Source organism: Sminthopsis crassicaudata, chromosome 2 (genome assembly GCF_048593235.1).
Source record: "Sminthopsis crassicaudata isolate SCR6 chromosome 2, ASM4859323v1, whole genome shotgun sequence".
Lineage (NCBI taxonomy): Eukaryota > Metazoa > Chordata > Mammalia > Dasyuromorphia > Dasyuridae > Sminthopsis > Sminthopsis crassicaudata.
In genome coordinates this window covers 47,886,111-48,174,468 of record NC_133618.1, presented here as the reverse complement: position 1 = coordinate 48,174,468, position 288,358 = coordinate 47,886,111, and the positions used below count along the sequence as shown (strand labels likewise).

The window sequence follows — 288,358 nt, the reverse complement described above, 5'->3', positions numbered from 1 at the left end:
CTTTGAATGTTATAGGACTACTTCACTTTCAGCAAACCCAACACACCAAAGAGAGACTTCTGAAGATTCTGATTAATTGGGGTTCGGTGACTTACTTTCACCTGGAAAGTTTTGTGGGAGATTCAGTATTAAAGATTCAGGCTTTAGGCAAGGGGTGAACTAGATTGCCTCCAAGATGCTTCCAACTTTATAGTTCAATGATGTTGTCAATGAAAGATTAATAGACTAAATTCAATATGGGGAAACTTTTCTCTATCAGTTGACATATTTGTCCCCACACAAAAGTGTCTCTGAGAATGCCTGAATGTAGCTCATTTCTAGTCCACCCATAGGGATAATCAGTTCATCCTATCAGTTGCCACCCCAACCACTTAAGAAGCAGCAAATTCTCAATAAAAATTTGACCATAAATCATTTTTTAAAAAATAGATTTTTATTGATGTGTCATCTTTATATCATTGAATTTCTCCTAGGATGTTTTTCTTTACCCTCCCACAGAGTGATCTCTCATATATATTTTCCTTTTTCTTTTACTAGTCTCTATCTCTTTCCAATTGAAATTTTTTTAAAAATTAAAATAAATTGCAAAGTCCTCATTACATGGATGCATAGTTCAGTAAAAACAAATCCCCACACAATATGTCTGATTGTGCATTTTAAGTTTATGTCTTTACATATTCAATTTAAGTATAGAAATCTATGTAGGAAGGGAAGGTGATCTTGAAAGGCGGAGAGTGTGATAGAAGAGAAAGCATCCTGGAGAAGGGTTGATCAGTAACAAAACATTTTTGAGGAGGGTCAGGGTAATAAGAGAGAGAAAATAGAATACAGTTAGCAATTGTAATTGGGAAAAGAATTTTGAAGCAACTTTCTATGATGAAGGCCTCATTTCTCAAATATATAGAGAACTGAGTTAAATTTATTTTTTAAAAAAGAGCTATTTGATAAGTGATCAAAAGATATGAACTAGGGGTAGCTAGGTGGTGCAGTGGAAAGAGAACCAGCCCTGAATTCAAATATGGCCTCAGACACTTAACACTTTAGATATGAAATAGATATGAACTATTCCCAAATCCTTTGACTTATGAATCCCCAAAGAGATTAAAAAAAAAAAAAAGGGAAAAGACCAATATGTATAAAAATATTTATAGCATTTCTCTTTTCAGGACAAAGAATTGCAATGAAAATTGAGGGGATACCCATCAATTGGGGAAAGTTTATAGTCTCTCTCTTTTCTGGGGTAAACATATATATACATACATACATAAATTGCTCTCCTAATTCTGCTCATTTTCCCCTTCATCAATCCATAGAGGTGTACCCCATTTTCTCTGAAATTATTGGTAGTAGTCCTAATAGCAGTAGTAATAATAGCATATAGCATCTTAAGGTTTACAAATTGCTGTATAAATATTTTATTGTATCTTACCCTAACCCTGAGAAATAGATACTATTATTCTTTTTTTTTTTTTTTTTTTTTTTTTTTTTTTTTTTTCTGAGGCAATTGGGGTTATGTCTTGCCCAGGGTCACACAGCCAGGAAATGTTAAGTGTCTGAGGGCTGATTTGAACAGGTCTTCCTGACTTTGGGGCTGGTGCTCTATCCACTGTGCTACCTAGCTGCCTGATACTATTATTATTCTTACTTAATGGGTAAGTAAACTGAGGTAGACAAAAGTTAAAGTCAATACAGCTTATAAATTTATAAGCCTGGGTTTAAACTCAGTTCTTCCTGATGCCAGATCCTTAATTCTATCTATATGCCATGTCATTCAGCCGCTTCTGACTATATTGTCATTTTTTTATGACATGGTAATATTCCACTAGTTTGCATACCCCAATATATTTAGCTATTTCCCCAATGAGAAAGTATCTTCTTCCTTTGTTTTCAATTTTGGGCCGCCATGAAAAGAGTACTATAATATTTTGATACACATAGGCTATGTGCTTGTGTAATAACTCCCATGCTGATGGGTTTGTGCATACTTGTCTCTAATAAGACCCTTCAGCCCAGAAACCCACTAGCAATCCCCATTTCCCTTTGGTGCTTTTCACCTCCCTTCCTGAGAAGTCAGGGGGAGCATGATCACCTCCTTTTTAGGGTTCTCACCTCCCTGAGAAGTCGGATGGCGTGACCACCTGTGTTCTAAAACAAAAGAAAGCGGGAGATGTAAAGGGCTAGAACTGAGCAAATGCACTTGACTCTCCCCACACACATAGATCCTTTTTCTCTTTCTTTTGATTTTTTTGAAGGTATAAACTTAGAAGTGATATAGTTGGTCAAAGGATTTGCACAGCTCAGTAACTATTTGGGCAAAGTTCCAAATTGTATAAAGCATATTTATCACAAAGAATGAGTTAACTGGAATGAAATTAGTACTTAAGTCCAATTACCAAGGAAATAAACTTGTTTTCCTTCCCCTTTGGGGGCAATCAAAAGAAATCCACACATCAACTGTGTTTGACACTGTATGTCTCATTCTGCCCTGTGTGCCTCATGTAAATCGTTTTTTATGGGGCCTTCCCCTACAGCAAGATGGGAAATAGTCCTTTCTTATCATGGGTCATAGGTGCTGAGATGGAAGGTCCCTTACAATTCTAGGAAGGTTTCCTTAGGTAGCAAAAGAGAACCTAAGTCGATCACATACTAGATCAGAAATGACTATTTAGCATGCTTGACATACTCAATAAGCTTATGTAAATTAGCTGGCGTTCAGGGAATTAGTGAAATCGGATTTATGTGAACATTTTTGAAAACATGTCTATAGTGTACAATGGCTCTGACCTGTACCCAGTGTTCTCTTGTGGGAAGGGAGGGGAGGGAGTGGTGTCCAGGGGAGCCCTACGCCCCATCCTTTGAACACAACGATCCTTTGAGCTGGCCACCCCCTTCGGTCTGAATGAGCCAGGCAGTGTGGAGGGACCTTGGCCCACCAACCAGGCGGCCATTCTTCTCTTTGTTTCTGGCATCATTGAGCTGCCAGCCTGAGCTGACATCCCACAGCCAGCCTTTATTACCAGCAGCCCCTCCTGGTCTTCCCTCCCACTGTCTGTGTTGAGAAGAAGGTTATACAAATATGAAGCACCTCTCTCGCTGTCTCTCCCCCTCCTCCCTCCTTCTTTCCTTTGTGTGACTCACGGACTCCTTCCATTGCTGCTCTCCTGCACGGAGCTTAGGTCCACACCTTACCCTAGATTCCTGCCTTTTTGCTATTCTCCCAACTAAAATAAGAGCTGTTGTCTCCATTTATGGTCCCAGGAGGGGGAGGAGAGGATTTCTATGTGTCTTTCCTTCTCACCTCCCTTTCCCTGGGCCACTTAAAGTCATATGCAGGATCCCCTGACTCTTCCCATTCTAAGAGAGAGAGATTAGAGGCTGCCTTCAACCCAAGCCCTCAGCTCAGCCCTCGGACTTCTGGGATTCATAACCAGTGATGAGTGCCAGGGTTTGGGAAGGTGGGGCTGCTGCCAACATGGACCCGCCAGAGGACAGTACTTTTAATGAAGCCGTGGCCAAGTCCTGGGCATTTCCTACATTGTTGTTTTTGTTTGTCCTTCCTTTTCATTCCATAACACACGAGGGGATTGGATTTAGGTGAGGAAGGGCTGGGCAAAGTCACCAGCCTCAATTTCCCCTCCAGAGCCATCAGGGTCCAGTAAGTGTGTTAGAAATACACTTTTGGCACTGAAAATCAGGTATCAAGGAAAATTTATTAAAGAAGAATTTTAAGGAATTGTTTTAATGTTTCTGGCCAGAAACGGGCTCCACTCCTCTTTGGGAAGAGGGAACCCTGAGCACAGAAGTGGGAGAGGATTTATACTTGTTAGTTTGGCACAGTCCCTCCCTTCAGAGACCAGATTTGTCCATATACTTCTGGGTTACAGTCTTTCTGATACGCCCACTACATGTTTCTCCTAAATATGTATGAGCATGTTCCCCCTCCCTCATCATACATCCTATGTTCAAAAATGGCTAGTCCATTAAGCCAGCACAATAGTGATTTTGTCAAGTCAGGTCATTGATCCCAACTAATTTGGGCCCTTGGGCTATTATCTTAAGTTTGTAGTTTTCTCAAAGCCACAAGATCTCTCTTATTGGCTGGATCCACCCTGTGCCTTCCTAGCTCCCCAATTTCTTGTTTACTCAAGACTTCTTTTGATCATTTAATTGTTCTGTGGTATCTTAACCTACCTTAACCTTTCACATTCTGAAAACTTCTTGGTCAGTGGTACCCACTATGCTACAGTACTTGGAAGCTTGCAACACTTGGAAACCCAGCTTCTCAGTATTTCTCATAAATGGCAAGATAGAGATCAGAATGATTGGCAATGACCCCAGCCTTGGCTTTTTTAAGCTAAGTTCTTCAACAGGTCTCTGTTTGACTGAAGCAATGTCCAATCAGTGATCAAGGCTAGGTAAGAAATGAGGCACACAAAATGTTTGTGGCCGCCCTTTTTGTACTGGCTAGAAACTGGAAAATGAACGGATGCCCATCAATTGGAGAATGGTTAGGTAAATTATGGTATATGAAGGTTATGGAATATTATTGTTCTGTAAGAAATGACCAGCAGGAGGAATACAGAGAGGCCTGGAGAGACTTACATCAACTGATGCTGAGTGAAATGAGCAGAACCAGGAGATCATTATACACTTCGACAATGACACTATATGAGGATGTATTCTGATGGAAGTGAATATCTTCAACATAGAGAAGAGCTAATCCAATTCCAATTGATCAATGATGGACAGAATTAGCTACACCCAGAGAAGGAACACTGGGAAATGAGTGTAAACTGTGAGCATTTTTTGGTTTTTCTACCCAGGTTATTTTTACCTTCCGAATACAATTTTTCCTTTGCAACAACAACAACAAAATTCGGTTCTGCACATACATATTGTACCTAGGATATACTATAAGATATTTAATATGTATGGGAATGCCTGCCATCTAGGGGAAGAAATGGAGGGAAGGAGGGGAAAAATTCAGAACAGAAGGGAGTACAAGGGATAATGTTGTAAAAAATTACCTATACATATGTACTGTCAAAAAAATGTATAATTATAAAATAAATAAATAAATTATATATATGTCTATATATAAAGAAAGAAATGAAGCATAGGATGGCCTCTGTTACCTAATCAGAGTCCAAGCAATAGTAGCTGTGACACACACACACACACACACACACACACACACACACACACACACACACACACACATACATACACCATTCCATATCCACTCCACTCTCCAATTTTTTTTTTTTAATCTTTAATGCCCTAAATCTCTTCAAAGTTAAATTCACGTGCCTACATCTTCATGTTGGGGACCACGTCTAAGTGTGAAGGGGCGGGCCAGTTCTCCCAAGCTCCCAGAGCTGTGAATCATAACACAGTTGAAGGAATTGGAAATCAGCTTTACTGAGTATGCTGTTTGGGAATTGGGAATGAAATAAATTGGAGGCAAGAGGGAAGAGGAAGGGAGGTCAGAGAATATTACTGACTCTCAGTCTCCTCGTATGGTTATTATCCTCTCCCATGAAGGGATCTGTTCTGCTGGCCAGAAGTAGATCCCCAGCAGCCACTAGCAGGTGGCTCCTGTAACAGCTTCAGGAAGCTTTTCCCATGCCCCCTCTAACCAAATCTTGGTACCTCCTTCCCTTATAATCTTGCATTCATTTTGTATATTCTTTTCATGTACTTATATGTGTTAATTTTCTGTTTCCCTTGATAGAATATAAGCTTCTGGAGGGTAAGTCATTTTCCCATAGCTTGGCATCTGGGTATATAGTAAGTTTGTTGTTGCTTGCTCACTTGATGTAGTCGTAAGATTATGAGTCAATCACAGTCTGCTATGATTTAAAAAACTAATCCCCAAAGGATTGTGACAATTCTGGGTCCTTCCCTGATGTCCCACTCAAGTAGGAATTCTGTAGTACCTGTAAGAGGCTGGAAAAGGAACTATATTCCCAATTCTGAAAGGTCATCTCATCCAGCTTTTTCAGTTTACTGAAACTGGATCTGGGGACCGCTTCCACCAGTAGAGGCCATAATCTATCCCTCCCTTCTGATCTTTTCTACACCCATCTATGTCCTCCCATAAATCCTCCATAGGAAGGAAGGGAACGAGTATTTTTAAAAAATTTTTTATTAAAGTTTTTTATTTACAAAACATGCACGGGTAATTTTTTTCAACATTGACCCTTGCAAAACCTTCTGTTCCAAATTTCTTCCTCCTTCCCCCAACCCCCTTCCCTAGCTGGCAGGCAGTCCATACATGTTAAATATGTTGAAATACACATTAGATCCAATATATGTATACATATTTATACAGTTATCTTGTGCAAAAAAAAAATTAGATCAAGAAGGAAAAAAAAAACTGGGAAAGAAAACAAAATGCAAGCAAATAACAAGAGAGAAAGAGAATGCTATGTTATGTTCCACACTCTGTCCCCACAGTTCTGTCTCTGGGTGTAGAGGGCTCTCTTTGTCACTGAACAAATGGAACTGCTTTGAATCATCTCATTGTTGAAGAGGGCCATGTCAGTCAGAACTGATCATCACATAATCTTGTTGTTGCCGTATATAATGATCTCCTGGTTCTGCTCATTTCACTCGGCATCAGTTGTCTTTCCAGGACTCTCTGAAATCATCCTGTTGGTCATTTCTTACAGACAATAATATTCCATAATATTCATATACCACAATTTATTCAGCCATTCTCCAAAACTGATGGGCATCCACTCAGTTTCCAGTTTCTTGCCACTACAAAGAGGGCCGCCACAAACATTTTGGTGCATGTGGGTTCCTTTTCCTCCTTTAAGATCTCTTTGGGATATAGGCTCAGTAGAAACACTGCTGGGTCAAAGGATATACACTGATAACTTTTGATAACTTTTTGGGCATAATTCCAAACTGCTCTCCAGAATGGTTGGATTCATTCACAGCTCCACCAACAATGTATCAGTTTTCCCACATCCCCTCCAACATTCGTCATTATCTTTTCCTGTCATCTTAAGCCAATCTGACCGGTTTGTATATCTCAGAGTTGTCTTAATTTGCATTTCTCTGATCAATAGTGATTGGGAGCACCTTTTCATGTGGTTACAAATAGTTTCAATTTCTTCATCTGAAAATTGTCTTTTCATATCCTTTGACCATTTATCAATTGGAGAATGGCTTGAACTATTATGAATTTGAGTCAATTCTCTATATATTTTGAAAATGAGGCCTTTCTCAGAAATTTTGGTTATAAAAATGCTTTCCCAGTTTATTGCTTCAAAGGGAATGAGTATTGATTAAGCACCTACTGCATGCTAGTCACTGTACTAAAAGTTTTATAAATGCCATCTTTGCTCCTTGCTCTATCTACTATACTATCAAGTTGTCTCATAAAGAATCTAAATAATTAATAAATAATAATACCTAACATGTATGTAGTACTTGTGGTTTGCAAAGCACTTAATATTTATTATATCTCATCTGATCTTCACAACTCTGTAAAACAGATATTATTATAACACAGATTTTACAGATGAGGACACTGAGGCAACAGGTTAAATGGATTGATCACACAGCCAAGAGGAGATCAGGTTTGAACTGGGGTCTTCCCTACTCTCTAGCACTCTAGAGCCTGTGCCACTTACCTGTCCCAACACAGGTGACAGTTTTCTTGCATGATTTTTTTTTCTGAGGCAATTAAGTGACTTGCCTAGGGTCACACAGCTAGGAGGTATTAAGTGTCCCCAGGTCCTCCTGACTTCAGGGCTGGTGCTCTATCCACTGTGCCCTCTAGCTGTCCCTTTGCATATCTTTTAACATTAGTTGGATGGCAGTCCAGCACTCTGCCTATTCATCATTCATCCCCACAAAATGCTACATGACCAGTCTAACCCACCTCCTTTTCCTATCGTGTATTTCTTGGATGGTATCCCTTCCATCACTTCCTTGCTCATAAATCATCATTTGGGAAAATGTCATTGCCTATTCGTACTCATTCTCCATTTCTTCATTGCCCTTTGGGGCAGCTCCCCTTCTGATTCTTTGGAGACTATATTTCAGGCCAGGCAGCCAGGTAGCATCCCCTGAATATTATATGTGGAGTATTGCAGTAACATCAGAATTGATACAGTAGATAGAGCGCTGGTTTTAGAATCAGAATGGCTCATCTTCATGAGTTCAAATGTAGCCTCAGGCACTTCCCAGCTGTGTGGCCCTGGGCAAATCACTTAACCCTGCTTGCCTCAGTTTCCTTCTCTGTAAAATGAGTTGGAGAAGAAAATGGCAAATCACTCTTACCGCTTCCATGTGCCTCAGTTCCAACATCTATAAAATGGAGAGAGTAATACTGTGTACCTCTCAGGGTTGCTGTATCAATTGAATTACCATGTAAGAAGTGCTTCGCAAACCTCAAGCACTATATAAATGCTAGCTATGAATTTTACTACCTGGTAACTTTAGGCAAGCCACTTAACTTATATGGTCTTCATCTGTAAACAAGGATTGGACTAGATATCCTCTGAAGTCTCTTAAAGATTTATATGGATTTTCTTTTATCCTCATTGCCTAAGTGGCACTTAGTAGGCACTTAATTAGTGCTTATTGAATGAATGGATGGATGGATGGATAGATTTTATAGGAAGAAAAATCCCAGAGGAGAGTCACTATCAGAATTTGCCTCCCCCATTTTCCAGTCCAGGGATTTCTCCAGCGCAGTAAGCTGCCTCCTCTCACTGACATCAACTGTAAAGAGAATTTCCGCTCTAACTCAGAAGGAATTGTGGTCTTCCTACAGAGGGACATATTTGAGGACTACATAACCAAACCACATTACAGAGGAAGATGGGGACGTCCTGCCCCCCTGTGGCAGAGGCTAGAACTGGGACATTTTAATTCTGAGGCTTCAGTTTTAGTCAGATCTGGCCCCAGATATTTACGTAAGGGGGGATTTGAGAATTTCATCTCCTCCTTGGTCCTGATTGATATAGGGCAGGATGTCACTGCAGGGAGGGAGGGATACCTTCCTGGCTTTTCATTCACTCACACACTCAGATTTGACTTTATTCCTGGCTTGCCCTCCTCTGCCTTTCCTGACTGGGAGTCTCCATCAGTCAGTTTTCAAATACCTATTGTGTACTAGATACAACAAGAGGCACTAGGATTTCAAAGGGGGGGGGGGTGAACATCTCCACCACTTAGGAGCTTTTATTCTATCAGAGAAGACAACATTTACAAATAGATATATACCCAAGGGTAGCTAGGGGGCGCAGTGGATAGAGCACCAGCCCTGAAGTCAGGAGGACCTGAGTTCAGATGTGGTCTCAGACACTTAACACTTCCTAGCTATGTGACCCTGGGCAAATCACTTAACCCCAATTTGGAAGGAAGGAAAGAAGGAAGGAAGGAAAGGAGGAAGGGAGGGAGGAAGGAAGGGAGGGAAGAAGGGAAGGAGGGAGGAAAGAAGGGAGGGAAGAAGGGAGGAAGGAAAGGAGGAAGGGAGGGAGGAAGGAAGGGAGGGAAGAAGGGAGGAAGGAAAGGAGGAAGGGAGAGAGGAAGGGAGGGAGGAAGGAAGGGAAAGAGGAAAGAAGGGAGGGAGGCAGGGAAGAAGGGAAGAAAGAAGGGAGGAAAGAAGGGAGGGAGGAAAGAATATATACCCAATAGATTCCCCCAAAATAAAACAATTTGGTTAGAATGGAAAATCAGTAGTGGCTGTGTACATTAGGAAAGACCTCAACATAGAAGCTGGTATATAAGCTGAAATCTGAAATGACATATTCCAAGAGATGGAGACAGAAAGAAAGTACATTGCCAGAAGGCCCTGTGTGAAGAAAATGAAGAAAAAAAAATAAGTCAGTTTGGCTAGATTGTAAAGGGAATAAATACATATAACAATTTTAATAAATTATTAATATATTTGATATATAATATATAATAAATTGTTAATATATTTGATATATAATTATATATAATAAATTGTTAATATATTTGATATATAATTATATGTAATATATAATTAATTGTTAATATATTTGATATATAATTATATATAATATATAATTAATTGTTAATATATTTAATTTAATAATAAAATTGTTGGTTCAATTTAATAATAAAATTTAACATATATAACAAGTATATAATATATACCTCAAGCACCATATAAATGCTATCATTATTACTATCTAGTAACTTTGAGCAAGCCACTTAACCTCTATGGGTCTCAGTTTCTTCATCTGCAAGGCTTTTCTTTTATCCCATCGTAATGTATGATAAGTCTGGAAAGATACACTTCAGGCAGATTGTGAAGAGCTTTATTTCATTCATGCAAGAGCTTTCTAATTTCATGTCATGCAAATTACCTCTTTTATGTTTTACAATCACATCTAGCCCCTATTCAATTAAAAATTCACTCCTAGCCACAGTTGAGAAGAACAACTAATCTGGTTTTCTTCTAACTTTTCATGGTATAATCTTTAATATTCAAGTCACATATCCGTTTTGAGTTTATTGTGGCATATGGTGTAAGCTGTTGGTCTAAATCTAATTTCTGTGAGACTGTTTCTCATTTTCCCAGCAGTTCCTCTCAGAGTTCTTTCTTAGGTATGTGGAAAGCTTTAAATATCAGAAGAGTTTATTTTTTGATCCTAGAGGTGAAAGGAAGCCATTGGAATTTGTGAATAGGGGAGTGATATGACTTTTAGAAAAGCTTCTTTAGCAGCCATATGGAGGAAGGACTGGAAAGGCAGAAATATTTAAGGCAAAAGGAAGGCTATTAACAGTAGCCTGGGAAGTGATAAAGATATAAAACTAAGGAGGTGGCAGCTGTGTGAGTGGAGAGAAGGAAACAGATGCAGGAAATGTTGAGGAAGTAGAATCAAAAAGATTTGGTAATTGACTGGCCATCAGTCAATGTGAGAGGATTGAAGATAATTTTGAGGTTGATAACCTAAGTCAATGTAAAATGGGGGCACCCTGGACAGAAATAGAAAAGTCTCAAAGAGGAGTACATTTAGAGAAAAGATAATGATTTCTTTTTAGGACATTCTACTTGAAATGTCTTCAGGATGTTCAATTAAAATGTCTACTAGGAAAACATAGAAAAGCTGTTTTTACAGCAAAGTCAATGCAATTAGAATTGGAAGGGTCAAGTCAACAAGCATTTATTAGTAGGTCCTAAAACAATACCTGTTCTCAAAGAATTTGCATTCTAATCAGAAACAATATGCAAAGAATTACATGGACTCCTGTGTGTCTCTGTCTATCTGTCTCTGTCTCTCTCTTTTTCTGTCTCTGCATGTGTGTTTTTTCTCTCCTCATATCCAAATATTATTCACACATATATATGATAAACTGGAGCTAACCCAAAGGGAAGGCTTCTCGTGGAACCCAGTTTCAAAGGAAACTGGGGAAAGCAAGAGATAGAGATGAAGAGCAGGGCATTTTAGGCATGGAAAAGAGCTAATGAAAATGTCCAGAGTCAGAAGATGGAGTATCTTATGTGAGGATCAGCAAAAAGAAATCATTATCTTTTTTCTAAATATATCCCTCTTTGACACTTTTCTATTTCTGTCCAGGGTGCCCCCATTTTACATTGACTTAGGTTATCAACCTCAAAATTATCCTCAATCCTCTGTCACATTGACTGATAGCCAGTCAATTACCAAATCTTTTTGATTTGTCATTGATTTGTCAGTGTCATTGGAATATGTCAAGAGGAATAAGGTACAAGAATAATAGAAAGGAAGGAAGTGATCAGATTAGACAGGGTTCTATAAACCAGACAGGTTATCATAGTTAATCCTTGAGAAGCCACAGGAGTAGTCAGATTTGCATTTTAGCAAAATCACTTTGATAGTGGAATGTAGGATGGACAGGAGTAGGGAGAGACTTGAGGCAGAGAGATGAATCAGAAGGCCATTGTAATAATCCAGGCACAATGAGGGTTGGCACCAAAGTAATGGCTACATGAAAGGAGAGAAGGACATGTCAGAAGGATATTGTGAAGGTAAAAATAAGACTTGGCAACAGATTGGATGGAGGGAGTACTGAAAGTGAGGAACTGAAGTTAAATAATAATAATAACAGCTAACATTTCCATAGAACTTTAAGGTTTATAGTCTTTTACAAATATAATTTCATTTTATCCTTATAACTTGGGAGATAGATGTTATTATTATCCCCAGTTTACAGATGAGGAAATTAGGGCTGAGAAAAGTTACATGACTTGCCCAGGTTCATACAGCTAGTAATTAATAAGGCTGGATTTGACCTTAGAGTTCCAGACTCTATCTATGCATATCCATGGTACCACCTTATAGCTTAGATTTCAAGGCTAGGTAGCAAGAGCCATTTTCTAATAGATAAATATTTAAAGAAATCAAATAGATTTCAAATTAAGAAAAGAAGTTTATCAGGGACTGCTAGGTGGTGACGTGGATAGAGCCCCAGCCCTGAAGTCAGGAGGACCTGAGTTCAACTGTGATTTTGGATACTTAACACCTCCTAGCTGTGTGACCTTGGGCCAGTCACTTAACCCAATTGCCTCAGGGGCCAACAAAAGAAAAGACGTTAACCAACAACTAAATGAAAAAAAAAAAAACAATACAAAGGAAAATAGTTTAAAAGAAAGGAATTTGCAGTAAGTAATTGGTGACACAGGTCTGTATCTCAGGGAAAAAATGATGGTTGGATATACAGACCTTTTGATTACTGTCAAAAGAAATTAAAACAACTCTGAATTTCCACAATATAGCCATCAGATAAGTAAAAATAACAAAACAAACAAAAAAGAAAATAATCATTATTGAAGAGGATATGGAATCACAGGAATACTGATGCATTGTTGGAGGAGTGGTCACTTGTCTCTATTTTCAGGAAAGCAATCTAAAACTGTGATCACAAAATAAACCATGAAGCAAGGCCACTCAATAGGGAATATACCCTCCATGCAGCTCCAAAGACTCTAAAAATGGGAAACATACATTTAAAAACATTCATTATATCACTTTTTGTAATAGAAAGAAGTGGAACCTAAGAGAGTGCCCATCAATTACAGATGGTTGAACATCAGCAGTGTATAATGGAATACTGTTACGCCCTAAAAGCACTGGATTTAACAAATTCAAAGATTGGGAAAGTCAAAGAAGAAATGCAAAAAGTCACTTACTCCCTACTAGGAGAGGCAGAGGTTTACATTTATATTGATTGGTCACTTCATTGATCAGAATTCTTGGATCTTTCAGAATTGCCTTCTTTCACATTATTACATATAATATTTTATATTACATTTATTGTTATAATTACATTTACATTACATTTTGGTCATTATGAAAATAAACCTCTTCTTATTTCATTCCACATCAATTCATAATCTTCTTAGGTTCCTCTGAATTCATCATATTCACCATTTCTTACTATTCATTAACAGTCCAGGACATTCATAGATGAGATTCCTTGATTGAAATACACTTTGTTTCTTTGCTATGACAAAAAAAAAATTCTGCTGCAATGATTGTGTATGTATGATCCCCTCCTGCCTTTGATCTCTTTGGGGATAAATGCTCAGTAGTTGAATTACCTGGTGAAAGCCGATGTATCGTTTAGTGTCTTTGGTGGGTATTGCTCCAAATTGTTTTCCAGAATAGTTACCTCAATTCACATCTCTACTAACAATGCATCAGTACAACAATAATTGTAGTACAATTAGCACTTATTAGTATATATACTCATTAGTATATATACTTAGCACAATAATAATCCATTACATTCATGTACAATAATTTTCTTAGTTACTCCTCATTTCATCTGTTTCCTTTTTAATTCTTTGCTACTAAAAGAAAAATGCATTACTATAAATATTTTGGTATGAATGGAACCTCCTTTCTGTTTGCCCTCCTTGTGATATATGGCTAGCAGTCAGTTCCCTGGGTCAGAGGATATGGATATTTTAGTCACTTTCTTAGCCTAATTCAGAATTGATTTTCAGGATAATTGCATCAATTTACAGACCTCCAATAAGAGAATTAATATTCCAACTCCACCCCCAATAATGGGAAATCTCAGTCAATTTGCTGGCTTTGAGGTGAAACCTCAGAGTTGTTTTGTTTTGTTTTTCTTATCAGTGATTTGGAACATTTTTTTCATAGGGTTGTTTAGAATTTATAATGCTTCTTTTGAGAACTATTTGTTCACATCTCTTTACCACTTATCTCTTGGGGATAATCTATTGCTTAATCCAATGGCTTTTTCTCAGACTTCACTTCTTGACCTCTCTGTAGTATTTATTACACTGTTGACTACAATGGTCAGAAAACTTTCTCCTTCCTGAGTTTTCTTAACACTGTCTTCCTTTTAAATGACCCTTATGTACAAAAATATTTTAGCAGCTCTTTTTGTAGTAGCAGAGTTGGGGAAACTAAGAGAATGCCCTTCAGTCGGGGAATGGATGAACTGGTTATGGCATATGAATGTACTAGAATACTACTGTGCTGTAAGAAATAACAGGAGGGATAGTTCCAGAAGTCTGGAAAGATTTATATGAACTAAGACAAAATGAATCAAGCAGAATCAGAATAATACTGTATAAAGTAAGAGTACTATAAACAATGAGCAATTGTAAAAGACTTAGTTATTCCAGACAATATGATGATCCAAGACAATTCTAAAGAACTCATGATAAAAAATGCTCTCTTCCCCTTTAGAGAGAACTGATGGCCTCATTGTATATTGAAACAGATTTTCTTTTACTTCTTTTATTTTTTCCTCTCCACCCTCATTCCACCCTCACCATAACATGTCTAATATGGAAAAATGTTTTTCATTACTTCATATGTATACCGGGTATTGCATTTCTGGCCTTCTCAATGGATATCAGAAGGAATGAAGGAAGAGAATTCAGAATTGAACAAAAATTTTTTAAATTCAACAAAAACAATAAATTCCACTACTTTCCTTCTCTTCCCACTTGTCTCATCAACTGTTCTCAGTCTCTTTTTTGGGATCATCATTCAAGATACACCTATGTTGTATGGGTGTTCCTCAGGATTCTGCTCTGAACTTTCTTCTTTTTTTCTTCTCTGCCTTCCCTCTCTTCTCTTCCTCTCTCTAATATTTTCACCATCTCTTATGGATTTAATGATCATATCCTTGATTCCTAAATCTACCTATCCAACTTTCATCTCCTGATCTCCAGTCCCATATCTCTAACTGCCTACTCAATATTTCTTCCTATAAGTACCACAATTATTTCATATCCAAAAGCATGTCCAAAGCAGAATTAATTTTCTTTCCCTATAAGCCCAATCTTGATTCCTAACTTCTCCATTTTTATCAAAGGTACCAGAATTCTTCCAATCACTCAGGCTCACAACCTAGAAGTTATTCTGGTCTCTTCATTCTCTCTCACCACCACTGCCCCATACCCAATCTGTCATTTATACCATCACATCAATGGTAATCCAAACCCTTTGCATTAATGTCAGGTTTATAGAAGTCCAGCAAAATTTCAGGCCTAGAGTCCTGATCCTACAGTAGTAAGTAACAGAAGTGGAATATTGTTCCTGTGTATACCTTTACCCAATGAACAACCAACTTCTCCATTAACAAGGGAGCATAGCACCACGTTACTTAGCTCAAGAGACCAAAAATCAATTAACTTAACTCATACAATTGATACAGTCAATATACAATATGCAATATACAAGACTAATGAACAACTTGAAGGACTGAACCTATAATGGAAGAGATAGGAACAGGGGAACAATTTTTCTTAGCAAGTTCTTCTTCAATTAGGGTTGGAGAATACAGAAAACTAGGAGTTCTCTTGATCATGATCTCGTGGCAAGCTCAGAATCCAGCTTCACACTCTGTACCAAATAAGGACTTCTCTCTAAAAATCTTCTCTTTCTCCAAGACCTATTCCAAGCATTCATCAATGTGGCTGGTTGAGCAAGGGCTAGGGGATGGAAAATGGGGAGAGGAAAAGGAACTTGGTAGCTTGGTAAGGGAAGCAAGGCAACAACTAGGGAGAATGACTCAGCCTAGAATGTGAGGATCAAAGGGATGCATATGTGCACATGTATACATACATATTCACATACCTTACTGTATTCATGTGTGTATATTTTCATATACATATATTTATACACTATAATGCATATGGTGTTTGGTTATGTGTATGTCTCTCCATGTGAGTGTTTACATGCATGCATTTATAAATATATTTCTGTGTGTACATATATATACACACACACAGTCCTTATAGAATTTCCTCTCTCCTAATTTTCTTTGGGCAGTTCTTTTGTAGCATTTTTTCTTTTCCAAGTTTCCTTGAGTTTGCATTTTAACTTGACAGTGTGGAGAAGTACATAGTATATCAAAATGGCCCAAGAGATGACTTTGTATTCCCCACAGCTCACCATTCCAAACCATTCTGTCTCTTTAATTTCTCCTTAGCATGAACTATGTCCTACCCCTCCTGTTTCCAATCCATTCTTCATTCACTCCTGCAAAGGCAGTCAATCCACAAAAAAGATTTTTAGAGGAAAGTCCTTGTTTGATATAGATCGTGGAGCTGGATTCTGAGCTTGCCACCAGATCACGATCAAGAGAACTACTTTTCTGTATTCTCCAACCCTAATTGGAGAAGAGCTTGCTAAGAAAAACTATTCCCCTGTTCCTGAACCTTCCATCACAGATTCATTCCTTCAAGTTGTTAATTATTAATTATTAATGGCCTTACTTTGTGCTAGGTACTGGGCTAAGCTCTGGGGACACTGAGAAAAGCAGGCCCAGTTCCTAAGGAGCTCCCACTACGTAGATGTAGATCTCTACAGGGGAAGTTGGAGCGACTCTCAGAGGGAAGGCACCAGTACTGAGGAAGAGTGGGAAAGGCTTCTTGTGGAGAAAGAGGATATTGGCTGATACTTGAAGCCCAGATGAGGAAGGAGAGAGTCCAAGGCATACCCAGGATCAGGAGCTGGGGGGAGGGGTGGGAGGGGAAGGGTTGAGGATCTGGAGTGAGGAACAGCCAGGAGGCCATTGTCCTTGCATTGTTGAGTATGTGGAAGGGACTAAGGGCTAAAAAAAGAAGGGAAAGGGAGGGGCAGTGCTTTAAAATCCAAAGTTTCCTTTGATCCTGATGGTGGGTGTTATTGTGTGTCCTCCATTCTTGAAGAGAACCATAACATCAGAGAGGTGACTCCAGGACATGCAAGTGAGTTGGGTTTAAGTGAGGAGGACTGTGAAAGCACCAGTCTCACACTCTACTCCATCTTGCCACTGAATCCCAATGATTTGATCCTGGAAACAATAAGGAACCACCAGATTTATCAAAAGGGGACCTGACTTGCTCAGACCTGAGTTTTAGGAAGGTCATTTGGGTTTTGTTTTATTTTGCTTTGTTTTGTTTTATTTTGTGGGGGAAAACAATTGGGGTAAAGGACTTGCCCAGTGTCAGTATCTGAGGCAGGATTTAACCTAAGGTCCAATTGCTCTATCCATTATGGCGCCACCTAGCTGCCCCACTTTGATTGGAAAAAAGGAAAAATAACTGCCTTTGCCCAGTGGTCCCAGAGTTTCTCCAGGGCTGGCAGTTTCTGTCATGACCTGTCCCTTATGTAGTATGACAAGGAAACATGGTGTGAAGACTGGAGGGTTGAATTGCAGCCAGAAGTTCTGCCTTCCTTATAATTATTTAAAAAAAAATTTTTTTTGACAGTACATATGCATGAGTAATTTTTTTAAATAACATTATCCCTTGTATTCGTTTTTCCAAATTTTCCCCTCCCTCTCCTAGATGACGGGCAATCCTATACATTTTATATGTATTACAGTAAAACCTAGATACAATATATGTGTGTAAATACCATTTTATATATTTTCTTGTTGCACATTAAGTATTAGATTCCGAAGGTATAAGTAACCTGGGTACATAGACAGTAGTGCTAACAATTTACATTCACTTCCCAGTGTTCCTTCTCTGGGTGTAGTTGTTTCTGTCCATCATTGATCAATTTTATAATTATAAAATTAATAAAACAAAAAAAACAAAAAAAAAAAACAAAAAAAAAAAACAGGGATAAGCCTTGAGAGAAAAATAAAAGAATAGGAAAAAAAAAAAAAAAGAAAAAAAAAAGTTCTGCCTTCCTAATCTCTAGAATTCCAAGATCTCTTCACCTCTGATGAGCTAAGACTGGAAGAGACTTTATCTAGTGGATAATTCTTAACCTAGAATTCAATAACTTTTAGATTGATATAAAGATACAGATATATACACACATATCTTTGATAACAATAATTAATACTTAAAATGCATTTATGTATAAATATTATATTTTACTATTTGCAAAACAATGAGATAACACACACTCTGGAAATGCAAACTTCTTCCTCAACTACACTAAGTGACTTGTCTAGGGTCTTACAACTTGTAAGCTCTAGAATAAGAATGCTTTCCCGCCTAACTGTATTTGGCATTTGCATTTCAATTTCATTTGTAATGTTATGTACTTTATTTTATGCATTTAAAAACATTATTCTGGGATAACTAGGTGGCACACTGGTAGAGCACAGACCCTGGAGTTTGAATCCAGATGCAAACACTGTGTGACTCTGGGCAAGTCACTTAACTCCAATGGCCATCAAAACAGACATTATTCTCAGAAGGGGTTCAGAGGCTTCCTCAGACTGTCGTTGAAGGGTTTGGTCCACGGCATAAAAAGGATTATTACCCTCTGCTCTAGTCCAACCTTCTCATTCTACAGATGAGAAATCTGGGACCTAGAAAGTGAAAGTCTGTGCAGGTCACACAGGAAGTTAAGTGATGGGGTCAGAATTTCAACCCATGTCCCCAGAGACCCAAAACAGTATCATGTGTTCTGCTTCATTACTTTGGAATCATTAACCCAGAATTTCGGATCCCTGGAGGCCATCTAGTCCAAGTCCCTCATTTTAGGCTAGGGAATTGATCACAAGTAAAATTTGAACCCAGGGCCTTCAGATGCTCAAACCTTTGGTTTTTCTGCTCTCTGCTCTCCCTCCTTTGCTGAGTGATCAGGGGGACAAGTGGCTCACCCTTTCAGGCTCAGTTTCCTCATCTGCAAAATGGGTGTGGTATTTGAGCTCCGTGCTTCCTAGCATTTGTTATGAAGAAATGGCTTGGAAGTTGAGAGCTAAATAAATGTGAGTTGTTGTTATGACTGCCATCATAACAATCACTCCCCCATTCTGGCCACTGGCCACCTCCTGTCAGGCCTAGCAGTGTAGCACAATGGGAGGGGTGTGTACAGTATGGGGTTCATATGGCCCCGAGACCAGGGAGAGGAAGAAGGGGAGAGGAGGAAGAGGGCCTGCAACCCCCAGGGGAGCGAGGCGCCTGCCTCCCTTGGAATTTCTCATTTCCCGGGGAGCAGCTGGTTTGCATTTTGGACAGCGTTTGCCCCTGGACCTTGCGGAGGAATTGCAGGCAGCCCACCTCCTCCCAGTGCCTTCCATTTCCCCTCATCCGAGAGGCCCCCTGGGCTCCTGCCAGAGCCACGGCCTCAGCAGGCACACCCTGGGAACACAAGGTTACAGGGAGCTATCCCAGCACACCGAGAAAGTCTCAGTGGGACAGAAACTGCTTCCAGAAGCCTGTCTCAACTTCCCCTCCCTCCCCTGCCTCCTCCCAGCTTGAGCTCAGCAGGCAGCTGAGCAATCTTTGGGGCCCTTCCTGTTCTCCACAAAGCTCCCCAAAGGCCCTTTTCTAGCTCCCCCTTCCCTCAGCGCCCTGGCTTTGCCTCGAGTTCCACCAGACCCCCTCCTGCAGATCGCCAGCGTGGGACTGAGGGAGAGATAGGGACTCTGGGGGCACCCATTGCCACTGACTATCCGCGGGACTGTGGGCAAAGCATTTAACTACTATCTGACTCATGTTTTGCAGCAGAATGGATGGACAGAATGACTTCCAAAGTCCCTTCCAGCTCTAATTCTATGCTTGAACCCCAGCCAATGGACCAGAGAGGAAAGCATCTGGAGGAAGCATTTCTTGGTCCAGAGGAAAGCGTCCCAGCCCCTTCTCCTCACACTGTTATTCTCTCCAGCTCCATCATGGCTCTGCATCCTCAGCGGTTTGGACATATGAGCTTATAGGACTGGGAGTTTGCAGGGAAGCTTAGAGATGCTTCAGGGCAATGTTTTAATGGTAACTAAAAGTGTTTTGCACTCTTTGAAGCTCATTGTATATCATTCTTATTGTTGTTCTTTTAGAGCAGAGCATCTTGGAGTCTGTGAAGGTGATCTGATTTTCTCCAAGTCATGCAGCATGGAACCCTGGTCCTGTCTCAAAACCCACTACTCAATTTAATGACACCAAGATGTCTGCTCCTGGTGGTCCGGCAATAATATCATTCCCATTTCACAGGTGGGAAATGGAAACACAGAAATTGTGATTTGGTCCCGAGGTGAGTGATGTAGAAAAAGGCCCATCTGGATTGCAGCGTCTTTTTATAAAAATGAAGAGATTGGATTGCCTGGTCTCTATGGTTCTCTGCAGCTCTAAATCCTACAATGTTCCCAAAGTTGGAGGTAAAGACCCGGAAAGGGGACTTATCGATTCTTCCTCCATCTACTGTTCCAGATTGTACAAGAAATTTCTTTATGATATCTAATTTTTCTTTTTCTTCAAAAAAGCAACCAGCGTCAAGTGACTTACCCAGAATCCCATAGCTAATAAGTATCAGAGGTCAAATTTGAACTCACATTTTCCTGACTCCAAGACCAGTGCTCTATTTACTGGTGCTACCCTAACAGTCCCCCTCAATCGTTTCCTGAGTTCTTTTCCAACAGTTAGATTCCAAGCAGTTCTATTGAGATGCTTTCAAAAGCTGGGCACTCAACCCTTCTGAACCTCAGATTCCTTGTCTATAGAATGGCAGGATTCAATGAAATAAAATAAGCATGAATTAATGCCCACTATACATCAGAAACTGTGTAAAGACAAAATAGTCCCTGCCCTTGAGGAGCTCACATTCTACTGATGTAGATTCAATGACTTTTTGGGTCTCTTTCAGATCTAAATTTGGAAATCTACATCACACTTTGTCATCATCATCATGAAGGGTATTCATTTTCATGTATAGATGTGATTTAATTCTGGATTTTACTTTTAAAAGTATAATTGTTTAATTTTTTTCTTGTAGTTTACCTCTTTTAAAACATCCTGCTTTAGGGCAAAAAAATAGAAAGAGGATGCCCATCAAATGGAGATTGTCTAATTAAATTTTGGCATGTGATTAATAAATAAATGAATGAATGAATTTGGAGATCTGCAAACAAGGAGAACAAATAAAGAGAGGGAATAGGATGAGTGGGGACTGGGGTCTGGACTAAGGAGCTCCAGGATGATCTCCCCCCCTTTCAGTTTCATCAAGGCTGTAATAAATTTGACAGAGTCAGGGCAACTAAGTGGAGCAGTAGATAGAGCACCAGTCCTAAAATCAGAAGGACCTGAGTTCAAATGGGACCTCAGACACTTAACACTTCCTAAGCTGTGTGACCTGAGGCAAGTCACTTAACCCCCCCAAAAAAATATATATATGTATGTATGTATGTATGTATTTGACATAGAAGGATCCATATTAATCTCTACCTCCCTGGATCCCCAAATCACTGATCTCAGGATCTGATCTTTAGTCTTGACCCCCCCAAATCAACACTAGAATCTTTCCCAAGTCTAGACAAAAAAGGCAACTGTTTTGTCTCTTCTGACTGATGCCTTTTGTTTTAATGTCACCTTATTTCTGGATCTAACCACAGCCCTTCCACCCGAAGGGCCTCCCGTTGTAGTGGAGAAAAAATGTTAAGCAAAACCAGCTCACATAGCAGCTATGTCGCACGCCACATGTGTTTGGATCCCATAGAGCCTCTCTCCAAGCAAGGGAAGGAGTCAGTGTTTGGCCATTCCAGTGGGAAAGCATCAGGTTTTGTTTTACATTTGGGAAGGTATTTATATCTCCTTTTGCCTAAAAGTTGACTCACTCTCACATCTACTGGAACTACTCAGAACCAGCTGAATCACCTCTTAAAAGTTTTCTCAGCCATAGGAAGTGGGAAACCCACTGCAGGACGCCCCATCAGGCACGAGGTGACAGATGCTGAGCATTTTTCAGTCACTCCAAAGGTAGCCGATGGCCCCGTGACCTCTTGACCATTTGGAGACCTCGAAATCTCCATTACTCAATCCTGGAGGGTTAAGACTGAAAGCATGAAGGCAATGTAGGATAGTGCATACAATATCTGGATTGAACATGGGTTCAAGGCCCATTTCTGCTACTTGCTCCAACCTCTGAGCCTCAGTTTACTTATTTGGAAAATGAGGAGTTTGAAGTACATGACATCTAAGTTTCCATCCTGCTAGGGATGAAAGGTGTTATCTGAAAGGAAGAAGTCTTAGCACCCTTAGCCTGAATCAAGTTATTCTTCCGAGGGACCATCATGGGCTAGGTAGGCTTCCCTGCCTGAAGGAGTCTAGCCCCAGCTCTGCTACTAGGCATCTGTGTGACCCTAGCTAGGGAAATCACTTCATCTTTTGGGGATTCCGTTTCCTCATTTCACCTCTGTGTTCTTCCTCTGGGCACCAGCCCTCCCCTATGCTGAGACCCTGAGGTTGTTGCAATTCCCTGCTAGGTTTTCACCCCAGCTTGAGGGAAATTAGCCCCAGGTGGCTGGCTTCCTTTTTCATGGTGGGAGGCCAGAGGGGCCTTTATGACTTGGAACGTACTTGAGAAAAACAGAAAGAAATGGAGCCAGAGCCAGACCCTTTGGAATGTGAGTCCTAGAGGGTGGAGCCTACCAGTGAAAGAGGGGGACAACTCTTGATATTCAAGTATTCACTTAGAGGCACAGCATCAGGCTTGAGTCAATTCTGCAGCAGCTTCTCCAAGCTCACAGTCAAGGTAACCACCCAATAGTTTGTCCTGCTTCTTTCTGTCTCTCTGGTCTCTCTCTGTATCTTTTTCTTTCATATCTCCTTTCTCTTTCATCTCTTTTCTTCTTTCTCATCTTTCCTTCCTCTCCTTTCTCTATCTTTCTCTCTCTCATCTTCTCTCTCCTATTCTCTTTCTCACCTTCTCTCACTTCTCTCTCATCTTCTCTCTCCTTTCTCTCTCTCTTTCATCTCTCTTCTTTCTCCTCTCCTTTCTCTTCTTTCTTTCTCTCCCCTTTCTCATCTCTTCTCTCTCATTTCTTCTCTTCTGTCTCTCATCTCTTCTTTCTTACTTTCTCTCTCCCTTCTCTCTCTCTCTCTCTCTCTTCCTCTCTCTCTCTCTCTCTCTGTCTCTCTCTGTCTCTCTCTCTGTCTGTCTCTGTCTGTCTCTCTCTGTCTCTCTGTCTCTCTGTCTCTCTCTCTCTCTCTGTCTCTCTGTCTCTCTCTCTGTCTCTCTGTCTTTCTCTCTGTCTCTCGGTCTCTCTCTCTCTCCCCGTTCTCTCTTTCTCTCTCTGTCTCTCTGTCTCTCTGTCTCTCTGTCTCTCTCTCTCTCCCTCTCTCTCTCCCTCTCTCTCTCTTTGTCTCTCTCTCTCTCTCTCTGTGTCTCTGTGTGTGTGTGTCTCTCTCTGTCTCTCTCTGTCTCTCTCTCTCTCTCTGTCTCTCTCTCTCTCTCTCTCTCTCTCTCCCCATTCTCTCTCTCTGTCTCTCTCTGTCTCTCTCTCTCCCCATTCTCTCTCTCTGTCTCTCTGTCTCTGTCTCTGTCTCTCTCTCTCTGTCTCTCTGTCTCTCTCTCTCTCTCTCTCTCTCTCTCTCTCTCTCTCACACACACACACACACACACACACACACACACACACACACACACACACACACATCTCTTCCCCTCCTTCTTCACCCCCCCCACCCTTAATTTGTTTTCCTGAAAATGATGGGAGAGAATGTGAGCCTTTAAGTTACGAAGGCTCCCTTCAGCAGACTTGAGTAATTCTTTGGTTGCTTGGTCCAGAGCCAGCTTTCCTACTTCATGACATTTAAAGGGCCCTACCAAGAACCATTTGCCCAAATATCTCCTCTACTGGGTCTTACTTAGAAGGACACTGAGGTAATCAGTACAGGATCATCAGAAAATTTGTTTACTTGATATTATTTCACAAATAATTCATTCCTATTGGTTAACATGTGGGTCCTTTTTAAAAGTACAATTCCCCTGAGAGGGGTAACAATAAGACTTCACAGAATTTTGAGGTTTTCAAAGTGCTGTATATACCTGATATTGCTTGATCTATTATTATCTGATTTCACAGATTATAGATTTACAACTGGAAGGGACTTCAGGGATCATTTAGTCCAACTCCCTCATTTTACAGCTAAGGAAGGTGAGGAATGGGGAGATGAAGGACCTGGGCCACGGTCACATAACTACTAAATCCTTGAGGTGAGACTCAAATTTTAAGGTCCTGGGCAGCACCATGTTGCCTTTCTACAACCAGAGCAAACTGTCTCACTTGTTTATGCTTTATGGAGAGGGAATTGATCTGATTACAATGAAAAAAGGGCACTCATGGAATGAAGAATTTTGATGTGGAGTTCATTTTGGCTCTTGAAATTTTGTCTGGAGGCTGAACAGACACTTGTAACTTAAATAAGGTGTACTATGGCTTAAATTAGATGGCTCCCTTCTATTCCTCAAAATCTAGGATACTGTGATATCACATGGAGATGCTGGGTCTTAAGGTAGAGGAGAAGAGTGAGACAATTGCTATTTTTTTATTTGTACCAATAGTCACTAGCAAGAGAGTCTCAGACAAAAAAAAAGGTGATGGATGGGTCTCAAAAACCATTTTGCTTCTGACAGGCTCTTGGGTTTGAGTATTGTGCTGTGTCTGAGATTTTCTGGGGTTTATCAGGAAACTTGGCCAAATCAATGACCTTACATCCCCTGACATTCTTTTCATTTAATAATTCCTTTTTTGGGATAATAGGAGCCAGAGGAACTTGGGAACACTCAACAGATAACTATCATGACCAAATAAATTTGGAGGCAGGGGACCTAAATTTAAACCTGCATTTACTACTCATTAGCTTTGTGAATGTAGACAAGTTTCTTTGTATCAATGTACCTCAATTTACCAATCTGTAAAGTGAACAAGATGAACTGGCTAATTCCTAAGGTCACATGGGCTTCTAAAATATATGATCCTTTGGTCTTTTCTCAGCCAATCTCTGGGTTTGACTGGAAAAGCCTGTGAGTTCATTCCCTTGGGATGACTTATGGGGGATGCCATGTTGGCTGCACTGGCATGAGTCCCAGTACACTGCCAAGGAGGAGATTCTCAGGAACACACAGCTAAGTAGGATGGTGGTCAGGCCAAACCAGGATGAAGGGCAGGCCCATTAAGGCCCATTTCACACAGCAACAAAGCGCTGATAGCAGGCTGGGAAACAGGTTGGGGTTCATAGTGATCTATGGGTTTCAATACTGTTAAGTAGGAGCAACAGGATTCTGGGAAGTATGCTATAGCTCACTGAGGACATGGCATATTCTTAAAAACACTGATTTTTTTTCTTTTTTTTTTTTTTGTAAATCAAATTGAGTATTAAATAGAGTTCAGGAACTGTTAGTCAAAAATTAATTATTAGGGGCAGCTAGGTGGCACAGTGGATAGAGAGCCAGCCCTGAAGTTGGGAGGACCTGAGTTCAAATCTGACCTCAGACATTTAACCCTTCCTAGTGTGTGACCCTGGGTAAGTCACTTAATCCCAATTGCCTCAGCAAAAAAAAAAATTATTATTATTAAATACTTACTATGTGCCAGGCCCATGTTTAAGCAATAGATAGAGAGATAGACTTAGAGTCACATAATGCCTGAATTCAAGTCCAGTTTTAGATATATCCTAGATATGCGACCTCTTGTCAGTTAACCTTTGTCTGCCTCAGGTTTTTTTTTTGTAAAATGAGAATAATAATATCATCTGCTTCTCAAGGTCATTGCAAGAATCAATTGAGATCATATTTGTAAAGCCCTTAGTGTACTATATAAATGCTGCCTATTATTATCCTTATTAGTATATTGGTTAATTATATATGATTATATATATATATATTCTATTATTATATATGAATATAAATGATTATTATATAATTAATAAATCATAAAGAAAGGCAAAAACATGGCTCCTGCCTTATCTAAAAAATCAGGGCTTCTCAACCTATTTTATACAGGGATAATACCTAGTGAAGATGTTACGAGCATCAAATGAGATTTTATTTTCTTTTTTAAAATGATTTTTTTAATTAAAACTTTTTATTTTCAAAACATATCCATGGATAATTTTTCAACATCGATCCTTGCAAAACCTTGTGTTCCAATGTCTCCCCCTTTCCTTTGCCTCCTCCCCTAGATGGCAGGTAATCCTATGTATGTTAAACATGGTAGGGGGCAACTAAGTGGCTCAGTGGATAGAGCACCACCCCTGAATTCAGGAGGACCCAAGTTCAAATCTGGTCTCAGACACTTAACACTTCCTAGCTATGTGACCCTGGGCAAGTCACTTAACCCCAACCTCAGAAAAAAATAAAATAAAAAATAAACATGGTATATATATATTTATACAATTATCTTGCTGCACAAGAAAAATCAGATAAAAAAACTGAGAAAGAAAATAAAATGCCAGCAAACAACCAAAAAAGTGAAAATTGTAGGGTGTGATCCATACTAAGTTCTCACAGTCCTTTTTCTGGGTGTAGATGGCTCTCATCATCACAAGATTATTGGAAGTGACCTGAATCATTAGATATTATTTTCAAAGTGCTTTTTAATATGTCTGGCACATAATAATGTTACATAAATGATAGCTATCATTCAGAATAATATATTATTCTTAGAAGAATATGTTGAATGTACCAAATATGAAATACATGAGATTACAAAAGAAATAAGTTCCTTGAAATATAGTTATTAGAAGAAAACAATTTTTCAAAAGAGTTAATGGACCCTAGGCTAAAGGAAACTCACAGTGAGACTTTTTGTAAAGTGAATTAAACAAAATAAAAATAAAGTGAATTATTCCTTCTTCCCCCAAACCCTCATTTTGTCATATATAAATCTATCTTTTTTTCCTGTAGTGGTTTTGGTCTGCTTAGGACAATCTTTCTCCTTAATAGCTGAGGACATTTTCATGTATTAAGGGATTAAGTTGCCCTGCCATCGATAATTAAATAAATTCACTAAGCATGGATATTGTCATTGTGATGGAGTTGGGTCTCATGGCCTCTCAGATCCCATCCCATGATGCTGCTTGGTGTTTGGAGGATCCTTCCCATCCAAAGAAACCTGGGACAGGCAGCAAGGGACATGAGTGTGTGGAAGCTTTTTGACTCTCTGTCCTAAACCTCTGGGGATCATAGGAGACCTAAGATGTCATGTTACAGATGAGGAAACTGAGGGCAAGGGTTGCAACTTCCACAGAGTCACATGGATAGCAAAATCAGGGTTCATTTGAAACCAGTCATTCTCACTCTAAAGCTTATGCTTTTTTAAAAGCTAGCATGCTGCCCTCCTATATCAAGGTAATAATGATTAGAAATGTATATGTGGCTGAAGGAAAGAATATCTCCCAGGTCTCCTCACCTTTGCCCACCTTGGATAGATAGGGCAACAGGAAACTTGCACGCCATGGATACAACTGTGCTGGTTTGTACCAAATGAATGACACTTCTTCTGCCTTTCTCTAGTAAAGGGATCTTCAGGAAAGCTGAGCAGAGTCCTGTCCAAGGTAACAAGGTGACTAAATGTCTGATTTGGAGGGAATGCTTATGATTGATTTGGACCAATAGTCAATTAACATTTAAGTGCATATTATGTGCCAGTCACTGTGCTAAATATTGGGAATACAAAGAAAGGGAAAATATAGGCTTTGCCCTCAAGAAGCTTACATTCTAATGTAAGGGGAAGCTTCAAGTGTGGAAAAACAATACATTAAAGGAAGTTGAAGAGAGGGGGGGAGAGGAAAGGAAATCTCTAAATCAGAGACCATTTGTTGTCTAGTTGTTTTTCTTGGCAGATATTGGAGTGGTTTGTCATTTCCTTCTCCAGCTCATTTTACAAATAAGGAAACTGAGGCAAACAGAATTAAATGACCTACCCAGGGTCACATAGCTAGTGTCTGAGGACAGATTTGAACTCTAAATGAGTCTTCCTGATTTTAGGTTCAGCACTCTATTGCTGTGCCACCTAGTTGCCCAATAGAGACCAACATAAGTAACTGTAAACAATCTTCAAAGTGCTGGATATGACTTTGCGAATACTTTAATAGTTCAAGAACCTGGAATTTCTTGAGTGAATGTTCTCCTTCATCAAGGCAGATTGAAAGCCCTCTAGAACTTAATAGACGCTCTTGAAATTTGCAGCAAATAAAAATTAATCATCTTCTGACCAACATGGTGATGTTCATCATCCAGGCTGATCTTATTTTAGTGCATCAAGGAAGTGAGAGTCTTCAAGGTACAGATCATAGTAAATCTAAGCAAATCTAATGCCTGTTCTTTCCCCATGTCCTTCCCTAAGACCTCAACAAGGAGTCTACCCAACATGCTGTGAGGTTTCTCCAAGAATGCTGGGGAAATGGGTGCGTCTATTTGTTGGACACCTACTTTTGCAAGAATGCAAATAAAATTCTTTTTTTCTGGGAAAAAAAAGAAAGCTGGTAAAACATCTGGTATCAGTGGGCTATCTCTAATTCTTGTCACATGAGAAGCCCATATCCTTTCTGGCCCTTTGGGGATATCTTTTAGGTTACTTCATACATGGGATTCATGGCTCAAAATATGCTACAGCCTGTTTTATGTCCACTATACATCTATCCATGGACATGTGAGTGACCCACAATTTTAATTCCTTATAGAATGTAGTATACAGTCAACACTCATTGAATAGTCCCTGAGTAAAAAGCACTATACTAAGCACTGGGACAGTGTTCATTTGATACTAATTATGAGAAGATCATCACAGTTATTTCTGTCACAATTCTTGAGAAATCTTGAACACATGTTAGAAGAGCCTCCATGACTTTATTCTATTCTTCCAAATTTTTTTTAGGGTAGCTTGAAAATGGACCAAATTTGAAAATAGAGGAGTGGATTCAAATTCTGGTCTTATTTACTTAAGATATGTGTGTCTCAGGCAAATCTCTTAACTTCTCTGGGCCTCAGTTTCCCTATATGTAAAGTAAAGGGTATAGACAATAATCTCAAAATTGCCTTCCACATCTAATTCTGTGAACAATAAATGAGGTAGGATCTTTTATTATCTGTATTTTTCAGTCAGTTTAGTGACTACAAAGAGTGGTTTGTTGTAGAATATCATTTGGGAATATCTGTCTTTTCTCATAAGGTCACCAGGGATACACTCAATATGTGAATATATCATTCTCAAAAAGGCTTTGTAAAAATAAAAAAATAGGTATTTGGATATCTATGATACCAGATATTCTCTTGATCACCTTTTTTGGAGTATTAGTAATAGTTAATAATTTTCAAAAAATCTTCCCCGATTTCTGAAATCTAAAGAATTGGTTCTTTAACAACTCAAATTATATCACTTCCAGAACAGAATTCCCTCTGACTGTATTTAATCTGGTGCAGCTGTTCTTCCCATCTTTGTTTGTTTTATATATATATAATTTCCATTTCTTCTTGTAGCACACTGATTTTACTGTCAGTGATTGACAAAACAGTTTGTCATAGAAATCAAAAGTTATTTTCTATTTAAATCTATTCAGCATTTCCCCCCCAACTTTATCTTTAAAAGCTCTTGAAATGATTTCTCAAATATAATGCCAAAATTTGTTTTTCCTTCCACCACTTCTTGTTTTATGAGTTGATACTCTTCATAATTTCTCCTGTACAAGATTTTACAAATGAGGTTGTTCTTGGCAAAACAAGATGTCCTGATAAGTTTTTAACAATTGGTACACCAAAAGAAAAAGTAAAATTTTAAAATTTAATCTGCTTTATTTATGTTTTCTTTATCACTTTCTAAATTCTATATAATCATCAAACAATAAACCAAGTCTAATATTGTAGCTCTTGTCAATTTTCAAGGTATAAATGCTCAAGCAAAAATTTATCAATCAGTTGTCTTGAACTGGTAGAAACTAGTTCTTAATTCATGTTTCTTATGTTTTTTAAATTCATAGGCATGTCATAATCCACATTGATATTGAATCCCTTCTCCATTTCACATTTCAGTAAATCTAGTATGTTTAAATAGGTTGGTCAGATTGTAGTTCCTTTGAGTACATGCCCCATCTTCTCATTCATATTTTAATTTGGTACAGATTTTGATCTCTGATATAACAAGTGAATGGTCTGATTACATATAGACAATCGATTTTAAAATTCCTCCAAAATCAGTAACCAGTTTTTGGTCTCAGCTACTCTCCTACTTTTGAGGAGAGTAGTGCCTCCTGCTTAACTTCCAAAAAGAAATATTCATAATATTTAGGTATGTAGTGTATAATCCTTTGACTACTTTGATTTCTTTGTCCTGAGCAATATTTTCCGACACATTTCCCCCCCACATTCCTCATACCCATCTTTGCATTGAAGTTACTGAGTATTGATTTTACATGGAACATCTTGTCAAAGTTCTTCCTTGAGTTTCTGTATTTCTGTGTCTTCTATGCCGGATGTGTTGACATGTAAGTTGTGATTTTCTCCATGGTGATCATTTTGCTAACTCAAGACAAAATGACCAACATCCCATGACTGAATGTTTCTTGATATGTACGAAATTGGCCAACTCCTTTATTTTTCTCTACAAAGAAAGCCAGTGAGCCATTCACTTAGAAGCTGCAACTTCCTTGAGATCAGTTTCATTTGTAAGAATGTCATGGTGAGTATGATTCAATTCTTCTAGCAGTAGACTAACAATTTATTCATCATTAGATAAGAATGTCACATTTAGAATACTAAAATCTAAGTTATTACTTATAGACAGACTAAAAAACTGTGTGAATCTTAGCAATCTCTGCCTTTTTCTTCCCCTCTGCCAGCATCATTTTAAAAGGAAGTTAAATAGAAATGAGAGTAATTCTAAAATTGTCCTTTGTTTCATCATTTTTTTCTTTTGCTTAGACCTATGATTTCATCAAAATTGGGAAGTCCCAGGGTGGAAACTCCTTCCATCAATACAGATTAGCCACCCCTCTGTAATATATAGTACTAGGGAAGCATTAAGAAGCAGGCAAACAGCTACTATATGTCAGAAGCAGGACTGAAACACAGGTTTTCCTGACTGCAAAGGTCTATCCATTATTCTAGAATGTTTATCAGCATCGTAATTGATTTTATTATATAGCATTTAAAGGTTTTCAAAATGCTTTTCTTTTGATGACCACCTCCCTGACAGTCTTCCCCCTTTAGAGTCCCTCCCCTTTTTACACCTTTCTCCTAATTCTTCTGTTTTCCCTTCTATTAGTCTTTTCCTTTCTTTTCCCCTTTTCCCTTCTACTTCCCTATTAGGTGAGACAAGTTTCTTTATGATACCAAATATGTTGATATTTTCTCTTAGAGCCAAATCTTATGAGAGTAAGATTCACACAATGCTCATCTCCCTCCCTTCTTTCCCTCAATTATAGCAAGTTTTTTTGCCTCTTCATGAGATGCAATTTCCTTTATTTTACCTAATTTTTCCTCTTCTTCCAGTATGATCCCTTTCCACCTGTAGTTTCTTTTTCATATTATCATAATAAAATCAAATCATACCCACATTCTCTAAGTATACCCATAACAGAAATATAATTCTCAAGAGTTGTTTTTTTTCTTTTTAACCTTTTTATGCTTCTCTTGAATTCTGTTTGGAGATCAAATTTTTTGCTCAGTTTTGGTCTTTTCATTAGAAATAGGTGAAATTCGCCTACATCATTGAATATCCATCTTCTTCCCTGAAAGATAATGCTCGTTTTAGCTGGATAGCTTATTCTTGGCTGTAATCACAGTTCCTTTGCTTTTTTTGGAATATCAGATTCCAGGCCCTTCAATCCATTAAGGTGGAAGCTGCTAGATCCTGGGTAATCTTAATTGTGGCTCTTCAGTGTTTAAATTGTTTCTTTCTGGCTGTTTGCAATATCTTTTTCCTTGGTACAATAGTTCTGAAATTTAACCCTGATATTCCTTGGGGATTTAATTTTGGGGTTTCTTTCAGGAGGTGATTGGTGGGTTCTTTTGATGGTTATTTTACTTTCTGATTCTAAAATATCAGGGCAGTTTTCTTTTATTATTTCCTATAAGATAATATCTGGGTTCTTTTTTTCATCATGGACTTTCAGGAAGCCCAATAATCCTTGGGTTGTCTCTCCTAGATCTATTTTCCAAGTCAGTTGTTTTTCCTAGGAGATATTTCATATTTTCTTCTATTTTTTTCATTTTTTTGTTTTTGTTTGATTGATTCTTTAAGTCTTATTGAGTCATTCACTTCCATTTGTTCAATTCTAGTTTTTAGTGTACTATTTTCTTCATTTATCTTTTTTAGCTCCTTTTTCAACTGGCAAATTTAATTTTTTTGTTCATTGCAGTCTTTTTCCATTCCTTGTTGCAATGATCTCATTTCATTTCCCCAATTTTCTTCTCTCTTTTAAGATCCTTTATGCAATTTTTAAAGAGTCTTGTCTCTCTTTGGGACTTCTTCTGGAGTTGCTTTGCCTTTCTTTAGGAACCTCAGGATTTGAGGTCTGGTCTCTCTCCATAGAAGCTGTCTATGGTGAGAGTTCTTTTTTGTTTTTTATTTATTTATTTTTTTTAAGGTTTGAGGTCAGTTCAATGCAAAGGAGTGACAGCTGCTTTAATTTGCCTTGGGGCAGTTCTGTTGATTGATTTCCGCTGCTAGGTCGGCTCAGTGGTTTACAATTTGCCTTTGTAGAAAATCTACCAAACCACCTGCTTGCAACCAGGACCGAGTGGCCTAAGAGGCTCACAGAGGATTCCCAGGTGCCTGGAAGCTACAACACTCTGGCAATCCGCTCCAGCCTCTTGTCCCACTCTCCCTATGCTCAGGTTTGGTTTTGGCAGACTGTCCCCCTTCCCAATTGAAACAGACCCGTTCTGAAGTTCTTCCAAGGTATCTTTTTCTGGAAATGTGTTGTACTCCAAATATTTGTAGATTCTTGACTTCAAAACCAGATTAGAGGTTTAAGCTGCTGTTGGTTTGAGAGAAGATTAGAGAAGATGGCTCTCTGCCATCTTGGCTCCATCTCCCCAAAATGCTTTTCACATATTATTTTATTTGATCATTATAACAGCCTTGTGAGGTAGATACTACAGGTATGTTATTGTTGAGTCATTTTCAGGCATGTCCAGCTTTTTGTGACCCTATTTGAAGTTTTCTTTTTAATTTTTTTTTTCATTTGAGGTTTTCTTGACCAAAGATACTGGAGTGGTTTATCATTTCCTTCTCCAGCTCATTTTACACATGAGGAAATTGAGGCAAACAGCAATAAGCGACTTGTGCAGAGTCATCCAACTAGCAAGGATTGGAGTCTGGATTTGAATTCAAGTCTTCCTGATTCCAAGCTCAGCACTCTCTCCACTGTATCAGCTATGTGCCCCCACCAATATTACCAGTGATCTCTTAAATCACTGAATCTAATGGTCTTTCCTTAGTCCTCGTCCTTCTCGACTTCTCTACAGCCTTGGACACTGCAAATAACTATTTCCTCCTGGAAACATCTCCTTTCAAGGTGATCTTGACCTTGCTTTCTCCTGGTACTTCTCTTACCTATCTGGCAACTCCGTCTCTCCATTTTGCTGGCTACTCACTTGAATCACACCTCCAAACCATAGATGTCCGTCTTAGCTAGGTCTGGATCCTTCCTCTTTTCTCTCTATACTATTTCAATTGAAGATCTTATCAACTCCCATGAGCTCAATGATCATATCTACCCATATAATCCTTGGGTTTATCAGTCTGACTCTAATCTCTCTCCTAATGTATAGTCCTATATCACCAAGTACCTTTTGGATATTTTAAATTAGATGTCCTCGAAGGCATCTCAAATTCAACATGTCCCAAACAGAAGTCACTATCTTTCCCCTTAAATCCTCTCCTTTCTTAAATTTTCCTATTCCCAGTCACCCAGCTTTAAACCTTGGTGCCATTACCTCCTCCTCAGTTTTGCTTACCTCCCACATTCAGTCTGTTGACATAGCTCTTGTGCCATCTCCAATCCCTCACAACATCTTTTCCATATTCCTCCTTCCTTTTACTCACATAGCCACCATCTTGGTACAGTCATTCTCTCCTAGTCTCTGCAATATCTTTCTTCTTGCCTTAAGTTTCTACCTACTCCAATCCATCCTCCCCTTGGCTGCCATAGTTATTTTCCTAAAGAATCAGTTTAACCATGTAAACCAGCCCTGTCATTCATTCAACTTCTTATTCTATTGACTCTAAGATCAACTACAAGAGAGAAGGAAAAGGAGGAATAAGCATTTATTTGGCAGCTTCAGTGTGAGAGATGCTATGAAATCTTTATAAATGATTTATAAATGATTTATGAATATCTCATTTGATCCTCACAACAATCTTGTGAAGTAGGGGTTATTATTACTCCATTTTATAGTTAGCCTAAGGAAGACAGAGGTTAGTTGGCTTGTGCAATCACTAGTGTCTGAGATAAGATTTAAATTCAGGTCCTCCACATGGGCAAAAATGTTTGTAGCAGCCCCTTTTGTAGTGGAAGGAAATTGAAAAATGAGTTTGGGGAAGGACTGAATAAATTATGGTATATGAATATAATGGAATATTATTATTCTATAAGAAATGATGAGTAGGGTGATTTCAGAAAAACCTGGAAAAACTTACAGCAACTGATACTAAGTGAAGTGAGTAGAACCAGGAGAAAATCGTACATAGTAACAAAATTATGTGATGATCAACTATGATGGGCTTGGCTCTTTTCAACAATGAGGTAATTCAAGGCAATTCCAATAGACTCGGGATGAAAAGTGCCATCCACATCCAGAGAGGGAACTATGGAGATTGAATGTGGATCAAAGCACAATATTTTCACCTTTTTTAAAAAAATTATTGTTTGTTTGCTTGTTTCTCTTCTTTCTCATGTTTTTTTCCCCTTTTCATCTTATTTTTCTTGCTCAGCATGACAAATATGCAAATATGTTTAGAAGAATTGCCCATGATTAACCTATATCAGATTAGTTGCTGTCTAGAGGAGAGGGGAGGGGGAAGAAAGGGGAAAATTTTTGTTACAAAAGGTTTTGCAAAGATGAATATTGAAAACTATCTTTGCATGTATTTGGAAAAATAAACTACTAAAAATAAAAAATGAATTAAAAGGGATCATCACTAAGGATCTAAAAATAAATAAATAAATAAATTCAGGTCCTCCTGACTCCACGTCCAACACTCTAGCTGTTGTACCCCCAAAGTCCTCCTGTATTTAAAGCTTCCTCCTTTTCTAGCCTTCTTTGCTCTTTTCCACATGTGGAATGACTTAGCAATACTGGCCTACTTCTCATTCCTCTCCCATAGCATCTCATGTCCTCACTCTCTGCCTTTGCCTAAAATGTTCTCCCTTTTCACTTTTCCTTGTTGCTTTCTGATTTCCTTCTAGTATAAGTGCCAATCCCACCTTGTACAGGCGGTCTTGCTCAATCTCCTTAGTAGCTAGTGCCTTCTCTCACTAATTTACTCCTATCTACCTTGTTTATATCTTGCATGTCCCTAGCATAATTGTTTGGGGCATCTAGATGGCACAATGGATAGAGCTCTGGGTTTAGAATCAGGAAAACATTTTCATGAGTTCAAATCCAACCCCAGTCACTTACTATCAAGTCACTTAGCCCCGTTTGCCTTAGTTTCCTCATCTGTAAAAAGTGAGCTGAAGGGGGCAGCTAGGTGGCCCAGTTGATAAAGCACCAGCCCTGAAGTCAGGAGGACCTGAGTTCAAATATGATCCTCAGGCACTTAAGACTTCCTGGCTGTGTGACTCTGGTCAAGTCACTTAACCCCAATTGTCTCAGCAAAGAAAAAAAAAAGTGTGCTGAAGAAGGAAATGGCAAACTGCTCCAGTATCTTGGCCAAGAAAACCCCAAATGGAGTCATGAAAAATCAAATGCAACTGAAATTGCAAAAGTAGCTTTATCTCACCCATTGGAATGCGAACTCCTTCAGTGCTGCGATTGTTTTATTTCTTCTCTATAGCTCCAGCTCTTGGCACATTGACTAGTATAGAGTAAATGCTAAATAAATGCTTTTTGATTGATTCTCAATTATATAGAGTCATGAGACTATATTAAAAATACAGACCTTATGGGTCATTAAAAGAATTTTGCAATTCTTGAAAGAAAATAACATTTATTCTTCTGTTCGGATGTGACCTCATCAAAGGAAATCAGTCAACTAGCATTTGTAATGTCTAGTCCTTGCCAGGCACTGATTATACAAAAAAAAGACAATGAACAATATAAACAAATAATAAAGTCCCTCTCAAGAAACTTATAATCCATTAAGGAGATAGCATGCAAACAATCATTTACACATAAAATATATACATTTTACATTCTCAGAGTCTCAGAGGGAAGGTGCTAAAATTAGGTTAAAAAATTAGGAAAAGTTTTTTTTGGAGAAGCCAGGATTTGAAGAAATTCAGGGAAGTCAGTAGATGAGAAGCAGGAGTATTCCAGGTGTGACACATAGCCAGAAAAAATGACCAGAGCCAAGAGGTAGAGTGTCTTGTTTATAGAACAGTCAAGAGTTTGGTACTATTGGACTGAAGAACATATAGAAAGGAGTGGAGATATAATATATAAGACTGGAAAGGTTGGAAAGGAACGGGCTTTTAGGACTATAAAAGCTAAACAGAAGGCTTTATATTTGATCCTGGAAATAATATGGAACCATTGGAGTATATTAAGTAGGGAGTAGCATGGTTAGTTAAAGTTTTAGAAAGATAAATTTGACAGCTAAGTGGGAGATGGACTGGATTGGGTAGAGATTTAATATGGCTTGGCCAATCAGCAGGCTATTTCTATAGTCCAGATGTGACAGAATGAGGGCCTGCACCAGCCAGTGTCAGAGAAGAGAAGGGAGTGTGTACATACATATAAATAAATATATATATATATACATATATATATATAAACATGTATATGTGTATGTATGTTTATCTATGTATGTGTATATATACAAAATACATATGATATTATGAATATAGAAATTACAAGACTTAATAAGCAATGGAATTTGGAGGAAGGCAGCAGTAAGAGTAAGAAATTGAGGAAGATGCTTAGGTCGAGAATCTGGGTGATTAGAGGGGTGATGGTGTGTTTAATAGTAACAGAAAAGTGAGGAGGTAGGGAGAGTTTCACAGAAAAGATAAGTTTGGTTTTTGACCTGTTGACTTTAAGATGTCTAAGGGACATAGAATTCAAGATTTCCAATTAACAGTTGAAAATATGAGACCTGTATGTGCAAAAATGTTTGTGGCAGCCCTCTATGCAGTGGCTAGAAACTGGAAACTGAGTGGATGCCCATCAACTGGAGAATGACTGAATAAATTGTGGTATATGAATGTTACGGAATATTATTGTTCTGTAAGAAATGGCCAACAGGATGATTTCAGAAAGGCCTGAAGAGACTTACATGAACTGATGCTGAGTGAAATGAGCAGAACCAGGAGATCATTATATATGTCAACAACAATACTGTATGATGATCAATTCTGATGGACGTGGCCATCTTCAACAATGAGGTGAACCAAATCATTTCCAATTGTTTGATAATAAAGGAACCAGCTACACCCAGTGAAAGAACTCTGGGAAATGAGTGTGAACCTACATAGAATTCCCAATCCCTCTATTTGTGTCCGCCTGCATTTTTGATTTCCTTCTCAGGTTAATTTTACATTATTTCAAAGTCTGATTCTTCTTGTACAGCAAAATAACTGTATGTATTGTATTTGACATGTACTTTGACATATTTAACATGTATTGGTCTACTTGCCATCTGGGGGAGGGGGTGGGGGGAAGGAAGGGAAAAGTTGAAAAGGAAGGTTTTGCAAGGGTCAATACTGAAAAATTACCCATGCATATATCTTGTAAATAAAAACCTATTATAAAAAAAAAAGAAAGAAAATATGAGACCATAGATCAGGAAAGGTTTTGTCTGGACAAATAAATATGAGAATCATCAGCATACAGATGAAAATTGAATTGTAAACATTAATCAAGTTATAAAACATCTGTTTGTCATGGAACAAAGAAAAGTCAAGTCAAAAAGAGGGATCGTCTATAAATGGTGAGGACCTTTGAATGTTTCTGTTGGCAGATAATATTGTGCTGAACTGGTCTTTCTGCTATGCCTTGAGCACTAGACTTCATGTCTCTTTTTACTGGTAGTTCCCCAAGGCCAGAATATATATTGAAATGGATTGTCATTTCCTTCTTCAGCTCATTTTTTACAGAGGAGGAAACTGAGGCAGAGTTAAGTGACTTGCCCATCGTCACATAGCTATTACATGTCTGAAGCTGGATTTGAACTCATGAAGATGTCTTCCTGATTCCATCCACTGTGCCACCTAGGTTCTCCTAACATCTCAAGTCTGATGAAATCACCAAGAGAAATAGTACAGAGGAAGAAGAAAAGAGTCCTGGAGAAAAGACAGCCATAGTTAGCAGGGGTGACCTAAATGAAGATTCAGCAAAAGAGATTTAGAAGGAGTGATCTTTTAGGTAGGAGGAGAACCAGGAGGGAATAATTTGTACATTTGTAGTGTTCAAAGTATATGATAATACACATATAGATTGTATATCCTACTGAATTCTCCATTCATTTGTATTTTCCTATACAGATAGTGATGCTAAAACTGTGTGAAGTGATTTTTTTTGTTGTCTTTGTATTTTTTTTATTAACGCTTTTTTATTTTCATTATTTTCAATGCATTATCCATACATTTGGGTAATTTTTCAACCCTTGAAAAATTGACCCTTGCAAATTCTTGTGTTCCAAATTTCCCCCTTCTTCCCCTAATACCCTCCCCTAGATGGCAAGTAATCCAATATATGTTAACCATAGTAAAAATATATGTTAAATCCAATATATGTATACATATTTATGCAATCATTTTGCCGCACAAGAAAAATCAGATCAAAAAGAAAAAAAAATGAGAAAGAAAACAAAATGCAAGCAAACAATAACAAAAAGAGTGAAAATGCTATATTGTGATCCACACTCAGTCCCCACAATCCTCTCTCTGGATGTAGGTGGCTCTCTTCATCACAAGATCATTGGAACTGGCCTTGGTCATCTCATTGTTGAAAAGAGCCACGTCCATCAGAACCGATCATTGTATAATCTTGTTGCTATGCATACTGATCTGGTCCTTCTCGTTTCACTCAGCATCAGTTCATGTAAGTCTCTCCAGGCCTTTCTGAATTCATCCTGCTGGTCATTTCTTACTGAACAATAATATTCCATAACATTCATATACCATAACTCATTCAGCCATTCACCAATAATTGATGGGCATCTACTCATTTTCCAATTCTTTGCCACTACAAAAAAAGCTGCTACAAACATTTTTGCACATGTGTGTCCTTTTCCCTCCCTTATGATCTCTTTGGAATACAGGCCCAATAATGGGACGCCTGGGTCAAATGGTATGCACAATTTTATATCCCTTTGGGCATAGTTCCAATTTACTCTCCAGAATGGTTGGAAACGTTCACAATTCCACCAACGATGTATCAGTGTCCCAGTTTTCCCATATCCCCTCCAACATTCATCATTGTCTTTTCCTGTTATCTTAGCTAATTTGAGAGGTATGTAGTGGTATCTCAGAGTTGTCTTAATTTGCTTTTGTGAAGTGATTATAAATCTAATTTAAGAAACTCTACTGTGTCTAAAACTTTATATAATCAGTCAAGTCAATAAGCATTTATTAAGTACCTACTATTTGTCAGATACTGTGCTAAGTACTGGGTATGCAAAGAAAGGCCAAAAATAATGCCTGATTTCAAGGAGCTCAAATCTAATGGAGACACCATATAAAAAAAATTAAATGAGCAATAAACAGGATAAATTGGGGGTGACCTCAGAGGGAAGCATCAAGGGTACTAGCATTAAGGTAATGTCCTTTTGGAGGAGGGATTTTAAATGAGACTTGAAGGAAGCCAGGTAGAATGGGAAAACACCCCAACCAGAGGGAACAAGTGAGTTGGGAAGACCAGATCAGCACAACGTTATCTATAATGTTATCTATAAACTGGGCCATCTGAAGGACCACACCAACTATAGAGAATCCCTTTTTGACTTGGACTCTGCTCTGGTTCTGTCCCATTACAGTAATGAACACCTTTGGCAAACATCTTTTATAACTTGATGATGATCAGAGGGTCGTTGAACTGTCCAAGTTATCTCTGTAGGTGTGTATGCATGATGATTCTGAGATAAGCATGGGAGACATTGTATTGGGTGAGATCCATTAACCAAATAAATATCTTTGTGAGTCAATGAACAAGAAACCCCGTGGGATGGTAAAAATGGGCTACGCTGTGTAATGTGGTTTGTGAAAGCTTGACTTTTCCCATCTATGAGGGATGACTTTAATGTACGCATAATATTAGTCTTTTAAAAACTACGTGGACAGCTAGTTAGTACAGTGGATAGAACACTGGCTTTGGAATCAGGAAGAGTTCAAATAATATGTGACCCTGAGTCAGTCCCTCAACCCTATTTACCTCAGTTTCCTCACCTGCAAAATGATCTGGAGAAGGAAATAGCAAACCACTGCAGTATCTTTGCCAAGAAAATCCCAAATGGGGTCACAAAGAATTCAACATGAACTGAACAATAACAAAAAACTTTGTACAGACAAGAAAACAGGTCTGTGCACCAATAGTCATTGATATTCTTTAAGGTTATATTTTTTCTGGTTGTAATAAGGCCTGCCCTTTTTTTCATGCCTCTGGTATCTTCTCTTTTGTATATTTTGGTAACTGCCGCCTTAAAAATTGTTATCTTCAGTACATGACTTTTCAGTCTATTCTTGGGTTATTTTAGCTGTTTTTCCCACCTTTGTTTTCATAAGTATCATTTCCACTTCCCCTAGAAACCCATCCAGGAAGGTGATACTGGGGGGTGGGTGATTACTGTTGTTAGGATCCCCATTTAGCAGATGAAAGTACTCAGGTTTAGAGAACGGTGTTTTTTTTGGTTTTTTTGGTTTTTTTTTTTTGTGGTTATATGAGTGACTGTCAGAGGTGATATAGCTCACCAAAGCTTTTCTGACTCCGTTGTACAACATGGCCTCTCACATATACTGTCACACCACCTGATACTCTACCTTCTCACATACATCAGGGGTCACCATGTCTGCATTCAAACACCTTCTAGAGGAATAGTGCTTGCTATCTACCCACTGAAAGAACTTTGGGTCACTTCTATATACGGGGAAGAATGGAGGCAGCTGGGAAGAAAAATGGATAGAACATCTAAACACTTGAGTCCAGATACTTACCTAGACTTGCCCTGTGACCCTAGGCTAGCCATTTTCCTTCTCCCAGTCTCAGTTTCTTCCTCTGCAAATGTAGATGATAGCAATACCTACCTGCTAAGGTTGTTGTGAGGATTCAATAAGTTAAAATATGAAAAGTGCAATGCAGACTTCAAAGCATTGTAGAAAGGCAAACTATCATTATTATTTATATCCTGGAAGGACATCAGAAAAGATATTCAGTCACAAGAGAATTGTGAATATCCAAAGGAAAACTAAATTGGTGATCTGGCCATCCAACAAATCATTCATGTGCTTCCTACAGGAAACCAGCCCACATGAGCATATAGGCATCCTATATGTGTCACATCAAGTCAATAAGTATTAAGGGATTTATTATTTATTTAGTGGATACTTATTTATTTATTTATATTATTGATTATTTACCAAGTTATTACTATATGTTAGACTGGAAGACCTAATATGAGATAGGAGGCAACTGTGTGAATTAGAATGTCACAGGGAGCGGAAAAGGGAGAAAAGGAGAGAGGAAGAGAATTTGGAACTCAAAACAATTTTAAAATATTAAAAAAATTTGTTTTAACATAATTTGGGACAAACAAAATTCATATTAAATTTTTTTTAAAAGAAGAGGAAGGGAAAGAGGAGGAGGAGGAGGAGAAAGAGAAGGAAGAAGAGAAGGAGAAATATCATACTTCAAGTCAGGAGTTCCAGATTGAATACTGGCTCTGTCCCTTACTGTGCTAGATGAATTATTATGATTGATTATGAATGATTATGATGAATATGGCCTCTAATTTCTTCTTCTCTCATTCTCTTCTTGACATTCTACAATTTGGCTTCTGATCTCATCAGCTAACTAAATGTTCTCTCTCCAAAGTTACTGATGGCCTCACAATTGCCATAAATCTAATGGCCTTTTTTATATCTCATCATCTATCTTTCTCCCTCCCTCCCTTCCTTCCTTCCTTCCTTCCTTCCTTCCTTCCTTCCTTCCTTCCTTCCTTCCTTCCTTCCTTCTTTCCTTCCTTCCTTCCTTCCTTCCTTCCTTCTTTCCTTCCTTCCTTCCTTCCTTTCTTCCTTCCTTCCTTCCTTCCTTCCTTCCTTCCTTCCTTCCTTCCTTCCTTCCTTCCTTCCTTCTTTCCTGGCTATCAAGATTGAGTGACTTGCCTAGTATCTCACAGTTATTAAGTATCTGAGGTCATATTTGAACTCAGGTCCTCCTGACTCCAGAGTAGGTTACTTTGTCCACTGTAACCCTCAGATACCCCCATTGCTCATCTTCCTTGATTTCCCTGTAGCATTTACCACTTATCCCTCAATTTATCCTAGATATCGTCTCTAATCTAATCTGGGCTTTCTTTATATTGCTATTTTTGGGGGTTCTACTGCTATCTAAGTATTGATCCCTGCTCTCTTAACTTGGATCATCATTCATATCAAGACCCTTCTCTGTGCTTGTATCCCTAGACTCTGTCCCAGGTTTTCTTTTCTGTCTATATCTCATTAGCTCCCATAGGTTTAATTGTCAGCTCTATGTGTCTCATTCCCAGATCTATAGATCCAGCCCCAGTCTATCTGTGAGCTTCAAAAATCACTGATTGCCTGTTAGATATGTGAAACTGGACATTGCAAACTCAGAATGGCCATGATAGAATCCATTGTCTTTGATTCATTCATTTCAGCCATTTATTCAATCCCTCTTCCAAACTTTCCTGTAACTAATGGAATCGCCTCCATCCTCACATTTCATCTGAGGCTTGGAACTGGAGTGTCATCCTCCAATCCTCACTCAGCCTCATCTCACATAGCTGTCAGGTATTGCCAAATCTTGTTTCTGGCCCCACTATTTCTCAGTTCCTCTCTCCACTCACAGAACTGCCCTCTAAATTCAGGGCCTTGTCATCTCATCCCTAGGCCATTGCAAAGACCTCCTAGTTGCTCTCCTGCCTCAAGCCTCTCACCACTCCAATCTATTCTCTGTAGATCTGCTGAAATGATTTTCCTACAGCAAGTCTAGCTATGTCACTCCCTGACTTAAATTTCAGTAAATCCTTATTATCTCTAGGACCAAACAAGCTTTTGTTTTACAGTAAAACTCTTAGTCATCTGAACTTAACCTACCTTTTCAGTCTTATTACACACTGTTCCCTCCAGCCTTCCCAAGCAGACTGGCCTTCTAAGTAGACCTTCCCCTTCTCACCTCTACATCTTAGAAATCAGAATTTTCTCAGCTCAAAAACCACCTTCTGCTTGAAGCTTGTCTGTATCTCTGCAGCTGCTAATTCCTTCTTATGCCAAGGTTGCCTTTTATCTGTCTATTCTGCATGTACTTTATGTATGCACATCAGTCTTCTTTTCTTTCCTCTACACTTTCTCATTTGATCTTAACTCCTTATGGGTTCAATTATCATTGTTAGGCAGACAATTCTCATATCTATTTATCCAGCCTGAGTCTGTCTCCTTTGCATTCTATCCCTGTATCACCAAAAGCTGCCTTTTGAACATCTTAGATTATTATACAGCCATCTCAATACGTCCAAATTAGAACTCATTATCTTTACTCCTCAAATCGCATCCTCTTCCAAATTTCCCCATTTTTATCAAAGGCAATACTATCCTTCCAGTTATCCAGGCTTAAAACTTCAGTGCCTTTCTAGACTCCTCACTGTAACTGACATCACATATCTAATCTGCTGTCTTTTCTTTTTTCCTTCCTTTTTTTCTCTTTCGTTCTTTCTTCTTTCCTTTCCTTGTTTCCTTCTTTCTTTAGACATTCCTGATTCCAAAGCTGGTGTTTTACCCACTGTGCCACTTGGCTGTCCCTCACATCTTGTTTGTGCCTTTACAACATCTCCTATGTATAACTTTCTACTTACACAGACACCACCATAATTCATTCAGATCCTAATCACCTCTCAGCCCATGGCCAGACACATTCTAGGTACTTAATAGAAACTAATTGATTGATTGGTAGCTATGCTGCCATAAGCAAGCACTCTCTCTGAGTCTATTTTCTCATCTATTAAAAAAGGGTCAAACTATTTCCTTTAAAAGCTTGCTGTTGGGAGAATCTCAAAAAGAAAAAAAAAAAGGCAAATCCTGTGAATGTTCTAGGGAATAAATCTCCACTAAGACCAAAATTAAAAGAGGATCGGTCTTGGATTCAAGAAAATCTAGGTTCAGGTCTTATTTTTATTATATGCCAGCTGGATGACCACAGGCAAATTACTTGACTTCTTGGTACCTTAGGCAGATCTCTAAACCTTTCAAAGGAGTTGACTCCACTACCTGCCTCTGATGCCCTGGGAGTTCTCACAACACTTATGATTTCCATAACCTGAAACATCCCTCCAACCCCACAGAATCCTTCTCCTATAGGTGAACTCTCCCTGGAATCTCAATTTTGAGGAAGAACCTGAGAGAGCCATCCTTCTTTCCTCTTCTGGTTCTGATTCTGATTCTCTGAACCTTCACTCTATGCCTTGGCAGATTCTTCTCCCCATCATTGCTCCTCCCATATTTTTTAGCTCTCTTTTGTGGATTATCTTCTTGGATTAAGTACAGTGAGGTTACACAGTGGATAGAGCACTGAGTCTGGAGTCAGGAAAGTCACTTCACCCTGTTTGCCTCAGTTCCTTAGATGTAAAATGAGTTGAAGAAGGAAATGGACAACTACTCCAGTATCTTTTCCAAGAAAACTCTAAAAAGGAATCACAAAGAATTGGATATGACTGAAAAAAAACAGTGACAACAACTTTCTACATTAGAATGTAAGCTCCTTGAAGACAGGTCCTAGCTTACCTTTCGCTTATATTTGTATCTCTAGCACTTAAAACAGTGACTAGCATTATAACAGGTTCTTAAAATGCTTAATGGTTTGCTTGAGTTCTATCAGTGAAGAGAGTATCCATACCAGGAGTTCTCTACTACATCAATGAAATCACAGGAGGTGGGGGAGGGGACAGAGGGAGAGCAAGAGAGAATGAGAGAGAGAGAGGGAGAAGTGGACCATGAAGAGAAAAGGGAAAGGGAAGGAAGGAGAGGGGAAGAGAGACAGAGACAGATAGAAAGAGAAAGAAGGAGAGGCAGACTGACAAAGACAAAGAGACAGAGAAAAAAAGATAGACAGACCCAGAAAGAGAGACAGAGCTAGAGAAACAGAGACAGAGACAGACAAAGACAGACAGACAGACAGACAGACACACACACACACACACAGAGATAGAGACAGAGAAAGAGAGATATTGCTATACTTTATAGGTCAAGCTCTTATATGATGTTGATGAGAAATAAACTGAGGTTCTAAACCAAGATGGGGTCAGTTCCTTTTCTCCTTCCCCAAAGTAACCAAGGGCAGGGTCGGCAGCAAATGAATTTGCTACTCACTGCTGTATGGAAACAAAGTCTTTATTGATAGTAAAGGGATAGACAGGCATTTGGCCTTCAGGAAGACCCAAACTGCCTGCAAGGGGACGCCAGTTGGCAAAGATTTAATTTTTTAGCCTTATACACATATATACATAACTAGAGTCATCAAAACAATGTTTGCAGTCATTCAGATGCTATGATGTAATGAGGTTTCGGAGAGTGTTGTAAATAAGACAGGAATTTTCTTCTTATTGTAAATAAGACAGGAATTTTCTTATTATTGTAAATAAGACAAGAATTCTCTGTTATCTCCTTCAGTCTCTCCCCAGAAAGGAATTTCAGATCATTAGAATGGGGGCTGAAACCCAAACCAGCTGGGGGCTGGGTACAGCCCAAACCGGCTCAGATACAGATCTTATAAATCAAAGGTACAAGGAATCTTAAAGGGGGCTACGCCCGCAACATAGTCACCCACAGATTTCTCTCATCTCTTTCATCTCTTCACAAAAAGTCCTTGAAGAGATGCTTACTCAGATGCTTTATAGTGATCTTTTGTGCATTGGACTAAGTAGTTGACAGCTTGTTTATTCTGATGCAGAAATAAAATTAAAATGGAAAGCTTATAACATAATAGATAAACAAATGAAGGAGTAGTCCAGTAAACTGTGAATTATGGATTTTGTAAATTAATAGAGATTAACAGGAAGATGTTTGGAAGGACAAGGGCAAGGAGAGAATGGAACCCTAAAAAGATAGCACATCTGCCAAAAAATAGTCACACTATTTCTGGGTTGCCATGTCACTAAATCACAGAATATTTGAATTGGAAGCAACTTCATCAGTCATCTATCTAATCCAGAATCCTCTCTGCACTGTCCCCATGGGAGAAATTAATATTATACTATCACATTAATAGCTAATTATTTACTTTGCAACCCATCCTAATCCTCCTTTCTTAAGACCCCAGTCCTCAAAAAGTCAGTCTCCAAAGGGTATAATTTAGTAAGGTAATCTCCCAGATCCAGGACACATACCTGTATAAGGATTCTTGCTTTTGTTTATAGGGCAGAAACCCTTACTTTTTGCTTACTCTGTAAACCAAAGCTAATCTCAGCTAGATCTTTTCCACAAAACATGTCTCTGTCCTTGATCCCCTTCATTTGAGTTTAGGATGATCTAGCTCATGAAGGAGAAAACTAGTTCCCACAACTCCCTGACCTTCACCAAACCTCATCATTTGGCTCCCTGATCGGGAATCGAGGAGAGCTGAACCTCATCAAGAGGGGCCCAAATTCCCTGTCAGAAGGTATGCACCTGATTTAAGGTATTTCAAAGTCTCCCATGTAATTGGGTAGTATGAAAGAAAATTTGAGCTAGAGCTAAATATAATGTGATTCTGAAAGCAAAATTATATAGGATGAGGTAAAAAGTAATTATTTTATATGAATGAGGAACAAGAGGAAGAACTGATATGGGGAAGAGGGCCAGCAATTCCTGAATCATGTCAGATATGAGTTAAAGAATGTATGTATGTATGTATTTAAAAGGGCTTCAAAGTCTTCTAAATTTATAAAGAAGTAAGAGGGTAAGGAACAGGAAAGTGGAGTTTAGAAGGTTGTTTAGATGAACAAGAATGGGACAACATACATACACATATTTGGAAGGATATAAAGGTCTTCTAAATTCAGAAAGAAGCAAGAAGGTAAGAGTAAAAGGAGATGATAAGGGAGGGATTCTTAAAAGGGGAGAAGATTAAAGCAGTAGTTCTCAAACTTTTGTTCTTAATATCTTTATGGTATTAAAAATTGTTCAGGCTCTTTCCAAAAAGTTTTTGTTCATGTGGGTTACATTTATAGATAGTTACCATATTACAAACAAAAAATAATAATTTTGAATTTGTATACCTTCTGAAAAGATTTCAGAGACCCCCCAAATTCTCTGGACCACACTTTGAGAACCACTGGGTTAAAGAACAGGAGGGCAAAGTAGTGAATAGAAGTAAAACAGGGGAATGAGAAGGGATAAGAATAGGTCAGAAGGATAGTGAGAAAAATAGGAAGGAAGAAAATATTCAATAAGTAATTATAGCTTAGAATTCGAATGGGATGAATTTACCCACAAAATGGAAATTAAAAGTAGATTAAAATTTTTAATTCAATAACATGTTACTTTCAGGAAATACTATAAAAATAAGAGATATATACAAACATGAAATGGAAGTCAGGAATAGAATTGATTATGTAAAAAAACAGGGGTAGGGATATACATGTGTGTGTGTGTGTATATACTATGATTGAATTTATTCTGGTCTCATTTTAAGTGAAATGTGTGTCTCCTAATAATTTGCTTATGATATGTCAGAATTTATTTTACAACTTGGCATTAAGGCAAAGTGTTGGAAATATGTATTGATCAGAAAATGGGTTACCTGGGTGACCTGAAGTCAAGTTACTTCAGCTTATCAATTTGTTAACTGTATAAAAATAGTGCCTAACATATTTATGGTTTAGAAAAATGAGCTCTTTTTTATTCTCTTAGGTTATAGACTTAATTGTTAAAAGATTGATGTAAAATTTTTTTTAAAACTCTTTAGATAGAAAAAATTGTAATAATGGTTTTGTGAAGTGAAAATCCGTGAAAAGCAGAATGCTAAGATTCTACCAATAATTAAGCTTGAGACTTAATTTTAATTGAGAACTAGAAATTATAAAAGGAAAAGAATTAATCTCTCTCCATTATGTCACACTGCCTAAATTCTTAGTAAGCTACAAGTGAAGTGAGATATAAAGAAGCATCTGATAATTGTGCTGTTGTGCATGTGATCTCACATGTGGTGAGATCTAGATCAAACTGTTCTCTCTAATGATAACATCAAATAAGGAACTTTAGACCAGAAAATTTACATTTCTCCTTCTCTTTGCTACTTCTATCTTTATCTAAGCATGGCCAGAAACAGGCTGAAGGGAGAATCTATAAGAATCCATGAGCATCTGATTTGAGCCCTTTGGGTTATGAGTTTGGTATTTACCAATCTAGTTATGTAAGCTAAAGCTAAATGTGCCTTTTAAATTGGCATTGACTCTACTGTCACTGAACTTTGGGTGTTCATCTATATCATTCTTCACTTTAGCTTCAAGTCCCAGAAAGGGATGAACTTTAGTTTATTACTTATAACTGCCTGGTGATATAAGGTAGCAAATTAATATGTTGATATATTTAAGAAATTCAAACAATAACTGTAAAAATTCTGAATCCAATTTTTATATTTGACATAATTATCGAATCATGCTATCTTTTTTCCAAAATATAATTTTCACTCTAGCTATTTACTTTGAGCTCTTCATTCTTTCCTTAGGAGCATAAGACTCTGCTAAGGATTTAATCCTAGACAGGTGTGCATAAGTAAAGTATTCTTTGTAGGTGGGTCACAAATGAATTTAAGAAATACTAATTTTATTCTAGTTGTAACCAGTTGTACATATAGTTGTTACCATAACCAGTTGTTATGGGGTGTATTCCAGATTGTATTGAATGAATTGTCTGGTAAAAACAAAAAAATAAATATGTTCAGTTATTACCTATCTTCAACTGAACCAGATATTACAACTTCATAGATCACCACTCTCAAATTCTCTTCAGATTCTTATGTAATTTGACTGCATTCCAGTGTATGCTTAATATATATGTTAATCCCACATTAATAGAATATTATTTATGATGAGCTGAACAGTTAAAGGAAATGTTTGAAAACAATATTCTGAAGGGCTGTAATTTTAACTGTCTATTTAACTTTAAATTTAACTTTCTATAATGGAAACTTTCTATTTGCTTACAGTAAAGAAAGCTTTATTGGGTACAGGAATACTTTTTGATAAGAGGGAGGTGTTAATGAGAAATGTTTTTCTCAATAGTATTTTGTTTTTCCAAATACATGTAAAGATAATTTTCAATGTTCATTTTTGCAAGATCTTGTGTTACAAATTTTTCCTCCTTCCTTCCCTTCTCTCCATTAGGAATTTATTAATCAACTTAATCTTAACAAACTACAGTCTTAAAGATTTATTTGACTGAATACTAATTACCTGGAAACTCTGTATGTGGGGAGGGTGTTATTCACTACACCAAGGGGTGGTCATCTTGCCTTTTCCTTAAAACATCCAGTGAGGGGAACCCACTAACTCCCCATACAGGGAAAGGGAGAGGGAGAGGAACAGGGAGAGGGAGAGGGAGGAAGGGAAGGGAAGAGGGAGCATTTTAAGTACTTATTATGTGCCAAGAACAATGCTAAGTGTTTTTACAAATATTATCTCATTTAATCCTTACAAACAACCTTGGGATGTAGGTGCTATTATCCTCTTTTTCAATCGAGAGAGCTGAGGCAGACAGGTGAAGTGATTTGTCCAAGATTACATAGCCAATGAATGTCCGAGATTCGATTTGAATTTATTTCTTTCTGACTCCAAATCTAGTGTTCTGTCCACTATGACACTTTTCTGGTAGGCTCTTTACCAAGCCACCTAGGCCCTTTGCCATTTCTGCTAGTTTCCTATGGACACCTTTATCAATTTTCTTCCTAAAATGTGGCACCTATGCTTACCAATGTTGATATTTAAGACAAACATGGCAGATTCTTGTATTCCTTTGATTCGTGCTCCATTGCAGATGCCATGCTAAGCAAATCAGTGGGGACAAAGATGACCAGAATATTCCTTTCAGGGAATCACATGAACCAGGAAGATAATGCCAGAAAGAAATGATGAAACAATCTCAGAGACAACAAACTTCCAGTCTTGTCCTTGTTGATATGAGAAAGATCAGTACGACAGGAAACCATATGCACTAAAGAAGAACTAGAATTATTTTTCTGGTACTGACTCATTTAGCCTGGAACCTTTTCTTTGTTTTATTAAGATATGAATTTTATTGAGATCTTTGGGTTTTTTTTTTTAATATCACCAACATTTTCTCCAATATTCCTCTCACTTCCTCTCACAAAGAGCAAGCCCAGACAACAGATGATTTTTTTTTTAATCAACAAAACTGCTGAATACATTGCAGAAGTCTGGAAATATGTGCCACACTTTGGGTTCTCAACAAAGGGATGGGGTAGGGATGTTTTCTTGTACTTCTTTTGTTTGTAATTTGCTTTTATTTGCTTTTTGCCACATTAAATTTTTATTTTTTAGTGGTTGTTCTTTATATTTATATTATTGCAAATGTATGTATCGTATGCTTGGTTTTGCCTTCACTCTGCATCCGTACACATACATCTTTCTCTGCTTCTTTTCATCACATTTATCATTTCTTTCATTACAGTAATATTCCATAATATAAATATAAATACCATATAAAGTAGTTTACCCAACTATTCTGTTTCCAACTCTTTGCTATCACAATAAAATATTGCTGTGAATATGTTGATGTACATAAGGACTTTCTTCTTGTCAACAGTCTCCTTGGGGTATAATTCTAGTAGTAGAATTTCTGGGTCAAAGAGTATGAATACTTTAGTTACTTTATATATATGTATATATATAATTTCAAGTAACTTTCTAAAATTATTGTATGGGTTTAAAACTTCAACAATGTACTAGTGTGCCTATCTTCTCACAATTCTTTTGACATTGACCAAAGCTACCTTTTGGTAGTTTTGCTAATTTGCAAGGTATGTGATAAATCTGAGTTGTTTTAATTTGCATTTCTCTTATTTGTGATTTGGAGCATCATTTCATTGAGTTATTAATACTTTGAAATTCTTTTTCTGAAAATTATTTGTCCCTATCCTTGGGCCAATTATTTTTGGAGGCAGTCTGTATAGTCTTAAAGGTAAGGTAGGATGGGCCAAAAGGAGATTTGCTTGATACCCTGAAAAAAAGTTTTCCAAATGGTGGAGTGTCTTGAATACAAATCTGTCTTTTTTTGTCAAGTTAAAGAAATCCTATCTTTTTGTTAATGTTTTGCTAGCCTAGATGCTCGCAGGGGTACTGTTTTTGATAAAAAACAAAAGGAACCACAACCTGACTTTCCAGATTTCCCAAGAAGGAAGGTACCAATTCAGAGAGGGGTTTTTTGGGGAGAATTCCTCCAAAAATTATGCTCAATCAATTTTGTCAAGAGAAGGGTCCCAAGTGTTATATGGATTATACCTTGCCATAGGGAAACTCACAGGGTTGTTTCTTCATTCATTGGTGTCCTTAAGCCCAGGCCCTTCCCACCTTCCCACCATTGGGTACTTCATAATTCCCAGTTTATCTTCAGGCCCAGATTTTGCTTTACAAACAAAGCATCCTGGGAGTATAATCTGAGCTGGATTGGATCCATCCAGGATGGATTGGATTTCTCTAAGTGTTTCTTGAATGGAAGGATTTCCATGTTTCAGAAACATAAATATTTGTTCAATTGGACAAAAAAGAAGACAGTATTGAGGCAGGAGAGTGTAGTTTGTCTTGAAGTCCTCACAGATACAAGACAAGCTCAAGTCTTAAGGAAAGAAAGTGACAGCAAGACATGTTTGGGGTGGATGGGTAGATTAATGTACCTGAAATTTAGAATCCACAAACAGATGTGAAAGTTGAGGTCAATCAGTGAACAAGCAATGCTTACTACATACCAGGTATTTTTTTTAATAGTTTTTATTAACCAGATATTTGCATGGGTAATTTTACAACATTGACAATTGCCAAACCTTTTGTTCTAATTTTCCCCTCCTCCCCCCAGATGGCAGGTCGACCAATACATGTTAAATATGTTAAGAGTATAAATTAAATACAATATATGTGTACATGACCAAACAGTTGTTTTGCTGAACAAAAAGAATCAGACTTTGAAATAGTGTACATTTAGCCTGTGAAGGAAATCCAAAATGCAGGCAAAATTAGAGGGATTGGAAATTCTATGTAGTGGTTCATAGTCATCTCCCAGAGTTCTTTCGCTGGGTGTAGCTGGTTCAGTTCACTATATAGCAGATATTGTGTTAAGCCCAAAGGATCAAAGAAAGGTAAAAAGCACAACTCCCATCCTCAAGCTCTTTACATTCTAATGGGAGGAAAAGCATGTAAAAAAATTTATATGCAAGCTGCATACAAGATAAATAGGAGGTAATCTCAGAGGAAAGACACTAGAAAGACATGAGAAGAAACTGGATTAAAACTTCTCTCTGGCTTGAGTTTCCTCAGGTAGATAGCATCCATACAATTTACCTGATAAAGTTGTCTATTTAGAAACTCCATTTCTTTGTGGTATTCCAATTGGGATATTAAGAATAACTAACAACAATAATAGTTGGAATTTATATAGCATTTTAAGGTTTGCAAAGCATTTTGCAAATATTCCTTTATTTGATCTTCTCAAACAATCCTAAGAGGTAGGTGATATTATCATCTTCATTTTACAGATAAGAAAACTGAGACAAAAATCAAGTGCCATCTCCAAAGCCCTCAGTTAATATCTGAGGTGCCCAGTACTCTATGTACTATGATGCTACTTAGCTGCTTTTAATAGTAAATGAACTTGAGATTTTAGGGAGGATTCGTTTCTGCTTTCAGGAGTCTTGATGAAGAAGTTAGATAACTACTTGATGAATATATTGTAGAGTAGATTCTTTTGCAGGAATGCGCTGGGATTTAGTTGGTTCCTTCTGCTTCTGCAAATCATTGATTCTGTGCTGGAACTTGTGCTTAATGGGGATAAATACTGACTTGTATTTCCTTGAGGGGGATGAGTGTTGAGAAGATGGCAATAGGCAGAAATTGTGATTGTCTCTGTAGACTGTTAAAATGATCCTAAAAACACTGTCTGAAGAACAGTTGTATTTATTTATAGGATGATGTTGTCTATCAGACTTGACAGAGTTGGACAACTAACCACAAGCTGCATTAGCTTCTTGACTCAGAAGTGGAAATCTCTAGATTGGAAGTGCAACTAAGTTGATGAAATACAAATACTTGTCTAAAGTCAGCTCCTGGCTCTGTCACTGGTTTAGGGTTTATCTTTAAATGAGTTATTTAGCTCTCCATTGATTTGTCTGCAACAGGAAGGGAGTTGTCTGAGGTTAATTTGTATTTTTCTCAAAGAATCATTATGAACTCAAGGTTTTTGGGTGGTGGAGAAAGGAGTATTCCAAGTAGTGAATCAGAGGGGATGAGTAAATGTGCAACTAGTACTGAAGGGAATGGCCAAGGATGCTGAGGGAATTGGGATCCAGTAAAGGGCAGAAGATGAAGAGCTGGGAAACAAAAAGAATTAACATGAAAGGGAAGAGGGCATTTCAGAGAGTGCAATGGAAGGAGTGGGTAGAGCCAGAGACAGACACTGGGAGAGAGGGTTAAGGAGGATGAGAATAAGGTGGTGAGCAGCTGGGCATGGGGAATGGCCTTCAGAGCCCTGGGAGAGGAAGAGGATGGGGGAGAACCAGGAAAGCTCCTGGTGTGAGGCAATAGTTGCAATAGTGATACTTTATCAGATACTGACACCAGTATAGACCTCTGACCTGTCATTTTTGCTTTGTTTCGAATGGCAATTGCAGTAAGTAACTGGCTCGGAGACACACATCTGTTAAGTGTCAAGGATCAGAGGCCAGATTTGAACTCAGGAAAGTTGTCACTCTGGAAAACAAAAGGCTGTATCTGAGGAAAGGTGACTCTGCATAGGGAAATTTCTAGCTCTAGTCTGAAGAGCACGAGATTTGAAGTCAGAAAATTTAGGTTTGAATGCAAGCTGTTTTAATCTCTGGATCCCAGTTTTCTCATCTATAAAATAAGGGGTTTTAAGTGGATGATGCCTTCCATGTCTAAATCCTATGATTTCTGGCTAATTCCCCTTCCCCACTTTCCCAGCTGAATTCCCAGGCTGCTTCCCTGACAGAATAACTGAGTCAGCCTCAGGGTGTCGGACCATTCATGACTCCATTTGGGGTTTCTTTGGCAATGATACTGGAATGGTTTGCCATTTCCTTCTCCAGCTCATTCTACAGATGAGGAAACTAAGGCAAAGAGGATGAAGTGACTTGTCCAGAGTCACACAACTAGTGAGTGTTTGATACCTGATTTAAACTCAGGTCCTTGATGACTATGAACACAGAATTCCCAATCCCTCTATTTTTTGTCCGCCTGCATTTTTTATTTCCTTCACAGGCTAATTGTATACTATTTCAAAGTCTGATTCTTTTTGTACATATATTGTATTTAATTTATACTTTAACATTTTTAACATGTATTGGTCAATCTGCCATCTGAGGGAGGGGGTGGGGAGGAGGAGAGGAAAAATTGGAACAAAAGGTTTGGCAATTGTCAATGCTGTAAAATTACCCATACATATATCTGGTAAATAAAAAGCCATATATTAAAAAAATAATAAAAATACTCTTAACTCCCTGGAAAAAATAAAATAAAATAAATAAACTCAGGTCCACCTAACTCTAGGACTAGCACTCTGTGCACTATGGCACCCCTTAGTCGCCCCCATATTCTCCTATTATGAGACATTTCCTCTCAAGTGGGGAATGGCTGAAGTGGTAAATGATTGTGGTAGAATGTGATGGTTTTAGAAAAACCTGGGAAGACTTCTATTTTTTTTTAATTTTATAATTATAATAATTTTTCAACAGTACATGTGCTTGGGTAATTTTTTTTCTTACAGCATTATCCCTTGTATTCTCTTCTTTTCCGAATTTTCCCCTCCCTCCCTCTACCCCCTCCTCTAGATGACAGGCAATCCCATACATATTACATGTGTTACAGTATATTCTAGATACAATACATGTATGTAAAACCGAATTTCTTGTTGCACGGTAAGAATTGGATTCATAAGGTAAAAGTAACCTGGGTAGATAGACAGTAGTGCTAACAATTTACATTCACTTCCCAGTGTTCCTTCTCTGGGTGTAGTTATTTCTGTCCATCATTGATCAACTGGAAGTGAGCTGGATCTTCTTTATGTTGAAGATTTCCACTTCCATCCGAATACATCCTCATACAGTATTGTTGTTGAAGTGTATAGTGATCTTCTGGTTCTGCTCATTTCACTCAGCATCAGTTCATGTAATGGGAAGACTTCTATATGAAGTGATACAAAGTTAAGTGAGCAGAACCAGAAGAACATTGTACATAGTAACAGCAATATTGTAATGGTATCAGTTGTGAATGACTCGGCTATTCTGATCCAAGACAATTCCAAACAATCCATGATGAAAAATGCTCTCCATTTCCAGAGAACTGATTAACTTTGAGTGAAGATTGAAATATCTTTTTTCCACTTTATTTTTCTCACTTCCCTCCCACCCCGCAGCATGACTAATCTGGAAATTGTTTTGCATGCTTTAATACATATAATTTATTACATATATATATATATATATATATACATATATATATATGAGACTTCTCAGTGAATGGGGGAAGTAGAAGAAAGTACAGAATTCATAAATAATAGTACTAATGTTTTGCCATATTGATTGCTAGCCAACTCTAAGATGCTCACTTTTTAAGCAATCCTTTTTTTTTTTTTTTGGGTTCTCCTCACCCTTAATCTTACCCCAGATATTTATTCAGTGTCTTACCATATCTTCTGGCAACCCACAATAGTGATAAATGCAAAGAAGAATTTTGTAGAGAACCAAAATGAAATCCAAAGAAATTCTAATCCAAAGAAATGACTTTCTAATGATGGAATTGTTCATCATGGCCATTGAATGGATGGTAGTGATAGCAAAAAAAAAAAAATATTTTTAGTCAGGGAATCCTTTCTTAGTCTCTCAAATTTTAAACTACTTATTTCTTAAAAGGTTTGCCTTCATTGTCTAGTTTTAACCAACCCTTCCAGACTCATTTCATCCTTTATTCACTCTACTAGGATTCATGAACTTAAAAAAAAATTTATATTGTTGCAACTGTATCACATGATTGTTTTCCTTAGTCATACTAAGTATTTTATGCCTTTGAGAACATAATTCAGAGAAGGGGTCCCTACACTTAAGATTTTTTATGTCCTACTGCTTAAGGACCCTTGACCAAGAGAAAGTGACCGATCAGAAAGTCTTTGTTTTTAACTCATGTTTTCACATCTTAAAACAAATATGAGGCAAAATTTAACCAACTGAATCTATATAGCAGTCTTATTTTTAAAAATGGATTGTGGATGTCTCATTTCCAAGTCTGCATACTAATTTTAAAAATTTCCAAAATTGCTAATATATTAAATGTATATGTATACATACATACATACATATATATGTATAAAAGAATTCTCATCCTAGAGACTATTTTACAGAAAAAGAAACTGAGACTCAGAGAAACTGACTTCTAAGGATCACTCAGGAAGCCGAAGCAGGAGTATCCATGATTCTTCCCAACATACTACCTTATGCTCTGATTACAACCCTTGCACATCCATAGTAGCTGCCTGGCTTCTTTGCTAACTAAAGCTTTAAACTCAGGCTTTTTCTCCTTGAAAATGCCCCACCTGTGTCATAAAGCAAGTCATTTACCTAGGGGGTTGTCAAACCGGTATTGTCCTATTTCAGAAAGTTCTTCTCTCTCAATTTTTTTTCTTTTATGTGTTTATCTTTTTTTGCCCTTTTTTGGTATAAAATGTCTTTTATTGTGATGAACACAGGCTACTGGTTTTAAAAGAACTGTTGGATCGATTAAAATTTTTGTGCATTGACTTTTAAAATCACTGTCAACACCAGGTGGTAGCATTCCTATATGAGCTTACCTAATTTTTTTTTCTTTTACCTATTTCCTGCCTAGATAACTACTCGGCTGTGGGCAAAACCAGTTGTATGGGACAGATACCCCCAACTATCACATCGTGGTCACCTACTCTGTTTCAAATCCAACAGAGTCGAGGATTCTGGGATTTGGGATTTCAGATCCATTCCTTGGCCCAGCCCTGTTATCTACCCAAAGTTCTGGTCTGTTCTCAGTCCAAAGGGCTTGTTGTTGCTTCTGGAGAAGCAGTATAAATATCCAAGTTAATCCTATACAACACTTCTGCTTTCCTGGCCAAAGGGCATCGTTGACTGTTTTCACCTGGCACAAAAATATTGTTGTAATACTTAGCCTATTCCCCATAGGGAAGGAAGTCCAGGGCAGGAGGGAAGCAGCTTGGCAAGTTTCGAGAATCTCCAACCAGTCTCTAGAGAAGAAATTACAACACGATGTGGATTTGGTGGTTTTGGTCTTGTCTGGCACTCTGCACAGCAGACTCATACAGGGATGAAGCAGTGAGAATCATGAGTGAGTTGCCCTTAATCGATGGGTAAGTAGCTCTTTCCTCTTCTCATTCCCTCCAGCACTCAGAGAATAGTGGATGGCACAGAGATAACATCTTAACTGATGCAGGAAACCCTCAAGGAGTTTGGATTCCCTTCCCATCCTAGAAGCCCCCTTTGCCCAGTGCTACAACTTATCTAGAGTTCTCTTTCTCCAACTTTAAATGGGGCCAGAACAGTCTCTAAGACCATCACTCTTTAGCATGTGAAGCCCCTGTCAAGCTGCTTAATTCCTGGTTCATTCAATAAGGATTTATGAAGCACTACTGTATGCTAGATAACATGTTAAACGCTGCGGTCAGTCCTTGCCTTTACGGGGTTTACATTTTACTGGGAGTACAAAAGATGTGCACAAAGTAGTAAATACCAGAGAATTTGAAGAAGCTGAGAGCCCCAACCACTGGCCATGTGGGCAAACGTGGAGAGATTATTTTTTTGCAGTCTGAGGTAGTTCCTGAGCTAAGTCAGAAGCAAGAGGCCGAGGGGGGAAAGAGGTGGGATGAAGGGCCAGCCTCTTCCAACGCAGGGAGACAAAAGGTAGAATGCTTCCTTTGGGGAAGAGCAACTTCTAGTTTGATTGGAATGGAGTGTGTGAATCATTCTAGAGATGAAAATAACTAATAGGGAGATTAATAACTCTTAGACATTAATTTTGTGCTTTAAAGTTAACAAAGTTTTATCTTCTTTCTTCTGGTTTTAGAATCAGAAGATCTGGGTTTAAAGCCCCTTCTGATGCTGCTTAATATTAATAATAATAATAATAATTGGCATTTATAAAGAGCTTTAGGGTTTGTAAAGTGTTTTACACTTTACACAATCTCTGCTCCCTTCCTTTAGAAATTTATTTTGGCAGCTTCATGAAAAATAGGTAAGAAAGGCGAGAGGATATTCTTGCAGTAGTCTTGGTGAGATGCTGTGGAGATTGAATTGATAAGACTTGGAAAGTAATTACTTATGAACAGTGTAAAAATAAGAAGAATCACAGATAATGGAGAGTTTGTAGACTTAGGTGATTAGAAGGATGGAGGCCGCCTTCTCAGAAATAGGGAAGATTAGAGGGGAGATGGTTTTGAAGATAATTCTGTTTTGGACTTGAGTCAAAGTTGCTTTTGGAATACCAACTTGGGGAGATCCAAGAGTTCCTGCTAAAATGGAATTTAGGACACGGAGCAGGGAGAGATAGAAAAGAAAGCAGCCCAGAACAGAGCCTTAGAGCTTAATTCATAAAAGATGGATGATAATATGGCAAAGAAGATTGAAGAGAAGTAGTCATTCAGGTAGGAAATGAAGCAAAAGATGAGGGTCTTTTTAAGGGAGAAGAGAAATTCTCCCCATGGTTCTGTGGTTTATGTGGATAGGTCATGTATGGTCACTGAGATATCTTCCAACTCTAAAATTCCATGATTCTGTGAAAGTGTCTCAGAGAAAGAAAGAGTATGAAAAGCTACAGATGGTAAAGGTAAATGACAATGAAGAAGAGGTCATCAGTTGTAGGTGTCAAAGTCAGGGGTGACCTCAGAAAAATCAGTTATAATGGCATAGTAGGGTCTGCAGTCAGGTACTAAGGATTTGAGAAGGGAACAGAAAGTGACGAGATGTGAAGAAGGCTTTCTAGAAATTTGGCTCTGAAAAACTGAAGAGATATGAGATGCTCAGTTGGGGAAATGGCAAAACCAAGCATTGTTGTTTAAAGAAAGGACAAGATTCCATCTGTCAGCAACAGGAAAAGACCCAGTTTATAAGAATCAGTGGAAGATTAAATAGACAAAGAAATCAAGTCAAGAACATTTATTAAGCACCTATAATGTACTGTATTAAATGTTGGGGATGCAAGGGATAGCAAAAAGTAGCCCCTGCTCTTAAGGATCTCGTGATCTAATGGTGGAGAAAATGGGCAGACAACTAGTGTACAAACAAGGAATGTACTGGGTGAAATGAAGATAATTGACAGAGGGGAGGGACTCCCATTAAAGTAAACTAGGAAAGGCTCTTGCAGGAGAGACTTTCACTGAAGCGTGAAAACAGCCAGAAAAGCCAGGAAGCAGGTGAAAAAGGAGGGAGATCATTCCAAAAAGGGATGAGTCAATGGAATGTACAGGGCAAGTTGGAGGAGGAGGAATAATAGAGGTGTAAGAAAGCTGGAAAGATAAGAGAGAGCCAGGTGAGGAAAGGAAAAGTTCACAAGATGCCAGAGATAATCCAGCTCCTGGAGAAGATAAGAGAGATGAAATAGGACCAAAGGCCTTGATATGGAGCAGGATGCTCTCTTCCTCAAATTGGAACAAAAGAAGAAAAAATGGAGAATTTCATGAAGGGGTTCTGAGGTATCTGTAGGGGAGAAGGGAAAACTTAAGAGTGAGGCTCCATTTGCTTAAAAAAGGACTTTTCTATGGGGGTCAGTCTTGGCAATGAGAAAGTAATTCACACAAAGGTGTAAAAGAGGCCTAATCCTTTCTAAAGTGTTATTTGCATTCTCTAAAGTGGCTACCCCAAACTGACCTTTAATTAAGATAAATTTTAATCTTTCTGAGCAAGTACCAAGGGAAAAAGAGCCCTTTAGAAGACTCTTAACAGGGGGAATTTCAAGCTCAACATAAAGAATACTGAGAGGAACTCCTAAAGAATAATTGTTTGGGGGGAACTTGAAGGTGGAAAGGAGCTAGCAATGAGCACCCATCAATTCATGGTGAGATAGTTTCTTTTGGCTAAAGGAAAAATTGTTGCTGTTGATATTACTTGTTACAATATCATTTATTTACTAAATTCTTAAAGATATTCTTTAAGGTAGGAAAATTTGCCACTTATTAGCTTATGAAAGAACATGAGTTTCTAACAGTCATAGTCTAACTAGTCCCAAGGCTATATCTTTTATTATTATATAGTATTTATTTTTCCAAGTACATGCAAAGATAATTTTCAACATTCACCTTGCAAAACCTTGTGTTCCAAATTTTTCTCTCTTCCTCCCAACCCCCTCCCAAAGACAAGAAGTAATTTGAGTTATACACATGCAATTCTTCTAAACACATTTCTATATTCATCATTCTGTGCAAAAAAAAAAAAAAAAAAAAAAAAAAAAAAAAAGGATCAAAAGTGAAAAAACCACTAGGGAAAAAAATAAGCAACAGACAAAAAGGTGAAAATACTAGGCTTTGATCCACATTCAGTCTCCATAGTTCTCTCTCTGGATGTGATTGGCATTTTCCATCACAAGTCTATTGGAATTGCCTTCAATCACTGCATGGCTCAGGAGAACCAAGTCCATCACAGTTGATCATCAACATAATTAAAGGAAAGATTGGTAAAGCAAAGGAACATCCTACCTTGTATTTTTCCTTATTTTCCCATCTGGACAAGATCTCTCCTGGCACTGAAGCAATACCTGACTGCCCCATCACACCAGACTTCCTCTTAGGAAAGCCTTCCAAGAGAGGGAGAAACTGTGGGAAGAGTCTTTTCCCTACCCACCTCTCCAAACTTCACAAAGTTATGTAATGTCTGTATGACTTGGGAAAGTCATTTCTTTGGGACTCAGTTTCCTTATCTGTAAGTGGAAGGAATTTTGGGACTGGATTAGATGGCCTAGTGTCCCTTTCAACTCTTAAGTCTGTTAGTGATTTTAGAAAATGTTTATGTTAGTAATTTTCATAAGCTAGTATAGGGCCCAGGGTTGGGATCTCTACACTAATATATCACATTCAAGATGGCCTCATTTTACACTCATCAGCCCTGCTCTTCTTATGCCCCTGTTTCAACACAAGGAACCTGAATCAGAGGGGCACACAGTGTCTTTGGCAGATCTGAACCTAAGTTTTCTTGACTCCAGGTGCAGTGCACTTCCTGAATAAGAGGAAATGGGAGAATGTAAAAAGTGAAACAGATCCAAAGGAGTTATTTATTGATGTAATTAGATTCAGATCTTTATCAACTGACTGAACATTGTACCAGGATGCAGAGGTGGGAATGTCAGTAATGGGCTAAGAAAAGTGAAGAGAGGGTAAGAGGGCACCTACCTGAATGAACTCGATGTTACCAGGTACCCACTTTCCATTGAACTACCTTCCCAGGATTCCTAGAAGGTGGAAAATGGGAGCAGTGCCATGGGAATGATTTTAAAAGGAAAAAAAGAACAATCAGCAAAACTAGACTGACAGGCTCCTGGGGAAATCTAAAATCTCAGTAAAGGGATAACGTATGAGTAAGACTGAAATCTTCCTCCAGTGTCTCACTATGGCATAGGGGCTGGTGGGGGGGAGGGGGAATAAGACACTGCATTCTTAAAGGCCCAACCAGTAGGGCCTAAGTTTTGCTAGATCCTATGTCAGGCCTGAAAGGCTTTGGGTAAGGGATCTACCAGACTACCAGAGAGGGGCTCAGCACTAGCTTAGCCACAGCAGGGTCTTCTAGTTATGAGTCCAGTCCTTTCCCCACTTTCCCCATTTCCTCTATATGAAGCATCTCAGTAATCACTAGGACAAAATCAAGTTATTCTCCGAATCGAACCTCTACCTCCAGGCACTCATTGCCTTCCAGATCACCTTCAATTATGGTTCCATGGTTCCATGACTGAGAAAGGTTAAGGAATAAATGACATTTTAAGAGGAACCAAAGCTTTAAACCAAAGGGATCTCCTTAACAGTGGGGGAAAACTGGGGCTGGAAGGGATTAAGGTACTTGCCAGTAAGCATCTGAGGTCTGGCTTAGTCCTGGTCCACCTCGATGCCTCCTGGAAGAGGAAGATGCCTCCTGTCACTTGAAGAAAGTGGGCCTATTTGTCTTGGAGAAGAAAGGATTCTGAGGGCCCCTAACAACTGCCTTCTAAAAGGGCATCATGTGCAAGAGGGACTGACCTCTGTTTATTTCCGAGGGTATAACTAGGAGCAATGGGGGGAGAGGCTTGGGCTGGACTAGGGGGGCTCTTTCAGAATGTGGGTTGAACAAGGCATGAGAGTCTCTGAGGTCCTTTCCAACTTTGACCTCTCATTTTAGAGACACTCACTCCCTTTTACCTTCTCCTTGAATATTCTTCTCTGCAGACACAATGATCTCCCATGGCAAATACTGAATAAATTCCAAGGGAAGCTGCAGGATCTGAAAGCCAACCTGACCTCCTTGGAGGGGACACACACCAATATTCCGAAGCTGAAGAAGGGCTTCGTGGGTGGCCAGGTGCGAGGGCGGGCAGCATCTGGCATGGGGCCATCTGGCTGGAGGGAAGCCCCCCCAGACACACTCAGGCACATGGGCCCTGCTGAGGTACAGGGGTGGCACAGAGAGGCACACTGATAGGGGCTGTTGCCACAGCAGTCACCAGCTTTCGCAGCAGGAGCTTTGGCTCACTGTCCCCCAGGTACCCATCTGAGGCCAGCCTGGGCCAGCTGCTAGTTCTCTGCCATACCACTGGGTTTGGTTAGATTCTTTTGTTTTGGGGCCAGTTTCTAGTGGTTCTTTTAATGTCTGCTGGGATCCAGGTACAGACATCCTCAAGCTGTGTACTCGTGTGCCCCCTCCCCATGTTCTGGCCCCTACTTGAACCTCTTCCTAGTCCCCTCCATCCCTTCATCCACCCTGCCAAGCTCCTGTTTTCTCAGGCAGAGGGGCATGGATTTTAATCAGAAAAACAATCTTTTCTAATGTGGTGTTCCTCCCTGCCATCATATTGCCTTATTAACTTGATCTTAATCTGCATGACTCCAGAAGTCCCTTAAGGGACAAATCACATGGTAGGCATTTCAACTTCAAAGCTTCTTCCCCTGCCTGGGTGGGGGAAGCCTTGGGAGATGTAAGAGCTCCTTCAGGGTGTCCATCCCCACTGACTATACACATATAGGGAAGAATGGCCCTGATTCAGATAAAGAGATTGAAACACTTGCTTCTGATCCCACAAGGAATAGGGCCAAGGGGCTTACTAGGGCCAAGACTATAGACTGCTGTACCCTAGCCAGTCCTAGATGGAACAGATCCCTGCAGGGACTTCTCCTGATTCAGGTTCGAAGTCCCAAGTCTGGTGAGAACCTGGCTGCAGCAGTAGCCCCAGCCCTTCCTGACTCTCAGCCTGGTAGTCACCTCTAATAGTTCCTCATTGTTTTCTCGCTCGGCTTCCAGTTCTGGTCGGCTTACGTGCCCTGTGATACCCAGAACAAAGATGCAGTGAAGAAAACCCTAGAGCAGATAGACCTCATTCAGAGAATGTGCCAGATGTACCCTGAGACCTTCATGTATGTCACCAGCAGTTCAGGTGAGTTGTACCGGCACTGGCACGTTCCCCTAGGGTTAAATCAGCTGTGTCCCTTTTATTCCCAACACTCCCTCACTCATTCACACACAAAAAATATTTTCCCCATTGACTTGTTCCTTCCTAGTCTGGTCTCTAAGTCCCTACCATAGGGCCGTTGGAATCATCCAGGGTGGGCAGTGAAGGCTTCCTCACTAGGCCCCTTATGCTTTACACACCAAAGTCTTTCCCCTAGGTATAAAGCAGGCTTTCGCCGAGAAGAAAGTGGCCAGCCTGATCGGTGTGGAGGGTGGCCACTCCATTGACAGCAGTCTAGGTGTCCTCCGGACAATGTACTACCTGGGCATGCGGTATATGACACTTACCCACAGCTGTAACACACCCTGGTAAGAACTAATGGCTAGCCCCCATGATTCTAAGGGAAGAGAGTATGACCCTAATTCCTTAGAATTTTTTTAAAATTTAATCTTTAACAAGAATTTTTCCCCTCCTCCACAATGACTGAAGAAAGCATAAAAATAATATTTTCATAACAACTATGATTTTAGCGTTATCGGTCATTCTCAGGGCTGATATGACTCTCTTAGACTAGGGAATGGAGGAAGGGCAGCTCCACATGCTGTTCTGAGGTGGGAAAGGATCCCTTGGGTCATTTATCTTGGCCAGAGGCCTGTGTCTGCCTAGGATGCCTTAGCTATGTCTCCTGACTGGGTTTTGGGGAGGAACTGCTGGAGGATCTGAGGTCAGAAACAAAAGGGCAAGTGAAGGAAGAATGCTTGAGGGCCACCAACAAGCCCTGCGCTCCCTCCAGCCTCCCCTCCTGACTCCATTCAAGCCCCAGCACTTTCAGCCCTTCCTGCCATGTGACTCTGGACAAAGCATTCAAGCAGCACCTGTTTCCTTAATGTTTATATGAGGGAAAAGTGTGGTGACTCAAGTTCTGGGGAAGCTGAAGGAATCAACCTATGCCCTCTGTTACTTTTTTTTTTTTCATCGTCTTAGGGCTGACAACTGGCTGGTGGATAAAGGAGATGACAAAGCCCAGAGCAATGGCCTGTCAGAATTTGGAAAAGTAAGCAAAGATGGGTAGGGGAAAGGGGAAGTCTAAGGGCAAATAAGAAGAGTAAAGAATCTATAGGGGTTCATGTCAGGGACAGAGATGCAGACTGGCCAGGTCCCAGAGGGGCCCACCGAGGACCACCTCTCCCTTCTGCAGGAGGTGGTGAAAGAAATGAATCGCTTGGGCGTGATTATCGACCTGTCCCACGTGTCTGAGGCCACCATGAAGGCTGTGCTGAACCTGTCTCGGGCCCCTGTGATCTTCAGCCACTCCTCTGCCTATCACTTGTGTGCCCATAAACGCAATGTGCCAGATAACATCCTCAAGATGGTGGTAAGAAGTGGGAGGAGTTCTGGGGGTGGTCCCCTGGGGTACCCCCCCACCCTAGTCATCCCATGCTTCTCTGTCCAGCTCTGCTCCTTTATAGGCTGCTAAGGGGCAGAGTGGATTAGAGAGCTTGACCCAGAGTTCAAATTCCTCCTCAGATACTCAGAACCAAGTCACCCTTTCTCATTCTCAATTTTCTCATCTGTAAAATGGAGGTAATAATAGAATCTATTTCACAAGGTGCTTTTGAGGATCCATGAGATAACACAGCATTGTGTAAACCTCTAAATGCTAGGAATTTCCAAAGAGCACACTGCCAGCTCACCACCCTAAAGTCCCTGCTCCAAGTCTACAGTTAAGAGCCAATACTCCCATTCACTTCCACTGGGGAACGCTACCATTTCATGTTTCAGAGGGCATTTACACAGTCTCCTTTGTTTCTCTGGGATACTGAACAGCCTAAGACAAGGAAAGACTCAGAGTGGTTGAAACTATTTGCCTAAGATTATCCTTAGGGGAGACCGTCCTGGGTAAGGCTTACGGTGCCAAGGGATGAGAAGGCTACTTCAGAATACTCTAAAAGCCCAGGCAGCAGCACTTCCTTTTCTGATGGGGGAACCCCCTAATAAAAAGTTGGTTTGTAAACTCTCCCCCTGAAATCCATACCTGCTCATGTATGACTCACAACTGGACATGTACAGAGAGTCCCTTCTTTCTAAATAGAACAAGACCAGAAGTCTGGTGATGGTGAATTTCTACAATGAATATGTTTCCTGCAAGAAAGATGCTACTCTGTCTCAAGTAGCAGGTGAGTGTGGCTAAAGCTAATGAGAACAGGGGGGAAACGGCAGAGTGGGCGTCACACCCCAATGACCCAAGCCTGCCTCTCCCTGAACAGATCATCTGGATTACATCAAGAATATTGCTGGTCCAGGAGCTGTGGGCTTTGGTGGGGACTACGATGGTGTTGAAAAGTAAGGAAAACAAGGATGTTGCCCTCACCCCACAGAGAACAGCATTTGAGAAAAGGCCCAATGACCAAGGCTTTCAGTAGCCTGGGCAGAAAGGGGCATCTCTTCCCACCTTTTTTTGACTGGCCTATTTCAATTTCACTTCTGCCCTTCTTCCCCACTCTGACCTCCTTTTTGTCCAAAGGTAGGCGCTGGCTTACCAGCCCAAAAGGCACAGAGGTAACCTTCTTTCCTTAGAAGAACCTCTACCAGGGATCAGGAAACTTGTCTGGTTTGGGCAGGGTGTTATTGACAGCAATGATTCCCTGAAGCAATCATTTGTCTGAGTATAAAGAAAGTAAGGGGGGGGGGGATTAGGTAGATGACTATCTCCTTTCCTAGAAACAACTTAATTAAAAGTGGGATGCTGTATAATCTATGTCAGAAATACTCCTCAAAGAGGATTTACCTGCAGGTCCTGGGACTCACTCCCCCTCCCACTCGTGTCCCCAAGAGTTCTGCAATGTAGTAATTTTTCTTTCCCAGTGTCCCTACAGGGCTAGAGGATGTCTCCACTTACCCAGACCTGATAGCTGAACTTCTCAGGAGAAAATGGACTGAAACAGAAGTGAAAAATGCCTTGGCCTATAATCTGCTAAGGGTCTTTGAAGAGGTAGAGAAGGTAAGATAGGAGCAGATAAGGTGGAGGAGCCAGCCTTTGGGCAACAAGGCTGGATCCCCTTTTCCCCCACCATCCTTCATTCCAATTTTCCTTCAGGTAAGCAACCACAGTGCCCTGCCTAATGAGAGCCGCATCAAATATACTGAGCTGGAAGGTAATTGCAAGACCTCCTTTGGCTTTCCGGACCACAGCCATCAGCACCTGCCTGGAGCCTTACCTGCAGTTCTCACTTTTCTACTTTACCTCTGGCTGCTATGATCCTGTCCAGACCACGGCCAGCCTCGATTCACAGGCTGTCAGCCGGAACCAAGACAACTGCAGGGCTGGATCTAGCCCAAGACCTCAAAGAGGGCCAAATCCATCTTCAAACAAGTATCTCCCGATTTGTCTGCTCTATGAAAGGATGGATGGTTCCATTGTGATTAAGGCATCAACACACTCCTTCCCCAGATCCTTCAGATATACCAAAGGAAGAATCTAACCTATGAGAGACATTTGGCAGGTCTGATCCAAGTCTAGAACACACACACACACACACACAACACACACACACCACACACACCACACAAGGACAAATCATAAAGAGTATGCATTGCATTGAAAGCATGTACTTTTCTTCCTACACCACCATTACTACCCACCACAGCAGGTTAAGCATTATCTGTCTCCACAAAGCAACACCAGACCAAAGGTCTGGAAACATATCTAATAAGTGTTGCTTTCTTTGACCAGGTGGCCCCAATCAAGTCATTTCATCTCCCCTAGTAATAATCATCCACTAGAATTGTAGATCAAACCTCAATCTCCTCCAAATGCCATCAAGACATATATTGCTACATACTTTGTTACTTCCAAAGAAATTCATTTTATAGATACTCCTCTTTCCTCCAAATTTAGAAATAATGTGATCTGGGTCTAAAACCCAGATGCCATTCATCTACTCTGAAGTGGGTAAGCTATTAAAACTGAGTCTCACCTTCTTTCTCATATGGGAATAATGCTTGTCCTAACTACCTAGTAGTTGTAAGAAAGTTTTAAGTAAGAAAAATTTTAAAAAGTGGAGACTTTAAAAATTACAAAAATTATCCTTGCCAAGGATAAGGGAGATATTACCATTATCTTATGCTCTCAAAAGAATCCTTTCCAGTCTCAACCTAACCTCTAGAAAATAACTAGCAGCAAATTGTTCAGATTCTGAAAATCTTTGCTCATTAGCATTTGATAATCACTTTTCTAGGCAGGGAAATATTCAAGCCCTTGACTGCCACTAAACTAGGTGCAGGACTTTGGACAACTTTCCCTCTCTCTTATCTATAAAAATGAGGGGGTTGGTCTCTAAGATTTCTTCCAGACTGACATTTTAGGCTCCTAGGATGCTTTTAAGAGGGAAGCCAAGAAAAGGATGAGCACAAGTCCATGTGAAAGTTGATGGGAAGACCATCTTCAAACTGGTGCACAATACACTTAAAACTGGGGAGGCAGCCATAGATTCAAAGTCAGTAAATAACTTTTCAAGAACTTCAATAGGGATAGCTAACTTTTGAATCAAGGGGTTAGTTCTTCATCCCTAGTCAAACTGTCTTATCAGTTCCATTGCTAGAACAGGACAAATTTAACATAAAGGCATGTAAGTAACTGACCACTCAATGAGAGAAAAGCAACTTTCTAGGGTAGCAGTTGTTACTGACATTTGGTCACTGAAACAAGGGATTATATTTTTAGCTTTCCATGTTAGGTTGGCTCCAATGTAATAACAAAAAATGAAAAACCTTGAGACTTCAGGAAAAAAATACAAGAGACCTTGGGTCCTCTCTCAAGTCCTGTCCTGGTCTCACTTTGTCTCAGTTCATGCAATGGAGTCCCTAAAGCAGCCTGATCCTCACCGGCTGTTGGCTCCATCTTCCTAGACTGTATCTAACATTCTCTGCAGCTTAAGACTAATGGGTTTACATCTTAGAATTGAGAAACTGTCAAAATCTTGCCTCCTCCCCCTAGGAAACCTCATTCTTCTCAGGAGCACATTTCAGATTATACATTAACTGGACAGCTAAGGTCAGTGTTAAAAGGGCAGCAATATAGTTATCATGTTTTTTTGTTGGTTTTTTTTTTTTTTTTCATGCAGTTCTCCCCATGGGGCCTTTATCCCACCTGGCTTGGGATGGCCTGGGTCATTTCCTAATCACAGGAAATCTAGCTTTGTAGGAAAATGGCACCCTCTTGTGGGGTACAAAGTAATTACAGCTGACTTAGCATTCTAAGAATAGTTGTGTCCAAGAAAGGAAGATCTTCGGAGTGGTTACACTTAATAGACATCAAAAGAATGTCACTTATTTTTAAAAGTACAACTTCCAGGCCCACTGATGATTTCAGTGGAATCTGGAAGTTCTTCCTTATGCCTTTTCTGAGCCCTCCCACCCCCCTTTTTGCCCATGTCCTTTTTTTTTTGCCCCTACTCCCAACTAGTCCAGCCCCTTCATTTTACAGAGAACTGAAGCCCACAAGTTGAAGCCACTAGTCCAGGGTCACAGGTAAAAAGGGCCTTTGTCAGGACACTCAAACCATGTTCTTCAACTCTAAATTCAATGCTCTTTCCATTACACTTGCTATCAGGAAACTAATCATCTCCAGGCCTTAATACAGCCAGGCTATCACTTAAATAAAGGAGAAAGGGAAATGCTACTTGGCTGAAGTCTGGAAAAATCATGATTTGCATATAAAAGAGGTAAGAAAAAGGGACCCTGGGGAGTCAATGGTAATTTACCAATATTACCGCCATAAGGCAAGCAATCCTTTCTGGGAACTGCTACTACAACCCAGAGTGAGCAGAATATTTGCCTAAAGGTCAGCTTATCTGAAGACAAGATTTAACCTGCTTTAATCTTGGATAAACTTATTCAACTGTCCTGGGCTTCAGCCCCTCTTATGTAAAATGAGTTTGGTTTAGGTGGCCCCTCCGGTTCCTTGTGCTTTAAATCTATAAATGCTTCTCCATATGTAAAAAGAAGTGCAACAAAAATGCCATTTAAAGTCTCTTTCCATTCTGCTCTTCTCCAATATTTTTATATATGAGAAACCGAGGAAGACCTATTGCACAAGACCTCCCAGGAATTAGATGGGCATGGTCCAAGGGGGGAAGAGTCGCCAACACTGTGACTTGGGCCAGTATAAGAAACACATATAGACATGACCCATTCAAGACAGAAAATCTGTTAGCTGCTAAAGGGAATTAGTAAGGGACTGGACAATTGGACTGAAGCTCAATCCTTTTCCCTGCATCTTCTTGCTTCCCCCAGCCATACATTTCTCTCCCGAGCTCCCCAAACCAACAAGTTGAGATTTCAGGAATAAGAACTTGTTTACTTAAAATGACACTGTAGGAAATTAAGAGTATTGATTGTTTTAAGGCAAATTAGCCTGTTCCTTTGATGAACATAAGAACCCACCACATCCTCCAGTGTTGGGCCCCTCTGGGCACCAGGCTCATCATCTGGTTCAGTGGTGGCAAACCCAGAAGGCCTAAAACAAGGTACAGTTCAATGACATTGCGGGTTCCTCCATGCTTTTGAGACTGCTCTTTTAGCAGTTACAATTATCTCTCGTGATGCTTTCCATTACATTCTTGAAGGATGGGGAGGTCTGTAGAAGGTGTTTCCAAAAGTGAGCATCCATCCTGGGTAGATCACTGAGCTCCTCTTTATCCACAATCCAAGCCAATGGTGGGAAAAGCAGGGCACCACCACCTTAGAAACAAGCCTGAAATCTCTCTAGCTTCCACTAACTGGTATACTTCCCCCACCCAAGAGAGAAAAGGTTCTTGGGCCTCTCTCTCACTCAAGGCTTTGACCCAACATCCAAGTTCCAAGCTTCGAAGGAAATCCTTAAAGGGGCCTTTTTATTACACTGAATCCAGATGCTCCCAAGGCCACAAGGATCAAAGGTAAAGGATCAAAAGCAAAGATTTTCAAACATATCTATACACAACTCATAAAAAATATATACAGTTCCCTTACTAAGCAGCACAGACAATTTGGAATCTACCTATGGATATCCTTGAAGACTACACAGGAAAAAGCTGGCCATGTATAGGCACAAAGTGACATCTGTAAGTACCAATCTTACTGAATGTGTGTGTTGGGATGGGGATGCTAAAACGATTTACTTCAAACAGACTGCTCTCCTTCCACATTGACAAGAAACAAAAAAGTCAAAAAAGAAAAAAAAAAAAAAAACACACTGAAATTTCCAAGAAAATGGAGTATCAGCAGAAGGAAAACTACTCTGAGATCACACTTTTTTCTACAGAACTGCAAAGAGCTATTTGGGCAGGGAAAGCAGAGGGGAAAATAAAACAATAAAGTACACTATTAACCTTTTTTGCTTTTCTTCCAATGGTTCAGAGCTGCAAGTAGTCCCTAAAGTTTTATCATTGATTAACATCTGTGAAATGATGTCCAAGTCCACCTTCACAAGCCCACAGTGTCCCAAGTAGAGCCCCTTCACAAGGGAAACAACAGATATGAGCAGATGGGGCTTGGAGGAATTGCCAATGGGGAGTGGAAGGGGAGGAAAGAATAAGAATCCCATTTGCAATAAATGGAAGAAGGAAGAAATAAACAAAGTGGCACAAACATCAAGAAGGTATTTTGAGCCTTCCATAGATAAATGGCAATGTTCTCCTGAGGCGCCCAGTCTGAGGGAATATTGACATTCCCTCATCCCTCAGCTCATGAGCTTGGTTTGTTGAGGGGGAAAGGAGCCATATAAACACATATTATCATTAGCTACCGATCCTATGGCAGAGATTCGAATTATGAATCAATTTTAATAACCCAATTTTTGGTAAGAGTTGAAATGTAAACCATAACACTTCTCTCTAAGAAACTAAGAAGGGATTTTAAAATGATTATAAACACCCATTGCAGAGTCTTCAGGGACTATAGCAGGACTCCCTAGGCAAGTGTCACCCAGGAAAGATAAGGCTTATATGCAGTGTGTCCCAAAAATCCTCCTGCCATTCTAAGCCTTAATAGCTGAATTGTTGGATTCCAATTGGGGAAGGAACCTGGTAAAATAGGCTGCTCTAAGCTCAAGAGTTTACAACAACACTAAGACTTCTGGGATACCTTGTCTATTAGGGACTACCATTTTTTCATGTGTCTCCTCCAACCTGCCCCCAAGAACAGACCCAGTTCCTAAACGCACAGAAACCAGCTGTTCTTCCTCATGCTGTTCACTGAAGGAATACATCTGACGGAACAGCTGAACAAGTAACTGAGAGACTTTGATTGAAGTCTGGCCTGGGTTAGGGAGACAACACTTTTAAGAATGGGAGGAAGAGAGTTCCTTCCTAAAAAACCACTCTCTGAGAGGAAATTTTTAAGGGGTCATTTGATCTGCACAAAGCCAAACTCACCAATATGACCAATTAGAATCACCAAGGGGGACAGGAATCACTGAGGCCCACCCAGCAGCCAACTCAGTCACAAGAACCAGGAACCCCTTTTCTGTACCCAGTCAGTGCCCAAAGAGGTTGGGGGCTTCTGCCACACACCCTTTCTTAGCTAGATATCAGCAAAACAAATCTGTCAGTGCTTGTAGCCTTGGCCAAAGATGCCCTGCTCTTCCTGGAAGGGGCTGAATTCAACTTTATATGGTAATAGGACCCAGACATGCAATATATTGGAAATAAAGCAATACCAAAGAGTCTAATTATTTAAAGCCCCTAAAATAACCAAGTAGTGCTGCATTAAAATCAGGTCAGTCTTCCTTCAAGTGTACAGAAAAGATATTCCTCTGAAGATGTCAGAATCCAGACAGCATGGCCCAACCTCCACCAAGAGCCCAGTCGACAACACCAAAGCCCAAGTGATGCACTGGGGTCTGTCAATGCTTCGGCAGCGGTCCACTGGCACGGAAACAAGGTACGTATGGATGGCAAGAGCTCACTCCCCACACCGAGATCCGCACCCAGAGAAAAGGGTAAATCCCAACACCATTACAGACTGGCAGGGCAAAGGGCAACAGTGGAGGGAGGAGTTGGCTGCTTCTCTTTGCAGAGGCTGTGGAAGGGTGGAGGGTGGAGCTTCCCTCCCACTCCCTTTCCAGGACGTGATCAGTGCAGGGAAAGCAGTCCATCAGGCTGAGGTATAGTTTAATTCCGCAAGGCTGCCAACCTGGGGGAAAAGGAGGTGGTCACTCTGGCAGAATCAACTCTGGCAACTCCCAGTCTTTTGGGGAAAAAAGAAAGCTCCCCTTTATATCTAGGTGCATCAAATAAAATTATCTTTACAGCTAACACCTTAATTTCACAGATCCTAAGATCATATAGGAAATATCTCACCAAACAGAGAACTGAATTGGAAAGAGATAACCAGGTAGGGGATTATCTGAGGAACAAAAATAGAAGTCATAACTTACACTTGGCCCCTGTCCCTTTCAAGTCAGATGTTTCATGTGTGCAAAAAGGAATGGCAAAGAGAAAAGGACCCAAGGTCAAGAACTGAATTCTCAAAGGGTTACCATTCAGCTGTCACTCAGTTCAATATATTCAGTATCATAGGGATTAAAGATAACACAGGTGTGATGTATTTACATATTAAGAAGTCTACTTTCCCTTGGTGCTGAAGCCTTTTCCAATTACTCCAGCTTACCCCACTCTCTCTTTTCTATGCCATTCACAAAGAGATGCCAAAGGATCTTAAGAATACTAAAGAATAAGAGCAGCTTGTATTTTCCCCAACTGGAACATGGCAAACAATGGACACTTTTCTGATATGCCTCAGTTGGCTAGCCTAGACTCAGTGGTCTGATAATGCTTGCTATTTCAGGTTTTAAACTTCTATTAATCTTCACCGGGATGGTTAAAATGGCACATGGCCTTAGGGAAGTGTTCTGAGCCTTTGGCATTAGGACCATACAAGTGGTCTCACCCAGCTTATCCATAATCTTGAAACTAAAACAAGCTGTGACAAGCAGTGACCTGACAACGGCATAGCTTGTGTCTCTTGTCCAAAGGAATAACTAAAATGACCCCCTCTCCCCAATTCAGAGTTAAAGAACTAGGACTAATATCCTAGATCTATTGGGTTTGGGAAATTGGGGGCAGAGGGCAAGGAAAGAATGTCTATTGAGCAAAGAGCTAGCATGGGGAAAATGTACCTTCGAGACAGTTGGTCTTCCTGGCTCCTAACAGAGCTCTCTCCTACAGCAGAGGCCCCTTCAGGAAGTTGACTAAGCTGGTCCATGACCTCCAGGCCATTTTCCTCAGCAATCTGCACAATAAGGCTATCCACCTGTTCCTGAGGAGTAGTCAGTGTGGTAGCAGAGCTCATTGAGTCCTCCATAACCTAAAAAAGGGGGGGGAAAATTATCATTGTACCAATAGGAAGAAAGAAGGCTAGCAAAGACAAAAAGGATTCTATTGCACTTAACCTTAAAAATAATCAATTCAAACTTATTTTACATGGATAGCAGCTAAAAAGGGAGATCACATTTCCTGCTCATTCCTTGGCCCCACTTAATTAATCTCTCAAATCTTCACCATGCCAGGCTCCAAAGAAGAGGTAAATCTTGTCAAGACCAACTTTTTACTTAGGTGCTCGCACCTATCTCCTCCCGTATACCACAAGTTGTCATCTTTGCTAAATCATCGTCCATTTCCTGCCCACTAAAGTGTAGACATCCACTGAAGTTCTTTCCTGGGCCATTCTCTTTCTGCAATTGCTCTTTTAATTTCATTAGTTCCTATGGGTTCAATTATTACATTTAGGCAGTAAAATGGCTCCCAAATCTAGATATCTAGCCCTAAATTTCATTTCCACCTGCTAGACATCTGCACTTGGGTATCTCATTGACAACTCAAACTCAACCTATCCAAATGAAGCCATCTTCCCCTGCTACCCCTGCCCCTTACTTCCACTTATCTTTCTACTGAGGATACAATCATTCTTTATCACTAAGGCTGACACTCTACAAATTATTCTTGAGAATCCTTTCCCTCTCTCACTTCTCCTAATCGATCAGCTGTAAGTCTTAGATTCTACTTCCATCATCATCTCTTCCAAACCTTTTTCTTTTTTCATAGGATTTCTACCATCATTAGGCCCTTGTTATCTCTCACTTGCTATAACAACTTCCCAACTGGATCTTCTGCTTCTAGTCTCTCCTCTTTCCAATCTATCACTAAAATCATCTAAGAACCAGACCCTGGACTCAATTGCAGTTATCTCCTATTGTCTCTGTGATAAAACAGAAACTCCTCAGTGTAAGCACTTAAAACGTACCAATTCTGACTCCCTCACATCTTTCCAGACTTACCTTACATCCCTCTCCATCAAACTCTATATTCTGGGCACACTGGACCACTGGTTATTCCCTGAGTTTGACATTCCATTTCCTGTCCTCATGCCTTTGAAAATTAATATAGAATAGCAAAGAGTCTGTAACTGCCTCTGCTGGTCCTAGAGTCTAGGGACCTTGGACGAGTGATTTAAGCTCTTTGGACCTTCCCTATTCTATAAAAAGAGGCGATCAAGCTAGATATCCTCAAAAGTCCTTTCTAGGACTAAAAGCAAAGGCCCCCAAATGCACTCTCCCCACACTTCAGCCATCCCCAGTTTCTTTCAAGGTTCAGGCTCAAGGACCAGACTTTCCCTCCAAAGTCATGTACTCAGTTACTGCTCTCACATGACATGACCGTCTATAGAACATATGATCTTCAGAAGTGAGCATAAGAGACACCTAATGACATCAGGCATTGCATACACAGTTGAACAAAGACTGTTGTGTGGATTAGCTGTTTGTTATAACGGATGGTAGTCAAGGCAACTAGATGATGTAGAGCACTGGCCCTAAAGTTAGGAGGACCCGAGTCCAAATCCTGTCTCAATCCTGCCACTTAACTCTTGCTAGTTGTGTTGTACCGGGCAAGTCACTTAACCCAGTTGCTTTGAATTAAATAAAAAAAAGTTAAGAGCAAAAAAAAGGTGGTCATCTCTGGTGGCTGCAACTGGGGAGCAGTGGAAGACATGTAATGATCAGGTCCTATTGGAAAATCATTGTACTACATTAATAAAACTTTTAAAAAAGGAGAATAAGGTCCTCAAGGGCAGGTAACCCTGGTGCTTCATAAATATTTCCTGACTCATGTGGTTTGCTGCTGAATACTTCTATCAACAATGCTAGCCTCTGTCCCCTCCTCTCTATATGGTGACCTTCTTCCACAAATACACATACATACATCTGAAATGCAGGCTGCGTTACTTACCGAAGTGTGAACATCCAGATTCTGAACCTGCTGTTCAAATTTATCCATTACAGCAGATACCTTCTGCAGGTCCATGGTATTGAGAGCTTTATCCAGGGCCTTGGTCACCTGAGCCATATTCTTAGTTACCTAAAAAAGGAAATGGGTAGTTAGAGGAAGCCAGAGAAAGAAAAAGATTAAAACCAAGAAAATGGGAAATGATGGAGTCTCTGAACTCACTAGTACTTCACTGAATCAAAAAAAAGAACTGGGCCTTTCCTATCTCCATATTGCTCTAACTAGGCTAATTAGGGATAATATGGATCCTGGGACTTGGGGGAACATGAACATATCTCTGAGCACAAAAGAGGTCGAGCCTCAATAATTAGGATTGAAGGTGCATATATTTTGAAAATAAAAAGCTTTCATAAAATTTTTTTTTAAAAATAATAAAAATATATTTTTAAAAAATAAACTGAAGGCAATTAAGGACATGTCAATAAAGCAGAACATACCATAGATTTTTAATATTCCCCCATAGTATTCAGAACAATGCCTTGTCCATAAGTAGCTTTATATATGAACAAATTAGTACAAAGTCTGGAGTAAAAAGGGAACTGATAATAACTAGCATTGTATTAACAGAACTCAGGAGAGAAGAAACAGCAGTCATTTACCCCCTTCATGGTTACGGCCGTCTGGACTTTGGAGGCCACTGCATCCACACGGGAAGACATTCGAAGCCAGTTCAAACCCTCATTCTTTTTACGGATTGCATTCTCAGCATAGACCCGAGCACACTCCACATTTTTCTGCTGAAGAGCCTATAATGATAAATAGAAAAGTTAACTGAAACCAACTGGTTGGATTGTTATTTTACAAAATTTCCTTCTAACTCCTTTCAGTCGTCTAATTTTTATTTTTCTTCCCAAATGTAATTTGCAAAAGAAGTCCACCCTTCTATGGTTCTAAGCTATAAACTAGACTAACCTTAATAATAGTTTAAAAGACTCTAGATTTATGAAGATTACACCATGTAAATTTCTTTAGATATATTCTGTACTTCTCATTCCCTGGCTCTTCTCCCCTTCAAAAACTCAAGCTTTCCAATATTATAAGACAGTAAAGTTAAGAGTGTCCCTCCTTCCCACAAATAATTCACATTTACATAGTCTTTTGAGGTTTACTCAGATTCACAATAAATCCTAACCAAGAAGGGGGAGGGATAGGAAGAGGGCAAAGAGAAAGAAGAAAGGGGATGATCATCAAACTGTTTAGCACAGAACCCTGTTTAAATAAACATTAATAAATGCAATGTACAGATAGGCAGGCAGGCAGGCAGGCAGACAAATAGACAGGTAGAAAGATATTCTTAAGGCCATGTCATGTCCAGCATGGACATTATCACAGGGTTTGTGATTAGGCAGAGTGTGTAACAGTAAGTATGTGTGTGTGGGTGTGTATTATACATATTTTCACCATAGAATCACTGGATTAAACAGGGCTATCAAGTTACCTCACCTTCTTGACTTTGGCTTGCTCAGCCTTGGAGTCCTTCTCAGCCTTCTTGGCCAACTTCTCCAACTGTTTTGCTGTGAACTAAAGAGAAATTTTAAAAATATACTTAGCAGTAACTGGAGAAACAGTACAGCAGAAGGCTTTCTCAGTTTTTACTAAGTCTCCCTTCATTGCAGATTAAGAGTCCAAAGAAGCAATACCAGTGAGTCCTAGTCTTAAGGCCCTCTGTCTTGTTAACTGCCTTAGAATACCCTCATTACTTAACATGTCAGTTGCCACTATGTGCTAGACATTTTAGAGGATGAGACCAGATGCCTGCAGGTGTGTGATTTTTCTTTCTATGGTGGTGACAGTCAGGTTTCCAGGAGCTGTGATGCCTATATTTTCTTTTTCAAACAATTACTCACATCCCTTCCAAGCTAAGTCACAGAAGAGTTCTAACAAAGTCTGACTAATGTTCTGTTCTTAACTTGAAGAATTTGCATGACAGAAGCTCTCAGAATATAAAGGTAACTATAGAATTTCTGTTCAGTTTTGTGATAAAAGAACAATAAAATAAACACTTTTCTTAAATTTATTCTATCCATAAAATTTCAAAATTAACTACTGTGGGAGGAAAAAATTATGAGAAACAATTCACACTCAAAACTTAAAAAAAAAAACTATTAAAGGGTCTTCCATTTATTTAAAAAAAAAAAAAAAAAGTGATTTTCAGGCTAGCTTTCTGGAGGACCTCGGGATCAGCGTTAATCTTAGTGTAGGAGGCAGGACAGCCATCACGAGGCTGGTCAAAAGATGGAATGAATCATTTCCAGTCCTTCTCAGCCCTTATATATCTTAGTACAATAATATCATTATACCATACTGAATTTGTGTGAACTAGAGAACCATTACATCACCATACTAAGTGCTAACTATATATTGTGAACTAGAGAACCATCATCTCATCAATTCCATTAATGAGATACTTTTGGAACAACAATCTAGTTCAATGTATGTAAAAGGTAGTAGTGAGCTTAGGAGAGGGCTGAACATATGAATCTAGGAATCATCTGTATAGATAGCTGAAGAGGTCACCAAGTAAATAAGTACAGGGAAGACCCAGCACAGGATCTGGGAGCATCCCCAGTTAAGGAGCATGATAAAAATAATGATTCAACAAAGAAAACTAAGAAGAGTTAATCAGATAAAAAAAAAAAAAAAAAAAAACAAGAAAAACAAATGTCCTGAAAACTCTGAGATGGTAAATAGTAATAAGGATAAGGACTGAGAAAAAAATCTATCTAATGATCTATCAATTAAGATGTCATTGGTAACTTTGTTACTAAACTTTAGTTTCAGTTCAGAAAAGTCAAAATCCAGACTGCAGGAGTTTGGAAGGGTAAGAAGAGAAGAACTGAAAGCAAAAAGGGGAGATAGTTTTTTCAGGACATTTGACTAAGGAGAAACATAGGATGATCACTTTCAAGAAAGGTAGGGTACAATGATGGTTTTTAAGGATGAAAGACAATGAGGTGTACTTGTAGGCAGAAAGGAAGAATTTATTAGAAAGGGAAAAAATGAAGAATATGAAACAAAGGATAGTTGTCAGGGCAATTTATTAGAGAAGACTAAAATGTACAAGGTACATATGGAGGTGCTGGCCCTGGCAAGGAGAGGGACTGGCATCACAGAGGAGATAATGAAGGATCATACCAAGGAACTGGATGATGAGAAAAAGAGTGATAGTCTCCATATCTCAGTCAAGAATGAAGTGAGAAAAAGGCTAGACACCTGGGAAGAAGTCAAGTAGAGCCACATGCCACCATCAGATGCCAAAAGAAATTCTAATAAAATTTAAGTGTTGAGTCCTTGCTAACTGAAATTCAAAATTTAAGTCACCACATAACATGAGACAAAACTTCCATATATCCAACAAGCTACCTAAGATATCATCTTAACCTGTTTCCTATGGTTCTGTTGTCAGGAGAGAAAGAGATCAGTCAGTCATCACTCTCCACTTCAGAGCTCTTCAAATACCAGAAGAATATCATTAAAGAGCAAAGCCAAGATGTAAAGTAAAGTAAAGGCCTGAACCCAGCTGAACTCAATAGTCCCTTCCAAACAAGTTTAATATAACACCTCAAATAAAATTTTAGAGTGATCGTCAACAAAAAGCCAAAAGGAGACATTTTTTCAGCCTAAAACAACTTAGGGAGCATGCATGAAAGGAATGTAACACTTGGGTGGGTGCAGGCCCAAAGCTCAGCAGCCACAACAGTCCCAGCAGCTTCCAGAGTTCTAAGCCCAAAGATGATCAGTGAGTAGAACAACTGGTCAGAAAGAGATTACAGGGAATCCTTTGCTAGAACTATGTGAAGATGGCACTGCTGACAATTCTATTGCCCATAAGCAGTTCTTGATTGTAGTTTCATGTTGGAGAGGAGACCTAATACTAGCAGATTCAGGGTAGGAGGGGATATTTGTTAAATATCAGCACACAGACCAAGAGAGCAGCAACTAAACCTCTCCCAGGACACCACCATTTTGGAAGCACCAAAAACTTGCAGAACCCTAGAAGTAGCTCTGAAATCTCTAACATGAAAAGGCCTAAAGTTAGCTAGTGCCATCCTATCCCCAAATGAGCAGAGCCCAATTTTAACATATAGTTCAAAGTGAAGAAACAAGCTGGGAAAATGAGCAAACAAAAAAATAATCTGACCATAAACAATTACTGCCACCTGGCAGGGAAGACATAAAAGAAAACAATGTGTGAAAACAGCTATAAGCAATGACTTAAAGAAAAATGCTAATTGGATCCAAACCAGAAGGAATTCCTGGAAGAGTTAAAAAGAGTGGTACAAGAAAAATTGGGAAAAGACAATGACTTTCTTCCTTCTAATTCATTCTCTATCCAACTACTAAAATAGTCTTCCTAAATTGGGAAAAAAATGTTTATAGCAAGTCTTATTGACATGCAGAATAGGAAGAGTCTGGGTAGTTAGGGAACATTACGATTGGCTATACAGGAGGAAATGGGTTGGTATTAGGTGTGACTAATTATACCAGTCTCTGAAAATTAAGGAATGTTAACTGTTATATGGGACTCATCTGCCTCCTAGGAGACCTGAATCACGCCATGTTTGATCTCCACCAAGGGGAGACATCAGGTCAGAAAAAAATCTTTTGGGAGACTGGCACAAGGTTAAGCTGATTGGGACTTACATACAACAAGCAGATGTCCCAGGAGCTAATTGCGTCCCTTTAAACCACACCTTTAAATTAGACAGGAGGAATGAATGCATTAATAAATAAATGCTTAATTCCAGAGAAATGTAGCTTGACAAAAATGGGGAACAGCGTCCATTATAGGTCCATTACAAGAGAAATTAGAGGTAATGTAAGTTTTCATCTTTTCACATAGTTTTCTTAAAAAGAACAAAATGAAATCTTTGGATACAGTGGGGAAAAGTAAGAGGATATCCACTATTACCTCAGTTGCCACTTAGTAGGACCAATATCATAGGTTTAGTCACTGTTATAAATAATCCATCCTAGTTCTATTAAATTAAAAATATTTTCAATTCCTAATCCAATTAAGAGGAAAGAAACTCATCAAAATCAGTGACTATAAATTGTTCTTTAGGAAAGAGAAGTACTTCTTAAAATACCCAATACCTACCAGAGCTCTACATTAATGTTTTTAATACCTTAACAGAAGCTGTTAACATACAAAAATGATGATCCAAAGAACTTTTATTCAGAACCTTCTCTGTAAAACTGCCCCTTACTAGACAGAAGCTTTGGGAATCTTGAACTGCTTGCAATGTATTAAGAGAACTGGTCAGCGACCTAAAGCAGCAAGTTCCAGACACAGTTACCAGTTGATTTTTTTTTTTTAAGGAGAAGAAAAAAAAAAAAAAGGGCAGCTAGATGGCATAGTGTATCCACTACTAACTGTGAAGTCAGGAGGACCTGAATTCAAATCTAGCCTCTAACACTTACTAGCTATGTGACCCTGGGCAAGTCACAACACTAATTGTCTTGCCAAAAAAAAAAAAAAAAAATATATATATATATATATATATATATGTTTAAAAGAACTGTATATATTTAACCTATATCAGATTATTTGCTCTTTTGGGGAGAGGAAGGTAAGAGAGAAAGAGAAAAAAATTTGGAACACGAAATCTTACAAAAATATCTTCATATATATTTGGAAAAATAAAATACTACTAAAGGGGGGGGGAAGACCTAAGGCTCATCCAAATCAGAAATTCCACCTTCACAACACAAAAACACGAACACAAACACACCCCTCTATAATTTCCTTCCACTATCACCAAAGTCTATTTTGATGGCTGGTTGCTTAGCAACAAACTATCTTCCACATATCCTTCTCAGGGAGCAAGCTGCCCTTTTGTAACATTCCCTCTCCAACTATTTATTTTCCCTGAAACACTTCTGTTTCTCATATTGTAGTCTTGGTTCTCTGTTAATCAAGGGTATACCTGATATTCATTTTAAACAGAATGTGGAGGGAGAAAGTGAGAGTGGTAAGGAAGGGGAAACACACAAAACATGATCTGCTCTGGGTGTCTGTGCTATAAAAAGTATTTCTTCTCTAGTCTCACCTTCCAAAGAAGCCAAGCATTAGTTCTTTATAGATTAGAGGAGGAAAGATGTTTAAAAATCATCTCATGGGGAAACTGAAGGTCAGAGAGGTAAAGTATTTCCCTCAAGGCAATAATTTAGTAGAGTGAGAACAGAGCTCAGATCACATGGTTTGAAGTCCTCTATGCTTTCCACATCACTGTTTGGCTTCAATCTGTAAGATATACAGCACTACTCAGTGTGAACCTTTTTGAGAGTGCTATTTTTTTTTTTTTATTGAAGCTTTTTATTTTCAAAACATATGCAAGAATAATTTTTCAACATTTGATTCTTGCAAAACCTTGTGTTCCAATTTTTCTTCCCCTTCCTCTCACTCTCTCCCCTAGATGGCAAGTAATCCAATACATGCTAAACATGTTTAAAAGTATGTGTAAATCGAATATAGGTACACATATTTATATAGTTATCTTGTTGCACAAGAAAAACCTGATCAAAAAGAAAAATGAGAAAGAAAATAAAACTGAAGCAAACAACAAAAGAAATGAAAATGCTATGTTGTGAACAAACAGTCAGTTCCCACAGTCCTCTCTCTGGGTACTGATGGCTCTCTCTTCATCACAAGATCACTGAATCTGCCCTCAATCATCTCATTGTTGAGAAGAGCCACAGCCATCAGAACTGAGCATTGTATAGTTTTGTTGTTGCTGTATACAATGATCTCCTAGTTCTGCTCATTTCATTCAGCATCAGTTCATGTAAGTTTCTCCAGGCCTCTCTAAAATCATCCTGCTGGTCATTTCTTACAGAACAATAGTATTATTCCATAGCTGAAATAACTTAATCAGCCATTCTCCAATTGATGGGCATCTACTCAGTTTCCAGTTTCTGGACACTACAAAAAGTGCTGCCACAAACATTTTTGCACATAGGAATCCTTTTCCCTTTTTGATGATCTCTTTGGATACAAGCCCAATAGAAATACTGCTGGATCAAAGATTATGCAGTTTGATAGCCCTTTGAGCATAGTTCCAAATTGTTCTCCAGAACGGTTGGATCAGTTCATAACTCCACCAACAATGTATCAGTGTCACAGTTTTCTCACATCCCTTCCAACATTCATCATTATTTTTTCCTGTCATCTTAGCCAATCTGAGGTGTATAGTGGTACCTCAGAGTTGTTTTAATTTGCATTTCTCTGATCAATAGTGATTTAACACACCTTTTCATATAACTAGAGATAGTTTAATTTCTTCATCTGAAAACTGTCTGCTCATATCCACTGGAAGATCCTATTTTTAGAGGCTAAATGTTTTTTATTATAATCAATCTCAAGGCTTCTAGTATATATACTTTTAATAATATGGTTTTCAACAATATGGAAACTCCTAGATAAATATTTCAAAACTTGTTTTAAGAATGATGCTAATGGCCTTGCTAGAAAATTATCCCAGAAGGCCAGATGTATAATCTTATACTAATTTCTAGCCTGGCACAGCAAAGCACTTAATAAATGCTTCATGCCTTATTTAAGTGGGTACATAACTGTAAAATCTGAACTCATTACCTCATTCATTCTGAAGATGACTGGATACTCATCATATAAGATGTCATTAACCCAGATCAATCTTGAAGTAACGTCAGAATTTCAATTTGGGCAGCCAAACTAATTCACTATTTGAATCTAGGTTTAGTGGTATTAAATGAATAAGACAAAAGAACAAAGAAAGGACAGAGATCTGTCTTGCTGCTGCTTCCTATCCTTTTTTTTTTAATCTGTTTTCCCATCCAAAAACTACACTGTATTTCCCAGAGTATCTAGCTGATTAAAAAGACCTATGCAGTAATATCTCCAGTAGGTTTTAGGCCAAAAATTACCTAGAGAATACAAAATAGACACGACCTCCACATGGTTGGATTACTATAGGGAAAGAACAAAAGCACATATAAGTAGTACTCTATTGTAGTTTAACTAAGAAAGCCAAAATCCAGGTGGAAAGTAAAGGTTTAGCTGTCATGAAATCTCTTTGAAATGTGATATTAATGGATTTGCTGCCTTTTACAAACAGGAAGGATTAGTGTAGCAGTCAAGTTGTGTTTCTTAAAGATAAGATGCTCAATCTTTTCTGGGTGAATCAAGCTGACCTGCTTTTATTCAGATCTAGACTAGAAGAGGGATAAACCATCAAGCCAAGAAAAATTCCTTCTTGTCAGCAGCATAATTTTTCCAAGGCATCATACAAATTAGACACTAGGGCCACAAATCATTTAAGATTTTTCTAGTATGTGACACTATACCATGAATATTTACCAATCAATATGCCAAGATTAAGGGGACAAAGATCTTTCAGTACATACCTTCAACTGGAACAGGGTATCTGAAAAGAGAAAAAAATGTGGTTTAAGGATTTTAGAAGTGATCAAATTAAAAAACTATAGCTTTTTCAGAGACAGGTTTCTATATCCAAGAAGCACTAGCATGCTTTTTGATGCTAATAGAACTAAAGGAAGGCCAATCAATAAACATACATATTTAATAGGATTCCAAAATTATACTGAGAAGGAATTTTATGTTATCTTGTTCACCCACCTCATTTTATATATAAAGAAAGTAAAGCCCAGAGAAGTGAAATTATTGCCCCTAAATCACAAAGGTATTAAGCACCATACCATGTGTCCTGTCTTATGGGTCCCATTCCAAAGTATCCCATTGGTGGGCTTTCCCCACTTTTCTCCAGGCAGTTAGTTAAAAGTTAAGTTGAGTGTCTCATTGGCTGAGGATTTTCCTTTCAGACTTTCTGAACGAAGGAAAATAATAAGAAAGCAGGGATGCTGTGAATGGCATCAGAAAGTCCCAAATGTAGAGTGTGGGAAGAAAATGGTTTGATAGTGTTGGAAGTTGTTGGTTTATTTTCTGGCTATTCCATTCCATACATATTTGGCTACTTTTACAAAGAGATGCAAAAGTAACTTGACAAATCATTCAGACATTATTAGACAAGTATTAGCCAAAGTATTTTCCCTGTTTACCAAATAAGGAAAAAAATTTTTTAGAAGGTACAAATAATTCATTGCTGTGATTGAAGTCTCCCAAACAGTGAGGGTGGAGGTGCTTCACAGTTATTGCTTTAAACTTTCAACAGCCACAGGTAAATAAACCAATCTAATCAACGCCACAGACTACTGCATCGATCTCAGCAGAGGTCCACAACACTGGAGGAAATTCTGTTTTAAAAGAAAAAGGTTTCATCATTTTAAGAGGGAATGACCTACTGCAGAGTAAAACTGGCTTTGGGAACCTGACAGTGAATGCTATGCAATATGATGATGATGAAGCTTGACTCCTGTGCCCCACCTTCTCTTTTTTGGGGGGCAGGCAGGGGAAGTCCAAGCTACATAGATGTGAGATAATGCACATGCTGTTGGACTGAAGTTAAATTATACTGTGTTCTTTTCTTTGCTAAAGAGATACCCTAGGAGTAGAAGGATATACAAAAATTAAGGTGATCTTTGACCCAGCAGTGCTACTACTGGGCTTATATCCCAAAGAGATCTTAAAGAATGGAAGGGATCTGTATGTGCAAGAATGTTTGAGGCAGCCCTTTTTGTGGTGGCCATTAACTGGAAACTCCATGGATGCCCATCAATTGCAGAATGGCTGAATAAATTGTGGTATATGAATATTATGGAATATTATTGTTCTGTAAGAAATGACCAACAGGATGACTTCAGAAAGGCCTGGAGAGACTTACATGAACTGATGCTGAGTGAAATGAGCAGGACCAGGAAGTTATTATATATCTCAACAACAATGCTATATGAGGATGGACGAGGCCCTCTCCAACAATGAGATGAACCAAATCAGTTCCAATAGAGCAGTAATGAACTGAACCAGCTACACCCAGCGAAAGAACTCTGGGATATGACTATGAACCACTACATAGAATTCCCAATCCCTCTATTTTTGTCTGCCTGCATTTTTTATTTCCTTCACAAGCTAATTGTACACTATTTCAAAGTCCGATTCTTTTTGTACAGCAAAATAAGTGTATAGACATGTATACATATATTGTATTTAATTTATACTTTAACATATTGAACATGTATTGGTCAACCTGCCATCTGGGGGTGAGGGAAGTGAGGGAGGGGAAAAGTTGGAACAAAAGATTTGGCAATTGTCAGTGCTATCAAATTCCCATGCAAATATCTGGTAAATAAAAAGCTATAATAAAAACTAAAAGAAAAATTACCCATTTATACATACATATGTTTTGTAAATAAAAACTATTAAAAAAAAAAAAAAAGAAAGAAAGAAAGAAAGAAGCAAACATTGACTTCAAATTGCAAAACTAACCAGGTCTATCATATAAATTTGGGGCAAAGGTTAAGCAGTGGAAAATGTATTGGCAAAATCATGAGAAACTTAAAAAAAATTAAGGTGAGCTCAAAATGTCGATACAGATTTTTAAATGAAAACAAAGCTGAGTTTGGACTAAGCTGTCCAGAGGCCTTACCCCGGGGAAATTTAGAAATCTAGGCAGCAAGCAAGACTTGGGGCAGAGGGAATGAATAAAAAGGACTTCTCATTCCGGCCTCCGCATTTTGGTAAAAGCAACTTTCTGTCTTTTTAAAGGGAAAAAGTGACTTAGGAATGTTGTAAACAGAATTCAAGAGTTGACACAAATCGCTGCCGAAATCCCTTCGGAACCAGACGTTCCGGGCGCCCGCCCCCTCGGGGTGACTGCCGACAGTCTCCCATGCTCGCGACTAGTTACTACAGAGCCGACGCCGTGCGGACGGGACACGGTGGCCTTTGCCCCCAGCGGGCACTGTCCGTGGCACACGCCTCTCTCTATGGGCCCCTCCCTTATACCAGGGCCGGACTCCTCGGAGGGGGCTGGCAAAGGTCGCACCCCAGCTTCCCTGACGGCGGTTACCCAGCTTCCTTCCCGGGGATGGGGAAGAAATGGCTCTAAGGGCGCATCAGATTCTATAATCAGTCGATTACAGATTATAGATGGACGTTGATTAGGTTCCCCCAATGTAGCAGACCCTGGGACCACAAGGTGCCTGCCCTCCGGGGACTCAGTCCGAGGAGGGAAGGACGGACAGAGGGAGGGACAGCGGCCCCGCAGCCCGCCCCGCCGAAAGGGGGAGCCGCCACGCCCCCTTTTCTCGCACGCTCTCCCCCCGCCCCGGCCGCACAGGAGAGCCCCGAGGTAAAGGAGGAAGGTGCGGAGTCCCTCCACAGCCGGAGGCCGCTCCCCGCCCCTCAACGTCTCATTTCCTCAGCCGCGGGCTCCAACTAAGCACGGCCTCTTACCGTCCATGGCGAACGTGCCGAAGCGGCGGCGCCTCAGAAACCGCGGGGCTGGAGCAGAGGCGGGGAACCGGGAGGTGAGGCTGCAGTCAGACCAACGTCGGCGACCCCGCCGACCCTCGGCGCCTCAGACGGCACTTCCGGGAATGCCCTTCCTGGTGCCTCTCCTCTCTTCTCGCGAGAGAACGGCGCGGGACTCGTCCCGCCCCTTTCCTTCGTCCGCCCCCCGCCCATCTCCAGAGGACCATTCAGAGCCACGTGAGGAGGGTACGCTCCGCCCACCTCCACAGGGCGGAGGCAAGGGGAGGAGCGTGCCCCGCGGGTGGGCGGGTCCCGCACGCAGTCCCGAGTAGTGATGATGCCGGGATTTATTTGTGAGTCACACTGGACTGAGCTCGGGGAGAGGAGATGGGCCGGGGCTGGGTGTGAGGACGGGGATGCAGACCGAGCGCATGGTGAGGGGAATGGATGAGCCCACTTATGGGACTTAACAAAAGCAAAGACTCCCCAGGTAAAAAGGATTCCCCGCCCCCACCCCGCGGTTCCCACCCCCTCCAGCCCTCTTATTAGGCGTTGACTGTATACTGTGCGCTGGGCAAAAAAAAAAAAACAAGAACAAAGGGTCTGTTTTAAAAGAGACCTTGGGCGCACACCGTGTGTTATAAGTATACACGGAATCCGGGCAGAGGAAAAGAACTGGGGGTGGGGGCGGGGTCTCGGGAAGCCCTCCCCCAGAAGATAAAACAGGATATTGAAGAGACCCTCCAGATTCGGGATTTGGTGAAGGGGGTGGATTTGTTTTGCCTGACCACATATTTGTCACAAAGTCTATTTTTCTTCCAGTGTGGGGAAGTGGGAAGGGAAAAAAAAATTAAATTTAAAAGAAAAAGGAATTAACGAAAAAAATTTAAAAAGATTAAATTAAATTAAAAGAGTAAGCAGATAGAGAGTTGTTTAACGAGAGGTGGGCTATTGCAACTACAGTATATTAAAAGGAGTTAGGTAAAAAGACTGGCTTTAAATACCAAAGCGTGTTTTACATACAGTTAGTACTTAATAAATGCTCGTCGACTTGATTCTGGAATAGGGAGCCCCTGGAGTTGATTGAGTGGGGGTGGGGTGATCACTTTAATGATTGAATTGGATTCAGCTGAGACTGAGAAAAGATTGTGGGTAAGAATGCTAAGCAGGTGGTCATGGCAACAGTGTAGACATGAGACAGTTTGGCCAAAACTCGAGGAAACATACAAGAGGCTTTGAAGGCCAAAAAAATAAGACGACAACAAATTGGATATTTAGGATGAGTGAAATCCAAGATGACAGTAAGAGCGCTCAACAGTAATAGCAGAGTTGAAAAGAATGGAGGATTTTTAATTCTGTGAGAAAGATAGTGGTTCTATTTTATATTTTGAGTTTAAAATACCTACTAGACATTCACCTGGAGTTGTCTAAAACAAAGCTGGTGATTTGGGCCTGGAGCTCCAGAGAGAGATGAGAGCTGGATACTGTAAATCTGGGAGTCATCTATATTGAGACTGAACCAATGGGAGTCAAGATCACTTCGCAAGATTGCATGGAAGAGGAAAGTGACAAGAGTCAAACCCTTGGAAAACACCAGTTAGTGAGACGGACCTAGAGGAAGATGCAACCAAGGAGGCTGAGGAAGAGCAAGTAGGTACAAGGAAAAACCAGGAAGAGGAAGAAGGTACTATCTCTTAAACAGAGAGGAGAGCATCCAGGATCTACCATGTCAGAAGCTCCAGAGAATTCAAGAAGGATGAAAATTGAGAGAAGGCCAGTAATTTGGTAATTAAGTGATCATTTGGGTAATTTAATCTAAGTGTCTATTTAGTGTCTGCCACATTCCAGGCACTGTGCTAAGCACTGGGGAAACAAAGAAAAGTAAAAATACAGTTATTTCCCTGAAGGAACTCACAAATCTAATGGGGGAGACCAAAAGCAAACCAATATGCAAAAAAAAACTACAACAGAATAAATAGAAAAACAATGGAGAGAAGGTACTAAGTAGGAAGGGCTTCCTGTAGAAGATGGGAGCTTATAGTTGTCATCCAGTGGCATATTAGACACCTTCTGACCCAACAGGCTCATCTTCCTGTCATATCTTTTGTCATTTAAAAACTGTCCATGGGTTGGTTTTTTGTTTTTTGGGTTTTTTGTTTGTTTTTGTTTTGTTTTGTTTTGTGGTGGTGGTGGTTTCTTTGCTTTGTTTTTTGGCTCAAGGTTATGCTTAAGATTTTGCAGTCCAGGCTTTAGCAATATGTGAACAGAGAATTACTGGACATGCTGTGTGAATCACAAAATCAACATCACCTAAATTCAACAGACGTTTACTTGTCACAGGTAGGGAGCTGTCCTAAGTGCTGGGGATAAGACAACTCATTCTCTGATGTAATGTTCTTTTCTCTAAATTGTAATTGTTCTCTGGGAGCAGATTTCTTGGGGAGCTTCTGGAGGCAGCCTTAGTTTCAGTTCAGTTCAATAATCCCAAATGCAGCCAGGAGTCCAAGTCCTTTACTGTCTCTTTCCAAATCTTATTTCCTTCATTTGAGACTCGGCTAGCTTTTCTGGAGGCCTTCCAGATCTTGGTGTCAGTGTTCTCCACAGGACAGCCTGCCACCACTTCTCTGTCTTCCTTCATTCTGCCTGACTTGTGAATCTCCTTGACTGAATCCTGACTCTGAATCTCCCGAAGTTCTCTCAAAGTACTCTTTGGCCCTGAGAGCTTCTTGCTTATATGCTGCCCACTGAGTACACACCAATCATTTCATTACTAGGAAACCATTATTTGTTGTAGGATTAAATCTATGCTAAATTAGATTTAACCATTGTCTCCTCAATTCCACTCAGTACCTTGTTTCAAGTTCTGGCCCATAACATCTCCTTGTAGGATCAGATCACTCATACTGAACCATGTTAAATTAGATAATTATTGTCTCTATCCAGTGACTTAGCACCTTGTAAGAATCCTAACATATCCCCCTTTCTTTTTATTTAGAACATAGGGTGGTCATGACCTCCCTGACTTCTCAAGGAGGTGAGAACCCAAAAAAAGAAGGTGATCACTCCTTTCCTGACTGTTCAAAAAAGTGAAAACATCATAAAAAAGAGGTGGTCACAACCTCCCTGACTTCTCAGGGAGATGGAAACATCAAAGAAAGTGGGAAATCAAATCAGATTAGCAGGTTTCTGAAGGGGCTCACTTGAAACAGGTATACATAAATCCATCAGTGTGGGAGATATTACGCATAATTACATAAGCACATAGTAACATAACACATGAGGAATTATACATATCCATAAGTCCTAGAAATATTCCAAAAGGAATCCATTTTCCATTAGTTCATGTGTCAGGAATCCAATAATTCCTGCAAGTTTTGAAGTCCTGCAATACTCTCATCAACAATTTTTTCATCTCAAGGAATCCAATGATCCCTGCTGGTTTTCAAGTCCTTCAACAGTCTCATCTTGTATTAGTGAATCCAATGTTTCCTGCTGGTTTTCAAGTCCTGCAACAGTCTTTATTATCAGCCATGCTCTTTCAGTTTCAGATGTTTCTTAGATCTTCTGCTTGGTTTTAAGGTTTTTCTCCTTTTCTGTCTCTCTCCAGGTGTTCATTGCCACCCATCTGTTTCCTTCTCTGTCTGGAAACCCTTTCTCTCAAGCAGTTAACCTATCTAATTCCCTTCCATTTACCACTTTCTAAATCTCTCCTCATCATCTGGCAATTACATTGGAGCTGTTTGCACTGGACACTGCCCTGTTGGTTTAAAAGGCCTGTATTATCCCCAGTTGCATCTATTTCTGCTATCTGATTGCTTTTCTGTTGGTTGATTATGTAATCCCTCTCTGCCATGTGATTATTTTTCGGCTGATTGATCACATCAGAATGCTAACCTTCTAAAGACTCTCTGGGTATAAACTCAGCTGCCATCATGCCCCACCTATCTTTTGATTGAGGTCTTAGTCCTTGTGGCATTTTGGACATAGAGTTTTAGGTCTTCTCTCAGCTTGTCTTCTCACACTATTTCCATATCTACACTGAGTTCTTAAATGTCCAACTTTTTCACATTGAAAACATTGATGAGTTTCTCTAGAAGTCCTTTGCCAAAAGGGACCCTATCTTTCCATGTTCATCGTAGTCTGGGTGTAATAAGCATTTGTGCCCACTGTGGCACTTATGATCTCCTCTAAAGGAGCATCTTTGTGTAATTCCCATATAATTCTTTTGCAAACCTCATTGGCATTTTCCTTAGCCAGATGTCTGGTCATTATTTCTGTAGCTGCATTTTCTCCAATGGTTCTTGTGACAGCTGTTTGCAGACATCCCACAAAATCTGCAAAAGGTTCATTGGCACCTTGCTCTGTTTTTTGTGAAGACTTTCCCTCCATCTTTTTGTCTGGCGAGAGAACCCCCAAGCTTTATTGCAGCTGTTGCAATCTGTTCATAAACTGTTGTTTATGAATTAATCTATTCTGAACTCTCTCCATACTGGCCTTCACCAGCTAGTTGGTCATAAGTGACTTATACATTAACTCCTATTTGCCTATTGCATCTGGCTTGAATCCTACATAGTTCATGATATTCCAGAAGCCACAACAAGTTTTGTCCAGATTCTAAACATGTCCTTGCTATGGATTACCAGTCACTGGGGGTTAGGATTTCATAAACCAAACTATCTAGTAACATCTTAACATAAGATGATGTAGCCCCATAAAGAGTGCAACTTTTTTTCAAATCCTTAATTTTATCCAAATCAAAAGGAGTGTATCTTATGCTTTTTTGACCTGAAAAGCCAAGCTCTTCAATCACAGGGTATGCATCTATAAAATTAGATATATCCTCTCCTTCATTTTTTGCCTTAACTAATGCTTTTTCTAATCTTGTCATAGACTGCTTAACAGGTGGTTCTGATTGTGTTACTGCCTCTCCCCCTCCTCCTCCTCCCTCCACCCTTGAAGGGTTAATTGAGGGAGGTAAGTCAAGGGATTGGAAATGATCTAATTTCTCCTGCTGTGAATTCTTATCTGATTCTTCGTCTTTTTCACCTAGTTTATTTGGTACCTCCCCCTCCTGCTCTTTCTTGTTTTTCCTTATTCTATAACTTATATAATTTCCTAAAGCCAGTTGTATTACATTATATGTATAAAGTGTGTCTTTGGAAATTGAGTCAGGTCCATTTTTGTTGTAGTATTGACAAAATTGCTCTCCTACTGATTTTCATTCCTCTAGATCCAATTCTTTTTTTCCTTAGAGAATCAAGCAGATATGTACTGCACAGTTTCTAAAAGTTCAGTGATGTGCTCCAAAATTATAATCAAACCTTGGCTTTTCATAACCCTGACAACGCTCTCTACACATTTTCCTTGAAGAGAAATAAGAAGGCTGTTTTCTAAACATCTGCCCCATTTCAGCTGAAATATTACTTCAACTCTTTAACAAAGTTTCCTTGTTGTACTCACCCTAATTTCTGGGTCAGGGAGACTTTTCCACTGAAATCAGGATCAGAGTCTTTTCCACTGAAATCAGGATCATGTCTATCCCACGTTCAGATGCCAAAATGTAATGTTCTCTTCTCTAAAGATATAACCATTCTTTTGGAGCAGGTTTCTTGGGGAGCTTCTGGAGGCAGCCTTAGTTTCAGTTCAGTTCAATAATCCCAAATGCAGCCAGGAGTCCAAGTCCTTTACTGTCTCTTTCCAAATCTTATTTCCTTCATTTGAGACTCGGCTAGCTTTTCTGGAGGCCTTCCAGATCTTGGTGTCAGTGTTCTCCACAGGACAGCCTGCCACCACTTCTCTGTCTTCCTTCATTCTGCCTGACTTGTGAATCTCCTTGACTGAATCCTGACTCTGAATCTCCCGAAGTTCTCTCAAAGTACTCTTTGGCCCTGAGAGCTTCTTGCTTATATGCTGCCCACTGAGTACACACCAATCATTTCATTACTAGGAAACCATTATTTGTTGTAGAATTAAATCAATGCTAAATTAGATTTAACCATTGTCTCCTCAATTCCACTCAGTACCTTGTTTCAAGTTCTGGCCCATAACATCTCCTTGTAGAATCAGATCACTCATACTGAACCATGTTAAATTAGATAATTATTGTCTCTATCCATTCCAGTGACTTAGCACCTTGTAAGAATCCTAACACTCTGAGAAGCATGGCAATATTAAAATAGTAATAAGAACAGTGTGATATTTAACCTATATTGGATTATTTGCTATCTAGGGGAGTTGGAGGAAGGAGGGAGAAAAATTTGGAACACAAGATTTTACAAAGGTGAATGCTGAAAACTATCTTTGCATATATTTGGAAAAAATTAAAAGCTGCTATTATTATTGTTTTTTTAATCCGATATGTGGCAAAGTGCTTTAGACACTGGCTTTGCTATTGGGAGATGTTGGGTTCAAGTACCCCTTGACTCATTTTATATGTCCATGGTCAATTCCCTTAACCTTGCACAGCCCAAGCTATTCCATAAGAGACTGTTAGAGAAAAATTACTTCTCTACTTTGGTAGAGGAAATTGTCACACAGAAGTTCCCAAACAGAAAGTAATAATTCTATTTATGTAACCTCTTTAGACTTACAAAGTACATGTACAATTTATATTTTTAAAGTGTGGGATATGATGAAAAATAAGGAAAAAAAACTTTTTTGCTAACAAAAGTTAGGGTTAGGAGAGGAAATGACTACCAAATATTATAGGTCTCTGTGCAAATGAATAAAATGTAAATGAGTTCATAGGATCTAGCTGTCAGACCAGTGGACAAAACTATGCTTTTTCCTGAAGAAAGCAATAAGTCAGAGTTGGAAAGTCAGCTAATCTGACCTCCACATAAATAAAAATCCCCCTACAATGTACTGGTAGGTAGTTAAAGACCTCCAGTGGCAGGTCAATCTTCTAAAATACTCAATTCATTTGATGTAATTGGTTTTAGTTGTTGAAAGGATTTCCTTATATTAAGCCTCTCTCATTAATTGTCATCACTGATAGTAACAAACTGGACAATTTTTTTCTTACACTATTTCCATGCAAATAGCCATGTATTTCTAAAGAAATAACCATTTCCTCTTTGATTAGCCACTCCATTGTGGATCTCATTGGGGAACATAAGAGGCAAATTATTCATTGACTTCATCCAGTTATTTATCTTCCTGTTACTTATTTGTTTATTTCTAGATGCATCCAGTGCTTCAGTTCATAAATCCAAGAATAAGAGTCAGGATAGACGTGGGGAGAGACAATCAACAAGTAAAACAAGCAACCGCCCTAGCACAATTTCCACTGCTTCCAGCAGTTATGGTGGACATGTGAAAACAAGTGTGAAATCTTCACGCCATGGTAATAAATCTGATAGGAAACATCTTTTTTTTTTTTTTTTTTTTTTGATAGGAAACATCTAATGGGATCTATTCGAATCAGAAAGGATATGGCTAGGGTCTGGAAGGCATGCCTTTTGGGTTTCATTTCAACAAATATTGATAAAGCTACTAAGATGGAAGGCTTTGGGGAATCCCCAAACACATATGAGACTGAACCTATTTGCAAGGACCATACAATCGAAGTAGTTTGTGGGATGGTAGGAGAGGACAAATATATATATATTCAAATTATCATCATACAAGAGGACTGTGGTGAAAAATGCAAATGAGATTTTCAGTGTGCTTTAAAAAGCATTTTGACGAAACATCTAGTTCACTTATTGTCAGGATTTGGGAAGAACTTACTAAAGAGTAGCTAATTAGAATAGAATCTTGAAAGGGAAGAGGAGAGTAAACATTTACATAGCACAAATAATGTGTAAGGTACTGCGCTAAGTAAGCATTTTTAGAAATATTATCTCATTTGATCATCCTAGTATCCTTGGGAGATAGGAGCTATTATTAGCATCTTATTTTACAGAAGAGAAAACCAATACAAATAGTTAAAGTGACTTGCCCATGGTCACACAGTTATTTAAGGCAGAATTTGACCTCAGATTTCCTGACTCCAGACTTCATCTACTTTGCTGACTAGCTGCCCCTGAAAGAAGAGACTTCAGCAGGTGGAAAGGAGACAGGGAAATATAGTTGTTCTGGTGTCTTTAAATAAGAAGTAGGTTATGATGAGAATTGAAAACTTTAAGAGGATCAGATGACATTAGGACTTGTCTGCCAGAAGAACAATTTGTCTTGAATTCAGTAAATGGTGTGGACTTTCTGGGGGCTTTCTCAGGAGAAGAGCAACGTGGTCAGAGGGTCCTTAGGAAATGATTTAGGCAACATGTGAAGAAGCAGCCTGGAGGCAGAAGAGATAAATGAGGAGGTCCTAAACTAGGGAGGTTCCTAAGAGAACAGAAAGGACAGAGAAAGGAGAGATTGTACATGGTTGGAAATGGTCATTGGGCCCCATGGAACCCATTTACCAAGCCAAATGTCCCTTCATCTTAGGCTTTTCTCTCTCATCCTTCTTGTACTCCTAATAGAAGACTCATCTCTGAGACTGGGGGAGCCTTCTCTTGTACCTCTGTTCCTTGGGTCAAGAGGAGGAGGAAGTGACAGCTTTTTCTTTGCACTTCTAATTCTTCGCTCCTCTACTTTTTTTTTTTTTTTTTTGACACCGAGTCTCCCCATCTCGCTCAGGCTACAAGTGAAGCTGTTACCACTAATCAGCATAGAAACTTTGACCCACTGTGTTTCTAATATGGGCTGACCTGCCCCTTCTTCAGAAGCTTGGGACCCCCTCTCCTCTCTCACCACATGCTTAGTTAGTAGGGACACCCAATCAGCCTGAACTCCTAAGCTCAAGCAATTCACTAACCAGCCTCACCCAGTAGTTGGGAACACAGTATGTGCTGCTGCACAATCAGGCTCTCCCTTAGTCTCCATTACTTAGCAACCTCTCTTCTTTGAGATTCCCTTCTTCCATTTATACCACTCTATCTAGACCCTTCTGGTATTAATCTCCTGTCCCCCTCAGTCATATTCACTCCTTTCCCAAGGTGTTAGGTAGCTAATACACAGTCTCCCTCCCCATCCCATCCATCCCCTGTGTTCTTAGTGGATGTTCCCTGGCCTTCCAGTTCACCAATATCCTGAATGTACCTTAACTACTTCCCAGCCAACACTGAAATTTTTCTCTCTCATCATCACCTCTCCCTCCTGTGTCTGTTGTTTATCCTCATTGAGAACTCTGAAATTTTTCTCTCTCATCATCACCTCTCCCTCCTGTGTCTGTTGTTTATCCTCATTGAGAACTCTGAAATTTTTCTCTCTCATCATCACCTCTCCCTCCTGTGTCTGTTCTTTATCCTCATTGAGAACTCTAGTTCCTGTCTTTCCCTCACTGCCTTTTCTGACTCCACTCTTCTCCTTTCATCCTGCTTTCTGCTTCATCTAGGGAACCAACTAGACTCTCCCCACCACCCCAAATCCCTTGGCTGGTGTCAGCCATGCCCACGCAGATCCCCTGAGCCTGGGTTGTTCCCAACGTCTGACTTCTCTGTTCCCCTACCAGGCAGATTGGTTTCATGAGAAATCCATCCTTCATGATATCAACTGTGCGTTCACTATTGCTTTGAAGTAATCCTTTTCTTCTTCCCCACTAGACTCAAACAATCCTCACATCCTTCTCCCCCTCACCCCTCCCTTCTTCCTTTCTTTCCTCCCTTCTTTCCTTTCTCCCTCTCTCCTTCCCTGCCTATTTTCTTCCTTCCTTTCCTCTCTCCTTCCATCCCTCTTTCCCTCTCTTCCCTTCATTCCTCCCTTCCCTTCTTCCTCCTCCCTTTTTCTCTCCCTTCTTCCCTTCCCTTCTTTCCTCCCTTCATCCCTTTCTCTCTCCCTCCTTCCTTGTCTCTCCCCCTCTCTCTGTCCTTCCCTTCCCCTATCCTCTTTTCCTCCCTCCCTTCCTCTCTTTCTCTCTCCCTTCCTCCTTCCCTTCCTCTTTCTCTGTCTCTCCCTTACCCTTTCCCTCTTTCTCTTTCCTTTTTTCCCCTCCTTCTCCCCCCTCTCTCTATTTCTCTGTGTGTCTGTCTGTTTCTCTGTCTGTCTCTTCCCCACCCTTCATTCTCCCCTTCCCCTTTATCTTTCCCTTCCCAGAGAACCTTATCTCTGAGTTGGCTAGGGAAGACTGATGTCCTCCATCATGAACTCCCTTTTTTCTCCCACTCCAAACTCTTCTAATCATCTTCAAAATCCTGATTCTCTTCTCATCTGTTCCAGTCTCTGAAGTGTGTGTGGTCCTCCTTTCTTGGCCAGCACACCTCCCTGTGCTTTCTATTTTATTTTACATCATACTGTCTCTTCAAAGAGTCATCCCTTCACTATTCTTCAGCTCAGTGACTCCTTATTTGTGGGCACCTTCTCCACTGCCTACAAACATGCCTCAGGCTTTCCATCAGCAAGGCTTCTTTGATCCTATTACTATCCTCTCAAGTTGTCCTCCTGTATCTCTTCTCCTTTTCATAGCCAAATTCTAGAAGCAGCCATATACCCTCACTTCCTTAGCTTCCATTCACTCCCCAATCGCAATCTGACTTCTGACCTTACTACTACTTTGAAATTGTTTCTTTAAGGTCATCAATGATCTCTTAAATTCAAGAACAGTAGTATTTTCTCAGTCTTCATTTTCTTTGACTGCTTTCAAACATTTGATGCTGTTATTCTCCTCCCGGATCCTCCCTTCTCTTGCCTTCTGGGATACTGCTTCACTCAGTTCTCCTATTTCTCTAAGCCCTCCTCCTTTGTCGTCTTTATTGAATTGTTAACCAAGCCTTGCCTTCTAACTGTGTGGGGGGGATACCTCAGAGCTTTGTCCTGATTCCTTTTCTCCTCTCTTACCCCTTTTCTTGTCAATCTCAACTCCCCTAGGTTCAGTGATCACCTTAGTACAGAAGATTGCCAAATCTATTTATCCAGCCCAAACTTCTTTTTTGGAGGATTGTTCCCCTCCATCTAGATATGATCTTATCTCACTATGTCAAAAACAGATGTTACTCTCTCCCTTCCTAAGTCAAATTCTCCATTAAATATTCCTGTTCTGTTGAGAGCATCCCATCTGTTCAATCATTCTGATTCTTAACCTCAGAATCACGCTTGACACATGCTGATTACATGCTTTTTGTAGATGAAGAGAAAGAGCCAGGATAGAGAGAAAAAGAGAGAGAGAGAGATGTTCAAGATGCACATGAGAAAAGGAGTGATAGATAAAGCAAATTCATGGAGAAGCTGGGAGAGGAAAGGATTTAAAGTTTAAGTGTAGCTTTCTGTTGATGTTTGCTTGCATTTTGTTTTTCTTCTCAGATTTTTTTCCTAGATCCAATTTTTCTTGTACAGCAAGATATAACTATATAAACATGTATACATATATTGGATTTAACATATACTTTAATATATTTAACATATATTGGACTACCTGCCATCTAGGGGAAGAGGGTGAGGGGGAAAGAGGGGGAAATTTGGAACAGAAGGTTTTGCAAGGGTTAATGTTTGAAAAATCACCCATGCCTATTTTTATAAATAAAAAGCTTTAATAAAAAAATAAAATAAAATAAAGTTTAAGTGTAAGAAGCCTGTTAGGCAAGGAGGAGGACTTCCTCAGAGATTGGAACAGATGATGACATTGAGAGATTTAGAAGCCTAGAGGAAGGGATTGACCAGGGTTGACATGCTTTGTCTTTTCAAGAAATTAGAAGCAAGTCAGAAGAAGGTGAGAGAGAAAGTTGGGGACTTGAGAAGACATTTTATTATAGACATTGCATGGAGAGTACTAGTTAAAAGAAGAAAAAGAAAAAAAGATTGCCATGGAATGGTAGTGTCCTGGTGAGATTAGCTGGCACATAAATTCAAAAAGGATCTCATCAGTACATTTTCATGATTTCATGATTTTAGCCGTGTTTGGTTTCTTAAGGAGTTAAGGGGCAGATGTTAAGAGTTATTCAGAACTGCAAGTTAGGAATCTAGGAAGGTCCAAAATTTTAAGGGAGAAGAGAACATTCCTAAACTGTCTGATCACTGAATGGTCAATATTAATAACTCCAGGCAGTGAGACAAGTGAGTCCAGAACAGCATTAACAAGCTGGGGAAATGGACAAATCAAGAGATCAAAGATCCTGATAAGGCTGAGAAAAGGGACTCCAGAAAGGGGAGGGATAAAGTGTGGCAAGACTGGAGATTGTAGGACGATAAGAAAATCTTATAAGAGTAAAAGCCCCAAAGGATAATTGAATGACTCCAAAATGGCAAGAATATGACAGTATACCAGGGAAATAAGAACCATGACTTCTGCTCCTCTAGTTTCCCTCTTCCAGGCCTTTAATCACTCTGTTCCTCTCCTAACCTTTCTTCATTTCTTAATCTTTTCCTTATTCTTGAAAATGAAAGCTATCTCTTCAGTGAAGATTTCCTGTAGGCAATCTTTAATCCTTTCCTTACACAGAACTTTGCTTTGTTCCTTCCTAATGCCTGGTAAGGCAGATAGAGCCCTGACTCTATAATCAGAGGAATAATTAAAATCTTGCCTCCTTCAGTGTTCAGAATTCAGCTTCTAGAATTTGGCTGTGAAAAGGAGAAAGGATGCAGGATGACAACTTGAAAGAATGGTAATAGGACCAAAGGAGCCTTGCTGATGGAGAGCCCAAGGCATTTCAATGTCCACTGAGTCAGGAGACAATGAAGTTAAATAATAATAATAAGAAGAAGAAATATCCCTGGAAAACCCCTACAGATAAAGATGAAATTCACTCTGTTACTCCACATAGTATTCCCTAGATAGTTTCCTAGATCTGGAGCTGATAGGTATCTCAGGAATCATTTAGTTCAGCCCCTGACTCTCCACCTTATAGTTGAGGAAATGGAATTCAAGGAGTTTAAATGACCCAATCAGAAATTTGCTCTGTGCACTTGGGTATTAAGCCTGTGGTGCAAACTGGGGAAAATATATAGTATCTCTTTCTCATTTTCTTTCTTCTCTGTACCTGTTGTCCTGTAACTATGTTAAGTCTATATCTTAAATGTTGTCTTTCTTGAGGAAAAGGTATTTGGAGAAATAGTTACACTCATAATTTTCTGGTAGAATTGCAAATTGGTAGAATTATTTTGGAGAACAATCCAGCAGTACATTAGAGGAGTTTTAAAATATAATCTTATCTTCTGAATGAATAATTCCATTATTGGGAATATAGCCTGAGAATATTAGCAAAAGGAAAAAATAGCTCAAATATTTATAGCATAATGCTTGCTATAAATATTTAAACAAATCATTATTATTATAATTTTGAAAAACTGAAAGAACTTAATCATTTAATGACCACATAGTGGCTAAACAAAATATGTTGTAACAATGTAATTGATTAGTATAATCTGTGGAATAGTATAATATAATTCAAAATGATAAATGTGGGGAATACAAAGAAATAAGGAGAAAAACAGATGAGTGAATTGAAAGTAAAGAACGTAAGACCAATCAGTATGTTCTGACCAGAGCTTTAAAAACAGAAATATATGTGCTTATATGAGGATGGACAAACAAATCCAGAGTCTGAAAGGGACAACATAGTAGAAGGGAAAGAACATTTCTGGTCAGGGTGCAGAATGAAACCACCTTTTCAAGGTTGGCTAGTATATGGGTAGTGAGAGACATATAAAAGGGCAACAATTATACATTTTTAAATGAATAGAAGAAAAGGGAAAATAAAGAAGTAGTTACCCATAGACATCTTTCTTTTTTAAAAGCAATGTAATAGAAACTCACAATTTCTTAGATTAAGTTTGTGATGTTCACATGTTATTTTTGTTTGTAGGAGAGCCTCTTTCATTTATTAACCATTCATTTAACAATGTTTAAACTTGACAGGTCCTCCATGCTTTTGTCCAGAACATCCAAAGTTAGAGTCACTCACAGCACTTTCAGTCCTTCAGTAGCATAGAAAAAACTGGACTTAGTTTCAACCTAGCAAGGATTAGACCTTTCCAGGGACAGCTTCTTCCCATGAGTGCTTCCAGGCTTGGAGAATTCCTACTGCTCTCCCTAACTCCCTATCCTTGGTTGGCAAAGTCCCTGAAAGCAGCTCAGTGAGGGAGCTCACTGCTGTCCTAGGATCTTGCACACCCATGCCCAACAACTGAATTCAGGAGATTGCCTTTGTGATCACTTGATGGGGACAAAGTGTCTAGTTTCACATCTGTACTGTGCTGCACACATGCATAGCAGGTGTTTCATCAATATTTGCATAAATGTACAAAATGAAAAGAAACAAGTCATCCTTAAAGTAATGCAGAATACCCTGGTGTAATATTCTTCTCTAAAATGTAATGTTCTCTAGGAGCAGTTTTCTTGGGGGGCTTCTGGGAGCAGCCTTAGTTTCAATTCACTGTAATCACAAGTGCCACCAGGGATTAAAGTCCAAATCCTTTATTGTTTCCTTCAAAGTCTTGTCTCCTTCCTTGGGCCCAGTTAGCTTTCTTAGAGGCTTATCTCTCTCCTTGGTTACAAAAGTTCCTGCTGCTAGTCCTTTGCCTCTGCCAGCTTCTGCCTCTAGGCCCACGACCCACACTGAGTTTACACCAATCATTATATCACTAGGAAACCATTATTTGTTGTAGGATTAAATCAATGCTAAACTAGATTTAACCATTATCTCCTCAATTCCACTTAGTTAGCACCTTGTAAGAATCCTAACATCTCCCCCTTTCTTTTGATTCTAGAACATAAGTGGTCATGACCTCTCTGACTTTTCAAGGAGGTGAGAACCTTCCAAAAAAGAAGGTGATCATGCCTTCTCTGACTACTCAAAAAAGGGGTGAAACCACCATAAAAAGAGGTGAATCACGCCCTCCCTGTCTGCTCATTTCAATGTCCACTGAGTCAGGAAAGAATGAAGTGTTTAATAATAAGACAAAGAAGAAATAGCCCTGGAAAACCCTATAGATAGTGATGTAGCTCACTCTTATTCCACACAATATTCCCTAGATAGTTTCCTAGATTTGGAGCTGGTAGATATCTCAGAAACCATTAGTTCAGCCCCTGACACCCTCCATGTTATAGTTGAGGAAATGGGCTGCAGGGAGGTTAAATGACCCAAGTCACTGAAGGAGGCAAGATTTTAATTATTCCTTTGACTATAGAGTCAGGGCTATCTGCCTTACCAGGGATTAGGAAGGAACAAAGCAAAGTTCTGTGTAAGGGGAGGTTTAAGATTGCCTCCAGGAAATCTTCTTGGAAGTGGTAGCTTTCATTTTTAAGAATAAGGAAAAGTTTAGGAGATGAAGAGAGGTAGGAGAGGAACAGAGTGACCAAAGGCCTGGAAGAGGGAAAGCACAACTAACAGAGTACCTGTCAATACCATTAGTCATTGGAATCATTGAGAACATGACTGGATGCTTTCTGTTTGAGTAAAGCTTGAATTCTCTCCCCCACCCTCTTCTCTTTAGCTCGGGTTTCTGATCCAAGGGATAGAAGGGGTGAGTCGAAAACATTTCTTATTCCCAAAATTGTTGTGACTCGAGCTTCCACCGAGACAATTCATACTATATCACCAGACGAAGAAGTGCAAAAGACCATAAAGGACCAGACAGACTACGGTCCCTACTACCGGCACAGGAGCCCCAGCACTGTGGAGGCGTACACTAAAAGTAAGCCTGATGGTCCAAAACATAAATCACTCCTGTAGTAGTGATCCTCTGAGATGCCTTCTTCAGAAACTAGCTGAAGCTTTTCTGCCTCTTCTCTGGCAAGTAACCTCCGCCTCACTTCTCCCAGTGCCACAGGCAGTTTGGAAGAGACCAGGAATGACTCCTTAGAAAATGAACTGGGAAGGTTTGTTTAAATAAACTCAAATAAATAAATGAATTTTGAAAGTTGGTGAATTGGTAATGAGGCAATATAGAAATGAGAGATGCCCAAACTTATATCTAATAAAGTAAAAAGTCTTTCATTATACTTTTTAAGGGAAAAAAATCACAATGATAAATATACCTGTAACCAGATTCCTGATTTAGGAGTAATGTAGTCATTATTCTGGTTGGAGAAATGGGGATGTATTTTGAATTTTAAAAAAAATTTAGTTTGGGGGCAGCTAAGTGGCACAATGGATAGAACAACAGCCCTAAAGTCAAGAGAACCCAAGTCCAAATCTTACCTCAGACATTTAAAACTTCCTAGCTGTGTGACTTTTAAGTAAGTCACTTAAACCCAATTGCCTTAACCAAAAAAAAAAAAAAAAATTAGTTTGAAGAAGCCATCATAAAACTTCTTTTAATGGCTCTGTGTAAATGTGTTGACCCATTGTGGAGACACCTAATCTGTATAGTTCCAAGTAATGAGAATTGGTTTCAGTTGTGGGACCTCAAGGGAAACTTGAAGGGTGTCTCAACTCTTAAAAGTTATTTTGACTCTCTTGGCTATAATAAAGTGTCTTTTAGAATGATGTGAGCTAGTCATAGTTGGTTAAATGTTAATACTTTTATTTTAGCATAAAAAGAGGGGGGAATATGACCAAATTAAGTATTAATTTTAATTCAATTATGAAAATAAGCAGAAAGTCTTAAACATGGCACTCATATCCCAAGCTATCAGCGCCTAAGGAGAACATTACTAACTTGCAAAGCACTATGTCAGCAAATTCCCAAATATAAAATGAACAATGACACATTTTTAACAGTTTTCTCTCATTAGAGAAGGAACATTCCCAAAGGAGGGCACAGACAAAAATACAGAAGACAATCTCTCCCTTCTAAATTCCCCATGTGAGCTTACAAAGATTTGTCCCTTTATTGTAGCCAAGCAATATTCTCTTTCCCGTCATCCATACTTTTCTCTTTTCTTGTCATCTAAATAAAGTGCCAGGCCTGGAATCAGGAATTGTTTTCCTTCTCTGGGCTTCTGGTTCTTTATTGTTAAACATGGAGATTGGATCAGATACTTCTAGAATATCTTCCAGCTTTGAGATCCTGTGAAAAATGGCTAAAGGAAAAAGCGTCAAGAAGATAGTATAAAGGCAGGGAATTGCTTGCACTCTCCCAAATTTCCTTTCGAAAACATTAAAATAATACATCAAAATAATTCTAGAATGGCAGAACCAACAAAAGGAGGGGTGAAACTATTTTCCAGCCCACAATAACTTAGAAGGTTGGCAGGAAAGATTTGTCTCACTGGGGAGTGAAATGTAGTCTCGGGCAGGCTGTCCCTGATAAGACAGCAGTAGGTCTTAGGAACAACTGAATTGGCATCAGTGGGTTCCAGAGCTTTCAGCCCACAGATAATAATGGGGTCAGACAATTGGTCAGAAGGAAGTTATAGGAGATCTTTTGCTGGCACTGAATGCAGGACTCTGTTGCATTACCTATACTTGGTTCTAAGTCACAATCCCAGGGCAAGGAGGAGAGACCCTAGTCACAAATCCAGGTTGAAAAAAATGCCCATGATCACTCACAGTGCAGAACATAAGCCAGGAGAGCATTGACTCTTCTTAACCACTTGCCATTTTGGAAAAATTAAAAACTTACGGACCCCCAGAACTAGTTCTGAACACTGAAACATTAAAGACCTGAAGCTTGGGAGAGTATCCCCTTTATCCCAGAAACAGAACTTAAGTTGAAAGGAAAAATAAAGGTTTAAAAAGTGAGCAAATATAAAAAAAAATCTTAACTGCAGAAAGTTATTATAGTGTCAATGAAGATCAAAACATAAACTCAAAAGAAAATAATGAGATCAAAGCAGCTACATGCAAAGCCTTAAAGAAAAATGTGAATTGTTCTCAAGCTTTGAAAGTACTCCAAAAAATATTTCAAAAAATCAAATAAGAGAGGCAGAGGAAAAATGGTGGAAAGAAAGTGGTGCAAGAAATAGTCGACAACTTAATAAGGAGGCCCAAAAAATTATTTTAAAAACCCATGTTAAAAATAGGATATAGATATGTGACCCTGTAACACTTATATCTGATAAATCACTTGCTAGTCTATGAAATAAATCAGCTTACCTTGGCAAAATAAACAAAAAATAGAATAGGCAAAATGTTAAAAGAGGCACAAAAATCCACTGAAAAGAATTCCTGAAACAAGCAGAATTGGCCAAATGGAAAAAAAGACGTAAAAACTCACTGAAAAAATAATTCCTTAAAAATTAGAATTGGGCAAGTGGAAACTGACTCCATGAGACATCAAGAAACAATAAAACTAGGGGCAACTATATGGCGCACCAGCCCTGAAGTCAGGAGGACCTGAGTTCAAATGTGATCTCAGATACTTCCTAGCTTTGCAGCGCTGGGCAAATCACTTACCCCCAATTGCCTCAGCAATAAATAAATAAAAAGGTGAAAAAAAAAAAAGAAACAATAAAACAAAATCAAAAGAATGAAAAAATAGAAGAAAATCTGAAATCTCACCAGAAAAAAATTGACATGGAAAATAGATTGAGAGAAAAATAATTTAAGAATCACTGGATTATGTAAACATCATGATGAGAAAAAGAGCCTAGACATCATATTTCAATAAAGTATCAAGGAAAACTACTCTTATATCTCAGATATTTCAAGAAATTATCAAGGAAAACTGCCCTGATATCTTAAAATCAGAGGGTAAAATAGAAATTAAAATAATCCACTGATCATATCCTAAAAGAGATCTCCCAAAATAAAATATTCCAGGAGTATTATGGCTAAATTCTAGAGCTCTCTGGTCAAGGAGAAAACATTGCAAGCATCCAGAAAGAAACAATTCAAATATCATGGAGCCACAGTTAGAATAACACAAGATTTAGCAGTTTCTACATTAAATGATCAGAGGACTTGAAATATAATACTTCGTAAGGCAAAGAATCTAGGACTACAATCAAGAATCAACCAACAAAATCAAGGATAATTCTTTAAAAGGAATGGATATTCAATGAAATAGAAGACTTCCAAGCATTCCTAATGAAAAGTCCAAAACTTAATAGAAAATATATTCAAACAGAAGACTCAAGAAACAAAAAGGGTAATCAGGAAAAAGAAATCATAAGGGATTAAGTTTAAGCTATTTACAATCCTACATGGGGAGATATCTATATCTATATATCTATATCTATGTATATGTATATATACTAGGAAGTGTTAAATATCTGAGATCGAATTTGAACTCTGGTCCTCCTAAATTCAGGGTCTGGTGCTCTATCCACTGCGCCACCTAGCTGCCCCCATGGGGAGATATTTTTAACTCCTAAAAAAGTTTTCTTTATTAAAGCAGAACAACACAGAGTATAAAGGTATGAGCTGACTATGATGAGATGATATCCCAAAATAAAATTAAGAGAAAAAGGGATGCACTGGGAGAAGAGGGAAGAGACAAAGAAAATGGAGTAAATTATCTCACAAAAGGTAGAGCTTTTATCGTGGAGGAGATGATAAGATGGGGGAAAGGCAACAGGCAACACCTGAACTTTACTCTCATCTGAATTAGGTCAAAGAGAGTATAACATATAAATTATTAGGTATAGAAATCTATCTTGCCCTATAGGCAAGGGAAGTGGGGGAAAAAAGGGAGAATGCTGATAGACACAAAGACACAATGCAGACACAAAGAAAGGATAAATGTAGAGGGGAGGGGAAGCATGATGGAAGGAAATAGTATTCATAACTGTGAATGAATGAGAATGGTATTAACGCAACCATAAAACAGAAGCAGATAATAGAGTAAATGAAAAACCAAAATCTTACAATATGTTTATAAGAAATACATTTGAAGCAGAGAGACACACACAGAGTAAACCTAAAGAACTGGAGAATATATTGTGCTTCAACTAAAATTAACAACAACAACAAAAGCAGGAGTAGCAATCATGATCTCAGACAAAACAAAAGCAAAAATTTAAAAGAAAGTTGCAGATTTTTTATTTCCTTCACAGGCTAATTGTACACTATTTCAAAGTCTGATCTTTTTGTACAGCAAAATAACTGTTTGGACATGTATACGTATATTGTATTTAATTTATACTTTAACATATTTAATAGGTATTGGTCAACCTGCCATCTGGGGGAGGGGATGGGGGAAAGGAGGGGAAAAATTGGAACAAAAGGTTTGGCAATTGTTAAAGCTGTAAAGTTACCCATGCATATATCTGGTAAATAAAAAGCTATAATAAAAAAAAGGAAGATGCAGAGAAACTACATTTTGCTAAAAGGTACCATAGACAATAAAGTTATATCAATACTAAACATATATGCACCAAATAGTATAGAATCCAAATTCTGATTTGTTTGTTTTATATAATAATTACATAATAATATATAAGTATGATCAATTCTGATGGACGTGGCCATCTTCAACAATGAGATGAACCAAATCAGTTCCAATAGAGCATTAATGAACTGAACCAGCTACACCCAGCGAAAGAACTCTGGGAGATGACTATGAACCATTACATAGAATTCCCAACCCCTCTATTTTTGTCTTTCTGCATTTCTGATTTCATTCACAGGCTAATTGTACACTATTTCAAAGTCTGCTTTCCCTTGGGCAGGGTCCCTCCTTAAGGCAGAGTTGAAGGAGTTTTTCTCCTTCAAGGATTTTTAGAGTTTCGGGGTACCTTCTTCAACATTACTGTTCACTCCTATAGAATGATATTAACAGTATATAGAGATAAGAATGTACCATAAAATGCTATAATATAAGCTTATTTGGGGAATGATTATGCTTTCATGTGAGGAAAAATAGGAGAGGTAGAAGCAGGTTATAATGTTACTTGCAGGGAATGCAAAGTTTCTGAATGCCTAGGAAGTAAGGTTAATACCAGTATTGTGTTTGTTATCATGAAGCTTTCATTTAATATGTTACACTTGTGATACTAGCATCACACTTGAGCATACCCTTCTTTGGAGAACATTGAACATTTACTCAGCAAAAGTAGAAAGAAAAGATGTATTTCATGTATTGTTTTTGATATAATTGCATTAGTTTCTATTTTAGCTTCCAGTGCCTCAATTGCTTTATCACTGTCTAAAAAAAGCAAGTGGTTCAAGCTAATAATTTGCATGAACTTAAATATCTCTATTTACATGAACAAAATATCTCTAAAGGGTTTGTAATGCAGAATAAAATTAATGTTTTATCAAGCTATAAATCAGTTAAGAGAGGATGGTCTTGAAATAGGGCAAGAAGTGGAAATATTGAGGATTGATTAGATGAAGATTAGTATGTGACTACAGATTCACCAGTTTCTGTATGATTAATAAGGAATACAATGAGTCAGAGTGGGAATGGGATAAAATTAGAAATCACCTTAATGGATTATGGGGAAATTCAAATGTTACATTGGATATTGAAGATCTTCAGAAAAATTGCTGATATGTTAAAGAATCATATGGAAATCTAGAACCTGACCAGACTGCCCAAACAATTGCTGATTAGACTAAGAGAGTACCAGGGACATTCAGTGCCATTGGACGTGAAATTATACTCATTGCATTTGCTGTAATTTTGCTTATATGTACCTGTGGACCTACTCTTATAGGCTGTTTTCTAGAAATCTCTAGAAACTAACCATGTGCTTCAGAAAGTTAGATCAGAAACAGAAACCAGGGTTGGTCACAGAACAATGCTCTTCATAATAACATATTTTTTTAAAATATATAAGCAGAATGACTTCTCTTAATAAACAGCTCTGTTGAATTATCAGCAACCCCGTCTCCTTATTTTCAGTGGCCACTGGCCCATTTTTGTGGTGCTGGTCACCACACATGAGGTACTTCACTCCATCCATGCCTCACTGTGAGCAAGAACTGTTTCCTTTTTTCTACTTGTTTTCTCAATGCATGGAACATAATAGGTGCTTAATAAATTTTTATTGATTGTTGATTAATAAATGTTTTATGTTTATTCCCAGGGCCTGGAACACAGTAGACTTTTAATAATTGTTGATTGACTACTCTAATAGTCCGATGTAGAGGGCATAAAGTCTAGTAGGTGCTTAATAAATGTTGACTGAATGATTGATGATTATTATGTTTATTCTCAGTGCCTGGAACACAGTAGATTTTTAGGGATTGTTGATTGATTATTCTAACAGCCCGGTGTGGAGAGAGTAAGTTCTGCTTTCCCATACATAAATAGGTCACCAGATGGAGGAACTTCCTCCATCACCCAGTCTAGTCTGTCTTAACTGGGAACTCAGCTACGTCCAGGTCTTCCCTGGTAACCGTTGCTAAGGGAAGGTGTGGCCCTCTGCGGAAGTCGATTTTACGCCTGCGCAGTTCCTTCTTTCACCTCCCCACTCCCCCAGGCGCCCGCGCATGCTTGGGGGGGCGGAAGACGCGGGCTGCAACATGGGAGATCCGGAGCCGGAATCGGAGCAGATTCGCCTGAAGTGCATACGGCGGGACGGTTTCTTCACGGTGCCCCCGGAAGATAGGGTGCGTGTGTGCGGGATATCACGAGGGCCGGCGCTGCTTTTCCGCGGCCCGCCACTCTGTGGGGTATTGGCCTGTGCTGCCTTGATAGAACTACAACTCCCAGAGTTCCTTTGGGCGGGCGCGGGGAGTCGAGGGTGTGGGGACGTCGCGTCATTTTCCCGCGGAAACTGACCGCCCTTTCCCTGGAAAGCTTTTTTCTTTGCTGCTGGAAATAAATTTTAGATTTAATAAAAACAATTTTTTCTTTAACCTTTTTTGACCATCTAGGCCAATTTTCCACATTTTACATATGGGGAAACTGAGTCCCCGAGAGAAGATCGCCCTGGGGGGAGGCAGGATTAGAACCCGAGTCCCCGGTTTGTAATCCCTGTTTTCCCCGCGCTGTTACTCCTCGTAAAAGGGCGCGTTGTTCGATATATTGTCTTCTCAGTCGGTGGGGGAGGGGCGGAGGGAGAGAGCTGAGAATTCGAAATTTTTATCAATGTTAAAATATAGGTACATATTACTTTATATATGTGTGTGTGTGTGTGTGTGTGTGTGTGTGTGTGTATTGCATATAATTTAGCGAGATTCACATGCACGCGCACATTTATGGAGGAGACTGTCGGCGGGCCTGCGTGGGTGCTGTGGATTCAGGTTCCGACCTGCCCTCGGGCCTCACGTGTAACTAGGCTCCTTTAGCTCCTCCGGGTGTCGCGCTGTCACCGGCCCCCTGGGGGATGCTCAGAGGAGCGCCGTGTCTCCCTCCCCCTGCAGCTGGGGCAGTGCCGGAGCGTGAAGGAGTTCGAAAAACTGAACCGGATCGGGGAAGGCACGTACGGCATCGTGTGTGAGTGTGGGCCGGCCGGGAGATGTCAGTTACCTCGGCGCTGGGGGAGGGGGGGGGCGGGCTGTTCCAAGAGGAGCTTGTGTGGGAGAAAGAGGCCATCCCGACCTTCTCCCCCCACACCCCGATTGCGCTCTCACCATCTCTGGTCTGATTACCACGCCGCTAATCGGCCGCCTAAGTGCCCCAGAAGCTTCGCCGCTTCCCCCGGGATCGGGCTCCCTTTGGAGGCCTTCACCCTCTCCCGCCCGCATTTCCTCTCCTTTGGCATTTGGCCAAACTGCTGCACGTGCTTTCCCCTTCTGGAACAGTCGCCTATTTCCGTAACTGTGGGCAGGGGCCTGTGCTCTCCTTGGAAATCCTAGTGCTCCAAGTGGGAGCCTCTTCCCCCAGGACTTTACATCTATTTGAGAGCCCAGTAAGAGGACTCACGGCCCCAGGGCAGGGGTTGTTTAAAGCCTGTCTTTGAATCCCTAGCCTGGAGCAAACAGGACCCTTGCCCCCAGGAATGGCAAGGCAGGGGGCGGGGCTCTGGCTTGGGGTCTTCCTCCGCTCTGTTGCTGTTTCAGATCGCGCGCGAGATACCCAGACCGATGAGATCGTGGCCCTGAAGAAGGTTCGGATGGACAAGGAGAAGGATGGTGAGGTGGGAGGCTGGCTGCCGGGGACCTAGTCAGGGCCCTGCAGGTTGGACCGAGGCATTTCAGAAGTGCGCAGTCTCTACTTCTCCTGGGACCCAGCCGCTGAGGGGCCTGGGAAATCCTGGCCAGAGGGAGGCTGCAGGGGGAGGGCGGGCCCTGGGAGCCCAGCCCCCGGCCGAGGCAGGGCCACATCTGCCGCTGTGAGACTCAGATCCCGACGCTGGGAAGCCTGGATTCCACCTCCGGACTTCCCTAAGCTGTGTCCATTATCACACCGATCTGGATGCGTGGCGAGGCGGGCCTGGGAGAGAAGGCTGACAGCCTTAAGTGGGCTTTGGGTGCCCGCGGACTTTAGATTACAGCCCCACCCCAGGTGGGGGGCTCCAGAAACCCCATCTTTGTCCCTCCACAAGCCAAGTTATGGCAGAACCCGGGATCCTGTTTCCCTAAAAGAGGTCCGCTCCTACTCACGGACACCTTTCCTGGGAGCTTAGAGGCCGAAGGCTGCGTTCGGGGAGGGCCGGCCGGACCCTGAGCGCTGCGGGGGCACCCAGCCACGAGTTCCCTGGGAGGGGAGGAGGAAGGAGGGATCCCCCTTTGCCGGAGCTGGGGGGGCTTCCTCCGGGAGGGGAAGTGTGTGGTTGGGCCAGAGGCCTGAGTGTCTGTTTCCGTGGGGCAGGGATCCCCATCAGCAGCCTCCGGGAGATCACCCTGCTGCTCCGGCTTCGTCACCCCAACATCGTGGAGCTGAAGGAGGTGGTTGTGGGGAACCACCTGGAGAGGTAACCGCCGCTGGGCCTTCTCCTGCCCTCCCACTCCCTGACCAGCCCTGCTTTCTGCTTTCTACACTGAGAGCTTGAGACTTCGCCTTTCTCCGACCAGGCACCTCCCTTCATTGGCTTCCCTCTCCAGGCTAGGCCCTGGGGGACAGAATCGGGTCACTGTGTCCCCCTTGTCTCTCTTCTAGCATCTTCCTAGTGATGGGATACTGTGAGCAGGACCTGGCCAGCCTCCTGGAGAACATGCAGACACCCTTTTCAGAGGCTCAGGTAGTGTGGGCTACAATCACCTTATTTTTATTTTTATTTCTTTCCTGAGGCTGGGGGTAAGTGACTTGCCCAGGGTCACACAGCCAGGAAGTGTTCAGTGTCTGAGACAGATTTGAACTCGGGTCCTCCTGACTCCAGGGCTGGCGCTCTATCCACTGCGCCCCCTAGCTGCCCCCAATCACCTTTGGTTTTGGGGTTAAGCCTTCTTTTAGTGACCAGTGAAGAGCCTTGGGGAAGCTCAGGACTCCCTGGAGAGTTCATATACTTCAGGAAGTCAGCGAGCATTAAGTGCTTGTGGCCCTGGAGATACCAAAAAGCCTCCCCACAAAGTCCCAGCCTCATCAACAGAAAGCAGATAGGAAGGCAGAGAAGCCAGTATAAGGTATTTACAACTTAAGGGGAGACGTAAGTAGTAACTGGGGAAACCAGGCTAGGCTTCGTGGAAGAAGTAGCCCTTGGCCTAAGGCTGGCAGGAGAAGGATTCTCAAGGCAGCTGACTGATGGGACTCGTGCCTTAGAAGTGCACTAGGAATTTACGATTCTTGCATGGGATCTTACAGGGAGTTGGGAAGGTTCAGAGGCAAAGGGGAAACGGTCCCTACTTAAAAGAACTTTCCTTCCAAAGGCTGTAGAGATGTTCGCTGCACCACTACCCTTCTCTCTTAATTCTTGTTCCTTTCCCAGTTTCTCCTTCCTCCTCCTCTGGCGCCCGGCCCATCTGACATCACATGTGCTTCTGCAGCTGGGCACCATGGGAACCATTAGGATCCAGAGTCGGGGCGGGCAGGAGGGTCTTTCCTCTCACTGTGACTGGGAGCCCTTCCTCAGGCTCCCGGGTGGCTGAGCCGCCCGCTCCGAGATGGACCTGGGTCATTTGTGGGCTCTCTTCCCCCTCTTCCCCTTACAGGTGAAGTGCATCATTCTGCAAGTACTCAAGGGCCTTCAGTACCTTCACAAGAACTTCATCATCCACAGGTGAGGAGGGAAAGCCTGGGGAGAGCTAGACCTGGGAGCACAGCAAGGACAAACTCGGGGAGGTTCTGCTGCTCAGAGATGGGCACCGGAGACAGGGCTGTTTGGGCGGCGATTACCGAGCCCTCCTCTGCCTCCTTCCAGACATAAGACTGCAAAGGAAACCGAATGGGCCATTAACAGGGCAGCTAGGCGACACAAGAGATAGAGCAGCAGCCCTGGACTCAAGAGGATCTGAGTTCAAATCGGGCCCCTCACCAGCTGTGTAACCCTGGTCAAGTCACCTAACCCCAATTGTTCTCTCCCCAAAAAAGAAAGTAATCAAAATATTTTGAAAAACAAGTTCACAGACTTCAAGTTAAGCACCTTTTATTCAGGGAATAGATAAATAGTGGATCAACTCCCCAAAATAGACCACTCCAAGCCTTCACCTGTCCAGCCCAGAGGCTTAAAAGGGACTCTGGTCCCATCGTGGAAATCGGCTTCTCCAGAGGTGACTGACAGTGTCTCTTCTTACAATGACAGGGATTTAAAGGTTTCCAATTTGCTTATGACTGACAAGGGCTGCGTTAAAACAGGTGAGTGTCTGTGTGATTACCTGGACCTCTGTGTGTGTGTGTGTGTGTGTCTGTGTGTGTCTGTGTGTTCGAATGCACACGCGCCGGCACAACCCCTTGCACACGCTACTCCCACATGTAAATGTGTGTGCCCCTCAGACGCTGGCATCCCCCACAAGGAGCAGCTGGGCTCCTGTTCTTTGTCTCTTCTGCAAGCATTTGCCCGGTACTTAGCCTCTTCATGTTTCTCTCCTCTTTCTTGGCAGCTGATTTTGGCCTGGCTCGGGCTTACGGTGTTCCCATGAAGCCGATGACCCCCAAAGTGGTCACTCTGTGGTGAGTCAGCCTCGAAGATGTTTCATACCCCAGATTCTAGGAGAGAAGGGCAAAGGGAGGAAGAGGAAGGCAAGGAAATAAGCATTGATGTGGTGCCTGCTGTGTGCCTGGCACTGTGCTAAGCACTTCACAAAGATTATCTCACTTGATACTCACACAAACTTTGAGACGGGTATTATTATGATCCTCATTTTACAGTTGGGGAAACCGAGGCAAGGGGCCTTGCCAGGGCATACAGGGGGTTGCCTTATGGACTTTTCTGCAGGCCTGGATCTGACTGGGTTGGTGGTAAAGGTCCTTAAGACAGACTGTTCTAGGGCAAGAGATGTCTGAGGACCTGGCAGGGCGTGCAAACCCAGATGGGAGAGCTGCCATCAAGGCGGAGGTCACTGACTGGTCTGTGCTGAGCCAGCTCAAAGCCTGGGTGTGTCACCTAGACAATAGCCTTGGCAGGGAAAACATCATGGCAGCAGACCAAAGATTTGGACTCATGAACAGCCCTGGGCAGTGGATCTTCTAGTAAAATTTTATTCAAGATTTGTGCCCACTACCCTCAGAAAGAATCTGCGTGAGGTGGGCCAACGGAGCGCCCCTTCACGGGCTCTTGGGGGCCTTGAGGTGAGCTTAGCCAGAGCCACTCCATCTTTGCATGGAAAGTACTGCTTGGCTCTGAGAGGGGCCGGTGCAGGGGGGCCATTAAGCAGAAGATGAGGAGGGTCTTCCAGCAGCCATGATCACCCTTCTTCCTCCTGGGAGTGGCCAGGGCCTTGCTCCTAGTGCCAGAGAAGAGACCCTCCATGGACATTCTCTTGTGGAAAAGCCGGTTGAAGCAGATCAGTCAGTCAAGTAGTAAATGTTTATTACGTGCTAGGCACTGCGCTAAGCTCTGCAAATAGAGGCAAAAGATGACCCCTGCCCTCGAGGAGCTTGCAGTCTGGTAGGGGAGTCCTGCACACACGCACATACAAAGCAAGTGAGATGCCAGAGAAGCAGGAGATACTGGAAAAAGGAAAGTTGGAGAAGGCTTCTTGCAGGAGGTGGGGCTTAAAGTAAGCCAGGGAGGTCAGTGGTTAGAGCAGAGAAGGAGGAGCATTCCAGGTAGGGGGGACAGCCAGGGAGAATGTCCAAAGCACAGGGGAGGAGGAGCTTGTTCATGGAATGGCCAGGGGGCCAGCATTAGTAGGTGGAAGAGTCCCTGACTGACGGGGAGTAAGGGGTAAGAAGATGGGAAAGGAGGAGGAGGCTGAGGCATGAAGGGCTCTAAATGTCAGACTCAGCATTTTGAGGGAGGGGAGATTGGGGGAGGGTTCCATTTGGACTGTTGAGCTTAAGATGTTGATTAGACGTGGAGCTTGAGGTGTTTGGAAGCAGCTGGATGTGAGATTGGAGGTGGCAGAGAGGTTGGGGCAGGAGGTAAATGTGTGCCTCAGCAGGGCCGAGATGGCTGAGGGAGCTAATAAGGTCACCAATTGAAGCAGTTAATGAGAAGCGGAGTAGAGAGGGTCTGTGGGAGTCCATGTTAGGGTCGATGAGACCTGGAGGAGGGCCCAGAGAAGGAGCCCTCAGAGAGAGAGGAGGAGAGCCAGGAGGGGGGAGAGGAGGAGACTGTCTTGGAAACCTAAAAGGAAGAGAGTGTCAAGGGAAAGTGACCGACAGGTCAAGGAGAGCCAGCATTGAGAACTGGCCACTAATGGACCATGGGTAACTGAGTGACTTTTCAGTGCAATGGAAAGGTCAGGACCCCAGGTGAAGCAGCGAGGGGAGAGAACGGGGAGGTGAGCTTCCAGAAGAGTTTGGCTCCTGAGGGGGCAGGAGAGACGAGGACGGAAGGGTTGCATGGGGATAGAGCAGACATGGGTAGGCAGGGGGCAGGGAAGCGGGCGACACTGAAAGTAAGTGGTGGAGTAGGGAGGATGGAGCGGCAGAGGAGATGAGATGGGGTCACGGAACAGGCAGAGGGCCAGAAGCACTTCGAGTGAGATGGCTGTGGGAGGAGGAGTGAGTGTCCAAAGGCACAGGGGTGACAGGAGGTGAGAAGAAGGAATTCACAGCAAGTAGTCGCAGTTCTTTCTGTAAAACGTGAGCTACGGTTCTGGGGGGGTGGGAGCACGGGAAGCTTGAGGAGGGAGGAGGAGGTCTAGCAGAGCCTGAGAGTGAGGGTAGGACATTATAGGACTGGTGGCAGTGAAGGCCCCGTTGAGGTTCATAGTGGACCCTTAGAATGGTCGAGTGATCTTTTCCACCTCCATTCAGCATGTATAGGGGGCAAGGAAGTGAATGGTGGGAGAGGTCCAAGGCTGAGGCTTGGCTGGGTATGAGAGAAAGGAGCACGGTGAAGAGCTGAATTAATTGGCCAAGGAGCCAAGAGGGAGAAAAGAGTGACCATTGGAGGGGGAATACCTGAGAGAGAATTGGGGTGTCATGGGATTGCAGGTCATGGTGAGGGTAAAGGTTACCTAAGGGAAGGCAGCAGGAGAGGTGAAAAGCCAATAAATTGTGGTCAGATGAGGGGATTTCAGAATTCCCGAACGTTGTGGATGATGGCAAGACCAAGGACACGGGCATCTGTGTGTGTAGCTGAGGGATGCTCCTCGGAGCTGAGTAGGTGGAGGGGGAATCAGTATGGATGTTGAAGTCTCTGTGTGAGGATGAGGTGGGGGGGAGAGGAAAATGGTGGACTTGTAAACAGACAACCAAGAAGTGACCTGAGTGAGTGCGATTCCCATCTTGTGCAGGTACCGAGCTCCTGAACTCCTCTTGGGAACAGCAACCCAGACCACCAGCATTGACATGTGGTAAGTGATAGCCCCCTTCCCCGGGGTCTTGGAGTGGGAGAGAATTGTCAAGGCCTGGCTGGGGGAGGAGCTGGCCCTTCCCCCCCCCCACTTTACAGGGATTTAAGAAGTCATCCTGTGCATGCTGTGTTGGGGTACGATCCAGAGAGATAAGACTTCAGGATGAAAATGTGGGCAAAAAATGGCAGGATCTTGTCTCAGTGTTGAGAAGGAGGAAGGGAATATGCCGGAGATGCTTCTAGAAAACACCTTTGCTCTGGCTGGGGCCCAGCCCTCCACGCTCCAGGCCTTTACTAGGCTGGGAGCCTCCTGCCTGGAAGGCGTCCCCTCCTCACCTTTGGCATTTGGACCCCAGCCTCTTTAGCTCACATCCACCTCCTACAAGAAGCCCATCCTGATTCCTTCAGTTAATGTTCTCCACTTCCAAATTAATCCATTTAATATGCGGGGTATCCCAGAAGCCTCGGCGCAGTTTGAAGCTTTACTTTGGAGACATTGAGAATGTGTGGATGTCTTTGAGGTGATCTCTCTCTGTATGGGTGGGCCCCTCCGGTAGAATGGATGCCTCTCGAGAGCAGAGACTATTTTAGGCATTAATAGAGCAGTGAGTAAAAAGCTAGAAAAAGACCAAAATGATTTTAACCCATTTGGAGGGAAAATGGTGCTTCCTTGGCCACTGGGTGGCCCCAAAAGAGCTTTGTTTTTACAGGAAGGAAAAGTTGAGCTTGGGATGTAAGGTCAAAGACATCTCAGAATGGAGCGGACTGCCTCTGGAGGGGGTAGCAAGTTTTCCCTCTTCAGAGATCTTCCAGCAGTCACTTAGTCAACAAGCTTTATTAAACCCCCACTCCATGCCAGGCACTAGGCCAGGCACTCAGCACCCCAAGAAAGGCAAAAATTGGGGCCCGTCTACAGGGAACCCACGTTCTAAAAGGGAGACAACATGGAAATAACTGTGGACTAACAAGGTCAAAAAATTGGAGATAATTTCAGAAGGAAGGCCCTCAAATTAATGGGAGTCCGGAAGGGCTTTTGTAGGAGGCAAGAGCTCAGCCGGGTCTGAAGGAAGTCAAAGGTGACAGAGAGATTGTAGGTATGAGACACATGGGAGCGCCAGAGAAGGGAGATGGGGAGCCAGCAGCCCTGAAGCACAGCCTCCAGAGAGGCCTGTTAAAGAAGGGCTTGAAATTTTTTTGAAAGGATTTTCTCTTTGATTCTGGAGTGGATTAAGAGTCAGTAGGGTTTGTTGAAGGGGGAGTACATAGTTCACTTGGACAAGTGAATGGGAGAAAGGGGTGTCCCCCTCCTTAGGGACCCTAGAAGCTACTGCTGTCGTCCAGATTTGGGGTGATGAGGGACAGCAGCAGCGGTAACAATGTAGAGAAGAGGGCTCACGTGATAGAGGCTGGCAAGGTAAAGTGGCCAGACCACAAATTGAGAGGCAAGGAGGCTGGTGAGGGCCTCGTGGGGAGAGAAAAAGGGGGGCTTGCTGGAGAGCCGAGTTCAGTTTGAGAACTGGGGCATCCAGCTGAAGATATCCAGTAGGAGGGGCAGCTAGGTGGCGCAGTGGATAGAGCACCAGCCCTGAAGTCAGGAGGACTCGAGTTCAAATCTGGTCTCAGACACTGAACACTTCCTAGCTGTGTGACCCTGGGCAAGTCACTTAACCCCAGCCCCAGGGGGAAAAAAAAAAGATGTCCAGTAGGAGAAGGGGCCGTGGATGGAGTACCATCCCTGGAGTCGGGAGGTCTTGAGCTCACATGTGGCCACAGAGACTTAATTGCTGTGTGCTCTAGAGGAGATTTTGAGGATGTCTCCAGGCAGCAGGGGAAGCAGCCAGTAAACGCGGAGAAGATGGAAGAGCAGGCCCCTGAAGGACCCCAGGAACACGTCAGGTGTAGAGGGAGGGAAGAGGCCGCCATCTTCCCATGAGACGGAGGCAGGGGCAGAAGGAGGCTGAGGGATCGGGCAGGGAGAAGAGCGAGCTCTGGATAAATGGCCCTGAAGTTTTCAGTGAAATATGAAACACAATTCTTAGATGAGAAGAAGGGGGGAAGGGAGCTATGGAAGGCTTGAAGAAGGATGAAGACACTGGTGGGCGAGTCAGGGAGGTGTGACAATCCTGTTTGCAATGAGTTGGGATCATTGAACAGATTTGCAGTGCCCTCCCCCTCCCCCCACCCCCAGGCAGCACGTTGTGTGACTTCCTCCAGCTTTGTTCAGAATGTGAGCAGGAGTAAAGGCAGCAGATGGTGGGACCGATCCAGAACTGAAGAGGCTGGGCAGGATTGGCGATGTAGGGCACAGGGGACGCGGGAACGGGGCAGGGTTGTAGGGTTGGACTGGTTCACAGTGTTTGGATGGAAAGGGAGACGAATGTAGGCAGTGCCCAGGAGATGACCAGGGAGCCTCTGAGGCTGGAGTCAGCAAGGCAGAGAGGAGGAATGACAACAGATTGTGGTTAGGGGAGGGAACAGAGAGGCAGAGGATTCCTGCTCAGGTGAGGGTAGGATGAGAGGCCGACGCCCCTTCCTTCCCCCTGACGATTCTGAAGTTGAGGCCGGGCTCTCCCACTCCTTTCCCCACGGGGTGGGTGCTGAGAAACTCCAGAAATGGCGCCCTCGTGCCCTGGGCACATTGGGGCGCACAGGGCCCGCCTGCTTACTGCCCCTCTTTTCCCCAAGGGCCGTGGGCTGCATCTTGGCTGAGTTGTTGGCTCATAAGCCCCTCCTCCCGGGCAGCTCTGAGATCCACCAGATTGACCTGATCGTGCAGCTGCTTGGGACGCCCAACGAGAACATCTGGCCGGTGAGTGCCTTGGGGCCCGGTGCCCGATCCCTGGGGCTCCCGGGCCTCTCCTCACTCCCTGATGCTTCTCCTCCCAGGGCTTTTCCAAGCTGCCCCTGGTCAGCCAGTACAGCCTGAGGAAACAGCCGTACAACAACCTCAAACATAAGTTTCCATGGCTCTCTGAGGCGGGCTTGCGTCTGCTCAACTTCCTCTTCATGTATGACCCGAAGAAAAGGTACCCTGAGCCCTGACCAGCGGTGGCGGGGCGAGGGAAGCAGGCCGGCAGGTGGTCTCCCCTGAGAGATGAGCCCTGGGGATCTGTTCCCGTCAGAATCTGGGGGAGAGCGCAGGCCTCCACCCCGTGGGAAGGGCAGGGCCTTGTGTACAAAAGTGCACTTGCCCCCATTTTGTTCTCCCAATAAGTGTTCTCGTAGCCCTCAGCCCCTAAGCAGCACATCTGGGCCAAGCTACCCCTGGAAGGTTTGGGCCGGCGGGCACCTTCCTTGGTTCTTGGGCCTCCTGCGGCTCTTTATGTGCCTGCAGAGCCCTAATGGCCCCATTTTTGTTGTCAGCAGCCCCTCATTCCTTGTTTTCCTGTTGTGAGGAAATGGGCTGAGGTCCTTCTTGTTGGCCACGTGGGGGCAGGAACCATGGTGGGGCCCAGTATGGGTCCCTGCACACAGTAGGCACGTAACATAGGTTTCTCCTACTTGCAATGGCACTGCTTCTCCTTGACAAGCTGGTGGGTTCTCTTCAGGGCCACTGCTGGGGACTGCTTGGAAAGCTCCTACTTCAAAGAAAAGCCGCTGCGTGAGTGTTCTCATCTAAGGCCGTGGGGGATGGGAACAAGCCATGAGTCAAGATGGAGTTCTGTGAGGCCCAGGAAGGCCAGGTCTTAGGGTGGGAGTCCCTGGGGTTTGGGAGGCAGGGTGCAGGTGAAAGCGCTCGTCTCTTCCCACAGCTTGTGAGCCGGAGCTTATGCCCACCTTCCCTCACCATCGGAACAAGCGGGCTGCCACAAGTGCCGCCAACACGGGGGCCGAGAGCCAGAGCAAGCGCAGCAAGCCCTGAGGCGGTAAGGGGCCCTTGTCCTACGTGGGGGGGAGGCAGCCCAGGGAGGCGGTGAGCTGGGCTAGCTTGGGACAACCAGAGTCGGTGCCAGGCTCCATCCCCTTCCAGAACCACAGGCCCAGGCAGACGCCAACTTGTGGCTTTAAAACACCATGCTTCATCTTTGGCTTCTGGGTCCCTTGCCCCAAACCCCGGATTGACCAGAAACATGCTGCATCCACTAAGAGGTCACAGGGTTAAGGTCTCTCCATCCTTCTTTAGGAGGGTCCTTTCTACCTCTCTCCCATCAGGGGACAGGTCAGATTTTGTTCCTCTCCCTGAAGCCCATCTCAGCCCAGGTTTGAAATTCTGAATCGAAATCCTAGATCCCTACAGCCAGTCCCCAAAAGCCAGACTGGACCGGACAGCAGTCTGAGAGCTGGGCCGGCCAGCCATTGCCAAGCATTGTCAGTCATGTTAACTGGGGAAGACTTTCTGCTGAAGGGCAGTGGGACCACCCGGTCTGTGCCCACACTGATGACATCGGAGCTCTCACAGCCTCTGCCGTCACACCAGCATGGTCTCAGACACGAATAGAGCTGCCAGGCACTGGAGCCAGTGTGGCTGGCCTGCAGTTGGGGGCCATCAGCAGCCCCTGGAATGGGTCAGCTTCTGCTATGGGCTCCTGAGATGTCCACATTAGCTGGGCACTCCCAGGGGCTTCTGCGGGGTCCTGGGCCGTGACGTTTGGATCGAAGGGCTGGCTCTGGATGTCCCCCTCATTCTCCCTCTCCTGCAGGTCATGCTCTCAGTTGTGGCCCTGGGGCAGGCCATTGTTGTATGGCTTCCTCTATCCTTTGCCCTCCTTAGCTTCTCACTCAGTAACAATCGCCCCCATTTTTCAGGCAGATCAGGGAGACTGAGGCATGCACAGTTGGGCGAAGACTGGTGAGAGGGGCCGGCCGCTGTCCCACTGAGACAGCCGCAGTGCTTCGGGCCGCTCAGGTACCTCCACGGACACCTCCCATACTTCCTCTGGCCTTCTGCCCCGGCTCTCCACCTGCGGGATTATGGGACTGGAGAGGAGAGAGGTTTTCCCCGCCTGGAAGACAGACACAAGGTTTGGGGAGGGAAGGAAGGATGGCTGGAGAGTTCCACGCTCCAGGCTCTGTCTCGCTCTGACCTGCTCCCTTCTTCCCTGGAGATGAAGACCAGTGGGGTTCTGTCCTCTAGCACAGGTCCCCCCTGATTCAGCTGCCCGATGGGCCAGAGAAAAAACCATAAGGACGGGGACAGGTTGGATCGGCCCTGTTGCTGAGAGCGCTTCAAGGGAAGGGATGGTGCTGGAGGTCCTGATGTTTGCGAAGAGCTTAAGGGAACAGGGACCTGGTTGTCTCCTTGTGTGAATACTTCCTTCATAACCCCATGTGGAGGACCTTGCCGGACTTTCACAAATGTGACCTGGGGACTGATGGTGGCTAGAGACAGCCTCCCGTCCCAGAGGAGCCAAAATTATACCCTCTGGATGAGGGCACTGGGCAGACCAGGTTGTTCAAATGCTGCTTTTGAAAAACGTTTTGAAATTTTATCTTTGAATGCTACTCCTGGCATTTGGCTTTGTGAAATGTTTTGTTTGGGAGAATAGCGGGGAAAGTGGGAGTCGAGGGGAAGGGGCAGGAAACACCAGGGTGCAAAGGAGGAGAAAGGGGAAAAAACTGCCATTTGGCTTTTGTCTTTCAATGAAGGCACTCTGCCCAGAGTCTAAAATGGGATGTCCAGGGAGAGAGGAGGGCCGGAGACCATCCTGTGATACCCCTTGCTCACAAGGCAGGGCCTGGAGGGAAATCCTCCTCTCCCCCCCCAACTCCAAGCATCACTCCCCTAGCCAGCCCCCACCTTTTAAAGGATTCTGCAGGGGGTAAGGATCGAGTCCCCTCCACTTTCTCCCTTTAGGGTCATGGGATTTTAGGGTTGGAACAAACTTCTCAGCAATGTATTCAGCGCCTATTTTGTGCTGAGCCCCATGACCTGAAGTCATGTAAACTCAGCCCTCACTGCGGAGACCAAAGGCCGAGGCACTGGTGACTAGCCGGGGTAGCTGCAGAGCGGGGCCCCAGCTTTCAGGCATCGCGCTTCCCTTTTCATGGCTTTGGGGTCTTCCTGTCCTTGCGCCTCCTGATTTAAAAGGGGAAGCCTTGTGGGTGGTGAGCCAGGCTCCTCAGTCCCACTTCCCACTCCATCCACCTCCAGCTCCTGCTGCTCCCTGAGGAGCTCGGGCCTGCTTTACCGAGGTCATCCAGGGAGGAGGGAAGCGGGCTGTTCCATCCCCCATCCAGGCCCAGTATTGGCTTTGGATCCATTCTGGAAATCATCCCTCCCCCTTCCTGGGGAGAGAGGGAAGGACCACCATTGGTACACCAGTGTTAAGGCCTGACAGTAAGTGCTCTGGATGAGGACTCGCCTCTGGACAGAACTCTCCCTTAGGTCACTGGGGTTCTTCCATGCTTTCTAGTATTCTTCTCACTGCCCAAGCGGGAAGCATGGGAGGCTTCACCTCCCAGGCTTGTGATTAACCCTCAGCATTTCTCTGCAGAGAGCGGAAAAATAAGTGTTCTTTGCTCTCCCTCCCACCTCTGCCCCAGGATCCAGCAGTTCCCGGGGGCCGCCCTTTCTCAGAAAAGACTATTGATAGTAAGTGAAGGCATTCACTCAAGTATTTTAAAAAGTACATTTGTGAGGATGGCTCACCCAGTCCCCAAATCTGCTCCTTCACAGATGACTTTTTTTCTTGGTGTAGTGGGAGGCTGGCCTTAACCGGGGAGGTGTTTTTGCAAATACATTTCTCATGGCCACTTGGAAGAGACAGTTTCTAAATTGGATCTTTTTTCAGCAAGCCACCCTGTAAACTTTCTTGGTAATGTCCCCTTTTTGCTGACTCTTACCTGTAAAATTCCCCATTTTCTTACCTCCCACACCCTGCTTTTAATGCAAATTTATCAATAAAACAAGATTTTTTTTTTTTTTAAAACACTGGTTGCAGGCCAAATTCACTGGAAGAAACCAAAAGGAACATTTACTCAATCAATGTAATGGGAAAACTGGGTTCAGGGTAAGTGGCTAGGAAAAAGCTATTGCAAGCAAGTTGCTGGCGGCTGTGGTAGTCTGTTCTGGCCAGCCAAGTCTCTGGGAGGATGAGCCACATTCTCCCTTCCAACCCTGCCTTGGGAAGGCTTAAGTTAAGTGCCCAGGCCCTCCGGAACGGCTTCCATTTACGTGGTGCACCATATCTTGATACCCAGCAAAGAGGGAAACTTCCAGTTGCTCATACTTTACCCTTTGATCCTAAGGGGGACATAACAGGGAGAGGACAAAGATCGTCCACCTACCCTTCTCTCCAAGTTGGCCATACCTGAGAGGATGGAAGGGTCTAGAAAAGGAAGAGAGCCGGATCAAATGTGTTGAGCCAGCTTAGGGGAAGGCCCAGGTAGGCCGGTTGTCCTGGGTATTTCACACAACATGTTTCAAGGGGGAGAGGGGAGATGATGCAGGGTTGGAACCCTGGGGCAGCCGGCTTTGGAACTGAACGCCTGAAGAACTAACCAAGAACAGGCAAGGTCCTCCACGAACACTGAATCACCTCACACACTTTAATACAGACAGCCACCCATACAGGACAGACCCCCTCGCACCCAGGCCCTTCCTCCCTGATCACAGCCCTGCAGGACAGAAGGGTCCTGGGGGACAGGGATGTGTGGGTGGTGCAAAGGGGTGGGCCGGCCCTTGCTCACGAAGTGCCCACGCTGCCATTCCGTGGGCCCTCGCTGGCAGAAAGGCTCACACTAGGTGGTGAAGGTGGTAGGGACAGGGGCTGCCTTTATAACCCAGCTGGCTTTCTCATCGTCTCACTTACTTTACCCTCCATTTTCAAGACAGAAATTCCCTTAAAGAGAAATTCCGGCTGACACTATTGTGACACTTGAAGCTTTTTCAAAGTGTTTTCAGCTCTATCATGAGCTTGTTGGTCCCCCAGGACTTGTTTCCTCAGTGACAAATGGGGACAGTGAGTGACTTAAAGCTTGTACAATTAGTCGGTGGCAAAGGGAACTAGATCTCCCAAACTCCCAGCCCCACGTAACGCTACCTCTGGCCATTGATTTAGAGGAGGGGCTGAGGGGACAGGTCAGGGGATCAGGATTACAGGCCCTCCTCTGAGCTAGAGGGCTCCTGCCCTCTCTATCAACCGGGAGAGAAGCCAGGGGGGAGAAAGCCATGTAATTGGGGGAATTCACCCTTGGCCCACCTCAACCTAGGGCCTGGCTCTAGGGGGACTCTCATAAAGCAGGGAGTCCAGCTGGGTCCTCTGCAGCCAGAGACGTCGCTGCTTCTCGCTCAGCAGCTCATGCAGTGTGTGATCCAGGCGGCAGTTATAGAGGGCCTGGCAGTGGCTGGCATGGAGCTGGCAGCACGTATCGCAGCAGTAAGCGGGCAGAGTGCCTACTGGCAGGCAACCGTGAAGCTGGTAGCGTTGGGGCTCCCCACCAGAGGCAGAGGGAGAAGCAGGGGCCCCTTCAGCGGCCTCAAGGTGCCCGGTGGCCCTGAGGTGCCGAGGGGAACGGATGGGGCTCTTGCCCCCGGCAACTTCTGTGGTCAGCTCCCTCCGCAGGGCGATGAAGGAGAAGGTGGTTCTCTCTTCCGTGGGTTCCTCAAAAGCTTCATAGGACAGGCTCTCCTCCACCGGCTCCTCCACGCTTGGAGACTCCCAGCTGCTCCCGTTGTCCCGAAGCTCCCTGGCGCTGGAGGCCATCTGGCTGGTGCCCCACAGTTTGGCACTCTGTTCCCAGATGGGGGGTTGGTAGGCTAACTCTGGAGAGGGCGACTCTGGCCCAGTAAGGGGCTCACCATACAAAGAACCATCCTCGGGCCCTTCTTCCAGCATGTCACTGTACAAATCAATGCCAGCGGGGTAACTAAGCAGAGGTCTGGTGGGCGGCGTTCCGGTTCCAGCCAGCCGCCGCCTCAGCCGGTCCACGCACGTGTCCACATCCCCACTGGCTCTTCGCTCCTCGATCAGCTCCTCGGCAGACAGCAGGCTGGTCCCCAGCTTGGTCAGGATCTCCCCGAGGATCTCGCACTCCAACCTCAGAGCAAAGCAGCCTAGAGCCACCTGAATGAGCTCGTAGCCCGGCGGTGGCGTGGCCACGACCAAGTGGTGCTGGTCCTTCCTCGTGTAGCCCATCTTCTGGAAGCACTTGGTGATGAGGTCCTCCGAGAGCACGCCCTTCAGGAAGTGGACGTAGCCCCCCGAAAATGTCTGGAACCAAGAAGAACCACGTTACCGACTTAGGGGTGCTCAGTCTGTCGCCCTTTCTCCCCGTCTGTTAATAACCGATTTCTATTGAGTCCCAAAGGATTTCCTCTCAGTACTGCTGTGAAGTTGGGAGTCAAGTGTTATTACAGATGGGGAATCAGTCAGGCTGCCTTCCCTGGGGTTACATTCGAACCCCGATCTCCTACTTACTTCTATAGGTCAGAGGTTCTTAATCTGGAATCTTAATTAAGGGGTTCTTAAGTAGAATTCATTGGATCCGTGATCTAGGTTGGAGAAAATAAATTTATCTTTATTTTCACTAATCTAACTTAAAGAGCTTTTCCTCCCATTATTTAAAAAGATTGTTTTGGAATTTTTTTTTTTGAGAAATAGAATTAAGTGACTTGCCCAGGGTGACACAACTAGGAAGATTGCTCTGAAGGGGGTCCCCAGGCTCCACCACACTGCAAAGGGGTCCGTGGCCCTCTCGAGGCTCAGCAGGCCAGCAGGTGGCGCTGCCGAGCAACCTGGTTTTCGGAGTTGCGCCCCGTGTTCCTGGGGAGGCTGGGGTTGCCACAGTAACGGAGTGGAGGTGTTACTCTCCCACGCTGCCCAAGGTGACATCACTCAGAATTCACAAAGTTGCTGGGGCGATCTTTTTCCAGCTGCTCGGCTGGCACTCTGACTGACATGACAGTTCCCTGCTCCCTATTGCTTCTGGGCACGGAATAAACAGGAGGCGAGAGGGTGAAATGAGGGCAGGTGCAGGATGTTCACCCGCTCGGGACCCGGGCCCGCCCCCTAATCCGTCCTCATGCTGCGTGACTTCGGGGGTCACCCATCTGCTCGCAGGATTGGAGGAGTCGCTCGGGTCCCACATGGGCGTTTTACACGTGGGGACACCGAGGCACGGAAAGGGACTTGAACCTGACCCCAAAGCCTGCCCACGTTCCGCTACCCTGCAAAGCTACTTAGTCCCGCTCCAACAAAGCTGCCGGTGCCTGAGAGGCGCCGGGGGGAAAGGAGGCTTGGGGAGCGCGGGCACCTTCCTGGGCGCTGGCGGCCGGGCGGAGAAGTTCGGAAGCCCCAGAAAGGGCAGGCAGGGCCCCTTCCCCCTTCTCCCCCCCTCCCCCCGCGTGTCGTGCTTCTCCCCGCTCCCCGCCCCCATCCCGTAGCCGCACACCACTCGGGCCCAGCCCCAGGAGCTCCCGGCAGATCCCGGGCCCTCGGCCACGCAGAGCTGGGACATCCCGCCCGCTTCTACCTTGATGGTGGTGAACTCCTTCCTCCAGGGAAAGAGGTAGAGGTGGACGGCGGCCAGCTCCAGCAGCTCGAACGCCCGCGCCAGGTTGCGCAGGGCAGGGGCCAGATCGCCTCGGCCCCACAGCCCATCGGTGAAGAGGGCCAGGGCGTCGTCCTGGAGCAGCCCGTGGAGGTCGAAGTCCTCCACGAGGATCTGCCAGAGCACGGCCCGCAGAGTGGGGTCTGCACAGACGCCCGAGCCGCCCCTCCGCCGCTCCCGCTCCAAGCACAGACGGTAATCCTCCGACAGGGAGCTGGCGCCCATCCTGGGGGTGGGGGAGGTGGGGGGTTAGGTGCGAAGTTCCCCCCCCCGGCCTCCTCCAGGACCCCCTCCCCAGCGCAGCACTCCTCCCCACCCCAGACTGCCAAGCCAAGCCAGATGTGCTCCCCCGGAGACCCGGGCTCAGGCCGCCCCCAGATGGCAGCCTGGGGTGAGGACGGGAAAGGGAAGGGGAGGCGGGAAGCCGGGGAGGCGTCTTTACCTGTCCAGGTTCCAGGAGTCGCCTCCAACGCCCGCCGCACAGCCCGGAGCCCAATGGACCCACAGGGCCCTTCCGGCTTCGCGGGGGTCTCGCCCCCCCATTGGTCAGACACGAGGGCTGACGCATGTGGGGCGGGGTTTGGGGTTCCGCCCCCCCGTCCCCGCCCAATTTGGAAGTTTAACTGTGTCCTCGCCGGACCGAAGGAGATGAGGGGTTTCTCCAGAGAAGGGAGGGGTGTGGGTGAGGGGCGCTGGTGAAAAGGGGAGGGCCCGCACCGGGGATCAGGAGCGCTTCGATTCTTCACCTCATCAGATTCGGGCTCCGGAGGTCGGGGTAGCTGTGTGGCAGTAGCCAAGCCCTGTCCTCCGGGACAGTTTCCTCCTGTGCAGGAGGAGAGGGTCGTGCCCCCCGGCTCGCGGGCTCACGGCGCCGCTGCGCTCTGGAGTCAGAGGGTTTGGAAGTTCTGTGATCCAAAACTCACGACTCAAGTGGGGGGGGGGGCTCCCCTCGGTCCGGCAGCGGCCCGAGAGCGCCGGGAAAATCGCGCGCTCTGCCCGAGGCGCCTCGCTCTTGGGGAAGCGACGTTTCCTCCCCAGGCGTCGGGGCACCGAAGACTCGCACTGAGACCAGGTCTGGGCTCCCGTCCCAGCCTGGCCCCGCTTTGCCGCGAGCCCTTCTGAGAGCCTGGGCGGGGACAACAGCCCCGGACTCTTCCCAGTTCTAACCACGAGTGTTCCCTGTGGCAGCGACGGAGCCGGGGCCGTCCGGCCCTTCCCTCCTCTGCCCACCTCCCTCCCGCTGCCACAGTCTCCCTGGGACGCCAGGGGCAACACCGGGCCACGGAGGCCCGAGCTGGCTCCCAGGCGGTAGAAGCTGGCCTCGGGCCTGCCCATCCCGCCCGCGGCCCAGAGCTCAGACCCGCGGGAGACCTCAAGGCCCAGACCGAGGAGGGTCGTGCCACAAACACAGCCCCCAACCCAGGGACACAAAGCTGGCCCCGCAGAGGGCACTGCCAACCCTTGGAAGGCTCGCGGAGGTGTAAGCAGGGCTTGGAGGTGGGTCGTGGCCATAGAAACCTCAGCTTTTTGATGCTGTTCTACAGTGCGCTCTGGGAAAAAGGAAAGCCATTGGGACATAGAAAGCACCGGAGTTTGGAGGCCAAACCATCGGGCCTGATGCCAGTCTCCGAAGAACGGCAAAATCCAGGGCAGAAACTGGAGAAAGGTTATTTTGGGCTTAGTGTGCAGAAAGCGCTCTCCAAATGTGGAGTGAATTCCCAAGGACTCCGAGACAGCGAGGCCGGTCAGCGGATAGAGCCGAGGACCACAAGCCGCAAGTCGCCGCGCTCAGACTCCAGGCCCCGGATGCCATCCCTTTGCCACCAAAGGCAGCAAGACCTGAATTCAGATTCTGCCTCACACCCTTGGGTGTCTTACGTGGGTGACTCGGAGCAAGTCATTTAATCTCTTTCTGCCTCAGTTTCCTCAAATGTAAAACAGGGGTGATAATGATAGTATCTACCTTCCAGGGTTGTTGTGAGGATCAAATGATAGAATGTTTGTAAAGTGTTTAGCACAGTACCTGCATATAATAATCCCTTTATAAATGCTAGCTACCGTTACTATTGTTGTTATTATTAGCTACTAGAAGACTCACTGGACAGAGTGCTCTTCAGTAGTTCAGATACAGTCTCAGGCATTGGCTGTGTGACGCTGGGCAAGTCACTTAACCCTGTTTGCCTCAGTTTTCTTATCTGTAAAACGGGTTGGAGAAGGAAATGGCAAATCGCTCCCAGCATTTTTGCCAAGAAAACAAGGAGTTGAACACGGCTGAAAAACGACAACTATTATTTGATGGATGACCACTTGTTGAAGAAGTTTGGTGAGACAAGTAGGTGCATGGAAAAGACCTGAAAGCCACTAAGACCTGAGTTCAAATTTGGTCCCCCTCCCCTTTTTAACTAAAGCTTTTTATTTTCAAAATATATTCGTGGATAATTTTCAACATTCACCCTTTACAAAACTTTGTGTTCCAAATTTTTTCCCTCCCTTTCTCCCCACCCTCTGCCCTAGATGTCAAACATGTGCAATTCTTCTATATGTATTTCCACAATTATCATGCAGCACAAGAAAATCAGATCAAAAAGGGGAAAAATGAGAAGGAAAACAAAATACAAGCAAACAAGAAGAGTGAGAATGCTGTGTTGTGATCCACACCCAGTTCCCACAATCCTTTCTCTGGGTGCAGATGGCTCTCTCCATCACAAGACTGGCCTGAAATTCGGTCCCTTTAAATCTCAGTTTCTTCATTTGTAAAATGGAGATAATAAAAATACCTACAAGATGGTTGTGAGAATCAAGTGAAACATCATAGAAAGTGCTTTGCAAAGCTTTTTCAAGCATTACATAGATGCCAGCTGTTGTTGGAGAGGGAAATAATTGTTGTGGGACGGATTGGAAGAGTTGACCTAGGATTCCGGGCAATTTTCTTGCCCTCTCCGTAAGCTGAGAGTTCGAGCCTATAATTTGCAAACTGCTTTGCAGTTCCACGTCCCAGACCGACTACTTAGGAGATCTAGGAAATCAGAAGGCGAGATTCGGGAGTTGGCTGACAGCCCGGGGGGCGGAGCCACTCCCTACAGAGTGCTGAGGGATTGGCCAGCGACGGCCTCCAAGGGCGAGACGGCTAAGGAACCTTCTCTACTTAATATCCCCTCCCCGTCCAGCCTTCGCTTGGTCTGCAGGGCATCCTCCCGGGCAGTATGTCCCCTTCTGAGCGCCTGGTCCTCGTGCTGGGAGGAGCTGGGACCGTGGGCTCTGGGATTGTGAAGTCGCTCCTGGAGAAGGGTGAGGGATTCGGGGAGAGGGTGATGGGGGGGATCATGGCCCCCGGGGGGGGGGAGCTCGAAGCCACAGGTGGATACAGGGTGGGAGTATTAGGAAATCCCAGATTGAGCAAGCCTGGGTCATAGGATTTAGAACTAGAAGGAACTTGAGTCCAAGTTGCCATTTTACAAAAGGGGATACGAGACCCAAAGAGGTCACACAGGTGGAAAGTAGCAAGGTCGAATTCTGAACAGAAGTCCTTTGACTATAAATCCAAATCCGATGTGCTTTCCACTTGACCTTGCTGGGGATGTAAATCCAGTCTCACTCCCCAAGATCCTGGAAGGATACTCTCCCAGCACCTGGGAAGGAGTTAAACCCATATTTTTCATTCCAATCCAGCCCCGGGATTTCCGTAGAGGCTGATTAAGTGCTGCTTTTTTTTTTTCTAAAGCTCTTTCTTTTCCAGTGCACTTGGAAAGGGAAGGATGTGCAGAGATGGGATGAGAAATGGCCAGAACCCTAAGGAGAACATCCCAGTTGTAGATCCCAGGACAGGCAGGACTGGATCCAGGGTTCCGATCCTCCCAATCCCCATCTCCCACACTCCTTATCTGGGTCACCCTGGGCCAGACTATTTAAATCTGGACATCATTTAGCCCATAAAATGAAATGGTTATAGTCCTAGAAAATTCAAATAGAAAGTATTCAATCCAGGGATTCTTAACCTGGAGTCCATGCATATATATTTCAGGGGCTCCATGAACTTGGGTGAAAAAAAAAGTCTTCATTTTCACTAATATTTTAGTGAAATCCAGCAATTTAACAATTATGAATTTTAGAAATATTAATCATTCTGAGAATTCTATGGGCTTCCTAAGCCCCAATGAAACAAACAGACAAAACAAAGATGAAGTGACTCTGAGTCTTCAAGCTTTCTCCTTTTAGAGATGAGGAAATGGAAGCCCAAGTCGGAGAAGCTTTGTCTAATGTTAAAGGAACTAGCAGAGCTGATACTTGAACCCTGGTCTCCTTTGACTTTGATATCTCCCAGCTCATTTTTTTTGTTTTAAATTTTTGAAAATTTATTTATTTTTAATACACATTGCTTTATGAACCATATTGAGAGAGGAAAAGCAAACCAAAAAAGAAAAACCATGGGAGAGGAAAAAAAAAAAGAAGTGAAATGTGTTGATTTATATTCAGTCTCCACAGTTCTTTTTCTGGCTACAGATGGCATTTTCTGTCCAAAGTCTATTGGGATTGCTTTGGATCACTGAACCACTAAGAATAACCAAGTCTTTCATAGTTGATCATCAAATATATTTGCTATCATTGTGTACAATGCATTACTGGTTCTGCTTGTTTCACTCAGTGTCACTTTGTGTAAATCTTTCCAGGCCTTTCTAAAATCAGCTTGTTCATCAATTTTTACAGAAGAATAATATTATTCCATAATCTTCATCTATCAGCTCTCTCATTTTAGAGATGAGAAAATCAAAGCCCAAGTAAGGAAGCCTTGCCTAAAATTAAAGGAAGTGACAATTGAGATTTGAATTCTCGTCTCCTCTAATTTTACTTTCTCATGTTATTTGGATCAGATGGTTTCTGGGGCTTCTAATTCTAAATTTCTGGGATTCATTTGTGTATAGGGCCAGCTTTGACAGAGATTCTCCTGGCCACACTTTTGGCCAGTGGGATCCCACCCTGTAGATTCTTGATTCTACCTCCTGACCTTCCTCCACCTCCATAGGGTTCCAAGTTGCTGTCATTTCCCGGGATGCCACACGCCTGGAGAAGCTTCGGAACTTCCTACCTGCAGAAGCCCACAATCGCCTGTTTACTGTGGTCGGGGATGTCAGTGAGTCACTACCTCTGCTCTAGGGTGGGGTGCGACAGGGGTTCTGGGAGTGCCCCTGCCAGTGGGGCTGGGTCTTGGTCTTGCACCAAGAGCTAATGTGAACTCTTCATGTGTTCTGGGGAGAAATGTACAGGGAGGAGCCAGCAGGGACCAAAGCTGAAGGCTGAGGGGAAAGAAAGGTGAGAACTTGCCTCTGAGCTTCCTGAATTTAATCCAGCACCTTCAGTCAGAGATTCATACATGAATACTGAAAGGAATAGTACCCTAAAGCAGGGCTTTTAATCTTTGCTGGACTCTTTAATCAGGCTGGTAAAGCCTGTCCCCTTCCTCAAAATAATGTTTTTAAATGCACAAATTAAAATGCATAGTTTTATAAAGGAAATAAATTCTATTAAAATACAATTGTCAATTTTTTTTTTCTGCCAAACTGTTGGAGGGATAGAAATTGAAACTGAGGGGCAACTAGGGGGCGCAGTGGATAGAGCATCAGCCTTTAATTCAGGAGGACCCGAGTTCAAATCTGGTCTCAGACACTTAACACTTCTTAGCTGTGTGACCCTGGGCAAGTCACTAACCCCAGCCTCAGAAAAAAGAAAAAAAGAAAGTGAAACCTAAAAAAAGTAAAATTTAAATGTGAAAAAGGAAGATTGTTTTAATATTTAATTGGGGAAAAATAAAATATTATTTTAAAATTTTTAAAAAGTTCACAGACTGAAAATTAAGAACTTTTGCTCTGGAGGCAGAGCAGTGGAAAGAGTGTTGGATTTGGTATCAGAAGACTTGAGTTCATATTCCATTTCTGACATTACCTGCGTAGCCATGAGCAATCACTGAAAGGGGGGGTGGTACTTTGAGACACTAGGAAGTACTGATGATATTACTGTCTGTGTTCTCTACATTGTCTCCTTTGGGACAAAGCCCTGATGATCCCATCTTGTTACATTTATAGCATTTGAAGTTGGGAAGTGGGGGACATCATAAACATAGGGAATAACATAAGCAAAGGCATAGAGGCAGGAGAACACAGGGCCCTGCAAACAGTAAGTGTTTAATAAATACCTGTTGGCTGACAAAGAGAAAAGTCATTCAGTTTGTAAAGAGTATAAAGTATCCAGAAGGGAATCATATCCAGCTCTAAATCTGTGAGTTAATACACCTCTTCAGTTTACAGATAAGAAAACAACCCCAGAGCTGTTTAACCAGCAGCTTGTTCAGAGAAGAGCCGGATTTGAATTCACATCACAGGCCTGAATTTCAGAACCGAAAGGGCTTTCAGTGGCCATCTTATCCTGCTCCCATCTGAAAAGGATCCAGGCCCCTGAGGACAGGTCCAGAACTCTTTCCATTCGTAGATGATTGAAGAAATCGAGGCCCATAGAGATTAAACATTTGGCCCAAATCACAGGGATAGTAAGTGTTGGAAATGGGATTTGAATCCTGGTCCTCTGACTCCAGAGGGCAAACACTATGGCACAGCAAGAGGCTGCTCTGGGGCTCCCCAATTTTGGGCAGCTCCTAAGAGCGATCTGGGGCTAGGATGATCTAGGAATGACAAATGAAGAATACTCCTTCCCTTAGGTACCCTGACACGCTCTCTCCTAGAGAAATGTGGCTGTCTTCAGAGAACTTCTCAGTAGCTTTCTCCAAGACAGGACAGAGGGAAGGGAGAGCTCCAGTCTCTTACCCACCCCCTTGGCTCCCTTTCCCTCTGCAGGCACTGAGGATGGAGCAGAAGCAGCGAAGGTGTCCTTGCTGGAAGGAGGCAGGAAGGTCACTGATGTGGTCTCCTCTTTGGGCTTCAGCTGGTGGCAAGGGGGAGCACCCCACACTCAGAGCCTGAAGGAACTACAGTGGGTAAGAGGGGCTGTGAGGAGAGGGAGGAACAAGGGAAGAGGATAGCAGTGGGGGAGGGCGAGAAGGAAAGGCAAGGAGAATTGTAGCTAAGAAAAAGCTCCCTCCTGCTTAGGTCCTGGAGACCTTGCTCCTGAGTACCTTCACTGCTTGGAAAGCCTTCTTTCCCCTGGTCTGGGAGAACCCGAGGGGCTCATACACTTTTATCACAGGTGAGGCTCTGCCCCTGGAACTGAGCAATAAGCAAGGTGACCAACAGGTCGGTGCCATTCTAGAGTCCCCTGGGGGTGGGGGAGCCCCAGCAGAGTGATCCCCTTCTGTCTCACCTCACAACTGGATGCCCTACTTCTATCCCACCTTTCCACTCTCTTCTGGGGGGGACAGGAGATCATTTGCCCAGCTTCTATCCCACCTTTCCACTCTCTTCTAGGGGGGGCAGGAGATCATTTGCCCAGCTTCTATCCCACCTTTCCACTCTCTTCTAGGGGGGGCAGGAGATCATTTGCTCAGGCCGGGCACAGGCTTCCTCACCCTGGGGGCCGCAGGGGCTCTATCCTTCAGCAAGGTGGTTCGTGAGGAATACCCTGATGTACCCTGTAAGCTGAATGAGGTAAGGGGCCCTAGGGAAATGTCTGTATCAGGCATCTGAGGTGGAGAGCAGGGAGGGAAAGAACTGAGGGTTCTTTGGGGGTGGATGCTCCTGAATCTTACCTCTGGATAGGGCACAAAAAAAGGAAGCAGAAGATATCAGTATTCAAGTCAGCCCCCCTGGGCTAGTTCTGGAAGAGACAGGAAGATTTTAGGAAAGACACGGCCCCTGCTCCCCTGGACTCAGGGTCTAGAAGAGGGATGCAGCTGGCTGTAATACAAACAATATCTGATGAGCACAGAAGAGAGGTGTGAGCTGTTATGTAAGATCTAAGGAGGAAAAGGTCTTTACTGGCTGAGGGATCAGGGAATACTTCATAGAGAAAGTGGCATTTGGGTTGGATTTTGTAAAATTAGGATGAATTTGCAGAGCTATGAGTGATTTTTGTGCCTGAGGCAATCATCAGTATATGTGTTATGGAGGCCCAGTGTGTGTGTATATGGCAGGGGTGGGGGGGTAAGAATTCATTCAAGACACCAGGAAGTATGGATGGTATGATAATATTATTGCCTGTGCTCTCTACATTTCCTACCTTGGGGCAAATGGCTTGATGGCTCTATTGTAGTGTATTAATGTTCTGGGATGGTTTGCCATTCCCTTCTCCAACTCATTTTACTGTGAGGAAACTGAGGCAAACATGGCATTTGAAGAAGGGAAGGTGTAAACATAGTGGGTAGCATGGAAGCAGTGCCTGTCATAGAGTAGATATTTAATAGTTGCTTGTTAACTGATAGAATATATTGGTATGTTGAGAAAGAGAGAGAGAGAGAGAGAGAGAGAGAGAGAGAGAGAGAGAGAGAGAGAGAGAGAGAGAGAGAGAGAGAGAGAGAGAGAGACAAAGAGAAACAGAGAGAGAGAGAGAAACAGAGAGACACAGAGAAAGAGAGAGAGAGAGAGAGAAACAGAGAGACAGAGAGAGAGAGAGAGAGAGAGAGAGAGAGAGAGAGAGAGAGAGAGAGAGAGAGAGAGAGAGAGAGAGAGAGAAACAGAGAGACAGAGAGAGAGAGAGAGAGAGAGAGAGAGAGAGAGAGAGAGAGAGAAACAGAGAGACAGAGAGAGAGAGAGAGAGAGAGAGAGAGAGAGAGAGAGAGAGAGAGAGAGAGAGAGAGAGAGAGAGAGAATAGGGTTGGAGGAGGCTGACTGGAGAGGAGCTTTTTATAGGAGGATATACTTGAGTTGAGCCTTAAATGGGCCAACCCCCCCATCTTCCATTGAACTGTGTTCTAAATGGGGAAGAGAGAGGCCGATGATGTCTTTTTCTGCCCACCATCCAGGTGAAGATCAATATGGGGGTTGCACTCCCCGAAGCACTGGCTCCTGGCTATGTCAGCCACCTGGAGGTGGGCCAGGCTGTGGCCTCCCTGGTGGATAAGCTTGCTGTCTCACACACTGTGCTGTGTGTAAACTCCCCTGCTGATCTTCAGGTCTTGACCTCAGATGGGAAGCTGTGACCCCTACCTCCTCCCAGGAAGCATGCACCCCTCTCCAGCTGGCCACTATCAACACCCCTCGCCATTCCTCCTCCTCTCAATGGAGGATTCCAAGGGTTGAAAAAGCTCCCTTAGCCTAGGTCGTCCTGTAGTGAACCTCCTGATTTCTGTGTCACGTACCAGAGCATTTCCTAAGAAGTAGCATCTGTAGCCATCTGAGTATTAGCCCCTCTCCCTGACTGCTATCCCAGGGGACCAGAGATCAGGGAGACAGGGTAAGAGCAATTGAAAAGATGAGAAACACAGAGAATGATTCCCCACACCATCAGCCCCTGGAAAAACATCCTTATCTAGAAACAATGGTCTTCCCATCCCCCATCCCACCATCCTCCCCTCTTCTACTCTCAATGCCTTCTATGTCCTAGAATACTTAACTGGCCTGGTCTGATTCTTGGCTGGGCCATTTCCAGTGACAACTTCTCTGATGTATTTCCCCCGGCTAGGGATAGATAATATCACCAACCTATCTCCTCACCTTCTAGCTGTCCAATATTTCTCCCAATCACTTTGTTCTCTTTTAATAAAATTTGTACGGATTCCAAGTTGCTTCTGATCCTTGACTGAGGGTTCTTTGGGGGCAGATGCTCCTGAATCTTACCTCTGGATACGGCACAAAAAAGGAAATACAATAAAACGAACATTTATCAGGCACATAGTATGTACTGGGGCACTGTCCTAGGTGCTGAGAATACAAATAAAAAAACGTGAATCAGTACTCAAGGAGCTTACATTTGGGGGAAACCTACATAAATGAACACAGAATAAACCTAACTTGACAGATACATGGGATAGCTTAACAGAAGGAATAGGAGACATGATAATAGTAATTACTTTAGCGTGATGCGTTTAGTGTCACATGTTAGCTCATTTGATTCTCACAACAAATCACAGTTTTCAAAAATGATGACCTTGAATTTGCCAAGGTCACAATGGAACTTTCTAATATTTTCCTGTCCCCTGAAATGCTCAAGAACAGAGATGGATAAGCCACGTGTAACCATGGTGACCAGATCCACTGCACATTTCTTTTTTAGATCTCAACTCTCAGCTACATCCTACTTCTCCCTGATTGTCCCTTATAGTAACCATCTCATACTTTCTCTTTTCCTCCTTCTAACACTCACAACTGAACACCTGGCCTCTTGCTTTATTGAGAAAATAAAGGCCCTTTGCCTTGAGCTTCTTCTTCCCTTTTCTATATCTCATAATCCCTGGACATCACCCCTCTCCCATTTCTCCCCTCTTACTCCAGCCTCTGATGAAGAAATCCAAGACTGACTCATTTACATGCATTCTGTACCTCGTTCTTTCTTTTCCTTTCCAGTAGTAACCCAAACAATCATTGCTCTCTGATCTAGCAGTCTCTGCTGCCAACATGCACTCCCCTCTCCCCATCCTTAGGAGGAGTCATCACTAGGCTCTCCCATCCCCTCGAGTCACTGTCCGATATCTCTCTGCCAAATTCCTTGCAATTTGTGCTTTTCATTGTTCCTATTTTCTCTCCTCTAATTGCTTCTCAACTCATTTGTTACCTCCAGTTTTTCTTCTCCCATTTCCAACCCTTTTAGGTCTAGCTTCTGACCTTGTCACTCAACTGAAATAGCCTTTTCTAAAATCATCAATGATCTTTTTTGCTGGAATTTCTGTCTTCCTCCTTCTCAAATTCACCGATAATGATTCTAGAAGGCTACATGATGAAACATGGGACCCCATTCCTGACAGAGACAGAGTCTGCAATCTGCATTTGGTGCTGACTGAGACAGATTTTTTCTGGACATGGCCAATACCATAATTTGTTTTGCTTTGCAAGGTATATTTGTTACAAGGGTTTTCTTTTTTTTTTTCTTTTTTTTTTCAGTTGTCAAGAGGGATGTGGGAGGGAGAAAAAATGGATTTTTGTTGTTTTCAAAACTAAAATTTAATTTTAAAAAGAGCTAGCATTGGTTTTAGTAGAGTCAAAAGTCAAGTTCCACTTCTGCTCATGACTGTCAGCTTCTCATCCACAAAAGGGTATAATAATATATTCTAACCAAGGAGTGAAACATATCAATATATAGGTATATCTATAGGTATGTTGACATATATAATAGATAATTTGAGGAAGGAGAGAGCCCTTTAACAATTTTGGGGGATAGGAAAGATTTCTGTAGGAGATAGTATGTGAGCTGTGCTTTAAAGGAAACTCAGAATAATAAGGGGGACAGTAAGTAGGGAGGGCATTCCAGAAATGGAGCTAGGATTGCTGAATTGAGAGAACAGCTGATAGGCCAACTTGACTGGACCATAGAGTACATGAAGTGCAACGTCTAGAAAGGTTGGCTGGAGTCAGATTGTGAAGTGCTTTCAGTACCAAATTAGGAAGTCTGTATTTTATCTGGGAGACACTGGGGAGTCATTGGAAGTTCCTGAAACTGTCCAGTGACATGATCAGTGCAGTAGGAAGATTATTTTGTCAGCTATGGGAATGGTGGATTGGGAGGAGAGACCAGATGCCAGGATCTCCATAAGGAGGCTGATGTAATATGGTCCAGATAAGAGGTGATTAAGGCTCCAGGGCCAGTGACTAGATAAGCTTATTGAGTGGGGATGGTTTCATTCTTTGCAATTTGTATCTCCAAGGTCTAGTACAGTGCTTGTTAAATAGCAGGCATTTAATAAATGGTTGTGGATTGATCAAGCAGACACTAGAAAGGTAGAATTGAAAACAACCTTTGTAAATGAATGAATATAAAAGTGAAAATGGAAAGTGAAGAATAATTTCTAAGCTGTGAACCTGGAAGTCTGTCCCCTCGATAAAAATAGGAAGTGGAGAAGTGGCAGATTTAGAGAGAAAGCAATGAGTTCCATTTTTGGTATGCTGAGTTTGAGATATCTCTTGGGACCAAGTGAAGGTGTCCATCAGGCTAGTCACATGGGACTGAATTTCAGGAGAGAAATTAGGGCTGGATTAAAAAAGATCTAGGACTCTTCTGCATAGAGATGGCAATGGAGCCCATGGAAACTAATAGGATCACAGGGTGTGTAGAGGCAGAAAAGAAGAGGGCCAAGGACAAACCCAAGCTTGGATGGTGGGTGCAAGTAGAAAAAAGACCAGAAAGGCAGTCAGGAAAACCAAGGAATACTTCAAAACACATGCATAGATAGTTTTCAATATTAACTGTTGCAAAATCTTGTGTTCCAATTTTTTTCTCCTTCCCTCCCCTCCATCTCCTCTGCTAGATAGCAAGTAATCCAAATTATGTTAAGCATGTATAATTCTTCTATACATATTTCCACAATTGTCATGCTGCACAAGAAAAATCAGATTAAAAAAAGAAAAAAAGAGAAGGAAAACAAAATGCAAGCGAACAACAGCAAAAAGAGTGAGAATGCTATGTTGGGCCCACAATCTGTTCCCACAGTCCTCCTCTGATTCTCTTCATCACAATTGGAACTGATTGTTGAAGAGAGCCGTGTCCATCAGAATTGATCATCGTAGTCTTGTTATTGCCGAGTACAACGATCTCCTGGTTTTGCTCATTTCGCTTAGCATCAGGCCTCTCTGAAATCATCCTGCTGGTCATTTCTTATAGAACAATAACAAGGAATGTTTTGGAAAACAGAATTAACCGGGCACGGGTTAATTACCTAAATGCTGCTGAGGTCAAGAAAAATGACTTAGAAGAGTCCACTGGCTTTAACCCAGAGCAGTTTTAGCTGAAAACTAGACTGCAGAAGGTTGCCAAGTGAGGGAAAGCATGTGAAATGAGTGTGGACAGCTGGGAATAAAGTTGGGAAATGCCAAGTCTGAGATAAGAATAATCTAATCCAGCTTGAGTGAGAAGGCCTGAAGTCTAATCTAGATAACCACATCAGAGCTCTACCCAGAGCGGTGTGGCTGGGGCCAGACTGTGTGCTACCTCTTGGAATTCCCTTCAAGATTATTCTCAGTCTATCTTATATGAATCTTCTTTGTATATAGCCATTTCCATATCATCCTCCCCTGTTAGCCGGGAGCTTCTTCGGGGTAATGACTGGTTTGGTTTTATTTGCCTTTCTTTGGATTCCTTATTGAAAGGGCTGTGATAAGAAAGGGTTTTGGAAAACATCAGAGTATGACCCAAGTGCTATTATTATCATTCCTTCAACACTCCTCTTCCATGTGCCTGCACATAGTAGATATTCAATAAATACTTAGCAATTATTTTTTGCTGAGACAATTGGGGTTAAGTGACTTGCCCAGGGTCACACAGCCAGGAAGTGCTAAGTGTCTGATTCCAGATTTAGAACTCGGGTCCTTTTGACTTCAGGGCCAGTACACTAGTTCTTTGCCCCTCTAGTGAAATGAGGCAAGTGTGGGTCTCCATCACTTGTCTGGGGCCAAGATTAGTCATTATATAATAATACAGTGAAATACCAATGGACTGTTGTGGTGAAGGGAAGAAGTGGAGCCGTTCAGAAACTTGGCCCAAATGAGCTGCCCCTACTTACCACTTTATTTTGTTTTATTTTTAAGGCTGAGCCTCTCTGTCTTGCTCAGGCTGGAAGTGCAGGAGCTATCCCTTCCTGAATTGCCTCAATCCCATCTTGGTTCTATTCCCCCAACCTTCCTTAGAGAGCCTGGTGATGCCCGGTTTCCGGGAGCTTACCTCATTAATGTGTAATTTAGTGTGGACACCCCAACGATCCAGTACTGGAGCTCAGAACTCCAGTGCTCAAGCAATCCACTAGCCCCAGTGGTAGGGACTACAAGTGTATGCTACCACATCAGGCTTGATTTGATTTTCCTAGTTGCCAGCTTAAGTATTGGAGGAGTATTTTGGTCCTGTTTCCTCATAAGACTTCACTCCTCAGATACAGGGGTTATCTGTTTCCTTCTTTTTCACTTCCCCTCCATACAGATTCCACACACTGAATTTACCCTCCCGATTGGAGTGTCCAGCTAGTTGTGGGACGAGAGGGAAATGGGAACAAAAGCCATTGTTCTCTGGTGGTTTCCACACCTCTTGATGGCCCTCCAGGTCTGGTGGAACTACAGGAACTTGGCAGTCCCACAAAGGGCCAGGTTAGATCATCAGACCAAGCCTCAGCCTGGAGATGATGGGGCAGTGACTCAAGTGGCAGAACTCTGGGCCCAACCCATGGGCCCTTGCCAGGAAGACTTGCTTACACCACACTCTAGAAGGGAAAAGACAATTGGGTTCAATCAGGGACCTATGACTTGACTCTTCCAGACACTGAAAATTCACTTACCTTTCCTATGCCCGTGTCCTAATTCAAAGCACGCTGTAGGGGAGGGAGGGAGAGGCAGTAAGGGCATCTGCCCAGTGACTTTCTAGGGGGGAATCTCTACTTCCTTTCCTTTGGAAGTTTTGTGGGTGCCTTTTATTTCTATGTCACCACCATTTCTGGATGTGGCTCTGGTGAGCCTTCATTTGGAGCAGAAATTAAAATTCAGACCAGGCCTGGCACACCATAAGCACCTGGTAAACACTTGTTGATTGGCCCAGTGACAGCAAATGCAACATTTCACTCTAGTCCTTCACCTCTCCATTGAAATGAGGCAAGTGTGGGTCTCTATCGCTTGTCTGGCCAAGATTAGTCATTATATAATAATACAGTGAATACCAGTGGACTGTTGTAGTGAAGGGAAGAAGTAGAGCCATTTTTATCTCATGAAGATTTGCTTGACCCAACAGATACTTTGCAGCCTGTTTTAGAGCAGAATGGAAAATGTACCGGTAGAATATCACAAGAAAGGAACTGGGGACGAAGTATTTTTCCCTTCTTATGTGCTCACAAGCCTCAGACAGGACCCTTGGAAGCACCATAGCACAGTGGAAAGAACAAAGATTTCAGGAGAACTGGATACAAGTTCCAGTAACTTGCTGTATGACTGGGCAAAATCAGATATAACCTCCAAGATCTTTCTAGCTGTCACTCTGTGATTTGGGATCCAAACTTGGGAAAGGCAAAGGAAGGAGTAACAAGGGCCCACCCTTCCTGACTTGGGTGATCAGGTTCAGAAAGGACTCTTCCCAGAGGAGGTCAGGCAGGAAGCTTAACTAACTTCAAGGATTCAGAATCTTGCTGCTCACCCTCCTCCCCTTGGCTCCCCAAGGACCATTTTTCTACCTTTTGGCACTCACCTCATTCTGGTGGAGCAGGACACTGTCTTCTTGGTGGCAAAAGTCACTTCTCCAGTGGGAAATTTCAAACTGCCCATTCCCCCCCTCTCTTTCTGGGTCACATTTTCAGGGCTTTTTCTTCCCAGTCTCAAAGCACCTGGCTGTTTTTTGCTGCCCCACTCCCCCTTCCCCCAGCTCTGGGGGTGCAAATAGGCTGGAAATCAGGTCTCTTTCTTCCTAATTCCCTGTTGCACTTGGCTCAGTGGGGAAGCAGGGGTGCAGTGGGGTGTGGCTGATACAGCTTGACATGTGTCTTTCCTCCTTAGGGATGGCTCTAAGGTTTAAAGGGACATCTGGAGATTAATATATATTTTTTTAACTGCTAGACTCAAGCTCTAAAATCTAGGACTCTTAAACCCTCGGGGCTGATAGCAGCTGCTGGGGAGAAGGAGCTAGTCTCAGGAGGAGATGGGCCTTCTTGACTCTGGACAGGAGTCCTAGGCACCTAGGGGGTGATGACCTGGATATGGCCCGTTTCCCCTTTTATGAGATGGCTGCTTATGCTTCCCATGGTTTCTGATTAACTCTCCTATGGCCTGCTACTCTCAGAAGCTTGACCATGGCTAACTTGTGATCCCGTGTAGTATTTAACAAACAAGCAGGGGCATCATGTCTCCATATTTGTATTCTCCATGGCTTCTCCCCAACCCTCCAAAATCACACTTGCAACCCCAGACTCACTTTTTCCTCCTCTTCCACACCCCACCCACATCTCCCTAAAGTGGTCTCCCTATTCTTAGGGGCCTCGGGAGATTCAGGTATAGCTCAGGTAGCACAGATCACGTGGTTAGCTGAGGATATGATTTTAGACAGCTGCTGGAATCCTAGCCCCAGTCCAATCCTGAACACTTTTTTTCTTCTTATACCTCACACAAAGAGCTGAAAGGCCCCTGCATGTAATATTTCAGAATACTTCTCCTGCCCTGAGGCTGGTTCCTAAAAATGAAAGTATGCAGACCCCCAAGGGCTGGATCGTAGGGTTAGGGCTCAAGAAGGAACTGCTTGGAGGAAAGACCAGGGTCTGATTTTGGTTTGGAGAGTTAAGGACTGGCCCTTTCCCAGCTGTCATTCCTGAAAACAAGAGTTGTTACCCCTTATAAAGGGAGGCAGGAGCCCCTCTGCAGCTGGTCTGGGGGAAGAGACTTGAGAGAATAATCAAATCACAATTAATTTTTAATGTTCCTGAAAAAAAGGCACATTTCTCTCCCTTTGGCATGATGAACCAGATTTTCTCCTTGTCTCCTAACTCTTCATGTGTTCATGATGCCTTCTACCTCAGCTTTTCAAGGTTCTTAATTTATTTTTTTTAACGTTGTAGCCATCTTTGGCTCTACAAAGCCTATGTGAAACCTAAGTACCCTTTTTCAAAACAATGCCTTCAAATGCATAAAGTAAATAACATTATAAAGCAAACAAAATGTTATTGAAAATAAAGATGCAATTATTTTCCCTCCAAATTCACAAAATCCCTGAAATTTCTCCATGAACTCCAGACTAAGAACCTCTGATTTATAACCCATTTCCCAACCCAAGACTGCTTATCCATCTCTAATATTAAATCTCTTCCTGGATTGAGCTAGGATAGGGGGTATCCATCCCTTCAAAATGGCCTCTCTCCCTGTTCCTTAAGGGCCCTCAAAATTTGTTCAGGTAGCCCTGGACATTTTCTTGGAGTTTCCCAGTGAGAACTGTGCAACATGAAGCATTCTTCTGCCCATCCTCCTGCAGAGCCCTCCTCCCAGGGGCCTATGGAGGCCTTTTACCATATCTACATGCAAAGGAAGCGGGGTGGCTGTAGGAGAAACGCAAACCCCTAAGGCTATCAATGTGTGAAAGCAACCAGGCAGGAACAAGGCTAGTAGTGACCTGTTTATTTCCCAAGCCTCCCGGCCTGTCTTTCACACACACTATCACAGTCCAGGTGCATGGGGCCAAAGTCAAGGTGAAGTCTGTCCCACCCAGGGCCCTTTCCAAAGATAATGGGAGGGCGAATTAGCTTTTGCCCATAGGATATCAAAGGACTCACACTGACTTAGGAGAGAACACAAGGAAAGTCAAGGGGAAAATCCTAATTTGAAGTGAAAAGCCTGGGTCCAGGAGAGAGCCAAATCAGCTCCACTATGGGCAAGGGCCACGAGTGCAAGAAGGGGCTCTCTGAGAACCAGAGGTCCTGAAGAGCTTCCCTCGTGAGGGGGAAGGGACAAAGAACGCCTGGGCTGCAGGGAACAAACAGGAGGGAGGCCAGGGAGGGGAGCGAGCAGCCTAAGATAAGCCTCAGCATCCCTAAGACAGGGAGAGCAATCATCCCAGGCTCTCCCAGATGAATTCTAGGGTATAGCAAGGCACACCGAACAAATAAATAAATAAATATAGTACAATTGTTTCTATCTCAAAATAGCTTAAGAATCCTGGGCCTTTCTAGGGGGATCTCTAGGACAGTCTGGCCCCATAAAGAACTACAATACAGTGTTAGTATAACCAGTCACAGGGGGAAGAAAAAAACAAAGCCCAGAAGCCTACATCCCTCTGCAACTTGGTTTCTTAGAAGAAATCCATCTCCAAGGAAGGCCCCAGCCCCTCAACAGAGATCATACCGAGGAGTCCTCAGTGAATGTTAAGCTCAAACAGTGATCCTGTTGTGCTCAGCCTGGAAAGTGCAGCCCCCTAAGTTCCCAAGCCTGCCCCCCCTCCCCACAGCAGGGTTCTCCCTGTCTAGCACCAAAGTTTGGGGGTCTGCAGAGAACTCCCTTCCCTTTGCATTCAGGCTTTGTGGAGAGGGGCAGGAGGAGACGATTCTAAGGGACATGGCAGCTCCTGTCCACTGACTATAATCAGACATTTGATTCTGGGCCTGCTCTTTTCTGAGTGCGGTCTCTAAAGCAGCTCAGGCTGGGACTTCCCAGGCTAGGACCTCGGGATTCTTCTATCGGGAAGGGGTTGGAAAACCACCTCACAGCCTGAGTTTGGAGGGTCACCACTGCCCTAGTCGGGCATCCAGGGCTTAGAGCTGTTGGCGAGATGGATATGGGCACAGGCTGCAGGTTGGGCAGCCTCTTTGCCAGTGCCGGCTCCACTGCTTGCTTTGGAGCCCATCCTCCACACCTGGAGCTCATCCTGGTCCAGGGGGCTGAAAGCCCCTCCCGGTCAGGTGCAGGGTACAGTCTTCCCTCTAGCTTGCTGACTTGAGTAGGAGCAAAATTCAATTTCTTCCTTCAGTTTTCTTAGCTGGGCCCCTTACCCTTTCTTCTGTTCCCCTTCAGCACTTGTTCTCCCTCTTTGAGGACACACAACCTCTTAGGCTCTGATGGAGCCACATTGGGGAATGGACGGAACGTCCCCCAGGGCCCTGCTCGAGGGGACGGGGCATGGAGCTTGTCACACCAACTTCAAGGCTTTTGGCCTCCATGTTAGCAATTAAGAACAGAGCCACTCTTTCAGGACAAGCCAGACAGCGGGGAGCTAGGGAGGCAGCCTTGACAGAGGAGAGAGGGTCACAGCAATGACTAAGGGAACCAGCCCCAGGATTGATAATAAGACTTCCTAGCTGCCTCATTTAATGCCTACAGCTGCATTCACAGAAGCAAGTGCAAGCAGCCAGGGGCTCATCTCGGAAGGTTCAGGAGTATCCCGACTGTTGAAGGCCTTTTCCCCATCCCTAGTCTTATAGAACGGAAAGCAGATGCCCAGGGCTCTGGGGAAAGCTGGTTTGGGGACACCAGTCCTGTCACTAGCTGCCTGTGTTGGGAGCTGATTCAAGGAGGAGTTAAAAAAGCCTAGGAGATGAAGGGCAGAAACCACATTTTTAAAGGTTTGTGCCCATTTCCCAAATGTTCTGCTGCCTCTGGTACACAGAGGTTAGAAGAACTTGAAGATAAATAAAGCTAGGAGAGCATTCTCCAACTGCCTGCTATGGGCAAGCTCAGCTTTGGAGGTGGAGGTCTCTCAGCTCTGTCTCTAAGGATGGTGGGGCTTCCTCCAGGAAGAAGGGGAGGAATAGATGGCTGAAGGTCTTCAGGGATCTCCCAGGGATGGCTGATCCATCCTCCTCCACGGACCGGTGGGACTAAGGTAGCGCCTTCCTTCCCGCTACTTCACCAAAGCCCCCCGTGGCAGCAGTTCCACATAGCTCAGGGCACTCTGTAGCGAGGTCAGACAGTAGCCTTCTTCTCCAATCAGATACCTGGCACAAAAGTCATACAGAAGCCACTGTCAGGGTGGCAACCCTGTGCCATCGGTCTCTGCGTCACACCTGGGCTGAAGTCCCTCCAATGTCGGGCACATGCAGCTGCTTCATTTGCTTCTGCCCGCAGCAGACCAAGAAGCTGGAAGGAACCTCAATAAGCATTTACTGAGCACCTATTGGGTGCAGTGCCCTGGAGACCCAAAGGCTCCAATGGAATAGGGAGCTCATGGTGAAGTTAGAGATATACTCAACTCTACAAACTGACACTCCAGTTTTTATCCAACCTGGAGGACATTTGATGGGCCAAAGGGTTATGGATCTTAGCAACTCTTGCCCTTGTAAATAAAAAATGTGGCCTTGCTGAGAATGAGAGGAGCTCTGTCTGTGTATACCCCAAGAGACTGAGGAAGACAGCTCCAAGAAATGGCTAAGTGACTGGAAGGCAGGGGTCCAAACAGCTCCGAGGTCTCTCTGGCAGGTGCCTATGCTCCCAGAGATATTGCTTTCCATAACATTCAAGCTCCACCTTTACCTTCGGTCTCCCTCCCTTTCCTGTCCTATCACATTAAGGTTCAGATGACTCCAAGGTCCAGTGGTTCAGCTTGCTTCCCAAGTCATACCCCAGGGAGGCTGCCAAGATGTCCAGTTTCATAAGCAGAACTGTCAGCTAGTGAGCAAATGGCTCTGACCCCAGAGAGGGGTGACTTCCTGCCTTTTCTTCCCACATCCATGGTGATGAGGGCAAAGGGAGGACACAATGGAAGGGAGAGTGGGGATGACATAATTATATCTTTCTTTTCTGTTTGTCTTCTAATGATTTCAGCTTAAAAAAAAAAAAAAAAAAAAAAAGGCCTAAGGAGTCAATGCTCTTATTAACTTCCTAGAAAGAGGAGAGGATTTAAGGAGAGACTCCAGGTTGAACAAAGTCAGCAGGGTATGTATGGGAAAGAGAGAGACTAAACAATTTTAAGATAAACAGGGCCATGGCAAGGAAAGCACCCACTCCATGTAACTATCTGTGTAATGACTGCTAATTATAGAGTATTTCTGAATCACGACCCAGGATGTTGACTGACCCGATCAGTGACCCAGCCAAGAGTTCCCGGACTTCTGGGACCAATTCTAGCCCTTTCTCCAAATCTCCTTCCAGCAGCCAAATTTCAGTTCAAAGAGGAGCAAGCCCTTCCTGAAAGATTCACAGGAGCCCACCCTTATCTCTTCCAGCCTCCCTGGCCCTTTCAGCATTGATCTCACCCCTACCCCTCGTGGATGAATTCCTCCAGGGCTGCACACTCAGACACCAGCTGGGGGAGGTTACTCTTCAACACCACATAAGACAGGATGGGTAACAGATCATCGGCACCACTGCAGAGAAACCGAAAAGCGATTTACTGAGCAGCTATTGTGTGTCAGACACCGTGCTAGCTCTTCACATACATTCTCTCATTTGAGCCTCACAATTACTTTAGGAGGAAGGCGCTGTTATTATGTTACAACTTAGGAAACTGAGGCAGATAGAGGTCTCTACTCTAAAGATGTTATCAAAAACAAAAAAAAAGGAGGAATTTGTTAAAAGTTTTCCTATCAGCCTTATTTGTAATTGCAAAACAGTGAGAATACATGTCCCAAAACAGGAAATGTTTATATAAATTGTGGCATACTGACAATGGAACACATATGAGGAATATAAATTAGGGGATGTCTTTAGGAATTGCAATCAGTATAGGACAAAGTCCAACCAACCTGAACACACAAAAGGAAAAGTGAATGAAAAGGAAGGGATAAAGGTTGTGAAGATGAAATTTCATGCAATAAACTTCATTTAAATTGAAATTGTTACAAAACAAGTTGGTTGTGTAGACATTAGGTTCTATCAATAAATCAATTAAAATGCAAAATTTAGGGTGCTCTGAAACCTCAGTTTCAGATGGCACACAACTGGAAAGAAAAATAGAAGTGGCCATCTCCCCCCTCTGTGGCTAAGGTGGACTGGCTAGCTGCACATAGGAGGGAAAACTTGGCAGATGTCCAAGTGCCTTCTGGATTAGCATGACCCTTAGCACAAACAGAGCAGACCTTAAAGGAAGCCTCTCTAGCCTTTTCCCCACTGGATTGTGTGTCTTACTTGTAGCCAGTCACAGCTGGCCTCTGAGTCTGTCCATTTGTAAGATTCCCATGTGAACTGAGCTCTGGTGTAGAGATCTTCACCCAGCTGTTTTCTAGTTTACCAACCCTTCCACGAGTACTCTCGAACCCATCATTCTGCACGTCATTCTGCAGATGACCAACCCCAAGCTTCTCCCTATTTATGGGTTATTTGCTTTCTATGTTCCCCCAGAAAGCTTTCTTGTTCCTCCAATATGATGCCCTCATCTCCCACTCCTTTGAACAGGCTGTGCCCAGAGCCTGGAATGACTTTTCAACCCTAGCTCTTGGAAGCCCCAGTTTTTTCACAGCTCAGGTCAGGCATCACCTTTCACATGAGGCTTTTTCTGATATTCTATAAAACTGGATTCTCCCAACCAAAATTATACTTATGTATCTAATGGGTATGTGCATTTCTATGTAATATATATACATATATGTGTAATATATATATATACACATATACATTTTTGCTGTATGTGTATATAGACACACATACACATTTATTTATATTTATTCTGTGTCTTTTTTTATATAGACACACGCACATATATATTTATATTTACTCTTGTGTGTATATCTCCCAATAGAATGTGTGCTGTTTGGGATTAATTTTTTTTTTTTTCCTTCACTTACCCAGCACTTAGCCAAGTGCCCAACACAAAGTTGTCAGTCAATAGTTTTGCCTCTTGCTTACTGCCACCCTTCCCCTTTCCTCTGTCTCCTCTTTATGAGTCTTTTGCAGTAGAAAACAAGAATTTGGTTTCTTTGATGCAGATGGTATTTTCCATCCCAAGTTGATTGGAATTGGCTCGGGTCACTCAATTGCTGAGTGAAGTATCTACTTCACTAAGTGCTGGAACAAGTTCTGGGGATATAGAGATAGAAGTATGGTCCTTACCCTCAAGGACTTTACATTCTAATTGGGAAGACAATCTACAAAATATTGCACAAACAAGATGTATGCAGTAGAAATGGAAGGCAATCTCTGAGAGAAGACAGTTTAGTGAGGAGAGACCTGGAAAGGCTCTTCAAGGAGAGGTTTGGGGCAGTGGGGAGAGTAAGGGGCCCTGTAGTTAAATCTGGCCTCAGACACTCAGCACTTATTAGCTGTGTGATCCTGAACAAGTCACTCAACTCTAATTGCCTTGCAAAAAAAAAAGGGGGGGGGGAAGGTTTGAGCAGTCTTAAAAGAATCCAGGGAAACTGGGAGATAGAAGTAAGGACGGAGAACATCCCAGGTACAGATCGCAGCCAAGAGGGAGGGGTGCGGTCGGGAAATGAAACAAGGTTGGCAGAACTGGACTGTGAGACTTTAGAGAGGGGAATATTTAAGAAGGTTGGAAAAGAGCCATTCTGGGAGGTAGGGTACAGCTGTGCCCCCCAATTACTCGCTTGTACATACCCTTTGGTCCATTCCACTACTTGGACTATTCCTCAAAAAAAGTCTGAGGAAAGAGAAAGGGCCTGTATGACCAAACTACTGCCAGTGGCTCCTTTCGAGATGTCTCAGAGGCAGAGCCCTAGGGGCGCCCAGCCTGGGAACGTTGGAATCAGGGACAGAGCGTGAATGTGAGGGAGTACAGCTATACTCAGGAGAGAAGGAGGGGACGATTTCAGAGAAATCTGGCATTTTATATCTGCTTCTGGAGCTTGGTAGCTGGGGGTGGGGGTGATGTGGGCAGATCTTCACTTTAGCAAAGTGGCCGAGGGGAGCAAGGACTGGCATGGAGAGTGACTGGGGTTTTGAGGGCCTGCGCCAGGGTGAGGGAAGATCCAAGAAAGCTTGGTCACAAATTAGATATGTAGTTCCAGTGAGGAACTGAGGCTGCCACAGATACTGGGTGCCCAGGTGGGCACCCTTGACAATAAAAGGCAAAGAGAGGAGGGTTTTGGGGAAAAAGTAATGAGTTGTGTTTTAGATGGCTAAGTGTGAGATGTCCCAGAGGCAGTTAGTGACACACAGCTCAGGAGAGGTGAGGGCTGCAGGCAGAGATCTGAGACCCATCAGCAGAGAGATCATAACTAACACAAGCCCCACTTACACCACGTCCAACCCTAAGGACAGGGAAAGCAGCTGCAGTCCAGACTTCCAAGGGGGATGTCTGGGGTCCTGAGCACAGAAGGACTGAACTGTGTACGGCACATATCTTCTCCAAACTTGCCTTGGGCATTAATAGCAATGGTTCACTTTTATATAGCTTCTTAAGGTCTCAAAAAATGCCTTTATACACTGTATCGCATTTGTTCTTCACTGAACCTTCTCCCTTTTATAAATAACTAAAGTACAGACATGTACTGGGAAAAGTCTCTGCATAGGTCTAAAGTAGGATTTGAATCAGGGATTCCTGAATAGAGCACACTTGCAGCCATAAGTGGGACTCCATGACTCTCAGAGCCCCTGTAGGAGGATGGGGAAGCAGTGAGCCACCCTCTTATCCACTGACTATGGCTGCTATTGCTACACAGTGTCTAATCACCATCTTGGAGCAGATTTCTTCCCCAGACCTGGGTCATCCTATTCTTGACCTCAGGCCCTTTCCCTCTGGGCCTAGCTCAGGAGAAGGCTGCTTTAGGTCTGGAAGACTAAGATCCCAAGGTGGGGAGTGACAGCCAAGAGAGAAAGTGGATGCAATAAGCACAGGGCAAAAAGTAGTGAAGGGCGCTGGGCAGCTCCCAGTATTAGGGTCAGGTGGTAGGAAGAGGAGCAGGGAGGATAAAAGAACCCAGAATATCCTCCAAACAGGACAGAGGTACAGCACTGAAACTCAGAAAGCAGTGGTCCCAGAATTCTTTCATAGGAAAAACCCATCCCCTGGCTTCTCTGACAGCCAGGACACACTTGGGGCTATTCCCCTGCGGCAGCTGCAGAAGCTGCACCCACACCAACTTTTCAGGGGGTGATCCCCCGGGTTCTGTGGAAGGCGCCTCTGTAGCAGCCAGGCCCCAAGTGTGGCTTCTGCAGCAGACTCCTCCCCATGGCTTGGCCTTTCAGAAGTGAGCCTTCAGGGGCTGCACTGGGGCTCCCGGAGCTGCTGCTGAGGGCGGGACCAAGCCCATGATTCTCGGGGCACATTCCTGCTCCCAACGTGGCACGCCAGCAGGAAGGCCACAGAGAGCAGGGTCTTATGCCGGCATGGCGTGATACTCACATGGCCATGGTGCTGGGCTGCAGGCGCGACTCCTTGGCCCCGCAGTATTCCTCAGCGCACTCGCAGATTGTGCGAAGAGCTCGAACTGCAGGGGAGAAGAGGAGGCTCTGGTGAGCAGGCTGACTCCTGGGTCTCCCTAGCCCCAGTTCCCGACCACCCCTCCTATTACCAATGCACTCTAGCTTCTTCTGAGGACAGCTCTCCAGAACCATCAACCCTAGCTCTTGGACTGCGGTACGGTAAGGGTAGGAAGCCGATCCTCGGAGCCCCGACTCCTGGGGGAAGAGCTTGGAGGCAATGCCCAGGGCAGAGGGAGGCATATTTCCACAGAGCTCCATGCTCCTCCTGAGGGCTGTTTCTCGGGCTTGATAGACAATCCTGTTGGAAAAGAGACGAGGCTTGGACTAGGCTTGAAGGAATAATGGCACAGGGAAGGTCTATTTCCTCACCCCAAGAGTCTGGAAGATTCTGGGTGACTTGTGGGGTGGAGGTTCCTGAAACAGGGCACTTCTGTGGATGAGCGGGTGGATGGGTTATGTGTACCTCATCCCTGCCCACCAAAGGACTGTGGGACCATCCTTCATACTGGTCTCAGGTGTGCATGGGTGGGAATGAGGGTGGGAATTTCTTGTCAGGTCCAAGGAAAATCAAGTTGGATGGTTCTTCAGAAATCATACTAAGGGGACACACAAAGATGATCCCCAAGCCTGTGATGAAAGATGAGATGAGAGGATGAACAAAGAACCACCTAAAGGCCTGAAATGCCATGGGAACACCCCTAAGCCCACAATGAGAAAGGCTCCTAATGATGCTTATAAAACAGTAAGAATCAAATCCCTGTCCCCAAAATGAATTACAATTAGTACTAGAAATTAAGTTGGAAAATCTTCTAAATAAGTAAGAGGAACACAAGATAAAAGATGCCCTTTTTTAGCTGTGAGAAGGAAAATCTAAAAACAAAACAAAACAAAAAAATCTTTGTTTTTTGAAAAAAAAAACAAAGCTTCTAGATCTTTATTTGAATTTTGGTCTTTATAAGCAAAGTTCATTTATTTATATATGCTAGCTAGTATTATAAGCAAAGTTCATTAGGTAACCAGGTAATGAATATTGAAGAAAACAAGTCATGAATCAGATAATTTTGAAGTATAAGACATTAAAACCCAAATACAAGAGTGATTAAAATCAGAAAGAATTCACATTAGCAAGCTCTTAAGCATGGAATCTGAGGCACAAGAATTGACTTTAATTACTGAAGCAGCATTTTGTAATCACATATTAGCCTAACGCTTCAGCAAAGTCATGGGGAAGTAGAAAGGTGTAAAGCTATAAAGCTAGTATGTTAGGGAACAGCACTGATTCTTAAAATGGTTAAAAAAAAAAAAAAGAAAGAAAGAAAAAAAAAAGAAAAAGAAAAAGAAAATTTAGTTCCAAATTGTTCTCCAGAATGGTTGGATCCATTCCACCAACAATGTTATCAGTGTCCCAGCTTTCCCACATCCCCTCCAACATCTTTTCCTGTCATCTTAACCAATCTGAGAGGTGTGTAGTGGTATCTGAGTTGTCTTAATTTGTATTTCTCTGATTAATAGTGTTTTGAAACATCTTTTTATATAACTAGAAATAGTTTCAATTTCTTCATCTGAAAATTTTTAACCTTTGACCATTTATCAATTGGAGAATGGTTTGAATTCTTATAGATTTGAGGTAATGCTCTATATATTTTAGAAATGAGGCCTTTATCAGAACCTTTGAATGTAAAAATGTTTTCCCAGTTTACTGTTTTCCTGATAATCTTGTCTGCATTAGTTTTGTTTGTACAAAAACTTTTTTAACTTAATGTAATCAGAATTATCTATTTTATGATTCATAATGATCTCCAGTTCTTCTTTGGTCACAAATTCCTTCCTCCTCCATAGATCTGAGAGGTAAACTATCCTATGTTCTTCTAATTTGTTTATAATATTCTTTATGGCTAAATCATGAACCCATTTTGACCTTATCTTGGTATATGGTGTTATGTGTGGATCAATGCCTAGTTTCTTCCATACTAGTTTCTAATTTTCCCACTAGTTTTTGTCAAGTAACAAGTTCTTATTCCAAAAGCTGGGGTCTTTGGATTTGTCAAACACTAGATTACTATAGTCATTGTCTTATGAACCTAACCTATTCCACTGATCAGCTATTCTGTTTCTTAGCCAGTACCAAATGCTTTTGATGACTGCTACTCAAAAAGCTATCAAACTATGCATATCCTTTGACCCAGAAGTGTTTCTACTGGGCTTATATCCCAAAGAAATCTTAAAGGAAGGAAAGAGACCACGTGTGCAAAAATGTGTGTGACAGCCCTTTTTGTCATGGCAAGGAACTGGAAACTGAGTGGATGCTCATCAATTGGAGAATGGCTACATAAGTTATGGTATATGAATGTTGTGGAATATTATTGTTCTATAAGAAATGACCAGCAGGATGATTTCAGAGAGGCCTGGAGAGACTTACATGAACTGATGCTGAGTGAAATGAGCAGAACCAGGAGATCATTGTACACGGCAACAGGATTATACGATGATAAATTCTGATGGACGTGGCTCTCTTCAACAATGAGAGGATTCAAACCAGTTCCAATTGTTCAGTGATGAAGAAAGCCCCATTTACACTCAGAGAGAGGCCTGTGGGAACTGAGTGTGAACCACAACATAGCATTTTCACTCTTTTTATTGATATTTGCTTGCATTTTGTTTTCCTTCTCAGGTTCTGTTTCTTTCTAGATCTAATTTTTCTTGTGTAGCAAGATAACTATAAATATGTATACAATATTGGATTTAACATATATTTTGACATATTTAACATGTATTGGACTACCTGCCATCTAGGGGAGAGGGATGGGAGAAGGAGGGAAAAATTTGTAACAGAAAGTTTTGCAAGGGTCAGTGTTGAATAATTATCCATGCATATGTTTTGTAAATAAAAAGCTTTAATAAAACAAAGAAAATTTATTTTAAAAAGTTTTTAATAGCCTCATTAGGGGAATTGGTTCCCCCCCCCAAAAAAAAAGATATAAAGCTAGCATCTTAGTGAATAGCACTGATTCTTAAAATGCTTAAAAAAAGAAAATTAAAAAAAAAAATTTAGATAGTCCAATTAGGGGAATTGTTTTCCTGCCTCCCAAAGGGTTCATTTAAAACCAAGGAAGAGTAAACATCTTATTAGAAAAAAATAAATAACCCAAGATATAATAGGCTTTGAGTCCCAGTATTAGTTACCATTTGTAATACTAGCTAACATATAAAAACAGCATAAATAAATAGTCTTTATAGCTATTGTAAAGTGCTTTATATAGGTTATCTTGGCAGAACCTCACAACAGTTTGTGAGTTAGGTGCTACCATTATCCGTATTTTACAGATAAGGACAATGTGGCTAAAACTGTTTAAGTGACTTGTCCAAGCGAGCCAGAAGACATTATGTACAGTAAGAGATAAATTCAAGTAGGTAAAAGAAATGCAAATGTGATTTTGGGTTAGAGTCACAGAAAGGCTTCAAAGATAATGAGACACAGTCTGAGAGCTTACAATTCAGCTACTTAGTGATCTCCTGTGCATAGAGTGACAAAGTGAGTAATAAAGAACATATTTGGAGAAGGAAGAGATTCACAAGGACAGGAGTGGCTTCAAAGATCGTTGAGAAGCAAAGGGAATAGAAGAGAAAGCATGAGCCTTGCCTTCCACAGAGATGGAAAGGACCTCACGGGCCATTTAACCAACACTGAAAAGGAATCCTGACTATAACAAGTGGGACAAGTTGTCCCCCAACCTCCCAAGTGGAGGCACTACTGAAGTCAGTTGTAGTCCCTTTAAGAAACTAATCTGTGATTCCTTTCAGATTACTCCCAGCCCCTCCTGGCTGATACATAATCAATCCAGTTCCTTTGATTCACAAATCCTAGTCCAAAGCATCCCTTTGAATTCTAACAGGAGATCTGGGCTTGTCCCAGCCCCTGTTGTAAAGATCTGCTGGGGGCAGCTAGGGGGCGCAGTGGATAGAGCACCAGCCTTGAATTCAGGAGGACCTGAGTTCAAATCTGGTCTCAGACACTTAACACTTCCTAGCTGTGTGACCCTGGGCAAGTCACTTAACCCCAGCCTCAGGGGAAAAAAAAAAAAAAAAAAAAAAAGATCTACTTGGGCTTCCCAACCCCCACCAAGACAAGCAATGTAATGAGCTTCCATCAACAAAGGCTTTTGCAGATGGACCTTGGCAGTGTCCTTTACAGCCAGAATATTTCTGCCCACTGGAACACTCTTCCCAGTGCCCTCTTCTCTAATTACACTCACCTATTTCCTTAACCATACTTTAACCTTACTTCCAATTCCCATAATAAACCTCTTTTATCAATCTAGGTTTTCAGGTCTGTAAATTCCTTTATAGGGAACTTTGTGCGCTACCAGAAGGGAGTTTTCCAAAACCTCCTACCCTTGCACTGAATCCTGAGAGGTTGTAGGGGAGCAAAACCTACCCTGAACCTGCCATTAGACCTCATTTAACTCCCTGACCACCAGAAACCCTCATTTCATTTGGGTTCCCCAAGTCTACACCTCATCACTACCATTCCCAAAGGCCCCATTCCTTCTTGACCAGCTCCATCTCAGACAGTGAGGACACCGGTCTGGTGAAGGGGAAAGACTCATGGGAAGAATGGGTACTATTAAGCTTAAAAAAACTGGCAAGCCTTAAGTGCCATACCTGTAGAGAGCCAGCAGAGGTGCCCACAGCAGGGAGAAGAAAGGCTCCTCAATGCAGGCCAGACATCGATCCTTGGAGGCAGCTGTGTTTAAGCCTTCAAATGCCAGGAGAGTAAGGGAGAGCAATCTGTCTGCCGGGAGCAGAATGAAGGACATTTGTGAGAGGCCACAGGAAGTGCTAAGGAGCCCCAGGTTCCAGAGGCCTTGATTTATTAATAAATCTCTGGAACAGTCCCCGCTGGCTGCTGTAATGCACTCTCAGCCTGCCAGATATCCCTAGAAGTCTCATGCCTCAACATCTGCAGGCTTCCTATTCTCATAGATGCTGTATCTGTGGGTGCCCACTGTCTATCTTAATGGCCATTATTTGTGAATAACAGGAGAGAGACTAAAGATTTAGGGGAAATAATCTTCTCTTCTCAGAGGCCTTCAAGGCCCCAGCATGTTCTCCAGGGACTCCAAGCACAGTAAGTCCAGGCTGCAGGGTTAGACCCACAAGAAAGGCGTGGAGCAGAGCTGCAGACTACTGTGAAGAGGAGGAGGGTCGTGTCCCAGCCCCTCTCCATCCCTGGGGTCTGTGTGAGAATTCAGTGGGCACTAAGGAAGTGGGCCCCCCTTCTCCTCTCCTGCATCCCCCTCCCTCCTCCTATCCTGTTCCTAAGGCTTCCTTGGTGAGCCTCCCATGCCACCGTGGGCGCAGCCGCGTGTGTTCGTCAGGCTGCTGGCCCCCCGTGGGCCTTGCAGGGTGAAGGCGCTGCGGTCAGGAATGAGCCCTCTCTGCTCAGGAGAGCAAGACTAACTTTGTCTCAAGATCAAGGGGGCCCAGGCCAAAGGTGAATGGGCATGGCTCCCTCTTGTGGCCAAGGAGCACCAGAGTAGGACATTCAGGTGGGGGGTGGGGGTGGGACTCGGCCTTCCCTTTTCTTCCCCCTCCCAGGCCAGCAGCCCACCCTCACCAACAGCATTGTGCACATCCTTTACAATGCTCTTCAGCTGCTCTGGCAAAGTCAGCGGCTTCTTGCCGGGGGTCTGTGACCCCGTGAGCCCCCCGGGCCCTCGAGCCCAGGTGTCCGGAGCTGCTAAGAGATGCTCCAGGTCCTCAAAGGAGCTGTCCTTGTCCAGCAGACCGGGAGAAGGGGAGCCGGCGGAGCTGCCTTCCGTCTCTTTGTCCGGGGGGCCGGGAGGTGGCAGGGGGGTGGGGAGGGCAGCCGGGGAGTTTTCCTGGTTCAGCCTGACGGGCTCAGGGTGGGTGAACATGCAGTAGAGGCTCTGGGAAGCTCGAAGCCTCCGACTGCCGGGGGCCAGCAGCCCCTCAGTGTCCAGGGAAAGGGAAGGGCAGCCCAGGCTGGTCTTAGAGTCGGCAGCATGCTTGCTGATAATGGGGTACAGCCTGTTGTACACAGCACACTGTAGCTTCTTCAGCAGCTGGGAGACCGGGTGATCGGGGAAACTAGAAGCCAAGGGAAAGCAGCTGGTTAAAAAGGCAGTGAAGAAGTGTTGGGTCAGCCACGATCCCAGGGAAGAGCGGCAGTCAGGGAGCCAGCTCCCGACCCCGGGCAGCCAGAGGTCACTGCATGGCCAAGGCAAAGGCGTGTGTTTCTTTCAGACCTACCCCATGCTAACGAGGTGCCCTTGGGAGAGCTCTGGCATTTGGGACAGGCTCAGGATGGACAGTCAAAGCAGCCTGACAGACAGGCCTTGGGAAGCGGGATTTCCCATTTCCAGCCTGAGCCCCAAGCTCAGTCAATGCCCTGGGTCTCTCCCTGCTCCTCTCTGCCCTCCCTGTCCTGTCTCTCATTCATCACCTTTCCCAAAGAGGCCCCTGCTGGGAGCTCCTTCTTCCCTTCTCTACATCTCACCTTCCTCTGATGAACAGGTGACCCTTCTCTTCACCAAGGTGAGTTCTGCCCTGTGTAACCTGCCTTCACCTGATCATGCCCACAAGAATCACTCCTCACTCCCACTCTCTTCTCTACTACTTCCTTCCTTGCTGCTTATAGACATGCTCAAGTCTCTTCATCATTAAAACATACCCCAAATACTCCACTATTCCCTCAAGAGATTGTCCCAAATCTCTCCTCAGCTAAAGACTGTCTAAACTTTTTTTTTCCCCAAATGTGGGGCAGGAAGGGAAAGGGGAGAGCAAAAGAAAATTAATGTTCACTGATGAAACTATTAATTACTTTAACCGGGAAGAAAGAACAGTATATACTTGTTGCCTCCATTTCCTCTCTTTTTATTCCTCAACCCTTTGCAACCACCCAACTCAGACTTTAAATCTCTTTATCAGTCCAAATCAGAACTCATCTCCCCTTGAACTTTGCTATTTCTGCTGTAATTCCTTGGTATTAGCCCTGCCTTCTCTCAGACTCAACTCATAACCAATCCATTGACTGGCCTTTCGACTTTCAACGCATCTGCACCCATCAGGCCTTCATCACTTTTTTACCTGGACAACTGCAAGTCTCCTAACTCATCTTCTGGTACCCAATCTCTCCTTCGACCACAAGCCAAATGATTTTCCTTAAACACAGGCCTGACTGAGCTCCTATCCTGCCCAAGACTCTTGTGCTTCTTATTACATTGAGGAGCAAACAGAGCTCCTCCCCCTCCTTGGCATCCTCAGGGAGCCGCCTACTTCTGGCTGGGCGCCCCTTTATTCTCGTTCCCTCACCTGCAGACCTCTGTCCTGGACCAAGAACTCACTCCAGGCTCCCCCGCCTCTTAAGAATCCCTCATTTCCTCAGTGAGGCTCTACCTTGTGCATGAACCTCCTCTTGATTCTACTCAGCAGCCAGTGCCATCGCCTCTCCGCCCCAATCTGTGGAGTATATACCTGGAGGGGCAGATGTGACTTCCCCAGGAGGCCAGGGCTTTGTGTCCTAGCTGCTGGGGGCGCCACAGTGCACAGAACACTTGGGCCTGGAGTCAGGGAGACTTGTCTTCCCTATCCCCAATCCAGACTCAGACACTTCCCAGCTGGAGGCCCCTGGGCCAGTCACTTCCCCTGTCTGTCTCAGTTCCTCACCTGTAAGATGAGCTAGAAAACGAGCAGAAGCAGCCGAGGGCACACTAACTCTAACCCCAGCTGAGGACCCCGAGGGTCAGCTCCCTAGGCAGCCTGACCCTGGGCTGGGAGGGAGGAAGAGCTGGGAAGTAGCCTGAGAGAGCTTGGACAAGCCACAGCCTCCAGAACCTCGCTCTGTCATTGTGTCAAGGTGAATTCTTTGTGGTTAGAGCTCAGCTGAGGGAATAAATGAGGCTTCCTTTGCAAACCAGGAAGAGCTGTAACAATTACCATCCTTATTAGGCAGCTAGCTGGGGGAGGAGGGGCAGGGCCAGCTGTTACCTGAGGAGGTGGCAGACCAGGCTGGTCACCAGGGAGAGGTCATTCGGGTTTCTCTTCAGTTTGGCTTTCCAGTGCTTCGGCCAATCCTGCCAGAAGAGAGGCGGCGGTCACCAACCGGCACAGGAGGTGCCACAGCCTCCCCAGGCCACAATCTGGGATAAGCTCTTTCCAAGGCTTCCTTACTGTGAGGCCGGTCCCATCACCCCAGGCCTCCCTGGCCACAGGCTGGCCCTCCCTCACAAGACTCACGTGGTCTTGCTCATACTCCAAGATGGCAGCATAGAGGGCCCGCTGCTCCTGCTCTTCCGGAGTCAGGGTTACACGGCTACAGAACCTCCTATGGAGAGAACATGGGGGGCAGTGACTCAGGGATTCCAGGCTCCCCAGTTTCCAAACTCTCCGAAAGATGGGAAGTTTCACCTGTTAGCAGCTTCCTGCAGCCGCAGCCTGCGCTCCTCCATCTTTCTTTGTAGCTGGAGCAGTCAAGTCAAGGAAATACGCGCCTGAGTTGGAAGGACCGGTCACTGAGGCTAAGACTTGGGATACTAGGCCCCAAAGCTTCTTGGGAGATAACTTCTTTCCAGGACCAGGCAAAGTTAAGCCCATCTCCCCAAGGCCTCCCTGGGCTCAAACTGCTCTTAATCCTTCCACACTCTCAACGGAACTGAAAGTTTGACACTTCTCTGTACAAAAGGATACGGTCTCTTCCCGGGCTTTGGCAATCACCAGATTCTCCATCATTTGCCGCTGCAGGGACAGAGTCTATGCCATGGAAGGGAGGAGAGAGGTTCCCTCTATCACAGGCAGCCTGCTCCCCCAGACCATCCCCATTGCTGTAAGAGGTTCTGGCCCTGACCCTGCTGCTGATTCCTCCTCCACCCCCCCCCCCCCCCAATCTCAAAACCTCAGCTCCCATCCTAACTAGAGACTCTTCTTCATGCCTTGCTCAGGAGACTCTTCCCCGTGGCTGGAGACCAGTAATGGAGCAGAGACCTCACTCACCAAAGATGTCTTCTGCACTGCCTGGCTGGGATTCAGCCGGGCCATCCGGGCCTCATAGGAGGCCTTCAGCTTCTGATTCTGTAACGAAGCCTCTTCCAGGGGGGTCAGTTCCCTGCAAAATGTCCATAAATTGACATACTGCCTTGGAGTGCCCAGAGTGCTTTGTACATACTTGTGGTTCCTGGAGCCAGCAAGGCAACAAGTGGCCCCTCTCAGAGCTCCTGGCTTCAAATGGTGCAAGGGGAGGTTGTGCTGGCTGGCACCATGGGCACCCCTTAGCTCACATGCGAGCAGCACACATACAAAGTGCCACTGATAAAGCCAAGGGCTAAATGACTATCACATCCATGAATCCCCATAATCTAGCCCAAAGCCCCACCTCTCCTATTTGTCCTGTAGCTTACATGCAAAGAAGACATGGGTCTACAGAGTGAAGGTGACTGAGAGGACACTTTAAACCCAACCTAATGTGGGACCTCCTGGTAATCTTCTAATACATTTAGGGATTCTGGAGGAGATTATGGGAGAGGCTCATCAGGAGGAAGAGGAGAAGTCCTTGGAGGGGATGAAAAGCAAAATACACGTATCCATCCCAACTTAGTTTTCTATAGGAAACTAGGATCAGCTGGCTGTCTTAATGCAATGGAAGGCATTCCCAGGGAGTCAGGAGAAATAAGGGAAAGCCTCTTGAGTTGGACTTCGGAGTTCTACTACATCTGACCACCAGCCACAGAAACACTCCGTCCTGCCCCGCTCCCCACTTTGGCAAAGCTCCAACATGTTGGGTTTTTTGTTTTTGTCTCTCTTACTTCTTAGAACTTTGTGACTCAACCACCTGCAGCTTCTGAAAGATTTCAGGGGGTAGAAAGGGACACAGCTTTCCTCCCTCATCTGAATACACCCTGCGGTGTCGGCTGGCTGGATTGTGGCCTGGAAGAGCCACCGGAATGGTTGGTTTCAGTTGGGTTGTCCCTGCACGATACACAAAGGTAAGGGTCAGAAGAAACTAGGCCATACTGCATTTGAAAGATGAAGGAGAGAAAGAAATCCCAGGAGCTCTTCCTTCTGCTAAGCATGCACTCACCCAGTTTGGCAGCTGTTGACTTGGCCCTTTCCAAACATTGCTCAGCCAGCTTCAGCATCTTTGGAGTGTCTGAAGTCACTGTGTCACCCCCGTCTGATGGAGAAATAAGACAATAATTTGGGTTCAACTGGATCTCCAAATAGGGTTCTCTCCAAGTCAATGCAAGATAAAGGGTAAAGTGAGCAAAGATTATCCCATTCCCCCGTTCCCTGAGGAACACATTCGAATCCTATGGTGTTCTCTTTTGTCTCTTCCTCCTTCCCCATCTATATTCTGAACTTTTTGGGGAAGGAAAGAAAGCACTAGAACTACTGCATCTGTTTCACACATTTGGAGCAGGAGTCCAAGGAGGAGAACTGACTTGACTCCCAATGTCAGGGTAGGAATGAGAGGGGAGTATTAAGCTTTTCTAAGATCATCAGGAACGAGCACTAGGTCTCCCGATCCTCAGACCAGTACTCTATTCAACAGACCAATGAGTATAGCTCCCCACCCCCATCTTCACATATAGCCAACAATGAGACAAAACAGAATCCAACTATGAACAGAGGGCTCTCCTGAAGTCTCCTACGTAGGAAGAAAGTCTGTGGACCATGTCCTCTGAGGAGACAAGAACAAATCTTGAGGACCCTTGGAATTTCTCTCTGGAAACAACTGAGACTGGCTATGACCAACTTTCAAGTGCTGAATCTCTTCTATTCTGAAGTTTGGGGTTAAAAAATAACAACAACAACAAAAAATTGACATACAGGACCTGCCAAGTAATGAGAAGCCAGCGCATCTGCTCTTATCAAAGAAGGACCAACATTTCCAAGTCCTTGGTACCTTTTGTAGTTCCTGCTTCTTCCAGCAGCACCTGGGAAATGTAGTGGATGCTCTTCAGGTATTCCAGGTAAGCCTCCTATTTTCCAAAGGGAAAGAGAAGGCAAGGTCAGCAAGGGTAAAGTCAATCAAGGACTTCTCCACCTGGTTCAGGTCTAGAGAACTCAAGCAACAGGAAAAACTCTCGCCTTTCTCTATGAGTGAAGACTTCCTACTGCATCCAATATTGGCTGAGTCTATTTTTTTCTCCCAAAGGTCTACTTAGTGCTATTGATATCTATAAAGCTTAAACCACATCAGGATTAAGCAGTGAATGACTGGAAACCAACAGGGCAATTTCTTTCTGACTTCTCCTTAAATAGAAGAAAGAAATGAAATTTAAAAAAAAAATAATTTTATAATTATAATTTTTTTGACAGTACATATGCCTGAGTAATTTTTTTTAGTTATTTAATTTTTTATTTTATTTTATAATTATAACATTTTTTTGAGTACATATGCATGGGTAATTTTTTACAACATTATCCCTTGCACTTACTTCTATTCAGATTTTTTCCCTTCCTCCCCCAACCCCCTCCCCCAGATGGCAAGCAGTCTTATATATGTTAAATATATTGCAGTATATTCTAGATACAATATGTGTGTGTAGAACCGAATTTTTTGTTGCACAGGAAGAATTGGATTCAGAAGGTAAAAATAACAGTTTACACTCATTTCCCATTGTTCCTTTTCTGGATGTAGCTGGTTCTGTCCATCATTAATCAACTGGAATTGGTTTAGCTCTTCTCTATGTTGAAGAAATCCACTTCCATCAGCATACATCCTCGTACAGTATCATTGTTGAAGTGTATAATGATCTTCTGGTTCTGCTCGTTTCACTCAGCATCAGTTGATTTAAGTCTCTCCAAGCCTCTCTGTATTCCTCCTGCTGGTCATTTCTTACAGAGCAATAATATTCCATAACCTTCATATACCACAATTTACCCAATCATTCTCCAATTGATGGACATCCATTCATCTTCCAGCTTCTAAACACTACAAAAAGGGCTGCCACAAACATTTTGGCACATACAGGTCCCTTTCCCTTCTCTAGTAGTTCCTTGGGGTATAAGCCCAGTAGTAGTATGGCTGGGTCAAAGGGTATGCACATTTTGATAACTTTTTGGGCATAATTCCAGATTGCTCTCCAGAATGGCTGGATTCTTTCACAACTGAGTAATTTTTTTATAACATTATCCCTTGTATTCATTTTTCCAAATTATCCCCCCCTTCCCTCCACTCCCTCCCTCCGATGACAGGCAATCCTATACATTTTACATGTGTTACAATATAACCTAGATACAATATATGTGTGTAAATACCATTTTCTTGTTGCACATTAAGTATTAGCTTCCGAAGGTATAAGTAATCTGGGTAGATAGACAGTAGTGCTAACAATTTACATTCACTTCCCAGTGTTCCTTCTCTGGGTGTATCTACCTCTGTCCATCACTGATCAACTGGAAGTGAGTTGGATCTTCTTTATGTTGAAGATATCCACTTCCATCAGAATACATCGTCATACAGCATTGTTGTTGAAGTGTACAGTGATCTTCTGGTTCTGCTCATTTCACTCAGCATCAGTTGATTTAAGTCTCTCCAGGCCTCTCTGTATTTCTCCTGTTGGTCATTTCTTACAGAGCAATAATATTCCATAACCTTCATATACCATAATTTACCCAACCATTCTCCGATTGATGGGCATCCATTCAACTTCCAGTTTCTAGCTACAACAAAAAGAGCTGCCACAAACATTTTGGCACATACAGGACCCTTTCCGCTCTTTAGTATTTCCTTGGGGTATAAGCCCAATAACAGCAATGCTGGGTCAAAGGGTATGCAGAGTTTGATAACTTTTGGGGCATAGTTCCAGATTATTCTCCAGAATGGTTGGATTCTTTCACAACTCCACCAACAATGCATCAGTGTCCCAGTTTTCCCACATCCCCTCCAACATTCATCATTATTTGTTCCTGTCATCTTAGCCAGTCTGACAGGTGTGCAGTGGTATCTCAGAGCTGTCTTAATTTGCATTTCTCTGATCAGTATGATTTGGAACACTCAAGAAATGAAATTTTTACTTAAGAAGTAGCTACAAGCTAACATTCACACTCTGATCATGAAGTGACCCTGTAGCTTTTGGAATTTCTATTTCCAGGATTTAAAACTTTTAGATAAATCAGTAAGTTCAGAAAGATCCTCCATTCCCCTCTTACTACAGTTTTTCCAGCCCCGCTAGGATATACAGGGGTCTGAAAATCTAGGGTTTCAGGCACTGAGCCTGTCTCCACGTTAGCCTTTAAGGAACACGATTCAGAGCTCTTGTAAAAACTGGGGCGCCTTCCTCCCGCGCCCCTGAAGCGCCCCGGAGTTCTCTGTGGTTAACGCCGCAGGGACGGGGCTGGCCGGGAGTCCTGCGAGCTGGGGCAGCTGAGGTAACTAAAGGCCTTCAGTCCGGATCCCCGGAGTCGGGTGCATCAGTCCTGCACCGGGGAGAATACGGGAGAGGAGCCGGCGCGCAGGGCCTGGCTAGCCCAGCGCCCACGGCAGAGCCTCCTTCCCGGCGGCTACCGGCCCAACCGGCTCCTCGGCCTGTTCTCCTGCGCGGCTCCTCCGATTAACCAGACCCCAAGCCTCCTTCAGGAGGGGCTCTGACCACGCCCATTACTGCTCCCTGCGGGGGGCGGGGTACTCTGTCCAGCCAGCTCTCTTATCTCACAGATAAAGCGCCAGGGATGGAGACCGAGCAGACTCCGGGGAAGCCCCCTTTACTGGGCAGTCCACGCCGGGCCCTCCCACTCAAGAACCTGAGGGGTGAAATCCTCGGGGTCACAGACCGCTCCGGGCTTTCTGATCCCCCCCCCACAGGCAGTTAAGAAATACTTGGATTTTGTATGGAAGAGGCCGCAGAACGCGGCCCGGGAGACCCCGCAGGTGGGAGCCCCAGAGTCTCCCAAAGCCTGGATCTTTCGGCATGACAGCCCCGCCCCCCTCAGTCAGCCCTTCTGCAGGGCCGGGAGCCCCGAGTGTGCAGGTGAGAGACGAGGGTCTACACAAGAGGGGTCTGTATCTCTTTCCCTGTACTCAGGAGACCCTTCTTCCCAAGGACTCCCCCCTCTCACAGGGGCTCCCCCTTTCCTTTCTCACAGGGGCTTCCCTCTCCTCCCCCTTTCTTTTCTCATCTGGGCTCCCCCTCCCCACAGGGGCTTCCTTCTTCTCCCCCTCTCCCTTTTCACCGGGGCCCCCCTCCCCACAGGGGCTCCCCCTTTTCATCGGGGCTCCCCTTCCCCCACAGGGGCTTCCCTCTCTTCCCCCTCCCCTAGAGGCCGCCCCTGCCCCTCCCCCGCCCTTCAGGTGCTGCTCCTCCCCTTCGGGTCCCCCCTCCCCAGCTCCGCTCACCAAAGGCTGATTGCCAGCGTCTAGCTCGATGGCTCCGTGGGCCAGCTTCATGGCGCTCTGCAGCGGCTTCATCGCGCAGTCCCCCGCGGTCGCCCCCGCCGCCGCCGCCGCCGCAGTAGCCGCCATGGCGCCCGCCCGGCTGCGGGGAGGAGGCGGCGGCGGCGGTGACGGGCGGGGCCGGGCAGGGGCCTACGATGGGCCGGAACCTTGCGTTAAGGGAACGAGGACCCAGCGGTGCCCACGGTTGATGCACTTCCTCCGTCCCCAGCAGCACTCGGACAGCGTTAGCGTACGGACTGATAGGAAGTTCCGGAAAAGCGTCTATTTAGCTCGATTTCCTTGTGGGTGGGCCAGGCTCTCTGCCAGATGCTGGCGCATGCCCAGCAGGGTTCTTCCCGCCCCCATCCTTCGGCTGATGATTGACGGGTCCGCGCAGCCGCTCCAGGCTCCGCCCACTTCTGGCTCTCAGGATTCCCTGGCGAGTACCCCAAGATTCAGTGGCCGCATGCGGTCCACAGAGGCGAGCTGTCCTGGCAACAGCTGAGCGCAAAATCCCTAACTAAGTAGAGTAAATATAAATTTATATAAATATAAATGGAAGGGGCCATAGCGATCCTTCATTTTACAGAGCGGGAAAGATACCGAGAAACGCACTTCCTTGCTAGAGGTCACGCAGAAGAAACGAACCCAGGGAAGCCCGGAGGTTTAGAACGCGCTCGGGTGGCTGAGACTGGGGGCCGCGACTCCTATACAGATCTGGAAACAGATCTCGGGAACTCCCGAGGAGGAAACTCCTTTCTCCTATGCAGAGAGCCACCCGCTCTGCAACTGATTATTTTACAGTTTGCTGAGGCTATAAGTCGCAGCGATCAGTCGTGGGTCCTGAGCCCGGGGAGGCGGGTCTCTTGGACCAGCTCAGGCTCTGCAATCTGAAGGACAGCGTTCTCTTGCCACTTTCGAGATTTACTGCGCGTGCGCAAATCACCCTCTCCCCGCCCTTTCCTGGCCCCAGCTGCTGCTTCTTAAGCCAGTTTAAGTGAAGACTCTCGATCGGTGATCCTCTGGGGAGATTGTTAAATCCTATTTTAATTGCACAATAAAGGGTGAGCCTCAACGTCTAGTTATAATATTGGTGAGATCTGAAAGTTTCCTTTTTTGATTTTTAAAAATTTAATTTATAGTTCCAAATTGTCTCCTTCCCCGACCCCTCACTCTTTCCTCCCGTTTTCTCTTTAAGAAGGGGTCATAGAACTTCTCTTTACTAACTCACTCCTTTTACAGATGAGGAAACTCAGATTCAGAAAACGGATGGGAGTTGCCCCAGTTACCCAGTGGCAGAGCTGGGACTCTAACACTCTGAAGTCCTGCTTGTTTTTCTCTTTCTACCACATTTTCCGGACTAACTAACTTTTCCTCTCAAGAACTTGACTTTTAGGTTAGACGCCTTCCTTTAAAGTATGGAGAATAGTAAATTTGGATTTCTCTTAGTTCAGGAGGGAAAAGAATGGTCAGAACTTTGTACTTCACCTAAACAAAGAGTGGAAGGGTTTGGTGAAATTGAGAAGAAAGAGGAAACTAAGGAGAAAGTTCCACGGGGTGTCTGGACAAATCAAAATTTTAATTTTTTCTTATTGCTTGAGTCTAAGGAATCAAAATGCTGGTCAGCTCAGTCAAAGATGAGAAACATGAAGAAATCCCACACTGATTGTGAGGATCAAATACATTTACACGGCTGAAGCACTTGTTAAACTTTAAAGCACCGCGTAGATGCTAGCTATCATTGTGGTTAGTTTTAATTGAGCCTTGTTTTTAGTCTTCAGCACCTCGGTCAGTTCTAGGACTCTAAAATCCGAAGTTCCGGATATAAATTCTTGATCTGAATGCCTCAGTTAAGGCAGGGAGGCCCGAAAGCTCCGCGGGGTCATGGATTGCATAAAGGAGATTAATAAATGAAGTTGGCAAACGTCGGTCCGCGGTGGGCAGGAGGAGCTAGCTCTGCCAGGTTATCAGCGTTAGTGTTTACACTTCAAAAATGGGCTCAGGCTACAAGTCAGAGTTTGGTTTTGCTGCCTGGATGTCAGAGTTGCAGATAAAGTGTTCAGGTATGTCTCGCACAGCTGGATGTCGGGTATGCTGATAAAACATACAGGTGTGTTTCGCACAGCTGGATGTCCGGGGTGCAGACAAAGCATACAGGTGTGTCTCAGTCCTCAGCTGGGCCTTTCCTTAAGGGTCTGGAATTCCGGACCGGGCAGTTTCACCGAGCGCCCCGCCGCTTCACTCCCTGCCCCTCCCCCCCCCCCCCAGCTGCTTTGGGAAACGACGCCCGGCGCAGGTCTCGGAGGCCCAGCAGAGCCGACTGCGGGCGGCTTGGCCGAGGTTCGCAGGCTCGCGGGTGAACTCCGGGCGGGGCCGCTGCCGGGGTGGTGACTGCAGCCGGAGCCCTGGCCCGCGCCGCGCCGCGCCGCTCCGGGCCGGGGCCCCCCCGGGCCGGCAGAGAGCGCTGCCGCCGCCTCCTCCGCCGCCGCCGCCGGGGCCCCTCGTGCCTCCTTTCCGGCCGCCTCGCTCTCACGCCGGCCCGGCCTGGCTCCTCCCCCGGCCCCGGAGAGGGGCGCGGCGGCGGCGGCGGCGGCGGCGGCGGCGGCGGCGGGCCATGAGCGCGGCCGGCCTCTAGCCGCAGCCCAGCGGCCGCCATGAAGCGGGACCGCTTGGGCCGCTTCCTGTCTCCGGGGGCGGTCGGCAAGCGCGGGCTCGCGGCCGCCGTCACGAGCGGCCCCGGCAGCCGGGCCCGGGCCCCGCGGGCGGGCGGCGGCGACTCTGGGCCCGAGGAGGACGGCGAGGGGGCCGCCGAGGCCCCGCCGCGGCCCGGGGGCAGCTGGGGCGCTGGGCCGCCCAGAGCCTGCGGGGACGATGAGGACGACGACGAGACTGTGGCGGTGACTGTGACAGAGGACGGCCCCGAGGAGGCAGGTGGGTGCTGGCCGGGATTCGAGTCCCGCCCCGAGCCCTCGGATCTCCGCTAGTCTTCGGCCTCTGGCGCCCTGGGCTAAGTGTTCGGCCCCTTTTCAGTCCCCGCAGGCCAGGGACCGCCCTCTCCATTTCTGGGCTCCCCGAACCTTGCAGCCCGTTTCCTCACCTGTGAAATGGGCACACAGTCCCCATGGTCACTCCCCTCCCCCAGTACTTTATCTTCTTTATCGTTGCTCAATTGTCAGATGAGTAAACTGAGGCCCGGAGAGGGCTCCGGCTTGCCCAAGGTCACCTAGCCAGTCTCCCAGTTTTTTCTCACCAGACCCCATCAAGGGAGACCCCCCCACCCCCACCCCCCGCCGGCCTGGGGAGCGGAGCACCGGCTGTCTCAGCGCAGCTAATAAAGTCCCGGATCGGGGTAGGTGCGGGCGCTGTCCTTCCACCCCCAGGGACCCTGGAGAGCGGCCCCACCTTCAGCGAGACTTCGGGCGCCCTGCTTTAGCGTCCAGCCCCTAAGCCCGTGTAAATGAAGTGACTGGTCTAGGATCACCCAGCCAGATGAGCGGCTCCAGGGCAGCTTCTCTCCTCCTTCCCCCCCTCCCCGAGTGACCCTGTCCCAGCTTCCCCAAAGGTCTTCAGTCACCGAAGTCTGGTTCTTCCTTAAGAACCTCCCTCCCCCCCTCCCCCCCGCAATACTATCAGACAATTAACCATCCTTGAACTGGTGTGAGCCGGGCTGGAATGTCGCCGATTTACTCCCGGCTCGGGCCGCGGCCATGCAGCTCTGTTCCATTAGTCAGGAAGCCTGCACTCCCGGAATTCAGCTCCTGCCGTAGACACTTACTGTGTGATTCTGGGCAAGTCCCTTCACCCAGTCTGCCTCAGTTTCCCCATCTGTAAAATGAGCTGAAGAAGGAAATGGCCAACCAGTATCTCTGCCAAGAAAAGGAAGCCTCGGGCACACTGAAAAAGACTGAGCAGCACTAACAAATCTGACCTGAAGTTCTCCTGCTCAGTGCCTCCACGAGGAGACTGAGAACCAGTCTGTTTTCCCTTTAGGGAATAATTTATAACATTCGAAAACGGGTCATTTAAAATCCCACTGTTAGAGAAGCACTGGAGATGTGTCTCCTGCATCTGGCGCGGGTGTGACGAAGGGCTGGGGGGAGTTACCAGTGTGGCCACAAGTGCAGAAAGCCTCAGCTGCTTGGAGGGCACGGCCTGGGAGGGGGAGAGCCCGGCTCCCTCTCCCCCGTGCTACACTCTCCTCTTCCTGGTACCTTTTCTTCCCATTTCTGGGGGGTTGGGAAGGTTGTTAGTCCCTGTGATAGCCTCAGAACTTTGTTTTTCTAGCCTTGTTCCCACTCTTTGGTCACTTAAAGGACCACCCAACCCTCCTCACTTTGTTGGCTACCAAAGTGCCTTTTAGTTTATGTAGTATTTGCCTAGTTTATTTCTTTTATCATTAGTGACAGTTTTTGAGGGGAGGCCCAAGATTGGCCTGTTATGAAAAGTAAAAATCACCAGGACTTACTTAGTTGGGGAATAGGCACTAAAATCACCAGCTGAGCTGAGTAGATGGTCTTTGTTAAGAGTCCTGAGAAAAGTTGGGCTGTCAAAGCAGTTCTTTGGGAGACCAAAAGCCAGATGAGTCCCTTCCCCTGACAGCCAGCCACTCAGAATGTGGGAAGCCCCATTCTGTGCTTGCTTCTTAACCCTTAAACACTTTGTACTGGCCGGAACAGAACTTTGGTGGAGCCGGTTAGAGGACCAAAGTCTCATTGATCTTGGGAGCGGGTGCTGTACTTCCCCCCTCCCCCCAGCTACCAGATTGGCGAGTGGACCCCCACGTCTGCAGGGGGGAAAACTCCACAGTGACCTGGAACTAGCTGGAAAAGAGAAAGTATGATTTTAGAGGTAGGGAGGGATGGGAGGAAGGCCACCACATAATAATCCACCTCTGCTGACCTGGAGGAGATATCCATTAAAAGTAGCAGAATTAAGCCTGCCTCTGTTGGGGCTGGGGGAAAGGGAACAATATTTGAGGCTTTTGAGAATTCTTCCCAAATGCCTTCTGAGGTAGTCTAAAGGCTTTAATTTGGTCCCTGGGTGTGAATTCTGTTCCTCTTCCTCTCCTGCCCTTACTCTTCCAGATAGTCCAGTTCTTCCTCCTCAAATTGTAGCTGGCCATAGGGGCTACTTTTCCTAACAGTAATCCTCAACTGGGAATGGTATTCAGGAAGGAGGGCATTTGTGAAATGGGGGTGAAATGCCCTTCAGTTGTATGGAAGCTGTTCCAAAAATACATATTATATTTTGAGGAGCACAGTCCTAGGACTTAGAAGTGATGTTCCAGGGCTCTGGTCCCAGCTCCACTGCTAACTGTAGGAACAATAGCCTCATTTTTCTCCTCTATAAAATGAGGGACTTTTAGTGATGCTGAGAATATTGCCTTGTTGAGGAAATCTGTGCCGTGTTCTAAGGGCCATATCATTTTTTCTGTATGCTGTGATTTAGATATTTTTCTGAGCAGGGTTGAAAACCACTGTGGCACAGGCCAGGCTCTCTCCACTGGGAAGAGAATGCTTTAGGCTCCAGGACCACACTTGAATGAAGAGTACGGATGTTCTCTTGTTTTTCTATCCAGAGTACTTGGTACAATGGCTGGCATGGTAGTAAGAACATAATGAATGCTGATCAACTGACTGATATCACTGGGCTTTCAGTAACAACTAAATGGAAATGTTTTGTTCTCTGTACCTTACCTACTGTGGGCCATGGATATCGATATGGAAAAGTTTTCATTAGATGGGAGGTTTAGTAGTTCCCTCCTCTGTGACAGCCAGAGGATGACTTCTGACTATCTGACTGCTCTGTCTCAATTTCCCCATTTGTAAAAGAAGGAAAAATAATCATCATAGGCCTAATATTTGCCATTTCTTTTCAAAAAGAGCTTTCACAATTCATCTTCTCATTTAAGCCTCATGAGAATCCTGTGACATCCCTATTTGATAGATGGGGAGCATGAGGCATATGGAGTCTATCTGCTTTACACTGTCCAGATAGGCAGTGGCAGAGCTCAGATACATGTCTGGGCCCGCATCTTTGGGCCTGTCTTTGTTGGAATGCTCTGAGGAGAAATGAAATGATTGATGGGAGAATAGCAGAAATTCTATAGGTGCTCCAGAAATACACTATATAGCAAAAACAGCATTAGACTAAGATTCAGGCCTGGGTTTGAATCTGAGTGTGACTGTTTATGAAGTGGCAATGTAGCATGGTGGGGAAAAAATGTTGCATTTAGTGACATGGGTCAGACATGGGTCTGAGTCCCAGGTCTGCAGATTGTTCCCCATGGGAATGTGGACAAGTCCTTTCTGCCTGTGTCTCAGTTTTCTTCTTCCTAAAATGATCGTATTAAATAAATTCATCTCTAAGGGCCCTTTTAGCACTAATATTTAATGTAATATACTAGTGCCATCATCAGTCATCAAAAGTTTCCATTTCAAGTCTGGAAATCTCAGCTCAGAGCCAAATGCCAGGGCTTTGACTATTGCCCAGACACATTAGTCAGTGTTTAAAGATTGTTTTTATGTGAAGATCCTCGGGAATGCCTTCATGCTTGGCAGGAGTGCTCTGAGTTTGATGGCGTTGTGTGTATAAATATTGCCATATTTCTTCCTTTTCAAGCATGGCCAGCCTTTAGATTCAGCAGCATTTGAAATATAAAAGTGCTGAGGATCTTTCTTCCAAAGCCCATCCTCTAAGCTCTGAGCTCATGTCTCAGCCTTGTCTATTTGGCGGAAAAAAAAAGGATGATGGCCCAGTCAGTGTCATATTCACCTTCTCTCATTACTCTTCACAGGGACAGGCCGCCCTCTTAGCATGGGCTATTGTCGCCTCTGTCACGGGAAGTTTTCCTCACGGAGTCTCCGCCACATCTTTGGTCAGGTGCCAGGTGAGAGCTGTGAGAAGCCGCGCCGAATGGAGCAGCTCTTCTTCATGGACTTCAAACGCCTGCTGGGGGTGCCCATTCACCAGGATCCTGCCCTCCCCCAGTTTGTCTGTAAGAACTGCCACTCTCAGTTCTACAAGTGCCACAGCATTCTCAAGTCCTTCCTGCAGAGGGTCAATACCTCCCCCACGGGCCACCGGAAGCCCCGAGGAAAGTAGGTTGTTGTTTTACCTTGGGCTGAGTGGTGATGTTGTGAGGTTGCCCTAAGTCACACAGCCACTTGCTGATGGCAGCAAGAACAGGACTCACAGCTGCCGAGTCAGCAGTTGGAGCCGCTGAACCATATCTCATGCTGGGTTCCTGGGCCATACCCAGCTCAGGAGGTGACAGGGCTCTTTAGTTTCAGCTGCCACCGCAGACGGGCACGGTCTCTTATGTTCAGACAAGAGGCCTGGGCCCTCTGGCTTATGGCAACTTTCTCCTCACTCTCCATCCCCGTGTGGTATCTGACTGGTGCCGCTTCCATTTGCAGGGGCAGCCCTGATGATGGGTCCCAGGCTGAGACAGAGGAGGGAGCCTGTCTGGGTGAGTATGTCGCCCGGCTTCTTGGGGTCTTTGGCGTCCTGTGATAGAGATGTGATGCCCGCTGTTGGAAGCTAACCACCTCTGTCTTTAACTTTGTACAGTGGACCTGATCACCTCCAGTCCCCAGTGTCTGCACCGACTGGTGGGGTGGGCCCATGGGCACGCAGTAAGCTGTGGGGCAGTGCCCAGCCTCCAAAACATGCTCTCTTCTGAGTACTGTGGCATCATCCAAGCTGTGTGGGGCTGTGACCAGGGCCATGACTACATCATGGACACAGACTCAAACTGCAGTGCCCTGCTACTTGATAGCACACTGGCTGTCAAATGGGAATGGGACAGAGAGGCAGCCCCTCGGCTCTCCATCCCCAGTGGAACCAACCCTCCTGCAGCCGTTCTGCAGAGTCCTAGGAGCAAAGGGACCATGGTACCAGCTGGCACTGAAAGCCAGTCGCTGCCCAGCACAAATGAAGTGCAGCCCCCTTCGGATGACAACCCTGTGGGGCCTGAGCCAAATTCACCACCAGAGCCTAGTGAGCCCCCGAGTGGGGTCCAAGGTAAGAAGTCTCCTACCCAGGGCTCTCCTTCAGGCAGGTGACTGACTCAAGGCTGCCCGGGTCCTTTGCTGGCTAAAGGCAGTTCCACCGATTTTTGTCATTCTTATAGTCCTATGTTTATATCCTCCCTCAGCCACTGGTCACTCTAAATTGCTGGCAATGTCCTTGAGCTCCTCATGACTACAATAGGCAACTCTAAGTGGCCAAACTGACATTCTGGATGGAGCAGTTTGGGACCCTCCCTCCTCCACAGAGGAATGGGTAATAACTGTCAGACACTTTCCCCTCCCACTGAAGCTACTATTCTTTCCTGCTGAGAAAGCAGGCTACCTCCCTGTTCTCTCTCTCCTTGGTCAGTTGACAGGACCCTGTTTCAGCAGGTTTCTTTTTAAGATTCACTTCAGCTCTGGCCTTCCATTCATGCTGCAGGCAGAAAATATAGACCTGTTTTGTAGAACAAGTTGATTGTGAAGAAAGAGAAAAATTAGTTATTTGTCCATGGAATGTGGGGGCTCACTGAGGATGCTGTATGTAGCATGGCCTGGTCTTCCTCCAGCATGCCTCAGGGATGCTCCATTGGGATGTCACACCTGGCTTTTTTTCTTCTAGCTGAAGAAATTAAAATAGATCAGTTATGGGGGGGGGGGGAAACCAGATCTAATAGTATCTTTGGGCTACCTTTAATAAAAAGCTTTGACCTATATGACATGTAGGAATACATAGATACAAATTGCAAGATGTCATATATATGAAAGAGGCTGTCTGTCTAACAAAAGGGTCTTGGGGGGAAGATGGACAACAGGCTTTGAGTTATATATATATAAACGCAAGCCCTATAGGAACTAGTACTAAATAGTCCTCAATTATACCTGAAATAGCTACTGTATTCAAGTGGCTCTTCTTAGGCACGTGGCAGTAATTGGTGATTTCACACACTGGTCCTCCCTCTTAAGTAGCAATTAAAAATTATTGACCAAATCATGCTGTAGAGTACTCCAGAGCTGGGTCTTATAATTCCATTTTGTATTGGTACCTAACACAAGCCTTTTTCTTTATTTCTCAGGGCAATTGAGTGTGAAGCAGGTTTCATCTTCAGCCTTGGATGATCGGGTAAAAGACGAGTTCAGTGACCTTTCTGAGGGGTGAGAGAAGAGTGGGTTTAAATAGCTTAAAATTTCTTCTTCCCAAACTAAACTTTGTCATAGTAGACTTATAATGTCCAGAGTTATGCTCATGAGCCTCTACATTGCTGGGTTAAGTTCTGGAAATAAAGACTGGTAGAATTCATTGGGTCCCACTCTTACCCATGACTTATTTCAAGTCACAAAGGAAGTAGAACCAGGACTCAAACTCAGGTCCAGATCTAATATTCATTCTAATATATCATATTTTTTATGTAGATGAATCAGTGGTAAAAGTGGTATTGAAAGGAAAAAAAACTTTTTTCAATTGAATAATTTTTTTGACTTGGGGAGTGTTGAAGAGTTGTTAAAATATCTCTGCCTTCAGATTCTTGTTTACCAATTATTATCTCTCAGGTCCTCCCTTACAGATACTAACTCCCAAATGTTAATACAACATGAACTAGAAAGAAATTTTGGTCCCTGGGGTGGGAGATCATAGTTATTTGAGTAGCTTTAGTGCCTAAGTGGTAGAAAGGAACAGAAATGGAATTTTCTTTAGAGTCGCTGATGCAAGGATTCAGGGCAGGGAGGGAGATGCTGTGACAGTTTCCTTTACACTGCCCTCCAGTTTGCCTTCCTCATCAAAAACCTAATTGAGACAAAATTTGCTAGTGAATAGACTCAGTAGTAGAGTGAAGGTCTGAATTTTAGTTTTACCATATGAATAGTTTCCTTGTTACTTTAAGGTGTTAAAAATAATAAAACTCTTGCAGATGAGACCTTGGTTATTTAAAGGCCCATGAAAAGGAGAGAAAGCAAACTATTAATCCATATACCTAAAGAATATTGTTATCCTTAAGAATTCTCCTCAGCTTGGTGATAGTTTGTTCTCTCATTTTGTTAGGGAATATTTGGAGGTCTTGGCATTCTCAGTTTTAAAAATATTTTGGTAAAGAGATGAGAGAAGGCAATAGGGGTGAGGGCCAGGGCCTGCAGATAGGAACTGGTAATACTGCTGAAGCCTTACACTTCTGAGTCAGTACTTTGTTAAAAGGCCTTTCTTCTTTTTCAGAGACTTCTTGAGTGATGACGAAAATGACAAGAGGAGAAACACTCAATCATCTGATGAATCCTTTGAGCCTTATCCAGAAAAGAAGTAAGAGCCTTATATTCTGGTCTACAAGTAAATTTCTGGACACTGAATGGTATTAAGTGGATAATTCTAGGGACTGGTATCCTGGCTTGAGTGTGGTGTAGAAAGTGACAGAAAAATATTTTTTGCATGTGTCTTCTTCCAGAAAATTCTCGGCCCCTTTGCCTGGTATGATTCCTTAAAGCCTCTTAAATTCGATTTGATGAGAATGAGCCCTAAGATCTATTTGAGCAGTGTGGGTCTGTGAAGAAAATCCCTACACTTTCTGTTATAGCACAGATAAATTATTGAATGAAAGAAAAAATATGTGCTTATTATGTACCAGATACTGGGAATACAAATATAAAAATACAGTCCCTCCCTTCATATATTCTAATAAGGGGAGATAACAAATTTAAAAAGTAGTAATAGGACTGGGAAGGAGTGTTTTGGACTAGGAAAGTGAATAATCAAAGAACAGTTAATAACTTGATCTTTCCAGGAATTTTTTTTTTTTTTTTTTTTTTTTTTTGCTGAGGCAATTGGGGTTAAGTGACTTGCCCAGGCCCACAGCTAGGAAGTATTAAGTGTCTGAGACAGTTGATTTGAACTCAGGTCCTCCTGACTTCATGGCTGGTGCTCTATCCACTGCACCATCTAGCTTTCCCTCTTTCCAAGAATTTGACTTAGAAAAAGGGGATAAAGGAATAGAGAAATGGTACAAAGTGGCAATGTGGCTTCAAGATACATGCAGGGAGTTGCCATGTAATGAGTCTGTGGCTTGGGGCAGTTAAGAGCTCTTATGAGGAATGAGTCAATTAATGCCCTACCTTTATCTAAACTGTATGCTGAGATTAGATTATCTACCAGTTATTATTAAGGGATGATTGGAAGTCCATGGAAATGCAGAGTAGGCATTTAAAGGGTAGAGCCCTATTCATCTAGAACTGCTTCAGTTATCTTTTCATATTCCAACAAGCTGCTTTAGGACTACTATTAAGAAAGGTTCATTGAACCTGGAGAATATATAACCCAGAGTCCTCATAGGCACTTAATATTTGGTTGACATGTCCCTATTCTCTAGCTATTCACAGGTATTCACAGAGATGCATTGGAAAGAGTACAGTAGGCTAAGAAATTCCTCAACTGATAGGTATTGGGAGTAATTTGTGAGTTTCTAAAATGTCTTTTGGCTAGAAGAGACCTTATTTCTACAAGTATTATAAAGTGTTTCCTCACATGTCCCTTTGGGGATTTCCCTTCCTTTAAAAAGCAAACTTTGCTTATGTGGCATTCTCTATTATACAGAATATAAATGAGAACTAGAAAGAAAGCCAAAAAAAAAGTCTCTTGAACAAAAGCAGATAGTTCAGAGTTTAAGTATTAAAAGTCATGCACTTTACCTATAAAGAAGAGTCCTTCAGAGTTTACTCAATCTAAATACAATTCTGACAAGCATGATTAACTGCTTTCCCAGATTACAGCAAATTTGTAACAGAAAATTTAAAATGGTGCTGTAGGTAGGCTAATGGACAGCAGCAAAGAGGAATAGCTAATGACAAAAGATAAATCATGGAAAAATAAATTCAACAACCTTCAAAGCATAATGAGGTGAAGGAGGAGGGAAGGGTGTGTGTGGACATTGTAACTGCCTTTTATGATAATAATGCCAAGTCATTAGACAGCAGTTAATTTAAGTTCAGCATTCTATTTTTTAAAGGCATAGAAGTATAATATACATTTTAGAAATATTTCCACCCAAAAATTACTAAAGAAAGTGTCTTAGCACTTAAATGTATAAAGTTAGCTAGAAAAAGAGACAATGTTTTATTATATCATTCTTTCCCCTTTTACTCCTTCATCCTAATATAAGATAGTTTGGGAGAGGGGGGTATAATACATATTTACATTCTTAAACTTTCTTCTGGTTAATGAAGATACTAGGGCCTGCAAAATGAAATTTGGAGATTCTGGGAGGCTAGGATACCAGGAAGATTGGAAGCTGTGTACTTGTAATACATAATTTAACTGTGATGGCTCAAGAAAAAAAAATTGCATGCTAAGGACACATTATATACGCAATGTATTGGTCACAAAAATGACACATTAAAATATCAGTATTAAAAGTCTTTTCATTTTGATTCAGGATCTCTGGCAAGATGAGTGACAACAAAGCCAAGAAGTCAGAAGAACCCAAAATTAGAAAGAAACCAGGACCCAAACCAGGTTGGAAAAAAAAGATAAAATGTGAAAGGTCAGTAGGGAGAGCATATATTGATGCCATTATTATCCATCTCAGACTAGAGTTCTGACTCATATGGTGCTTTTAATTATAGGGAAGAGCTGCCTACCATTTATAAGTGTCCTTACCAGGGCTGCACAGCTGTGTACAGAGGGGCAGATGGGATGAAGGTAAGGCAAGAATTAGCCTTTTGGGTTTATATTGGAGTTTGATCCTAAGCATTTCACAACTGGTAGTATCTGTTGTCACAAAAGCTGGCAAAGTTGGTAGTATTATTGTCACAATGAAAACAGCATTAATGTGAAGGGATGAGGGAAGTGTTATCTGTCGACATCAGCATATCTAGATACTTAGGAACAAAGCTACTATTAAATATTATTAATATTAAATCCAAATAAAAAATAAAGTAAATGCTAAGAGAAATCTCATCATGACAAAGCAGTCTTGAATTCCCTGTATTTATTAATCTCCCATGGCATGGTGGTATTTCATTTATTTATTATCTCATTTCTAACCTCAGTCATTTCCGAATTAATGAGCACCTACTTGTTTCCATTTATTTGCTATCACAAAAAAGTTGTGAATATTTAGTGTATATATAAGGACTTTTCTATCTTTCTTAGGGTACTTAGAGTTACTTGCTTTAATAATGACTGAAGCAGCTTTTATTAAGCACTTATCTGTAAAGCGCAATATTAAGTGCTGGGAACACCAATAGAAAAGGAGGGTAGGATGTTTGTAGTGTAGGAGACAATCTCACACAGGCACTTTCAGGGGCAGGTCCCATAATCCTTAGGATGAAGTGGCAAAGCAAAGGTAATAATGGAAGAATCCCATCATTTCCTGATTCTGGACCCAATGACAGAGTGCCAAAGGTTTTGGGGAGAATGATCTTTTTTGAGTCTTCAGGTAACTGCCTAGAGCATCTGGAGAAACTGTAATCCTGAATCTTCCCCAGAATTGCTTCTGGGGATTTTTGGGGATGTGAGAGTGGAGCCAGAAGTAGGACCAGTGATTGGAGAGAAGACCTGCCATACTAAAGGCCTTTAGGCTAGGTGACTCCCAAGTGGTAGTTGGTGTGCTGATAAGGTTGAAAGTGGGCCTGGACTAGAAACACAATTATTCCCAAAGCTCTTAGAGTCCTAAATTTGAGAAGAGTTGGAGTGTGGGGTCAAGTTATCAGAAGTGTCATGGTGTACTGGATGGAGAGCTAGTCCTGGGGTCAGAAAAACCTGGCTTCAAATATATTTCTGATATACCCTTAGTTATATGTGAAAATATTTAACTTCTCAATATTTCTAATACTATTAGTTGCATTGGTAAGAATTTCCTCACAAGTGAAATTGTTAGGACCAAGAAAAAAATGTAAATGGCAATTTAAGGCTTACAAAGCATTATTAGGTGTTCATAATGTATGAGGGGTAGAAGAGCAAAAGGAGACAGACACAAGTTCCTGCCTTGAAAGAGCCTATATACTTCAAGAGCATGAGATGGAAGGAGACGTAGAGAGAGAGAGATGGAGAGACAGAGACAGAATCACAAGAAAGAACTGGCAGGTCAGACTAGAATGGAGAATCTGTAGGAAACCAGTCTGGAAAGATAGGTGAGATGGAGCCATATTGTAGAGAGCTTTAAGTAGCAGGTTAAGGATTTTTCATTTGATCCTAGTTATATTAGGGAGTGAAGGTTTTCTGAGAAGAGTGACATGATCTAGTCTGTTTAAGAATATCAGTTTGTTAGCTGTTTTGTTTGAAGGGCAGATTAGAGGAAAAAGAAGCAGAATCATGAATTAGGAGGTTTTTGTAACAGTCCAGAGTAGTAGATGTGAGTAGATTACAGACTGATGTAAGAGATGCAGAAGCCCAGTATCTCTGAAGAGGAAAAATACTTATCTTCTCCAGTGGGAATACAAACTCAATTCCACAAAACTGGGTTTCCCCAGTGTTCTAAATAGAGATGGAATAGCAGTTATTTATCTTGTTAGCTATTGGTGTTAGAAATGATAGGATAGCCGCAACCAAAAACTTCCAGGTTTTTCTGGTCAGAAATTAAATTTATGAGATATTGGGTTTCTCAGATAATTCCTTGACTTCCCTGTTAATTCTCTACTCTTCTAGAGTATACCCATATTTGGGACATGGGAAAGAGGGATATTATTCATTCCATAAGACTCTTTTGAAATGTTACAGATGACTCGAGGGACATGTTTAAATATTGGAACTCCAAGTCAAAATTTCAGAAAGGGTTTAATTGCCAAACGAACAGAGGTGTATGTCACACATAACCATACTCATATACCTCTGTTTAAGAAATAGTTACCTCTATTTTATAGATGAAGAAACAGAAGCTCAGAGGAGAATGATTTGCTTAGTCCCACAGCTAGTTAAGGGCTAAAGTCAAGATGGGAATCCATATCCTCCTGATTCTATGTCCAATGTTGTTTTCCCCTCAAAGGGTATGTCCAGCTTAGTGACTTTCAGAGAGTCTTTGCCATATTGTCAAAGAAGAGAATTAATAAAGCCCCTGACTCAAAATCCGTTCAACATCACTTTGCTCTCTCATTGTCTGGAATGATAGAACGAGCTGTCTCTTCTATTCACAAACCTTATCAGGATGTTCTATTTCAAGGGTGTCTTTCTCTTTTTCTTACTTGTAGAAACATATAAAGGAGCATCATGAGGAAGTACGAGAGAGGCCTTGTCCCCACCCTGGCTGTAACAAGGTGTTCATGATTGACCGCTATCTGCAGCGCCATGTCAAACTCATTCACACAGGTAAGCTGGCTCTGCCGTAGGTCCTCATGTGCCCTCTTGGTTTTGTACATTTGGAGTTCAAGACATTGGCCAGTCAGGCCTCCTGATCAGAATTTTGATATGTTCATGTACCTGGAAGACAGGTTCATTAATCTTTTTCTGGCCTCGTATTTTATGACTCAGAACTTTAAGATGAGCACTATGGCTGCACTGTTTATTCTTGCTAAAGAAAAATTCTTCCTTTGTTCACTTGCATATACCATGAAGTGTTTCCCAAATTATCAAAGATACAGTCTCCGAGTTGGAAAGGACTTCTCAGGCCCTATAACTTAATCCATACATGACTAAGAATATTCTTGATCCTGACAATTATGAGAAGGAAAGGAAAATTTTTTTCTGGGGGTTGGAGCAAAGATTAATCACTTCAGAAAATAGCAATTGTTAATTATGTAAACTATAAAAAAAAATCTAGCCTCATTCCTATAGTCCCACTAATCTGGACATAGCTAAAATTTATCTTTATTTTAATATTTTAGAATATACAATTTTTTTTTCAGTGTGAATACCCTCTTCACTTTTATACAAAGCATAAACTCTGCATAATTTGATAGTAACTATCTAATTCAGTTTCCTCATCTCTAAAACAAGAACAATAGTACCTTCCTCCCCAGAGGTGGACTGGTATGATCATAAAATGAAAACCTTGAAGTGAGATGTAAATGCTTTTTGCTATTCCTATTATCATCTTGGAGAGCTGCTCCATCACCCTCTGACCAACCTGCAGATGAGCCTCTTGGGGGAGCCAAGAAGGCTCTCAGGTGATAGACACAGATGTCAAAGGCTCCTACTGAGTTTTCCTTTACTTTATCAAAAACAGGCTGGGTAAACAAATATGATAAACTTGATTGGAGAGGGAATCTTTACCTAAAGAGAAATCACTTTTAAACAACTCTTCAAAATAAGCATGATTAACAGATAATTTTATTAAATCCTCCAAAAGGAACTGGCAACCTTTATTTGGTAACATTTCTTTAACTTAGCTTGATTTCTTTTTTTTTTTTTTTGTTCACTTCTATAATGTATAATTAATAATTCAAACTATATCCCTCCTTTTCTATCCAAAACACTTGCCTAAATAGTAAAAAGTTTTTTTATTTACCCAGGAAAAGTCCCAGGCATAAACTTCTGACTATTAAAACTGTATAGTGCTTTTGAAGCAGATATTTTTTTCCCCTCTTCTCTTGGCCATCTTTCTTGATAGTAGAAATTAGGGTGAGAATAGACATATCAGTTTGCCCTTCCCTCCTTTATTATATTTACAAACTGTAAAAGGGGAATTGAATTTGAGTCTTGCTTTTTGGGGGTATTGCAGAGGTACGGAATTATATCTGTGATGAATGTGGACAGACGTTCAAACAGCGGAAGCACCTTTCAGTTCACCAGATGCGTCACTCAGGAGCAAAGCCCCTTCAGTAAGTATAGACTGGACATCTAATAAAAGATTTGTTTGAGGGATGTTATTTTTTAGTTAAATGGGAAAGAGGATAGATCTTGTCTTTTATTTCCCCTTCCTGCAGTGAGACCATATGGCAAATGTGAGGTGACTTTAGATTATTTCTATCACTTCATTCTTGCAAATGCTAATTTAATGGTAGTTTTTAAAAGAAGTTTCTAGCTAAATTAAATTTGTTTTCATGTTCTTTGAGAACTGATGAGTCTGAATAGTGTGTAAACAGCAATTCAGAACCCACAGAAGGTCTGTCCTTTACTCTCTCTCTCTCCCTCCCTCTCTCACTCAGATGTGAAATCTGTGGGTTCCAGTGCAGGCAGCGAGCATCTCTGAAGTACCACATGACCAAACACAAAGCTGAGACAGAGCTGGAGTTTGCCTGTGACCAGTGTGGCCGACGATTTGAGAAGGCTCACAACCTGAATGTCCACATGTCCATGGTGCATCCATTGACCCAGAACCAGGACAAAGCCAAACCACTGCAGAGTGAGCAGCCAACTGATCTAATGAACCCCTCAGGGACGATGGAAAGTCAGGCTGTCAAACCTGAACTGGTTGCACAACAGGAACCCACCTGAAAGCCACACTAGCAGTGTGGATAGTCATTCATCCTTGTACAAATCAAATGATCAAATAGAGTTTTTAACACCAATTTTAATAGTTTTCTCCAACTCAACTGGACTCAATGGCAATAGTTTCAGCTTGCTCCAACACAAAGATAATCATGCTTTAATTTCTTTCTTTCTTTCTTTTTTTTTTTTTTTTTTTTTTTTTTTGCCTGTCCAATTATGTCCAATTGCAGCAGTGTTTAAATGAAATGGAATCACTCGAAGGGTATGGGCAGATATGGACACATCTCATTTTTTCTGTGGATCGGTAGAAGTAGAGTGGTCTCACATTATCTGTCATGAAACAGTCCCTCAGGTCTGTACTGTAGCTCTTCTGCAGGGCAAAAGGTTCACTTCCCCTGGGAAAGTGAATGTCTTGGAACCAGCCTCAGATTTTAAATAATTGACTACCCCTGCCTCAAAGCAATTGAAGTTATTTGTAATCCACTTTTTAGTGTAACAAGAGCTCCATGGTTATGCCTGTAATAAATTATTTACGAAGTAGCCTGGGCTGATGATGCACAGTAGTATTCTGCTGCCTCTGTCAGTAAGAAAATGTTTTTCTATTCCTCAGGAACCATAGCCAAATTGTTGTACCAACAAAAGTCTTCCTTGGGATAGATCCTTCCAGCACAGACATCATTCAGAAGAGAAGAGGTTCACTATATAAGTCAGCATCTTCAGGGGACTGCTGGCTACTCAGGAGGGCAGCTTTCACCTCGGGGTCAAACTTTTCACAGGTGGCCAAGAGCTGTGGAAAAACACATACTTTTTTGGCTGTAGCTGCTGCCAGTCCATCCTATTAACACTCTTTTCACCTAACCCCCCAAGGGCACAGGCTTCCTGATAAGAGTAGACTAGAAACACTTGCATTATCTATCAAATCCAAACAACTGAACCCAAGGTTATCAACACCTTGGTCTCCAATCTAACAGCATTTGCAGATTACTGCTGACCTTGCATACTTATCAAGTGACAAAAGTAGCACTGTTTAGAGCAAAGATGCCTAAGGCCCTTTATTTTCTTGTATGATAACTAATCCCCTCATAGGATCAAGTTCAACAGAGAATGCGGCTAATTTCTAAGACTTGAACCTAAACATCTTTATGTGTAAACTTGGATAAAAACCCCAAGTGAAAATCTTGACATTACCTCCATTAAGCTTGAAAAGCTTCTTCTTGGACATTTTGGTAATGAGTGAAGCAGAAACAGACGTGCTTTTGTTATCAATCCTAAAGGATCCACCTATGGATGTGTCAGACAGAAGGGAAGGGGATGAACTTGTTTTAGGTTTTATTTTGTAAAAAATTGAACAAAATATTTAAGTCATAACCAGCTTCATTTTGTGTATAGATGTTAATTATAACCTCAAGTACCTTATTTGAAAATGAGCTGAGGGTCAACTTTCCTTCCAGCTAATTTGTCAGTGCTAAATAATACTCTTCAGACAAGAGGGATCATTCATTTAGTTTTTACAAATCAGTAGGTATGACAGGGGAGTACATGTTTTGAACAGTGGCCTGCATGAATATAAGAAATATACCGCTGAGAGGGAAACAGACCCCTGATATTCAGCCATAACTTACCTGTTTGCCATGTTCTGGGCTTAAGTGAGCTTTAGCTGAAATCACACTGGTCTCTCCTGCTACAAAAAGCTGGACTAACTTCAGGTACATGTCAACAGTAACATACGGAAAGGCATGCTCTCTATTGAAGAGATCGTCATCAAAGTAGGCAACGAGGCTAATGGGGGGAAAGACACAAGATAGGGTGGGAGATAACAGAAGAGATGATGATATATCACATGGTAGAAGGCAAAGTGCAGGGATGAAGTCATTTACCTATTAAGAACAAAGCCCTAGGTAAATGCTTTTCTAGCACAAATATAAAATTCTCTACTTAGGTCAAAATGTCTAACCAAATCATATCTGATAAAGCATTATAGAGAGGCTGGCAGGTTACTATTTCTTATAAGTAAGACTGTTCTGAATATTCTTACTCCTCTTTTCCTAAAACATGGCAGCACTATAGTTCCAAGCTTTAAGGTGGGGAGTAGGCCTCAGCATTTAAACCTTCCTCCCTCTAGGTTCTATTCTGAATTGTTACCTGTAGAAGGCGAAAGGCAACAACCTCAGGTACTGGTCCGAGGCCAAATGCTGAAGAATCTGATACCTTCCATTTGATGAATTTTCTGTAATATCAAGATAAAAAAGCCTAATGTGTGCCTAGGGGCTGAAATAGTCTTACCAACATAGCATAATAATGGGACCATTTGATAAGTAACTCTAAGTTAATGTAGGATGGGAGTTAGTGGCTTTTAGGATGGAATATTGTTACAGTAAGTATCAGCAAAGTCGTTAGGACAGAATTATAGGCTAGAAGGATTTGGAAGACCAGGATCCCATCACTAGGTGGCTCTCAGTGTTAAGTCACACATGTTTTCTCTTTTTTACTCACCTTTTTTAGTTAACTGAAAGAGAACCAACCAGGATAATTTTCTTTTCTCCAAACATCCAAGTACCTCTGCACAGACATCTAAAGATTTCTGGGAATTCATTCCTTCCTATTTTGTTTTTTGATTAAAAAAAAAAATAACACTGTTAACCATACACCAGAGTAGTTACATTGTGGCCTCCTAGTCTACCACTGCTTTTCTCAGATTTTTATCAGTCCCTTCTTGCTTTAGTTTCCTCATATGCAAAATAAGATGTAGGTGCCATGAAATACTGCCTTCTGTGGATGCTGGGGAGCTGAGCTACTGCGGATTTCAAGCAGAAAGGGTCCCTCTTAAAGGCTATCAAGTTCAAACACCTCACTTTACAGAAGAGGAAACTAAGGAGCTGCCATATTAGGCGACCTGGCCTAGGTCACACTGCTTAAGTCCCTGTGACAGGTCTGCATCTAGATCCCTCCAGCTCTCAACCCTGGGGGTGTTATTTCTTTACTATGCTGGCTCACCTGGATGTATACAAAGGATTAAAAATTCCTAGAATGGCAGCTGTAAAATGTTAATTGTGTGCTCTACTTAATGTTGGGATTTCTCACTTGGATGAAGCATGTTTAGCCTTTACATGGCATGCAAGGCAAAGGCAATTGAAATAACCAAACTGGAAAGTATTCTGCATTTCCCTCTCCCCTCCCCTCCTCCCCCCATTTCTGCTTGACTCTTAAGGCTAGGATCCTAGAGAAGACTCCGTGTGGACATCCCGACCCTTTTTGGGTGATAGAAAGAATTAAACCCTGGATAATATATTTTGGCCTACCAGGTCAGAGAATGGAAGGCCCAGTCTTCTTACTTTTACTCTAAACCTGCTATTACCTCAAAGAATAAAGCCTAAGCCACCCTTCCAAACTATTCCCAAGATCTTCCTCAAGTGAAATTAAAGATTTCCCATCCCTTGAAGATGTTCATTTGTGGCCCTGCCTACTGCAGGAATTCTATGCAGACTCATGTGGCTGCCCACTAGAGCCCTCCCATACTCACATACTACTTTTTCAGAACAAGTTCAAACTGAGAAGAGTTAACTTACATTTGGTGCCAAATATGAGGAGAGAAGACCCATGAGGGAAAAGAAGAAAAAAGAGACCAACAGCTGTAAATCAAAACATTTACATGTCACATTAAAAGTTCACATGTCCTTGCCCAGTATGAAATCTTCCTACCCAAGTTGTGCTAGCTTCACTGTAGGACCCCTTCCCAAAGGGAATCCTGCACATACAATCTATTTTCAATCAAATAAGATGAGGGTTCTCCTTCGGGATAAATTTCTTAAAGGTTAGGTCTCGTTATCTGCTCTGTTTCTGAAGAGTTCTTTGAACCGCCTTTCACCTGACTTTCAAAATTAATCAGTGCTGCAGATGCAGTTTCTAGATGGAAGGCTATGCACACTTGTCCCCTCTGAAGTTGTATGAAAGGGGAGGGGAAAAAATTATATGGAGAAATTCTTACTGATGCCTGTGGAAGCAAAGGTTTGCAGGTGATGGCAGGCATCCTATGGGCATCTGAGTAGCCATGGTCTGGGAACCTACTGGGATCTACTGTCCAGCTAAAGAGAACCAAGCACTTCCCTTTCTTGTTTCCAGAGTCCTCAGACCCAGGTTTTCAACTTATTTTTCTTTCACTGACTGAAAAATCCAGTCACGAGATGAATCAATGGAAGTGATTGAGCTAAACAAATTAAAGTATTAGTAAGCTCAGGGTGACTCAGGAAGAAAATGATATGAGACCTGGACACTCCTTGAGTAATGTATAATGAGGCAATTATTAGGAGCCCAGGCTTTTGGGGGCATTCTGTTTAGAAGGGAGGAGCTGAAGGGAAAGAGAGTTGAGATAAAAAGAACTTCCTTTCTCACCTCTTCTCCTTCACAAACCAACTTCTTCAGGACTTGTTTGGTGGTTTCCGGGTCTCCTTGTTGATGAACTGCAAAATGCACAGAAACAGCAGCAATCCAAGGAGTACAGTGCTTGAAAGAAAGCGCCGCCTCGGCGGGCAGGAAGCTGGGGAAGATTGAAGAGAAACTTATGGAAGTCTTGGGAATTGCAAGCTCTACAATGTCCCTGCACACTGGGCGGCACAGCTTGATGTTCAAAGTCCAAAAAAGGCTCTCATGAACCTTTGTGAGCAGTGACAACCCTCTTCTCGTCCCCCAAGAATGAAGGTTTCTTCTCTTCTGGAAATCTACAATAGAGTAACTAACATAACACCTACTGTGGGAAGACAAGAGCAAGGCTACAATGTCAGCCTCATCCCTCTGACCTTGGATGGTCCCTTTTAACAAATCCTAAAAGGTCATAGAATTTAGGGATCATCCAATCAATTCTCTCATTCTACAGGGAAGGAAACTGAGGCTCACAAAGGTCCAGTGACAAAAGAAGTTTGCTTCTCTGATGACCCCCAAGCCATATGCCTGCGGTCTTATCCAAACGGAATATTCTACATTGGCTTCAGAGGCTCACAGAGAAGTAATCCTTAAATTGTACTGTTAGAAAGTGTATGAGAAAAGAAGGTGCAGTCTGAGAGCATGATAAGTCTGGGGAGAGAAGCAGCAAAGGCACAGGGGGCACTGTACTTGGGATCAACTTGGGAGCTGGTGCTCTGCCACCAAACGCAGTGCCTCGGGACACCACCCAAGAGGGTCCATAGTCCAGGACTGAAGACTCCTTGCTTCACCATCTGTGACAAGCCACATCATGTCTGTGTCCCTCATAAAATGGGGACAAATACCCACTCCCTGTCTCGAAGGGCTGTTGTGAGAATTGAAATATTACATTAGAGTATTTTATCACCACCAGCCATTTATAAGCAAGTATTTTCTCAGCTATAAAATAAACTGGGGTTGTGTTAGAACCTCTCCGATTCATGATTTTGCCTGGAGCTGCCCTGGTGGCTTGACCGTGAGGGAGCCAACTTTTCTGTCACATAGTGGTACCCATTCCAGCTGCAAGGTCAGCCCAAGTAGACTGTACATGAGTGCAATGTCTTTTAATGTTGGGCATGTTCTGGAATTATCCTTTGTGGGAGTAGCAGAACCTTAATGGGACAGGGCCCAGTTATACCACTGGGGTTTCCTAGTGGACTGAGGCCTCTTGAGTTTCCATGCTGATCAGCCTTTCTGAGGTTACTTACACTGGTCACACTCAGGAGCTGACTTGGCTCACTGGAGGTGTCACTGATGGTCACCTCTGTTGTTCCTGTGAAGTCAGATATGTCAGAGAACTTTGCCTTTTCCTACTCTAAAAGCAAGGATTATCATCAAGTGAAACTAATTGGGTCTAGCAATCTGGGAAGAATTACTTAGATAAGAAAAAGAGAGAGTTGGCGGAAGCACCCGCCCAGCACATAGCAAGAGAACCTCACAACAGTCAGCAAATTACAAAACTGGCATTAGTCAAATTCCCTTGGGCTATTTTGCCACAAGTCTGTTTTTTTCCTCCCATAAATGCAGATGACAGCCAAGGAGACCATCAGCTTTAATAAGGACGCCTCTCATTTATTCTTCTTTTATTCCTTTGTTCTTACCTCCTGGCAAACTGCTGGCATGTGGCTATGTGTGCTACCTCCTGGGGCAGCGCAGTCTTGAAGTGTCGCTTCCACTGACACTGAAGAACTGGCTCTAGTCTTGGCCACCATAACTAAAAGGACAAAAAGTACAATCACAGGGAGCTGGAATAGGAAGCATACAAACGGCCTGGGGCCATTAACCAGGAAGGTCGTGCACTATCAGCCCTCTCCAACTCCTCCTTATCGGAGAAATGTGGGTATCTGCTTGCAAGTGTGACAGACATAATTTTTTAGAACCTACAGTGCCCAAAGAGCTTGATTTTGGATACAACAAGGAAAACGACAGAATAAAAATACAATAAATGTCAAATGCATGATAGAGACTAGTGTTCCAGGAGTTCAGAGGAGGGAATAATTGATAAAATATGGTACAAGCAGAAATGGCCTTCCTGAAGGGAGGACTTGGAGTTAGGCCTTGAAAAAGGGTAGGATATAGATGAGCACAGAGGCAGGAGAGGCTACTGCTCAATGAAGGAATTGAACAAAGGTGGGCCAAAGACATGCCGGAAAGAAGGGGGCAGACAATAGTTAGACTGGTTTGTTTGGGGTAGTTTGCTCAAAGAAATAGTGGGGGGTAGTGGAAGGCAGAGGATGGAGAGCCTTGAATGTCAAGCCAAGAAGCCAAACCAAGTTTCTGAGCAGGTGTTATATGTGAAATGGAAGGGGAGGAGGCCCAAGGAGAGAGGCCTTCCAGGTCAGCCTCTTGGAACCTCTTCCATGTCAGTTTTAGTCTTTTTCTGGCTACTTGTTTTACAGTTATGAGCTCATTTGGCTCACTCAAGCTTAATAGGTACCAAGTGTTTTTTAAAAAGTGTTTCTCTTGATCTCTAAAGCAAGAGTGTGAGGCATTATGTATAAAAGAAACTACACTACCCCTTCAGAGACAAAGGGATACCACAGTACACAAAGCGCCTGGTCTAGAGGAAGAGTCCTAAGTGACCTCAAACTCTTACTAGCTATGGGAGGCTGGTTAAGTCACTTATTCTCTGTCTTAGTTGCCTCATCTGTAAAATGGGTTACTGTGAGGATCAATTTGATAATAACTGAAAGTTTTTAGCACAGAGCCCAGAACATAGTAAATGACACAAAGAGGAACTATTATTATTGAGAATGATGCCTAGGGAAATGAAAAGAAAGATATGAGAGGCATGATGGGTACATAATGGTGCAGCAGAACAAGGAATCTGGAGCCAGATCTGGGGTTCAAATCCTGGCTCTGCTACTTGCAAGTCACACCACCTAGAGGCCTGTAGTTCACTGTCCTAGAAGAAATGACAAGACTGGATAGAGGGGCAAGGAAAAGAAGAAATCAAGGATATAGAAGGAGACAGATTCTCTTTTCTGCTGCTGCTAACAGGTTTCAGAGAACATGTGGCTACTGTTGCTGGTTGGGGTGGGCAGGTGCACATGTGGGGCACAGCGAGGTGCAGGGCACAGCTTTACTGAGGACCAAGGAAAACCCAAAGGGAGAGCAGCTTAGCTAGGAGAAGCTTGTGGAAACTGGGCAGAGACCTTCAGCAGTTTCCTTAATTATGTGGTGCTGGTTGTTTAGTCATTTCAATTATGCCCGATTCTCAGTGACCCCACTTAGGGTTTTCTTGGTAAAGATAATAGAGTGGTCGGTCATTTCCTTCTCCAGCTCATTTGCCAGATGAGGAAACTGAGGCAGACAGAATGAAGTGACTTGCCCAGAGTCATACAGATAGGACGTGTCTAAGGCAGGATTTGAACTCACATCTTCCTGACTCCAGCCTCGGTGCTTTAAACACTGCACTGCTGAGGCGCCCTGTCGTAGCTGGGGTGAATGGTTTGGTATTTTTTGCCAACTTTTGTGCTATGAGGAAAGGCCCCTGTGAGTGAGATCAAAACAATCTTGGGGAAATGGGACACCTCAATATAAGTGCAGATTTAAAGATGCCCTGCCAACCCAGTAACTTTCACTCATCCACAAGTTCACACTGTTCACACTGTAAAAGAATAGGACATATACTTTTGGCTTAGACCCATAGGAAAAAAGTCTCTGTTAACAAATTCAATTATGGTTTCAGGTGTTGGCTATTTTTCTTGTATATGTGTGTGTGTTTGTGTGTGTATACACATACACGTATAAGGGAGCTAAGAAGACAAGAAGAGCTTCTTTTTTAGCATTAAGAAGTTCAAAAAATATTCTCTTACCACTGCAGAGGACAGGATTATTGGACAGTGGGTTTGACAAGCAGTCAGGATCAAGTTAACCTCTTTGGACGGATCTTTGCAATTCAGACATGCACTCAGAAGACCCTGAAAAGGAGATGTTATTTTTACATATTGCTGACTTTTTTATAGTTCTCTTTTCTATCAAGAATAAAGCCGACCTAGAGACACAGCTTGTTCTTCCCTTAATCAGAATTTAGTGTCTATTTAAAAAATCAGACCTTTCCCTTCTTCTCCCGTCTCCTCTGTAGCTGAAACTGTCCCCCTTAATGAAGACGATGTGATCTGGAAACCCTTGCAGAGACATGGATGCATCTCTCTGCCTGCTTTCCAAGGGGGAAAAAGGACAACTTGACCTCACCTTCTCCCCAGCGCACACTCTCTGTTCCCATGGCTGTGCATTGGTCAGCTGCCTCCCTGTAAAGCCCTTGAGGAAATAATCTGTGCTTTGGTTTCTATCGGTGTCCTCACTCCTCAGCACAGTGGCTGATACTGAATAACCTTGTGGAGTTCTAGTGCAGAATTCCCATCCACTTTGGCCTCCCCCAAATCCTCCTTTCCTTCACTTGGTTCTCCTGGACCTCCCACCTAGACATAATCTTTCCTTCAATCCCTCATGCCACACTATAAGACCCTTCATCTTATTCTAAATCACTGTTTGTTTCTGCCACCCAGTAAGTCTCTTGGTCAGTGAAGGCTGTCTTTTTGTCTGTCTTCTTAACATCTAACTCAACAAAATGCACAGTGCAGGTGCTTAATAAAAACTGAGCTGAAAGGGAGAATTCTGGGAAACAGAGAGATTACCCTGAAGAAGTGGATGATGATATCATGGGCTAGGGCACATTCTCTAGGAGAGATATTTTTCTGCAACACAATAAAAAACCAAGTCAACAATAAATCACCAGCAAGCTAAGGTAAACAAAAGAAGTTAGGAGAGGGAAATACTGACAGGAAAAAATATATAAAATTTTGAATTCTTAAATACTTGAAATTTGTCACACATGAAAACAAAGAATTTGTAAAGATTATTAATCTAAGCACTAATCTTAAAGGCTAGAATACAAATCTGAAAAATAAGTGATTTTCAAGCTTAAACATTGATGCGGTGCATAAATATGGACATCTTTTCTCCTCAATGTACTATTATCTTTATCCCTTTATTGAAGTCCTTGATCTATCCCATTAACTACTGTTAAATCTACAGAAATAGCACCCAGACACTACAATGTGGGTCTAGCAACCTCAATAATCAATACAAAGGTCTGGATCCCAAGATATTTATATTTTATGTATGTAAGGTTGTTCCAGCTTTGGGGAAGAATTCTCTCTACAGACTCCAAATCAAACAGGCTGCTTGGTTGTGACTAACCTTCCTCTTCCCCCCCTCCCCCCTTCTTATGTCATCTCTTCCTCTTAGTAGTGCTCTCTATTTTGGACTTTGAAATCCAGATAATAACTAAAAAAAAGTCTAAGGCTCTTATTTGCAAAAACATTTGTTTGCAATTCTTTTAAAGCTATATCTAAACTTCCTGTTGAGATATATACTATTCAAATACAATACCTTATTAGTCATGTTTTTAAAAGTTGGAAATTTAGAACAATCTGAAGAAAAAAATCCCTTTATATTATAAAGCCGGTTGCTGCATTCTATAGGGTCAAGATAATTTATTCCGGCAGCTAGGTAGTGCAGTGGATAGAGCACCAGCCCTGAAGTCAGGAAGACCTGAGTTCAAATATGATCTCAGACACTTAACACTTCCTATCTGTGCGACCCTGGGCAAGTCACAACCCCAATTGCCTCAGCCAAAAAAAAAAAAATGTTAACAAGTGCTATAATCTTTGGAAGAAGGTACTCATATGATAATATGATAGAAACAAATCTACTTAATATATAGTTTATTTAAAATGTATAACATGGTAAAGAAATAGGCTATTAAGGTTAACTGGCTATAGAGTTCAATTGAGTCTTAGAATCTATGAATGTCCAATTCTTCAAATAATCAAGCTGCATTATGATGTTCTTAAAAAATACTATAACGTCACTAAACATATAAGTAAGTTATTCTTTAAAGCTTGGGAAAGAACTTATAGATTTCACAGATTTATATATAGATCTCTCAAGGTCACTAGTATGACCATCACTTTTTGTTCTGATAGAAGGCACCTGATTATTATTGCAAATCAGAGGCTATCCTCCTTTCTTGGGGTTACAGCCTTAGTCTAAATCCATAGAAAAGTAGTGCAAAATCACGATGGTAACACATTCAGGAGTCATTCTCTTTGAGGCCTTCAGGTAGCAGGAAGCTGAGGCAGTAGGTGCTAAGTTGTCAGTATTATCTTTGGCAAGAAAAGGCTGATAAAATATGGGGCTTTGCTCAGCCAACAGGGGCAAATGGCAAACAATACATTTCTTTATAAGCACATAAAGAAGTAATCTAAGCTCAAATAAGAGAAGTGATCTATTGTCAGAAATGAATTGCCTGCCCTTGGCCAATCAGTGAGAACTCTTGCTGATCAAACTTATGTGTCCAAAGTATTTCAAACATAATAGCTCTGGCTTTTAAAAGAAGCCCATTTCAGACTAAAGGAACTCAATGAGGTTATCAAAAACTCATCTGACAATGAGGAAAACCAGCAGCCACCAACAAGTCGATTTGGAGGTGTCATATTAAGTAAAAGTTGTCAGATTTCAGAACACTAAGAAGTTAAATGTTTGTGCATCTTAGCCACCACTCACTGTTTGCATTGAGCAGTAAAACTTTATATTCTGAATTTGTTCAAGAGTGTCATACATACCAATTCATTATTAACAAAGTGAAAGAAATCTTCACAATGCAAAGACCTTTGCCATCCTGATACGTGGGTACTGATGAGAACCGATGGAGGAAGACCCATGAGAATACTTGAAAGAAAGATTTAAAAGGTGATCAATAGTAGAGCTACAAATTAAATATATTTGTGGTTTTTTTTCCAAAAATCTTTAGTGCTTCATATTGAGATGAAGTTTAGTGCTGAAATGCTGTAACAATAATTTATATTATTTACATGACCAATGACTCTTTACAATGCATGTTCAATTGCTTATGCCACCCAACATTGGGTAGTCTTGGGCAAGTCACTTAACTACTAAGTACCCTAACAATTGAAAGTTACTCTAAATCTACTGACTGTCCACTAAATGGTACTATGTCTTCTGTCCTTGTCTTCATATTTCTGAAAGGCAGGTATTGATTATCTTGATTTTATAAGGCATAAATATATTAAATATCTAACTCAATATCATATACTAATTTACTTGGAGTAGTCAATTTTTTTCTCTCCTAATCTGGCATCCTGGATTGCAAATTATAAAACTTTCACACAGATATGTGAAATATATCAGAATATGGATTTTGTTTGATTTCTAAAAAAAGAGACAGTGAGATGGCTCAATGGATAGAACATTAGGCCTGGAGTCAGAAAGACCTGAGTTATAATCCAGCCTTAAATACTTGCTGGCTGTGTGATCTTGGGTATGTCACTTACCCTAAGCCTGTCTAAACTAGAGAAGGAAATAGCAAGCCATTCCAGTATCTTTGCCAAGACCACCCCATATGAGGGTCATGAAAAGCTGAACACCACTATAATGGACATAGTTTTAAATTACTCTCTAGTTGATGATGATTTATAGATTATAATTCTTAAAATCCCAATTATATACATTCCAGAAAGATGAGATTTGCTAACTGAACATTCAGAATTCTTTTTAAAAAGAATTTTTTTTTTTTTGTCCCTGGAAAAAAAAACAACACTCAAAAGAGCTCAAACCATCAAATAGTAGGGTTGTCATTAAAGGAAGTGGTCAAATATACTTCAATAAATCTTGAAGAAAGACTCAGTATAACTGAATCTGCAATAAATTATTACTTTACATTCTTGCCAAAATTTTCTTTCAGAAATCAGTTAATGGCTCAATAAGGAACTCCTTATGTCTGAATGTTACCTTTTGTACACAAGTAGCTCCTGCTGCTTCAAAAGTCTCTTCCCAACAGTTGAATCATTTTCAATAGCCTGTAACCTTTTTTGAAAAATTCTGAACGTGAAATGTCCACCATCATCTGATGGGCCAAAGCTTGGGCCCCTCCATCTTTCCAGCTCCAGTTCAAGTACCATTTCCTGTGAGAGGAAAATAACTCTATTAAGTGACCTAACATTCCTCCTTATAAAGCCTATGTTTATTTATCCTTAATACTTTGTTTCTAAATCAGTCATTTAAAAGAAAAAATTGTTGCCTTCTCTGACTAGCTCTGGGATTTGTTAGTAACATCCCAATCAAGGGAATCCTTTGTGGTAGTTGTTTAATTAAAGCATTTAGGGTAGATAGGCATGGGATTTGCTAAGAATTATATATAAGGCATGAATATATAGTAATCAGAATGATTTGTGCATCTCTAGCAAACTAGCTTTGACAGCAATTCTCAGAAAGTTTAAAAATTGTTCTGAATACTATTGTTAAAATGTTCATATAGCTTCCCAGGTTATTGTTATCAAGGATTTTAGTCATTTGTATATATAAACTGTTTTTCTTTTTTAAAAAAATTAATACTTTCCCCCCAATTACATGTAGATTTTTAAAAAATATTTTGTCCCTTAAAAAAAATTTAAGGTCCAAATTCTATTCTTTCTCCCCTCCTCCCTGAAAAGGTAAATAATCTAATGCACATTATCATTATGCATGAGTAATCTGATAAATTTTCTAAAGAAAGACATTAAAATCACACCCCTACTATACACAATTAAAACCAAATAAGAGGAGTCAGATCAACAGTGAACTTATAAAGGATCATTAAAAATATGAAAAAAAAATTAATCTGTAAGTCAATTATAATGTCACAGTTTTTAAATAAATTTTTTCTTCTCTATTCTCTAAATTTTTCCTTTTTTCTTCTCTATTCTTCCTTTAACGTTCATGTTAAACATTCAATGAACAGAATGGAGAAAGCTGCAATACTGCAAAGGTTTTTTATTTTATTTGTTTTTAAAAATGTTCAATACCCTCTTTAAAAAGAAAATTTATCTTAGGATTTAAAATGATTAGATGCCTTATTCCAGCAAGATAAGATAATATCCCATCTTTCTCTCAATGGGGATATCCAAATGAAAATAACTTCACTTTTTAGTATTAAAATCTACTGTTATTTTTATAAGCTATTTTTTCCAGAATTCCTGAGTCTTAAAAGTTTGTTAACAGTCCTATCAATCAGTCTATTTCTATTGTACTTTGATAACATGCAAATAGATTTGGACATTTGGGTATTTTTAAGATAAATAAAACTCAGTAATGGACAACTAATCACTAGCATTGAAGGTAGGAGGAAAATGTCATCTTGAGACTGCTCTTCTGAATATTCTATATCCTTACATGTACAAATGTTTTACATACTAGATAAACATATACATACATAAATCTAAATAAACACACCTGTAATCTGGAGAGAATGTCACGATTAAGTATGTTGCCACAAATGGATGATTCTGAATTTTCTAAGGGAGGACAACTACTGGATCTAAAATTAGAAGATAAAAATAATTTTAATTGCTTCACAATTAAGAAACTTACAATGCACTATGTTGGCTCTTGTATCTTAGCATCTGCTACAGTAGTATACTGACTACCTAGTATATTGTCCACTAAAGGGGGGAAGGTCATCTCATCCTTCAGGCCCATCTCAATTTTGTTCAGCATTACAAGAAAGCTCCATACTATCATAAATTGATAGCAAATCACATTTTAATATTTTTCTCTTATTAGGTTGCATTTCTCTTAGCTTCTGACCAGACCTTGTTTCTTTACATGATTTTTAGATCCCAATTAATTTGCAAAGCTAACCAATGCATATTGTTTATCCATCTATATGATCCTTAAGATGAAGTTTCCTTGGAAACAAGGAAAACAATGAGTGAATGGTATTTCTCTATTGCCTTATTTGATATATTTCCCACTAAAGAACTATGTACCCAATGGAACCTAAAACCACCCTAACATTTTTAAAAAAGTGCCCATGTTGTGGAAAAAAATGAGAAAAAAAGTGAAAATATTATGCTTTAATTGACATTCAGTCTTCACAATTATTTCTCTGGGTATGAATTATCCCAACATTCTGAACCTTAATGCTGCACAACAGCTTTTGTCCTTTTTGATTCTATGCATGTCATAAAATTTAGGAGTGACCATATCCTGCAGTTATCCTGACACAGACAAGACACTTTCTTTGAAATGCTTATAGTGGGGACTTGGATGCCCCTAGCTCTCTACTCAGTAACCTCTTCTCTTGAGGGACCTTGATTCACATCGCCACTATTTCAAGATTCTGATAAAACACCAGGACATTCTCCTTCCATCCCCATTCCCCTGCCAATGCTCTCTCCAGAGTGACCTGTAGCCTCTGGTTTGCTCTTTCTCTCTGCAGCTTGTGGAGATGTCAGAGCTTCTTCTCCTAATACTTTCTTTTCTGGAGTTTTTGTGGCTCTGTTCTTTCAGGTTCTCCTCCCACCTGTCTGGTTTTTCCTCAGTCCCCTTTGCTGGCTCTTCCTCCAGGCCTTGCTTACCAGGTGGGTGTTCCCAAAGGCTGGACTAGGTCCTCTTCTCTTCTTCCTTTTTTCTATTTCATTTGGTGATATTATCAGTTTCCAGATTTTTTTCCCCAATTGACTTTTAAGGCCTTTTATAAGTGAAGGCAAGAACAATGATAGAATTGTTTCTGTGTGGCCAAGATCCCGGGGTAAAGAAGTAGATCATGAGAAATGAGTTTAAGAGACCATTTTTATTCTTTCTGTAATCTCCAGTGCTTGGCATAGTGCCTGACACATGCTAAGGACTTAATAAATATTTGCTGATTTGTTGACAAGGCTAATATTTTGAAAATAAATGAGAACAGGCTGGAGATTTATCAAGTTTATTTAGTAGTCTTCCCATCAAGTGAGAAAAGGTTCTATCTTCTTCACTGGCTTCTTCTGGAAGTAATGAAGAGATATTATATATGACATTCACCACAATCATGGAAGGGCTAAGAGAGACAGACTAAGTAGCAGAACTTACTATCTTCCTTGCCCCTATCAGTTAAAGTGTTGCCTGTGATGGGTAGGAAAAAGATGGAGACAGGTAGTTTTTAAAGGGAATGTGTATGACTGTAACAAGAGAGGAAATTATTTATATAGTGCCTTAAAGTTATCAAGCTCCTTACAAGATTCTTGAAACAGGAAGTACAAATATCATGGAGATAGGGTGGGACAGCAGGAAACAAATAGACTGAAGATAGAAGAGCTAGGTCAAATCTCTGCTGTACCACTTCCTACCTATTTGATTTTTGGGCAAGTTTATAACCCCTCAGGATCTCAATTTCATAGGATCACAGAGTCTGGGAGTTGAAAGGGACCCAAATAACCAATTGTAAGAAAATATTCCAATTGTAAGAAAGTTTTTCCTGACATCAAATCTGAAAGGATAAACACCTTTGGACCGTGAACCACTGTTCCTGGTTCTGCCTTCTGGTTCTGTCAGACTGAATAAGCCTAATCCTGTCGACAAGACAAGAAAACAGATAAGTGCCCCTGAGTCTTTTCTAGACTCAGTTCCCTCAACTATCCCTTAATATGAGCAGGAGTCAAGGCCCTAAATCCATCTCAGAGAAGAACCCCCAGATGAAGTCCAATGAAGTAAGAGCACAGTGGAATCATCACCTCCCTATTTCTAGAAGGTCCATCCCCTTTAGTCCATTAGTTTTTATAGCTGCTACAGCTCATTGCTGACTCCTGCAGTTCACTGAAACCCCCAGATCTTTTTCAGAACAAATACTACATAACCAATCTTTCTGTTCCCATCTTATTCTTGTAAAGTTTTTTTTTTTTTTAATTCAAATTTCTTCATTGGTAAAAATGAGGGTGTTGGACTAGTTGGCTTCTCAGGATTCCCAATCCCTATTTCAGAGATGAGCAAACTGAGATTTGTTAGCGTTTGGTAAGTGCCTAACACCAATGAGCATTAAATGTAACACATGTACCACTTACTCATATATGCACACACACTCATGTTCACAAGCAGGACTAGGATTCAGACTTGGGTAGACTTCTCATTCTTAAAATCTAATCCCCCTTCTACTCTGTCATGTTGCTTTTCATATATGTAATTGTATCACCTATGATAAGTATCAAAGAGGAAAATGGGAAAACTCCAGATTCAGAGAGGAAGAAAACAAAAAGGGACCAATGGTGCCCAACCTTATGAATAACATTTGAATAACAACTCTTGGTTGGTTATTCCTGTTTTACTTTTGTTCTACTTAGTTTTATTTTGCTAGTGTAGTTCCCTCTTCTTGGACTTGTCCACCCTTCCTTATTTATTCAAATCTCTCTTTTTCTAGGCCCAGCTCAAGTCCCATTTCTTGCAAGAAGCATTCTCTACTCATGCTGATCACACATCTCCTATTTATTTCATTATCTAGCATAGCTTCATGTGTTATGCCTTAGATAAGCTTCCTAAGGATTCTTCTCAAAACCCCTTAACATTATTCTTCATCTACCCACCCCTTTCCTCAAATCTATAATAAGGCATGACCCTCCTGCCTGCCAAAGCCAAAGAGAAAACAAAATAATCATTTCTTTAAAATGACATAATGTTTTAGAGAACCCCAGAAATTAAATGAACTAATAATTTCAGCAAAATTTTGGGATATAAAATAAACCTACAAACATCATTAGTATATTGTATATTACAAACAAAATTCCATTTAAAATAAATGAAGAAGGCAAATAAGTATACAAGTCTACATATCAATTCTATACACTTTCAGGAACTAAATGAATAAAACCACAAACTACTCTTTCAGACAAAGATATACTTAATAACTGGAGACATATTAGTCATTCGTGGGTAAAGTTAATATAATAAAAATGGCAATACTATTTAAATTAATGTACTTATTCAGTTCCTCCACAATCGAATTATGAAAAGATTATTTTAGGGAGGCAGAAAAAATGATGAAGCCCATCTAGAAGTAATGGACTTGGGGTATATATAGTATAAGACATACATTTCTGGATAAGGTTAACATGTAAATTTGTTTTGCTTGATTTTGAGGTTTGTTTGTTTTTTTTAAATATAGATTTTTGTTTGTTTTTTTGAATTTTTCCAGTAGGGGGAGATAAGAGCAAGAGAAAATAGATTTTTAAAAGAGAAAATTAGATATCTCTTCTCAAAGAACTTTAATTAGGGGAGACAATATATAAAATAAAAATTCAGCTGTAGAGCAAATGGAAAATGGAACTTCTAAGGGTACAGCAGGGGGTCAGACTATAAAGTCCCAGGGTCCTTAGGTTATGTCAATACAGTAGATGATAATGCCAAACTTAGACTTGTTTTAGCCTTTTTTTTTTTTAGCCTTGTTAGACCTGTTTTAGACTTCCTGAGTATCTATGGCTGGAAAATTTATCACTCTAAAGGCAACCTCATGAAGAGTATTTCTGAAACGAGCTTAGGTTGGTTCTCAGAAGACAGGAATGCAGTCTATCATCAGACTCATCAAACCTTCCAATTTGAGCTTGAGGCACAGCCATCAAGAACATACTATCAACTGCATAAAGGAGTAGTCAGGGAAAATGCTAGGCACTGCATTTTAAACAAGGATGTCCACAATATTAACTTTTAGGCTTTTCCAAGTGGGCTTTAAATAAGTGAACATTTTCTTAGTGTTTAATAAGAACTCAACCTCTTTCCAACTTCCCTATTTCTATAGGGGCTCCCCTGTGATTTTGCTTGATGTCTGAATCCATCTTTAAAATCTCAGGGTCATCACCAACACCTTATTCTCTCTCACCACTCAATGAGCTACCAAGTCTTTTCCGTCATACCTCCTTATTTCTCACTTCACATAGTCATCACTCTAATTTCAGCCTTCATCATATAGAGATCCCACAAGGAACCCCAAGAAACATTGCTGTAAAACTCTAGAATTATAATCTCAAAGAAAAAAACTGTAAGCTTCAAGAAAAAACAAATTCAAGTCTTGAGGAGCCATAGTCAGGATTACCCAGGTTCTTAGCAGTAAGTTCTAACAATAAAGGACTGGAGGGCTTAGAATGCCATATTTCAGAAGACAAAGGACCTGGAGTTACAAGAAGAATTACTACATTGTGAGACTGAGCATCATTTTTCAGGGGAGGAGTTGGAGCTTCAATTAAGTTAAGGACTTTTAATCACTTCTATTGAAAAGACCAGAAGTAAAAAGAAAAACTGCTCTTCAAACACAGGACTCAAGAGAAATACAGAAAGGTAAACAAGAAAGAAAAAAATAACATATTAAAGTTAAACTGTTTACATCCCTAGATGTAAAATAATACTTGTAACTCTTGAGAATTGTATCTTTTATTAGGGCAGTTATAAGAGGTATCACATGGATGGAAAGTGTGATGGTCAATGAACTCTAATATGATATCAAAGACAAAGACATTAAGGGGTAGAAAATGTATTGTACTGGGAGAAAAGGAAAGGGGAGGCAAAATGGGATAAATGTGCCTTAAAAAGAGGCTAAAAATGACATATTACAATAGAGGGAAGGAAGAGAGAAGGATAAGCATAAGTCTGAAGCTTAATCTCATCAGTTTTGGCTCAAAGAGGGAATAAATTACTTTTTTGGGTATAGAAATTTGTCTTATCCTATAAGGAATTAGGAGGAGAAAGGGGAAAGAAAAGGGAGGGGTTAAACAGAAGAGAGGGCAGAAATAGGAGAAAGGGGCAAGAGGAGAGAGAAGAGGTAATAGAAAGGAGGGCAAGTTTAGGGCAGAATGGGTTAGAAACAAAACACTATTAAGAAAGGACTGACAAAATGGAGAACAAAAGTATATACAAGGGAGAAAATAGGATGAAGGGAGATAAAAAGCTGATAGTCATAACTGTGAATGTGAATGGTATGAACTCTCCCATAAAATGGAAGCAGATAGCTGAGTAAATTAAAAACTAGAATCCTACAATATGTTGTTTACAAGAAACACATCTAAAACAGACAGATACATACAAAATAAGGGTAAAATGCTGAAGCGGAATTTATTATGTTTCTGCTGAAGCAAGCAAAAAAAGCAGGGGTAGCAATTCTGAGTTCAGATAAAGCAAAAGCAAAAGTAGATATAATTAAAAGAAGTAAGGAAGGAAACTACATCTTGTTAAAGGGTATTACAGTTAATGAAGTAATATTGATACTAAATGTATATGTACCAAGTGGTACAGCATCCAGATTCTTAAGAAGTTAAGCCAGTCAGAGGAAGAAAGAGATAGCAAAACTATACTGTTGGGGAACCTCAAGTTCCCCCTTTCGGAATTAGATAATTCTAAGCAGGAAATAAACAAGAAAAAAAAAATTAGGAAGGTTAATAAAATCTTACAAAATTTAAATATCACAATAACATCTAGTGAACAGAAATACAAAGAAATATACCTTTTTATCAGCTGTATATGGCACCAATACAAAAACTGACCATGTATTAGGGCATAAAAATCTTATAATCAAATGCAAAATGGCAGGAATAGTAAATGTTTTCTTTTTAGATAACACTGCAACAAAATTCACATTCAATAAAGAGCCAGGGAAAGAGAGACTAAAAACCAATTGAAAAGTAAAATAATCTAATTCTAAAGAATGAGTGGGTCAAGCAAGAAATCATACAAACAATAATTTTATCCAAGAGAATGACAACAATGAAATAGCATACCAAGACATATGGGTTGGAAGCAGCTAGATAAAATAGATAGTGGATAAAGCACTGGCTCTGAAGTCAGAAGGACCTGAGTTCAAATTCAGTCTCAGATAACACTTATTAACTAAGTGACCCTAGGCAAGTCACTTAACCCACTTGCCTCATCCAAAAAAAAAAAAAAAAAAAAAGGCAAAACCTATAGGATGCAGCCAAAACAGTTTTTAGGGGAAATTTCTTATTTCTAAATAGTTATAAGAATGAAATAGGGAAAGAGGAAATCAATGAATTAAGCATGAAATTCAAAAAGCTACAAAAGAAACAAAAAACACCTAATTAGAAATTCTGAAAATCATAGGAGAGATTAATAAAATTGAAAGTAAGAAAACTACTGAACTAATTAATAAAATTAAAAGTTGGTTTTATGAAAAAACTAAGAAAATAAGATAAACCTTTGGCTAATTTGATTAGAAAAAGGAAAGAAAAAAATTACCAGAAAAATTAATAATCCATGTGCTTATTTCCCCATCTCTACAAATATTTATAAGAATATCTTACAGATTAATCAAGATCATCCTGAAAAAAAGTTATGAAATGGGAAGATACTGGGTTTTCATAAACTATATTCTAATGCAGATCATATCTTTGTGGTCACATCTCTGAATAAAAGGTACAAAGAATGTAAGATGACACTGTGTTTACTGGCATTTAATTTAAGAGCATTTGATTTGATAAAAGAGCATTTAAAAGACTCTTCTCCAACAGGATATCTACCTGTATGTGTTACAAAGAAAGCAAAGATAGAACAACAAAAAGAATTTTGTTCAAAAACCTTGTAATTTTAAGTACTGAGCAAGGCATAAAATAGGTGTGATCTTAGTCAAAAGGCCGAGAAGCAATGCAAGGCATAAAATAGAAAGACCTACACTTGCCAAAGATTAGCTACCATTGTCACAAAGGATGTCTAACACAGAATCCATCTGGTAGAGGAGTCCCTAATAGATGCTTCAGTTTGCAGATGACATTGTGCTATCACACTCAGCACTGAAAAAAATCACAAGGCCTCTTAAACGAAGTTCACAATCACTCAAAAATCTTGATCAATAAACTATATAGAAAAAACCAAGTGCCTGTTGTTCATGACATGTCTATAATGTAATTGGACCAAAAATTTATAGGACTGATCCATCAGTAAGTATAGCTTGGAAAAAGCATGTATATGGATAATGAAGTAGACTCAACTAGGTACAGTGAATAGAAACCAGAGCCTGGAGTCAGGAAAACCTGAGTTCAAATCCAGTCTCAAACACTTAGTCTGAGCAAGCCACTTAACTCTGTTTGCTTCAGTTTCTTCGTCTATAAAATGAGCTGGAAAAGGAAATGGCAAACCACTTCAATATCTTTGCCAAGAAAACCCTAAAGTTGGAAACAATTGAAAATGATTAAACCTAATTTCCCAACTGGAAAATTAGATAGGAGAAGAAAAAACAAAAACTGGTAGCTAGTTTGTGTAATTTATAGGTAGCTTTGTGAAGAAATCTAGAGGAAAGCCTTCAGCATAAGTGTCTCATGGATGATTTATCCAAGGCCACAAACAAAAATCATGCAAAGTGAGATAATAGGAATATGATGTGACCTAATCCTTTCCAAAGTAGGATATAGGGATATCCATATCATTGAGATCAGAGATCCATCAAAATATTGAATAGAAAAGTTAACAATGCCAGCAGTTTAAATTACTATCTAAGCCATTTCAGCAAATGCATGACACATTCATATATTCTAGTAGTACTAAAATAGAACAGAAAAAGAAAAAGTACTAACCTTCAGAAATAACATTCAAAAAATTAAATAGTAAGGTAAATCTTGAATCAGACTTGATTTAATTGTGTATCAACATATGTTTTTTGGTTTATGAATCTATCAGTTTTCTTTAACTAGAAATAATCTAACTTCAGTTCTAGCACTATTACAATTAAAAACAAAATAAAAATATTCTTCTAGTACAATAGTTCTTAAACTGGGAAAGCTAATAGATAAATTTCTGGGGGGTTGTGACCTCAGAGGGGAAAATAAATTACATTCTAAAGCTGTAATTAATTTACTTTGTAATTTTATGTATTTTATTTTATGAATTTAAAAACATTCTAAGAAGAGATTCAAAGGTTTTACCAAAAGGTTCTGAGACAAAAAAAAAAAAAAAAAAAAAAAAAAAAGCTTAAAAACTCCTTCTCTAGTACAAGTGTTTCCTCCCAAATTATTAAATTACCTCAGGCAGAAATCCACCATTGTCTCAACAAGAATTGAACATGCTTTTTCCAAATCTCCATCACAGCCCCCAGCCACAGAAGATTCTGGAAGGTACTGCTGATACAAAGCCCAGTGATGAAAATATTGTCTGCAACATCAAAATGCAAAAAGTGGTTTCTTTTCATAACCTAAAGTTATATGCCAGACAATAAGCCTGGCAAGTATGAAAAAGAAAACTATTTTAGTTGGGACACTGATATACACAATAGTTAAATTTCTTACAGACACAATAAGAATTTATTCATCCATAGATACATTCTGAACCATTTCTATCACTGGCTCTCCTAGAGAGAATTGAAGCATAACACAGAATAATCCTGTACTTAGACTAATGAAAATTACAGTTTTTTAGAAAGTCTTTATCCTCTGATTTTTTTTAAGAGATGAAGAGATATCTCTTCTTAATATTGGATCAAAATGTTTTTAATGAAAACAAATTAGAATTAGAGAATTTAATTAAGAGAATAATAAAAGAATTTGCCACAATTTGGGTATCCACAATAGAAACCTGTGAATGAATTTTTGTCACAGCCTTTAACTCTCGATTCCTGGGACAATAATATATTTATTTACCTTTCTGAATCTGAAATAATATCATTGTCAGGTTTTACTTCCATCTCAAATAGCAGCCAATCTCTGTAAGTTAACTGAAAAGGGGGAAAGAATTTTAAATTAAAAGATCAAAACAACAAATAATATTGCTAAAAGCAGTTTGCCTTCTTATCACTTTTTTTTTTTTTTCCTTTACTGAGGCAATTGGGGTTAAGTGACTTGCCCAGAGTCACACAGCTAAGAAGTATTAAGTGACTGATACCAGATTTGAACTCAGGTTCTCCTGACTTCAGGGCTGGCTCTCTATCCATTGTGCCAGCTAGATGCCCCTTTATTACTTTTACTCCCTCATTAATAATGAATCCTTCAATCTCTCTCTCTCTATTGGTTGTCTCCCTTCTGCCTTACTTCATTGTTTGAGACATATTTGCTATCAAACTTTCTCCTTTTCATGGATAAACTCCTTGAGAAAGTACTTCTACTATTTTTCCCCCCAAATTTTTTCTTCTCTCTTCAGTCATTTCACTCAAACTGTTCTCTCCAAAGTTACCAAAGATTCCCGAGTTGCTCAGTTTCTTAATCCTCATCCTTCATCTTTGACATGATTAATCACCTACTGTTCTTGAATACCCTCAATAGGTTAGTTTTTCGTGCTGTTTCTCTTTTGGGTCTTTTCCAACTTGTTTGATTAAATTTTTCTCAGTCAACTCTGAGGGATCTTTATCCAGCCTTGACAAGATGACCAAGGTGTCCCTCAAGGCTCTGCCTAAGGCACAAAGCAACTCCAATAGCTCCCTAATGCCTACAAGAACAAATATAAATTTTTTTGTTTGGATTTTAAAACTTTTTATAACTTGGCCCCTTCCTGCCTTTCTTATAGTCTTCACTGGCCTCCATGTAATTTATGATCCAGTATTCTATGGTACCAGCTGTTCCTCAAACAAAAACACTCCACCTCTATAATCTATGCATTCCCTCTCCCCCCTCTTTTTTTCTATCTTCTTCCTGTCACATTCTCTCTCTTTCTCCCTCCCTTCCTTCCTGTCTCATTCTTTCTCTCTTTCCCTCCTTCTAGCTCTTGGCTCGAAGTCTAAGCCCTAGGCTGATAATATAGTAGTTTGGACTTGCTCTGTTTCTGAACAAGCCAATTTATCCCTTCTTATGCCACCTGGTAGGTACCTTCTCCTAGTAGTTTTCCAGACTGGTAATGAATTTAGTGTGGATACTTATTTGGCATTTCAAACTGGATAGCTCATGGACATTTTAAATTCAACATGAACAAAACAGAACTAAATATCTTTCCCTCAAAACTGTTACTCTTTCAAAGCTCTCTATTATTGCTCAAAATTCCAGAGTCTAAATGGTCCAACATCCTAACCCTTCTTTGTTATTATTGATATATACTGAATCTAAAAAAAAAAAAAAGAATCGATTTGATCAATTTGGGAGAGAAAGACCCTCAGGGTTACTCACCAAAACAGCAATAATTGCTACTTATTATGTTCACTATGAATTAGTCAAAACAAAGACTAAGTGGGATTGGACTTTTACTGTCCAATCACTGAAAGCCAAAGTGAATTGGATTTAAAACACGGTCCTTAAGAAATCTAGCCTGTGAACCCCAAGATACAGAAGGAGGAAGGTTTTCTGTTGCTTGGTTCTCAGTAGGGAAGCTCTTATACATAAAAGTTGTTCATCCTTGATTTCCACAGACAACCATGACATCAGGGAGATAATTTGTATAACATGCAAATCAATTTTTTTTTTTTGACTCAGTAAAAAAAGATAATTCTTTCCCTCATTTCTTTTCTCAGCTTTAGTCACTGAATGGGCAGCTGCCTAAGTCAGATTGAGGCCTGTAGAAGACCTTAGCCTAAAAAGGCCAAGATCTCCTATTACATCAGTTTCCAGTCATCATGATCTACATCTGGCCATTGGATCCAGAAGGCTCTAGAGGAGAAAGTGAGGCTGGTGATCTTGCATAGCCTTCCCTCATTCAAATCCAATTTACTTTTAGTAGCAGGGTTTAGAAGTGAGTGTCACCATACTTGGCTAATTCTATGCATTTTCTCTAGTTGTCCTCCACATCTGAGGCAATATTCTCACCTTTGTCTCCTGTCTTCAACCCTCAGTTAAAATCTCTGGGATTTTAGTCAATCCCAGTCCACCTCAACCTGAAATCACCCCAATTTTATCTTTATATCTACATATCTTTTTTGCACACATTTCTATACATGTTGTCTCCTAATAGTATGACATGAGCTCCTTGAAGGAATAGTCTCCAGTGTTTTTCAAAGTGCCTGGCATATGCAGGCACTTAATAATTGCTTGTTAATTCGATTTCAGTTTTTTCTCTTCCTTCTCTATAGTCCCCATGTTAAGTCTTACATAAGAGTCTACTTATAACAATCCATAGCTGACTAGGAAGACTTCATTCAGCAGTATAAAAAGAAACCAATCATAACCATCTTTCACATGAACAATGTCTATTCTTTTATTTTTGATGCTCAATTCTGTCTGACTCTTTGGGATCCCATGTACATGCCAGGACCTTTTATCCTCCACAATCTCTCAAAGTCTAGGTTCATGTTCCTTTTCCCCATGATATTATCAATTCATCATATGCTCTGCTATTCCCTTCTCCTTTTGCCTTCAATGTTCTCTAAGTCTGTTCAAGTCAAATCTCTCCAAATGTCTGTCTATAGTATATATCCTCAAACTCTGTCTACAACAATCTTCTCATGGAAACTTTTAAAAAGGCAAAATTTATTGATGCCTTTTAAATAGACCAACTGCTTCATTTCCTTTAAGCCTCCTATACATGCCAATTGTGTAATCTCAACAAAAAAAGATTCAAGAAAACCTCTTTTAAATTAGTAGAAAAAGGGGATGGGACTAATGCTCATCTTATAGATTCCATAGGATTATTCTTTTAAAGACATTAAGACATTATTAGTAGCAGGAACTCAAATACATGCAATATATTTCTAGTGAGTTCCTACCAAGTTAATATATCCTTGCATTTAGAAAATTAGAAAATCTTAAAATGAAACACATGTAAATAAACATTGAGTTTGGGAGAACAAAAGGTACAGTCATAAGCCTTACTTGAAATTGTTTCTCCTTCAAAAGTTTTTGGAAGTTTTTTTGTTTCCACAAACAGAGAGCAGCTTTTTTCCAATCTATAGAGGAAGAAGACAAGTTCTGCCAAGGTAGATCTACATCATCTTCTTGACAAATAGTTCCTCGAGCTTCCAAGTACATTCTAAGCACAACAAATTGAACCTGAAATAAATGTAAGTTATTTCAGTAAACAAATTTTAGAATTCAGAAATTGAATTATAAAAGTTTGATGGACCTATGGCCCCATTCACCATTCTCTAATTTCCCAAACCACTAGTATACTAACTTCTTCCATTAGAATGTAAGTTTCTTGAGGGCAAGCACCTCTCTTCTCTTTTTGCATGAGCAAATTCAGAGGGATTGGGTCAGTTTTTTCAAAGGTTGATAAATAAATTGAATGGAAAAATTTTATTTTCTAATCATCCATTCACCAATGATTCAATTTGTGGCTCTGGGCAGAAGATTCGATTGAAACAACCCACATTAATCTTATGACCATCAAATAGAGCTTCTTTTTAAACTTTTTGAAAAGTAATATAAAACATTCTCAAATAAATATTTTGTGTTAAAGAGCAAAATAAGTTTTATGTACTGCACTTCCACTTGCAAGGGCTGGTCCAAGAATATATAAAAAACTATTTTTAATAAAAGACGTCAAAGTAATCAGGCTTTGCTAAACATATGATGTTTCTGACCAAGTTAAATAAGAGTTACATATTATTAAGTAAGAATTATATTGTGCCAAACAAACACTGAAGAATAGTTACATTTTGCAAGGGGTTCCTATTCTGGATCCTTCCTTTCAGTTCTTTTTGTGTCCCAGAAAAATGGAGCAACAGGCACTAAACTGTTAAAACCTAGGATTATAACATGGAAAATAGGAAATATGGGATTTGCAAATCTATTACAAACAATAGGGAAGAACATTTTGTAAAGTGAATTATTTACTCATTAATTTACATTATAGTTTCAAAGTTACTTAGTGTAATTTCTGAGTGATTTTTAAGACTTCCAAGAGCTTTAAGTTTATGTGCCCTTTTGCTGACTAAGTCTCAAAAATAAATGTACAATAACTCCCTATTGAAAGTGGCACTTAATTTTTTAAAAGTCATTTAATATTTTCCCCAAAATAACTATTTTATTATTTATTTTATTTCTAAGTCTGAGTTCCCAATTTTCTACTTTTGATACCCTTCAAAAGGCAAATAACATATCAATTATACATGTGAAATCATGCCAAACATCATATTAATCATATTTAGAAAAGTAAGTAGAGAAAATTTTATTTTAATTTGCAAAATTCATCAGTTTTCTCTTTGGAGATGGATAGCATATTTTAAGTCTCAGGTTTTTCCACAATTGATTATCATTATAACAGTGCTGTCACGTCACACAATCATCTTCCAGTTCTTCTCAGTTCACTTAGCATCAGTTCATCTATTGGTCTTGTCTTGTTTTTCTGAATCCACTCCCTTCATCATTTCCCACAGTACTAAATAATATTCTATCACAATCATATACCACAATTTGTTCCGTAATTCCTGATGAGTATCCTCTCTATTTTGAATTCTTTACCACCACGAAGAAAGCTGATATGAGTATTTTGTAATAGGTCTTTTTTTCCTTCATTTTTTTGGGGATATAGACCTCATCAAAGTTTTGTAGTCCTTTAGGTTTAGGTTCCATATTATTCTCCAGAACTAGTTTATTATTTCTAGGGTAGTTCACTACTCCACCAACAGTTTATTAGTGTACATATTTTTCTCTCATCCCCTCTACTATTTGCCATTTCTGATAGGAGTGAGGCATTTTGCTTTTCTCTAATTTAATGATTCAGAGTATTTTTTCATATAACTATAGTAGCTTTGATTTCTTTTTCTAAAAATTGCCTATTTATATCCTTTCACCATTTATTAATTGGGGAATGGCTTATTTTTATAAAATTGACTCAATTCTATATTCAATATATATTTGAGAAATGAAGCCTTTATTAGAGAACCTTTTAGTAAAAAATTTTTATATTATTTCATTTATTACCTTTTAGAAAAATTTACCTGATTATCCCTTTTAATTAGGCTTACTTTTGCATTTGCTTTATCTGACATCATAATTATCTCTCTTTTCTTTTTTACTCGAAGCACATTAGATTCTGTGTGGTTTTTCCCCAAGAGTATCTTTTGTAAACAACATATTGTTGGACTCTAGTTTCTAATCCATTCTCCTGTTTCCATTTTATGAGTGAGCCCATACCACTCACATCCACAGTTACGATTATTTTTCCTTCTATCCCATTTTCTTTTGCTGCTTCTCTCTTTTATCCCTTCTTTCCTCAAATTTTTTGTTTCTAAAACTAATGACTCTCTTAATTTGCCCCCCCTTTTATTATTATTATTATTTGCTGAGATAATTGGGGTCAAGTGATTTGCCCAGGGTCACACAGCCAAGAAATGTTAAGTTTCTGAGGCCAGATTTGAATAGGGCTGGTGCTTCACCCACTGTACCAACTAGCTGCCCCACCCCACCCTTTTTAATCACTCTCTCTGATCCCTTTCCCCTACCATTTCCTTATTAGGTAAGTTATATTTCTATCTCTAACTCTGTGTGTATACACACACACACACACACACACACACACACACACACACATATATTCCTCTTTGAACCAATTCTTATTGTTCAAGAATTTCCTGCCACATCCCCATTTTTCCCTACTATAAAAGTTCTTTCTTACTCACATCTTTTATGTGAGAAAAAAGTTTCCTCTTTCTACCTCTCCTTCCCTCTCCTTCCAATGCATTCCCTCTTCTCCACCCTTTTTTGGAGGGGTAAAGGAGATTTGTTATTCCAATATGATCAACTCTTATCCATGCTCTCTGTCCATATAGATTTCTTCTTAGATTCTAAAAATGACAAAGTTTTTAGGAATTATACATAACATCTTCCCATATAGGAATGAAACAGTTTAACTTTATTGAGGCCCTTATGATTACTCTTTCATGTCTTTTTATAACTTTATTTAGTCTTATGTTTGGACATTAAATTTTCTATTCAACTCTGATCTTTTCATCAGGAATGCTTGAAAGTTGTCTATTTCATTAAAGATCTACTCTCCAAGAATTATACTTTTTTTGCTGGAAAAGTTACTCTTGATTGTAATCCCAGATCCTTTGCTTTCTAGAGTACTGTATTCCAAGTCCTCTGTTCCTTTAACATAGAAGCCATTAAATCTTGTGTGATTATAATTGTGGCTCCATAATATATGAATTGTTTCTTTCTAGCTACATGAAATGTTTTCTGTCTTGGAAGTCTGGAATTTGGCTATAATATTCTTGTGAGTTTTCATTTTTGTATCTCTTTCAGGAGGTGATTGATTGATTTTTTTTTTCCGATTTCTATTTTAATTTCTGCTTCTAGGCTATCAGGGCAGTTTTCCTTGATAATTACTTGACATATAACTTATAGGTTCTTTCTTTGATCATGACTTTTAGGTAGTCCAATAATTCTAAAATTATCTCCCCTTGGTCTATTTTCTAGGATAACTGTTTTTCTGATGAGACATTTAATGTTTCCTTCCTTTTTTTTTTTATTCTTTTGACTTTATTGTTTCTTGATGTCTCATGGAGTCACTAGCTTCCATTTGCCCAATTCTAACTTATATGGAATTATTTTCTTTTCCCATGGAGCCTATATAAGTTTTTAAGGAATTCTTTTCTTCAGTGAATTTTTATGCTCCTTTTACCATTAGGCCAGTTCTGTTTTTTAAAATCTCATTTCCTTCAGTATTTTTGGTACCTTTTTTTAATCAAGCTGAATTTTATTTTCATTCTATTTTCATAATTTTCTTGCATTCCTCTCTTTTCTTTTTCTAATTTTTCCTCTATCACTCTGATCTCTTTACCTCTTACAGGAAATTTTACTGGGCTTGGGTCCAGTGAATACTTTTCTTTAAGGCTTTCTTTGTAGCTGTTTAAAAACTGTTGTCTTATTCTGAGTTTGTCTTGGTCTTCTCTGCCACTTTCATGGCTTTTTATTAAAGGTCAACTTCTCTTTTTGATGTTTGCTTGTTTTTCTAGCCTATTTCTAAAAGTTGTGCACTGTTCACCTAGGGGCAAGAAAGTACTATTTTCAGACTTTTTTTCATGGTGCTATTTTCAAAGGTAGTTCTGGGAAACAGAAAGTTTTGTTTTCAAGGTGATGTGATCAAAAGAGAGGTGGGATCCCTGCTCTCCTGATCTGCACTTTTTATCCAGAAAGGCCCATAGTCCCCAGCAGCCAAAACCCCTAATGCTTCCGTTTGCCTTGTTTCTGAAACCAATGCCCTGTTCTTGAGAACAACCCCCAATGAAACTCTTCTCCTTAGAACTGCCAACCCACAACTGCATATGGGCAATAGAGATGCAACACTAGCTATATCTAAGGCCAGCAAATGATTCCCTGTAATGCCCTCTTACTCTCTCTGAACTGGAGCTCCTAAAGTTGCTACTGTGGCTGTGGGCTCAAGACGGGTCTCCATCCCTGTGCCACAAACTTCTCCTACCAATCTCTTAAGTTTTTTAGGCTGGAAAAATATCTCACTCTGACATTTTGTTGGGTTTATACAATTTGGTTTGAGGTGTTATTTTTAAATTGTTTGGAGGGTAATGTTGAGGGAGTTCAGCTAGGTTGCTTCTAATTCACCATCATGGCTCCCCTCAATCTGAAATCTTTTAGGTAAAGGTAAGGATCTTTTTCTGACCTGACAATCATTCATTAATATATATATTTTGTAAATGTTGCTGGTTTTCTTAAAATGGTACACATGAGGAGTATAACCATCTGACATTTATATATTTATACAATCAGAGAAGATGGAAAATACCACAATGATTATACCTCACACTGCTTCCTTTGTGTCCACCTGGGCAGACAGCTGCAACAGCTTTGATGAAAAAGCTCTGATAAATAATGTAATAAGAGTGTCATACATTAGCTAAAAAAGCTAAAGCAACAAGGGACCTTTGCCTCTAGGCTGGAAATACACACTAAAGTTAAGTGGTTAGAGTACAATGTTAAGTAAAATAGGAAGAAAAATATATCTACCTTTTTAACGAGGCCTGCAGGTAAACAGTCACACAAAACATCATATGAATGGGAGGAAAATTTGCACAAAGTATAAGAAATTGCCGCAACACAAAACCTGAAATGGAAAAACAGAAAGGATATCACAGAACTTTATATAAAATCAGTCAGCCAAGTAAATTCATTAACTGGATCTGAAAATGTCAGTTCTATGAAGATGATCCAAAATTATATTATGTTTTATAAAGAATAAGATTAACCAATACTGGAAGCCAATCTATCCTATCTATAATTTGCACATAGCTATTTATGTATTGTCTCCCTCATCAGAATGTGAACTTTCAGGAATTGTCTTTTACCTTTCTTTCCATCTCTAGAACTTTATAAATGTTTGTTGGGCTTGAAGTCAAGGAAAAACTGCTTCAGATACTAGCTATATGGCCCAGAGAAAATCAATCAATCTCTATTAGTCTCAGTATTCTCATCTACAAAATGGGGATAATATTACCTACCTCGCAGGATCTTGTGAGGATCAAATGAGAGAATTTTTTTTTTGCAAATTTTAAAGCTCAATATAAATGCTAGAAATTATAATTATTGCTCTTACTATTATGATGTTGCAGCACTTGTTATTGTTGTATATTCTTTTGTAAGGCATAATCCAAGGAAAAAAGACACAGAATATCAACATCAGTACACTACAGGACTCACCACCATAATTATCAGATATAACTGGCAAGTACCTAAATTAGGTACTAATAATTATACAAAATAGTAATGTCCCTAAAAACTTATAAATAAACACAGAAAATATACTATGTATAGATATAGTACAAGACTGGGGTGCGTTCTTATGAGCAGTATTTGTGAAAAAGAAATTATATTTAGATGGGATTGAAATCAAAAAAGAATTGTCTTCTCTTTTCCAATTATCATGGAAAAGAAAGAATTATAGGAGTTGTTTCAGTAAGGGAGGGCAATACAGACACAGGCAAAGTAGAGGTTTATTGGTGGAAGTGGACAGAGTGAATAAAGAAAGCATTAAGTGAATTATTTTAGGATGAAAAGAAATGAAAAGTAGCTCAAGATAGTAGTTTAAGAATAATATGCTGAAAATGTTTTTGATAGCCCTTTTTGTAGTGGCAAGAAATTGAAAACTGAGTAGATGCCCATCAGGTAGAGAATGGCAGAATAAGTTATAGAGAATGGATGTTATGGAGTATTATTGTTGTATAAGAAATGATCAGCAGGATGATTTTAGAGATGTCTGGAGAGACTTATATGAACTGATGCTAAGTGAAGTGAGTAGAATCAAGAGAACATTGTACATAGCAACAAGATTATAAGATAATGAATTCTGATGGATATGGCTCTTTTCAACAATAGATGACTGAGGCCAGTTCCAATGATCTTGTGATGAAGAGAGCCATCTGCACCCAGAGAGAGGACTGTGGGAACTGAGTGTGGATCACACCATAGCATTTTTACTCTTTTGTTATTGTTTGCTTGTGTTCTTTCTCATTTTTTTTCCTTTTTGATCTGATTTTTCTTGTGCAACAAGGTAACTATATAAATATGTAATCATATATTTGATTTAACATATATTGGATTATTTGCCATCTGGGAAGTGAGTGGGGGGGGAAGGAGGGGAAAATTTGGAACACAAGGCTACGCAAGGGTTAATGTCAAAAAATTATCCATGCAGATGTTTTGAAAATAAAAAATTTTAATAATAATTTTTTAAAAAATAACCTGCTGATGTGGGATGATATTGCCATTCTTAGCAATACAGTGATCCAGGACTACTTTGAAGGACTTATGATTAAAAATGTTAGGGGCAGCTAGGTGGTGCAGTGGATAGAGCACCAGCCTTGAATTCAGGAGGACCAGAGTTCAAATCTGGTTTCAGACCCTTAACACTTCCTAGCTGTGTGACCCTGGGCAAGTCACTTAACCCCAGCCTCAGAAAAAAAAAAAAAAAAAAAGGAAAAAGAAAATCTCGAAAAATGTTATACACACCCAAAGAAAGAACTATGTATGAATACAGATTGAAGCATATATAGATTGAAGCATAATTTTTTTTTCTTGAGAGTTTTTGTTGTTGTTGTTGTTTTTTGGAGAAAGATCTATGATGTTTTCTTTCACAACAAGACTTTTATGCAAATGTTTTGCATAATTTCACATGTGCCTTCTCAATGGAGGGAGGAAGGAAAAGAATTTGGAACACAAAGTTTTAAAAATAAATGTTAAAAAATTGTTTTACATATAACTGGGAGAAAGAAAGATTAGAAGGAAGGAAGGAAGGAAGGAGGAAGGGAGGGAGGCAAAATTAGAGAGACGACAAGTTTAGACTTATATTTTAACCTAGATTTTAACAAGGTACTTATAGAAAGAATACTTATTCCTTCTCTAATCTGGGAAGGGGCAGATGCTCATGATATATATATATATATTTACACACACACACACACACACACACACACACACACACACACACACACACACACACACACACATAAATTTTCATTCAAACACAATCTTTACGGTTTACAAGGGGAGAAGGGATTTCTCACAGTCCCTGGAACTTCAATGTATCCAGGCAGATTACTCCTTGTTCCCATAGCACAAGAAAGAATGCCTATTTGGATTAATACCTCCCATTAAATTGATGAAATAACAAATTAAAATACTGAGTGCAAGAGAATGTGAAAAACTTTCAGATCAGACAAACATCTGATTTTTGTCTGAAAAGAATACCTGAGCAAGAAGATAGAGCCATAACAAATGCTATTATTGTCATCTTTACCCCACATAAAGCTTTGTTAACATGCAGATGACATGATAATTTTTTAGTTTTTACACAAGTGGACTAATAACAATGTAAATTAATGTGTACCAATATGAATTATAAAACATTTCAGAAATCACTGAAAAATAAAATAAAAAGACTAACTACAGAAAAGATATTTAAACTCATTTTTAGCTGTTATTAGCAAATAGTACTATACAGTACAGCCCCTTTCTAGAACTACAGTAGAGTCAGGAAGAAATGATTTAGTTGACATAAATAATTTTCATATGTGCACAAAAGGATATCAATATTAAAAAGGGGACCTTTGCTCATTAACCAAAGAATAGCCAAATTTTGAAACATGAAGGTGATGAGATATTACTGCTATATAATAAAATAATATGAAAAATAATATAATGAAGCAAGGGGAAATATATGCACAGATCTAAACTGAAGTGAGTAAAACTAGGAAAATGGTTTACATTGCAATGCAAAACTGAAACCTATCTAGTTAAAATAATCAAAGTCAGCCCTAAAGAAGAGAGGAGAAAATGTTTCTCTCTTCCTTCGCTAGAGAGATAAGTAAAGTAGAATGTCACTTCGATGGTGTATGAGTCTACTTTTCCCCCTTCTTTTTTCCTGCCTTCTCATCTTCCTTCTCTGTTACTACTCCTTTGTCTCTCAAGATTCCAATGTGAACTTCCCAAGGAAGCATTATATCAAATGAACAACTTCCCTTCATTCAGCTTCCCTAAGCTCCAATAAAATGTCTGGGGTAGGGGAGGAGGTGAGTGATCGTGTCAGGCTGAGAGGTATATCTAGAGAAGAGGGTAGCTTTAGCTTTAAGGATTTCAAGCAAGGCCAGACAATAATTATTGGAATGTGACAGGACCAACATCTACCAGGATCTTGCCCCTATCCCCAGTCCCCAATAGGTATGAATTTTTCTAAAAGGCAACAAAGCTGTCCCAGGACTTGATTGTCCCCTGCCCCTAATGCAGTTTCCTAGTTACCTTGTGGCACACAAATTCCCTCCTACATGGAGTTTGGGGCCGCTCCCTTTTGGTAGTTATTGGAAGACCACAGGAGTCACCAATTTCTACAAGCTAAATGTCTCTGTATCCTTGCTGCACATCACTGCTATGTTAGGGCTAAGTAAACCTCCGTTTGTAAATTATGAGTTTCTCCGTTTGTTCCCAAATCAAACCTGAACAAAAAGGTGCTAGTGTCAGGCCTGCCACTAACAGGACTCTACTAGTAGGTGAAAGACCCAAAAGGAAGGAACAAAAAATAGAGTAGGAGAAGTGGGAAAGGGAAGAAGAGGAAGTAACATATGGTTGGGAATGGATAGAATGTGATCAGCAACTGCTTTAGAAACTTCTTGGTAGTGATTATGTTTCCTAGACTAACTTTGGGGCAACTTATAAATACAAGAGCAATTTCAAGGTTGTATAAACAGCTCTGTCAAAAATGTTTAGAAGAATGGTTTAAAACCAAGAACTACAAATATTTTTTGACTAATAACATTATGAAATGTAAGAGGAAGATTCATTTTAAGTATCATTTAAAGTACAATAAATTTTAACCAATTCTTTTGAATCAGTCAAGCAAATTATTTAGGCATCAAGGGAGCCAGGAAATGAGGAAGGCCTAAGTCCGAATCCAGCCTCAGACACTCGCTAGCTTCATGATACCCTTCACATTACTCAGCCTGAGATTCCTCTTCTGTAAAACATAAATAAAAGAGCACTAACCTCACAGGGATGTCATTATGAAGATCAAAGGAAGTTAGAAATATAAAGAGCTTTGGAAATAGCTTATATATTTATATAGCTTAAAATGCTATATAAATGCTGGCTATCAGCTATTATGATGCAGAAATGAAGGAAAGATCTTACCTTATGCAAATGGAAAAGGATTTCTGGGATCTACATGACAGAAGGTTCTCCCAGAATTCTGTGACCAACTGAGTCTTTGCATGGGCAGAACTTCCAAGAACCAATTCTGGAACCAAGGACTTAGATTCATTTAGGTGAACTGCCAGGGCAGCTAGGCCTAAAACATGAATGTCAGACAGGCATTCACCCTAAAATCAAAACAGAAAAATCATAAAAAGAACAGAAAATTAATTTAAAATACCACTCAAAGATATGGTATTTATCCCAATGCAATTCCACCTGAATTCAAACCACAGCAGATTGTCCTGGAGACTGGAATCTGCTAATGCTTCTAGAGGATTAACAACCAAACCAAAAAAAAAAAAAAAAAGAAATCTGCTTTCAATCACTTTCTCCAAACTAGTATCTTTCATATTCTATAGCTGTTTCAGGAAAATGTTAACCCTACAAATAAATCAGCTATCCTGACTGTAATCTGGCAAGAAAGCCTGATTTTCATCTATTTTTCCAGTTCACCTGAGGCCACAAACCCAGGAGCTTTGACAGAATAACTAGAGAAGCCACGAATTCTTTCACTGTCCAACCTGACCTTTTCTGGTCTTTTCTCTCTTCTAACCCCACTGACACTGCTGATGTGACAGCATTCTCTATCACCTCTCCTTTACTCTCTTGATTCCTCTTTCTCAGTCTCCTTACCTAGTTCATAATTTATGTCAAACTTCCTAATTGTGGATATTCCCCAAAGCTCTCTCCTGGATCATCTCTTCTTTTTCGCTCTTGGTCCCCAGCAACTCTCATTATTTTAATAATCATAGATGGTTTGAAAGATGACTCCCAATTCTCTCTATGTAATTTACATATAAATTTATGTATATACATATAAATATATATATATAAAATCCAGTTCTTCTGAACCTCAATATTGCATTACTGTCTATAGGGTGTTTCAAACTGATGTCTCAGAGACATCACACACATTCACAGTATCCAAGTCAAACTTTTCATCTTTACCCCCAACTCCTTTTCCCTGTCAAACTCCCCTATCTCTGCCAAAGGCAACAGCCCTGTGATTGTTTCTCAGTTCATAATTTTATCATCATCCTCCCTTCTTCATTCCCTCTCACTCCACATTTCCACTTCCATTATCTTTCTCATCTGAATCCCTCTCTTGACTAACAGAACCACCTCCTAATTCAGGCATTCATCAACTTTCATATATTTTTCAACTACTGCAATGGCCTCTTAATCTCCCTATCCAATCTACATGACTGCTACACCGATTTTCTTTAAGGACGCATCCAAACATATATCCTCCTCTCTAAATTCCACTGGCTCACTACTGCCTCTAGGAGAAAGTAAAAACTCCTCTTTTGAGTGCGGAGGGCCTTAATAACCTGGGCTTAGCCTGTCTTTTTTAGTCTCATCACTGAAAATTCCTTGAGAATAGGAAATTGTATGTTTTTCTTTGTATTCTTGATCTAGTACAGTGCTGGTTCACAGGAGACACTTAATAAATGTTTATTAATTAAGTAAATCACAATCAAAAAAGAATATGAGTGGGAATGGAAACCCACTCTCTTTTCCACTGTCCTTGTATCTAGCTTAGGCATTGCATTCAAAGCAGATATAACATTTATATTTTATCATCCTTGATATAATGATGAAGGTTGTGAACAGGATGAATTTTAATCAGCTGTGAATTAATTCTGTGAAGCAGAAAAGAACAGTTTATCATGAAAGGGATAAAGACACTTTCTTTTTGGAGAAAAAAGCTGAGACAAAGGTAGGTCTTAGGGATGGTGAAGTACCTGCCCTTTGTTAACCATCTCCCATTGCAAAAGTACAGTCCCTCAGTGAATGTCAATTCTCCATGCTTGTAGCAAGGGCTTGTTTTTCAGTGTACATCTCAAGGAATCTGGGGTTTAATAGTTACTTTGTGGGATGTGGGGCAATGTAACCCTGATATTACGTCAGAAAACTAACCTGGTGGTAAATAAGTTGGTAGAATCTGGCAAACAATGCAGGAAGGAGATGCCTGTGTCCACAGATCATCTTCACAAACAGTGATGGCCAGCAGCCTTGCCTGCAAAGAGACAAATGTTAAAAAAAAAAAAAAAAAAAAAAAAAAAGGATCATTTACATTGATGGCTGTTTGAATGACCTTAACCTACAGCTTACAAAAGGTGTAAGACAGCTAAAAATGATCTCTTATTAACCTAAGACTATTGATATTAATATACTTCAATGAAATGGATCATTTAGCATTCAAACTTAAGAAATGGTAATGAGATTAGTAGGGGATTACAACAGGCTTAACTTAGAAAAAATACTCTACAAAAACTCTGGAAAAAGATGACTGAAAAGATGAATATGGACATGATGAACTTAAAGTAGTTGTCTTTTCCTTACCTCAGGAGAAATTTGCAACCTAAATCAGAATTGTTCTTTCATCAATTAATAAGCATAGTAAAGAATGATCTAATTTTCTGGAGGACTGGGAGGTTTCACTTAAGATGTCTTACAAACAAGGGTGGCTACATGGTACAGTGGCAGCAGCTCTGACATCAGGAGGAGGATTTGAATTCAAATCTAGCCTCAAGACACTTAAAACATCTTAGCTGTGTGACCCTGGGCAAGTCACTTAACTCCAATAGCCACACACACACACACACACACACACACACACACACACACACACACACACACACAAAGAAGAAGAAGAAGAAGAAGAAGAAGAAGAAAAAGAAAAAAAGGTGCCTTACAAACTTGATGGATAGAGTCATGGTCTTAGGAGTCAGGAAGATGTGTTCAATCCTGCCAAAAACACTAGCTATGTGACCTTCACAAGCCTCAGTTTCCTTAAATGCAGATTCCATGTATCAAGATAACATTATTTCACAGATAATATTGTAATCCTGACACCCACACAAAACTTTGAAATGTAACTGTGAATACAAAGTGTGCTAGTGGGAGGCACAGAGAAAGCTAGCTCCAAGGAATCCTGTTGTAAGATCCCAGAAAATAGTAATATCTAGGAATGGATCCTTGTAAATATTCATTATTGAATTAAATAGTATTTGCTCTAATCTCTTGAAAAACAAACTAGCATATAAATCCTTTATGCATCAAAATACAAAACAAAGAGATGTTCAAATTTCCTAGTCCCAGCTATTTCATACTCACTTTCTGTTCCCCTTGCCCAAGCTTTGCAGAATGAAAGTGAAGGTGAATCCTTGATGTCTCAATCCCACTGTCATCCCTGTCTCCCAGAACAACTTTCAGTTTCTCAGAGATCACTGCAATCTGAGCAGATAAAGCTGCAGATGGAAAGAACCTCAAAGATAGGAGGAAAGTTTGGAAAAAGAGTTGGGATTGGGGGTGATGAATAGAGAAATTAAGCACAAAAATATATACTTATTACTTAAAATCAATTTAATTTTTTAGTTAACATATAATTTTACTTATCTAGAGATAGAGAGAAGGGGAAGAATGGGTCAGCTAAGTATGACTACAAAGTTTATTTCAAACTAGTTTCAATGTATTTCCAATTAAATATAATATGGTGATCACTCCGAGGGTTTATAGCAAGTTTAGAATGGATTATTTTCTTTTCTGATGTTTGCCAGAACCAATGCTCTTAAATAATAAAAGATATGAAAATTTACTTCAAAATGCAAAAAACAGATGCAGAATAATGAAAAGAACTTTGAACTTGCGATCAGATTTGCAAGACTTTGGCCAAATTATTTAATGCCCTTGAGCCTAAGTTTCTTCATGCATAAAAGGGGAATAATAATAATTGCAATACCTATGGAGTTGAGGAAAGCATTACATAAAATCTGTAAAGCACTAAAACAACAATGAGCAATTATGACCATAATGATGCAAGCACAAGAGTTATTCATATTTAAACTTGACATTGAGAGGAAGTAGGATAAATCTGAAATAATAATAGCAAAGATTTGCAAAGCACATTAGGTGCCATAATATCTCCGTTTTATAGATAAGGAATCTGAAAGTGACAGGCTATTTATCCAAGGTCAGACAGTGAGTAAACATCTAAGGCAGGATTTGAACTTAAATCCTCCTAATTTTATATACTTTATCAAGTAGTTGCCCTTTTCATAAGAACCTGAAAGAATTCATTATCTTTTAATGAAATGGCCTAATTGGATGAAACCTCTTGATAAACCCTTCTGTTTTTTATGTGAAATAGTAAACCAACCATTCATTCCCCTTAAAGTATTTAAACCTCAGTCATTAGCTAGTCACACAAATAGAACAGATGGTAAATGTCCTCAATGTGAAATTTTGTAAGCTCTAAGCCCCAGAAGCCTGCTGTAATGGTAAGTTCCCACTCAGCCATTTGTTGTACCACCTAAAGGCCAAAATGTTTTTTAAACAATAACTAATCTGATTTGTCAACATGTTTTTAGATCTAAAACATTCTCAAACTTCAATTCTAAAATACAAAGTATAGACTTAATATTTTAAAAGTTACAGATTCCCTTTCAAAAGCTACTAGGATGCAATGAATATGAGATGACCTGCCTATTTATACTAATATAAATCCTCAAGTCATTAAATTAATATGCAACTCTATTAAAGGTTCCTTTGAAAACAATTTCATACCTGTTAAATTTTCAATAAAAATCCAGTTTCTTTGTTTTAGAAAATCAATTTCATATTTAGGGCACTTCAAAATACACTTTGTATGACATAAAAGAACTCCTGGTTGATTTTGATGGAAACTCTTGCAAACAATGAGTGTTTTACAATTTAGTCAGACTATCTAAAGCCTAGTTTAGTACTTTTAAGATTTTATTGAAAATTAAGCAAGACATAGGGGAAAAACAACCTTCATTCTGATCACAAAAACTAATGGAAGTTGTGGTTGAAACTTCCAAAAACAGAGGCTCTATTTTTGATAGCTCACAATGCTGGTTGATGCATCTTATACCTAAAGGACCATGGCCTATAAGACTTTTTTGAGTGGGATGGATGTCATGATTAACCTAAAAAAATCTTCCATGAGACCTGACACTTGAACAGACCTCAGCTTTTATCACTTATTTAGAAGACAGTACCCCTAACATGTCACTAAATCAAGGGAAAAGAGAATTGAATCATAAGCTTAAAAAAAAGGAGAAAGATAGTGTGTTTAATGAAAGAACTAGCTCAAAAGGTCTGGGAGAACTCTAAAGAATAACTTCATTCAAAATTATTTATCCCAGAAAATAACATTTTAAAAAAAGCTAAAATCATCAGTTTCCAGTTACAATTGATAAAGCCCTATTAAATATCTTCACATTTAAAGACAGATGTATTAAAGGAATCTAATGACCACTATCTCACCATCATAATTGGCAGGGTTGATTATTAAGCTTCTCAGATCTTCTAATTCACCTTTTAACTGCTCCAGTGGTTCTCCAGCATTACCACTCTCCATTTTCATTACTTGGTCTACATAAAATGAAATATATTATGTAAGCTTAATTGCTAATTAATTTTAAATATCCTAAGTAGCATTATATCAACAAGACTCATTTTTCCATATGTGAATATAGTACTTTTTACAAAGACTTTTATATAGAATACAACACATGTTATGGGTTAAAATAAAAAAAAAAACTATTGACTGCTATAACCTGAGATATAAAGTAATATAGGCAAAAAATATGAAATATAACAGTGACAGGCTTCTGGCCAAGAAGAAAACGTTTAAGAGTTGATTAAAATCTATTTGTATAAGGTCTTAAAAATCCAATTAAAAGAGCTTTCAACTGAAAAGAGAAAAGGGAAAAACTACTGATACACACCAAGTTTGATACCAGAGAATGGTAGAAAGAATAAACACAGTAAGGCCCCCAAATTCACAGGAAACTGAACACTAGAAAGAAGACTATAACAGAACTTATGGCTTTCAATGTCTACACGCTATGCATAAAGAAGGTATAAAATGCATGTTCTATAAGAAATCCTATACACGGGTATAACAGATGTGGTAGGATAACTTAAAACTGGAATATGGTTCTGGAAAGTTATTACACTTTATTGAAAAGAAACAGGATGGAGAAAAACAGGATTAGGGCAGTGTGGAATTGTATATTAAAGAGGAATTCATGTGAAGAAGTCCTGGAAAGAAGGATAAAATGTTTTGCAAGCCTTAAATGCTATGTAAATCCAATTATTTTCAAAAAAGGGAAAGAATAGAATAAATTATAGGCTAGTGAGTTTGACTTAACAAATAACAAGCTAGTTGTTATTTTTAGAGGGATAGATAGTGAACATATAATAAAATAAGCTGTGATGATAAAAGGCCAGCAAGGTTTCAGTGAGAACAAACTGTTTCAGGATAATTTCATTTCTATTTTGACAGGTTATTAGACAGATGGATCATGGGAATTCACAAAAGGAATTTGTTTACATTTTAATAAAGCATTTTACAAAGTCTCTCAAGTAATTCTTTTGGAAAATTTGGAATTAAGAGCTAGATCAATGTTATCAAATTCAAATAGAAATGGGGGCCACTAATCTACACATATGGATATCTGTGGGCTTCAATGGCCAGTTTAAAAATCTAATATTATCTTTGCTTTATTATATTTTCATTTGTTTTGTTAAATGTTTCCCATTTACATTTTAATCTAATTTTGGTCACAATCAGTAGGGTCCATGTGTTAATGGTACAGTTGCCTTTTTGAAAGGCAAGATCCAAAAATGAAGTGCTCAATATCATCTTGAGTGAGATCTTTACAAGAGTGCCCCAGGGATCTGTGCTTAGTATTATGCAATTTTAACATTTTCTAAGGAATTACAAAAGGTATGAATGTCCTGTTTACCATATTGGCAGATGGGGAAAAAAAAAAAAAAAAACTAGGAGGAACAGTTAATTTGTCATATAACATAACTGGAATCCAAAAACAGCATAATAAGCTAAAATGGTGAGCTTAATCTGGCAAAATAAAACATATGGATAAATGTAAAAAGTTATACATTTGGGCTTAAAATAATTTAATAAGTATAAGATGAGGGAGGGAAGGCAATATAGAAGTTGACACGGAACTATAGAAACTTAAGTTAATGTCAAGAAAGCTAATGTGATCTCAGGCTATTTGAAAAAGAGATATAGTAAATATACTATCAGTTCTTTTATGGCTGTCATTTATATTTGGGTAGTTTGAAGAAGCAGCTTAGGCTGAGCTGAGTATGATGGGGTAAGTATAAAAAAATACAGCTGTTGGGAGAGATAAAAAGAAGTAATCGCATACAGATAATGCATAAAAGAAAAAACTGATATAGAAATTAATATGGAGGAGGGTGGGTAGTGCTGAAACCTTACTTTCATTAGGAATGGGTTGAAGAGGAAAATACACACACACATATTTAGAAGGGCAAAAAAAATTTCTAAATTCAGAAAAAAATGAGAGCAATGGGATAGGCTGGGAGGGGAGCCCATTAAGAGAGAAACTTTTAGAAGGCTACCCAGTTTAAAGAACAGAAGGGCAAGGTAGAAGAGACAAGGCAGAGGAGGAGAAAAGATACAGCAAATTGTGAAGAAAAATAAGGAAGAGGAAAATATGCCCATAATTGTAGCTTAGAAGACAGGTGGGTGGGATGAATTTACCCACAAAATGCTTTAGACCACTTAAAATACCTGGATAGTATAAGATATCTGAATGTCACACAGACTGAGGAACTATATGTACATAAATATAAAAAATACTTTTTATACAAATAAATTTAGATCTAAATAACTGAAGTAATATTTATTATTCATGGTTAGGTAAAGCCAATATAATTTTAAAGTGACAATTTTCCCTAATCTAGTTATTCAATATCATCTCAATTAAATTACTAAAAAATTATTTTACTGAGTTAGAAATAATAACAACAAAGTTCACTTGGGAAAGCAAAAAGTAAGGAACTTCAAAGAAACCAGAAAAAAACATATAAAAGAAATAGATTCAGCAGTATCAGACCTTAAACTAAATTATAAAAGAGAGCACTTCTGAAGTATAAAAAGGATCACTTTGATTATTTTAAATTAAGATTTTTGTGTATATAAAACATATGTAGCCAAGAATAGAAGGAATGCAGAAAAAAGAGGAAAATTTTCATGGATAATCTCTCAGATAAGATGTGATTAGACTGTAATACTGGCATGATGCAGGAAATGATATAATTAAGAAAAACATGTAAAGATTTGGATCTATGAAGGAAGATGTTACCCATCCTCAGATAAACAGATTATGGGAGAAATAAGCATAATATAGTCTCACATATATTTGTATGAAGAATATGTACATACATGTATGTTCATACCTATCTATATATAAAAGTCTACATGTGTATATGTCAATATGTCTCCACTTAATTCTAGACATCTTGGAGGTGGGGGTGGGAAACAAAGTAAAAAAGTACACAGCAGAGAACAAAAGAAAACTGGAACAGGAGAGAGCAGTAGATAAACTTGATGCCAAGTCTGGAGTCACCAAGACCTGAGTTCAAATTCTGCCTCACTTCCTACCTGTGTGAGCCTAGACAAGTCACATAATCTAGAGAAAGAAATAGCAAGCCAACACTCCAGTAACTTTGTCAAAAAAAAAAACAAACAAAAAAAAAAAAACACAAGAAAACCAAATGGGATCATGAAAGGTTGGATATGACTGAAACAACCGAACAAAGGAAGTCCTAATTTGCCTTTGAGATCTAATCTGGAACATGATTCAATTCTGGGATCAGTGTTTTAAAGGTAAGGATAATCTGGAGAGTAACCAGAGGAAGGTGCAGTTAGAGCAATCAGAGATATTTAACTTGGAAATGGTGATACTTAGAAAGAAAACATGGCTTCTGTGTCCAAGTACTTGAAAAGCCCTCACATGGAAGAAGCTTGTCTAGGACTAGGAACTAGGAGCCAGGAGTGGATGCTGCAAAGAGATGAATTTAGAAGGAATGTAAGGAAAAGCTTCCTAACAATCAGAAGTATCCAAAGGTGGTGTGTTACTTCAGGAATCCACAGGTGATTTAGGATTTGAGGGTCTTCACAGGCCAACAACTGACACGATGAGAAAACTAGGGTGCACAGAACTGAAGAAATTTGTCCTGGATCACATAAGTGGCAAGCACTCTAAGCAGAATTCACACCCAGGATGCCTGACACAAGCCCATCACTTTATCCCTTTATCCTATACCAAGCAAAGGTTGAATTACTTCTTAAGTAAACAAAGAAGACTCTTATACCCTCTAAGAGGCCTTCAAACTTTCAGATTCTGTGAAAATTAGCCAGGTAATATTAACATCCAAAATATAATGATCACATTAGCATTTATGGGGTCAGTGATAATTTCTAAGCAGATTAACTTATCTAGCTAGCTAGTTCAAGTATCTCCATTGAGCTACCATCATAAATCACTCACTGCTTATTGAACATTTCCATCTGAATGTCTTACAGACATCTCAAATTCACTATCTTTCCCCAAAATCCCCCTTCACTTCTCAACTTGCTTATTACTGTCATGGACATTACCATCTTTTTAATCCAATATGTGCTAATACAGGTTGCCTTCCAAATACCTTGCGCAGCCTTTTCCTTTGCTCCATTCACAAAGTATTCACACTAATTCAGGCCCTCTTACCTGGACTCCCTGCACTAGTCCAATTCCAACTGGTTTTCTTGCCTCTAGTCTCTTCCTATTACTGTCCATCCTCCACAAAGCTGCCAAAGGATTTTCCTAAAGTACAGCTCTGATTCTAAGTCCTTATTATTTAATGAATAATAAAATACCAACACCTTGAGAATAAAAGTCCTGTGTTTGTCAGTAGAATATAAGTTCTTTAAGGGCAAGGGATGTTTTTGCCTCTTTCCATATGTTCAATAGTTAACGGGTAATTTCCAGTTTTCTGCCATTTCAAAAAGATCTGTTCTAAATATTTCTGTTCATACCTGATATTTTTCTCTTTTTAGAAGTATCATGATGTCAAATGGCAAGCACAATTTATTTTTTTTTAATTTCATATTTTTTAAGGCAGAATTGTCATTTTTATTATATTAGCTTGGCCTTGCTATAAACAATTGATATTTTTCCAGTTGTTTAGATCTGACTTTATTTGTGTGAGAAGTGCTTTGTAATTGTATTCATGTAGTTCTTGGATTTGTCTTGGCAGGTAGGTCCCCAAGTATTTTATTTTGTTTACAGTAATTTTAAATGGAATTTCTTTATTGTTTGCTCATGGGTTTTGTAAGTATTATATGGAAATCCTGATGATTGTGTGGGTTTATTTTATATCCTGCATCTTTGCTAAAGCTGTGAATTGTTTCCAGTAAGTTTTTGGATGATTTTCTAGGATTCTCTAAGTATATCATCATATCATCTGCAAAAAGTGATAGTTTTATTTCCTCATTGCCTATTTTAATTCCTTTAAATTCTTTTTCTTTTCTTATTGCTAAAGCCAGCATTTCAAGTACAATGCTGAATAAATAGTGGTAATAATGGCATCCTTGTTTCACCCCTGATCTTATTGGGATTTTGTCTAGCTTCTCTCCATTACAAATAATGCTTGCAGTAGGTTTTAGATAGATATTGTTTATTATTTTAAGGAAAGCTTCCTTTATCCCTATGCTTTCTAGAGTTTTTAATAGGAATGATGGATGTATTTATCAAAAGCTTTCTCTGCATCTACTGAGATTATCACATGATTTCTGTTGGTTTTATTATTAATATAGTTGATTATGATAATAGTTTTCCTGATATTGAAGCAGCCCTGCATTCTTGATATAAATCCTATTTGGTCATAGTGTATTATCCTGCTGATAAGTTGCTGTAATCTCTTTGCTAATATTTTATTAAAATTTTTTTAATTAATATTCATTAGGGAGATTAGTCTGTAATTTTCTTTCTCTGTTTTGGACCTAGTTTAGGAATCAATACCATATTTGTGTCAAAGAAGGAATTTGGCAGTATTCCTTCTTTACCTATTTTTGTAAATAGTTTACACAGTATTGGAATTAATTGTTCTTTAAATGTTTTGTGGAATTCACTTGTGAATTCATCTGGTCCTGGAGATTTTTTCTTAGAAAGTTCATTAAAATGTTACAAAATGTTATATAGAATGTTAATGAATGTTATAGAATATTATTGTTCTGTAAGAAATGACTAGCAAGATGAATACAGAGAGGCTTCGAGAGACTTACATGAACTGATGTTAAGTGAAATGAGCAGAACCAGGAGATCATTATACATTTTAACAATACTATATGAGGATCAATTCTGATGGAAGTGGCTATCTTCGGCAATGAGAGGATCCAATTCAGTTCCAATTAAACAATGATGAACAGAACTAGCTACACGCAGAGAAAGAACACTGAGAAATGAATGTGGACTACTTGCATGTTTGTTTTTTCTTCCCAGGTTATTTTTACCTTTCTAAATCCAATTTTTCTTGTGTAACAAGAGAGCTATATAAATATGTACACATATATTTTATTTAAGATATACTTTAACATGTTTAACAAGTATGAGACTGCTTGCCATTTAGAGGGGAGGGGGGAAGGAAGGAAGGGAAAAGTTGGAACAGAAGTGATTGCAAGGGTCAATGTTGAAAAATTACCCATGCATATGTTCTGTCAATAAGAAGCTATAATAATAAAAAAAATCATTAAAGACATTTCTTTTTCTAAAATGGGATTATTTTAGTGTTTTATCTCTTCTTCTGTTAACCTAGGTAATTTATATTTTTGAAAATATTCATCCATTTACATCAAACTAAAAAGTTTCTATACAAACAATACTAATGCAAACAAGATTAGAAGGGAAGTAACAAATTGGGAAAATATTTTTAAAAGCAAAGGTTCTGACAAAGGTCTCATTTCCAAAATATATAGAGAACTGACCCTAATTTATAAGAAACCGAACCATTCTCCAATTGATAAATGGTCAAAGGATATGAACAGACAATTCTCAGATGAAGAAATTGAAACTATATCCACTCATATGAAAGAGTGTTCCAAATCACTACTGATCAGAGAAATGCAAATTAAGACAACTCTGAGATACCACTACACACCTGTCAGATTGGCTAAGGTGACAGGAACAAATAATGATGAATGTTGGAGGGGATGTGGGAAAACTGGAACACTAATACATTGCTGGTGGAGTTGTGAAAGAATCCAGCCATTCTGGAGAGCAATTTGGAACTATGCCCAAAAAGTTATCAAACTGTGCATACCCTTTGACCCAGCAGTACTACTACTGGGCTTATATCCCAAAGAAATACTAAAGAGCGGAAAGAGACCTGTATGTGCCAACATGTTTGTGGCAGCTCTTTTTGTAGCGGCTAAATGAATGGATGCCCATCAATTGGAGAATGGTTGGGTAAATTATGGTATATGAATGTTATGGAATATTATTGCTCTGTGAGAAATGACCAACAGGAGGAATACAGAGAGACTTGGAGAGACTTACATCAACTGATGCTGAGTGAAATGAGCAGAACCAGAAGATCACTATACACTTCAACAACAATATTCTGATGGAAGTGGAAATCTTCAACATAAAGAAGAGCCAACTCACTTCCAGCTGATCAATGATGGACAGAGGTAGCTACACCCAGAGAAGGAACACTGGGAAGTGAATGTAAATTGTTAGCACTAATATCTGTCTGCCCAGGTTACATGTACCTTCGGAATCTAATGCTTATTGTGCAACAAGAAAATGGTATTTACACACATGTATTGTATCTAGGTTATATTGTAACACATGTAAAATGTATGGGATTGCCTGTCATCGGGGGGAGGGAGTAAAGGGAGGGGGGGATAATTTGGAAAAATGAATACAAGGGATAATATTATAAAAAATATATAATAAAAATAAAAAATAATAAAAAAAAGAAAGGTTCCCCAAAAAGCATCAACAAAACTTTTTTAATGTGCAGAAGAAAGTTAAAAAGTGAAGCAGACACACAAAACAGCTTTGTTACAAAAAAAAAAAAAAAGAAAATATTCATCCATTTCAGTTAAATTGTCAGACTTGCTGATAGAAGAATTGTGCAAAATAGCTCCTACTTATTGCTTTAATTTCTTTTTCATTGGTGGTGAGTTTACCCCTTTCATTTTTGATGCTGGGCAGCTAGATAGCATAGTAGATAAAGCACCTATCTTGGAGTCAGGAGAGCAAGTACATTTAGTGCTTTCTAGGTAATGTTCCAAATGGCTTTCTCAAATGGCTAGAGGCTAACCCAATTCACAATCCCACCAACAGTGCTTTCATTTGGAGTGTTTATCTTAATATATATATCATGAAATATTGTTCTAAAACTAATTTATAGAATTCTTCATTCCAATTTTTGAGTTTTTGTAAAATAGTGAATCTTTGCTTCAATAATTGGTGATTATGGATTTATCCAATACTAGATGACCATGTTCATTAACCTTTATAAGTTATATACTCAATCTGTCCCTAATTGGCTGTTTTGTTCAGTTGCAAACACTGGCTATATAAGTTTGAGATTGGTACTATTATTAGGCCCTTTTGCTTCCTACTTTTTTTCATTATTGCCTTAATATTCTTGACCTTTTGTTTCTGTAGATGAATTTTACTATTATTTTCCAAAGCTCAAAGTAATTCTATGTAGTATACTTAGTATTCTTATGTAGTATACTACATAAGTAAATTTATTTAGCTAGCACTGTCATTTTTATCATATTAGCACAGCCTATCAACAATCAAGAAATATTTTTCCATTTTGTCTTCATTTCTGTAAAAATATTTTGTATTAGCTATTAATCAACTCCTAAGAAAAAGTCTCCAGGGCCAGATGGATTTACAAGTGAATTCTACCAAACATTTAAATAATAAGTAATTCCAATACTACATAAACTATCTGGAAAATAGGGAATGAAAAAGTCCTACCAAATGCTTTCTATGACACAAATATGGAACATAATGATACACAAACCAGGTAGTGCCAAAACAGAGAAAAAAATTATTGACCAATTTCCCTTACAAATATTGATGCAAAAATCTTAAGTAAAATATTAGCAAATGGACTATAGTAAATTCAATATCAAGCCTGGTTCAATACTAGGAAAACTATTAGCATAATTGACTATATCAATAACTAAACTAACAAATCTTAAGATTTCCTCAATAGATGCAGGAAAAGCATTTGACAAAATCTAACACCCATTCCTATTAAAAACACTAGAGAGCATATGAATAAATGGAGTTTTCCTTAAAACTGTAAGTAGCTTCCACCTAAATACATCAGCAAACATCATATGTAGAGGCATTCCCAATAAGATTAGGGGTGAAACAAAGCCGCCCACTATCACCATTACTATTCAATATAGTATTGGAAAGGTTAATTTAGCAATAAGAAAAGAAAAAAGAAATGGAAGGAATTAGAGTAGATAATGAGGAAACAAAATTATCACTTTGCAGATGATACGATGGTATGCTTAGAGAATCAACTAAAATACTACTAGAAACAATTAACAACTTTAGGAAAATTGCAAGATACAAAATAAATCCACATAAATCATCAACATTTCTATATGCTTACCAACAAAGTTCAGCACCAAGAAATACAAAGAGAAATTCTATTTAAATAACTGTTGACAATATAAAATATTTGGCAATCTACCTGCCAAGACAAAGTCAGGAACTATATGAATACAATTACAAAACACTTTCCATACAAATAAATTCAGTTTTAAACAATTGGAAGATTATCAAGTGCTCATGGGTAGGCCAAGCTAATATGATAAAAATGACAATTCTACCTAAATTAATCAATTTATTCAATGTCATGCAATCAAATTGCCAAGAAATTACAGAGCTAGAAAATATAATAACAAAGTTCATCAGGAAGAACAAAAGAACAAGAATTTAAAGGGAATTAATGAAAAAAAAAAAGCAAGTAAAAGTGGCCTCAATATACCAGACCTAAAACTATATTATAAAAACAGTGGTTATCAATCCATTTAGTACTGGCTAAGAAATAAGAGTACTTGATCAGTGGAATAGGTGAGATTCACAAGATACAATAGTCAGTGACTAGTAACTGAGTGTTTGACAAACCCAAAGACTTCAGCTTCTGGGATAAGTCGTCACTATTTCACAAAAATTGCTGGGAAAATTGGAAACTATTATAGCAGAAAGTAGGCATTAGCTAACACCTAACACTCTATACCAAGATAAAGTCAAAATAGGTTCATAATTTAGACATAAAGAGTGATTACTATAAGCAAATTAGGAGAACATAGGCTAGTTTACCTCTCAGATCTGTGGAGAAAGAAGGAATTTATGGCCAAGGAAGAACTAAAGTACATTATGAAATGCAAAATGGTTAATTTTGATTAAGTTTAAAAGCTTTTGTATAAACAAAACAAATGCAGACAAAATTGAAAGGTAAGCAGAAAACTGAGGAAAAAATTTTACATAAAAGTCTCATTTCTAAAACATAGAGAATTGGCTCAAATTTATAAGAATACAAGCCATTCTCCAATTGATAAAGGATATGAACAAATAATTTTTAGATGATTAAAACCATTTCTAGTCATGTGAAAAAATGTTCTAAATCACTATTGATCAGAAAAATGCAAATTAAGACAACTCTGAGGTACCACTACACACATCTTAGATTGGCTAAGATGACAGGAAAAGAAAGATAATGATAAATGTTGGAGGGGATGTGACAAAACTGGGACACTAATGCATTGTTGGTGGAGTTGTGAACTGATCTAATCGTTCTGGAAAGCAATATGGAACTATGCCCAAAGGGCTATCAAACTATGCATACCCTTTGATCCAGCAATGTTTCTACTGGGCTTACATCCCAAAGAGATCATCATAAAGGAGGGGAAAGGATCCACATGTGCAAAAATGTTTGTGGCAACCTTTTTTGTAGTGGCAAGAAACTGGAAAACTGAGTGGATGCCCATAGTTGGAGAATGGCTGAATAAGTTATGGTATATGAATGTTATGGAATATTATTATTCTATAGGAAATTATCAGCAGAATGATTTCAGAGAGGCCTGGAGAGACTTATATGAAGTGATGCTGAGTGAAATTAGCAGAACCAGGAGATCACTGTACACAGCAACAAGATTATATGATGATCAATTCCGATGGATGTGGCTCTTTTCAACAATGAGATGATTGAGGCCAGTTCCAATGGTCTTGTGATGAAGAGAGCCATCTACATCCAGAGAGAGGACTGGGGGAACTGAGTATAGATCATACCACAGCATTTTTACTTTTTTTGTTATTGTTTGCTTCCGTTCTTTCTTTCTCAATTTTTTCCCCCTTTTTGATCTGATTTTTCTTGTGCAACAAGATAACTGCATAAATATGTACAGAACAATCAATTATGATGGACATGGCTCTTTCTAACAATAAGATGATTCAGACCAGTTTAAATGCTCTCGTGATGAAGAGAGCCAGACATACCCAGAGAGAGGACTGTGGAAACTAAGTGTTAATCACAACATAACATTCTCACTCTTTTTGTTGTTGTTTACTTGCATTTTATTTTCTTATTCATTTTCTTTCCTTTTTGATCTGATTTTTTTTATGTAGCAAGATAATTGTATAAATATATTTATATATATTAGATTTAACATATATTTTAACATATATAACATATATTGGTTGCTTGCCATCTAGGAGAGGGGGTTGGGGGAAAGAGAAGAAAATTTGGAACACAATGCTTTGCAAGAGTTAAATGTTGAAAAATATCAGTGCATATGTTTTAAAAATAAAAATTTTTATTAAAAATTTGCAGATAAAAAATGTATAAAATTGCATATGTTTAACATATGTACTGGTTTGCTTGCTGTCTAAGGAAAGAGTGGGGGGAAAGGGAAGGAAAAAATTAGGAACACAATGTTTTGCAAAGGTGAATGTTGAAAACTATGCATGTGTTTTGAAAATAAAAAGCATTATTTTAAAAATACTTTGTATTTATATTCATTAGGAATGCTTGGAAATTCTGTGTCATAAAAGGCCAATTTTTCTTGGATAAGTTATTCTTGTTTATCAACCTTTGTCTTTTACTTTGGGAATATTATATTCCATGCTGTCCAACTATCAAAAAGTAGCTACCAAGTTATACGTGACCCTGATTATGGATCATCAGTATCAGAACTTTCTGGCTCCACAGAGTTTTTTCCTTGGAACTAGAATCTCTGGATTTTGGATATGATGTTTCTGGGAATTTTCATGTTATGTTTTTTTTGGGAGGTGACTAGTGGATTATTTACACTTTCACTTTGCCCTATGGTTCTTTTTTTGACCTGTTTTTCCGTGTCAGCTAGTTTTAGCAGAGGAGATGCCATACATTTTTTTTCCAATTTTTTTTTTCAGTCTTTTCATTTTATTTCCATATTTCTTGTTACCCCACGTGAGTTTTTGATTTGTTTGATCCAGTCTATCTCTATTTTTACTGTGGCACTTTCTCAAGATTATGATTAATAAAATACAGGAATCTTTTTGCTTGATGGCAAAAGTTTTACAAAGATCTTGGGTTTTTTTTTTTTTTTTTTTTTTCTCTCATGGTAGGGGATGGAAGTGGGGAAAGAAAGGAGAAGAAAATCAGAGAAAATATTGCCCATTCTCCCAAAAGTCAGTGAAATATGTTTTTAAAATGTACAGATAAAAATAGAGGGAAAACAAGAAGGAATCACCAACAAGCCAGATTTGAAAGTAACTTTTTGAATTTATCATTATTGAATTTATTATATACTTAAAAATACAAGTTGTAAATAATAGTTTCATGGACAACCTTCTTAATGCTTAGAGTTTTAGTTTAAACTTTTAGGTTTAGAATAAAAAGATTAATATTGACTTTTTTGAGAAAAAAATGAAGATATTTACTGGAAGTTGCAGAAAAACATGTATATTCATTCATATATCTTGGAAGTGCAAGTTTCTGGATAAAGATCTAGCAGTGCACTGCAAATGCCACAAAAATAATCCATCCCTCTAATTATTCAAATCATTCAAAAGAAGATAGCAGAGTACCAACTCTGAAGTCAGCAGGACTTGAGTTCAAATCTGACCTCGGACACTTAACATTTCCTGGCTGTCTGACCCGGGCAAGTCACTTAACCCTAACTGCCTCAGCAAAAAAAAAAAAAAAAAAAAAAAAAAAAAAGAAAGAGAGAGAGAGAGAGAGAGAGAGAGAGAGAGAGAGAGAGAGCGAGAGAGAGCGCAACCTGAAAGGTTTTCACATCATCTATGACTACAAAAAATTGGGCACTACTTAAATGTCCAAAAATGGAAAACTGATTAATAAATTGTGACAGCCCATTAATGTAATAGAATATTATTTTAGACAATTGATGACAATTACTAGGTTTTGTATCCTGTAAAGCATTTGACTCAGTCATTGGAGTAGAACAGGAAGGAATATTAGAGAACATTTAGTTCAGTCCATTATTTTATAGATGAAGACATTAAGATCCAGAAGAGTTGCCCAAGGAAACATATATAGTAGGTAGCAAAGCAGAATTTTGACTAAGGTGCTCTAAAATCCAGTGCCCTTTCCTCTGAAATATACTGCCTCCAAGAACAAGTACAAAAAACATAAAGCTATCTGAAAGGATTGTTAGGACAACACAAAGTGCAAAAAAGCATATTAAGAGAAATAGAGTACAAGATTAATAGCAACTATTTGTGGGAAAAAAGTAAATAAGAATGGGCAAAGGATCCTTATAGACTTAGAAATTTGAAGTGATATTCTATTCATCTCAATTAATTAAAAGTAAATTGTTACAAACCAAATTTAGTTGTGCTAATATTCAATATTTAGTTTATAAAAGATTATCTAATTTGTACAGATCAGACTGGCCCACAAAGTTTCAACTGAACTGACCCAAAGATGCTTCTCTTAACATTAAAGTAAGAACAATAATTTTAAAAGTGAACAAAAACTAAAAAGCCATGCAGACCAAGAAGTCTTTATGACTAACTCATTATAAAATGTGATTCTACAAAGTTTATATATGCTTTCCCTACAGTGCTAGTTTATTTATATTATCACATCAGAACTGAGGTTGAGTGGAGTAGATAAGAATATACAGACAGCTGCATCTAAACCTTTCTATATTCAGTAAAGCCATTATAGAAAAACAAGATAACAGTTCTGAAAAAAAATTTCATTGAGATCTATTTCAACAATTTTCCTAAAAGGAGAAAAAGCTACAAAGAAAAATCTCAACAATTTAAAAAAGAACAATAAAATTCGGGTGTCACTAAACATAATAAAAAAGAGACACAAGGCCTACAGCTACTATCTGCTGTAGAACCTGGATACCTATACCACTAAGGCAAATGAAAGGCAATCTATGTCTAAGAACTGAACACAAGAAGAAAGGCAGGAATGAGGTTACAATCTTAGATTTGTACAGGTAAAATCATATTTTGTTTTTTACAATGAAAACTAAGACATTATGGTAGGATTTATTTGAAATAAAAATTGTTATGGATCTTTCCTAAACATACTCTCCCCTAAGACTCCCCATCATAATATATTTTTAACAAAACAGATAACTTAGAGACACATTGTGTGTTTATTTGGAACAGATGGAGTTGGAACCACAATGTTGATCTTAGCATTATTTCTAATAAAATATATGTTATGAAAAAAATATTTCTGATCACGAAAATGGATAGCATCAAATTATTTACTATGCATTAAATTAGTAAATAAGTGATCTTACCTTCTAGTTGCCTCTCTTCTGCAGTAGAACAGGCTTGGAGGTAGTTGGAATACAGATTTGGAGGAAGTTTATCAGCTCTGTATCAGAGTGAAACAAAAATGAACTGGATTCATTTAGGACTCAAATTTTCACAACTGAATCTGTCAAAGTATTCCATGTTTTTTAGAATTTGTAAAGCTGCAAATGTAGGAAATACATATATTGAGGATGAAGACTTTATAACTAGTTCAAAAGACACAAACGAGCTAATAATGCTGGTGCTTCTTGGGATAGCAAAGTTAAATGTCACCCTTGTTAGCCAAGTCAGAATACAGAAGGGACTATGTGGACATGCAACCATGAATCATCACGGCACAGCCCATTTGTATAAGATGCTACATTCCCAACCATATGCATTCAGGTCTTCTAAAATATAAAATACCCGCCAGATGCCAACAACACTGTCTCTAAAATCAAAGTAAAAGATTTTCACCATAAAATGTGGAATTGTAAGTGTTGTGCATGAAAAAAGCAAAGATAAAGTTGGCCCCTGAGACAGTCTCCAAATAGAAGAATGATTTTTTCTCTTCTCAATCTGGTCCCCTAGTCTATTACTTTGAATGAAAAACATAAAATGAATTGCTACCAACTACTAAGACTTCCAAGTAAGGAAGAGGGTGTCCTGTGATACAAGTTTTCTATTTTCTTTCCTTGTTTAAATTCTCTTACCATGGTGATTACACACACACACACACATACACAAATATACATTTCATATATATGTGTGTATGTATATATAAACACTATAAAACTTTTCAACTTTCCAGATTCATCCCACAGGTTTACCTTGGAATATACTGTTGATTCTGGAAAGCACAATCTAAGTACCAATTCATACTATTGCTTTATAAAGAAAATATTTCCTATAACTTCCAAATCTACCATACCAATATACCATAGCTTTATAATTCAAGATGTTATTAGTAAATGGTCTAGGAACATGTCAATCCATTAATCTTCCCAACCCATCCCTCTACTTTTCCCCCACCTTCTCCCCACCCCTACCTTCTGAGAGAATCTATAAAAACCATCCGGGAATCAGGAGTTCCTGGAAGCTGCACAATAAAAACACAGGAGTCAGAATGAGAGGCCAAAAATGACTCATTATTATCCTCCTTTAACTTGTAATATATGAAAAAAAAAAATACTAACCACACGAGGTATGAGCAGAGCTGGGAGAAAACGAGACACATAGTAGGGTTTCCTAAATATACTGGAACATAGAAATGAAAACACAATGAAGATTCTTCAAAGTAAGAGAGGAACAAATTGAATAATAATTATAATGAGATCATAAATGCAGCATTCAAGTGCTGGAAGGGGCCCCAGAGGCAATCCTGTCCAATCCAAACTAGACTAATAGTCCTTCCAGCCTTTAAAGGTCATTTAGCTCATTGCAGTGGCTTCAGGATGACTAGCCATCAAATTTTATAATAAAAGATCATTCACTGTTGTTACAATGTGCCCTGTTTTTCTTTTCTGATAGGTATCTCTACCAAATAACTAGCAGTTGTATAGGTTTTCAAATTAATAATAAAGAGAAATTTCAAGGTATAAATAAGTAGTAATCTATATGGGTGGGAGAATCCATGTGAATGAATCAATATCCAAAGGTTACAGGTAATAGTAATACCTCTATAGCTACAGAGTATTTGGAGGTTCACAAAGTTATTTTCTTCACAGCCCTGGAGAATACAGTAGGCAAATATTCTGATTTCCACTTTATATTTCCAAGTCCTACAGAAGCTAGGTGACCTGCTAATAGCTTGACAGCTATTAAGTGTCCAAGAGTTTAAGATTCAAAGCCAAGAATCTTTCCCCTACACTGCTGATTAAATATGGAACTGCTCATATGCTTTTCTGTTAGGACTGACAGCATTTCCTTAGAAACAGAAAGTCTGAGTTCTAAACCAAAATCTACTATCACTTAATCTTAAGCCAGTCAACTAAACTTTGCTATGATCTAGTTTTCCCCTCCATAAAAATCAGAATACTTATTTTATGTGACTTTATGATTAATGAATATGCATGTATATAAATAACAATACAAAATTTGTAATTTATAATTTATTTTACTAATATATAATTTATAATATTATTATATAAATATATAATTACTCATATATAAAGGATCTTAATTCCATTATCAGCAAACATTTAATGGCTCCTACTCTGGATGGGGTATGGCTCGATGCTACATGGACAATAGAATCTTACCTGGCTTCCATTACTGTTACCGGGATTTTTCCTGTCTGTTCAAACACTTGAATGGCCTTTTCAACATCTTGTTGCGCCTGGCAATGGGGCTGGTTCATGTACATGAAAGAGAAAGAATAATATTTAAATAGTGCTGACATTGACAACATTAAGGTTTTGACCTTCCTGTCCTTAAATAGCTGGAAAGTAATAGCGAATATAGTCCATACAGTAAAAATAAATGCTCCAGGATGTTCTGGCTCAATCAAGGTCCTGGCTGGGGGTAAGGGAGGGAATCATGGTAAGAACTGACCAATGTGGGAAGTTGAAAGAAGCAACTGTTCCAGTTATTACTATGAAACAGTCCTGGCAGGGGCAGCACTCCCAGGAGTTATTATAGAAATTTATCTATAATCTGAGTAGTAATTTAATGAATCATCAAAGTCCTATTTGGATCATATTTCCTCCTTAGTCCAAGAAAAATGGATCTCAGAGGTTGGAATGATGCCTTAGTATTTACTTGTTGCATTTACTTCCACAGAAGATTCTTCTTCTAGACTGGTTGTTCTAGCTTTTGAAATTAAATTGTTCCCTATGGTAGTCATCAGAGATGGAGAAATACATTCCATTTGCTCTGTTCTGCAGTGGAATGCCTCGAGATCACATCAAAATGTGTTTCATTGAGTCCCATTGTCTTTCCATGTCATATCTAGCAACCCAGACTTGCCAGCTGAGTCCTGTTATCAAATTGAGCAAAATTATACTAACCTCTATTTACCGTTTTTTAAATTGTTCAATAAAATAAAAGATCAGTGTGCAATTTTTTTAAAAAGTAGTTGAACACATAGTAGGGTTTCCTAAATATACTGGAACATAGAAATGAAAACACAATGAAGATTCTTCAAAGTAAGAGAGGAACAAATTGAATAATAATTATAATGAGATCATAAATGCAGCATTCAAGTGCTGGAAGGGGCCCCAGAGGCAATCCTGTCCAATCCAAACTAGACTAATAGTCCTTCCAGCCTTTAAAGGTCATTTAGCTCATTGTAGTGGCTTCAGGATGACTAGCAATCAAATTTTATAATAAAAGATCATTCACTGTTTTATTCATTTCTTAGGTTTAAAATTTTTAATCCTTCCTAAGGGTCAACAAACTATAATGGTAAAATTTATATTTTTACACTGCGACTGTATGAGTGCTAAGTACTCTTATAAAGTTCAACCTCAGAATATTCCTAATGTATTATATACAGATAAAATGCAAGAGAATATTTCTAACATCTAAGCTCAACAATGATCATCCATCGAATGCCTGACATCTAGGCGAGGGGGTGGAGGGAAGGAGGGGAAAAATTCAGAACAGAAGTGAGTACAAGGGATTATGTTGTAAAAAATTACCTATGCATATGTACTGTCAAAAAATGTTACAATTATAAAATTAATTAAAAAAAACCAATGATCATCCATCATACACTTCTTATTCCTTCTTATTATATTATTAATATCTCAAGGTGAGGTTAGCTAATTGTAAACAATTATATACACTCATATGCAAATAGGGAAAAAATTAACTTTAAAAAACATTCTAGGGGGCAGCTAGGTGGCGCAGTGGATAGAGCACCAGCCTTGAATTCAGGAGGACCCGAGTTCAAATATAGTCTCAGACACTTAACACTCCCCAGCTGTGTGACCCTGGGTAAGTCACTTAACCCCAGCCTGGGGGGGGGGGGGAACATTCGGCAGATGCCATTGATATTCCATTAAGAGCTGTTAAGTGTCTCCTATACTTTCTGGGAGAAAAAAGGAAATGTAGAGTATGATGCATAAGTGAAAAGAGTTGCTTTTTGTTTTTATTTTGAATTCAATAGTATTTTATTTTTCCATTTACAAAAGGTATTTTTCAACATTCATTTTTGTAAGATTTTGAGTTTGGAATTTTTAACCTCCCTACTTTGATTACCCCTTCGCAAAAAATTACCCCAATCCAAGTTGATTTTTGAAAATAAAATGGAAAGGGGCAGCTAGGTGGTGCAGTGGATAGAGCACCAGCCCTAAAGTTAAGAGGACCTGAATTCAAATCTGGTCTCAGACACTTAACACTTCCTGGCTGTGTGACCCTGGGCAAGTCACTTAACTCCAATTGCCTCAGCAAAAAGAAAAAAAAAATGAAATGGAAACTGTTACAGTCTGCCTACCTGACCAATAAAGAGAAAAATGAATGTGATAAATACAGAAAAGCATGAAAGACAGTTATATATGATGGCAGCTACAAATAATTTGATAATGTTAATAACAATTTTAAAATTTAAACAGAAAGAAGAAAATATGTAAAATAACTACAAGAAAATAAATGGAAACAAGAGAATTACTGAAACTGAATATTATGAATTCATAATGACCAGATTTGGCTCCAAAGGCATCTCCCTCTCTTCTAGGAAAAAGTAATGTACTAAGTATAGGTACCATCACAAATGTTAAACTTTTTCAATGTTTTGATGAACTGTTTTTTCCTCCTCTATTATAAGATATGATTATCTGGCATGTTTTAAGGAAAGGATAAATTGAGAAATAAAGGTGATGTCAAAAAAAAAAAAGGTATCAATAATATTAGAAAAACGTGAAAAATTCTAAACAAAGACAAGCTATTTTCAAAGGAAGGGGCCAGAAGGGAGATTGGGGATAGACCATATTGCCACAAGTCCCTATAGTTTTTGGTTTGGTTTGGTTTTGGGGGGAAATTGGGGTTAAGTGACTTGCCTAGGGGTCACCCTGCTAGGAAGTGTTATGTGTGTGAGGCCAGATTTGAATTTAGGTCCTCCCAACTTCAGGGCTGGTGCTCTATCTACTGTACCAACTAGCTGCCCTAGTCACTATAATTCTGTATCAGTATAATTTCAGTAAAGTTAACTTTCATATGTTCTAAATCACTATTAATTACAGAGAAATACAAATCAAGACAACTCTGAGATACTACCACACACCTCTCAGATTGGCTAAGATGACAGAAAAAGATAAAAAATAAATGTTGGAGGGGATGTGGGAAAACTGGGACACTGATACATTGTTGGTGGAATTATGACTGATCCCACCATTCTGGAGAGTGATTTGGGACTCTTTCTAAAGGGCTATAAAACTGCATATTCTTTGATCCAGCAGGGTCTGTCTGGGCCTATATCCCAAAGAGATCATAAAGGAGAGAAAGGGACCCACATGAGCAAAAATGTTTATAGCAGCATGTTTTGTAAGCAAGGAACTAGAAACTGAGTGGATGCCCATCAGTTGGAGAATGGCTGAATAAGTTATGGTATATGAATGTTATGGAATATTATTGGTCTATAAGAAATGATCAGCAGGAGGATTTCAGAGAAACCTAGAGAGACTTACATGAACTGATGCTGAGTGAAGTGAGCAGAACCAAGAGAACACTATACACAGCAGCAGCAAGATTGTGTGATATGGACCTGGCTCTTTTCAAAATGAGACGTTCTAGGTCAATTCCAATAGACTTGTGATGGAGAGAGCATCTGCATCCAGAGAGAAGACTATGGGGACTGAATGTGGGTCACAAGATAGTAGTTTCACCTTTTGTTGTTGTTGTTTGCTTATTTTTTTCTTTTTTGATATGATTTTTCTTGTACCAAAGGGTAAATGTGTAAATATCTTTTAGAAGAATTGAATATGTTTAACTTATATTGGATTACTTGCTGTCTATGGAAGGTAGAAAAATTTGGAATACAAGATTTTGCAAAGGTGAATGTTGAAAACTATCTTTGTATGTATTTTGAAAAATCAAAAGCTATTATAAAAAAAAAAAGTTAATTTCCATGTCAATATGTATCTCTTTTTCCTATTTTACATACTGTTACTCCATATATGTCTTATTTAAATCTAGGGCTTCTTAACAAAAAATATACTATTATATAGAGCCATATTCTACTAGCTTTTCTTTCTCTATTTTTCAATAAATAAAATTTTATTTCCTGGTGTTCTGAAAACATGTATCTAAAAGTAAAACATAAAAACAAACCAAGTACCACTTTTTTTCTTTAAAAATTATTGGTGATGGGGTAAGTAGATGGTGCAGTGGAGAAGGACCTGAATTTAAATCCAACATCAGATACTTACTAGCTATATGACCCTGGGAAAGTCATTTAATCCTGACTGTAGCAAAACTAAACATTTACTGGTGTCTTTTGTTTTTGTATCACAATGCTTTCTCTACTGGAAAAGGAACTCTTCAATAAGTATCATAATCCAGACTGGACCACAAAGAGAAATGCCATTTCCAGAGCTCAACAGCAGAGGCATCTGCTGAATAAAATGATAACATTTGTTGATAACTGGCTATAGGGAAGAGATTTCCATGAGTCTGGACCAATGCATAATATCAACATTATGAAAAAGACTTCCTCTTCAATCAAAACATTAGTATCTAAGAGAGATTCTACCAGAATTGAAACATCTATTCCAGTACCTCTATAACTTCTTTTGTTGATGATAAATCTTCATAAAGCCCCATATCTTCCATAGCAACCTTGAGATGACAGAAGGGTTAAAAAAATTGGAATTGTCACAAAATATTGTGTATTCAGAGATTAAAATATAGCATCTGAAAATACTACAATTGAATTACATTGAATTATTGACATCTTAAACTTGCCTTGAGATCAGCCAATCGAGTTTTGGCTAGTGTAATATATTCCATAAGCAAAGACCGGTATTTTACTGGTACTAATGGTGGATGAAGAATGTGTATCTGAAGGCAAAAGGGTAGAGTGGGATTACTTTATCAAGATAGGTATTTTTAAAGCTCCTTTTTTGAGCCTTTACAACTTTATCCCCAAACCTGCTTCTCTTGAGCAAAAGAGAACATTATATACAGCAATGAGCAAAAAGTTACCATAATCTAAAAATCCAAATGCAAAAAAGGAAAGACAATAGATGTGGTCCCCTATCCCCCTCCAAAAAACTTTGGATCCTGAGTACTAAAGTTATCAAAGCACCTTTTATACTTCTGATTCTCAGGGCATCTTAAGATGCATTTAAACAATAACAAACATATCTATCTTTGGAAATAATCTGTGAAAAATTATTAGGCTATTTCTACTAATTCATGGAAAAAATTGATAAAATGAAACCTAGTAAACAGAATTGTATGTGTCTTCTCACCTTCATATATTGTGGGGCTTCAAAGGGTACGAGATCTGATAAAAACTTGAATAAGAAAACTAAAGCTTTCTTACTACAACCATGGTAGCCACTAACATTTCCAAAGGAAACCTGAAAAAAAATATATATATAAGGTATCTGAAGTCTTAAAGGATCTTGTCAGAATAAATATCTTACCTGCCCTCACTTCTGGCAAAAAAATTTCAATACAAAGATTTCCAACAATTATAAATGATGTTTCATCTCATATGTAGAAAACTTGCTAGAAAATGTCCAAATATGATTATAATTACAAGTCATGGACTAACGAGAGACTTAAAGCTTTCTAAGTAAAAAAAATTGGGGGAGTAAGATTTTTTTTCTTATGACGAGAGGAAAAGATTATATAGACATAAATCAATAAAGATGAAATCAAATGTTTTAACATATATTTTTAACATAACTTTCCAATTAACAAGTATTCATTTTAGCTCCCTTCCTCTACTGGAAGAAAAGAAAAACAAAGACTTGGTAATAAATATGCATAGTCACATAAGATAAATTCATATATTAGTCATGTCTAAAAATGTGTATCTCATTTAGAATCTCAAGTCTTTGATTAATTTCTTATTAAACTAAATCAAAGACTTATTATATAAGGTAATAGGATGTAGTGGCTAAAATACTGAGCTTATAGTCCGCCAAATCTTCTATTTTCTGTATGACTTTGGGAAAGTCATTTCCCCTCGCTGTTTTTCTAAGCAACCCCCTAGGTTTTATATACCAAGTCATATAAATGGGATGTTACCTACAATGCTGAAGGCTCCATATGGCCTTCTAAAATTGTAGTAGTAACTTCTGTGTCTTTTGGACATGTGTAATCACTTGCCTAGAATGAATAGTAATTTAAGACCAGAGAAGTCTACTAGAGAATCTGGGAAAGAACACAATTATTCTTGCCATTATACACACCCACAGACAGACAGACATACATACACACAAACCCCAAGCTAAGTCTAAATAGCTGCAGGAGTCTCTCCTTTAATAAGTCTAGGGTTTTTTGTGGACAGCACTATGAATCAATAACAATCACTATGAATCAACAATATATATATATGCATATACATATACATACACACACACACACACACACACATATATATATATATATGAGACATAGTAGTAAAAAAAAAAGAGATATCATCTTTGACTACATTAAGAGCGTCAAGAGTCAAGAACAAAAAAGGTGGCAATCCCTCATTCTGCTTTGTCCTAGACAGATCACATCTAAAATACTGTTTTCAGTCCCAAGCATCACATATTTAGAAAAACATATATTATAGGACTTAGACGGAACACAAAAGGACAAATAAGATAGTAAAGAAGCCTAGAAAACATGACACACATGGATCTTATGAAAATGGGAATGTTTAGCCTGGAGAAGAAAAAGCATTAGGAAGAAAACAATATCTGTTTTCAATTACTTGAAGGACTTACATGGAAGAGAGATTAGACTTATACTCCATGTCACCAAGGACAGAACCACAAAGTATAGCAGACACTAAGTAAAGTTATATTTTAATGTAAAGAAAAAATTTTATGGATAGAGCTGGCCCTGGAGTCAAGAGGACGTGAATTCAAATCTGGCCTTAGACACTTTAATACTTATTAGCTGTGTGACCCTGAGCAAGTCACTTAACCCTTCCAAAAAAAGAAAAAGGTTTTACTGTCCTCACTAGAGGAATATAAGTGAAGGCTGGATATAAGCATCAGAGAGGGCATTTCTATAAAAGTAGGGGATGAGATCCTTTTACAATCTGAGATATGAGTCTTGTTATTTAAGAAGCTGCTGCTATAAACTGAATGTAACTTTTATCTTGATATCCCCTTAGGGATAAATAAAATCCATCAACAAAGAATGAATGTTGGCAACATGTCAGATATACTTCAATTTAAAAACGTTTAAACAAATGTTAAATTGGTGGAAGGATCTGGAAACATAATAGGAAGGCTATATAGTGGGGTGGAGGTAGAGTACTGAGAATCAAAAATATAAAAGAAAACATTCACTATTATCAATCCCCCAAATCTACACTGAAACTATTTCTTGCTCTTAGAAAATGTTAATTCAGTTAAATGTGAGATGAGGCATTGCACTGAAAATAGAATCTATCCAAAAAGAAATACAATTCTATAATATTCAAGATGACCTGATTGACACAGACAACCTTCTTATACTTGAGTCGAGCATTTCTAAGCTCTCGGGACATGATCCATATACTGTTACAGTTCTTTTTCATTATTCAGAAACATTAGGTGCCTTTGATGCTACCCTAGACACTTTACAAAAAGAACTCCCTGCCCTCTACACGTTCCATCAGTTCACATGTCACAGCACCAACATTAGTTATATTACTCTATCTAGGCCAATGATACTTAAAAAATGTTAACTGTTTTTGCCACCAGTCTCCTTCCCCCCCGCCACATTATGTTCACTGTGAGAAAGGAAAGGAGTCCTTTCTCCTAAGAAAGAGGGGCATCATATCTCGGCTCAACATAATCCCAACCATCACAAGTATCCAAAAATATATACTGCAGCTCTCTTTGTAGTGGCTAAGACTTGGAAATGGGGGGATGCCCATCAATTGGGAAATGGCCAAAGAAGTGGTGATATATGATCATAACGGAATATTGTTGTGTTGTAAAAAAGGACGGGCAGGATGGTTTCAGAAACACCTGGGAAGATGCACAGTAAACTAAACAGAACCAGAAGAACGGTGTACACAATAATGACAATATGTTTTCAATGAAAAACTGTTAACAACCTGGCTATTCTTAGCAAAACAACAATCCAAGACAATCCCAAAGGACTAATGAAGCATACTATCTGTCTCCACAGAAAAAACTGATATTGTTTAACTAGACAAAAGCTTGCTATTTTTTACTTTCTTTCCTTTGTTTCTTTGGACTCTTCTTGTAATAAATTATTAATATTGAAATGTTTTATATATTTACGCACATATAACCTAAATCTGATTGCTTACCATCTCAGGGAAGGACAAAAGAAGGGAAAGAGAAAGGGACAGAATGGAACTTAGAAGTTCAAATAAAAAAATGTTTAAACATTGAAAAAAAATGTTTATTGATTATCAAACAAAAAATGGATTTGGCTTTCTGAGAGAATAGTGAGATCATTATTACTGCAAAGAAGATTCATGCTTTCGATTGGGCAAGATGGCCTGTAGTCTCATGCCAAACAATTCTGTAATTCTTACAATAAATAATCATGTTGCAGCTTAGATTCCCCCACATTCTCTCTCCTGTTAAAAGTAACCAAGCAAAATAAAGTAACTAAAAGTATATACCCTTTAACCCAAAGATATTGGCATTTAACACAAAAAGACCAGTGATAAAAAGTCCATAAATAAATCCCAAAAATTATAGCAGCAATTTTTTGCAAGAGCAAAGAACTGGAAAGAAACTAGTTATTTATTAAGTGGGAAATGGCTAACCAAATCATGGCATATAAATATAATGGATTATTACTGTGCTATAAGAAATGATGTAAGTGAAAGTTACAGAGAAGTCTGGAAAAATCTACATAAAATGATGCATAATACAATCAAGAGAGCCAACAAAAACACTACATATAGTAACTATAACAATGTAAACGAAAAGAACCATGACAAAAAGGAACTCAAAAGTCAACATTTCACAATTATAAAGGCAGGTATGGTTTAAAGGAAGAGATATGAAAGGGTACAGTATTCTTCTACAGAAGTAGGAAGTCCACAAGTGTGGGACAATGAACATATTTTCAAACTTTTTCAATATTATTGATCAGTTATTCTGATTTTTTCCCCTCTTTTAATCTTTAAAAAGATATCTTTTATGGGATGCCTCTCTAAAAGAGACAAAGGAAGAAATACAGGGGGAAATTTTACACACACACACACACACACACACACACACACACACACACACACAAATTTACTTAAATAATAAAGTAATCATACAAAAAGACAAGAAACATATGGGTCTAAGACAACTTTGAGTATCATCCAGACAAGCAGGTATCTGCTGCCCACTGAGAAGTCTTTTCCCACTTTCTTAAAGGTTGAACACTGACTCAGGCAAGGAAAAACACCAAACTACAATGAACTAATACAAAGTTTTAAAAATTTTCCTTTAAATAATGTCACTAATTCAATGCATAAACCTTAAGTTAATACTTCTCTACTATGCACTAAACCTACCTTAAACCATTCTGCATAAGGAATGAAGACAGAAGGTCCCTCCAGAGCAGCCTGACGAGCTATCAGAAATGCAGTGATCATGCTTTCTAAGTCATAACTCTCAAATGCTTTGATCATCAAATGGGCCAAAAAATCTAGAGGAGAAAAAAGTGAAACTAAAATCTCTATAGATCAAAATATAGGTTACAATTAGAATCCTACACTATAGTGTTAATCAGCACAGTAAAAGAATAAGGTTAGTAATCTCACTCTTTTTGTTGTTGCTTGCATTTTGTTTTCTAACTCATTTACTTTCTTTTTTTGATCTGATTTCTCTTGTGCAGCAAGAGAATTGTATATATATATATATATATATATATATATATATATACACATATATATATACACACATACATATATATGTATATATATATATATATACACACATATATATATACACACATACATATATATGTATATATATAAATATAAAATTGTATAAATGCATATTGGATTTAACATATATTTTAATATGTTTAACATATATTGAATTGCTTGCCATCTAGGGGAGGGGGTGGGGGAGAGGAGGAGAAAATCTGAAACACAGATTATGCAAGGGTCAATGTTGTCAAGTTAATCTGTGCATATGTTTTGAAAATAAAGAACTTTATTAAATTAAAAAAAAAATAAGGTTAGTAAAATTGCTCTACTCATGGCAGTTACTATATCACATCTAGACTACCAATTTTCTTTCTTTTTTTGGGGGGGGGGAAGGTAAAGCAATTACGATTAAATGACTTGCCCAAGATCACACATCTAGGAAGTATTAAGTGTCTGAGGCCAGATTTGAATTCAGATCCTCCTGACTTCAGGGCTGGTGCTCTATCCACTATACCACCTAGCTGCCCCCTAGACTAACAATTTTCTTTTTTTCCTTTTTTTAAAATTTTTAAATATTATAGTTTTTTATTTACTATATGCATGGGTAATTTTAAAGCATTTACAATTGCCAAACCTTTTGTTCCAATTTTTCCCCTCCTTTCCTGCAACCTCTCCCCCAGAAGGCAAGTTGACCAATACATGTTAAATATGTTAAAGTATAAATTAAATACAATATATGTATATATTAGACTACCAATTTTCAAAGAGATCAAACAAAACATATTTAACAAAAACTATAATGCATACAGAATAATCTTTCTTTGATTATTCAAAGTTATGTCAGGACCTTAAACTTATTATTATATCCATCAATTATTATATCATAGATATTCAGGTTACTAGAAGGTTCTGATTAAAATAATGTCAAATAAAATATAGAAATATCTCTAAAACACATTTTTACACACATTTTACCTATATCAGATTATTTGCTGTCTTTGGGAGGGGGAGGTAAGAGGAGGGGAGAAAAATTTAGAATACAAAGTCTTATAAAACCGAATGTTGAAAACTATCTTTACATGTATTTGGAAAAATAAAATACTATTGAAAAAAAATTTAAATGTCAAATAACAGAGTATTTACTATTATAAAATTTGATTCCTGGCTGTATAATAAAGATTACCATGCCAAAACTGACAAGGATAATTTATTAATGTTACAAATACTTTAAAAATCATGTTTTCAAGAATAACTGATTTCCAGTTCAGCATTGCAATTCATAAGTGAAAAATATGTACAATGGTTTTTCAACAATTCCAAACTTTCTTTTAAAAACCTGTCGGTTTACCGCAGGGATAGGGAACCTTTTTATTACCAAGGACCATTTGGATATTTATAACATTTGCAGGCCATACAAAATTATCAACTTATAGAATTCAAGCAGTGGGAAGTTGTACCTAGTTTTCAGTTCATCACTGCCTGCCATTGCCTTGCCAGGACCAGACCAAATGATGTCATGGGCCGTTTGTGGCCCCTAGGTTGGACATTCACTATTCCTGGTTTGCCCACTAAAACCAATGAGTCTCCTTAGTTACTTTTACCAACAGCAAGTACCTATTATCTCATGGTTATCAGGAGAGAAAGCAATCCTGTTAAAATCTTACAGACTTGATACCTTTAACAAGTTGTTGTGCTTCGGCCAAGCACACGACCAGGGTAGACACACAAGACAAGACAAGTTGCCAGTTGACCTCGTGTGTTTCCAGGACTTCTTGCAAATGTTCAATCAGCAATTTGGGGTTGAAAATCACAAACAGCTAGAAAGAGGAGTACCAAATCTCTTTGATTTTAAAGCCCAAATATCTATTAAACTAAAGTTTACCATAATTATTCTTATAAATGCCCACCTACAATTTAACTGTCCTAGGTCTCTTACTTTCCAAAATGCCCAAATCAAGTCTATCATTAGAAAAATGCTACAATTATTTCTTGCTGTACTCCTTTTTGATATCATATCATCTGTGAGGCTAGAAATTTTCATTTCATTTCCCAGAACAAATACCTGATCATTTATTCATTCCAAATACATATTTATAATACAAGACAAAAATCCAAACCTTTATTTTGATGGTATACTATAGGTTTTGTTCCTGACCCATAATTAAGTGATCTAAGTAAAAACTTCATTAAAAATGAATAATCCTATTAAGTAATATCTTTCAAAGATTTTTACAAATGATAATTGATTAACAACATTTGTTAATCATTTGTCAACAATAACTTTCACTGTAACTTCTTTGTGGAAACTTCACTGGGTTCTCAAAGGTTACTCTATGGAACTAGACACTTAGGAAAGGTTTTCAGCTAGCAGGCCAATGACTAAACTATATTATATCAATGGCTTTCCCAAAAGACAGCCTATAAGATTATTCTATGGTTTTAGAACCTGTTTCCACTTTACTGAATGCTACATAAATGGTGGTATAGGTACCCAAAATAGTTTCTTTGTTTTTGTTTTTTTTTCTGAGGCAATTGGGGTTAGATGACTTGTTTAGGGTCACACACCTAGTAAGTTTTAAGTGTCTGAGGTCACATTTGAACTTAGGTCCTCCTGACTTTCGGTCTGGTACTCTATCCATTTTACCATCTAGCTGCTGCCCTCCCTAGTAATTTTAACTGTAGTAAGATATTAGTGTATACTTAATCTGCTGACATAAACTAATCCATGAATGAAAAGATTTAGAATTGAAAAGAAAGGAAAAGAAAGTTGAAGACTTAATATCACAATGAAATCAACTTACTCTTCGATATAAGGTAGTGAGCAAAGGACAAGTTCTTGCAAAGCTCCAATCCTTCTGCCTTTGAACAGCATCACACACTTCCAGAAAAAGACAGAAAAGCTCTCAATGGAAGTAGATGTTATTAGTTTGTACGTCAACATGAAAATTATTATTGTTCAGCATTAATCTAGACCCAATATATTAAGTCAAAATATCTTAAAGCTTATCCTCTCATAACTTAGTTGTAAAGTCAAAATAATATCACAGCACAATTAAGATTATATTTAAGAGGTCCTTTATACTATGAATAAGATGCCAATAAAAAGAATAAATTTACATTTTTGTATATTATGATTCTATCTGTGCCTGGAGATAGCACTTACTGGTATTTTTCCTAGAACTCTTAAAGATCCAAAGATTAAACTCTATGATATTTCTAAACATTCAGTTATGAAAGAAAGACAGGCCATCTACAAAGTTTTAGTTTGTATATCTCTACCTAGTTAACCCAGAAATTCCCTTTTCCCAACATTAACTATGGCCAGTTGATTCTATGCATATATGGTCATGTTGATTTTATTACCTGAACTTAGACCATTTATGGGGGAGGGCTTAGTATACTAAAGCTCACAGGAAACACTAAACCCTCATTTGAGGCTTACCTTTTAGTACAGGATTATAAATAAGTATCTGAGTCAAGGTGTAAGAAAAAAACTTTTGCAGAGAATCTGGTGAAACCATACTTCCATAAACAGAGCACCTGAACATATTTAACCTGCCAAAAGAATAAAAAAAGTTTTCATTAAAAGAATATCAATCACCTAGGTATCATCTATCTTTAATGCCTTAGGGCCATAACCAACGTGTTGCCAAAAAGCCCTCCTGACTTTACCTTAGTACTGTCTTTCCAATGTGCCCCCTTCTCTCCTCTGACAGCCACACCACTCCAGTACAGGTCCTCATCACCATACTCCTGAATATCTATAATAACCTGCTGTTGATCCTGCTACTGGGTCAACCTGCCTCAAGATCCTCTACAATCCAAATTCCATTCAACTATCCAACTGATCTTCTGAAAGCCTGAACACTATCCTTTTCACCCTACTAATTGATGAACCCAATGGTCTTCTTGCAATTCTAATACTCCATGACTTCTTTGCAGCCTGAGATATCCCTCTGAGTTTTTAAGACACTGCCTCTCCAGTTCCTTCATCTGACCAAAGTCCAGCTTCTCAGGCTACTTTGCAGATTTTTCCTTCACATTTTGCCTTCTAAACTGGGTGGTCCCAAGGCTTTGGCCTGGGCCTTCTCTTTTCTTTCTTTCTTTTTTTTTTTTAATTATAGCTTTTTATTTATAAGATATATGCATGGGTAATTTTTCAGCATTGACAATTGCAAAATCTATTGTTCCAACTTTTCCCCTCCTTCCCCCCACCCCTTTCCCCAGATGGCAGGATGACCAATATGTTAAATATGTTAAAGTATAAGTTAAATACAATATATGTATATATGTCCATACAGTTCTTTTGCTGTACAAAAAGAATCAGACTTTGAAATAGTGTACCATTAGCCTATGAAGGAAATAAAAAAAGCAGGCGGACAAAAATAGAGGGATTGAGAATTCTATGTAGTGGTTTGTAGTTATCTCCCAGAGTTCTTTCACTGGGTGTAGCTGGTTCCAGTTCATTACTGCTCTACTGGAGCTGATTTGGTTTATCTCATTATTGAAGAGGGCCAAGTCCATCAGAATTGATCATCATATAATGGATCTTCTCTTTTCTACATTCTCTTAATCTCAGTAGCTCCCATGGATCCAATTATATCTATATAGATTGTTTTCCATCATTTTTCTGCTAAGCTAGAGTCAGCCATACATCTATCTGCTTCCTGGAGAGTTCCAAATGAATGTCCTGTAGGCAACTCAAATTTGCTATGTCAAAAAGAATTATTTTTTTCCTCTAAACTCTCTTCATTTCTAATTTCCTTTATTATAGTCATGAGCACCACCATTCTTCCAGTGACAGATCTGAAGTCTTAATGTCATTTCTAACTCCTCATACTCCCCCATTCCATATATCCATGGACAAAGCTTGTCATTTCTACCTTTATGTTTCGTGTGTGTGTACACAATACATATGCATGTATATATACATAGAAGGCACATAAACACATACATACATGTAAGTGTGTACATATCATATATAAAGATGTATACACATGTGCATGTGTATATGTATATGGCTATATGTATGTGAGTGTGTATAAATCTTAAATATGTATATATCATATATATAAAGATGTATGTATACATACACACACACATACACATACACACAAATCCCTCTTTTCTTCCCTTATATACTCACAATGCTCATTTAGGCTTCCATTACCTAATGCAATAGTCTTTTTGAATCTTTTATTTTTGCCTAATTTTCTCTCAATTATAAAAACCTATTTTCTCTCTGTTCCCCATTGACAAAAAGAAAAACAAAACCCTTATAACAAATACACAGTCAAGCAAAAACATTTTTGCATTAACTAAATCCAAAAATATATGTATGATTCTGTACCCTGTGTCAGTCAATCACCACCCTCTATGTTGCAGGCATTCAAGGTGCTAAGGAAACAAAGTAAAGCAAGGAGGTAAATAACATGCTTCATTATCTGTGGCCTGTAATCTTAGTTGTTCATAGTATAGTTTTCTAACAGAGTTCCTGTTAGGATTCTTACAAAGTGCTAAGTCACTGGAATGGATATAATTATCTAATTTAGCATGGTACTTAACAATTCTCTAGTTCAGAGTTCATACCTTTCATATTTTTAAGAGAGCATTCTTTTAAGGAGCTTCCACAAACCCAGGGAGTACCCACAAGCCCATTCTTTGGAAGGATATAAAAACCCACTCTCTGAGAGTCTGGATTGAGTCAAGGAGAGAACTTCAGGGAAGCTTGAGGAGATTCAGAGCCAGGATTCAGTGGATTTGCAAGTCCAGGAAATTTACAAGTCTAAAGGAAAAGCCTGCTCATGGATTTCCGGGAGATTCACAACTAGGATTGACTTCTGAGAAATCCACAATCCCACACTCTTGGAGACAGAGTCAAGATTTCATTCCCATTTTCATGCTGGCTGGAGACATTGTGGAAGACGAGAGGCCGGAGACATTCAGACAAGAGCTTTTGGAAATCCAAAGAGAGAAGAAGGCCTCCAGAAAGCTAGTTGAGTCCCAAGTGAAGGAAACAAGACTTAAAGGAGAAAATAAAGGATCTGGAGATAAGATTTGGAAAGAGACATTAAAGGACTTTAACCCCTGGCTGCATTTTGGGATTATTGAACTGGAACTAAAACTAAGGCTGCCTCCAGAAGCTCCCCAAGAATCCTGCTCCCAGAGAATGATCACGATTTTAGAGAAAGAGAACATAACAAGTTCCCTTCCTCAAGTCCTTTCCCACTCCAATCTATCCTCAATTCAGCTGCCAATGTGATTTTTCTAAAGCATCAGTTCTTTACTTTGTGTGTTATATATGTCCCTTTCAGCAATTGATGAATCCCTTTAAACTGCTTTTTAAAATAAATCAAGGAGATACTAAATTTAAGTTAGAAGTTAATGAAAATTAAGATGCATTTGCCCCCTATTCAAGGTTATAAACTCCATGAAATCTATCGATGAATTCCATGGGTAGATGGGGTCTAATGGACCCCAGATGAAGAACCCATATTCTAAAGCAAAACTTCTTAACCTATGGGTTGCATATGGGTGTCATGTAACTGAATATGGGTGGTCATTTTGATTTGTATACCAATTTTATGTACCTTATATACTCAAGAGTTGTGTAAAAATTTCTGAGGCAAAAAGGGATTGTGAATGGAAAAACTTTAAGAAGCCCTGTTCTAAAGCATAGTTGAGACTGATATTAAGTGAGTAGAACCAAGAGTTGTACCCAGCAACTACAAGATTATGTGATGATCAACTGTGGTGGACTTGTGACGGTGATTTAAAGCAATTCCAGTAGACTTGGGATGGAGAGAGCCACCTGCATCCAAAGACAGGTCTATGGAGACTGAATGTTGATAAAAGCATTTTTCCCCCTCATGTTTTTTTCCCTTTTGATCTGATTCTTCTTGCACAACATGACAAATATGGAAATATGTTTAGAAGAATTGCACGTTTACGCTATATTGGATTGTTTGCTGTCTTGAGGAGGAGGGCAGGCAAGGGAGAAAAATTTGGAACACAAGTTATTTCTTTTGTTTATTATAGATTTTAATTTACAAACCATATGCATGGGTAATTTTTCAACACTGACCCTTGCAAAACCTTCTGTTCCATCTTTTCCCCTCCTTCCCCCACCCTCTCCCCTAGATGGCAGGTAGTCCCACACATGTTAAAATATGTTATAGTGTATGTTAAATACAATATGGAACACAAGCTTTTTCAAAGATGAATATTAAAAGCTATCTTTGCATGTATTTGTAAAAATACTATTAAAAATTAAATAAAACCAGTATCCTAATCCCAACTCTCCACTAATACACACTGCCAATAGAAAACAGGCAATAAGCAGCCCAGAAGAATTATGGTGCATTGCTAACTCATCCCTACAGGACTTTCTCTACTATGTTCCTATCTGGTATTTTTCTACTTATCCCTTTACCCTAGATTTTCAACTCCCTTTTATGTATTATCTTCTCCCATTAAAATATAAGTTCCTTGAGAGCAGGTATTATCTTTCTTTCTGATTTTATAGCTATTCACAGAACTTAGCTCAGTATCTGGCACATAATAAGTACTTGATTGACTGGATTTATAAATTTACTTCAAAATTCATCCTTGGTTATGGGGAGGAGATGGTGAGAGGAATCAATCTGTTATCAAGACCTCTGCAACATCTCTTAAATATGTCCCTTATTTTTTTTTTTTAACAATACCAACCACCCTGGTAAAGGTCTTCTTTATCTCACACCTAGACTATTGCAACAGATTAGACTGCTAAACAGGTCTGCCTGCCTTAAGTTTCTCCCCACTCAATCTATTCTCTATTCAGTCACCAAAGTGATTTTCTTAAAACATTTTGTCATACCTTTATTTAAACTCAAGTATCTCCCTATCCCTTCCAAAATCTTGTTTGGCATTCAAAGTCATGACAATCAGATGGCACTCTATCTTTCTATTTTTCTTTAACCTTACATCTGTCATGTACTATGTATGTGATCCAGTGACTGTCCTTCTTGATGTTCTTGCACAAAACACTCCATTTCCCAATCCCAGAAATGGTTCTTGGTTCTCCCTCTATCTCTTTCACTCCTAGAAGGCTGTCCTTCCTGATTTCAGTCACTTTCTACAAGAAGTTTTTTCTCTTACCCCCTTAATTTTAGTACCTTTCATCTGATGATGAATCTCAATTTATCCTGTATATGGATGGTTTGTATAAAGTGTACATGGTTTTTTGGGGCCCATTAAACTGTGGGCTTTCTGAGACAAGGAACCATCTCTTGCCTTTCCCCAGAGTTAGCATAGCCCCTGGCATGTAACAGATGCTTAATAAATGTTTACTGACTTATTTCAGTTTTAATAATAAGAGCATACCAGTACAAGTAATTATTTCTCCATACCTTCATAGGTGGTTTACTCAACTTCTGGGAACAAAAAAATTTCTCTGGTGATAAGGCTCTCTGCTCTCAGGCAGACTTGTCATGGGAAAACTGACAAAGAACTTAATTTTGGGCTTCACTGCTTAACAGTGCAAGTTCTACAAGGTGTCTTCTGCTGACATGGCCTCTGTGAAAACAAACTACCTCTATATATAAGGAGTAGAATAATCAAAGTAGGATTTTTAGTGTGTCTATTTAATACATGGAGAAATAGAGCTTAAACCTGAAGAAAATACTATTACTGTAATACAGTGCATAAATTCACTAATGTATAAATATATACATACCAGCACTTCACTGTCTTGAATGTAGACGACTCTTCTTGTATTTCAGTAGCAAGAGCACTAAGTATATCTGATAACAAAACAAACATCAGAATAAATAAAACTATAATTGAGCACTAAACCAAAATAGAATTATATTAGTGCTATCAAGAAGAAATTAATTCTAAGTCTCCATAATAATAAGCAAATAGATGATCCTATTAGGGAACTGGACAGCAGAACTTAATGTTGAAGGTTATTTATTGGAAACTCCTAGTGGCAAAGACATGAAGACTATTAGCTCTGAAAACAATGTGGTTTAAAAAATTTATGAACCCATTTGAATTTCAGTTACTGTATAACTGTTACAAGTGAAAACATACTTCTTTGATCCAAAAAGTAAAGTGCTTTACTTTGAATCACTTGATAAAATGACAAAATTCAGCATTTGACATTGCCATATTCACTATATGATACCCACTTTAAGACTAATACTTTAGTAGTAATGATAGTAATAGTCAAGGACAATGAGATGCCAGTTAACAGAATCCACAATGTTATATAATACCAGATAAATAAAAAAAGACAGTGCAAATATATAAGAAATGCAACAGAATGAATCTTACAATTTTTTTTTAGTTCCGTTATCTTTTAAAGCACATTAAAAAAATAAAATCACCTAGGATCATGTCCAATATCTATTTTTATGTGAAATCATTAAGTCAATAAATATTTATTAAGCACTTAATTATGAGTTGAATAATATGGAAAATTCTTGATATGTAAGAAAAGGGAGGAATAGTCCCTGTCCTCAATAATTTATGCATTATATGAAATATTTATATTTAGTATTTATACATTATATGAAACAAAAGGGAAAAAAAAGTAATTGCTCATTAAGACACAGATGGCCACACAAAGAAAAAGATATAGTATGATAGTTAAAGAAAATTTATATCATTTATTTTAGGAGATAAATAAGGAATTATGGCTAGTTTCACTAAATCAAGACTAATTAAGGGAGAAGGATATTCCCAAGACTGAAATCTTTACCATTAAGTGTTTTTGTGTCAATTAGAAAAGGAAAGAAGACACTGAAAGAAATCTGCTGCTGAAAGTAGTGTGACAGTTCATGCAGGATAAATACAACAAAATGGATGATATAGAAAAAGATGTTCTCTCTACCTAACCATGCTTTTCTCTGTTGAAAGTGGATTTTAGGAAGAAATTAAGTGACTCCATCCCTCATCCTTATAAAAAACTCACTTGACTCTATCATCCCTTCTCCTCTCACTGAAGTCATCTGTAAATGTTCTCTTCAGAATCACCAATCTCATGGCTTTTTCTCAGTCTTCCACCTTTTTAACCTCTCTGCAGCACTGGAAACTGGATTTTCACCTCCTAGATCCGCTCTCCTCTCAGGATGTTTGGGACACTGCTGTGTTTTGGTTCTCCTCCTACTTCTCTTCGTCTTACTTGCTAGATCTTATGTCACAACTGCTAATTGTGGGTCCTCTTTCCTCTTTACATTCACTCACTTGTGGATTTCATTAGCTCCCATAGGTTTAGTCATCATCTTTATACAGATGATTCTCAGCTTTATATAGTTACCCCTGGTCTGTTTTTCCTGAGCACAAGTTCCATATAATACAAGTATCTATTGGGCATTTCAAATTATGCATCTCAAAACTCAATTTATAGATATCTGTAGACATCTCAAACTCAATTATGTCCAAAATAGAATTCATTTCTCCTCCCAAACCCAAGTCTTCTGACCTTATTATTGTTAAGGGCCACACCATTCTCTGTTAACAAGATTCTCAATCTTAGTGTCATTTTTGACTCCTTACTTTTAGTCCAATACCCGATGTTAATATTTCTACATTCCCAAAGAATCTCATGTACATCTCTCTACTTAAAACTAGTTCAGTCCCTTATTACCTCTCACCTAGACTGCTGAAATAGCTAATTATTCTCTTTGCCTGAAGTCTCTCCCCACTCCAGTCTAAACTCCACATAACTGCCAAAATAATTTTACTAAAGTATGAGTGTATGTTACTTCCTAATTTAAATTGTTTCCTTATTACCTGCAGGATCAAATATAAAGTCCTTTTAAATCAATCAAGAAACATTCACTACACAAGAAATAACCAGCAGGATGATTCCAGAAAGGCCTGGAGTGACTTGCATGAACTGATGCTGAGTGAAATGAGCAGGACCAAGAGATCATTATATATGTCAACAACAATATTATATGACGATCAATTCTGATGGACGTGGCCATCTTCAACAATGAGATAAACCAAATTAGTTCCAATAGAGCAGTAATGAATTGAACCAGCTACACTCAGCTCAAGACCTCTGGGAGATGACTATGAACTACTACATAGAATTCCCAATCCCTCTCTTTTTGTCCGCCTGCATTTCTGATTTCCTCCACAGGCTAATTGTACACTATTTCGAAGTCCAATTCTTTTTGTACAGCAAAATAACTGTATGAACATGTATACATATATTGAATTTAATTTATACTTTAACATATTTAAAATGTATTGGTCAATCTGCCATGGGATGGAGGGAAGGGAAAAATTGGAACAAAAGGTTTTGCAATTGTCAATGCTGAAAAATTACCCACATATATCTTGTAAATAAAAAGCTATAATAATAAAAAAAGGAAACATTCACTAAGCAGAAACAAGGAAAGACTGAAGATTAGAGAGTGAACAGATATAGCAGCTGGAACAGAGGATATTAATAGAGAACAGTATTAGTCTGAAATGAAGAAAAAGTAATTTTATCATATGCTCTGCATCAAATTCAGACATTTTTTTTAAATAAAGAAAAGAGATATGTGAAGGAATGGAGAAACATTACCACAAAAAGTAAAAAGAAGGAAATAGTGATCCTTTCTAAAGGATATTCCTTCCTATCCTGCCCCCCCAACAATAATCTCCTAGGACTAGGGCTAAGACTTTACCTTTACAGCTTCAACAGATTAATTTTCCACATAAATATGAGCAACATCATTTTTTTTTTTCTTTCTGAGGCTATTGGGGTTAAGTAACTTGCCCAGAGTTACACATCTGGAAAGTGTCTGAGGCCAGATTTGAAGTCAGATCCTCCTGCCTTCAAGGCTGGTTCTCTATTTATCCACTGCGCCAGCTAGCTGCCCTGAGCACCATCAATTTTAAGTTATTTCTACACTGGGCCAATTAAACAACTAAAGAAGAGAGAGTTCATTGTGGGTCTATGTTTTTCAAACTCTTTTTGCTCATAGCACAATATTATTTTTTGATAAAAAGAACTGGGGCACATTGAATATTTAAATTGGCAACTGTGCATGTGATTGTAAATATACATTCCATACAATTCATGGTTCACTTGTCAAGAACCATTAATTGTATCAATGAATTCATATGAAGTATATTGTAGCATTAAAAGTGTCATTTTAAGATTAGCTACCACATCGAAGATTATATGTAACACACATAATATAAAGTACAATGCTAAGACTAAAAAACTTGACCAGGAAAGAATCAGTAACAAAGATTGACCGGTAAATTTAAAAAGGAACAAAACATTAATAGCTCAGGAAGCAGTATATATTTCTCCCAAGTAACATGGAAAATTGCAAAGTACTGATTCAGGTGAATTCCTATATTTTCGTTTATTTAAATTTTTTTTATTATTATAGCTTTTTATTTGCAAGATATATGGATGGGTAATTTTTCAGCATTGACAATTGCAAAACCTTTTGTTCCAATTTTTCCTCTCCTCCCCCCCACTCCTTCCCCTAGATGGCAGGTAGACCAATACATGTTAAATATGTTAAAGTATATGTGAAATACAATATATGTATACATATCCATATAGTTATTTTGCTGCATAAGAATATATTTTCTTTTAAAAAGTTCTCACATCTCTTTTTATTGTACAAGTAAGAAACAACTGAAAAAAATTCAAAAACATTCTTTAAACTTAAAAAATTCTCTCTTATGTGATACCAATTCTTATATTTATAAATTATAATTAAGAATAAATTATACCATATATTGAGCCTTTTAAAATCTTTCAAAATATTAATGATCCATAAAAATTATTGACAATTTAGTACAAATTAGCATCTAATTACTTAGTCTCTGGAAAATAATGAGAACTAAAAATGTAATAAAACATGGAGAGAAAATTCATAACTATTTAAGCAAAGAGGCCTATTATTAGGACTGAGTCTATGATTAGATGACAAAATATGGGGAAAAAAGGAAATATATCAAACAGAATTGCAGAAAACTCTATGTAGAACTACTAATAAGCAAAATAAATTTTTCATAATCTAGGGCTTCAAACAATTTACTTACATGTCAGTATTTTCTGTAGTACAGCAATACAGATCTGTTAAAATATAACAAATTGCCATCATTCAGTAATTTAAAACAAACACTCCTCTCCCACCACAGGCATTTTAAAAATTCAATTATGAATTTCATAAATATAAAGATTTCCATATACATAAAAAGAAAAACAGGCAACTGTATATGAAACTAAAAATCTTTACTCCATACACAATTTGGTTTCTAAAAATATACATTAAGTTTTACATGAAGTAACAATGCTACTCTGTGTTCCTTTCTAAACTTCCTTCAGCTCTCCATTGCATTTTTAAAATATTTTACTGACATCCATTTTTTAAAATGTCAATATCACTCCATATCCATTCCCCATCCCCCAAACTAAAAGTACTCTTCTATAATACATAAACAAACAAACAAACAAAAAATTCCCTTATCAGCCACATATATATGCCTCATTCTGCATCTTCACCTAGCCTACTCTCTAGTAGGGGTGGGAAGCCCGATTCCCCATTACCCTTCTGGAGTCCTTACTGATCACTGCAATGATCTGAATGTTTGAGTTTTCAAAACTGTCATGATTATAATCCCCAGCATAAATTTTTCTCCTGGTTCTCTTAATTTTACTCTATATCCATTCCTTCAACCGCCCAAGTTCCCATTTCCTCAATGTATCTTTACTCTGCCTCACTGCCATACTAAGCTGATCTTATCCTTGATCCTATCATCGCCCACAAGTGTTTTAACTTCATGTCCATGATAAACATAATCTTCGCTGGATCTTCATCCAGGTCATGCTTGCTAACCTGAGTATCCCCATAATCTGCTCTGAGGCCTTTTCTCTTTTACCCTAATACTATTTCTCTTGATAACCTCATCAGTTCCCATACATTCAATTATCATCTCTATGCAGATGTTTTTCAGATCTATTTCTCCAGCATAACCTCGTTCTTGACCTCCGGTCCCAATGTCCAATTTCCTACTGGACATCTCAAACCAGATATCCCAAAGATATCTAAAACTCATATATGCAAAATTGTACCCTTCATCTTTTCCTCAAAATCCTCCTCTCTTCCAAACTTTCATGTTACTACTGAGACCAGTACCATCCACTGAGTGGCACAGGCTTATTCTCAAGTCCTTATTTTCCCTGACTTCATATGCAGTCTGTTGCCAGATCCTATCATCCCTACATTCACAACTTCTCCCGTACACATATTCACTCCTGACACTTCCACCATCTTGGTGAAGGTTCCCATCACTTCACATCCAGACTATTGTAAAAGTCTATTTGATCTACCTGCCTCATGTCTTTCTTCACTCCAGTTCATTCTCAACCTAGCTGCCAAAGGGATCTTCCTATAAAAATATAAAGTTAACTATGTAACATAATTAAATCTAGTGGGAAACAGGACCAAAGCTAAGGTGGCAAAGAAAAGAAAGGAACTCACCTGAATTCTCCCTCAAACTCTTCCAAAAAACTTTAAATAATGCCTCAAAACAAATTCTGGAGCAGCAAAAAAACCATAAAAGGACAGAGTGAAAAATTTTCCAGCTGAAAACAACTTGGAAGGTACACAGGAAAGGTCAGGGTAAAAATGGAGCTCAGTGTAGCACAGGTTGCACGCCAGCAAACCAACCTTGGGGGCGGCTGAATCAGCAGGGGATTGGGGCAGGACTCTGCTGCCTTGCCCAGGCCTGTGTCAGGGTCACAGTCACAAAACAAAGAAGGGAGGAAACAGCAGACCTTGCAGCCACAGAGGAGTAGGGGATCTTCATCACCTTTCCAGGGTGGAAAAAAGTGCTTATGGTGACTTGCAGACCAGAGCACAAGCCAAGAGAGCTATAATCCTAATCATATCGGGCAGTCTAGCTATACCTGATCTAAAACTCTATTACAAAGCAGCGGTCACCAAAACCATTTGGTATTGGCTAAGAAATAGACAAGTTAATCAGTGGAATAGGTTAGGTTCACAGGACAAAATAGTCAATAACTATAGCAATCTAGTGTTTGACAAACCCAAAAATCCCACCTTTTGGGATTAAGAATTCACTATTTGACAAAATAGTGCTGGGAAAACTGGAAATTAGTATGGTAGAAACTAGGCATGGACCTACACTTAACACCATACACCAAGATAAGATCATAATGGGTCCATGATATGGCATAAAGAATAAGATTATAAATAAATTAGAAGAACATAGGATAGTTTACCTGTCAGACTTATGGAGGAGGAAGGAATTTGTGACCATAGAATAACTAGAGATCATTATTGATCACAATTTTGAGTATATCAAATTAAAAAGATTTTGCACAAACAAAACTAATGCAAACAAAGATTAGAAGGGAAGCAATAAACTGAAAAAAAACATTTTTATAGTTAAAGGTTCTGATAAGGACCTCATTTCCAAAATATATAGAGAATTGATTAATTTATAAGAAATCAAGCCATTCTCTAGTTGATAAATGGTCAAAGAATATGAACAGACAATTTTCAGATGATGAAGTTGAAACTATTCCTACTCATATGAAAAGGTGTCCAAATCACTACTGATCAGAGAAATGCAAATTAAGACAACTCTAAGATACCACTACACACCTGTCAGACTGGCTAAGATGACAAGAAAAGATAATGACGAATGTTGGAGGGGATGCAGGAAAACTGGGACACTGATGCATTGTTGGTGGAGTTGTGAACAGATCCAACCATTCTAGAGAGCAATTTGGAATTACGCTCAAAAAGTTATCAAACTGTGCATATCTTTTGATCCAGCAGTATTTCTTCTGGGCTTATATCCCAAAGAGATACTAAAGAAGGGAAAGGTATCTGTATGTGCAAGAATGTTTGTGGCAGCCCTCTTTGTAGTGGCCAGAAACTGGAAATTGAATAGTTGCCCATCAATTGGAGAATGGTTGGGTATATTATAGTATATGAATGTTATGGAATATTATTGTTCTGTAAGAAATGACCAGCAGGATGAATACAGAGAGGATTGAAGAGACTTACATGAACTGATGCTAAATGAAATGAGCAGAACCAGGAGATCATTATACATTTCAACAATGATACTGTATGAGGATGTATTCCGATGGAAGTGGATATCTTCAACAAAGAGACGATCCAATTCAGTTCCAATTGATCAATGATGAACAGAACCAGCTACACTCAGAGAAAGAACACTGGGAAATGAGTGTAAACTACTTGCATTTTTTTCTTCCCAGGTTATTTTTACTTTTCTGAATCTGATTTTTCTTGTGCAACAAAAGAACTGTACAAATATGTATACATATACGGTAATTTAAGATATACTTTAACATTTTTAACATGTAGGAGACTGCCTGCCATCAGTGGAGGAAAGGAAGGGAAAAGTTGGAACAAAAGTGATTGCAAGGGTCAATGTTGAAAAATTACTCATGCATATGTTCTGTCAATAAAAAGCTATAATTAAAAAAGAAAGAAAGAAAGTTGATACTTGACTTGTCCACTCAGATCTTTAGCTGCTGTTTTATTCTTCAAAAATTTTTGGTAACCAATAATAACTCAACAATGATATTTATCACTTTTTAGGAATATTTTAATATCTGTCTGGATTAATTATGTGCTAAATATCTCAGTCATCTTGGATATTATTAACCAATTTTTTTGTATTCTCAATTTGAATTGTTCTTATTGGAAAAAAACTATGCAATATATTAAAAAAAGTTTCTCTTTTGTCTTCTTATTTAATTTCCCTTTTCATTTAACTTTTTTATGTTAAGATCTACTAAGTATAGATCATGTATCTATTGAGGAGTGAAGAGTTGTTGTGATATATGCTGTTATATGCTGTAACATTTTAATCTAAATCAATTTTCTAGCAACTACTTTCCAAGTATTACAGCATTTTTTTTCTTAACAGCTATTTTGTCCAAATGTATGCTAAGAGAAATATATGAATACTTATATAAATATAAACTGCTCAGATTAACAGAAGAGGAAATAAAATACTTAAATCACCCCATTTTAGAAAAAAAAAAGAAATTGAACAAGCCATAAATGAACTCCCTCAGAAAAAATCTCCAGGGCCGAATGGATTTATAAGTGAATTCTACCAAACATTTAATGAATAAGTAATCCAATACTACATAAACTATTTGGAAAAATATTTCCCTAATTAATATTGATGCAAAAATCTTAAAATGTTAGCAAAAAGATTACAACAACTTATGACGAAGTTAATACATGATGATCAAATGAGCACTGCTGATCATATCAATTACAAAACTAAAAGAAATCATAGGACTATCTCAATAGATACAAGAAAAAGCATTTGACAAAATACAGCAACCATTCCTAATAAAATCATTTATCTACATAATGTTCTTTAATTTTCAATTTTGTTTATCCCTTCTGCAAATTTTGAAAATTTCTATTTTTGTGATTTAAAGGGGGAGTAAGTTATTTGTTACTATACTAATTTTCCCTATCCAAATCATTAATCTGTTTTCTCTTTTGCTGTGTCCCCTAATAACAGATATATTGTGGAAATTTTCTATTGTTTCTATGATTTATTCTTTGATCAACATTCTTTAGAAAATTATCTCCTCAATATCATCTAATCAAATAGAAGAAATCAAGTTTTTATAAAATAAAAATAATACTAACTAACTTTATAGAACTTTCTATGTTCCAGGTATTGTGTTAATGGCTCTACGATAATGAAAAAAAGTTTTTGTACTTTCGACATACTTCAATTTGATTGCTGGATCTAAAAAGGTGATCCAACAAGTGAACATAATGTTTCAGCATCATAGTGTTTAAGCATCTGAAACATAGCAATCTTAACATTCTTACTTTTATGTTGAATCAGAAAAATAAATTATAGTTAAATCAAAGGATGAATGAATGGTTCACTTATTCCATGGAAAGAAAAAAAAAAAAAAAAAGAAATTTTAAGGTATACCCAGAGGAAATAAGAAATGTTACTTAATGGGACCCTTAAACTCACAAATTGCTCTATCGATGATGAGTATTTGGTGGTGGGGGAAGACCATGAAAATAACTGCAGCTTAAACATTAATATTAGTAGCTAAGGAAAAATGGTAAAGGAATTTTATGAATCTGAAAACATCGTTCAAGATTAAATACATTTTACATATATTGTATTTAACATATACTTTAACATATTTAACATGTATGGGTCTGGATAAGGGGATGAGAGGAAGGAAGGGAAAAGTTGAAAAAGAGGGGGTCAATGCTGAAAAATTACCCATGCATATATCTTGTAAATAAAAAGGTATAATTAAAAAAAAAAAAAAAAAAAAAAGCTAAATACAGTTGTTGACTTCAATTATAAAGGTGGGAAAAATCAAGATAAGAAACATATGCAGATGCATGATTCAGGAAAAATAAATGATAGATCAAAGACTTGTAGACAACAAAGAAGCTTCATGACTCTAAACCATAAACATTTTCTTAAAAAGAAAAAAGAACTTGTAGATTCTAAAATACCAAAGAATAACTCACAGAAAATGTAACAGATTATATTTTATCACCACCATAAAAATTTAATCCAAAGTTTAACCAATGTAAATTTACTGCTATAAGAAGAACGAGAGTCCAGGAAGAACCTTAATCAGCAAACATTTGACTTACTTGCCAACCAGAGAAAAGAGCTAAAAAGAAACACTAAGAAATATCATCTACACAATCTTACAAAGAAAGATGATGGATGATTATAAGCAGTATCATCTCACAAGTGGCAAGACATCCAATTAACTATCTCAGAGTATTCATTCAAGAATGGAAACTGACCACAAATTGCAAAAAAGAAATGGACAAGATTTGCAAAAAAAAAACCAAAAACATCTTAACAAACCATTTTCTGGATCAAGTAAGTGGAACTAGTGTACTTAAACCCTAATATTATAGACCATAAGGTGCTATAATAGAACAAGAAAACAGAATAAGAAAAAAGAAAAACAGAAAAGAAATATAAAAAAATAATAATAATAAAGCAAAACAAAAGAGAACATTTGTCATATGCCCAGTAGAACTTCGGGGAGGATTCAAAATATATAACAACAAATTGCAGATCAAGAAAGTTTTATACACACACACACACACACACACACACACATATATAAATTGTAAATATATAAGAAATATTTATGAATGTCCATTTTTTTCTTTACTTCCTTGTAAATTGTTCTTTGGTTCTCTGCTGTTCACCTATTTACTTTATTCTTTTTCCCCTCTTTCATTCCCACCACCACCCCAAACAAGTTAGTTATACATATGTAGATACACACACACACACACACACACACACACCATATATACACATGACTTTCCTGTCCCTGCGGACACTAAGCCTTAGATTCTTCTCCATAACTTGCCCTATTTGACCTCCTTCCACCCACGGATCCTTTCCTCGTCTTCTTCCCTCACCATTTGCTTCCCCATCCACCCATCCTTCCCCCTTTTTTCTTTATACATTTTGCAGGGTGCTATCCTGTTCACATTCAAACATGTATATTTAAGTGCTGCTTACTGAACCAATAAGAGTAGGTTTTCAGAATTACGAGCCCTCCTCCCCATCTAATGCCTCTGTCTATTCTTCTTCTGCATCTTATTTTTATAACATGATTGTTTTTCCTTAACTCTGCCAATCTTTCTTTTAAGATAACCCACTGCTCATATGAATCATAAATATATAGTATACATTTCCCTTGTAAAAAAACAAAACAAAACCAAAACATAAACAACTTGTCCATATTTAAACAGTTTGAACATGTTAAGTTCCTTAAAACTGATCTTTGATATTGGCTCTTATATGTTAACTTTTCTGTTAAGTTCAGGTTTGGCTGATAGAAAAGTCCAGAAAATCTGCAAGTTTTATTGTATCTCTAAATGCTTACATGAATGAAATCAATGATTTGGGCATATAATTTAAAAAGTTAGAAAAATAAATTCATTTGGAAAGAGAACTAAGGGAATTGAATGTAAATCAGCACATGCTATGTTCACTTCTTTTTTTTTCTCTTGTGGTTTTTCCTTTTTATGCTGATTTTTCTCTCCTAACCTGACTCATAAAAAATTATGTATCAAAAAAGTTAATATACATATATAACCAGAAAAAAAATTTAAAAGTAATAAAAATTTAAAAATTAAAATTAAATAAAAAATCCTCAAGTAAATGCCAAATTATAAATTCTGAAAATCAAAAAAGAAATTAATAAAATTGAAAAAGAGAAAACTATTGAACCAATAAATAAAAGTAAGAACTGGTTTTATTTTTTAAAAAATAGATAAATCTTTGGTTAATTTATTTAAAAACAAAGAGACAAAACCCAAATTACCAGAATCAAAAATGAAAAGAATGAATTCACCATCAATGAAGAGCAAATTAAAGCAATAATTTGGAACTTTTTTACCAAACTATTTGCTAATAAGTCTGACAATTTAAATGAAATGGATGAATATTAACACATATATACATATATATATATTTACAAATTGTCCAGATTTAACTCCATTTTAGAAAAAGAAATTGAACAAACCATCAACAAATTCCCTAAAAAAAATCTCCAAGACTAGATGGATTTTACAAGTAAATTCTATCAAATATTCTAGGAAAAATTCCATTTAAAATTACCCATTGGTGGGGAGGAGGAAAATGTTTAAAGATGTTGCATAGGGATGTGCAACTTTCTACAATACTAAATTCCTAGATCAATGAGATCATTGAACCATTTGAATATTTGGGGCAGCTACATAACAGCCATGGAATGCTATCTCAGATAGTTAGTAGTTTGCCATGGATAAGTAACTTAACCTGTAAACCTCAGTTTCCTCATCTAAAAAATTGGGACATTACCTACCTCAAAGATTACTAGGAGGATCAAATGATACAACATAAGTAAAACATTATGCAAATATTAACTATTATTATTATTACTGAATACTAATCCAAGCAATTCCTAAGCCCAGATATTTTCTTCAAATACAAAAAAAGAAAACAAAACAAAACAAAACAAAACAAAAAAACAAATACAAAAGGGGGGGAGGGGAAGGTTGAGGCAGGGGAATGGTATTATGAGATTCTCTAAGTTAGCTCCTCTTTTTTATTCCAGTAAAATTAAGAAGATAATTATGAACAAGTTCCACTTCTCTGTACCCAAAAATGAATTTAATTTTTCTTCCTACCTGGGGCATCTTCTCAAGCTCTACATTTCTTCTCAGATCGGGTACTTTCTGAAATCCCCTCTGAATAAAAATTCGCATGAAATCTGAAAAACATAAATACAAAATAATGACAATGACTTTCTTCTACCTCAATTTTGAGTCATAGAATTTAATCCAACTTCCAGGGATTCAAAGAAGATTTACAGATCCAGAGGAAAGCAGCAAGGAGGAAGAGGAAGAGCATTAACTAAGGTTGTGGTTTGAGGGTATAAAGTATCCTGGTACCTAAGAGTTAGAGACTGCTGAAATAAATGTAGAAAGATGAAAATTATTTCTGGAATCGCACATACAATTACAAAAACATGTCCCTGTTTATACCTCATTTTTTGAAGCCTTAAATTCAAATTTTAAAAGTATTTATTAAGTGCCTATTTTTATATGCCAGATGTCAAATTAGGTGATGGAAATATAAAAACAAAATTGATTAAACAGTTCCTGTCTTCAAGAAGCTCTTTGTTTATTATCAGAAAGACATTTTTTTGGGTAAGTACCATAGTATATATAGTTAAAAAAAAAAAATCTCCATTAAACAGAATCCAACTAACCAAATCCCTCAAAAATAAATTCTAAGGAGTATAAATTTGGGGAGAAAATTATAATTAAAATTACCTATCTATTGGAGATTTTTTAACTTAAATAGAATATTTTGAAGAATCTACCATTTAGCACAGTTTTTATATTTTCTTAGTAAAAGTAACAATACTTCTTTTAAAAGAATATTTATGGGGTAAGTAAATGCAATGGATAGAACACCAGCCCTGAAGTCAGGAATACCTGAGGTCAAAATTGGTCTCAAATACTTATCACTTCCTAACTGAGTGACCTTGAGCAAGTCACTTAACCCCAATTGCCTCAAGAAAAAAAAAATTACATTAATGACTTAAGCACTATAAGCACTCAAAGATTCAAATACTTTTAGGCACTAAAATAGAAACAAATATATTATTATTTTTTATTTATTTTTTTTTTAATTCATTTTTCCAAATTATCCCCTCCCTCCCTCCACTCCCTCCCCCCGATGACAGGTAATCCCATACATTTTACATGTGTTATAGTATAATCTAGATACAATATATGTGTGTAAATACCATTTTCTTGTTGCACATTAAGTATTAGCTTCCGAAGGTATAAGTAACTTGGGTAGATAGACAGAGTGCTAACAATTTACATTCACTTCCCAGTGTTCCTTCTCTGGGTGTAGTTATTTCTGTCCATCATTGATCAGCTGGAAGTGAGTTGGATCTTCTTTATGTTGAAGATATCCACTTCCATCAGAATACCTCTTCATACAGCATTGAAGTGTACAGCGATATTCTGGTTCTGTTCTTTTCACTCAGCATCAGTTGATGTAAGTCTCTCCAAGCCTCTCTGTATTCCTCCTGCTGGTCATTTCTTACAGAGCAATAATATTCCATAACCTTCATATACCATAATTTACCCAACCATTCTCCAATTGATGGGCATCCATTCAACTTCCAGTTTCTAGCTACAACAAAAAGAGCTGCCACAAACATTTGGGCACATACAGGTCCCTTTCCCTTCTTTAGTATTTCTTTGGGATATAATCCCAATAACAGCAATGCTGGGTCAAAGGGTATGCACAGTTTGATAACTTTTTGGGCATAGTTCCAAATTGCTCTCCAGAATGGCTGGATTCTTTCACAACTCCACCAACAATGCATCAGTGTCCCAGTTTTCCCACAGCCCCTCCAACATTCATCATTATTTGTTCCTGTCATCTTAGCCAATCTGACAGGTGTGTAGTGGTATCTCAGAGTTGTCTTAATTTGCATTTCTCTGATCAGTAGTGATTTGGAACACTCTTTCATATGAGTGGAAATAGTTTCAATTTCATCATCTGAGAATTGTCTGAAACAAATATATTTTAAAGATTTCCAATAAAAACTGACGCCCCAAATGTTTTATTTTTAAAAGGTTTAATTTTTAGCTAATAAGAAAATTCAATTATCAAAAAGAACCAATTATGCAGCAAAATCAATGTTTTACTCTGTGGGAACCCTCTGCCCAAAAGAAACCTCAAGTGTCTCTTAAAGAGTCAAGCCTATTTCATTAAGCTAAAATTAAAATATGGTACATCTTTATTAAGTATTTTAGACCACAATTAGAGGAGTTTTAGAAGTGACAAGAAATGACTATGTATCAAGAAAGTTTTAGGAATACTTTAGTCTTCTGAGATTTTTTTAAAAGGAAATTTCAATCTACTCACAAGAACCATTTCATTTTCCAGCCAAATTATGTTTGTTTAGGATTTGATCTTAATCAATGCCTGCTTTAAGAGGCCACTGGCCTCAGAAAGAATAAGAAAAGAGAGGGCTGGACAGAGGGACATAGAAGCATTTACCAAATCACTGAACTTTGGGTTTTTTGTTTTTTATTTTTCCCATTTCACTTGGTTGGATTGGTTGTCCTTCATTCTTAAAGAGAACTAAAATGACATCACTATGTTAGAGTTGACTCCAGTGTGTCTGACTCTGGCTGATCAGATGATCATGAGTTCAGAATGTTTTGTCACAGGTCAGACACAAATAGTCCCTGTGAACATTTTAGGCATTTCTCTAACTTTGTGCATCTCAAGTTTCTTCTGGGCTAATTCAATTCTGCTTTGCTTATAGAGCACAGCACCTTCTCTGATGAGGGCATGCCATACTAGGCAGTCCTATGCCAGTGTCTCCCATGTCATGAAATCAATTCTAAAGTTCTTGAGAGTAGTGCTACTATTGGGCTTATATCCCAAAGAAATACTAAAGAGGGGAAAGGGACCTGTATGTACCAAAATGTTTGTGGCAGCTCTTTTCGTAGTGGCTAGAAACTGGAAGATGAATTGGAGATCCATCAATTGGAGGTCCATCAATTGGAGAATGGTTGGGCAAATTATGGTATATGAAGATTATGGAATATTATTGCTCTGTAAGAAATGACCAGCAGGATGAATTCAGAGAGGTTTGGAGAGACTTACATGAACTGATGCTGAGTGAAATGAGCAGAACCAGAAGATCACTATACACTTCAACAACAATACTGTATGAAGATGTATTCTGATGGAAGTGGATATCTTCAACATAGAGAAGATCCAACTCACTTCCAACTGATCAATGATGGACAGAAACAACTACACCAGAGAAGGAACACTGGGAATTGAATGTAAACTGTTAGCACTACTGTCTATCTACCCCAGGTTACTTATACCTTCGGAATCCAATACTTAATGTGCAACAAGAAAATTGGATTTACCACACATATATTATATCTAGGTTATACCTATAACACATGTAAAATGTATGGGATTGCCTGTCACCTAGGGGGAGGGAATGGAGGGAGGGAGGGGAAAATTTGGAAAAAGGAATACATGGGGATAATGGGTTATGGGAAAGTAAATAATATTGAGTGATATATATATATATATATAATATGTATTCATGCCATACCTATACCGTCAAAAAAAATTGTATAATTATAAAAGGTAATTAAAAAATAAAATAGAAAAAATAAAGTTCTTGAGAGACCTTGAAAGTGTCCTTGTATAACTTCTAATTCTTTTTTCTTTTTTATTAGCAAAAGACTAAATTGCCCATGATCAGGGAGCACCAGGCTCATTCCAGATTAGATTTCTATGCCCAGAAAATATAAAAGGTTCTATTTTTGATAAATTTTCAAGTTCTGATCCTAAATTGAAATCAACCTTCCCTCCTTCTACCTCCAACTTACCAGAAAGTATATGCTCAGCGACGTCCACTTCTTTGATGGCATTTTCTATTTGTTCACACACGAGAAACAAATTATTATACACCCAATCCACCACAGTCTGGGAGTCTGAATGGCTGAGAACATATATATTCATAGGAATTTAGCTTCTTTTTGTCTATGTACTACTCTTGTATTTTCTCTAACACTCATTCATTAGGAAACATGAGCTAGCTGGTAGTAAAAACACTACGTGCTTCCTACTATTGCCTAACAACTATTGCCCAAAGAAACCCTCAAATCAGAACAATACATATGAAAATGTGTGTAATATTAGGGGAAAAGGGTCTGTTCAAGTCCTCCTAGTAGCAGCAAACACATTAATTTTAGCTTTTTTTTGATGATTAATTGCTAAAGGAAAAGTTTAGTCATAATAATAAAGAAATATACATCAGATTGCATAATTATGGATTCATTTTTAGGATACCACCCATGAAACCTTTATGCAAGAAACATGATAAACCCTAAGGTAGAAATAATAAATAAATGTAGTCATTATTAGAAACCTGTGGCCTACCAGAGGCACACCATCACCTTATATATTCATATGGGATATAAAAAGGTCAAAAAGAGAAATCAAAGCAACATAAACATAGATATCAGTTGGAATAGAAGACTATGGGATAAGAATATTGCAACTCATACATCTTTCTACTATCTTTTTGACTTCTAGGTTTCAGAGATACATTTTTCTACATTAATATAAATCAATACAATAAATCAAAATCAATAAAAAAAACAATACATTAATTGTATTGGGTATTGATTTATACTCATACAAAGCAAGGTATGGACTTTAAAACAAGATGAAGTAAGAGTTAATATTGAATAATATATTCAAAGAGGTTTTCTCACCTTCACTGAGTTCTTCACTGAAGCCTTCCAACTCAGAATTTATTGTCTGATCTTCCTTTCATTCTTTTGCCCAATTTTGATGTTTTCTTTTTTTTCCCCTTTAAATTGTCATACCTGCCTGAAACTTTACTATGCAGCTATGAAATAGCTTGTTCATTTTCTAATTATGAACAGTTAAAGTTAGCACAATTTCACTAAGTTCACAGGAATAAATATGTGTTCTTTCTTCCTGCAATGTGCTTATGAAATGGTTGAAATTCCTGTGATATGAACATTTTGTTTACACAAATTAAATGAATATGCCAAATCACTATTTAAATGAGTAATTTACAAAGCTTTTACAGTCACTTGCAAATGATTTGTTTTCTAAAGGTGGCATTTTCTTAGTCACCTTCATTATGGTTTGATAGTCTTGGTGTTTTGGCTTTTTAAAATCTTTTTTATCTTTTAAAAGCAAAAAAGTTTTTCCAGAAGGTCTTTGGTTTGCCTAATACAAATAATGAATCCTAGATTGAAGTGGGCTGCAAGAAATTAATTAGGTTGTATTAAAAGCAACTATAATTGTAATTATTCATTACAAGTTTTACCTCTCTATTAGCTCTTCTAAGCCAATAATGCTTTTTGAGTGAAGTTGCCAGACAGCTTCAAGTACCAGAGAATGCTATAGAAAAACATAGTAGTAGTATCAGCCTCCTGAGAGCTTTCATATTCCTTTTGTTATTCTGTTCTCTTCCATTTTCAAAAGTTTGGGTTTTTATAAGATTTCCTCCCTCCATTCAGCTTTCCCCCTAAATATTTGCTATTCTACAATTATCTCTGAATAAACAAAATATTCTGTTGAGTTTTCAAATTCTTCAAAAGTATAATGGGTAATAATTTTTAAAATACAATGAAGTTTCCTAAGCTTCCTATACAATCCTCAGAGATTTTTCTCCAGAAAATAAGGTTTAATGTTTTTAGATAAAAGAAACAATATTTAGATGTTTTCCTCATTCTATTCTAAAAAATTAATAGTCAAAAGAAGTTAATTTGGGGACCTCTACAAATAGGTTCATATGAAGCATAAATATACGTATGCGTAATTACATACACATATACATACATGTGTGTGCCCATAAGAAATGTGTGTGTGTGTGACCACACAAGAAATCAGGTAAAGTCCAGTTTTAAAACTCTGATCCTCTGATCCCAAATTCAGTGTCTTTCCATTATACAAAGCTACCCATTCAAGGCACATAATTTTATATATGCATGAGGTTGTTAAAAATTATTAACATAAATTTAAGTATTAGGTATATGATGGCTTATTAACAAGGAATACTTTAGACATAAATTATATCAGCCCAAAAGAGACTGTAAATACAGAAGCCAAAAAGACATGAAAAAATAATCATGCCACAAGACATAACATAGAAGAAAAATTTTGGAATGTGTTTTAATTGAAAAATGACTGAAACAAAGCCAGAAGGTGCTATATTGCTAAGAGATATTAATAGTGCTAAATTATGAGAATTTATAGACTAAAAAAAACTGCATCAGGTTTTACCTTCTGGCTCTCAGAGCTCATTTGATCTAACACTATTGAAATGTCAACAAGGATCTAAGAGCACCTTAAGTACTGGACAGAGCTTCCACTGAATCATCATAATACTGTGCTACTCGAGTGCTATCAAGGAGGCAGTTTACCTGCACCTTCCAAAGTTCTTGACAGAAGGAGACACGACAAAAGAGACCACGTTCCAATAAATCTTGGACAATATCTAACAAGGAAGATAATTTCTTCTGAAAGTGAGAAAGAAAGCACTTAATCAGTACAATGGAAATAATCATCTTCCAGAAAGCTCAGAAACTGTAGACTCTCACCCTCTGTTCCAAGTTCAGCAAAGCGGCCTGCCTGGATCCCTCTGGAACCTGACATAGCTGCTCCAGGCTGGAGGCAGCTGTCCGAGCTGACAGGATTCCCACCGGGACACCTAACTTTGATGCTTGCTCTTGTACAGTGGAAACTGAAAAGCAATACAAAACCAGCAGCACTAAACATGAGATTGTTTTTTATATTTCTCTAGAAGCCCTGTGGTAAAGACATAGTACTATTTTAATGAAAAGAGCCTAAACAATTCTATCCTTGGGATAAAGTATTATAACCTACATTTTACTTACAAGTTTGAAGCTTTTTTCAAAAGTGTTGAGAAAATGGGAAGGAGGTTTTTGGGAAAGGGCATCTGGAAGTAGAATTAATAAATCACTGTTGTAGATCACTAGCAAATTCTAAAAGGAACAGCACCTTGTACAAATCTGACACAAAATGTGTAAGTCCACAGAATTAGCAGGTACTTACAAAGGATGTAGTTTTTCCATGTATTCTGGTAAATTACTTTCAAAAAGAGAAGTATGATGAAATCATATTTGGGGAAAAGAGAGCTATTCAAACAATTATAGAGTATTAAATTAATTAGAAACTAGAAATTAATTCTAGCCTGTATATACTCAAAATTCACAAATTAAAAGTTTATTTACATTCTATTTTATTGAGTAAATGAAAGTTAAGTCTTTGTAAATTTATCACCTGTATAGCAGACATACAGCAATTATCTGTTTATAAAAATAAGATTTTATGCTTTTAGAAAAGCATATTAAACCATCAACTGAACCTAGCTCATTGCAATGAAAAAAGTTAAATTTAGGAAACTAAAAAATACTTATGGAAATTTCAAAGATATGTTTTTAAATACTAAAGGCCATTAATTATATACCTTAAAATTTATCTCTGTATTCAAAGCACTACAATATTCTAACTTTTTAATAATCCTGCTTTTTAAGTGTAAAAAAATATAAAGGAGACCCAAGAGCTATTATGTAAATAAAAAATAAATTTGGAATCACAAACTTGAGCAAAATTCAATTACATTTCTTCCCTGAAGTAAATACTGGCCAGTGTTTATTTTCTAGTTATTTAAAGGAAAGTGAAGACTTGGGGGAAGGGGGAGGAGAGAGAGAGAGGAAGAACTTATTTTTCATCCTTTCCCTCAATATCCCATTCCTACGTACATTTTAAAAATCTGTTTGTATAAAAACTTACCTATAAATGATTTAGAATGAGTTCCTGGCACTCCAGAAATTTCATGGTCAATTAAGCTGGTAAAACACAATGTTTTTTTACATTGTATACCACCTACCTGGAATCAAAAACACAAAGAAAAGAGTCTACAAGCTGTGTTTATATAAAAATATACTGGGAGTACATAATGCTTGACTCTAAGCAAAACTAAAACATTCAAATATTTTAAGATAAAACAAAAAAGAAAAAAATTGAAGATTTATGAGAGCTACTGAGTTTATTCTAAAATAACTTTTTCTTACTTCTAAACATAAAAGCTCTTCCACTAGTTTATTCTCATCCAGTTCACAAAATTTATTGAGTCTATATTGCTGGATGTTCACCAATGTTTCCAAAGATCTCGATGAAGGTGATACTTCAGTTGTTAAATACAAACCAATTAGCGCTCTTACCTCCAGAAATAAGTCATTCAAGTTCTGATGGCGTTTCAGGAGAAACACAGCTGCTTCCTGGAGTTTCTGTTCCCTTTCAGGTTTGTATTTTTGTTTAACTCTTCCAGCTTCAAAAAAAAAAAAAATCCATTAAAAAAAACCATGGCCCACATCTCATGTTTCCACAAGAGGTTCACTAATGCACAACATCTATTTGTCCTATTAATATAAAATTTCTCTTCTTTAAAAAGGTCAGTGGTAATAGTAGCAGACAATCCCCATACCATCTGCTACCCAAACTCCCCTCTGCTAAGCAGTTCCCAGGCCTCCAGAGACCACATCTCGGAAGCCACCTGGTGCGCCCCAGCTTGTGCGCCAGGCTTGGCTAGCTAGGCCTGAGAGCAGTCCTCACTTTCCATTTCTGTCACTTTCATCCATTCCAACTGGTTCTCCTTCCAGGCCAGGGGCCCCGGGAAAACTATCCATCAACTATGGCTGTGCAACATACACGTGAAATCACTGGAATCCGAACTGCAAGTTGTCTGACACCTGCTCAGTTTTCTCTAAAAGAAAACAAAAAAACTGAGACTTTCAATTCTATCATCGCAAATAAATTGTAATCACTGCTTACTCTTCATGGAACCAACCTAAAAGCAGTTTAGCAGTTGGTCTATTTCTTCACAAAGAAATGAAAGGTGAAGATAATGTGAATGAATTCAACAGAATCACACAATATGAATCAATGATGGATTTTGTTGTTGCCGTTCCTACGTCCCACAGTTCCCACTTAATCTGCCCAACCTTTGGTCTCCAATTCTTTTTAAACACTGGTTTTTTGTCAATTAATTTGTTGAAGATCTAATTCAATTTCAATTGATCAATGATGGACAGAATCAGCTACACCCAGAGAAGGAACACTGGGAAATGAGTGTAAACTGTTAGCATTTTTTGTTTTTCTTCCCAGGTTATTTTTACCTTCTGAATCCAATTCTTCCTTTGCAACAACAACAACAACAAAAAAAAAAAAAAAAAAAAAAAAAAAAAAAATCGGTTCTGCACACATATATTGTATCTAGGATATACTATAACATATCTAACATGTATGGGACTGCCTGCCATCTAGGGGAGAGGGTGGAGGGAAGGAGGGGAAATTCCGAACAGAAGGGAGCGCAAGGGATAATGTAGTAAAAAATTACCTAAGCATATGTAATATCAAAAAAAAGTTATAATTATAAAACTAATTTTTTAAAAATTAAAAAATACCAGGGCAGCCCTTTTTAACTTTTTCCACGTGTGAGTCTTTATGCCTAAGAAATTGTTGTAACACCCGGAGTATAGAGTACATAAAATAGACACACAAATCACACATTTCCTGACGGTAAATCATAATTTGGTGAAATCCCCCACATTCAGTTATGCGCCCACAGCTCAAGAAGCTGGATGACGGGGGAGAGAGAGAAAAAGAATCGCTAACATTTGTGTAGTGCTAGATGATGTCATCCTGATAATCACGTGCTATTGTTAGTCCCATTTTACAGTGGAGGAAACGGAGGCAGACCAGAAGCCAGCAGAAAGCGGAGTGGGAGGAGGGCGGTACGGACACCAGAGGATCGGAGCCCGAGGGCCCTTCTTTCAGGAGGAAAAGGGGGAGAGAGGTCAGAGGAGGAAGGGACGCAAGAAAGGGGAGGAGAGGAGGGGCACAGGGAGGGAAGCGTTGGGAGAGGGAGAACGCGGAAAGTCGAGAAGGGGAACAACGTCTTTCTCGGAAAGGGGGCGGGGCCGGGGCAGGCGGAAAGCCCACCTCTGCCAGCCGGGCCGGGTACCGGTCCCCGCCGCCTCTCTGGTGACAGGGCGGCCCGGTCTCACCCTCCCGCCTCTTTTCCCGCTGCCACATACCCAGCAGCTCGGACAAGGGCCTCCTACGCCGGCTGGGGGCCGGTACTGGGGGCGAGTCTGCCGACCACGCAGACATAGCGAGGGCTCCACTTTCAACCCCGCCGCTCTAGCGCGCGCTTCCCCTCACTCCCGCCCTCGCCCTGCTCACTCATTGGCCACGACGAAGCCTGGGAAGTCACTGGATGCTGGCTCCGTGGCTCCGCCTCCCTCTGACTAAAGAAAAAATTCTCCACCCGCCTCCTGCAGCCATCTTGGTGGTGGCGACTGGGAGCACTTTGGGGCGGCCATCTTTGTGGTGGCAAAGAATGAAGGCAGGCGATGGAAGCGCATGCGTGTAGGTTTTCTTCTCTTTAACCTCATTGACACCTGAAAGACTCTGCCCCAACAGCTCCTGTGACCAGAGATTTTAGATTTAGAACTGGGCCACCTGTCCAGTACAAACGAGGAAAATGCGGCGGCGGGGGTGGGGAAGCGACATCACCTAAAATGGCGGGGTGGAGTAAGAGGCCCGTCCGCTCCATCAGGAAGAGAACCCTCCTCTCTTCACAGAAAGTAGCTGCATCCCTGGGCAGGACGCGGGAGTTTAGCAGCCTGGATGTTTTGGGAAAACGTCCGTCGCCTTTTGGCTCCAAACCCGGCCCATGTGTGGGAGTTGGGCTTGCGATCTACCTCCCTCCAAGAACGCGGTGAAAAGACCAGATCTGAAAAGTGCTTTCCCTTCTAAACGCTCTGGAAGGACACAGCATCGTACTATCCATTGAGCCCAGGGGTCCTCAAACTTGTTAAACCGGGGCCAGTTCCCGGTCCCTCAGACTGTGGGAGGGCCCGACTAGAGTAAAAAAAAACCTCACAGTCTGTCTCCGCCCCTCAGCCCATTTGCCATAACCCGTCCTCAGCTTGTTCGGGAACCCTTGCTCTTATCTCTCTTCTGCTACACTCTTAAGCAGCAAGAAAGGTCCCCCACTTCTCCATCACTGATTCTTCTGAAGCCTTCCCCCAAATTCCTACCTTTACCTGCAGTCCTCCCTCTGCCCATTTACCGAGGCTCTGGACCCAACCAGGTCCTCTGTCCTACAAGGCAATGTTTACATGGAAACGATCAAGGAGGGAAAGAAAAATAATTGGGATGGAATTTCACTTTGACATTGTCCCACTTTAAATATTTAGATATGGCAGGGAGAAATCTCTGGAATAAATATCGAACATACGCTCATGCCCTTCAAAGTAGGAAAGGGTGGGAATTTGTGTCGAGAGAATCGATAAGAGTAACTGCCTCGAGGAAAAGCGATGATCTCTAGAATTCCCGGTGGTTTGAGCATTTCCAACCTCAATAAAGTCGCTGCAGAAAATTCCCAAACCCGTTTAGCACTCAGCAGATGGCCACAACCATATCTATACTCCCTTTCTTGTCTTTCATTTGAAATGATGTCCCTTTTGAACTGCCTGCCTCACTCTAGATTTTCTGGTTTTCATGCTTGGAAGCGCAGTCGGGCTGATTTATTGATTCACTATTATCACAATTGAGTTGAGAGGTAGGGGAGTGGAGCAGGAACTAATGCAAGAATAGACAGAAAATAAGAGATTGGGGAAATATTTAGAGAAAACATCTCTTGACTCTGAAGAGAGTGGAAACTGACCTTTCCCCATTTATATACCTGAGCATAGTTTGTGTTCAAATTATTGTTTGCACTCAAAATGGCAGCAAATTAGGGAGGACAGATAGATAGAGAGGCCTCCATTCTCAGTTATAACTAGAGAGGGATCCTCAACGTGGCCTTGAGTGTTATTTTATTCCAGTCAAATTCTAAGCCTTTGTCTGTCACCACAAACCAAGCCAGCATCATAGATTTTATTTGCACAGAGCTGGAAACCTTAACAGTTACACAATTATAGATAGAGAGTTAGCCTATAGAGTTCATTTCAGTCCTCTCAGTTTACAAATGAAGAAACTGGGGCTTTGTAAGATTAAAGAATTTGCCCACGATCACAAGAGTAATAATCACAGGATTCAGTCAGCCCTTTGACTCCACAGTCAATGCCTTTCCACTGTGACACTCTATGTCTTAAATTAATTTGGTTTTCTTTGTTTGTTTTTGGAGGAAATCAGTGTTAAGGGACTTCACCAGAATCACACAGCTAGCAAATATCAGATTTGAACTGTAGATTTTCCTGACTCCCAGATTGGTGCTCTACCTACTGTACCACCTCACTGCCCCCTCTTACATTAGTTTTTGAAAAGTTTACTAAGCTTTGGGGAACTGCTCCTCAGTTATGTCACCCTGAAGAGAGTTGTCCTCTAAATGAAATAAGCTGCTTGCAATGAATTGAAGATTAGAGCGGACGCGTCTAAATTTCTTTTGATGAGTAATAAAAGTCAGACACACTCAGGCTCATCTCAAGCATTCATCAATTGCACTTGCCCAGTTCTGAAGGGCAGACACAACAGATCCAAATTTTTGGAAGTATCCAAACACATATTTCAAAACCGAGAGCAAACACCTATTATAAAAACAAACAGCACCTAAATGCAGAAATGATACACTGGTTTCAGAGGTTGGTTGGACTGTCTAAGGCACAGGATGGGGATTTTTGGAAGCTTGTTCCAACTCTGTGATTCTTTGACCAGCTTCTACTGAAACACACCAGTTAAAACTGCAAAGTTCCAATACCTTAAAATCCACTAGAATCAGAGACTATTAAAAAATAATAATTGTGTGGTTTTATTTTCAATGAGTAGGAATTTCTTTTGGCATCATTTACATTTCATGTAATTGCTATAATAGGGTACACAAATGTTGAATGTATTGAGTTATATTTTTTAGAAACTCATTAGTTGTATTAAGGGCATAGGACCCATCCCATGGAGCATGTGTGGAATGGGCCTGAGCCCTGGCCCTTTCTATTAGGCCTGACTTGTCTCTGACCTACTCTATTGGGAGGGGTTGGAATTCAGCCCATCCCAGATATGCTCCATGGAATAGACCCTGAAACCCTTAATACAGCAAGAGTTTCTATAAATATATATCCCACTCAGCATTTGTGTGTCCTGCATTAACCTTGCACTTGTACCAGAAATCACTGACTAAATAATTGTATATGAGATAACTAAAAATCAAAGGTATAAATAAATAAATTTCCTTCTTGGAAAATGAAACAACACAAGCTCTGAGGTGTTAACAGTTGCTTTCTGCTGATTGGAGGGCAGAGGAGGAAGCTCTTTTCAAAACCTCGATTTAAGTACAGTGCCAAACCATCTCTTTATTTCCTATCTGGTTGTATTCTGGATTTCTCCATCATTCTACATACCCTCCCTAGTTTGAGTATCTTCCCTCCTTGTTCTCTTATTCAGCTTCCCTATGTCAACTTCCCCAATTAGATTTTAAAAGTTCTTTTAGTATGTGTGGCCCATGCACACATTTGTATGTCCAGCTTTTGGCATAGTACCTTACACATAGTAGGTGCTTAATTATCAACATCAAAAATAAATCTGAACAAACCATAAAGCCTTTACCCTCCCCCTCCTTTTTGTACCTTCTCGATTCCAAACATGCCTGTTTTTGCTTGTCTCTCTTTGAATTCAAGGAAAAGTTGTAATTAAATAGGCAAAGGGCACCTTTGTTCTAGAAGATGTTTTCCTTCAGTGAAGTTAAGGCATCAAAGTTGAGGGAGAGAGGGGAATTCCTGGTGTCCTTCCATTACTAAGTTCCAAAATTGCTCCATGATATAAACCAAGGAATGAATTTCTCTGTGCCTTAGTTTTCCCATCTCTAAAATAGTGCTGCTGGTGCATGTTTCCCATGGAGGTTGTGAAGTTTAGGTGGTTTTTTCATAAACCTTTGAAGTTTGTCCATGAAAGTACAAAGGACTGCACTCCATGCCAAGTCTAAACATTTAGAAACTGACCCAGAGCCAAAAGGTAGTCTCAAGTCAACAAAGAGAAATGTATGCAAGCAGAAACTCCCACACCAAATATTCCAGCTGGGTATCATCTAGGAGAGTGCTACTACTGAGTAAGTACTTCCTCTGCCAGCTATTCCCATTGTCACAAAGCAATCTGTAAAAAAAACCAAAAAAACCTTATGCTGCCAAAACCTGTGCTTCTCTGCACATTTCCTCAGCGAATGATGTAGAACTCCTTTGGAAAAAAATGATTCTGTGAGAAAAAAAGAAGTGGGTGGATCCTCTCTTCAAAATTATATTTACAAGGTACTTTGAATTCTAGAACAAGGTTAGGTAGATGCAGCAGTTATTTTTTTTTTTAAAAATGCAATGAAGATATAGATTGGAAGAGGAAAAGAGATGTTAGAGTGAGGGGGGAAAAACCCTTTTTTAATAGCAAAGTCTTTCACCCATCACGCTATCATCATTGAACCATAAGGCTCAGATCACAAAAAGGCTATTTAAGTTGAACTCCCTTTCTCTCTCTCTTTCTCTCTCTCTCTCTCTCTCTCTCTCTCTCTCTCTCTCTCTCTCTCTCTCTCTCTCTCTCTCTCTCTGTCTCTGTCTCTCTCTGTCTCTGTCTCTCTGTCTCTCCTCTCTCTCTCTCTTTTCTCTCTCTTCTCTCTCTCTTCCTCTCTCTCTCTCTCTCTCTCTCTCTCTCTCTCTCTCTCTCTCTCTCTCTCTCTCTCTCTCTCTGTCTCTGCCTCTCTCTCCTCTCTCTCTCTCTCTCTCTCTCTCTCTCTCTCTCTCTCTCTCTCTGTCTCTGCCTCTCTCTCCTCTCTCTCTCTCTCTCTCTCTCTCTCTCTCTCTCTCTCTCTCTCTCTCTTTCTCTCTCTCTCTCTCTCTCTCCTCTCTGTCTCTCTCTCTCTCTTCTCTCTCTCTCTGTCTCTCTCTCTGTCTCTGTCTCTGTCTCTCTATCCTCTCTGTCTCTCTCCTCTCTCTCTCTGTCTCTATCTCTCTCTCTCTTCTCCCTC

At 40.2% G+C, this 288,358-nt stretch overlaps 8 protein-coding genes across 20 annotated transcripts in view; 4 read left to right on the top strand and 4 right to left on the bottom strand.

The window, feature by feature from the left end:
- DPEP1 (dipeptidase 1) overlaps nucleotides 1-67,955 on the top strand; it is a 91,393-nt gene extending 23,438 nt beyond the window's left edge. The window contains exons 1-12 of one of the 5 annotated variants that reach the window (XM_074286163.1): nucleotides 22,810-22,931; nucleotides 24,265-24,395; nucleotides 57,936-58,120; nucleotides 63,170-63,302; nucleotides 64,239-64,371; nucleotides 64,604-64,754; nucleotides 65,371-65,440; nucleotides 65,585-65,761; nucleotides 66,479-66,563; nucleotides 66,654-66,729; nucleotides 67,252-67,387; nucleotides 67,484-67,955. In XM_074286163.1, coding sequence (XP_074142264.1) covers nucleotides 58,020-58,120; nucleotides 63,170-63,302; nucleotides 64,239-64,371; nucleotides 64,604-64,754; nucleotides 65,371-65,440; nucleotides 65,585-65,761; nucleotides 66,479-66,563; nucleotides 66,654-66,729; nucleotides 67,252-67,387; nucleotides 67,484-67,645 — 1,224 coding nt within the window. In that variant the 5' untranslated portion in view covers nucleotides 22,810-22,931; nucleotides 24,265-24,395; nucleotides 57,936-58,019 and the 3' untranslated portion in view covers nucleotides 67,646-67,955. Of the gene's footprint in view, nucleotides 1-20,244; nucleotides 20,439-22,804; nucleotides 22,932-24,264; nucleotides 24,396-47,059; nucleotides 47,169-57,935; nucleotides 58,121-63,169; nucleotides 63,303-64,238; nucleotides 64,372-64,603; nucleotides 64,755-65,370; nucleotides 65,441-65,584; nucleotides 65,762-66,478; nucleotides 66,564-66,653; nucleotides 66,730-67,251; nucleotides 67,388-67,483 lie in introns of those variants that run through there. The other 4 variants (XM_074286165.1, XM_074286164.1, XM_074286162.1 and 1 more) reach the window with 4 other exon arrangements.
- A 2,768-nt stretch (nucleotides 67,956-70,723) lies between these two features.
- CHMP1A (charged multivesicular body protein 1A) lies at nucleotides 70,724-88,394 on the bottom strand. 2 transcript variants are annotated; one of them, XM_074286168.1, is made up of 7 exons: nucleotides 88,063-88,394; nucleotides 85,098-85,117; nucleotides 78,153-78,230; nucleotides 77,309-77,455; nucleotides 76,653-76,781; nucleotides 74,546-74,733; nucleotides 70,724-73,560 (listed from the first exon to the last, which is right to left on the bottom strand). In XM_074286168.1, the coding sequence occupies exons 1-7, from the start codon at nucleotides 88,067-88,069 to the stop codon at nucleotides 73,539-73,541; spliced, it is 591 nt and encodes a 196-aa protein (XP_074142269.1). In that variant the 5' UTR covers nucleotides 88,070-88,394; the 3' UTR covers nucleotides 70,724-73,538. The 2 variants fall into 2 exon arrangements, with proteins under 2 accessions (XP_074142269.1, XP_074142268.1); XM_074286167.1 differs by lacking the exon at nucleotides 85,098-85,117 and having other exon boundaries at nucleotides 88,040-88,394.
- Nucleotides 88,395-110,289: 21,895 nt separating this feature from the next.
- Nucleotides 110,290-123,058, top strand: CDK10 (cyclin dependent kinase 10). 3 transcript variants are annotated; one of them, XM_074286158.1, is made up of 14 exons: nucleotides 110,290-110,441; nucleotides 111,198-111,270; nucleotides 111,837-111,908; nucleotides 112,588-112,690; nucleotides 112,876-112,957; nucleotides 113,865-113,932; nucleotides 114,455-114,507; nucleotides 114,753-114,822; nucleotides 117,558-117,617; nucleotides 120,302-120,425; nucleotides 120,503-120,642; nucleotides 121,165-121,217; nucleotides 121,369-121,482; nucleotides 122,363-123,058. In XM_074286158.1, exons 1-13 carry the CDS (start codon nucleotides 110,322-110,324, stop codon nucleotides 121,476-121,478), a joined length of 1,128 nt encoding a protein of 375 aa, XP_074142259.1. In that variant the 5' UTR covers nucleotides 110,290-110,321; the 3' UTR covers nucleotides 121,479-121,482; nucleotides 122,363-123,058. The 3 variants fall into 3 exon arrangements, with proteins under 3 accessions (XP_074142259.1, XP_074142261.1, XP_074142260.1); XM_074286159.1 differs by lacking the exon at nucleotides 110,290-110,441 and adding an exon at nucleotides 110,455-110,797; XM_074286160.1 differs by lacking the exon at nucleotides 111,198-111,270 and having other exon boundaries at nucleotides 110,337-110,441.
- A 2,016-nt stretch (nucleotides 123,059-125,074) lies between these two features.
- Nucleotides 125,075-128,708, bottom strand: SPATA2L (spermatogenesis associated 2 like). Of its 2 annotated transcripts, XM_074286156.1 has the most exons (3): nucleotides 128,550-128,688; nucleotides 128,030-128,333; nucleotides 125,075-126,768 (listed from the first exon to the last, which is right to left on the bottom strand). In XM_074286156.1, exons 1-3 carry the CDS (start codon nucleotides 128,648-128,650, stop codon nucleotides 125,764-125,766), a joined length of 1,410 nt encoding a protein of 469 aa, XP_074142257.1. In that variant the 5' UTR covers nucleotides 128,651-128,688; the 3' UTR covers nucleotides 125,075-125,763. The 2 variants fall into 2 exon arrangements, with proteins under 2 accessions (XP_074142257.1, XP_074142258.1); XM_074286157.1 differs by lacking the exon at nucleotides 128,030-128,333 and having other exon boundaries at nucleotides 128,550-128,708.
- Nucleotides 128,709-131,256: 2,548 nt separating this feature from the next.
- On the top strand, nucleotides 131,257-137,767 carry LOC141554360 (uncharacterized). The gene is made up of 6 exons (XM_074286161.1): nucleotides 131,257-131,395; nucleotides 133,128-133,235; nucleotides 134,950-135,089; nucleotides 135,202-135,298; nucleotides 135,572-135,696; nucleotides 137,010-137,767. Exons 1-6 carry the CDS (start codon nucleotides 131,311-131,313, stop codon nucleotides 137,184-137,186), a joined length of 732 nt encoding a protein of 243 aa, XP_074142262.1. The 5' UTR covers nucleotides 131,257-131,310; the 3' UTR covers nucleotides 137,187-137,767.
- A 7,481-nt stretch (nucleotides 137,768-145,248) lies between these two features.
- On the bottom strand, nucleotides 145,249-167,958 carry VPS9D1 (VPS9 domain containing 1). 3 transcript variants are annotated; one of them, XM_074286150.1, is made up of 15 exons: nucleotides 167,309-167,884; nucleotides 163,874-163,949; nucleotides 163,049-163,141; nucleotides 162,774-162,936; nucleotides 161,965-162,076; nucleotides 161,662-161,724; nucleotides 161,383-161,435; nucleotides 161,212-161,299; nucleotides 160,963-161,048; nucleotides 158,570-159,063; nucleotides 157,615-157,744; nucleotides 153,042-153,250; nucleotides 152,873-152,957; nucleotides 148,836-148,940; nucleotides 145,249-147,572 (listed from the first exon to the last, which is right to left on the bottom strand). In XM_074286150.1, the coding sequence occupies exons 1-15, from the start codon at nucleotides 167,432-167,434 to the stop codon at nucleotides 147,479-147,481; spliced, it is 1,977 nt and encodes a 658-aa protein (XP_074142251.1). In that variant the 5' UTR covers nucleotides 167,435-167,884; the 3' UTR covers nucleotides 145,249-147,478. The 3 variants fall into 3 exon arrangements, with proteins under 3 accessions (XP_074142251.1, XP_074142252.1, XP_074142253.1); XM_074286151.1 differs by lacking the exon at nucleotides 167,309-167,884 and adding an exon at nucleotides 164,579-164,805; XM_074286152.1 differs by lacking the exons at nucleotides 145,249-147,572; nucleotides 148,836-148,940 and adding an exon at nucleotides 150,270-150,588 and having other exon boundaries at nucleotides 167,309-167,958.
- A 325-nt stretch (nucleotides 167,959-168,283) lies between these two features.
- On the top strand, nucleotides 168,284-185,252 carry ZNF276 (zinc finger protein 276). 3 transcript variants are annotated; one of them, XM_074286154.1, is made up of 11 exons: nucleotides 168,284-168,411; nucleotides 174,144-174,447; nucleotides 174,766-174,818; nucleotides 174,920-175,372; nucleotides 176,436-176,514; nucleotides 177,569-177,652; nucleotides 179,775-179,882; nucleotides 179,965-180,040; nucleotides 182,527-182,644; nucleotides 183,996-184,095; nucleotides 184,423-185,252. In XM_074286154.1, exons 2-11 carry the CDS (start codon nucleotides 174,164-174,166, stop codon nucleotides 184,709-184,711), a joined length of 1,644 nt encoding a protein of 547 aa, XP_074142255.1. In that variant the 5' UTR covers nucleotides 168,284-168,411; nucleotides 174,144-174,163; the 3' UTR covers nucleotides 184,712-185,252. The 3 variants fall into 3 exon arrangements, with proteins under 3 accessions (XP_074142255.1, XP_074142256.1, XP_074142254.1); XM_074286155.1 differs by having other exon boundaries at nucleotides 168,310-168,440; XM_074286153.1 differs by lacking the exon at nucleotides 168,284-168,411 and adding an exon at nucleotides 169,956-170,278.
- Nucleotides 185,253-185,391: 139 nt separating this feature from the next.
- FANCA (FA complementation group A) lies at nucleotides 185,392-283,574 on the bottom strand. The gene is made up of 42 exons (XM_074284706.1): nucleotides 283,446-283,574; nucleotides 281,571-281,677; nucleotides 281,140-281,236; nucleotides 279,924-280,066; nucleotides 279,747-279,842; nucleotides 278,648-278,721; nucleotides 277,170-277,282; nucleotides 273,405-273,487; nucleotides 265,225-265,258; nucleotides 260,891-260,957; nucleotides 255,617-255,729; nucleotides 254,976-255,052; nucleotides 253,850-253,991; nucleotides 251,815-251,948; nucleotides 247,580-247,690; nucleotides 247,071-247,166; nucleotides 246,885-246,944; nucleotides 242,429-242,517; nucleotides 241,364-241,424; nucleotides 241,217-241,266; nucleotides 240,173-240,249; nucleotides 225,805-225,912; nucleotides 223,619-223,766; nucleotides 223,212-223,214; nucleotides 222,433-222,532; nucleotides 220,450-220,637; nucleotides 215,782-215,878; nucleotides 210,688-210,864; nucleotides 207,601-207,674; nucleotides 206,987-207,115; nucleotides 198,458-198,542; nucleotides 196,979-197,151; nucleotides 195,793-195,898; nucleotides 193,801-193,860; nucleotides 192,979-193,083; nucleotides 190,762-190,874; nucleotides 189,095-189,239; nucleotides 188,272-188,334; nucleotides 187,199-187,304; nucleotides 186,848-186,932; nucleotides 186,328-186,484; nucleotides 185,392-186,056 (listed from the first exon to the last, which is right to left on the bottom strand). The coding sequence occupies exons 1-42, from the start codon at nucleotides 283,519-283,521 to the stop codon at nucleotides 185,823-185,825; spliced, it is 4,356 nt and encodes a 1,451-aa protein (XP_074140807.1). The 5' UTR covers nucleotides 283,522-283,574; the 3' UTR covers nucleotides 185,392-185,822.
- Between the last annotated feature and the right edge of the window lie 4,784 nt (nucleotides 283,575-288,358).

What these genes read in the sequence shown, in the direction of transcription:
- CHMP1A (XM_074286167.1), bottom strand. Translation starts at nt 88,069, where the DNA reads ATGGACGGTAAGAGGCCGTGCTTAGTTGGA. An exon ending in CGGCCGTAACCATGAAGGGG is followed by an intron (nt 76,782 to 77,308) that starts GTAAATGACTGC and finishes TTCCTTTTTTAG; the next exon opens with GTAACTAAGAATATGGCTCA. An exon ending in GAAGACCAACTGTCTCGAAG is followed by an intron (nt 73,561 to 74,545) that starts GTACATTTTCCC and finishes CTTTTCCCCCAG; the next exon opens with GTTGGCAGCCTTGCGGAATT.
- CDK10 (XM_074286158.1), top strand. Translation starts at nt 110,322, where the DNA reads ATGCTTGGGGGGGCGGAAGACGCGGGCTGCAACATGGGAGATCCGGAG. An exon ending in ATGTATGACCCGAAGAAAAG is followed by an intron (nt 120,643 to 121,164) that starts GTACCCTGAGCC and finishes GGTTCTCTTCAG; the next exon opens with GGCCACTGCTGGGGACTGCT. An exon ending in CTTCAAAGAAAAGCCGCTGC is followed by an intron (nt 121,218 to 121,368) that starts GTGAGTGTTCTC and finishes CTCTTCCCACAG; the next exon opens with CTTGTGAGCCGGAGCTTATG.
- SPATA2L (XM_074286156.1), bottom strand. Translation starts at nt 128,650, where the DNA reads ATGGGGGGGCGAGACCCCCGCGAAGCCGGAAGGGCCCTGTGGGTCCAT. An exon ending in GACTCCTGGAACCTGGACAG is followed by an intron (nt 128,334 to 128,549) that starts GTAAAGACGCCT and finishes CCCCACCCCCAG; the next exon opens with GATGGGCGCCAGCTCCCTGT. An exon ending in AGGAGTTCACCACCATCAAG is followed by an intron (nt 126,769 to 128,029) that starts GTAGAAGCGGGC and finishes TCTTGGTTCCAG; the next exon opens with ACATTTTCGGGGGGCTACGT.
- LOC141554360 (XM_074286161.1), top strand. Translation starts at nt 131,311, where the DNA reads ATGTCCCCTTCTGAGCGCCTGGTCCTCGTGCTGGGAGGAGCTGGGACC. An exon ending in GAAGTCGCTCCTGGAGAAGG is followed by an intron (nt 131,396 to 133,127) that starts GTGAGGGATTCG and finishes CCACCTCCATAG; the next exon opens with GGTTCCAAGTTGCTGTCATT. An exon ending in CTCATACACTTTTATCACAG is followed by an intron (nt 135,299 to 135,571) that starts GTGAGGCTCTGC and finishes ACTCTCTTCTAG; the next exon opens with GGGGGGCAGGAGATCATTTG.
- VPS9D1 (XM_074286150.1), bottom strand. Translation starts at nt 167,434, where the DNA reads ATGGCGGCTACTGCGGCGGCGGCGGCGGCGGGGGCGACCGCGGGGGAC. An exon ending in GTCAACAGCTGCCAAACTGG is followed by an intron (nt 162,937 to 163,048) that starts GTGAGTGCATGC and finishes TGTATCGTGCAG; the next exon opens with GGACAACCCAACTGAAACCA. An exon ending in CCAAAGCCCGGGAAGAGACC is followed by an intron (nt 161,436 to 161,661) that starts GTATCCTTTTGT and finishes TGACTGCTCCAG; the next exon opens with CTACAAAGAAAGATGGAGGA.
- ZNF276 (XM_074286153.1), top strand. Translation starts at nt 170,002, where the DNA reads ATGAAGCGGGACCGCTTGGGCCGCTTCCTGTCTCCGGGGGCGGTCGGC. An exon ending in TTCAGTGACCTTTCTGAGGG is followed by an intron (nt 176,515 to 177,568) that starts GTGAGAGAAGAG and finishes CTTCTTTTTCAG; the next exon opens with AGACTTCTTGAGTGATGACG. An exon ending in GAGCCTTATCCAGAAAAGAA is followed by an intron (nt 177,653 to 179,774) that starts GTAAGAGCCTTA and finishes ATTTTGATTCAG; the next exon opens with GATCTCTGGCAAGATGAGTG.
- FANCA (XM_074284706.1), bottom strand. Translation starts at nt 283,521, where the DNA reads ATGTCTGCGTGGTCGGCAGACTCGCCCCCAGTACCGGCCCCCAGCCGG. An exon ending in TCACTACCTTATATCGAAGA is followed by an intron (nt 253,992 to 254,975) that starts GTAAGTTGATTT and finishes TCCTCTTTCTAG; the next exon opens with CTGTTTGTGATTTTCAACCC. An exon ending in ACTTTGTTAATAATGAATTG is followed by an intron (nt 193,861 to 195,792) that starts GTATGTATGACA and finishes ATTGTGTTGCAG; the next exon opens with AAAAATATCTCTCCTAGAGA.